Source organism: Lactuca sativa, chromosome 8 (genome assembly GCF_002870075.4).
Source record: "Lactuca sativa cultivar Salinas chromosome 8, Lsat_Salinas_v11, whole genome shotgun sequence".
Lineage (NCBI taxonomy): Eukaryota > Viridiplantae > Streptophyta > Magnoliopsida > Asterales > Asteraceae > Lactuca > Lactuca sativa.
In genome coordinates, this window is record NC_056630.2 from 268,809,861 (window position 1) to 269,098,218 (window position 288,358).

At 38.4% G+C, this 288,358-nt stretch overlaps 1 protein-coding gene across 1 annotated transcript; it reads right to left on the minus strand.

Annotated features, from left to right (window-relative positions):
* Positions 1-197,107: 197,107 nt before the first annotated feature.
* LOC111884325 (protein CURLY FLAG LEAF 1) lies at positions 197,108-198,573 on the minus strand. Its single transcript, XM_023880633.3, has 2 exons — positions 198,166-198,573; positions 197,108-197,792 (listed from the first exon to the last, which is right to left on the minus strand). Exons 1-2 carry the CDS (start codon positions 198,415-198,417, stop codon positions 197,313-197,315), a joined length of 732 nt encoding a protein of 243 aa, XP_023736401.1. The 5' UTR covers positions 198,418-198,573; the 3' UTR covers positions 197,108-197,312.
* Between the last annotated feature and the right edge of the window lie 89,785 nt (positions 198,574-288,358).

A 288,358-nucleotide genomic window follows, 5' to 3' on the forward strand; every position in this document is an offset into this window, starting at 1 on the left:
CCGCCTTTGGTTTTTGGGGTGTGACAGATTAGTATCAGAGCCCTTGTTTATAGTGAATGGAGTATACCAAACCTTACATGGTATAAAACTATAAACATTAAGGGGCCTAAGTGCTCTGAACTAAAAGTATCCTTCAAAATATAAGTATTTTCAAAAGTATACAAGTATACCGAGCCGCCGATATCCGTAATTACAAGTAGAACAAAACATAAGTAAATGGGTGTTGTACGCTGCGGTTAAACCTGGGCAGTTATGTAGTCGTGTCTAGGGTCAATATAGCCTGGCCAACTATATTCATTCGATACACGACCAACATATGCTTGGGAGTGACTGTGGTACGCAGCATACCTAAAACTTACCCAATACCCCAAATAATGAGTCGTCATTGCAGTGAATCATGAAATACTATGGGAGTATTTCTCGAGCCGATCCTTGGTAGAAAGTCCTTGTATACGCGTTGTTCCTTGATCATTCCTCTAGCAATAAAATGTTCTGTCTTGATAACTCTTTCCTACTTTATCGCTTGTTATGATGCTATATCTGTCTTGATGAGATATCCTCTGTTCCATATCTCTTGATTCAATTCAGAGGACTTATGATCCTCTCTTTCCTGATCTTTTTAGATCATGATGCCTCCAAGAAAGAGACCCAGCTCAAAGAGCAACAACAATCCTCCTCCGCCACCACCTCTTCTTCAATTTGATCTTGCATCGCTTCAGACAGTTCTGACTGCTGCAATGGTAGCAGCCATGTCGCAAATGAACCTCGGTAATTCAGGAGGTGGTCCCCAGCCCCAAAACCCAGAAGATAGCCAGGGACACCAAAAAGGGGGTTCCTATAAAGAACTTCATGAACGCGAAGCCCACATCCTTTGATGGCACTGGAGGTGTCATTTCCCTCACCCGATGGTTCGAGAAAATCGAATCAATCTTTGAGATATGTGCCTGTTCGGAGTCAGACAAAGTAAAGTTTGCTGCCTGCACCTTTCTTGACAAAGCCCTGACTTGGTGGAACGACCGAGTCAAATCTTTAACTCTACCTGTAGCAAATGCCATGGGTTGGGAAGCTATGAAGGAGCTTCTACTCGCAGAGTATTGCCCTCGGGGCGAAATTCAGAAGCTAGAACACGAACTCTAGAACCTAAAGATGAAGGGTTCCGACATAGCCTCTTATACTTCAAGATTCGATGATTTGGCGTTACTCTGTCCGGGAATGGTTACCCCGGAGAGTAAAAAGATTGAGAGGTTCATCTGGGGGTTGACCCAGCCAACCAAAGGGAATGTCTTGGCTATAAAGCCAGACACCTATGATAGCGCTAAATGTCTTGCGCAAATCTTGATCGATCACGAAGACAACTCTGATGAGGAAGATACTACTCCCGAGCCAGTCACCAGTGGAGGCGGAAGCAAAAAGAAATTTTGGAACAAGCGGAAGGCCCAGAGTACGCAAGGGTCTTCTAAGAAACAGCAAACAGTAGCAGTCCATGCTGCTACTGCCCCTGTTGCTGTTTCAGCTGTCGGGTCCATGACCCAAACTCCTACCAGTGGATACACTGGTACCCTTCCTTGGTGTGGTAAGTGCAGCTACCACCACCGCATTCCTGGTCCATGTCGCGAAAGGATCTGTGACAACTGTGGCAAGAAGGGCCATCTTGCTCGAACCTGCAGAAAACCAGCCAAATCAAGGAACCAATCATCCGGAGCGGGAATCAGTCCAACCTGCTACAATTGTGGCGAAGTAGGGAACTTCAAAAGAAATTGCCCCAAAGCAGCTACAACCGCTTATCCCACTGTCGCCGCAGGTATACTTCTCTTTGACAGTTCTTTTGCCTGCAACTCTTATCGATTCTAGTACCAGAAGGGAAACTTGTTATCTGTCCATCCGAGCGATTTCTAAACTTAATCCTTTGTTTGTAATCGAAATTGAGTACAATCGAGACGGCTAACCAATGAGATAGAGAACACTAACTTCATACCTATAGATTGTATCCTCAGTCCGGAGGATTATTTTGTTCCACTCGGTTTAAATGGGGGAAACTTTTCACGAAATACTTTGATACTATGTTTGACATGAAATGACTGAGTCTCATTCATGTTGTTATCCTTGGTTTCGAAAGGGTCGCTCGTCTAGATCTTTTCCCCGACCCGGCTCTCGTGATCTTCGGCCTCAAACCTTCGTATCATTTCATGCCTTAAAGCTCAAAAGTTTTTCCCGATATGAATTACCACGCATCCCTCGTTTCTGTGATCATTAAGAAACGGGAAGTCAACAGCTCTTTCCCCTAAATGTCTTTCCCAAAGAATTCCCGAGAATTCCTCTCGAACGTTTAGCTTAGTTCCGCATCGGCCTAATCTCTGGATCTACCTAGTGACCGAACCTCAGTGAGAATGACGTGTTCAAAACGGTGACCAAGAACTGATATGATCACTACGGATTAGTAGTGGTATCCTTTCGGTCAAATCTCTTTCCCTCGATCATGTAGCCAAGCAAAGTAGTCGTAACCGTGTACTTTTCCAATGTCTAAGGCGATAGGGAATTAGTCGGCACTGAAAATACCCATAGAAACCTGTCGATTCTTGGATCCCATCGACTAATATCGCAGTCTTACCCATAAATTTCTTCTAAAGCCATCAAACCCTTAGCTACCCGGCTCCTTGAAGATGTGCTTTCATGTTGGAGCATGTGTCCTGTTGATGGCTTTATCCAAGAAAAGCATGATATGCTTTGAGAAGTGTGAAATACTTCCCTTGTGATACATTAGACCCTTTGTGATCCTCATAGAATCGATTCCGTAACCTTCCAACTTCGGCTACCCTCAGAAATTAGTAACATCCATCCGGTACTGCACGTCTCGAAACCTTAGAAGTATCTACCCAACGAAACCCTAGTGATTTCCTTTGAGGAAACCGAAGTTGTCCAGGGTTGTAACTTCCATGAGAGAACCGATTGAGATCTTAGATTGAGAGAGTCAATGTGCGAAACAAAGACACGTCCCGATAGTGAAAATTCGCTAGAACGCCCAGCACAGACCTGATTCCACTTGTGAACGTGAAGATCCGAGGCAACAAATCCATTCATGTCTCATTCCAATTCATGATCTATATCTTATTCTTTGAATTTTGGGACGAAATTCCCTCTAACAGGGGGATAATGTAACAAACCGAAGTTGTTCATCACCAAAAACCCCGTTCTACCCGTAAAGATTCACCGTTTACCAATTTGACCCAATTTCGTTTGAGGCTAAATGGTTTAAACTTATATGTTTATTATAATCTAATGAGTGTCCAAACCCATTAGGAACTCATGAAATTAGCCCAAAATAGTTATTTCAAAAATTTTAGAAATGTTCCCGCCTAGTAACGGAAACTTAATCGGGTGCGACCAAAAGCCCCGTTTAATGCCGGTATCGGGTCCAAAACTCAATTTTAAGGCTTCAAATTTTAGAAATTTTGCTTCCTCTCTCTAACCTCTCTCCTAAATCTAAATTCAAGGGTCCAAAACTCAATTTTAAGGCTTCAAATCTCTAAGGTACCTTCCTAAACTCATTGTATAGCATATTTGACCTTCAAATTCGGGATTAAAACATGAAATAAGGCCTTGTATATGTGTTTACGACCCAGGAAGGAGCTTAGGCCGTAAACACATAGTTAGGGGGGTTTTTTAAGCCCTAAAACCCTTCCTAGACCCCAACAAGACATATATATGACTTCTAGAATTTTGGTTTTAGCCTTGGAACACTTTAAACATAAAATTTGAGGGACAAATGAGAGTTTACAGCCAAGGCTTATGCTTGGGCCGTAAACCCTTCATATTTGGGGAGTAAACTCCTCCAAAAGTGTTAGAATTTCACTTTAACACCCCTAAAGCCTTAGAATAAATTCTAGAAGTGTATGCAAACAAGTTTTAGACCTTTAAACATAATAAATCTCACCTCAAGAGAGTTCACGGCCATGAGGGAGGTCTCATGGGCCGTAAACTCCAAAAACACATCAAAAGTCCCTTAAAAATTCATGTAAGGCCTTGGAACAATTTTAGGAATCACATGTGATTTATTTGTAGTCATTAAAACACTTATTCAAGGGTGCATAGGAGTTTACGGCCGTAAGCTCCATGCTAAGGCCGTAAACTCCCTTAAGTATGATCATTGGTGTTTTAAAATTAATTCCAAGCCCTTAAACCAACCCTAGAATTTTCCCTTTAAGTGTTTTAAGTCACTTTGCACCATAAACCATCCCACCATGAGTTTACGGCCGTAAACTCATGGGGAATGGGTATTATGGGCCGAAAACTCATGTATGAGTTTACTCTTGAAGAGTAAACTCCATTTCCCGGTCATTCAAGTCCTTAAACGCCACTCGGGTCCCTCCAAACACTTGCAATGGGGTGTTTCCGCGACTAAAAGTGTTTGTCCCTAACAATTAAATAATCTAAGTCCTAATTAGATACAAATGTGTATCTTTGTGTTGGGTCATGTTTTGTAATATGTTGCGTCTATTGGGCTCGTTAGCTAGTCTATTTTTGTATCTCCGGTATAGGCCTGTCCATCCATGAGTTTAGTAGGGTTGAATATAAATATAGGTGCTTGCATGCATCTTAGGTTAACGATAGAATAGAACGATCAAAGCATTAGTCAGAAGTTTATTATTGTCGTTCTTGTAACCCTAAATCCTATGCAGCGGAAGTTCTTAGTCGAGCTCTGCTGAGGATTGTTTGATCTAATCATTCGACATATTTTGATCCATTCTTGTCTTATTTATTGTTTTGTGTTCATCGTAATACCTATTACAAAGATCTAATCGATCTTCAAGTTTATTTTATAACTTATCAATTGGTATCAGAGCAGGAGGCTGTGTAATTCATACACATCTTTTCTGTGAAAAAGGTTTCGATTAGGGTTATTCCGCATTAACTAATATTTATTGAGCCGTCATCCCATAATTGACGTAACTCAGCATTTATTCGTGTTGCCCTAATCCCATTAACATCTCAAACAACATTGGATCAACGACGAAGATTCCCATCCTTTACACCTAGGATTACGAAGTCTGGGCACATCACTTTGAAGATTATGTCGTTGGATCTGAAGACAACGGATATCTTATTTGGGAAGCAATCGTGTATGGACCATTCGCTCATTCAGCAACATCAAGAATCATTAAAACTCAGAAAGAGTATAATGATCTGTTGAAAGACGTAAAAGATATTGCTCAAGACAAAAACGATAAATTTCAGTGCAATATTAAAGCATTGAGACTAATCAGATTCGCTCTTCAATTTGATACTTTCAGGGTAGTGAGTTCGTGCAGCACTGCTAAAGAAATATGGGATAGGCTGCGAGAGTTATATTCCACAGACGAAGATCTCGAGCATTCCATTCAAACCTTACTTTTGTCTGAGTTTGGTGAATTCAAACAGAGTTCTGAAGAAACTGTAACTCAGACGTTTGATCGCTTCAATCATCTTCTTAGTAAGATGATTAAACATGATATTGAAAGGAAGTTAATTGAACAAAAGGTTACGTTTTTAAACGGTCTTAGATCTGAGTGGAGAGCGGTTGTGTCCACTGTTAAAGCACATGAGCAATTCAAATCTTACTCATTGGCAAAGCTGGTAGGGATTTTGAAATCCCAAGAAAAGATTGTCTTGCAGGAGAAAAATGTGGTTTCAAGCTTGGGATCATTGGCCCTTCTGTCCAAAAGCAAAGGTGTGATGGAAGATGGTGTCAAACCCAAAGACGTTCATCAAGAAAAGGTTTCCTACCAATAAGAACCGAAATTGGCAGGGAAGTTATAGTTCTGAAAAGGTCAGGGAAGAACCGAAGGCAGAAGAACCAAAGAAGGAACCGAAAGCAGAAGGAGATTCGGGTGTGAACTGCTACTATTGTGGAGGAAAGAACCACTATGCCAAAGATTGTGTCCTCAAGAAAATGGCAGAAAAGGATGAGGAGAAAGATGAAGAAGCTATGTTAATGAAAAAAGCTGGAAGAGATCAAGAAAAAGAAAGCTGTCACTAACCCTTCAATGAATGCTTTAATTGTGCAGGGTTCGGTAGCAGATGATGAGTTCGGTGGCGTGGAGGTCTGGTCAACCGACTCTGAGGATGCTGAAGTAAGGAAGCCATCTCATGGAAAGGCTTATGTTGCGAAAGATGAAGGAAGCGGTGGAAAGTGCTTGATGGTGTCGGATGTATCTCAAATGAGGGGGTACAACACAGACGGTGGGAATGAAGACACAAAGGAGCGAGAGGACTTGTGCTTCACAACAAAACCTCTCAGCGTGCAGTTTAACGAGCTTGATGAATTAATCAAGAAGGTAAAATCCATTTTTGTTTCATTCAAATTCCCAAAAAGTTCATATGAAAAAGAATTAAAAAATGTAAATTCAAGAATCTCTCATCTCGACAGCAGTTTAACTCAAACACGGGTCACCAATTCTAACCTAACTGACCAAATAAGTAGGGTGTCTTCAAAGAGTGAGGAACGGAGGATGTGGATCGAGCTGAAGGAGTCGGAGTTAATCAAATCCATGGACGAAAACATTTATTTACAAAGAGACAATTTAAAACTTTTAAAACAGAGAAATGTCTTTTGTTTAATTGCTAAGCATCTTTACACTAATATCACTCAACTTCATTTGAACTGTGAAATAGGGCAGAAAATTCATCGCATGATTTTGCCCTTCCTTGAGTTTAAGGAGGATGAAATCGACGCTGAAGCATATAATTGTGAAAGTGTAGTTTCGTCTGAGGATGTAAATCTGACACATATGTATGGTCTAGACAAAATCGAATCTTTCATAAAGTCCAAGGACCATAAGGACATGCTGAAAAATCTTTTGGATGAAAATGATAAACTAAAACTAAGGACCGAAACCATACAAAAGTTTGGCTCATTGAGTGCCAACTTGAGCTCAGAAAATAAAATTGATGTTGAAAATGCATCTGAGCTTAATGAGGACGATGATATGAGTGAAATTTCTGTAGAGGATGTAGTTGACTGTTCTGAGTTTGTCAAGAGCGAGCCCAAAAACCACAAGAATCTTATTTCAGAAAATTCTGTGGAGTTTGCTCGTCTGTCCCAACAAAAGTCCCCGATCCTTGAAGAAAAGGTTGTAGTATACCAAAAGGTAAGGATGACTCCAAATCAGGTGTATAAGGTCACAGGTGTAACCGAACATCAGACAGCCGAACTCACATCCATTGTACACGAAGATAATGCTGATGGTTGTGATGAGTTCTTCTGGTCCGCTCCTATCGACAATGCTGACGAAACCGTTGGTCTATCAGAAAGGACGACATGGAAAACCAAAGGCAGATATGTGCCAGAGCCTTTGAACAAGCCTGATAGCTTCGACATGCCAAGTACTAGTGGTACAAAAGATGTTCCTAAAGAAAAAGAAGTTTCTTCAAAAGAAGTCACTCCTTCAAGCGAAACATCATCAGTTCAAAGTGAACCAGCTGACAGAAAGCAAAAACAAAAAGCGAATATCCATCGTTAGCCGAAGCAGGTGAAAAATCAAAAACAACAAAGGAATCAAAGATACAAGAAGAATCTCTCTGAACGAAAACAGTTTTGGCAATCTCAAAACATCCATTTCTCTTATCATGACAGAAATTCAAAGTCAGAGAAAAGTGCTGCTAGATCACAAGAAAGTCATAACAACCGAAAGGATACGTTCGGTTCTGAAAATTATGACAACCTAAGGCAAAGGTTTGGTTCAGAAAACAAAAGCTACCGAAAGCATAAGTTCGGTTCTGAGAGCAAAAGCAAACAAGGTTCTAGGTTCGGTCCCACTAACGATCAAAAACAAAAGGATCACTTAGAACCTCAAGCCAAGAAAACCTCTCAGTCTAAATTCTCTCGTTCTACTTCTTCTAATTCTTCTAATTCTTCTAATTCCTCTCAACCACATTCTAAATTCAATTCTGTTCGCACTCAAAAACCTAAATCTTCAACAGATCTGAAAGGAAAATCGAAGGTTTCATTAGTCGAAACAAATCAAAATCATCCCAAAGTCCAAATACCTAAACCAGAATCCAAACCGAAAGCAACAAATCCCAATAAAATTAAGGTTTTCACCATTAAAAAGAAAGATGAAACAACGTTAATAAAAAGAACATATCTTGTTGACATCTCTCTTACAATTCCTGTTCCTGTGAAAGGCTCACGTGGACCCAAGAAACTTTGGGTTCCTAAATCTGCTTAATTTTTGCAGGTTATCAGTGACGAGCAGTTTGACGAAGAATGGTATATTGACAGTGGCTGCTCGCGTCACATGACAGGAAGGAAGGAAGAGCTGAGGGAATTTCGGTCTCTTTCAAACGGTGGAAATGTCAAGTTCGGGAACAACTCATTCGGCACAATAAAAGGCTATGGAATGATAACAAATGGTGATTTTACGATTAGGAAGGTCGCATACGTTGAAGGAATACAGCACAACCTCATCAGTGTATCTCAGCTTGTTGGAGGTACCGGTCTCAAAGTCTCATTCGATGATGAAGGTTCAGAAATAATTGAAAAGAAAATGAAAAGAGTAATTCTCAAATCGGAGCGCAAAGGCGAAATGTTTCCCCTGAACCTCAAACCCATCAAAGGGAATCCAGCTATCTGCCTGTTATCCAATGCACAATCTGACGAAAGCTGGTTGTGGCACCGAAGACTCTCTCATCTCAACTTTAAAGATATCCACAAACTTGTCACTGGAGGTCATGTTCGAGGTCTTCCATTGCTCAAGTACGATCGAGAACATTTGTGTGCTACATGTGAAATGGGGAAACAAAGTTGTCAAAGTCACTCATCAATTGTAAACACTAAAGTTGTTGAACCACTAGAGTTAATTCACGTTGATTTGTGTGGTCCATCATCTATCGAAAGCATCGGCGGTAGCAAGTACATTCTTGTCATAGTTGATGACTTTTCGCGTTTTACATGAGTGTTCATTCTGAAGCACAAATCTGAAGCGACTCTCAAGCTAAAGATGTTTATCATGCAGGTTGAAGTACAGCTGAAGAAATTCGTTCGCAACATCAGGAGCGATAATGGTCTGGAGTTCAAAAATAAAGAATTCGAAGAATTCTTAGCCGACAAAGGAACCAGTCACAACTTCTCAGCTCCCTACACCCCTCAACAAAACGGGATTGTCGAAAGACGAAACCGATCTTTGTGTGAGGTGGCCCAAACCATGCTAAGTTTTGCTTCTTTACCTTTATATTTTTGGGCTGATGCTATTGCTACAGCATGTTTTACACAGAACAGGTCTTATCTCAATAAGCGATTCACTCTCACTCCTTATGAGATCATCAACAACAGGAAGCCAAATGTCAAATTTTTCCATGTATTCGGCTCACGGTGCTTCATCTTCAATTCTAAAGAACATCGTAACAAGTTCAATGTCAAAGCCGATGAAGGGATATTTCTGGGCTATTCTCTCACTTCGAAAGCTTACAGGGTATTAAACAAGCGCTCGAGGAAAATAGAAGAAACTTATTATGTGACTTTTGATGATAGCTATGTTAAAAAGCTAAAGGCCAACGAAGACACAATTGGAGAAATCTTTTCTCAAACAGGCCAAGTCACAGCCTCGATCGCAAACTTATTTGAGAAGTTTGTCGAGTTATTCGACGAACTAGAGAAGGCTACTCTCTCGGAAGCCAGTGCAACAGACAACAAAGTAGATCATCTGAAGCAACTCATCGAAGATGCTGCCAAACAAATGAAGGAAGGAGGATCTAGTATCAACGAACCTCCACAGCACGATGCTTCAGTTGAGGGGGAGGATCCATCTTCTTCATCACAGACGAGTTCACATGTTGAGGGGGAGAACAGTTCTCAAGCTACTCCCGAACGCACAACAGTACCCGAAGGTGCTTCAACACCTGAAAGTGCTACAACACCCGAAGGTACGTCAACACCCGAACGCTCGACACCACCTGAAACCCCTATAGCTCCAGAAACTCAAGACACACCTGAAAGCTTATCTGTCGAGAAGGAGAATGCCGATATGATTTATGACGATGACAGTCAATCTGAACTAGAAGAGATGGTAAACGCTGAATTGGATCCATCTTATGATCCAAATTACCCTCCTCTTGTCAAATGGACCAGAGATCATCCTATTTCCCAGGTTGTCGATAATGTCTCTGAAAAGGTTCTGACCCGATCACAATTAAAGGCAAAACAAACTTCCTTATTTTCAAAAGTAGAATTCTGTATGTTTAACTCCTTCGTCTCTAAAGTTGAACCAAAGACAGTTAACACTGCTCTTGATCACTCCGATTGGGTTCAAGCTATGCAAGACGAACTGAATGAATTCGAAAGGAATAAATTTTGGCGCCTCATTCCAACTCCTCAAGATGCCTCAGTTGTTGGTCTCAATTGAGTCTTTAGAAATAAGATGGACAAGGAAGGCAACGTGATACGAAACAAAGCACGTCTGGTGGTGAAAGGATACTGTCAGGAGGAAGGAATCGACTATGAAGAAACTTTTGCTCCTGTAGCTAGGCTGGAATCCGTTAGAATATTTCTTGCCTATGCTGCACACAAAAACTTTGAGGTCTACCAAATGGATGTCAAGTGCGCATTTCTAAATGGAGAACTTGAAGAAACGGTGTACGTGGAGCAACCTCCTGGATTCGTCAATGAAAGGTACCCTAATCACTGTTACATTTTGGACAAAGCCGTATATGGACTGAAACAAGCTCCGAGGGCATGGTATGAAACGCTAACCAAGTTTTTAAAGATGTCCAAACTCAAACAAGGTTCGGTTGACCCAACCTTCTTTCGTAAGAAGGAAGGTAACCACCTTATGATTGTTCAAATTTATGTCGATGATATCATCTTTGGCTCAACGAATCCTAGCCTAACAGTTGAATTCAGAAAGCTGATGGAGACTAAATTTGAAATGAGCTCAATGGGTCCAATTAACTTTTTCCTTGGTTTAAATATTAGACAGGGACCCGAAGGCATCTTTATTAATCAGGAATCTTACACGAAGTCTCTCCTTGCAAAATTTGGCATGATGGGAGATTCAAAGGTTAAAGTTCCAATGGCGTTCGACACCAAGCTCACTCCATCCTTGGATAAGCCAGCAGTAGATATTACGCTATATCGCCAGATGATCGGTTCTCTGATGTATCTTACTGCTAGCAGGCCTGATATAATGTTCTCTGTCTGTTACTGTGCTAGATTTCAGGCGAATCCACATGAACCTCATATGCTTGCAGTGAAGAACATAGTCTGTTATCTCAAGCGAACTACCTCTTTAGGCCTATGGTATCCATCCAACTCAGGCTTCTTCGTTCAAGCCTACTCTGATGCAGACCTTGGAGGTTGTGGACTAGACAGGAAAAGCACCACGGGAGGCTGCCAATTCCTTGATGGGAAGTTAGTTAGCTGGCAATCAAAGAAACAGACTTGTGTGTCTTTGTCTACAGCTAAAGCAGAATACATTGCAGCTGCCTCCTGTACTTCTCAAGTGATTTGGATCCAAAGTCAACTCCTGGACTATGGACTCAATATGAAAAAGATCCCACTATATTGTGACTCTGAAAGTGCAATTAGGATCTGTCATAACCCAGTGCAACACTCCAAGACTAAGCACATAGCACTGAGGTATCACTTCATTAAGGATCATGTGGAAGATGGGAACGTCGAAATTCATTTTGTTCGAACCACTGATCAACTGGCTGACATCTTCACCAAAGCTCTTCCTGAAGCGTCGTTCAACAAAATTCTACACGGGCTAGGTATGATGGAATCGGAGTCAGTACCAAACATTACCTCTCAAACTCAAAAGTAAGAAGCGAAATAGACCGAATGTTCGGGTTCGGGTCTTGTACTAATGTACCAAAATGAACCGAATGCTCGGGTTCGACTGAATATTCTGCTTTTCGCTCATCAATCAAAGGTAGTTTTCTTGGTTGTAGATCTTATGTATAATTGGTCCAAATGCATTTATCTTATTGTCAAAGTTATTCCCTTTTTAAAAACCTATTTTCTTTGGCAACCGAAATATACCGAACGTTCGGGTTCGGTTCCAAAATTTTTCTCACCAGAAATAGACCGAATGCTCGGGTTCGGTTCCAAAGTTTTCACAACCGAGATAAACCAAACGCTCAGGTTCAGTTCCAATTTTTTTTTTCTCTGTATTTTTTTATGTCTTATTTCATTTTTATTCTTTTTATTATCAAAAATTCCAAAAATATTTTTTTATATAAATTCAAAAACTCCAAAAATATTTTGTTCTTTATTTTCTTTTTGGCTTTAATTTTATTTGTGTGTTCGTTTATGGGGAAATTGTTGAATTCGCTAAGTGTCCCTAGAAGCATGCTGCTGTATGTGTCCAAAGCCTCACCTGATTCTGAATAATAGCCTTAATGACTTGGTATACACAAACCTTGTCTTCCCAATTAGGCGATCACATTTATTCTAATCATGAGCTACCTAACTCTCTTCTCACATGAGATAAGAGTTTTCTGCTTGGTCCTATTTTTCACAGCAGAGGTACTTTGATTTCTTACACCATCTACATTACGTTTCTCCATCACATTTGTTTAACAAACGTAACCCTTGAGACTCTCAGAAATTACCACTGAGGTTTATGGTTACACAATTACTGTGTTCATGATCTTAGTTTCGTGCTACTACGAGCTAGGTGAAACCCAAAATTCAATACCCAATACGAATTGACGGTGAACAATTAATTTGCTCCAATGAATTGACGGACGTACCTTCATGAAATCTCAAAATTTTCTTTTGTGTGATTCCTATGAAATTGTTAAAACCAATAACATTTCTTCCCTTGGGATCTAGTTTTAAATTTTTGTTGAGATTTTATATATATATTTCCTAGCCAACTTAAATTATCTCCAACCTACTTGTTCAATAGACTACACCGGTCTTACAAGTACTTCGTTCACTTTCTATCTTATATCAAGATTAGGAATTTTGAATCGAAGCCAAAGCCACCCTAATAAGCCTAGTTAAAAGAAGCCTTTCAACACTTATTAATAAGTGTTTGATCGTTATTCAACGTGAAACCACACAAACACTTTAAGGTCTGTGACATCCCCAAAATCACAGCCAGAAAAGACCGATTTTGTTTATGCTTTATAAAAATCAGAGTACTTCAATTTATAAAAAGGTTGCGGAATTTGTTCCCAGAAAACATGGTAAATACGTTATTAAAACATTTTCGAAGAAATGTATTTATTTCATTTTAAAATGTTTGGGATGTCATCGTTAATACCGAAACATAAGCATAAACAGAACTTACAATGATTTACACTAGTGATCTACATCTCTTTTAAATCTCTCAGTGTAATGTCACTTCACTTCGTCACCTGTGATATACATAAACTGAGTGGGTCAGGTTGGGAAACCTGGTGAGTACATAGGGTTTTCAACCCACAATAATATAATTATTATGTTCAATCAAACAATCAACCCAATTACCCATCCCCATTATCTTCTTTACTCTTTAAGGATTTAACCTAAGAGTCATCTATCCTGCATTCGTTTATTCCGAAGTCCCTTACTTCCAGGGTTATAGGACTGGCACTAAATCCATAGCCGCCAATGTTCGTTCATAAAGCACTAATTCTATAGCTGCTATAGTCTATTCATCGGGTACTAAATCCATAGCTACCAGTCTTTATCTAATAGGTACTAAGTCCATAGCTACCCATGTTCAACAGGTACTAAGTCCATAGCTACCAATTCCTACAGGTACTAAATCCTTAGCTACCAGCGTCTAAATAATAGGTACTAAGTCCATAGCTACCAATTCCCAACAGGTACTAAATCCATAGCTACCAACGTCTAAAAGGTACTAAGTCCATAGCTACCAGTGTTTGTCCCATAGGCACTAAGTCTATAGCTGCCAATGTATACTCACGTCATCTTCTATCTCTCATCATTCATCTACCCATCTCATACCCAACATTTTCGTATATATAAGATACGTATACAGTTTAAGTCCTTTAAAACATGTATAAAACGTTCAACCAGCATAGACAACAAGTATTCAGATAATATGCACACATAGCACGTAGTTTATATAAAATACTTCATATCTATGTGTAAGATGAAAGGGACTATGCACTCACCTGGTAAGGGGGTGACTCGGCACTCGGACAACTCTTCGTTACTTCTTAAAAGAATTTTTCCTTGACCAAAACCTACTATTAATACCACTAGAGTTTAGTTTTAACGTTAATCACGACTAATTAATAGTCTAACTATTATTACTATTATATAAGCGTTAAATAACACTCAATACAACTCATAATAATAACCCAAATAATTATTTTAAGGTCCTAATAATGTTACTATAATTAAATAAAAGCTATATTAAATATAGTATAGGCGTAACTCACTTACAACAGGTTTTTATTAAAAACCGGGCTTCGCTAGAGCAGCGTTTCCGAGCCGAAAGCTTTTCTTCTCGGAGCCGTCGGGCGCTTCGGGATAGTAATCCTAAGATTCTCAATATATAGTTGTGTGTATTAAACTATACTATGTGATATTAAATCGGTCTTGTATTTAGGAAAATACGGGATTTTCCTAGGGTAACATATAATGCGTAATTGAACTGTAATGACAGATAACTAAACTGTTTTACATAAGAAAATATGGGATTTTCTTGGATAACAAACCTTTTCGGAAAACTAAAGGAAACCGGTACATTTTCAGAAAACAAACATCTTATGAACTCACCAGCTTTATGCTGATTTTCAAACCGCTTGTATTCTCAGGTCCACGTTAGACAGGTACCCGGCGATATCTTTTGGTGAAGACGGAGCGCTCAGAAGACTCGTCTCTACTTTTGTTCATATGATATATGTATAACACTTGTACAATTTACTTTTGAACCAAATGTAAACTTTCAAATATATGTAATGTAATGGTTGTTTACTTTGATTACTATGTGCATTGGATTTGATACTCAACGTGGATTCAACCCCGAAAACGTTTCCTCCTTTGGTTTTCGGGGTGTGACACCAGAAATCCAAAATCATAAAAATGTGAGGATGTGTGCATCACGCCTTCGCCTTGCCATGGTCACCTGAAGTACCTGAAACAAAAATCAATAAATGTAAGCTCGAAAGCTTAGTGAGTTACCCCCAAAAGACCAACATATACCACATAGAAAAATAATAACAATCAACATGTAAAATGAGCCTTCAGCATGAATGGACCGCTTCCTCAGGGCCAACAGCCTATCTGGACCGCTCCCGAGCCTTTGGTAGGATTGGACCGCCTTGCATGGCCTACAACCTATTTGGAATGCTCGTCGGGCCTTCATCCTGACTGGACCACCTCCTCAGGGCCTACAACCTATCCGGACCGCCCCGGGTTTGTTGGCCTACAACACGAAGCAGGACCACCTCAACCCAACCCCCAAACAAACAATCATGTGCACATGGGTAACATATAAACAAGACAAAATTGCGTAAATGGTCCCTGTGGTATGTATTTTTTTGGGGTTTTGGTCCAAACCACGAGTTTTTTGGATTGATGGTCCTTTTGAGCTAGTTTGCTTGCAATTTTAGTCCCTGTCCAAACTAAAATGACTATTATACCCTTAATGACTTTAGTTTTCATTTTTCTTTTACTTTTTAAAATTGTTATTATTAATAAATATAAAAGTGGGCCCACATATCTCTCTCTCTCTCTCTACCTTTATACTCATCTCTTAAAATACCGACCCTTTTTTTTCTGCTTCGTTTTCAACTTATACTCGACGGGAATGACATAAGGGAGTAAGGAGGAGTAGGGTGTGATCGAAATCAGTAGCTGGAAATGGTTGGAGTCCTCATAGTGGCATCGACCAAGGTGGGAGCGTGTAGTTCGCTAAAGGCTTAAAGGTCACTAGGAGGGAAGCCGATCTCCAGCCACCCCTATGGTTTAATCTCCAATCGGAAGCCATAGATCAAAGGAGCAAAGCAGTTTCAGTGAGGTGACTAGGCAGTGGTTTAAGGAAGAACTTTCAAGGCCAGTGATCTTAGTCTCATTCAACTCGTCGCCGGCGACTTCATATGCAGGGAAGAGGAGTAGCAGAAACGGCGATCGCTTTCGCCGCCATTAATGGTGAGAGGGTTTTTTTTTTTTGTCCTGTAACACAAGCGATGAAGGAGGGGGGGTTCTTCACCTTCATGGGTTAGTTGAAAAATCGAAGGTGATGACTGGAACAAGGCAACAGTGATGGTGAGGGGCTGAAGATGGTGGTGGCAATAAGGCTGCTCCGATGATCTTCTCTGCTACATTCCTTTTTTTGTTGTCGGATGTGGATGTGGGGTAGCACTCGAAATGATAGTAGGGTATTTGGGGGTGATTAATTAATACGAAAGAAAATGAGGGAGGAAGGGAGCTGCAGAGGTGGTGGCAGTTTGTCTTATGGTGGTGATTTGCAACAGAGTGGAGGAGGAAGCGATCCCGTCGTTTGATGTGGTAAGGGAGGTTGCTCCGACAACTCCCTCGTGGTTCTTCTTTCTATTCCGGTGGCACACCCATAGAGGGGAAGCAACAATAGCAAAAGGGGATGTTTGGGTGAGAGAGAGAAAGAGAGAGAGAGAGAAAGAGGGAGAGAGAGAGAGAGATAGAGAGAGATAAAGATAAGTGGGCCCAAATTAGTTATTTGTTTTCTTTTTTCCTTTAAATTAAATAGAAAAAATATAAAAACTATATCAGAAAGGGCATTTTAGTCTTTTCAGTTTTCCGAAGGACCAAAATTACAAGCAAACTAGCTCAAAAGGACCATCAATCCAAAAAACTTGTGGTTTGGACCAAAACCCCCAAAAAATGCATACAACATGGACAATTTTTGCAATTTTGTCTATAAACAATAACATGCATATAACAGTCAACCAATCTAACATATCATAAACATAGTAATGATCCTATAACCAGGACATCGACCTAACCAGGTCATTAAGCATAAGCATACCACCATCCTAACTATCATGATGTAATCAATAAACATATCAGGCCATAATCGAGATACAAATATATATATATATATATATATATATATATATATATATATATATATATATATATATATATATATATATCTATATATAAAGGGCCCGCCTTAGTGCCTTAAACCCTGTTGATATAGTGAGGATAACTCACCTCGCAAGTAGTGCAGAACTGAACTGGGAGTCTCCCACCGCTATATCACCGACCACCCTGATTGCCCAAAATGGTGAACACTAAATTAACAAGTGGGCTCTCCAAAATTGTCAAAGGGTCCATATTGTCCATTTTCCTAATTTGGGCCTAAGGACCAATATCAATACACTTAACCCAAGTCTATATACACAAGCCCAATAATGGCCCAATTTTCCTAATTGGGCCTTACCATGGGACCCTTTATCAAAACTATGCCTACTTCAAATATTTAGGCCTAGCAAGGCCTAAGTCCAAAAGTCTAACAGCGGCCCAACCAAAAGCCCACAACTCAAAAGTCCAAACTGAGGACGTACGCGGGGCGTACTCCTCCAGTACGCTGGGCATACGCCTACCCTATGTTGACCGCCATCGTGGTGGTTGACTCCGTATGATGGGTGTACTGAAACTACGCCGGGCATACGCGGGGTTTCACCAAAACTAATAAGTGCTTAATGCCTTAAGCACTTAAGCCCAACTTCCAGATCCATCGACCAAATGTGCCATTGAACCATAAAGTTTCGAACTTTATCACTTTGGACGTCTATAATGTTCTTAACACATGGTCTTAATTCATTAAGACCTTCCTACTTCATGCATGAGACAAATCTAGCTATTGGGACCTCATTTTATCACTTAGGACATCTTCTAGGGTCTGAAAGGACAACCCATTTCGTCCAAGACATCACATGCACCATTTTGGGACTTTTGGGACAAGAAAGCTTCCATAAAACAAAAATAACTAGATCTATAACACACAAGCATAAAGTTCCAAGCTTTTTACCTTCTGGAGCTTCTTTGACATAACACAACTTCAAATCTATAGCCTTGCTCTCCTTCTCCAACTCTTTTGAGCGATGACTTCACCTTCAAAGGTTCAAAATGCACACCAACTCACACTTCTCACACAAAACAAGGGGTTGGAACGTTTTTCTGGGATATGGAGGCTGATGATAAATAGAGGAATGAGCTATAAGGTTGTTTATATAGTCTCCAACCCAAAATATTAGGGTTTTCTCCTGACATGAGTACACCCATCGTACATGAGTGTACGCCTAGCGTACTAGGGTGCGCCTAGTACGCTCAGCGTACTCCTTCCTGACTCAAAGTGGCAACTTTGGTCCCCATACTTCTCATGGCCCAACTCAACCAACTCCAGAGACTTCAATTGGCAACTTATAAAAGAGGAAGGATTCAAATATACCTGCAAAATTCGGGATGTTACAACTCTCCCCCACTTGACCTAGACTTCGTCCCCGATGTATGCTGTAGCGAATAGATCCGGATAGTGCTCCCACATTTCGGACTCTAGCTCTCAAGTCTACTCAGATCCCTTCCGATGCCGCCACTGCACCTTTACCAAAGGTTTCTCCTTGCTACGTAGAATATTTATCTTCCTTTCCATGATAGCCATCGGCTGCTCCACGTAGTTCAGGTGCTCGTGAACTTGGACATCATCCAATAGCACTGTTGCATCCTCATCCAATATGCACTTCCGCAACTGGGAAACATGAAAAGTGTTGTGTATCTGACTGAGCTCCTTCGAAAGCTCTAGTCTATAAGCAACCTTGCCAACCCTGACAATAACTCGAAATGGTCCAATAAATCGGGGACCCAATTTCCCCCTCTTCCTGAAGCGTATCACACCCTTCCAGAGTGAGACCTTCAGGAGTACCATATCACCGACCTAAAACTCCAACTCAGATCGGCGCCGGTCAGCATAGCTCTTCTTCCGGCTCGGAGCAGTCTACAGTCGCTGTCTGATCTGCTGAATCCTCTCGGTAGTTTGCAGAACTACCTCAGTCTGACCCATTACCCTATGACCCACGTCTCACCAACAGACTGGGGTGCGACATCTCCTCCCATACAACAACTCATAAGGCAGAGCGCCAATGCTGGAATGAAAGCTAATATTGTATGAGAACTCAACGAGGGTGTCACACCCCGCTAAAGCGGAAACGCAAGATATGACAGCGATAACGGTTTCATTGCAAAAGATAAAGATACATCACCATAGCAGTATTTAAAAGTTTACAACCTATAGCTTAAAAGAAACAAAGTACAAGTTTTTCCAAAACAACATTGTTCAAAATATAACTTCATAATAGCTTCAACACGATGCAGCATGCTCTATGATGATGAATCTTTACATCCACGTACTAATTATTTCCTGAAAAAGCATGTAAAACGAGCGTCAACAATGAAAATAGTTGGTGAGTTCACAAGTTTATAAAATCGAGCTTGAAGTAAGGCTTTTCGTAATTACAAGCGCATTGCTTTAATGATAAACAAAGTTGATTGCTATTAATGAATACAAGTTTATTGCTATAACGAGAAACGAGTTTGTATGTATATGAGCAAACAATGAGTCTCAACCAAACCTATGACTGAAGCCCTATTGCGATCTATGCTTATCGTTCCATAGATGAATATGGTATCATGCACTCCAGCAATAGGGCGAGTGAGGAGTTGTCAATTCCTAATAGCGCTATCCATAATGATCATTGGCTCAAAGAGTTAATGGTTAGAGATAATGGAAGGGCCTTAGTACGATAAGTTCTCATGTTCCGTGTTGCATAGACATACATAAAGAAACATAGCAATACAATAGCAATCATCTTTTGATAATAATCAATTTAAATACAACATGCAAACAGTAGTTTTTCTGGACATGCTTTTCCACCCCAAAACATAAAAACTGAAAATAGGGGAGTGCGTGAATACTCACGATGTTTCGTGTAGGCACAAGTGGTACTTCGGGATGCACCAACGTCTCACTACCGGGATCCTACGACATCAAACGCACACTAGTGAGTTTCCATGTCGAAATCTAATGCTAATATACTAAACTCTACATATAGTGAAATGCCAATTTATGTTTTAGTATTGGATTTTTATATTAATTGGTTACACTTTTTCTGAAATAATGAAATTCTACAAGTCGTGCGATTAATTACAACTTTGGGATATTGATTTTCCAAATTTTTAAGTCTTTATAACAACATAAATTCACAAAAAATAGCATTCAAAGGATAAAAATTCTCAGAATTTTTATTTAACTATTATTACACAATACTAAGCTGGGAAAAATATAAAAATGGATTTCCAAGCTGCTTAATTATATTTTATGATTTTTGAGCATTTATTCCAATAAAAATTGGAATAAATAGAAAACAGTTTCCAAAATTACCCAAACTTTTTATTTAACTGTTATTTTATATAAATAGGCTGAGAAAAATATAAAAGATATTTTTCAGTGGGTATTTCTATTTTTGCTTGTTTTATTCTTTTAAATAATCATTAATTGAAGAAATAATATTAAATAGTTAAAATAAATTACCAAAAAAATTTTGTAACATCATTTACAGTATAAGTAACCTGGGAAAAATACCAAAAGTGGTTTTCATATTGTATAATCCGGTTTTGGGTATTTATGTGTATTTAAGTGTATTTAACTTTAGAAATTAGGAGAAAAATAGTTTACAGTAGAGAAAAATCATCATAATTTTTATGTAACCTCCTACTGTACAACATGATGTTCTGGTAAATTTTCATGAATTTTTAGATAATCAGAACTATTTTTCCTATTTTTAGGTCATTATAATTACCAAAAATTGGGAAAAATAGTAAGGCATGATGAAAAATTTTGAAATTATTTTTCTGAGTCACCCACCACAGGTAAGGTATGTGAAAATTGTTAGATACAATTTTCACACTCTCTAAAGTATTTTATGTGATTTATGCCCTTGGTTTCTTGCAATAATTTTAATAAATCAAAGAAATGATAAAAGCTCTTGAAATTTTCCAGATTATCACATGCATGTGAGGGATTTCAAAAGGAAAAATGTTAAAAATTTATTCAGAAGGGAAATAGGGGTAATGAACCCAAACAAGTTAAGAAATGTTGCATGCAATGGTGCATGAGATGTAAATGTGGCTGAAGTTCATGAATTTGAGTAGTCCATTCAGTGAGGTTTTAAGCCACGAAATTTCATCCATCATTCACTGGATATGTTAAGTTTCTAAAGTATTTTTCCCCATATTTATGGTTGGGTTTAACACCATTGATCATGCAAGGCAAAAATGGTGACCACAGAAAAAGAGCTGTTTGCGCAACCATTTTGTAAAAATTGCCAAAAATCGGATATTTAATATTTTACAGTGAGACCAGTTGGGTTTGAATGTTAACTATTAGAACTATCCAATACAAAAAGAATATCATGATTTTGTTAAGTAATGACCGAGTTATGGCCGTTCAAAGTTGAACAAAGTAATCTGGTAGATTGCATGTTTGCTTTGAGTACATTCTTAGGGTATTTTGACAAGAACATCATGCATGCCTTTGTTAAGGTCTGATTTCTAGCACATGCATAGAGTGAATGAGCATCCAAGATGCACTAGAAATGGTTTAAATGCTTTTTATCATGCAAGAAAACAAAAGAAATGGAGAAGAAGATGTAATACTCGATTTTGAAGTCACATGAACACTTGTGCATCTTTTTCACTCCTTGCATGGGTTTGATCCCGGATTTTCACCATCTCAAACACATTCATTGTGTTATGGTGAGAATATACAAACCACGATGGAAAATTAAGGATTTTTAGCCATGGAAAGGCATAGAATCCGAAAAGTAGAGAAAACTATGAAGAAGAGGAAGTAAAATCATGAAACTATGAGAGAGGATTGTGTTGTATACCTTGGTTTTGATCTTGAGAGAAGCAAGAACACTTCAAGGTCTCCTAATATCTCGAAATATGGCAGTGGAAGGGAGGATTTTTGTGGGTTAGAGAGAGAGAGAGAAAGAGAGTTTGTGTGTTAGGAGGGTGGAGTGTGAGAGAGTGTGAAGAGAGAAGAGGAAGTGTGAGGAAATGAGCTTAATGATTGAGTTTTGGGAAGAGAGAGGTAGTTGTGAATCTTCATGCTTGATACTATGTTTAAACTTCTTCCTGGCTTCTCACCGTGTATGATAAGGGTTTCTCCATTAGGGAGAGGCACTCGAATGACTTTCTCGTAACAACCAATGTCCGCTCTATTTTTGGATAACCAGTCTATTCCTACTATCATATCAAAACTACCTAGCTCTATAGGAATTAGGTCAATGCTAAAGATTTTATCAGCTAAATTCAGAGTACAACCAGGAATTATATCATTAGCCGTAATTTCATACCCATCAGCAAGTTCAATAGCATAAGCATTCCTCATCTTTTTCGATTTCAAGCCAATTAACGGTCTAAATGCTAAAGAAACAAAACTCCTATTTGCTCTCGCATCGAATATTACTGATGGAAAATGGTTGTTCAGGAGAAACGTACCTGTTATCACTTCAGGGTTCTGACGAGCTTCTTCTGCACCAATCACAAAGGCTACACCTCTTGGCCGTCCAACTTGATTTCCTTGGAAGTTTTGCCTGGCTTGGCCTTGTCCATTGTTACCAGGCCCTTTGTTCAGTTTGGGACATGCTCTACGGAGATGATCAGTACTCCCGCACTCGTAACATGCCCTTTTTCCCTCCTTATTCAGCTTACAATACTTCGAGTAATGGCCTGTTTGCTTACAGTTTTGGCACACTGGGCACACTCCCTTGTGATGAAAGTTACACTTATTGCACTTCGGAAGTGGTCCTGAGTACTGCTTTCTCTCCTGCTCTTCTTGTTCTTGAGTTTTCACCGGTTCTTGCTCCTGGGCTCTGATATGTGCATAATTAGTTCATATTAAATATACATTTTTATTCATTTATTAGCTAAATTATTGCATATTATGGACAAAAGGTACTTAAAAGTGTTAAATTATGTTTTTCAGTTCAAAGATGAAGCTCGGAAGCGAAAGGAAGCGGGAGAAACAGTTAGAAGATCGAGAATGGAAAAAAGAAGAGAAACACTAAAAATGGCATCTACTCGGCGAGTCATATCGACTACTCGGCGAGTCCAATCGAAGAATCGAGAAGATAATGACTCGGGATCCCAGAGAGTTATCGCAATACGGGGAATGTGAGAGGGACTCGACGAGTCACTACTTGACTCGACGAGTCGATTCGTATATTTAAAGATAATTCCACATATCAATAGAGGAGAGTTCTGGGACGATTCAGAAGTACTTTGCTACGATTGAGAAGCCAGAAAAACCCTAGAAGGCGACGAAGGAAGCTAGAATTCAACTCCGGAGAGTAATTAAGGCAAAATTTCATCATTCACTTATTCTTTTGTTTTATCACCATGATTAAGCAACTTGACTTTGTTTGTTTGCTGTTATTTACTTTAATTATGAGCTAAAACCTTTAAACTTTTGTTTGGGGATACAAAGTTGACAATATGGTTTGATTGATTGGTAGGATTAATTCTAAGTTGGTGATTTTTTGTTATTTTAGCTTGCTAAAGAACCTTGTGTGTGAATAGTAATTAATTTTCTGTTAATAGGAAGATAATTGATTAGCATGAACATCTATTGATTATTGACCTCATATGCTATGTGATCACTATGCTATATGTCTAGGATTAATGAATATGAAACTAGAATTAATAAGGAAATTGAGTAAATTCATGTGCAAGCTTGTAAGATGACCATCAAACAAGAAGTTAATTAAAAGAATGAATTAGTTAACTATTGCAAGTCTAACTTAACCCGAATAATTAATCTAGTGAATTTAATTAAATTAGACAATTGGCCACTGTTTAAGTTAGTTTATTTGCTAAGGATTAGGGTAGTGAATACGAATCTAATCACTTGAATCGGTAACCAACAAAAGGATTAATCCATTGCACCATTACCTTGAAATCAACCATAGAGTTAACCAAGTTGAACTAAACAGAAGTTCCTTTCCAATTATTGAATCTAGTTAAGTCATTATTTTCTAGTCTTAAATTAGTAATAGTTAGTAAGTTTCTAGTCTTGTAAAACTAGAGAAAAACCCCTACTTCTTAATTAACTTAGATTAAATTAGTTTTTAGTTTAATTTGTCGTTCCCTGTGTTCGATACCCTGCTTATTTAGCTATACCATAATTGATAGGTTCACTGCCTTTTGTGTGTTATTTGATAATTAAAAGTAGGTTTAAAACTAGTTGGTTTTACACACATCAAGTTTTTGGCGCCGTTGCCGGGGAACGGTTCTAAAATTAGTATTAAATTCCAGTTTAATCGATCCTTTGTGTGGGATTTGTCTTACACATAGTTATTTACAAAGTAATTCAGTAAGTAGAATTAGTTTAAATAAAATTCTGTTTTTAGGATAACTAGAAATTTTTTTTAGTTTTTGCTTTGAACTCGCCGAGTGCATTCGTGCCGACTCGGCGAGTACATCGCTGTTTCAGCTTTATTTTTTTATTTCGTTTTTGTTCCTTTTACGCATTTCGTTTCTTTTGTTTTGTTTTTTTTTCAGTTGTTTCATGACCCGAGGATCTGATACACCTCTGGTACCTCCTTTGGAAGACCCGGAATCCGCACTAAGAAGAAGCAAGGGAAAAGCCGTTGGAGAAACCACATCTTCAAAGAACTCACCACTCAAAAACTTAAAATCCGTTTTCAGCAAGAAGAAGAGCAGCAAATCAGGAGCATCCAGTGCCTCGTTGACAGTTGAAGAACCAATTCAAGAAGATATCAAGTACGAGACCGAGGAAGAAGAAGAGCATACTTACGAGCACGAAACCGATTCCGAAGAAGAGTTAGCTATCACAATGGCTAACATTGATGAAGTCCCCATGGGGGAATGGAAGAAAAGGATGCGTGATGACACCGGGCCGGGACTTGTGCAACCCGCAATTCCCGCGACCGCCACTTTCGAACTAAAAGGCCATATTCTCGCCCAACTCAAGGAGATTCCTTTTTACGGGAAGGATCACGAAGACGCTTACAAGCACTTGGACGAAGTGAATGATGTAGCCGATTACTTCAACGTCCCGAATGTTCCACGCGAGACCCAACTTCTTCGAATGCTTCCTGTCACATTTAAAGGAGCTGCAAAAGATTGGTTAAAGTCACTTCCTCCCGGATCGGTCACCACATGGGCCAAGATGAAAGATGAGTTCATAGACCATTTCTGCCCGCCCTCCAAGATAGCCAAGCTAAAGAAAGCTATTGCCAACTTTGAGCAACAACCCGGAGAATCTCTTTATAAAGCTTGGGAAAGGTACAAGAGCCTACTTAGAAATTGCCCACACCATGACCTTAAAAGCCAACAAGAGGTCTCCATTTTCTATGATGGAGTCAATGTCACCACAAGGCAATTACTTGATTCTCAAGGCCCGCTCACAAAGAAGGCACCCCCGGTAATTCAAGAATTAATTGAAGAATTCTCTAAGCACTCTAGAGAATACCACAATCCGAGAAACAAAGTAAGTCGAGGGGTAGTAAACGCGGCAAATGATAGCATGGCGGCGGTGATAGCAAAGCTTGATAGTCTAGATCGAAGAATGAAAAAAATGGATCAAGCAATCCATGCTATTAGGGTAGGATGCGAAAACTGCGGAGGGCCCCATCTCACAAAGGATTGTGATTTGGATGAGAATGGAAATAAGAAAGCTCAAGTCTTTTATTCAAGTGGTGATCGATATGATGAAAATTGGCGGAAACCTAAGAAGGATTGGCTACCATACGAGGAGTATAAGAAGGCAAAGGAGGAGAAATACAAGCAGAAGGAGAGGGGGCTATACCAAAAGGAAGAACCGGTAGAAAAGAAAGCCGATTTAGAAGAGTTATTCACTAGATTCATAGTCGCGTCCGAAAAAAGACACAATGATCACGATGCTGCCATACACGAGACCAGAAACATGCTTAGGAATCAGCAAGCATCGATTCTCAACATTGAGAAACAGCTGGGGCAGCTTGCGCATCAAGTGAATGATAGAAGACCGGGTCAACTTCCGAGCAACACCGAACCCAATCCAAGAATGGAGAATGTAAGTGTAATAACCTCCAGCAGTGAAGAAACAGTTACAGAAGCACTGAGAATCTCCAAGAAGAATGCAGAAAAGGTAGAAGAATCGGAACCAACAAAACCCGATCCGACTCGCCGAGTCACTCCAGTGGACTTGACGAGTCCATGCGTAAATCAGAAAACTGTCAGTTCTTTGAAGCCTTATAATCCTCCTCTGCCATACCCAATCAAAGCCATGTCTGCAGAAAAAGTAGAAGCATACAGAACCTTCATGACGTATGTTAGAGCTTTACAAGTTAATGTGCCATTTGTGGAAACAATGCTACAAACACCTAAGTACTTCAACTTGCTTAAGGGTCTTTTTGCTGCTAGGAAGGATTTGGCTGAAATCGCGGAAATATTGATGAATGAGCTACCTGAAAAGAAGGGTGATCCGGGAAATATGGTGATTCCGTGCCAATTTGGTAAAGAAGTTTTCACCCAAGCATTAGCTGATTCGGGTGCAAGCATCAATTTGATGCCTTTGTCATTCTTTAAGAAGTTGAATTTACCAGAACCAAGGCCGGTGAATATGAAGATCCATTTGGCGGACAAGACGATAATTCATCCACAAGGCGTTTGTGAGGATCTCCTAATAAAAATTGACAAGTTGATTTTCCCAGTAGACTTCGTGGTAGTTGATATGAAAGAAGACCCCGAAATTCCAATTATTTTGGGGAGATCATTCTTGAACACCGTGTGTGCTTTAATTGATATATGTGAGTCTACATTGACATTAAGGGTGGGTGATGAATCTATAATGTTTAAAGTTGTTCCAGTAGCCAAGCAAGAAGAGGAAAAGAACGAAGAAATCTCAATTATCCAATTGGATGATGAAATATTACAAAGAGAGCTTGAACTTTTGCTAAAAGATGATCCAAGCAAGTTTTTGATACACTCTGAAGGAGATGTAGATGTTAACAAGGACTTGGAGGAGTTAGAAAAGCTACTGGAAGGAGCCAACTCAGAAAACACCCAAGAAGTGATGAAACCCGATCAGACTCGCCGAGTCACTTTAATGGACTCGACGAGTCCAGTCGAATTTGACAAAGACTTGGCCGACTTAAATCTGTTTGTTACTAGTTCTTCACATACCTTCGATTTAGATATTATTCATGATTCTTTAGAAGAACAAACAGCAGAAGGAGGAAAGGGAAGGAAAGTTCAATACGCTGATGTAGCATGTCTTGATACAATTCCGTTTGAAGATGGGTTGAGAACTGGAAAGGATGAAGAGACAAAGGAAAGGAGGGTGGAAGCTGATCAACCATTCGCTACTAAACCTAAAGCACGAACCATCATGAAATATGAAGTAATTAAATTTAAAGAGAAGGAGGTGCAAGAGAAGGTGAAAAAGAATCGGGTAAAGAAGAAAAAGAGGAAAAGGGAAGCCCAAGCAGCGGAGGATGATGCTGTGAAGAAGAAAAGAGATGCATTGAAAAGGGCTTACAAGAAGAAGATTCACGCTTACAAGACCAAGTACAAATCACAAAAAGTTAGGCGTGCGTTCCCGATGCTCGGAGATGACGAAACATAGATGGGAAGGAGTCTAGCTAATGACTCCTTAAAAAGAAGCGCTTGGCGGGAGGCAACCCGTTATATAGAGTTTTCTTTCTTTTACTTTTTAGTTTTTTTTTTAATTTTTCCCTCGTTTTTAGAATTTTAATCTTCCAAATCATCGGACATGTCTGCTTGAGAGTGTGCATAGGTTAAGTGTGGGGTGAAATGATTTTAAATAAATAACAAAATTTTGAAAATTATGAAAACTTTGACTTCGCGACCAGACTCGCCGAGTCTGACCACGACTCGACGAGTCGGTATTATTTACAAAAAAAAATAATTTCGAAAGTACTTTTAACAACCGGTAACTAGGGTTTTAACCCTAAGAATCAGTTTTTCACATACACACTCGATGGGCGCCTCTTTCAAACTTTCTCTCAAGCATTCATCTTTGTTCTTCAAGTTTTCTTCAAATTTCTCAAGTTCAATCTCAAAAGGTAACAAATTTCTTCTTGTTTTCTGTTAAGAATGTGATTCTAAGGCCATATATGGTAGCAATTGTATGAAAAACCCGTTTTTGAAAAGTAGTAAATTTCTAGGGTTTTGATTTTTCATGAATTATGTTGTTTTGACTGCTTATTCTGACCTTAATACCTTAATAGCAAGTGCCTAGACAAAACCCTTGACGAAATTTCCAGGTTTCATAGTGCAATTCCCATCGACCCGCCGACTGACTCGTGCAGTTTGCGCGACTCGCCGAGTCGTGCCTGGACTCAAAGAGTCGAGTCGGGAAACATATACGAGATGTTTTTTTAATTATATTCTGCGTTTTCTGGGTTTTGGGTATTTGTTTTGCAGAAACCATGTTCAGAAGGGGGCAAAGTTCCAGTGGCAACCAAAGGGATTTTCCATGGCTAAACTTCCCACAAATCGAGTCCGCTTCGACATTGCGGAAATGGAAGAAGAAGCTGGCTGATATCAAGAAGAAAGAGGTTTATGTGCCCAACCGGATAGATTGGGATTGGCTGCAGAATGTTCGCTATGACGAGGAGTTAGCTCCTTATCTCTTGAAGGAGTTTCACCATGACGGCGAAACAATGGTTTGTGACGGGTGGAGCCGGGTTTTTCGTATTCAGGAGCCGGTTTATTGGGAGCTTTGTTTGGAGTTTTTCTCCACGGTATCTTTCACCGGGGGAGTGGATGCTTGTCACCCGTCCAGCTTCATTTTTTGTCTTAGGGGAGAGTCTCATCAATGCTCTGTGGTGGATCTTGCCTGTCGATTAGGGGTTTATGATCAGCCCTTGGTCTCAACACCCATCTTTCGGGCCTTTTTGGCACAAACACATATGGTGTTTCCCGAAGGAGTTACGAGTACGGGCTGGTGGAATACAATTGGTAACAAAGTCTATATCCCAAAGTCGGCACAGGAAGGGAGCATTCGATCCCCAACACACCGCCTCATACACCGCCTTATTTCATCCACCATCAATCAACAAAAGGATGATGACAAGGTTTCCAACCTTGACGTCTTCTATTTATGGAGCATCATTACACCTGGCGTTTTTTGCAACATTCCTTGGTGTCTAGCTTCATATCTCTCGGAGGGTGCGGTCAACGATCGAAAAACTTCCCGAATTAATGGTGGGATGTTTGTCACCCGGTTAGCTAATTCATTCGGGTTGATGAACCGCGGTGCGTGGAACTTCATGACGATGATCCCTACACCTCCGTTCAATCCAGTTCTTTTCCGGAGAGTGAGGATGATTGAAGATTATGGTGGTGGCCATTATGCCATCCCGAATGATGACCCGGTTGTTGGTCCCAAAGCATCGGGGAGGAGGGTTCGTTCGAGGAGAGAGCGGGATATTGAGGAGGAGTCGCTGGTGATTCCGGTTGAGAATGACGAAGTACCAATGGATTGGTACAATGTGGAGATGAGGTGACTACAGGATCAAATGGCGCGGGGCTTGAATTTTAGCAACCAATCTCATATCCGACTTTTTGACCACTTTAACATTCCACACATTGATGGTGGTAACTTTCCATATATTCCAACATGGGAAGAAGTGATAAGTGCAAGAAGAAGTGGGGCTGGAGGAAGTGGAGTAGGGCTTGATGATGATGATGAGGAGGATTAATTATTTTTATGCATTTTTATTGAACAATTTTTAATTTTGTGTTTGTTTGTTTTGTTTGTTTTATTTGGTTTGTTTTATGTTTTTAAAAAAACTTGTTTTTGATGTTTAATTGATGTTTGATGCTTTGACAATTTTTCCAGAATTGAATTAGGAGTGCTAGCTTCAAAAGGGTTTAGAGTTATAGAATCCGAGTGAGAAAGAGAGTCAAGGAAAAGGAGCGTTAGAGCTAAAGTATTGAGTCCGGTCTTTAGAGATGTTGGCAAGGGAGTCTAGAAGTGAATAGAAAGTATAGAGAGTTTATTGGAAGCTGGATCAGATGCAGAGTTATATAATTTTCATTCATTGACCAACTCGTCGAGTGCACTAAACTGACTCGACGAGTCGCCTTTAATTCTCAAAAATCCGAATATTTCCCGAAGTAACTCGACGAGTCTGGTATATACTCGACGATTCGTTTGGTTTCATGTCGAAGGGGCTGCTGATTTGATGCTAATTAGAGTACCACTTGACTATTTATTATTTCCATATTAATTTCTGAAGATCTTACACTGTTTTCCGCGTACCCACACGAGACGAGACACCCAAGGCATGGATGAGATGTTACCATGTCTAAAGTCAATTGGAGTTGGAGCTAAAATGAAAGTGATCAACCTATCCACTGCTATCCCAGGGGAGTTTGTTCTAATTCCCTCTTTAGTTTCTTTTTATGTTTTTATTATGCATAATATGCAATGAGGGCATTGCATCACATAAGTGTGGGGTAGGGGGTTGGTTACATAATAGAAAATTTAGAGTCTTAATTTAGGTTAATTTTAAAATTTTGCATACCAAAAGAATTATTTAGGACTTTATTTAGAAAATTTTGGTAAAAATAATTAGGACTCCATGTTAGAGTTGTGTTGATGATTGCATTAAAACCCAAATGTTTAGTTGAGCTTATATACGTTCTAGTGCATTTGTGGCTTCCTTATTCTAGTGAAATCATGGGACAAAAACACAACCCTGCTCAGCCCGAGGGATGCAATATGTTTAGCAGCCAAAACCTGAAATCTATCCAGGAAGATTTTTATCGTTAGCCAATAAAGGTTGAGATTGAGCGCCCCTGCTTAAGCATGTAGGGATTTGAGTGAAAAAAGTGAGGTACATGTAAAAAAAAAGAGAGAGAATTACAAGAGAAATTGTATGAATTTTGGAGCAATTAAAGTGAAGATCAAAAGATCAAAATTACAAGAAATCCAAAAAGTTGAAGATACCCGAAAATCAAACAATAAAGGTGGTGAATTCAAAGAGATCAAAGCAAATATCAAAGAAGAGATGAATTTAAAAGAGCTCCATAGTGGTATCAAAAAGTTGTAATTCTAGATTATGTATGCTCGGGTTGCTCAATTAAAAACACCTTGAGGGTAAGAGGTTTTCTGCGGATGGATTTGGAGGGATGCATAAAATGAGCATAGTTCGGGATGAGTGGGCAAGTGTTTATGAGGATTGTGAGTATTTGGAGTATGGGAGGTCTTTAGGAAAAATTTTAGACACAAATGCATGCATTGCGGTCTTGGCATAATGGCTAGGTTAGATTGGAGTTGTTATATATGATTCTAATATGTTTAGAATCCAGTGTTGCTTGGGGGCAAGCAAAAGACAAGTGTGGGGTATTTTGATATGTGCATAATTAGTTCATATTAAATATACATTTTTATTCATTTATTAGCTAAATTATTGCATATTATGGACAAAAGGTACTTAAAAGTGTTAAATTATGTTTTTCAGTTCAAAGATGAAGCTCGGAAGCGAAAGGAAGCGGGAGAAACAGTTAGAAGATCAAGAATGGAAAAAAGAAGAGAAACACTAAAAATGGCATCTACTCGGCGAGTCATATCGACTACTCGGCGAGTCCAATCGAAGAATCGAGAAGATAATGACTCGGGATCCCAGAGAGTTATCGCAATACGGGGAATGTGAGAGGGACTCGACGAGTCACCACTTGACTCGACGAGTCGATTCGTATATTTAAAGATAATTCCACAGATCAACAGAGGAGAGTTCTGGGACGATTCAGAAGTACTTTGCTACGATTGAGAAGCCAGAAAAACCCTAGAAGGCGACGAAGGAAGCTAGAATTCAACTCCGGAGAGTAATTAAGGCAAAATTTCATCATTCACTTATTCTTTTGTTTTATCACCATGATTAAGCAACTTGACTTTGTTTGTTTGCTGTTATTTACTTTAAATATGAGCTAAAACCTTTAAACTTCTGTTTGGGGATACAAAGTTGACAATATGGTTTGATTGATTGGTAGGATTAATTCCAAGTTGGTGAATTTTTGTTATTTTAGCTTGCTAAAGAACCTTGTGTGTGAATAATAATTAATTTTCTGTTAATAGGAAGATAATTGATTAGCATGAACATCTATTGATTATTGACCTCATATGCTATGTGATCACTATGCTATATGTCTAGGATTAATGAATATGAAACTAGAATTAATAAGGAAATTGAGTAAATTCATGTGCAAGCTTGTAAGATGACCATCAAACAAGAAGTTAATTAAAAGAATGAATTAGTTAACTATTGCAAGTCTAACTTAACCCGAATAATTAATCTAGTGAATTTAATTAAATTAGACAATTGGCCACTGTTTAAGTTAGTTTATTTGTTAAGGATTAGGGTAGTGAATATGAATCTAATCACTTGAATCGGTAACCAACAAAAGGATTAATCCATTGCACCATTACCTTGAAATCAACCATAGAGTTAACCAAGTTGAACTAAACAGAAGTTCCTTTCCAATTATTGAATCTAGTTAAGTCATTATTTTCTAGTCTTAAATTACTAATAGTTCGTAAGTTTCTAGTCTTGTAAAACTAGAGAAAAACCCCTACTTCTTAATTAACTTAGATTAAATTAGTTTTTAGTTTAATTTGCCGTTCCCTGTGTTCGATACCCTGCTTATTTAGATATACCATAATTGATAGGTTCACTGCCTTTTGTGTGTGATTTGATAATTAAAAGTAGGTTTAAAACTAGTTGGTTTTACACACATCAGGCTCTTACCATAAAGTTTCTTGAGGCTTTCGGCTTCCTCCCTGACTTGCCTCCATACTTCTTCTCTCCCTGATCTGCTGGTTTTCTCTTGCTACTAGAGTTTTCCTTTGTCGATGCTCCCATCCTTATCACATCATTGGTTAATCGATTTGCTAGACTTAATGCACTCTGAATAGTAGTTGGGTTTGCTGAGGTAACCATTCCCCGAATCTCTGGTGCCAGACCCTAGATGTAACGATCTATCCGTTTCTCCTCAGGAGTAACCATGTGAGGTACCAGTTTTGCTAGTTCATGAAATCGGACTGTGTACTTCTCTATCTGTGTTCCAACCATAGAATGGTTCCAGAATTCAGATTCAAGCTTCTGAGGTTCATCCTTGGGACAATACTCCTCTATCAACAGCTTCTTTAGGTCTTCCCAAGTTAGTTGATATGCCGATGTACGGCCTCAGGTTCGCACTAGGGTATTCCACCAGGTCAATGCCCTATCTTGGAGTAAGCAAGATGCATACTCAACTTTGTTGCGCTCGAGGCATTTGCTAATGTGAAGGACCGACTCCATGCTGTCAATCCATTTCAGCAACCCGACCGCACCTTCCTTTCCATGGAACTCCTTAGGTTTACAGGCCATAAAGGACTTGTAGTTGCATTCTCTTTCATTGTTTCCCCAGTTTCCTCCACTACTTCCTTGGTTAGCATTAAGTCCTGCAGTTACTTGAGTAACGGTGTTTGGGATTGCTTCCAAGAGCTGTTGTGCTACAATTTGAGCAACATCAGGTGTTTCGTTCGGTGGGCGCCCGCGATTAGGCCTTCCTGACATGGTTCTATGACACAAGAGTAGAAATACGTATAAATACATAAAATAATGTATAATATTTAGTTCACTACTATTTTGAAAACCATAAGTGTTGTCAAATTAATGGGTTACATTAATATTACGCATATAGATTTGAGAAAGGAAAGAAAAAGAAATCTTTTTTTTAAACCATTGACTAAATAAATTCTAGGGTTTGACCTCATTGTAAAAGTTTTCAAACATAAAATAAATTTCTTAATTACCATTTGAAATAATCTTAAAACCAAACCAATACATCAATCCCAAAATAAAGTTTTAAATGTTTTTTCCAAAAGACACCCAACATGGGTTTTCATTCCATGACAAAATAAAGTAGAATACTAAAATCAGAACCAAAAGTCAATCACTATTGTTGGGCTGAAGATTGTTTTGATGTTGCGTCTTTTGGGCTCGATAGTTTAGCCTTCTACACTCCGGTTTGGGCCTGTCCAACCGTGAGCCTTTTATGTATTGTATATAAGTTATTGCTTGCATGCATATTAGGTTAACGATTTAGAGATTATCGATATAGCGATTCATCCAGAGTACAACATATTTCTTTAATCGTTCTTGTAATCTTCTAATCCTCTACAGTTGATGTTCTTAATCGAGTTCTTCTGAGGATTTTGTATAATCATTCGACACGTTTGATTCAAGCTTTCTTGTTCTTATTATTGCGTTCTTACTGTTTTATATTCATATACTTGTTCAAGATCTAATCGATCTTCATAGATTAAAGGTTTTTATTCTCTTCAATTGGTATCAGAGTAGGAGGCTGTGTAATCGATACACATCTTTTCTGTGAAAAAGATTTCCATTAGGGTTTTTCCGCAATTATCGATATTTATTGAGCCGTCATCTCATTATTGACGTATCTTGATATTTATTGTTTTGCCCTAATCTGCTTTATTACAAGTCTGATCTTTGAACAGGTTTTTACGATCATAATGGACGCGACGCAGTCAAACCCTATTAATATTTCTAACAGCATCGGTTCGACGACAAAGATTCCAATCTTATACACCCATGACTATGAAGTATGGGCGCATCACTTTGAAGACTACGTGATTGGATCGGAGGATAATGGGTACCTCATATGGGAAGCCATCATCAATGGACCGTTTTCTCATTCTGCTACGTCTAGAATCATTAAGACACAAAAGGAGTACAATGATCTGCTAAAGGACATGAAGGACATTGCACAAGATGAAAAAGACAAATTCCAGTGCAATATTAAGGCGTTAAGGTTGATCAGATTCGCCCTTCAGTCCGACACTTTCAGATTGGTCAGCTCATGCACGACAGCGAAGGAAGTTTGGGATAGACTTCGCGAACTGTATTCTACAGACGAAGATCTTGAACACTCTATCCAAACTTTGCTTCTATCTAAGTTTGGAGAATTCAGGCAAGGGACCGAAGAAACGGTGACCCAGACGTTTGATCGCTTCAATCATCTTCTCAGCAAGATGATCAAACACGATATTGAAAGGAAGCTTATCGAACAGAAGGTTACTTTCTTGAACGGAATGAGGTCAGAATGGAGAGCAGTGGTTTCCACAGTCAAAGCCCATGAGCAGTTTAAATCATACTCTTTGGCGAAACTGGTGGGTATTCTAAAGTCTCAAGAGAAGATTGTGGTGCAAGAGAAGGATGTCGTTTCTAGTCTTGGTTCGTTGGCCCTCCTATCCAAAAGTAAAGTTGTGATGGAGGATGAAGACCTCAACCTGGAGGAGTATGACCTCACGTCTGAGGATTATGCCATGATGGTGTCCAATCCTAAGAGGTTCATAAAGAAGAGATTCCCCAGCAACAAAAACCAAAATTGGCAGGGGAGTTACAGCTCTGAAAAGGTAAACAATGAACCGAAGGCTGAGGAGCCCAAAAAGGAACCGAAGGTGGACGGCGATTCCGGAGTAAGCTGTTTCTACTGTGGTGGGAAAAACCACTATGCTAAGGACTGTGTTCTTAAGAAGATGGCTGAAAAGGACGATGGAAATGAAGAGGAAGCTGTGTTACAGAAGAGACTGGATGAGTTGAGAAAGAAGAAGTCTACCGCTAACCCTTCTATTAATGCTCTTATTGTGCAGGGTTCGGTTAATGATGACGAGTTCGGTAGCACTGAAGTTTGGTCTACTGACTCAGAAGACGACGAAGTGAGAAAGCCTACCCATGGAAAGGCTTATGTGGCTAAGGAGGAAAGCAGTGGAGGAAAATGCTTCATGGTGACTGACGTATCTCAAATGAGAGGATACAACACCGATGGTGGAAGCGATGGACCGAAGGTGCAGGAAGACATGTGCTTTACGGCAAAACCCCTCAGCCAACAGTTCAATGAGCTCGATGAACTGATAAATAAGGTACAATCTGTTTTTATTTCATCTAAAGTACCACCATCCTCATATGAGAAAGAACTAAAAAACGTAAATACAAGAATTTCTCATCTAGATAGTAGCCTAACTCAAACTCGAGTCACCAATTCTAACCTAACTGATCAATTAAGCAGGGTGGCGTCGAAGAGTGAGGAGCGGAGAATGTGGATCGAGTTAAAAGAGTCGGAATTAGTTAAAGTCAAGGACGAAAACATTTATTTGCAAAGAGACAATTTAAAATTGTTGAAACAACGGAATGTTTTTTGTTTAATTGCTAAACGTCTGTATTCTAATATTACTCAGCTTCACCTAGATTGTGAAATAGGCCAAAAGATCCATCGTATGATTTTGCCCTTCCTAGAGTTTAAGGAGGATGAAATCGATGCCGAAGCCTACAATTGTGAGAGTGTGGTATCGTCTGATGATGTCAATCCGACCTATATGTATGGACTGGACAAAATTGAGTCCTTCATTAAATCCAAGGACCACAAGGACATGCTCAAAAATCTTTTGGATGAAAACGATAGACTTAAACTGAGAACCGAAACCATGGAAAAATTTTGACTCTTTAAACGCCAACGTAAGCTCAGAAAACAAAATTGATGTTGAAAATGCATCTGAGCTTAACGAGGACGATACCATGAGTGAAATTTCTGTAGAGGACACGGTTGATTGCTCAGAATTTGTTAAAAGCGAACCTGAAAACCACAAAAATCTTATTTCTGAAAATTCTGTGGAGTTCGCTCGATTGTCCCAACAAAAGTCCCCGAAATTAGTAGAGAAAGCTGTTGTGTATCAAAAGGTCAGGACCACTCCGAATCAAGTATACAAGGTGACTGGAGTAACCGAACATCAAACAGCCGAACTCACAGCTATTGTGAACGAAGACAATGCTGATGGCTGTGATGAGTACTTCTGGGAAGCTCCAATAGATAATGCAAACGAAACTATTGGCTTATCTGAAAAAACCTCCTGGATGAGTAAAGGAAGATACATACCAGAACCCTTGAATAAGCCGGATAACTTCAATGAGCCTAACACCAGTGGTACGAAAGCCATTCCTCAGGAGGATGAAAGTTCGACAAAAGAAGACGCTCCCTCCACTCCCTCATCTCAAAGTGAAACTCCTTCAGACACTCCCTCTGCTTCCTTGGCTCAAAGTAAAATTCCTTCAGTTCAAAAGGAACCAGCCAAGGAAAAACCGAAAATGAAAGCTAACGTTCATCATCAACCAAAGCAGATGAGAAATAAGAAGAGAGAAAGGAACCAAAGATACAGGAAGAAACTTTCTGAAAGGAAACAATTCTGGCAATCCCAGAATGCATACTTCTCACATCAAGATAAAAATCTGAAGTATGAAAACAATCCTGTTGGAAAGCCTGAGAGTCACAATAACCGAAAGGCAAGGTTCAGTTCGCAAGAAAACATCAACCGAAAGCAAACGTTCGGTTCTGAGAAAGACTTCAACCGAAAGCCAAGGTTCGGTTCACAAGACGATTTCAACCGAAAGCAAAGGTTCGGTTCTGAAGTAAAAAAGGATCAAAACTCTAAGGTCGGTCCTTCCAATGATCACAAGCAAAAGGATCACCTAGAGTCTGCAGCCAAGAAATCCTCTCTATCTAAACCCAATTCTTCTACTAAACCAACTTCTTCTACTTCTTCTAATTCTTCCACTTCCACCAATTCATCTCGATCTAGCTCTAAAGCTAATTCTGTCCGTTCTCAACAATCTCATCCATCCGCTGAACAAAAGGGAAAACAGAAGATCAATGAATCTAAACCTGAGTCCAAACCGAACACATCCCATCCTAATAAGATAAGAGTGTTTACTATTAAAAAGAAAGATGAAACAACTCTTATAAAACGAACATATCTAGTTGACATCTCTCTTACTGTTCCTGTTCCCATGAAAAGCTCATGTGGACCCAAGAAACTTTGGGTTCCTAAATCTGCTTAATGTTTGTAGGTTATAAGTGACGAGCAGTTCGAAGAAGAATGGTATATCGACAGTGGCTGCTCACGTCACATGACTGGGAGGAAAGAGGAGCTCAGGGAATACAGATCTCTTGCAAATGGTGGCAACGTCAAATTTGGAAATAATTCTTTCAGCACCATAAAGGGATACGGGATGATAACGAATGGTGACTTTACAATAAGGAAGGTTGCTTATGTGGAAGGACTCCAACACAACCTCATCAGTGTATCTCAGCTTGTTGGAGGTACAGGTCTCAAAGTCTCATTCGATGATGAAGGTTCTGAAATCATAGAGAAAAAGACAAAGAAAGTGATTCTAAAGTCAGAGCGAAAGGGTGAAATGTTTCCTCTGAACATGAAACCCATCAAAGGAAACCCAGCCATATGTCTGTTATCTAAAGCTCAATCCAACGAAAGCTGGTTGTGGCACCAAAGACTCTCTCATCTCAACTTCAAAGATATCAACCGTCTTGTCACTGGAGGTCATGTTAGGGGTCTCCCATTGCTCAAGTTCGACAGAGAGCATTTGTGTGCTGCATGCGAAATGGGGAAGCAGAGTCGTCAAAGTCACCCATCTGTAATCAACACAAAAGTTGTTGAACCACTCGAATTACTTCATATCGATTTGTGTGGTCCTTCATCTATCGAAAGCATCGGTGGTAGCAAGTATATTCTTGTTATTGTTGATGACTTTTCACGATTTACATGGGTGTTCTTTCTAAAGCTCAAATCTGAAGCGACTCAAAAGCTGAAAGTGTTTATCAAGCAAATTGAAGTACAACTCAAGAAGGTTGTTCGCAACATCAGGAGCGACAACGGTCTTGAATTCAAGAACAGGGAGTTTGAAGAGTTTCTTGCAGAAAAGGGAATTAGTCACAATTTCTCAGCTCCTTACACACCACAACAGAATGGAATAGTCGAAAGACGAACCGATCTTTGTGTGAAGCTGCCCGAACTATGCTAAGTTTCACTTCCTTACCTCTTTATTTTTGGGCTGACGCTATCTCTGCTGCTTGTTTTACACAGAACAGGTCCTATCTCAACAAGCGATTCACGCTCACACCATATGAGATACTAAACAACAGAAAGCCCAATGTGAAATTTTTTCATGTGTTCGGCTCAAGGTGTTTCATCTTTAACTCTAAAGAACACCGTAACAAGTTTGATGTCAAAGCCGACGAGGGAATTTTTCTGGGTTACTCGCTCTCTTCCAAGGCGTACAGGGTCCTAAACAAGCGTTCAAGAAGGATTGAAGAGACATACTATGTGACCTTTGACGATAGCTATGTCAAGAAGCTGCAGGCCAACGAAGACACTGCTGGGGAAATCTTTCCTCAAACTGGCCAAGTCACAGTCTCTATCGCCAACTTATATGAGAAATTTCTGGAACTCTTTGACGAACCGGAAAAAGCTTCTCTCTCAGAAGCAGGTGCAGCTGACAACAAAGTTGATCATATGAAACGAATTGGCGAAGATGCTGCAAGAAGAATGCATGAACACTGATGACTCTCCATCCAACAATGCTTCAGTCGAGGGGGAGCCAAGTTCTCATGTCGAGGGGGAGCCAAGCTCACAAGTCCAGGGGGAGCCAAGTTCTACAACTTCAACCGAAAGTGCTTCTCCAACCGAAGATGTCTCTCCAACTGAAGGTGCTTCAACGCCTGAAAGCTCAGCATCTCAAGAAACCCCTGAACCTCATGTTTCTCAAAGCTCATCAATTGAGGGGGAGCATGATGATATGACGCTTGATTACGATAGCCAATCTGAGCCAGAAGAGATGATTAATGCTGAACTAGACCCAACCTTTGATCCGAATTACCCTCCTCTTATCAAATGGACCAGAGATCATCCTATCTCTCAAGTAGTTGGTGATGTATCTGAAAAGGTATTGACCCGATCACAACTGAAGGCAAAACAGACATCCTTATTTTCAAAGGTTGAGTTTTGTATGTTTAACTCATTCGTATCAAAAGTTGAACCGAAGATAGTTAACACTGCCCTCGATCACCCTGATTGGGTTCAAGCAATGCAAGACGAACTGAACGAATTTGAAAGGAATAAAGTCTGGCGCCTCATTCCAACTCCACCAAATGCTTCAGTTGTTGGTCTCAAGTGGGTCTTCAGGAACAAAATGGATAAGGAAGGTAATGTAATAAGGAACAAGGCTCGTCTGGTTGTAAAGGGATACTGTCAGGAGGAAGGGATAGATTACGAAGAGACGTTCGCTCCAGTAGCTAGGCTAGAATCTGTTAGAATATTTCTGGCCTATGCTTCTCACAAAAACTTTGAGGTTTTCCAAATGGACGTCAAGTGTGCATTTCTCAATGGAGAACTCGAAGAAACTGTGTATGTGGAGCAACCTCCTGGGTTCGTGAACGAAAAGTATGCAAATCATTGCTATATTCTGGATAAAGCTGTGTACGGCCTCAAACAAGCTCCGAGAGCCTGGTATGAAACGCTTACAAAATTTTTAAAGATGTCTAAATTCAAACAAGGTTCGGTTGACCCAACCTTCTTTCGCAAAAAGGAAGGTAACCACCTTATGATAGTTCAAATTTATGTCGATGACATCATCTTTGGCTTCACGAATCCCAGCTTAACAGCTGAATTCAGAAAGTTGATGGAGACTAAGTTTGAAATGAGCTCAATGGGTCCTATTAACTTTTTCCTTGGTTTAAATATAAGACAGGGACCCGAAGGCATCTTTATCAATCAAGAAGCTTACACGAAGACTCTCCTAGCGAAGTTTGGAATGATGGGCGACTCAAAAGTAAAAGTCCCAATGGCATTCGGCACCAAGCTTACCCCTTCACTAGACAAACCGGCTGTCGATATCACGCTCTATCGTCAAATGATAGGCTCACTGATGTATCTAACTGCTAGCAGGCCTGATATCATGTTTTCTGTGTGTTATTGTGCTCGATTTCAGGTTAACCCACGCGAACCTCACATGCTGGCAGTGAAGAACATCCTACGCTATCTCAAGCAAACCACCTCCTTAGGTCTATGGTATCCATCCAACTCAGGCTTCTTCGTTCAAGCCTATTCTGATGCTGACCTTGGAGGATGTGGACTCGACAGAAAAAGCACAACTGGTGGCTGTCAATTCCTTGACGGGAAGTTGGTCAGCTGGCAATCCAAGAAACAAACGTGTGTGTCGTTGTCTACTGCCGAAGCGGAATACATTGCCGCTGCATCCTACACATCCCAAGTGATTTGGATCCAGAGTCAACTTCGAGACTATGGACTCAATATGAAGAAGATCCCACTATATTGTGACTCTGAAAGTGCAATTAGGATCTGTCATAACCCAGTGCAACACTCCAAAACCAAACACATAGCACTGAGGTATCACTTCATCAAAGATCATGTGGAAGATGGAAATGTCGAAGTTCACTTCGTAAGAACCACTGATCAACTGGCTGACGTCTTTACCAAAGCTCTTCCTGAAGCATCATTCAATAAAATACTGCAAGGGCTAGGTATGATGGAATCAGAGTCAGTACCTCACACTACCTCTCAACCTCAAATATAAGAAGCGAAACCAACCGAACGTTCAGGTTCGGTTCAATCATCTGACTCGCTCATTACTTCAAAGGTAGTTTTTCTATGTTGTATATTTTTTGTACAAAATTTGTTTTTCTTTGTGTAAAAAGTTTTTCCAAATTGCATGTCTAAACTCCTTGGTTTCTTAAAATTTTCCAAAACCGAAACCTACAGAAGGTTCGGGTTCGGTTTTTCAAAATTTTCCTGAACCGAAACCAACCGAACGCTCGGGTTCGGTTTTTCAAAATTTTCCTGAACCGAAACCAACCGAACGCTCGGGTTCGGTTTTTCAAAATTCTCTGGAACCGAGACCAACCGAACGCTCGGGTTCGGTTTTTCATTTTTTTTTTTAACAAGTTTTTTTTTCGTCTTATTTTTTTTTCTCTACTTATTTTTTTTTTAACTTCTTTTATTATTTTTATTTTTTTTAAATTTCAAAAACTCCAAAAATATTTTTTTACTTCTTCTTGTGTGTTTGTCTGATTATGGGGATACCATCGATGAACTACTTAAGTGTCCCTAGAAGCATGCTGCTGTATGCGTCCCAAGCCTCATAAGATTTTGAATAATAGCCTTCATGACCTGGTATACACAAACCTTGTCTTCCCAATAAGGCTAACACATTTATTCTAATCGTGAGCTACCTCACTCTCTTCTCACATGAGTTAAGAGTTTCCTGCTTGGTCCTTATTTTCGCAGCAGAGGTACTATGTTTTCTTACACCATCCCCATTACACTTCTCCATTCCATTCGTTTCATCAACGTAACCCTTGAGACTCTCAGAAATTACCACTGAGGTTTATGGTTACACAACATCTGTGTTTATGATCTTAGTTTCGTGCCACTACGAGCTGAGTGAAACCCAAAATTCAACACCAAAGAATTGACGGTGAACAATTAATTTGCTCAAGCTTTCACCAAAGAATTAACGAATGTACCCTTATAAAATCTCAAATTTCCTTTTGCGTGATTCCTATGAAATTGTTACTCACCATAACATTTCTTCCCAAGGGATCCAATTTTTAATTTTTTCTGAGATCTTATATTACTCCAAGCCAATACAAAATAAATTCCTACCTACTTGTTCAACAGGCTACACCGGTCTCACAAGTACTTTGTTCACTTTCTTTCTTATTTCAAGAATAGAATTGATGAATCAAAGCGAAACCACCCTTATTTAGCCTTATTAAAAGAAGCCTTTCAACATTTATTAATAAATGTTTGATCGTAATTCAACGGGATTCCACACTAACACTTTGAGGTCTCTCTTGACCTTGAAGGAAAAGATTCGTGCCCGGGATCATCAGTTTCGTGTCATTATTGACATCACAGATTATCCTTAAAAGAGTTGCTTTATTTCTTTTTCTTTTACACTCTTTGCACGAAAACCCTTGTTTTTTCCAAAATTCCGTTACTAATTATTTACAGGCTGTAATTATGGTGCTGTGGTTAGAAATAATCCACGTGGACGTTTAATTCAAAAAGATGCCGTTTAAAAATGATAAGACGAAAGGTTGCTGACTCGGCGGGAGTTAAAAGGGATAGAAATTCAAACGACGGTAAAAAGGAAGGCGCGTGTGAATTTGAAACGGCCGCGCTTTTACTGACACTTATGGACGCGTGTGCGAAATCCAAGCGTCATCTCTCTGGCAATTAATGGCGCGTGCGGATTTGAAGCGATTTTCTTCTGAAGCGGCGCTTGTTGGGTAGCGTGATCCTAGGATTCTGACAATCTCTCTCCTACGTGATCATCGCATAGAAGATATGAAACGATCTTTCTCTCTCCAATCCCTCACTATAAAAGGCAGTCCACAAAACCTTTTACCTCTTTACTGCCTCCGAAATTTCTCAAGAGCAAAAACTCATAAACCATCTACTGTTCATCCTCTTCTCCAACCTGCAACAATGGCTGAATCTTCTTCCGTTCATGCTACTTCTCAGATTCTCCCCATCCGTCCTCAGCAATGTCTGGTCATTGATCTCAACCCACTGGCGTACGACTCCTATATGTCGCCGGTCATCGAATGTTTGAAGTACTCTCAACTTGCTCCAGCACTCTCCAGCATTGAAACCGTGCCGATGGTGGCTCTATCGTAGGTTTATGCGACTGCTTACTACGACAAGGCAGTCGACCGGGTGTTCTTCGAGATTGCAGAACACAAGACTTCCATTTCTCGCCCCCGTTTCTGCACCATGCTTGGGTTTGCTGCTGACCCATCGAGAATTAACCCGGAGACGATCCCGGTTGGGATGTTGTTTAGCATGTTTTACAACATGGGATACATAGAGGTTCTCACCTTTGTCACCAAGTTTAAGAAGTCTTGCCTGCCGCCACAGTGGAATGGCTTATTTACAGTCCTTTTCAAGGGCTTGTCGGAGCGGAGCTCAGGGTCCGACGGTGCAAGTCGTCTGTTCCTGTCGATAATGTATGGGGTATACAACGGGATTAACCTGGATTATGGGTTGGTCCTATGGCAACAGCTCATCCAGAGCCTATCTTCTTCATCCCGACACTCTGAGGTGTCGTTGGCCCGGTTCTGGATCTTGATTACAAGATGGGCCATGGACAAGTTCAACGTTCCTACTGCTGATGGTGCATCGATGTCTTCTGTTGGTACATTCCATACCAAGAAGATCATCGTCTCAGATGCATCAAAATTTTCATTCATTGGCTCCATCCCGGAGACAATGTATGCAGACGTGCCCTCTGACAGCAGACTGATCCGGACGATCAAGGAGTTCAGGCCAACTGGTCCCAGGGAACTGACACCGGATATGCTCAGATCGATCCATAATGCTGACAAACCGACCAACAGGGGCAAAAAGGGTGACAAAGGGAAGCAAGTGTCCAAAGCTCCAAAGGGACCTTCACCCAAAAAGAGAAAACAACCGAAGGCTGCTCAGTCCCCACAACCGAAGAGGAGGAAGACCCAACTGAAGCGAAAGCTTGTAATTCCTTCTTCTTCCAGTGACTCTGAGGGAGGGAGTTCTGATTCTGAAGGCTCTCAAGGAGACGACTCTCCTCAACGAGGCAATACACCACCTCGTTCCTCAACCCCAGAGATGGAACTTCATCAATCCCCAGTTCCTTCACCTCCACCAACTATTCCTATTTCCATTCCCACCATAAACCCCACTATTCCCCCAACCTCTTTCCCTATACCACCACCCATTTTCACCACATCAACCGAAACACCCCCAGTTACCGAAACCCCACCTGTAACCGAACCACAAACTCAAACCCATACAACCGAACCTACCCATACACAACCACCACCCGAAACTAATCCAACACCCACTCAACCTGAACCCACAAAACCCACAACACCCCCAGCTTCACCACCCCCTCCATCTCCAGAAGACGCCTCCGATGGCGACGACCAATACCTTGGTGGTGATCACATGAACTTCGATTCGGTCTACTATAGTTCGTTTCAAGTTCAGAGTGATGAGGAGGATGATGCTCCTGTGACGAAGAAGCATCTCAAAGAGCTTAACGAGAAGGTTGATCAACTTCTCGCCTCCTCTTCCAACCAGCAGTCATCTCTGTCTGAAGCTGCCCTTCAGAAGATTGTTGACGCCTTCTCCAGGGCTCAACATGATTCGGTGGCCTCAGCAACTACTGCGATTGACGTCTCCACCAGAGCCTGTGAGGCAGCGACCGAAAAAGTCGATAAACTATTCTCCGACGCTTCTGTCCTACTGAAGTCCCTGCAGGAAAGCGCCGACGCCACCAAGACAACTCTGGAACCAATTGTTCAGCAATTGGCCAAGTTCGTCTCAACGGAGTTGACTTTGTTCGCTGCCCTACGCCAAAATCTAAGCGACGACAACTCGGCACTTCGTGCCTCCATCGATGTCCGCCTAGCTAAGCTACAAGAGGATCTTGCAGCTGAGAATTCTCTGATGGACGTCCTGGCGAACAAAACAACCGCCCTCAAGGTCAAGAGCACGCAACTTTACAACTCCCAACAACAACTGGAAGCTCTTCGATCCGAAAGGGAGGTGATCAAAACGTGTGTTTCGGATGTCCACGCAGCATTATCAAACATCCTGGAAGCACACGACCCCATCTTAAACCATTCGGTGAGGCGAACCCTCGCTGAAAAGCTCTCTCCAGCCATGGACCTTCTCAGCAAAATCGAAGGCCTACCGAGTTTCGTGTCCATTCCGAAACAAGGGGGAGATGAGCAAACAGGATCGAAACCACCTCCTTCCTCCAAAGCTACTCACACAACCGAACCATCTCCAACTGGTCATGCTTCGGGTTCGGGTGTGAAGAACAAGGGCAAAAACATAGCTGAGGAAGATGAAGATGAAGACAAGGAGACCATTGCTGACATGTTAAAGCGAAAGAACAGTCGCAATGCTGACGATGATGCCAGTCGTGTGGCGCGAGAGGCTGAAGAAGCCGAACGCAAGCAAAAAGAAGCCCACGATCTCCTTGAGAGCCGAAAGACGCTCTTCCCTGCCTGGACCAGGGAACGTATGATTAAAGAGGCCATAGAAACTCCAAGCATATTATGGCTTGAGCCGGTTATATCATTCGACTGCAACAACACTATCGATTCGCAGTTTGATATGCCGCTGACTCGAAAGGCGTTCATCTTCCACGCCTTCTCTAACATATTCGAAGTCCCGCATCCGAACGATGAACTTGACAGGGAGCTCATTGACTTCTACCTGGAGGCTGCTCGCCCTCAATACCTCACCTGGAGCGCCCAGAAGATTGTTAACGTTCGGGTGCTGAAGCTTTATGCCGTGGGGAGATTCACAAACGTTAAGTTCAAGCTCATTCGTGGATCAACAAAAACTGCTCATATTATCTCCCTGGCGGATCTGCCAAATCTGAATCCTCATGACTGGATTGTCCTGTACAATATCCTTCTGACAGATGAAGCCGAATATGGTCCCATCATAGACCATGTCAAAAGGATGTTGGCCTGCTACATCATGGAGGTTGCCCTAATGGATCAGGAGGTCGCCACAGTTTTTAAGAAGAAACCAAAGATAGCACCTGTGGGATCGGCCAGTGATCTAAACCAAATGCAAATGGGCAAGATTGATCCGAGGCGTAACTCAGTAATGTTCACTAGAGCCGAAGGACAGAAATGTCTCTTCGCTTTAGCTGACAAGCATCTTTACACCACAGCTTGCTTGGAGCACGTCTTATCTATTATCAAGCGGTGTAAAGAGAATTCGGCTGATGACATCAAGTACTTCAATGATATGATCAACTGGTACATCCGGTTTAGACAGACCATCCTCTCCATAACCAAGTGTCTGTTTAGCACCGTGAAGAAGAAGGTACCAGCTTCAGCTGCCGGCCCAAGTAAAAAGTGAAGGTCTCGCTCCAAATTGACGCAAAGGGGGAGATTGTTGGGCTGAAGATTGTTTTGATGTTGCGTCTTTTGGGCTCGATAGTTTAGCCTTGTACACTCCGGTTTGGGCCTGTCCAACCGTGAGCCTTTTATGTATTGTATATAAGTTATTGCTTGCATGCATATTAGGTTAACGATTTAGAGATTATCGATATAGTGATTCATCCAGAGTACAACAGATTTCTTTAATCGTTCTTGTAATCTTCTAATCCTCTACAGTTGATGTTCTTAATCGAGCTCTTCTGAGGATTTTGTTTAATCATTCGACACGTTTGATTCAAGCTTTCTTGTTCTTATTATTGCGTTCTTACTGTTTTATATTCATATAGTTGTTCAAGATCTAATCGATCTTCATAGATTAAAGGTTTTTATTCTCTTCAGCTATCCCAAAAAGAAACATCAATACCACAATCAGTAATAGCCCTCCAAGCACATAATATGCGATCATCGCACGACCTGCCACTCGTCGAGCAGCACTAGCAGTGTCAGCAGCCTCCATCGAATGTTGAAATAGGATTTCCATCCTTGTCAACACTTCATCCAAAACTTCCCGATGCCCAGCTATCACAGCGAGACTGTGGCGTAGGCCCGCTGCCATCGACTGCAATCTCCGGGACTCCTCCGGGGTCATACCTGGCTGCCTGACAGGTATCCTTATGACTTGTTGTGGTGGGGGTGCTCTCGGTCCTACAACGCTGGGTCTTACCCCGCTAGGTCCTGCCGTGCCAAGTCCTGTTGTGCTGGTGGCTATCCTTCCTGGAATGGGAACACTCTTCCTCGCCGTCCTCCGAATGCAAAGTCCATAAAGTGGCGGCTGTGGCAACACGGATGCAGGTGATGCCTCGCGTCGTTGACTCGGGGCGCTGTCATTGCTGATCTCCACCGAGTTTACTGTATCTTCTGTGTCCTCCGATGGGTCTTCTTCTACCGAGGCGGGGGGGATTACGTTAAGGGATAAAAGTGACGTAGCCGGACTCGTCGGCTGAGGCGGTAGTGCGGGAAGATGACGATGTTGACATAGTGGACTGGGACATAGTTTCAATGAGATATGAAATAAATGACAATGCATGCCTATAATATGCAATGCTTACACACACCAAAATTACCCTTTTGAAATTTTGAAATAAAGTTTTCTCAAAAATTTTGTTGAACATATTCCCATTATATTTCGCTCAGGCTTTGTATAAATCTTTCCTTAATTAAACATAGGTGATCAGGCTATGTTTAATTGAGGTCCAATGATACAACTCCCGACCTAATTATACTAGTAATATGTTTGATGTAAAAAGAATTTCTTTGTAAGTTTTAGTTATAGGTTGTGTTTTCTTAAAGAAAAACCGATGCTCTCTATTACTTTAGCTCTGATACCACTTCTGTCACACCCCGCTAAAGCGGAAACGCAACATATGACAGCGATAACGGTTTCATTGCAAAAGATAAAGATACATCACCATAGCAGTATTTAAAAGTTTACAACCTATAGCTTAAAAGAAACAAAGTACAAGTTTTTCCAAAACAACATTGTTCAAAATATAACTTCATAATAGCTTCAACACGATGCAGCATGCTCTATGATGATGAATCTTTACATCCACTTACTAATTATTTCCTGAAAAAGCATGTAAAACGAGCGTCAACTATGAAAATAGTTGGTGAGTTCACAAGTTTATAAAATCGAGCTTGAAATAAGGCTTTTCGTAATTACAAGTGCATTGCTTTAATGATAAACAAAGTTGATTGCTATTAATGAATACAAGTTTATTGCTATAACGAGAAACAAGTTTGTATGTATATGAGCAAACAATGAGTCTCAACCAAACCTATGACTGAAGCCCCATCGAGATCTATGCATATCGTTCCATAGATGAATATGGTATCATGCACTCCAGCAATAGGGTGAGTGAGGAGTTGTCGATTCCTAATAGCGCTATCCATAATGATCATTGGCTCAAAGAGTTAATGGTTAGAGATAACGGAAGGGCCTTAGTACGATAAGTTCTCATGTTCCGTGTTGCATAGACATACATAAAGAAACATAGCAATACAATAGCAATCATGTTTGATAATAATCAATTTAAATACAAATGCAAACAGTAGTTTTTCTGGACATGCTTTTCCACCCCAAAACATAAAAACTGAAAATAGGGGAGTGCGTGAATACTCATGATGTTTCGTGTAGGCACAAGTGGTACTTCGAGATGCACCAACGTCTCACTACCGGGATCCTACGACATCAAACACACACTAGTGAGTTTCCATGTCGAAATCTAATGCTAATATACTAAACTCTACATATAGTGAAATGCCAATTTATGTTTTAGTATTGGATTTTTATATTAATTGGTTACACTTTTTCTGAAATAATGAAATTCTACGAGTCGTGCGATTAATTACAACTTTGGGATATTGATTTTCCAAATTTTTAAGTCTTTATAACAACATAAATTCACGAAAAATAGCATTCAAAGGATAAAAATTCTCAGAATTTTTACTTAACTATTATTACACAATACTAAGCTGGGAAAAATATAAAAATGGATTTCCAAGCTGCTTAATTATATTTTATGATTTTTGAGCATTTATTCCAATAAAAATTGGAATAAATAGAAAACAGTTTCCAAAATTACCCAAACTTTTTATTTAACTGTTATTTTATATAAATAGGCTGATTAAAATATAAAAGATATTTTTCAGTGGGTATTTCTATTTTTGCTTGTTTTATTCCTTTAAATAATCATTAATTGAAGAAATAATATTAAACAGTTAAAATAAATTACCAAAAAAATTTTGTAACATCATTTACAGTATAAGTAACCTGGGAAAAATACCAAAAGTGGTTTTCATATTGTATAATCCGGTTTTGGGTATTTATGTGTATTTAAGTGTATTTAACTTTAGAAATTAGGAGAAAAATAGTTTACAGTAGAGAAAAATCATCAAAATTTTTATGTAACCTCCTACTGTACAACATGATGTTCTGGTAAATTTTCATGAATTTTTGGATAATCAGAACTATTTTTCCTATTTTTAGGCCATTATAATTATCAAAAATTGGGAAAAATAGTAAGGCATGATGAAAAATTTTGAAATTATTTTTCTGAGTCACCCACCACAGGTAAGGTATGTGAAAATTGTTAGATACAATTTTCACACTCTCTAAAGTATTTTATGTGATTTATGCCCTTGGTTTCTTGCAATAATTTTAATAAATCAAAGAAATGATAAAAGCTCTTGAAATTTTCCAGATTATCACATGCATGCGAGGGCTTTCAAAAGGAAAAGGAAATAGGGGTAATGAACCCAAACAAGTTAAGAAATGTTGCATGCAATGGTGCATGAGATGTAAATGTGGCTGAAGTTCATGAATTTTAGTAGCCTATTTAGTGAGGTTTTAAGCCACGAAATTTCAGCCATCATTCACTGGATATGTTAAGTTTCTAAAGTATTTTTCCCCAGATTTATGGTTGGGTTTAAGGCCATTGATCATGCAAGGCAAAAATGGTGACCACAGAAAAAGAGTTGTTTGTGCAACCATTTTGTAAAAATTGCCAAAAATCAGATATTTAATATTTTACAATGAGACCAGTTGGGTTTGAATGCTAACTATTAGAACTATCCAATACAAAAAGAATATCATGATTTTGTTAATTAATGACCGAGTTATGGCCGTTCAAAGTTGAAAAAAGTAATCTGGCAGATTGCATGTTTGCTTTGAGTACATTCTTAGGGTATTTTGACAAGAACATCATGCATGCCTTTGTTAAGGTCTGATTTCTAGCACATGCATAGAGTGAATGAGCATCCAAGATGCACTAGAAATGGTTTAAATGCTTTTGATCATGCAAGAAAACAAAAGAAATGGAGAAGAAGATGTAATACTCGATTTTGAAGTCACATGAACACTTGTGCATCTTTTTCACTCCTTGCATGGGTTTGATCCCAGATTTTCACCATCTCAAACACATTCATTGTGTTATGGTGAGAATCTACAAACCACGATGGAAAAATAAGGATTTTTAGCCATGGAAAGGCATAGAATCCGAAAAGTAGAGAAAACTATGAAGAAGAGGAAGTAAAATCATTAAACTATTAGAGATGATTGTGTTGTATACCTTGGTTTTGATCTTGAGAGAAGCAAGAACACTTCAAGGTCTCCTAATATCTCGAAATATGGCAGTGGAAGGGAGGATTTTTGTGGGTTAGAGAGAGAGAGAAAGAGAGTTTGTGTGTTAGGAGGGTGGAGTGTGAGAGAGTGTGAAGAGAGAAGAGGAAGTGTGAGGAAATGAGCTTAATGATTGAGTTTTGGGAAGAGAGGGGGCATGGGGAGGGGAGAGTGGCAGGATTTTACATGCATTAAGCCTCCTCTCTCCTAAATTCAAATTTTATAAAATTCCCTCCTTTATTTTTATAAAAACCCTAATTTTTATAAAAGTGTTTATTAAGCAATTCTTGATTTATTTAAAAATCTTGTTTTTAACTAATAAATTATGATTAATGCATGATAATTTAATTTCTATTTCATTGATTATAATCCATAATTTGATTAATAAAAATTTGATATTAGAAAGTTTATAGCCAAATTTTATAAAGTTTTTAAGCTTTAAGATTTATAAATTTGGATTTTTGGCTCTTTAGGATTTTTGGAATATTGTTTGATATTTACCATCATATTGAAATATAATTAGAATATTTTAATTTATTTTTAGGGTTTTACACCCTTTTTCAATTGTAACAAAGTTTGAAGTTTCATTCTAATTATAGCATTGGCATTTCCTATTGTAGTTAAGCAACTTACTAGAATCGTAAGTGTCAAGTATATTAGTCCTAGATCTTAGTTGGATCCTAGTTTATGCAAGATTTTGACCTAATCTACACTACTAGGCCATGGCATGTTGTGCATGAATGGTTTTTATAAAGATGCATGAGTCCGAAAATGACCTAAATTTGACAGTTGTCACAGAGGGGCATGTGACAACTCGAAATTTTCATTCAGTCAAACCCTAACAGTCAATCACTTCGATTTATAGGTCAATCACATTATTACTTATTTTTGGAAAATATAAAGTTCGTTTGATTATTTTAATATTATTCTTTAAATGAACGGGTGAAATAAAGTGCCGTCTCGGGTTTTGAAATTTAAAAACCGCAAACACCTCGTGTCTTAGAAGTTCACGACCAATCTTTGATGTTTGGGTCGAAAAATCACCCAAAAACAATGAACTCATGCATAAGCATGAGTTTACTCCCCAAAAACTAGTCATTTTGTGTTTACTCCCCATTTACAAAAAGAGTAAACTCCAAAAATCCTCTCAAGTATCATCCTAGAATTAATTCAATACTTCAAACTTGTAAGTGTTCTAGCCATTTCAAGTTGGTATATCACTTAATCTAGTGATTGTACATCCTTTAATCCATCCATTTTTGTGTTTTGATTAGTTATCCAAAAACACCAAGAACACACACTAAGTGTTCTTGGACTTTAAGTTCATTTCAAGCTTCCACAATGTAAGTACTTCTATCCTAGAGTCACTTAAAGCTTGCTATACATGTTTTTATCAAAGAAAAGTCCCAAGAACACCAAGAACAAGGTGTTCACGGTTTTGGGAGGCTCCCAAAACCGTAAACACCAAATTTAGTGCCTTAGGGTGCTTTAGGGTGTCTAGATGCTTCACAATGCCTTAGGGACTTGTCTAGATCCATCCTTGATGTGTATATCACCTAAAAGAACAAGAAAACAAAAATTTATAGGTGTTTACGGTTTGGGGATCTCCCAAAACCGAAAACACCCGAAAAGGTGTTTAAATGTCCCATAAAAGTCTCATGGTTATTCCTTATGTCTAAATCTAACCTAAACTAGTGCCATGATTGAGCTAAGGACTTGAAAACCCCCAAAATACCAAACTTCACTACTAGAAAATCAGCCTTTTACGACGCTCATTGCGCGTCGTAAAAGTCTCAGACGTCGCGCAAATGCGCGTCAAGGAAGGCCCTGTCATAAAGAGAGACGACGCGCATTTACGACGCTCATTTAAGACGCGCAATTACGACGCACGTTTACGACACGCAATGCGTATCAAGGAAGGCCCTGTCATAAAGGAAGACGACACGCATTGGCGTGTCGTAACCTTACGACGCGCGTGTTAATGACACGCAATGCGTATCAAGAAAGCCCCTGTCAAGAAAGGTCATGTCATAAATGAAGACGACACACATTTTTGCGTATCATAATTTTAAATGTTTAAAAAAAATTATTATTTTTAGATTTACTAATTTTCGAATTAAATAATACATTAAAAATCTCACAATACAAAATAAAATACCATAAATAACAAAGATAATTCATTTCACTAATATGTCAAATAGATATAATTATTCCAAAAGTGAGTAAATGTTATAAAAAAATGAACTCATTTATGTACAATTGCATCATCTAGCTTACTATGTGCCAACAACTCTCTGTGTGTTTACTTTTGCTTGAGTCTCGTTTCCTCCAAAGCTTCTAGCCATGTCAAAATATGATATCTTGAGGCTCGTTTCAAGAACCAAAAGAAATAACAAAAGTGCATAATTGATGTATAAATATATATTATGCCAATTTATGAGATGAAAATATGTTAGGGGATTAAGTAGAAGAAATTACCCAGGACCAAAAGAAAGAAGCTAGCTCAAACGCCATCTGCATATGGATTGATCATGAGTTATGAAGTTGTGTTATAGCCCTAAAAACAAACACTTTGTGGAAATGAAGAATCAAATGCAATAAATGCCCAACCTTTGATCCATGATAGCTTCAATGTTGTTATTTCTCATTTTCTTTTGTGCCTCCACATCAAAAGGGTCTGCATAAAGTAGCTCCTATGTTTAAGAGTAACGACCAAACTTTTCTCATATTGTAAAGAAGACGCAACGACCAAACAAAATTGACTTAGTTTAAAAGTAAAGAAAAATGCATGTAGGGCTACAGTAGACTGAGAGAAAATGACTTACTTTAAGAATAAAGTAGCTCCATTCTTGGATCTGATACCACCAGGTACCAACAAAAAATTCAGAGAAACTTTTAAAAATCTATACATAATAGAAGCTTAATCGCACAAGAAGAAAATAATCAAATTCAATGATTATCCTATAAATTAAAGAATATGAAAGAAGATAAACATGGAAAATAAACAAATCAATTTGCCCTAATTCAAAGAAACAAGTAGACTGAGAGAAAATGTTATGTTTATTTCATTTATATTATTCTATAATAACTCCTGTTTATGAAAATAGTTATAAGAAGAATTAGGGAAATTCACATAGATAATTGCCTGGAAAAAAATCCATTATAACATTATAACAAACACTTGGAGTGCAGTAAGACGATAGAACTTACATACTAGCTTCTTCAAGCATCCATGGAGGGTTTCGTATTAATTAAAATCAGATTACTTTCGAAAAAACAAAAAAAATGAATAGAAGAAAGAAGCCCTAAAACAAAATACAAATGATGAATGAAGAGATTTGAGGAGGTGAAGGCAGACATAAAGTGTCCTGTCTCGCCCAGTTGTTAGACGCATGCTAGAATCCTACGGTTGTTTGACAACTCTGAACAATTTCTATTGCAAAACTCCTGTTGTGATATGTATTTCATAGTATAAATCATTAAATAAGTGTTCTCTGCCATTGAAGATTATAATTTGTTGTAGTTTCTTTTGATTTTAAACTTATATTCTTTAAGGGAGAAGGGGAGGAAGGGTGTTAATGGAATAACACAAATTAAAGCTATTTAAAAAAAAACCACTTGCCTGGAAGAGTATTTGAAAGGAATATCCATATATACCAACATCTTTCTATCTTGATTTTCTCTGTAAACAAACAGTCAAACAAGATGAAGTGAGAGCTATTATAATGCTTCTACTCAGCATATGTATATATATATATATATATATATATATATATATACATACATATAAATATATATATATATATATATATATATATGTATATATATATATATATATATATATATATATATATATATATATATATATATATATCCTTTTATGGCCTGCAAAGGATTTCCAGTCAAAAGCAATCTGTGAGAGCTATTATAATGCTTCAACTCAGCATTTAACTTGCAAGAAGCATTTTTTATATGATGCCCTTCATCAATTATAAAATAACGCTAATGTATCTTGCTCAATTTTGGCTTATCATGCTTGTTCAAGAGATACTCATAGGTTGTCTCAAGAACATTGAACTTTTGTTGAACTATCTTTTCCCTGCAGTGATGCAAATACTGTTTTAGACGACCAAAAAAGATGGGGAAATGAAATCACATCAACTGTTTTAGAAATACATTGTGTATTAACCAGGTACAAACGAATGATAACTACTTAAAAAAGATTGAGAAATGAAATCACGTCAACTTTTCTTTACATTGTTGTCTTCTGATGTTTCCATTTTGATGTTGAGACCAGTAAGCATGTGCTGCCAAGACCCGGTCAAGAAGCTCCTGTGAAACCGGCTCTCCCCTTCTTTGTTGAGGCGAAATGCTTGCTGTGTGAACCAAAGTTTTCCATTTATCTTGTTCATAAATCAAACCATTATTATTATATTATTCTTTTATCCAACTTAGTATATTTTAATTTATCATACTAAAATTATATTTCTTACCTTCAAGTCCACGTAAGTTTGATGGTTTGCATCATCAAAAGCACGCATTTTAACATCACGCCATTTGCATATTTTTTACAAACAAATATTAGAATTGATAATAATAATAATAATAATAAATAAATAAATTTATATTTTTTTTAATGTAAAAAAAAAAACATAGACGTTCCAGCTCCAAGGGTCTCAACAGCTTCCACAAGCGCTTGTACTTCAGACACTGAAAAATGTCACCTGGTTCTTCTTTGTGAAAGTTGATATATTTTAATTGAATCTGCCACTTGTTTTCCTTCTTCTTCTTCTTCACTTATTGCATTCACATGTTCTGCTTCATTCTTCTCCAACACAGGACTAGGAGGTATCAACAATGGAGTTTCTTTCTGTATAGGAGATGAAGATGGAGATGGAGAAGAAGGCTCAGGTAAAGTAGGCTCCAATGTAAATCCTAAAGATTCAGGATTACATTTTTGGGAAATCCCTGTTTGTTCCAAAAGATAGATCCCAAAAACAAAATTCCACTTAACTAAAAAATAAACAGAAAATAACTTGCATTGTTGCTAAGAAACAACCCCCGAAAAGCATATAATTGTCCAAAAAAAATATAACTATACCCTCTATACCAAAACAACTAGTCCAACTCAAGAAAGAAAAAAAGAATTGGAACCAAAGATCCATAGAAAAATCCAACACAAAACATCCCAAATATTCCAGACCACAAAACTGGGACAAAAACTAGTCAAAAGGGTAAATATGTCCAAATCCCCAAAAAAATTGAATATAACTTCACAAATCCAGGTAAAACACAAAAAAAAAGAACCCTATACTATTATTAACACTTACATTGTTATTTCGACCAATGGAAGCTCCCCAATGGATTCTGCAGAATCAAGTGCATTTTCAACAATTTCTCTCACGGTACTGTAAAGCGATTTTCCAGGCTGAAACTCAAATACAACATATAATTATAAAATGTTAAATACATAACAACCATAAGGCCAACTAATTACCTTTGATGTTTTATAGTATGTGGTAATAGATCACATCATGTAAAGTTATGCTGAATCATTCATAACAAAACAAACAAAACATATACTAGATTACACAATACAACTTTCGTTGTGAAACCCAACAATGTTCTTATTCTCCGCAAAGAACTCAGCAAGAGACTCTGAAAAAACCAATGGAGACTCTGAAAGAAACAAAACTTGAAATTAAACTACAATCAATACAATACCATCTCCTGGTATCGAGGTTGAACAAGATAAATACATTCAATTAAAATGAGAAGTGAAAAAGAAAAGAATTATTACTAGTCAATTCTTATGAAAATACCAAACGATGTTGTTATATCCTAATGTTATAAAACATGCCAATATATCTTCCGTTTAATTTACCTGTGATAGAATTGAGCTTACATTGCTATCCAATATATCCTCCATAAATATGTAATATGAAAAAAAAAACTTGCATCCATAAGTTTAACCTTGATCGGAAGCATATAAGAAAGTATAGTACATTTGGAGCTTGTGAAATCAACTTTACCAAAAGATTCGTTGTTTGCACCCCACCCTAAACTTGAGATGAAGTCAACCATTTGTGGTGGGCACTTCCAGCCTTGAACAACACGAAGCATTTATCATTCATTGGAGATGAAACCATAAACGAAATTAGGACCGGATCAACTGCATAAAGATATAAAAGATAGTCGTAAAACTGGAAGATGTTTGTTTAGGATAAGCAATAATAAGCTTTGAGCACTAACCAGGAAGATAACATAAATGAATCAGGGTGGCAATTCATCAAACAGTTGGTGTGCACAACCAAAATCTACGTGAAAATAGAATTCCTCTCCATCACAGAACAATCACCATACATCATATCCTCAACATCCATTTACAAACATGAAGCGCCACCTCACAACCTCACATTCAATTCGAAAAAAAAGAAATAACAAGAATGAAGAAGAGGATGTAATCGAAGCAGAAAAGGAAAAATCAATACCTGCAGTTCTTGTAGTTCTTGGAGGTGCGATCAATTTCGAGAAAGGAAATAGATGACTAGTGATTTTAGGTGACCTGGTTTGTCGATCGAACTTTGAAGAGGGAAAAAGACATCTGATTGATTAAAGGGAAAAGGAAGGTACGAACTTTGGAGGTTGTGACTGTTGATTGATAATTAAGAAAGGAACGAGATGCAGGAAGGGTTTGAACATACCCTTTTTACGATCTCTTGTAAGTGTGGGAAGTTGCTGTGAGATATGAATTATGTGAGTTCCGGTTCAAGCCCTAGTATCTTTATTTATTACGTGAAGATGGGCCATATGTGAAGATAAAAAGATGAAGACGGACCACATATGAAGAATTTTGGGTAAATATATGGTTAGATCTGATTCAAAGCATATCTATAGGTATCAAAGCGGCCATGGAATTTGCAGAGTTTCATTAATTAGGTCATGGAAAAGAGAAGGGTTTTTCAGCTGGTAGAAGATGAGAATAAGGCGGGGGTTTTAATTTTTTGGGGTTTGATTTCCCCCCTTAGCTATTAAAGTTGCAGAAGGCGCATTTGATGAAAACTTTATAAAGCGACATGCATAGACGACACGCCTTTTATGCTGAGTGCCCTCCGTGTTTTTTTTTGTTCTGACACTAATTTTAAGGGCACGCAATAATGCGTGACCTAAATCCTTAAATTTTTTGAAGAGATGACACTTTTTAATGTCACTCTCTTTTGCGTAACATAAATCAGTGAGTGTCGTAGTTTGCGCGCCGTAAAAGGGTCTTTTTCTTGTAGTGCTTATGGGTTTAAGGTAGTAAACTCATGGAGAAATGGTCCTTAGACCGTAAACTCCATTTAGGAGTGTTTTGATGCCACACAACACTTCCTAAGGCTAAATCATGAAGTAGGAATGCTTGGAATAGCTTAGAAGACTTCAAATCAACAAATGGTCAAAAGGTTAGGAGTTTACGACCATAAACTCAAGAGTTTACGAACGTAAACTCAAGGAGTGTTGGCCCTTAGGGAGTAAACTCATTTTAGGAGTGTTCCTTGAACCCCAAACACACTAGCCTTTCCCTACAACACTTAGATGCACTCTTTAGCACTTATAACACTTATACAAAGTGTTTGTAATGTCCTAGAGGGTCTTGACTTGTTTATCAGTTTTTTAAAGACTAATTGTTTATATACATATGTCCTCATATGTAATTAGGATCTTTGTGCGTGTCTAAGTCTTCACTTGACACCAAGCACTTATCCGACACTTCCTTCCGATCCACTCGCAACAGGTGAGTTCATACCCCTTAATCAATGTTTTTAATGTTTTTAAATGCTTTATGGGGGGGGGATACAAGTAGAATTATGCTAGTAATTATATCAATCATATGTGATGAATAAGCAGCATTCAAATGATTTACTACTCATTAGCCGTTTTACCATACAGTTTCCTTAAAATGTTTTTCATAAACACTTTATATGTTTAAAACTCCTTATTAAACTGTACATTTTACTCTGTATGTTTCATTTCAAACTCATTTACAATTGTGTTTCAAACAAATGTTTCCTTATACTTAAACTGTTTTATCAAACCCATGCTTTCAACCCGTTTTATAGATTGACATCAAGTCGATCTTTTCTTAGATAATAATTATGTTCAAAGGTTTTAAAAAACTTATTTTATGCTTTTATATTATAAATTGCATGCCTATATATGTATAGTTATATAAGAAATGTTTAAAAGAATTAGGAAGGCTATCCACCCTATTTCCTTTTCGTGCTTGAGATGTGGTCTGGTGGGATATCGGGTACCCGTCCGAAGGTCCTTTAAATATTAGTTATATATCATGTGTACATATATAGTCATAAAGGTTCTCCCAGTTCATTCAATACCCTTGGGTAGCAAGGGTATACTTCCATGTTCATACGTACCATTTATATTAATAGTAAGCTACCATATGGGTAGTTTAGGAAGATACTAATACTAATACTAGAACAATGAATCACACAAAGAGTCAGTTCATACATAAGTCATAATACTTAGTGATGAGAAACAAACATAATACATATTGATGAGAAACAAACATAATATTTAGTGATGAGAAACAAACATAATACATAGTGATGAGAAACAAACATAATACATAGTGATGAGAAACAAACATACATGCTAGACAGAGGAAGAACACACAATACATCTAGCACATACATTACATATACTTTAGATTAGTTAGGTGAGCCATTAAACGGGTCATGGCACTACCTGCCATGACCGGTTTTGTGTCCAGAATCTCCTTAATTGGGGAGCGTATGAGTTTGCGTATAGATCTATACTGGATTGACTATCCTACACCTTGCTGCTCGCGATAGTGGGACTTGCAAGTCTACGGGTGCCAAATGTCATGTCTTATGGCGTCTTACATCGTCGTTTTACTAAAGTCGGTAGCAGGATACAGGTTGATCACATGTTACTTTAAATTACATTAGATTTAAGGTAGTTAGTACGGTTGTAGTTAGATACTACACCATAGTACTGTTTGATTTTCCCATTACATTCACTTCGTGAACGTTCACACGACGTGCGGTAATGTAGAAACTATATTTTTGGATTAATGATAGTCAGATTTGGGAAAATACACACTCTTACAAGAGCCACACACAGACCCTAGATGCCTAGGTAGAATGATACGATTAGTAGGAAACATAGGGCTTCCTAGGATCATACAAAACATTTTCATACTTACAGTTCATATACATTTTCAACACTTACAGTTCATATACATTTTCAATACTTACAGTTCATATACATACAAATACTTACATACAAATTAAGACACTAAAATACTTATGATCTCACCAGCTTTAAAGCTGATACTCTCTTTCAAAATAACTTGTATCCTCAGGTCAACCATAGACAGGTGCCGATGCAAGGTTTAGAGAGGATGGTGCTCGTTCAGGACTCATATTTCTTTTTGATTTATACTTTAGTGTCTATTATAATTTGACAGAACACACTTGTATTAAAATTATATTATTAATGCAATGGATGATGTTGTTGGTTGTTTACTACTTTTCATTGTTGTGATACTATACATGACGTCCTCCGCCCCAGAACGTTTCCACCGTTCATGGTTTTGGGGTGTGACAGATTGGTATCAGAGCATTGTTTATAGTGAATTAAGTATATCAACTCATAAAAGATGTACTAACTATAAATACAATGGGATTAAAAATACTTTGACCAAGAGTTTATACTTTAAATAATAAAATATTTAATTAAGTATACGTGCCATCATTCATACTAAAATCAGTGTCACTAGGACAGTAGAAAAGAATTACGATTGTTGGGCAACACAGGAGGACTTAGAGACATATAGTCAAAATTGGGAAGATATAGCCTGATCTACTATATTAACCGAGGGTTGACTAGCATGTGCCTAAGTGTAGTTGTTCGGTTGCAACAAGTCAAAAATATTACCAACCCTACCACAATGAGAACTGTAGAACATAACATTAAACTTAAAATACTATAGGGGTATTTGGTGTTACTATAAGTACTTTATACTTGAGAACTAAAACGGGATCTTCATTACTAAGTTGATAGTTGCTAAGTGGATACACCAAGGCTATATATGTAATTAGGATGTTATAGACTTAGAATATGTGAAAATTTTACTTTACCCCTATTCTGCGTGAATTTGGAGTTAAGGTCACTTATTCGAAGGCTTATCCTGTTTCGATTACATATAACTGGTATGCACTTCACAAATAACGATGTAACTAATGAAGATTTTCTAAATAATTATCTAGATAGTTCGTCTAATAATTATTTTCTTACCCTAATTCTCGCGTAGATAACACAGCTGGACTCCATCCCTACGACAACCAGTATCTTCCAAACAAAGTCATTGCTGGTTGGTTTGGAGAAGAACCAGAAAATGATCATCCTATCCCTTTGAATGATCACCATGATGAAGACCTTTCAGACGGTGCTAATTCCGAACCCGAGGTTGAGAACCTACCCTAGGCAGCTCCCTTTACAATGCCTAACCCTCGTCCGACTTTTCATGGCCCGACGCCTGAGTGGGTGGAATGCTTGGGAACATGGAGCCAAGGACAAGATCAGCCCATGCCATTTAATGGTGACCGAAGCTTTTATGAACTAAAAAATGGGGGCTCAGCAGACAGAATCTTGCCAGTCTTGGTCCGCAGAGTGGCCAGAAATGAGATTCAAGGCAGGACAGCCCTACATCAGATCACCGAAGTTTTCGCCGATGCGAGAATGCATACCCTCCACACCATTCTTCTAGAAGATGCTCGTGAGAGATCTGAGAGAAATCATGAAACCCTACTGCAAGCACTGGCTGAATCACGAGCCGAAATCATAGAACTCCGCGTACGCCAGAGGGTGTACGAAAGACACCTACTTGATGTGGAACGTCAATTGGCTGAACTAAGAGTTCACCATAGGGATGACCGTCGCCAGTAGTAGATGCTTTACTTTATTTTCCTTGTTAAAAGGAATCGTTTTTCTGTCTATGCCTGAAGAAGCATTTTCTATGAAACTATTTTGTACTGTAAGTACTTTTGGTTAGGTCTTTATGCTGTCAAGGACTATCTTCTCTGGATATGATGTAAGACCTTTTACAAGGTCATTCTCCCGAACTTGTACAACATGAATATCAAAGATATTGACAGCCGGCTAACTTCTGTGTCATTCTTTATTCAGGTACTCTTATCATACTTTCATTAGAGTCTATCTAAAACATGCTTTAGTCAAGTCATTGGACTATAGTAATTTAACTCCAGAGACATTTCCAAGTCTCTTTCAGTGGTTAGATCATGTTATTCACCAACCAACGATACCTCTGCTTGAACGACAAACGTCTTGAGACCATTCTACGAACTTACTTCTACCCATTACTAGGACTGCATCATAGGGATGTAGGTCAAACCTTCGCGAACATACCTCCAATCCGTACTAGGACTGCATCATAGGGATGTAGGTCAAGCTGTCAAAAACATACTCTTACTCTTTACTTGAACAATCGAAGTACATCTAGGGTCAACCAGAATCGCTCACAAAATCCTTATCTTTCGTGTTAACAGAATCATGTCGTCATCCAGAAACAATCAGCCGAGCAACGAAACCCCTATCCTCCATATCGACGCCACTACATTACAAGTTGCAGTAGCAGCTGCTGTGACAACTTTCCTTACACACATCAACTCGGGCAACGCAAGCAAGACTGACAAAGGAGTCGAGAGTTCCGATGGTAGTACCAAACCGGAAACCAACAAATGGCAATAGTCATGGACTTGCAAAGCCGTAAGATTGAAAAGAAAAGACGATATCATCAAGCCTAAAAGGCGCGCAAGAGAGCCCAAAGACCTGCCATGCCACAACCACAAGTGGCAACTCCTGAAGAATGCTTTAAGAAGCAATTTCCAAGGTGGAGTAATGAGGAAGGCACTCGTGTCCACATAACACTGGCTAAACACCGCACTCCCACCACCAAAGCTAGTACTAGTCAGTCATGCCACCAATGCGGTGAGATAGGGCACTTCATGAAGGATTTCCCTATAGCAAAGAACTCTGGCACAGATGGGAAGATTCTCAGGATCACAGATGCAGGAGAACCTGCTCCGGAACCGCGTTAATGTAATTTAGGGTTTTCGTTGTAACAGACTTATAAAATATCCAAAACTAGTGAAACTAGAGACTTATCTTTTGCGGGATCTCGTCAGTATAGGGATGCGCGTGCTGCGTATACTTGTCTATTGTAGTATACCTTATTCGCAGCAATAGTCTTGTAGTAGTCTAAAGTACTGAAACTCTGTTTATGGTTGCACGGTTGTGTTTTGTCTATAAACGTCTTATGTTCAAATCTAATGTCTTTAAGTTTCCGTATGATTCCGACATTATCGTACGACTCGATTCAATTTGATCCTTACAAAAACAGCTTCATACATGCATCTCTTTCTTCGAATTCGCCTTTCCAGCGTAGCCATCATATCAGAACACCGAAGTACTCATGCATGGAGTACCTCATAGTTCTTTTCCTTTCTAAAGAAATCCCCGAAGTACCACTCGTACAGTACGTCAAGTTCAAATCCAAAGATCTATACGGTTGATATATCGCTGAAGAATGTATACACAGGGGTGATATATAATCAAGGTTCTACAGGTTTAGAATTGATGATTCCACTTTAAGTTCTTTTCCCTCGATGGGATATGAGCTTAAAGAAAAATCAGTTATTCGACTACATTTTCAATATTAATTATATACGACTCGTATACACGATATTGTGATCGTTGAACCAAGTATGAATTCTAATGTGAACTTCAGGACGGAGACTGCCCAAGACTACGAGTAATCGCATCGTCATGTGAACAAACTTAGAACCCAGTATGACTCCTGTAAACAGATCGCCCTACAGTCTAAACAACTACGGAGATACAAGAACAATCCGGACAACTTAGCAAACTGCACATAAATAGAATTTGAAGACTAGGCTTCTCACCCTGGAGAACTCCGATCTTATTCTTCCAGAGGTCGATGGACTGCATCGTATGTACCTCGGCTATCGAGGACCCCGTCCAGATTTTTCCATTAGAAATCGTTGCCTCTGTCTCGCATAGTTGAATTGGTTGAGCAAACGCAAGGAAAGAATTACTTTCAGAAATGGACCTGAGATCCAAATATCACCAGTTTGAGTGTGAGGGAAGGATGTCCGGAAGACTACCTTCCGAACTCGATGCGGACACTTCGAGTCCATAGTGATACCCATCGGATAGGACCAATACGCCTGAAGCATTCATGAGTTTAATGAATAGAGTCCATATTTCTTACTTGGATCAGTTCGTCATTCTCCATGTAACGACTTACTTATCTGCCCTCGTAGTAAGAAGGAACCCGCGGAAACATTAACCTCAGAGATACTTTTCGCAAAGTTCTCTGAACACGAGTTTTGGAATTGAAGAGTCAAAATTTCCTAAGACACACTATTAGTGATGTGGAAATTCTTGAGTACTTTGTCAATTTATCAAAAATGTTGAGAATTTGTCGACATTAGGGACGCCGACAGGAATTCGACAAATTCTAGGTCTTACAGACCTACTATCATAGTTCATCCAGAACTCCTCGCAAATCACAGAAACCTTTACGACTTTGACTCAGCAAGGGGTGGCCCTTGACTGGGAAGTTAAACAAGAAAAAGATACCTTGGAGATTCCAAGTGAGAGACCAAGTTATTTAGGAAAACTCACTCTAGGAATGGCTTAATGCGCTTCGTAAAGCGTGGAAAGCTAAATCCAAGATATTCAGGACCTCCGAGATTCTTACCAGAATCGGTGCTATATCTCACAGACTAAACCTACTCCACGAACTTAGTAACGTAGATTTTACTCTTCGCGTCTCAATCTTGAAACCATACCTTTCTGTTAGGACTCTCGTAAGCCCACTCGACGAGATCGAGATTAACGAGATCCTCGCCCTCGTATTAGAATCGTAGTGACCCTCGACCGAGTGGTCAAGCGGACGAAGCAGCGCCGCCTCCCTATAATGAAGGTTCGTTGGAATACCAACCAAAGGCCCGAATTCACTTATGAGCGTGAGAAACAATCGATTAGGAAGTTTCCCACCTCTTGAATCGATCATTCATGCGTACTTCCTTACCTGAATTCTAATTTCGGGACGAAATTCCCTTTAACAGGGGGATGATGTGACAACTCGAAATTTTCATTCGGTCAAACCCTAACAGTCAATCACTTCGATTTATAGGTCAATTACATTATTACTTATTTTTGGAAAATATAAAGTTCATTTGATTATTTTAATATTATTCTTTAAACGAACGGGTGAAAGAAAGTGTCGTCTCGGGTTTTGAAATTTAAAAACTGCAAACACCTCGTGTCTTAGAAGTCACGACCAAACTTTTATGTTTAGGTCGAAAAATCACCCAAAATGTAACAACGTAAATTTTCAAAACAAAATTTTCATTTCTTAAAAACATGTTTTCATCCAAAACAAGTCATAAAGATCCAATGTATCATATCATAATACAAAACATATAAATCCCAAGATCATAAATCCTCCATCAGTGTGTACAGATCACGACGGCGACTTCCCACGGTCCTCGCTAGTACCTGAAACACATAACACAACAACTGTAAGCATAAATGCTTAGTGAGTTCCCCAAAATACTACTTACGCACATACGCCTTTCCAGGCCATGACTTCCGGTCCATGTGTCTCAGGGGACATCCGTCCCGACCTGGTAAACCTTCTGGTCCTACCCGCGTCGACCTTCCGGTCCACATCACAATGCCTTCCGGCCCATAACATAAAATGCATTCCGGCCCATAACATAATGTCTTCCGGCCCATATCAAGCATAGCATACATAGCACCTACAAACGGTTAAATTAATCATATACAATGCATACAACTCATAACATATCCAACCTCTCGGTCACACATAAATACCCTTCCGGGTACAGTATAGTGAGAAGACTCACCTCGCAGAAAGTTTAGAATCTCACGTGCTCGCTATCTCTGAATCTCGAAACAAAGACCCAACCCTGCCTAATCATAACGAAATATCATTCTAATCAATATAGGCTTCCAAGACTAGGCTACACCCTTATCATTATCCCACAGAGGGGTAAAAGACCATTTCACCCCTCCTTGACTCAAAGTCCACATGTTGACCAAAACCCTAAAAGTCAACAAAAGTCAACTGACCACAGTACGCGGGCCGTACCGGCTTCTGTACGCGGGGCGTACATCGATGAATCACAACCGGGGGTCGCAACCCCTTACACTGCGCGTACTGGGAGTTACGCCCAGCGTAAATCCCAGATTCAGCCATACCATATTTCTTGTCTTAAATGGTTAAGACACTCCTTCAACTTCCAGATTTGGCTCACATTAAGTCTCCTAACCCATAAAGTCGGAACCTTTAAGCCTTGGCCTGGCAGTAAAGGCTCCTACACCCTCTAATACCTTCCTTTTCACCTCCAAAGATCTAGATCTCATGCATGGCTAAATATTTACGTCCAAGATCACATTTTTATGAACATACAACTCAAATAGACCTGGAATATGGTAGATCTAAGCCAATGGAGACTACTTGCTCATAAAGTCTCCATCTATGGGACCAAAACCCTAGAAATTTGTCCAAGAAGCATACCATAAGAACTAAAAGGAAAGATCTGAACTTTTTACCTCAGGAAGAAGCTCCAACCTTTGTTGTCCTCAGATCTACACTTGTCCATCAGCTCCTAGCCTCCACAATGGACTTCTCTTCTCCTTTGCTACCTTGAAATGACACCTTGAGGCTTAGAATACTCACACTCCAGCTAAAAACAAGGGAAAAGCTCTCTTAGGGTTTCTTTCTGAAGGATGGTGGCTGAGGGACAAGGCCATCTCATTCCTTTTATAGCCATCAAGCCAAATTAGGGTTTTGGGTCTGGATCGGTTACGCCCGGCGTAACCTTGGGTACGCCCAGCGTAACCGGGTGACAATGCGTTCCAGAAGGCGCGCGAGTACGCGCAGCGTACTCTTTTTACGCCCAGCGTACTCGCCCAACACAAAGGCCAAAAATGACAATTATTTAAAAGATGAAGGGCTAATCGGTTGTACCTAAATTTCGGGCTGTTACACAAAAACAGTGAACTCATGCATAAGCATGAGTTTACTCCCCAAGAACTAGTCATTTTGCGTTTACTCCCCATTTACCAAAAGAGTAAACTCCAAAAATCCTCTCAAGTATCATCCTAGAATTAATTCAAGATCTTCAAACTTGTAAGTGTTCTAGCCATTTTAAGTTGGTATATCACTTAATCTAGTGATTGTACATCCTTTAATCCATCCATTTTTGTGTTTTGATTAGTTTTCCAAAAACACCAAGAACACCAAGAACACACACTAAGTGTTCTTGAACTTTAAGTTCATTTCAAGCTTCCACAATGTAAGTACTTCTATCCTAGAGTCATTTAAAGCTTGCTATACATGTTTATATCAAAGAAAAGTCGCAAGAACACCAAGAACAAGGTGTTCACGGTTTTGGGAGGCTCCCAAAACCGTAAACACCAAATTTAGTGCCTTAGGGTGCTTTAGGGTGTCTAGATGCTTTACAATGCCTTAGGAACTTGTCTAGATCCATCCTTGATGTGTATATCACCTAAAAGAACAAGAAAACAACCATTTATAGGTGTTTACGGTTTGGGGATCTCCCAAAACCTTAAACACCCCAAAAGGTGTTTAAATGTCCCATAAAAGTCTCATGGTTATTCCTCATGTCTAAATCTAACCTAGACTAGTGCCATGATTGAGCTAAGGACTTGAAAACCCCCAAAATACCAAACTTATGGGTTTAAGGTAGTAAACTCATGAGTTTAAGTTAGTAAACTCATGGAGAAATGGTCCTTATACCGTAAACTCCATTTAGGAGTGTTTTGATGCCACACCACACTTCCTAAGGCTACATCATGAAGTAGGAATGCTTGGAATAGCTTAGAAGACTTCAAATCAACAAATGGTCAAAAGGTTAGGAGTTTACGACCATAAACTCAAGAGTTTACAAACGTAAACTCAAGAGTTTACGAACGTAAACTCAAGGAGTGTTCGCCCTTAGGGAGTAAACTCATTTTAGGAGTGTTCCTTGAACCCCAAACACAATAGCCTTTCCCTACAACACTTAGATGCACTCCTTAGCACTTATAACACTTATACAAAGTGTTTGTAATGTACTAGAGGGTGTTGACTTGTTTATCAGTTGTTTGAAGACTAATTATTTATATACATATGTCCTCATATGTAATTAGGATCTTTGTGCGTGTCTAAGTCTTCACTTGACACCAAGCACTTATCCGACACTTCCTTCCGATCCACTCGCAACAGGTGAGTTCATACCCCTTAATCAATGTTTTAAATGTTTTTAAATGCTTTATGGGGGGGAGGGGGATAGAAGTAGAATTATGCTAGTTATTATATCAATCATATGTGATTAATAAGCAGCATTCAAATGATTTACTACTCATTAGCCGTTTTACCAAACAGTTTCCTTAAAATGTTTTTCATAAACACTTTATATGTTTAAAACTCCTTATTAAACTGTACATTTTACTCTCTATGTTTCATTTCAAACTCATTTACAATTGTGTTTCAAACAAATGTTTCCTTATACTTAAACTGTTTTATCAAACCCATGCTTTCAACCCGTTTTATAGATTGACATCAAGTCGATCTTTTCTTAGATAATAATTATGTTCAAAGGTTTTACAAAACTTATTTTATGCTTTTATATTATAAATTGCATGCCTATATATGTATAGTTATATGAGAAATGTTTAAAAGAGTTAGGAAAGCTATCCACCCTATTTCCTTTTCGCGCTTGAGATGTGGTCTGGTGGGATATCGGGTACCCATCCGAAGGTCCTTTAAATATTAGTTATATATCATGTGTACATATATAGTCATAAAGGTTCTCCCAGTTCATTAAATACCCTTGGGTAGCAAGGGTATACTTCCATGTTCATACGTACCAGTTATATTACTAGTAAGCTACCATATGGGTAGTTTAGGAAGATACTAATACTAATACTAGAACAATGAATCACACAAAGAGTCAGTTCATACATGAGTCATAATACTTAGTGATGAGAAACAAACATAATACATAGTGATGAGAAACAAACATAATATTTAGTGATGAGAAACAAACATAATACATAGTGATGAGAAACAAACATAATACATAGTGATGAGAAACAAACATACATGCTAAACAGAGGAAGAACACACAATACAGCTAGCACATAAATTACATATACATTACATTAATTAAGTGAGCCATTAAACAGGTCATGGCACTACCTGCCATGACCGTTTTTGTGTCCAGAATCTCCTTAATTGGGGAGCATATGAGTTTGCGTATAGATCTATACTGGATTGACTATCCTACACCTTGTTGCTCGCTACAGTGGGACTTGCAAGTCTACGGGTGCAAAATGTCTTGTCTTACGGCGTCTTACATCATCGTTTTACTATAGTCGGTAGCAGGATACAGGTCGATCACATGTTACTTTAAATTACATTAGATTTAAGGTAGTTAGTACGTTTGTAGTTAGATACTACACCATAGTACTGTTTGATTTTCCCATTACATTCACTTTGTGAACGTTCACACGACGTGCGGTAATGTAGAAACTATATTTTTGGATTAATGATAGTCAGATTTGGGAAAATACACACTCTTACAAGAGCGACACACACAGACACTAGATGCCTTTGGTAGAATGATACGATTAGTAGGAAACATAGGGCTTCCTAGGATCATACAAAACATTTTCATACTTACAGTTCATATACATTTTCAACACTTACAGTTCATATATATTTTCAATACTTACAGTTCATATACATACAAATATTTACAGAAAAATTAAGACACTAAAATACTTATGATCTCACCAGTTTTAAAGCTGATACTCTCTTTCAAAATAACTTGTATCCTCAGGTCAACCATAGACAGGTGTCGATGCATGGTTCAGAGAAGATGGTGCTCGTTCAAGACTCATCTTTCTTTTTGATTTATACTTTAGTGTCTATTATAATTTGACAGAACACACTTGTATTAAAATTATATTATTAATGCAATGGATGATGTTGTTGGTTGTTTACTACTTTTCATTGTTGTGATACTGTACATGACGTCCTCCACCCCAGAACGTTTCCGCCGTTCATGGTTTTGGGATGTGACAGGGCAGGTAGGAGTCCCGCTCCCACCGAAGTCAATGACACAGGCTCTCAACATGTACTCAAGAGTCTGAATGGTCCGCTCACTCTGGCCATCCGTCTTCGGATGATAAATTGTACTGAAGTGCAGACGTGTGCCCAGTTCCTCGTGGAACTTCTACCATAATCTGGAGGTGAACCGAACATCACGGTCTAATACGATAAAGACTGGAACCCCATTCCATGCGACAATCTCACGGACGTTTAGATCGGCCAAATTCTCGGCCGATGAGCTCTCCCGAATGGCCAGAAAGTGGGCACTCTTGGTCAGTCGATCCACGATGACCCATATGGCGTCGAAACCCCTTGCCGTCTTTGGCAGCTTGGTGATAAAATCCATCGTAATCTGCTCCCATTTCCACATGAGTACGTCAAGAGACTGCAACTTGCCATGTGGCCTTTGGTGCTCAGCCTTGACCATCCTCAGTCTGATATCAGTCTTGAGCATGCTCAGATATCGAGTCATCTTAGCCCGTTCAGAAGCAAACTCCGGGCAGAACATTGCCCTCTCAGTAAACAACCTGATGATCTTTATTACCGACTATGTGCCCTGATGCAGATCTAAAAACTCATGTGCTAGTCTCCCCCTCTCCACCCGTGGAACATAATGGGTACTGAACATGCATCTGAACCGATCCCAAGAAATCGCAACTCGCTGCTCCTCAGTGTATGATCCGGTAACCAATATCCACCAATCCTTCACTCTGGACCGTAACAGCTTCAGAGCACACCTCACCCTTTGATTAGCAAGTCATGAACACGTGAAGAAACTGATGGGTTTTGAGCATTCTAACACTTCCTAAGTGTACATGCAACCCTAATAACCTTGGATCTATGTTTGTCTAATTATCATGCAAAGTTGATTTCCAATGTTATGATCCTATCTAGCATACATGGGGAACAATTTTAACTTGAATGAAAGATAGAACTGTTGGATTAATGTCTAAGTCCATAACTATATTTGGTATGTACTTGGCCCGACCCGACATGGTCCATTTGGGTTGCACTTCACCGACACAATTTATATGGATAGTCTTTTGAGAATATTATATTTATGATTTATATTAATATACTATAAGTTCTAATATATTAATATGGAATCATATTATTTAATTAGTATTGATCAAGACTTAATTTAGAATTAATTAAGTGATCAAAATGAACTAATTAAATAAGGACTCTTATATATATGGAATGGGCCAAGTTCATTTAGGTTGGGCTAAGCTTTCATGGATAGTCCATGGAGTGTTTAACCCATGGATCATATGAAATGAAAGGTCATGGGTTTAACCCTAGTCTCCATACTATATAAAGTTGTCCTTGGTTGGTGAAATTGGTACTAGGGTGGTACACTAAGAAGGGCTAGCCGATTTCACTAGAGAGAACCAAGTATCCATATTCTCTAAAGTCTTCCAAGGTGTTTTGGTGATTTGTGATTCCATTTGAGGCTTCCACACTATTGGGGCTAAGCTCTTAAAGCTTGAAGACATCAAGCTACATCAAAAGGTATGTCATCGAACTAGTACTTTGTAGTATAAGAACTTCATAATATGCTAGTTAGGATTAAAGCCTTGGAAAGTTCTTATTTGCATGTATAATAGAGAAAACATAGATCCAAGATTTATAGGGTTGCATGTACACCATAGGAGTGTTAGAATGCTCAAAACCCAACAGCGGTATCAGAGCCATGGGTTGTTTTCTGTTATATTAATGCAAATGTTTTATTTTCAAAGTTGAAAAAAAAGAAAAAAAACAGGATGTTTGTCAAATTTTAAGATAATTACTTGTTTTTGTGAAAAACTCATTATTTGTAAAATTTGAATCATTTTCTATATGAGTTGGATTAGGTCAAATTTAGTAAAAGATAAAATTATATGATTATTTTTTTAGTTTTAAAAGTTTGATCTAAAGAGTTTTTTTGAAACCTCCATAAGTTATGGATATGAAAAGGTTTTAAAAAAAATTGATTCAAACTTTTTGATGGAGTTACAAAACTTGGTCTTAATGTTTTAAAGAATCCGATAACTTGTTCTTAAGTTATGGAACATGAAAAGTTTCATCATAAAAGAAACATTAAACTCCATAAGTTATGGAATCCAAAAGTGTTTTAGATTAATGAAAAATATGTGTTAATAGTTTTCAATCCAAATTAATCTAAAAGTTGTTCTTAAAATGTGTTTTTGTAACTAGTCCTCAAGTTATATGAAAAGTCACATTTATGAATCTTAAAAACTCATAAAAAATGCCTTCGGTTACAAAAAAAAAATGAAGAGTCTTTCCTTATTAAATGGTTTTATGACTCCATAACTTGTTCTCAAGTTATGGAGAACCAAGAGTCTCTTCATTAAATAATAAATAAAAAAAAGGTGTAACCTTAATTAATTCCATAAGTTATAAAATAAAGAAAAGTTAATTCTTTTATTAGTTTAAAGTCTTCCATAACTTGTCCTCAAGTTATAGAACTTGAAGAGTTTTTGGATTAAAACTACTTTAAACACATAAGTTATGGAATTAATTAGTTTTGAATAGTTTCAAAACTTGCCCTCAAGTTTTGGAATTTGAAAAGTTTCACTTATGAATACTTTAATTCCAAGTTAGCGCTTAGAATTTTAAAAGTTAAAATTCAACCCTTATACTTTATAATATTATAAGTTAATAATATATATATGTATAAGGGTAAAGTCAGTCTTACTGTTAGTAGGCCTCATTCACGAAGCCGGTCTATAAGGGGGGTATAAGGCTACTGCCTTTAAAATGGCAGTTTAATGGGTGTCCACTCTCACCCACCGCTTCCTTGACTGGTGGAGGGTCGTTAGCCGAATGGGTTTAACAGGACTATAATTCTCCCTTCATTAAAAGTATTAATGATAAATACTAAGTAACTTAACTCTTAATAATACCCAATCTTAGTTACTTAGGAAAATGTGAATAAGGTGCTAATCAATGAAATTACACTTTGCACTTTGTTTAAGTCGGTTAGTGGAGCGTGTGTGGTTAACCGACACACTAACTCGTATTTAACAAGGTAGGCAAAGGGTAACCTAATGTTTATCATAGTATCGATGGAGAGTGTGTGGTTAACCGGCACATCGATAGAGGGGTAAACACTTAAGGGTACCCAGTAATTTGCATGGTTACTTCACACCTTGTTTTGTGATCCTCGGCATCCAAGTCACAAAACCTGAAGGGAACACTCGAGATTGAAACATGCCATTGAACAGTTCAATGAATCTCAAAGATCTAGGAATTTCAAATCCAATTAAAACCTAATTAATTATTTTGTTTTTCATGGTGGAAATTGGTGAATCGTCATTCACATACCTTCAAATATTCTATAGCTTGGATTACGGCATCCCTCTTCCATGTTATAAAATAGTTTGTTGGGTCCTAGCCTTAATATTTCATATTGGGTGTTATATTAAGGACTTTAAATCAACTATCTTGAATATCTCCCAAAAGATGTCAAGTTCAAACATCTATGATCTTCCCAAATATCTTGGAACTTCACTTCCTCCACCTCCTACAATTATTCTCCCTAACCCACAAGTTCAAGGTCACTCAAGCCCTATTGGAAAGGCAAGGTCTAGTTGTGATCACATCTTGGAGATGAAGTCACATGCTGACAAGCCGGGAGAGTTGGGTGTCAAAGTCTTAAGAAAGTTAGTGGTTCAATCACTTTCTAAGTCACATAGTGAGTTTCTTTGGAACTCCTATGAAACAGACTATGACAAGACCCTTAATGATCTTATCTATTTGCTAAGGTCATATTCCTAAAACTTTATGGACATTGACAATGATGACATTGGATATCCAGTAAAGCTCTCTCTTCCCAGTGGAAAGGGATCAGCCATAGTCAACTGGGTTGACCAAATGGTAAAGAGAAAAGCTAAGTCTGTGATAGTCCCGTGTACCATTACCAAAGGGTCCATATGGTTATATTGCCAAAGGAAGGGGCATTGGTTGGGAATCTGCCAATTTACTTAAGGGTGTTATGGTCAATAAGTTTGACTCTACTTCAGGTAAAGTCCACTATCTAACTCTGCTAAGTTTCTATTCTGAAATTCATGATACATGATGTGACTGGGTCACAAAGAAAAGTAAAGAAACTTAAAGAAAGAATATGCTGAATCTGATCGCGTAGATGGATTTCTATCGCATAGTTTGAAGATTAGATTCTTGAGCTACTTCTTAGGAGTTATGAGATATTGCTTGAGAATAGATAACAACAAGTTTTCATATGGATTGTAAGGATAGTTTTTCCCCAAATTTTTTAAAATAAAAGGAAAAATGATGATTTTATTTATTTTAAAAATATCCTTACAATGGCATTTGAGGAAAAATTTGTTGCTTATATGATTCCATTAATAGCAAGAGTGGAAATATGAAATTGATTCTTTCATTTGTGGTAATGTCTAAATTTACCAAATAAGGAAAGATTATCATCACCCAAGTTTCAATTGGACCGAAACTTGGAATCATGCAAGTTGTCTAGCATGATGAATGAGAACTTTCAAGTATTGGAAAATTAAGACTAACTACTTGTTCACATGGATGTGTGAGTCAAGTGAAGGACTAAGGGATCGAGTACACATTCTGGTGCGCTGGTCAAGTCCACCACAAAAGATCGATAAGATTATTCGTCATAATTTACTAAAGCTCACTAAATATGGTTATACTTACAAGCTTAAGTGTAATTCTGAGACATTGGAAAAACTTCCAATGTAAGGCAGAGCGAATAAGAAGAATCAAATTAGGCATAAGGATAACAGTTTCTCAAATCTAAAAAGATGGGAGAGTCCTTTAGTATCAGTTTTTATGATCATCTTACTGATTTAGAGACCTTATTACAATTCATCCTCTAAGTGCCTTCTTATAGCTAAGCAGAGGAGCTATGAAATGTTGAAGTGGTTAAATCAAGAAGATGATTCATACTTCGTTCCAAAAAAAAATTCTTAGAGTCATACTCCAAGATTGTAACTTGAGTGACATGTCTTAAAGAAGGTTTAAAACACTTGTCAAATGTAAGAGTAAAAGTTTTCTACTCTTGTACATTTGAAATTGGTAAGTTGTGATGTTTTGGATAAAACAAAGACCAACTAAGGCAAATTGTGTGAAGTGTCTGTCTTGATTAGAATCCACACTATCTCTTGAATATTTGAAAAGAAAGTCTTATAGGTCAAGGAGACAGTGGGAGTCTAAAAGATCCTGAAAGGGTTTCAAGAAGTAATCAAGAACAAAAAAAACCGGTATTTCATCACTAGCACACAACTAGAGGTTTATAACCTATCGTGTTGACATTTCTGTGCCCATTCCAGTTAAAGTTGGCTTTGCATATGAGTACTTAGAGTTCTCAATTGGTTGCAAAACAACTTGGAAGCAATGGCAGGCCCTTGAGCTGCCAGGTGGCAAGAAGTTAAGATTGCACAAGTTCAATCCATATGAGTTAGGATTTGTCACCAACCTAGTCCTGTGATTATGGTTTTGACAAATTCACATGGATAGGAACACTTACACCATAAAATCTAAGTGTCATAAAGTTTCTCTTCGATTCATGAAAATGATGGTAAGGAAACTCTTTCACTAAGTAGATTTTAAGTAGATAGCAATTGTGATATTTGCAGTTCTCAAAGTCGTTAGTGGAGTGTGCGTGGTTAACCGGCACACTAACATTGACTTATGAGAAATGGCAAAAGGTCTAAACAATTTAGACTATGATTACAACATCCCTTTTCATAGTTCTGAAATTGTTTAGACACACTTGTGAGCTATCTAAGAGAGGTGTATGATTTTGATAAAGTCTTATCAAGGCAATCTAGTATCAGAAATCCGAACTTTGGTAAGAAAGTCAATAAAGTATTGATTTTTAGAAGTCCAGTAGATTTCTGGGTACATGTCAAAGCTAGTGGGAGCATAAGTGTTATGCTATTAATCATCATGTTAGTGGGAGCATGATAATTATGATAAAGATTGTAAGTTAGCAATGTTAATTATAGAAAACAAAAGGTTTCAATTGGGAAAAAGTTGTTTTGCTATAATTAAGGGAGAGGAAATTATACTTCATCTCAAATCTATAAGCTTAGATCATGAGGTTTTAATCATTTTGTCAAGGATATATATATATATATATATATATATATATATATATATATATATATATATATATATATATATGAATTCCATGTTGGAATGGCTCAAGATAAGGAAATTCTCTATATGGGTCCATTAGTCGTGTCCCATATGCTTCAGATATAGGATCGATTACATGTGCTATATTCATCCTTTCTAAAGTTTTCCAAATGCCTGGGGCATTAAGAAGGGAAAAGGTCTAGAATTGGATATGAATAAAATGATTAAGCAATTGTCGAGGACAATCTAAGGTTTACCAAAGATTGGTTGCTCAAGGACAGCTGGAAGTATAGTGTTAATTTTGGAAGGACCATATTGACATAATCTGTAAGGAGGCAACTCCTGTTCAGAAGTGATAGTCAAAATGGAATATGGAAATGTTTCAAAGTTAGAAAGTATTCAATCTGTAAGATTAGGAAACTTAATGCAAGAAGGATGTTTCCAAGGAGTTGATCTCCTTTGGAATACTCTGTAATGATTGTTGCCAAGTCTTTGTGAATTTGTGCATAATCATTATGAGAGGATCAATGCATATAAGTTTAGAATCTAACAGATTTCAGTAAATGGCATGAAGTTAGAATTCTTGCTTTTGCAGTAAGGAATTAGGATTGTGAAATGAGAATCATTGGAGTTATGTTCAACTGATCGAGTTCACAAAGTAAGGATCATAGACAAACATAGAGTGCATACTTGGTGTATGGGAAAGCTATTGTTTAAGAAAAACATAGTGTACATGCTTGGAGCATGGGACAACTAGTGTTTCTAATTCAAGTATAAAGTTGATAAAACCGAAACAATGAATAAAGAATTGTAACACCACGTTCTTTAAGTGTTTAATTATGAGTCCCTGAGATTTAAGAGGAGGGGTAATTCTGGTCCTTTTTGCGAGAAATGAGTTTTATCCGAGAAGGTTTCGGGCTGGTGTATGTGTTAGAAGCATTGGGCTTCTCGTCACCCTCGTATGAATGTAAAGTTATTTAGGAGCGGGTTTAGATTAGAGGAGTTGCGGTGTTTTGAAGTTGATCATTGTTTATAACTCTTTGTGGTATAAGTGGAAAAAGGGTCCCATGCATGCATGGCATGCATGTGTTTTGAAGTCTGGCTGGGTACGCCCAGCGTAAGCTGGACGTACGCCCAACATAATGTTGTGATGTATGCAGGATGGCCGGATGAGTACGCCCAACGTACTAGAGGTACGCCCAACGTACTCTCAGAAACTCCAAACCCTAATTTAGGGTCAGCCACTATATAAGGAACATGTTGGTTCACCCCCTTAGCCTCCTTATGCTCATCCTTTACCTCAGAAAACCCTAGAACTCGTATTCCCTCCATTATTGGGTGTGTTTAACCTTGGAAAGCTTATTTTGGCAAAAGAAAGGCTTGAAGGAGAAAAGAGAAGTTGTCAAGGAAGAAGAGGAACGATTGAAGCTTGTAGGTCTGAAGAGATACCATCCTTTGGAGCTTGTTTGAGGTATAAAGCTTCTTGTTTGACATTTATATTGTGTAGATCTATGTATTTTAAAGCTTTGACACCATTCTTGTCCCAAAAGTCCTCACCTCGTTGTATGTTTCAAATTAGTCAAGATTATCTGTCCTTTCAGACCTTTGGAGAGGTCTTGAGTGAGAAAAATGAGGTCCCAAGGGCTGTAGTTCTTCCATGTGTGAGATATATAGGTCTTAATGGATTAAGACCTTGGATTAAGAGCTTAAGGATGTCCCAAGTGATAAAGTTTGAGACTTTATGAGTTTTAATCATTTTTGGCTTAAGGATCTGAAGTTTGGGCTTAAGAGCTTAAACCATTAAGTCATTATGTGGATTTGTTGAGCATCAGGGCTACGCCCCGCGTAGCCTTAGAGTACGCCCCGCATAGCGGGCCAGTGCCCCATTTTCTTTTTTTTTTTGAACATTGCAGTACACCCAGCATACCAGAGAAAGTACGCCCAGCGTACTCCCCCTGATTGGATCTTAATTTTGGGCCTTTGAGTTTGGGCCGTTTGTGGGTAGTTGATTATTGGGCCAAGTCTGGGAATTTTTGGATAGAGTATTTTGGGCCTAATTATTGTTATGGACATTGGATCTAGGCCCATTTGGTGAGGTGGGCCCAATTTGGTAAATTGGGCCGATGTTGGACTTTGTATGAGATTTGGACTTTGGTCTTGGTCTGATAGGTGGATGTATGATTAGCCTAATGTTTATTTTGTTATGATGGTTAGTTCGGGATTTGCGGTGAGTTGGTGTTTCGAGAGTCTGCTTCTTCAGTTTAGTGTATCGGCATTCGCGAGGTGAGTTATCCTCACTATATCAACAGGGTCTAAGGCACCAAGGCCGGCCCTTTATCGGATTGAGATCCGGGTATCTGTTGTTATGTTACTGCTTTGATATGTTGCATCCTGGTAGCTAGGATGGTATATGTTAGAGACCTGGTTAAGGTCGGTATCCTGATATGTAGGGTGAGGCTATGCTAGTGACCGGTTAAGTCGGTATCATGGTTAGGATGGTGGTATGCTATGTGATCTGTTTGATCGGCTTGTTGACTATGAACTGTTATATGATTGTATGTTTATGTGCACATGGTTGTTTGGACTGGAGATGGGTTGAGGTGGGTCCTACTTTGTGCTATAGGCCAAGATACCCAGGGCGGACCGGTTGTCCCGAAGGCCCAGCGAGCGGTCCGGATAGGCTGTAGGCCCCAAGAGGGCGGACCAGACGTGCTGAGGCTTGGAGAGTGGACCATGCTGACTGAAGACTCGGTGCGGGCGGACCAGTCATACTGTAGACTCAGAGAGTGGACCAGGTGGATTGAAGGCCCGGTGCGGGCGGACCAATCACACTGCAGACTTGAGGTATGTGGCTAGACTCGGAGGGTGGACCAGGTGGACTGTTGGCCGGTGCGGCGAACTAGTCACACAGTAGACCCGAAGTGCATGGTTGTTCTGTGATCGGATATGTTATGGCATGTTATGCGTGTATGGTATATGTGGTTGGTATTTTGGGGATATCTCACTAAGCTTTCGGGCTTACAGTTGTGGTTTTATGTTTTTCAGGTTCTTCAGGAGACCGTGGTAAGGCAAAGGCGTGATCCTACCGCTCCTCATGTTTTTGGTCGTGATGTGATTCTGGGAATACTTTAAATAAATTGTATTGAAAACCTTTTTGTAATAATTTTAATGGAATCGGGTTGTTTTGAAAAATTTAAATTGGTTGGAATTTTTCGGTCGTTACAAGTAATCAGTATGGTGATAAATAAAAGTGTTTATTTATATTCATAGGGTTTGATACCATATTAGATTCATTTATTCTTGTGTTTCATTTTGCATGTTTTGACTTCCAGAATAAACTAGGTTATTCTTCCGGAATGACTAAGTTATTCAAACCATCCACAGTCGGTCATATGTTGGAAGTAGATATGAGTTAAGACTGTCATGGGTTGGCTTGTAGAGGTCTAAGATGTTGGACAAAGGGCTACAACACTCATGAGTGCTCATAAGTTTTGAGTATTGGATTCAACCCGCGCTCATTGGAATCACTTCATGGATTTTATCACGAGTGATCATGAGACGATAATATCTTATATTCTTCAAACCTAGAGATATGAGTTGTTACTATGAGTTGGTTGTACATTGATTGTACGAAAACGCATTCGGTAACTCGGTGTTATAAAACGTGCCTTTGTGTATGATTCAACAATTAGCAGAACAAGCCATATGAGTCGAAGTTTATCCATTCCTTCTACCTTCGGGATAAAAGCGATATTTGTGGGCCCCTTGATGATTTAATGATGACACATGTGAGTGCTTGGCCAAGCCAGGACTGATTTGATTTGTTCAATCAGTCAGTCATCATGAATCGAAAATCGGGAAACAACAAATGGACAGAGAGAATGATTATAATCCATGTCTCAGTCCATATGATATCTAGAATGGAGGAATCTGTGATCCCTTATCTAATGGACAAGTTCGTTGACAAGATCAGAGTTCGACAGCGGCTTTCAGAGCTACGATTTCCAGTTAGGTTTTGAAGTCATACTCAATAATAGTTTTAGACTTATCCAAGTGGGAGACTGTTGTATTAATGTCTAAGTCCATAACTATATTTGGTATGTACTTGGCCCGACCCAACATGGTCCATTTGGGTTGCACTTCACCGACACAATTTATATGGATAGTCTTTTGAGAATAGTATATTTATGATTTGTATTAATATATTATAAGTTCTAATATATTAATATGGAATCATATTATTTAATTAGTATTGATCAAGACTTAATTTAGAATTAATTAAGTGATCAAAATGAACTAATTAAATATGGACTCTTATATATACGGAATGGGCCAAGTTCATTTAGGTTGGGCTAAGCTTTCATGGATAGTCCATGGAGTGTTTAACCCATGGATCATATGAAATGAAAGGTCATGGGTTTAACCCTAGTCTCCATACTATATAAAGATGTCCTTGGTTGGTGAAATTGGTACTAGGGTGGTACACTAAGAAGGGCTAGCCGATTTCACTAGAGAGAACCAAGTATCCATATTCTCTAAAGTCTTCCAAGGTGTTTTGGTGATTTGTGATTCCATTTGAGGCTTCCACACTATTAGGGCTAAGCTTTTAAAGCTTGAAGACATCAAGCTACATCAAAAGGTATGTCATCTAACTAGTACTTTGTAGTATAAGAACTTCATAATATGCTAGTTAGGATTAAAGCCTTGGAAAGTTCTTATTTGCATGTATAATAGAGAAAACATAGATCCAAGGTTTATAGGGTTGCATGTACACCATACGAGTGTTAGAATGCTCAAAACCCAACAAGAAATACATACCTTGTTGTTGATTTTGATCCTTGAAACCTTGTGAGCCTAGCACCCCAAGTGTGATGCCTCAAATGCTTCATACAACACCAAATGCTATGGAGTAAACATGGAGAGAAAGTATAACACTCTAAAAATCGGCTCTAGCCCTCAAGCATGCATGTGTAGCCGATTTTGGGAGAAACGTGAGCTTTATATAGTGTTGACACATCTAGGGTTACACGATGTAAACCCTAATGTGTCATGACTCTTCATTTTGATGAGCCATGGGTTTGTAACTCCCATGGAGCCTCTTAGCCTACTATACAAGTTATAGATGATTTACATAATCAACCCATGTATTTAATTAGTTATCTTTTGATCACTTAATTAATTCTAAATTAATTCTTGATCAACTAATTAAATAATATTGTTAATATATTAGAACTTATAATATATTAATAAATCACAAGTGTTATTTCTCTCATTTAGTCTATCCAATTGCATGGTGCCATGCAACCCAAATGGACCATGCTGGGTCGGGTCAAGTACATACCAGAAATAGTTATGGACTTAGACACCCTATCCAACAGTCTCCCACTTGGATAAGTCTAATAACTATAACTGCAAGTATGACTTCAGGAACCGATCGGCAATCATAGCTCTTTTCAAGGTTTCTTGGAACTGAGAAGATGATGGTACGCCATTTCAGATAAGTGATCATATAATCCTCTGTTCTAGATATCAGCCGGACAAAGACATGGAACAGTGTCTTACTTTTGTCCAGCAGTTTGTTTCCCGATTTCCGATTTGTTTGACATAGAACTTGATTGAACACATCAACTTAGTTCTGACCGGGCCCGGTACATGGGTCAAAACAAAATCATCGAGGGGCCCAGATATCAGCTTCTAATCCAAGAAGGAACAGATAAACTTCGACCCATGTGCTCGTTGTACTACTTGTTAAATTACACACAAACGCACGTTTTATAACATCGAGTTACCAATGCGGTTTCGCACGATCAATGCATAACTAACTCATAGTTAAGAAGTTATACTCTAGGTTTGAAGACTTATGTGATATTACCGTCTCGCGATCACTCGAGATAAATTCCATGAAGTGATACCAGCGAGCGTGGGTTGAATCCAATACTCAGAACTTATGAGCACTTATGAGTGTCGAGGCCATGTCCAACATCTTAGACCTCTACAAGCAACTCATGACAGTCTTACTTCATATCTACTTCCCACATATGACTGACTGTGGATAATTTGAATAATATGTAAAACAACATAAATATTCTGGAAGTCAAAACGTGCAAACGGAATAATAGTAAACGATTGACAAGGGATAACAACACTTTACTCATAAATAAACACAACTTTTATTCATCATCAAATGTCAACTACATTTTACAAATTTCAAAATTATCTAACTACTAAAACAAATATCATCCTTCAGCCCTATGCTCCTAGCATGCTGGAGATGCTTAACCCTACCCAGTCCCTTCGAGAGGGGATCTGCCGGGTTCTCATCCGATGATACCCTCTTTGCCATGAGGAGTACTTCTTCTATTCGATATCTGATGAAATGGTATTTTCTGTCAATGTGTCTGGATCTACCTTGATCCCTTGGTTCCTTTGCTAAGGCAACTGCACTTTCACCATCACAGTAAATCTCTATGGGCTACGTTATAGCTGGTACAACTCGAAGGTCTCCAATGAAGTTCTTTATCCATATAGCCTCCTTTGCTGCCTCGCTTGCCGCTATATACTCTAATTCGCAAGTTGAATCAGCCACTATCTCCTACTTGGAACTTTTCCAAGAGATTGCTCCTCTGTTTAAGGTAAAGACCCAGCCCGACTAAGAGTGGAAATTATCCCTGTCAGTCTGGAAGCTAGCATCACTATACCCTACAACTCTCAAGTCATCACTCCCACCAAGGGTAAGGACTCAGTCCTTAGTCCTCCGCAGGTACTTCAGAATATTCTTTACTGCTGTCCAGTGAGCCTTACCAGGGTTCCCCTGATGCCTGCTAACCATGCTTAAAGCAAAGGCTACATCAGGTCGAGTGCAGTTCATAGCATACACGATCGAGCCTACTACAGAAGTATAAGGTACTCGACTCATTTCTACTATCTCAACCTCTTTACTCGGACTCTGAGTCTTACTCAGTCTAGCATTACTCTGGATGGGTAACTCTCATTTCTTGGAATCTTGCATGCTGAATTTCTTCAGAACCTTCTCCAAGTATGTACTCTAACTAAGTCCAATTAGTCTTTTACTCCGTTCTCTCAAAATCCTTATCCCTAGAATATAGGCAGCCTCTACAAGGTCCTTCATAGCGAAACACTTCCCAAGCCAGGACTTAACTTCCTACAAGGTTGGGATGTCATTTCGTATGAGTAGTATGTCATCCACATACAGTACCAAAAAGCTAACTATACTCCCACTAGCCTTGACATACACACAAGATTCATCTTCACTCCTTGAAAAGCCAGACTCTTTGACTTTCTCATCAAAGAAAAGATTCCATCTGCGAGGTGCTTGCTTTAATCCATAGATAGATTTCTCAAGCTTACACACTCTATTAGGGTACTTTGTGCTGACAAAACCCTCTGGCTGATTCATGTAAACATCCTCAGCCAACTTTCCATTAAGGGAAGCGGTTTTGACATCCATTTGCCATATTTCATAGTCATGAAATGCAGCTATGGCTAACAATACCCTAATAGACTTAATCTTGGCTACTGGTGAAAAGGTCTCATCATAATCAACTCCTGGAGTTTGAGAAAAGCACTTTGCAACCAGTCGTGCCTTATAAGTGTGTAAATTACCATCCATGTAGGTCTTCTTCTTGAAGATCCATTTGCACCCAACTATCTTATGACCTGGCACATTGTCAACTAAGTCCCAGACCTGATTGTCATACATGGATTGTATCTCGCTATCCATTTAGCAGACTCGGGGCCTTCCATGGCTTCCGCATAGTTGTTAGGTTCATCCAGACTTATCAATGTCCTATCACTAATAAGTGTCTCACCTTCCGTAGTAATATGGAAACCATAGTAATGCTCAGGTACATTCCTATTCCTTGTGGAACGCCTCAGAGGTACAATTGGAGGTACAACAGGAGTTTCCTCCTCAAGTTGGCTGCTAGGGTTTGAGGTTCCTTCACCACTTGACTCTTGAAGTTCTTCAAGGTCAATTAGCCTCCCACTGTCTCCTTGGCTTATGAACTCTCTTTCTCTCTCTCTCGAAAAGACAACCCTCCTTGCTACAAAGACCACATTCTTACTAGGTCTATAGAAGAGGTAACCAAAGGATTTTTGTGGGTAGCCGATGAAATTACACCTCTCACTTCGAGGTTTGAGCTTGTCATGAGTCTCGCGTCTCATGAAAGCCTTGCAACCCTAAACCTTGATGTGGGCTAGACTAGGAACTTTTCCAATCCACATCTCGTAAGGTGTTTTGGCAACCTTCTTTGTAGGGACCAGATTAAGGATATGGGTGGCAGTATCTAAGGCATACCCCCAAATGAGATTGGTAGTGTAGCTCGACTCATCATGGAACGAACCATGTCCAACAAGGTTCGGTTACGCCTCTCAGCGACACCATTCAACTGTGGTGTCCTGGGAGGTGTCAATTGTGAGACAACCCCAGATTCCCTTAGATAGTCGAGGAGCTCAGTACTAAGATACTCACCACCACGATCGGATCGAAGCATCTTAATGTTCCTACCCAATTGATTCTCGACTTCCTGTTTAAACTCTTTAAACCTTTCAAAAGTCTCTGACTTATGCTTGATTAAGTAAACATATCCATATCTACTATAATCATCTGTAAAAGTCACATAATGACGATTAGCATCCCTTGTGGCAGTTTTGAAGGGTCCTCAAACATCCGTGTGTATAAGATCCAACAAACCTTTACCCCTAGCACAAGAACCTGTGAAGGGTGACTTTTTCATTTTTCCAAGTAAGCACGATTCACAACTATCATCTAAATTTAGGTCAAATGATTCCAAGACTCCATCCTTTTGGAGTTGGCCTATGCGTTTCTTGCTTATATGTCCAAGACGACAATGCCATAATGATGCTTTATCCAAGTTATTATCATTAGTAGAATCAATACACAACACATTATTTCCTAAATTATCTACAACAGACACAATTTCATACACACCATAACAAGGTAATGCTTTAAAATAAAACACATTACTAAAGAAAGCATTTATTCCACCAGTTTCATGATCAAATGAAAAGGTAAAACCTTGTTTATACAAAGCATGAGAGGAAATAACATTTCTTGCCATTTCTGGCGAATAACAACATTTATTCAAATCTAAAGTAAATCCACTACTAAGCAACAAAGTATAAACTCGAATCTTGGTGACAAGTGAAACTTTCCTATTCCCCATGATCAAGTTTATCTTTCCATGCTCCACATTCTCACTTCTTCTTATTCCTGCAATTCAAAACAAATATGAATACCGCAGCCGGTATCAAGGACCCAATAGTTAGAATAGAGTAAATTATTAGATGAAATAGTGTAAATACCTGCATGGTTGGGTTTCACTTTCCCATCCTTCAAATCTTGCTGGTACTCTGGACAGTTACGCTTCCAGTGCGCCTTTTCGTGGCAGTAGAAGCATTCAGCCTCTTTGGGATCAGAAGAAGATGTAACGAAACCTTTCTTGGTTCCGCTAGAATAGGAGCCATCAAGGGTCTTACCCTTGGTACCCTTCGAAGGGTTCTTTCTCTTCTTCCCTCTACCTTTCCCGATTGCTAGGACAAGTGTTGAGTTTAGAGTAGTAGTAGGAGTGGTCACAACCGACTTACCTTTAAGACCTGATTCTGCGGTCTTTAGGAGTCCTTGAAGTTTGCTAAGTGTAACTTCCTCCTTATTCATGTGGTATGTCATGCGGAATTGATTATAACACGAAGGTAAGGATTGCAAAATAATATCTATTGCTAACTCCTCAGGGAAGTTCACATTCAACTTCATCAATCGATCCACATACCTTTGCATTTTCTGCATGTGGCTTGTGATGGGTTCACCATCTTTTATTCGGGTTGTGATCATAGAGGAGATGATTTCATATCGCTCTTGATGAGCACTTTGATGGTAGCGGTCCATCAAATGCTAGTGCATCTCAAAAGGATAGTAGTCCTCATAGAGCTTTTCGAGCTCGGCTGACATGGTGGTCATCATGATGCATGCCACTTTTGTAGCATCTCTTTCATGAACCTCATATTCAGCAAGCTCCTCAGGAGTAGCAGTTGGCTCAGGCACCTTGAGCTCCTTGTCAAGAACATATTCCTTGTTCTCGTAACGAGTGACCATCCTGATGTTTCTGATCCAGTCAGTAAAGTTGGATCCATCAAAGATGACTCTCCCACAAAGGTTCATGAGAGAGAAGGAGCCAGTAGGGTTTGAGCCAGGAGTAGCATTGTTGGAAGACATATTGTTAAGAAGAAAATAAGTTTAGTTTAGATATAGGGATAGTCCTTAATAAAACACCCAAATATAATATTAAGGCTAGGATCCAATCATAATATATTATAACCTAGAAGAGGGATGCCCTAATCTAAGTTATAACTTATTTAAAAGGTATGTGAATGACGATTCACCAATTTCAACCATGATAATGAAATATAAATTATTAGGTTTTATTTGGTTTTTAGAAATTCCTAGATTCTTTGAGATTCATTGCACTTTTCAATGGCATGTTTCAATCTCGAGTGTGCCCTTGATGTTTTGTGACTGGGATACCTAGGATCACATAACAAGGTGTGAAGTAACCATGCAAATTACTTGGTACCCTTAATGTTTTTCACTTAATCATTGTGCCGGTAAACCACACGTGCTCCTTTCGACCTCATGGAAAACCTTAAGTCACCCCTTGCCTCCCTTGTTAAGTCCAAGTTAGTGTGACGGTAAACCACACACGCTCCACCAACGACTTAAACAAGGTGCAAAGTGTAATTTCATGGATTAGCACCTTATTCACATTTTTCCTAAAGTAACTAAGATTGAGAATTTATAAAACATTTAGTTACTTTATAATAATCATTATACTTTTAAAGAGAATTTTTAAGTCACTGTCCTACACGTTCGGCTAACGGCCCTCCACCAGTCAAGGAAGCAGTAGGTGAGAGTGGACACCCATTAAGCTGCCATTTTATAGGCAACAACGTTATACCCCCCTTATAGACCGACTTCGTGAATGAGGCCTACTTGCGGTAAAACGACTTGATCTTATATATATATATATATATATATATATATATATATATATATATATATATATATATATATATATATATATATATATATATTATTAAACTTATAATATTATAAAGTATAAGGGATGAATTTTAACTTTTTTAAAATTCTAAGGGTTGGAACTAAAGTTTTAATATGACTTTACTTGTTCCAAAACTTGAGGGCAAGTTTTGTAAACTTTCAAAACTTTTCATTTCTCATAACTTATGAATTTAATTGAGTATTAAAATTGAAGACACTTCATTTTTATAACTCTTGTGTTGTTTTAATGGCTTTAATAAAAGTGTGGCTTTTGGTTTTCCATAACTTGAGGACAAGTTATGGACTTCATTAAAACACATTATGATCAAGAATTAAACTACCAAGTAGGTTACAAAGAATTCCTATGATCATCTAATCTTCATAAGTTCAAGAACATGAATGTGAACAATTTAAAGAATCATAAATTACACTTAAAAACTTGTAATTTTGATAATTTTCATTGTAAATGGATTAGCATAAACATTACACCAACTAAAACAAGTTTTAAAACACCAAAACAGTTTAGGGTAATGTTTCTAGTCCATTTCCAACAACAAAAGTCGAAAAACTGCATTCTGAGGCTTCTACTCGTCGAGTGAATGAACCTACTCGGCGAGTAGGATGAGTTTACACATGAAATCGGCGAGTCCCCCCATGGACTCGGCGAGTTCAGCAGGCAAATTGCACAATATCGAATTTTTTCAACAATTTTGCACAAATAACAAACAAACAAGGAAGCCTAGGCTCTGATACCACTGATGGGTTTTGAGCATTCTAACACTTCCTAAGTGTACATGTAACCCTAATAACCTTGGATCTATGTTTGTCTAATTATCATGCAAAGTTGATTTCCTATGTTATGATCCTATCTAGCATACATGGGGAACAATTTTATCTTGAATGAAAGATAGAACTACATACCTTGTTGTTGATTTTGATCCTTGAAACCTTATGAGCATAGCACCCCAAGTGTGATGCCTCAAATGCTTCACACAACACGAAATGCTATGGAGTAAACTTGGAGAGAAAGTATAACACTCTAAAAATCGGCTCTAGCCCTCAAGCATGCATGTGTAGCCGATTTTCGGAGAAACATGAGCTTTATATAGTGCTGACACATCTAGGGTTACACCATGTAAACCCTAATGTGTCACGACTCTTCATTTTCATGACCCATGGGTTTGTAACTCCCATGGAGCCTCCATGGAGTATCCAATGGGTTTAACCCAACTTGATTATCCATGGAGCCTCTTAGCCCACTATACAAGTTATGGATGATTTACATAATCAACCCATATATTTAATTAGTTATCTTCTGATCACTTAATTAATTCTAGATTAATTCTTGATCAAACTAATTAAATAATATTGTTAACATATTAGAACTTATAATATATTAATAAACCACAAGTGTTATTTCTCTCATTTAGTCTATCCAATTGCATGGTGCCATGCAACCCAAATGGACCATGCCGGGTCGGGTCAAATACATACCAGAAATAGTTATGGACTTAGATACCTTATCCAACAGAAACATCCCTCCACATCAGACAACCATATTATAGTGACGATCGGATCCTGAACCCCATCGAAAGTAGGGGGCTTCATGTTGTCGAAGTCCCGATACTGAAATGCCCGGACAACTCCTCCCTCTGCTGCAGTTACAGTTGATGCCGCTGCAGTGGCAGCCGTCTCAGCTAGGGCTGCATAACTCTCGTCAAAGTCCTCAACCATGGCGGTATTAATGGACCAAAACATCTCCGGTAACTGCGCCCAAAACAGAGTAGCAACCTCATCTTGCAGAATCTCACGAATCCTGGCATCCAACTCATCCGTCCCATCTGACCGATAACCTCGGGCGGTGTCGATCCATCCTAACCGCCAGCTCCTGACCCCGATCTTGATCCGGATCCAGCCCCAAAGCGTCTCGTAACCACCATACTGAAAATATACCAAGGAAGATATCAGATAATCTGCATAATAACTAGGAACCAACTCCCAACTAGCCCTAGGGATTATGACTTCCTTGACATGCGTATGGGTCCTGTGCTTTCAGTAGTACGGGCCCATACAAGCTTCCACACCTACCGATATTTGAGTCAAGTATCATCATAATGCACTAGTATACACATGCATGGTGTCCACTCAACCCTTGCTCCTAGTGAATGGCCAATTGTTTCATAACTAGTCTACTGGCCTCCTACAACTCACACATAAAACTTCCACTAACCCTGCATCACTAGTGTAAGCTAGCCATACATAACGATGGACCCTATAGACTTTCGAATATCCGATCCTACCCTAAGTCCCCAATCAGACAAGAACAAAACATAAGGCCAAATCAAACTTTCTCAGGCTATAAGATCCTAATCATGTATAACCGTGATGCATACACTAATTGACTACATTAATGATGTCAATCTCATAGAAAGGAAACCCTAGGCTAGCAAGCATCCCATATCCAGGCAATTATATCATGCAATATCCTAAAGATCTCTAGGCTAGCACTAGCATGCTGTTCTATCATATCACATAATCAAATAACTGTATAATATTTTGGGGTCTACTTACTGGCTCCGCTGACGTACACATCACATCCCTTTTCTTTATTTTGAAATTCATTTGAAAATCATTTGGAGAATCCTTTCCTTGATTTGAGACTAGATTCACACGAGTGTTCCTCCAATTCACTCAAACCAAGGCTCTGATACCAACTTGTAACAACCCAAAACTTTACTAAAAATTTTAAACTTTTCATAACCAATCTGAGTAATCAAAATTATTCAAACATCAACATAATTCACAAATTGTTTCAAATGATTTCATATCAGAGTTCCCAGAAATCCAAAATCATAAGAATGTCAGGATGTGTACGTCACGCCTTCTCCTTGCCATGGTTACCTGGAGTACTTGAAATAAAAATCAATAAATGTAAGCTCGAAGGCTTAGTCAGTTACCCCCAAAATACCAACATATACCACATAGCAAAATAATAACAAACAACATGTAAAATGAGCCTTCAGCATGACTGGACTGCCTCCTCAGGGCCTACAACATATCTGGACCGCTCCCAAGCCTTCGGCATGACTGGACCGCCTCCTCAGGGCCTACAACCTATCCGGACCGCCCCAGGTATGTTAGCCTACAACACGAAGCAGGACCGCCTCAACCCAACCCCAAACAAACAATCATGTGCACATGGGTAACATATAAACAATTACATGCATATTACAGTCAACCGATCTAACAAATCACAAACATAGTAATGATCCTATAACCAGGACACCGACCTAACCAGGTCACTAAGCATAAGCATACCACCATCCTAACTACTAGGATGTAATCAATAAACATATCATGCCATAGTCCAGATACAAATATATATAAAGGGCCGGCCTTGGTGCCTTAGACCCTGTTGATATAGTGAGGATAACTCACCTCTCAAGTAGTGTACAACTAAATTGGGAGTCTCCTGCCGCTATATCACTAACCACCCTGACTGCCTAAAATGGTGAACACTAAATTAATAAGTGGGCTCTCTAAAATTGCCAAAGGGCCCATATTGTCCATTTTTCCAATTTGGGCCTAAGAACCAAGATCAATACACTTAACCCAAGTCCATATGCACAAGCCCAATAATGGCCCAATTTTCCTAATTGGGCCTAACTTCCTAATTGGGCCTTACCATGGGACCCTTTATCAAAACTGGGCCTACTTCAAATATTCAGGCCCAACAAGGCCCAAGTCCAAAAGTCTAACAGCGGCCCAACCCAAAGCCCACAAGTCAAAAGTCCAAACTGAGGACGTATGCAGACCGTAAAGTTCCAAACTTTATCACTTTGGACATCCAGAAAGTTCTTAACACATGGTATTAATCCATTAAGACCTTCCTACTTCATGCATGAGAGAAATCTAGCTATTGGGACCTCATTTTTATCATTTAGGACATCTTCTAGGGTCTGAAAGGACAACCCATTCCGTCCAAGACATCACATGCACCATTTTGGGACTTTTGGGACAAGAAAGCTTCCATAAAACAAAAATAACTAGATCTATAACACAGAAGCATAAAGTTCCAAGCTTTGTACCTTCTAGAGCTTCTTGGACACAACACAACTTCAGATCTATAGCCTTGCTCTCCTTCTCCAACTCCTTTGAGCAATGACTTCACCTTCAAAGGTTCAAAATGCACACCAACTCACACTTCTCACACAAAACTAGGGTTCAGAACGTTTTTCTAGGATATGGAGGCTGAGGATAAACAGAGGAATGAGCTATAAGGTTGTTTATATAGTCCCCAACCCCAAATATTAGGGTTTTCTCCAGACATGAGTACGCCCAATGTACATGAGTGTACGCCAAGCGCACTAGGGCGCGCCTAGTATGCTCAACGTACCCTTATGTACGCTCATCATACTCCTTCCTGACTCAAAGTGGCAACTTTAGTCTCCATACTTCAATTGGCAACTTATAAAAGAGGAGGGATTCAAATATACCTGCGAAATTCGGGATGTTACACGACATGGCTGACAAAATAAATACCCTCATTATGGAAATGATTAATGTTGATAACAGAGTTTATAGAAGTACATATGCAATGCAGCCAAATGGCAGGCACACATCCGAACTAGAAGGCCTATACCCAGTAGAATATTTGAATCAACTATCTTTTACTGGAATTCCACCTCATGCACTGACTTTGAAAGTTAACACCCCGATAATGCTATAGAGAAACATTAATCAAAGAGAGAGGTCTTATGCAATGGTACACGATTGATAATTTCTCAATTACTTCCAACAGTGATCGAAGCAACAATAATAACGGGAACATGTATTGGAAAACGTGTTTACATACCTCGGATAAAGTTCATTCACAAGCAATCACAATTATCCCTTAACTTCTCGCGAAAACAATTCCCAATTAAAGTTTGTTATGCCATGACCATAAACAAGAGGGAAGGGCAATCACCGAAGAGGATTGATATATATTTGTCACAGCTTGTTTTTACACATGGCCAATCGTATGTTGCACTCTCCAGGGCAACATCCCCCGGTTCTCTCAAAATTCTCATGGGCATTGATGAACACAACTCGCATTACCACACAATTTTTTTTTTAAGGATTTACTGCACAAAGTAGACTCTAATGAGGTTTTTTAATCAAGAAACAGATACTAACTCCTTTTATAAACATTCAGTTTCGCATACATCTCATTATTTAAATTTAGTATGTAACTAGCTGTCATACTACAACAGTTACGTATCTACACTAATGGTTATTCATTTCTATTTACACAGACAACTGCAAAGACATGAACAACATTTCAAAACTCAAATATACATGTGTAGGAAATCCCCTGCAGATCCGGATAGTCTGCAAGTGGAAACCACAATATTGCCGCTATGAAACCTGGTACCTTGGAGTGGACAAATATGTAAGTATATAGAAAATGATGTTTTACATATTTATAATTACTTTTTCTGCTCTCAACTATGTATGGCCCAATAATATATTAGGCAGAAAGCATTCAGATCTTGGGCCAAAGAACGAATCAAGATTACATAGAATCTGTTCTTCATATCTCTAATTGCTACATAATCGCAGAATACAGTTGCCCCCAGTTAGACAAATATCAGAAAGTTCTTGAGAGTAATTTCTACATTGATGTTGGTCTGGTTTCTGTTATTAGACCGCTTCTTGATACAGTGACTATACCTACGAACTGGTTTCGTTTTGTTTCCAAAGAACAACTTCTTGAACTTCGAGAACAGCCGCCATATTACCCAGGTTTGTATTTGAAATGTTAAATACATAGTAGAAAAACTATACTTATTGTCATGCCCTGCAACAAACAGATTTCATTGGTGTATTGACCAAAGTTAGAGACTGCAAAAAACAAAATGGAGAGCCATTTGTTTTGCTCATTGTTACCGATCAAAGGTAAGCTGTATATCAAAATAAATAATGTGTCCTTCACATATTCATTAGAGTTCTAATTATTGTCCTATACATCAAAATTAGTGGCAATGAGCTAGCAACCAATATGTGGAAAGAGTGCACTCATGTACCTGAAAAATTTAGTCGTGATCAACTCATCCCACCTCCTGCAATGACAGTTGTTGCAGTTACCAACATAAAGCTTCTGCAAGTGCAGGTAATTCCATACACATCTATCTTCCACTTAATTAACAATCACATTCCAACATTATGAATAATAACAAATTCTATCTCAAAATAAATATCCATAACGATTTACATATCTAATAAGAGGGTTAAGGTATGGGTCCTCAAGTGCCACCCATGTATACGTAAATCCACAGGTTCCTGAAACATCAGAGCTGATTCAAAGGTATGAAAAACTTGAGGTAAATATTAAATTTATAATATACAAAGAGAACACATACTAACTAAAAAAAATTACAGGTTTAATGGCCCTTCAAGACTAATCTCCAGATCCTTAGGAATACCGTCAACTATGTATAATCTGATAGACAAAACCCATGCCGAACTCTTGGTATTATCACATTATTACTCTTACTTAACATATGTCGTATGTGTGATAACAAAATTTCAATATTGTTCTACTATAGGAAAAAACTTTAACCATAAAAGCAACTCTGTCGGAATTTGAATTTATTGACTACTGGTGCCAAGTCATGTGTCCAATATGAAAGGATCCTATATTTGAAAAGGGTAATGGATGATTTTGTAGTGGCCACGGAACCGTAGAGACACCCACTTTTTTGTAAGTTACATTTCTTTCGAGTTAATACTAATTTCACGCTCGATACATATTAATAAAAATGTCCTAATTATAGCTATAAGCTGACTGCAATCATAGTTGATCCAACTGGCTGCATAATCGCATCCATGTCTAACAACCCTACCCGTAAACTAATTCGTTGTGGCCCAGAAAACTAAAATCAGATGATCCTGGAATGAACAGAAAAATATTACCTTCCATCATCAATGACTGCAAAGGAGTATTGAAAACCATTTCGTTACAGATGGTAAAAACATCTGTGACTGATAACATCCATTTCATAATTGTAGACATGGAAGGAAGTACCACTCTCACTCGATTAGCAGTTCCAAGTACTCCATCGTTGGAAGTAATCTCACACTCGGAACTTCACCAACAACATCAAATGTCGTACGAACTCTGTCATATGACACTACAGGTAATAACATTTCTGCTCCAGCTAAATAAAAGAACTCAACTTTTAACACCCTTCTATTATTTTGTAGGTGATCCTATACCTGCAAAGCAACAAAAACGCTATTGCTAACAACCATAGACACCTACATTCCCTTATCAGACCACAATAAAGTCCTGTTCTTTTGTGTTCCATGACATACTGAAAACAAACCTTATGTTTTCTTCAGTTCTATGACATGTTTAACACTTTGAATGTTGTAGATCTTTTGGTTTATAAGAAGTTGTGGTGCAAACAACTAATAGCAATGAATCTATTACATACAAGTACTTGAAGACATTAGATAATAACTGATAGTAATCCATACAAAAATCACTAATACCATTACAAATAACAAGGGAAAAATTACACAAATTACCCCAAACCATAGGGTTGAAAGAGCAGGAAGTTGATACAACAAGAATAAGATCCATTTTCTTAGAGGGCAAAAATATATTCTTGTAAAAACCGGTGAATACCTTTTTGAATTCTTCTGGGTCTTCATTGAGTTTCTCTACCTCTTGATCAATCGTCATCTGATGAATATTTTATTTTTCTACAACTTTCGCCCTCTCTAATTCTTTGATCTGTTTGAGCTCAACAGGATCCATTTTCGTATAAGAGTCGTTTTTTCAAATGAAGCAGTGGCCGAAAATCCTTGGTGAAGGGTCCTTAAATAGTTGAGGTTGCTAGAGGTTGCTAGGGTTTTCAGGTGGAAACCCTAATCTCTTGCTTAGGCCCTAAGCAGTCCATGGATTTCCCCTTCTAGATGTCTTGGACGAGTTCTATAGCCCCCCCCCCCCCCCCCCCCCTATAGATTTCGTCCACTGCATCCAAAAGGAGTCCATCAACCCAGTTTTGCAACTATCAATGATATGCAAAACAGTCCCCGTTCTTTTAATCCGTTCCTTTAATCCCAAAATTAATTCCAAATTAATTTATGATTAAATACTAATTAAATAGTATGATTTCTAATTAATATATTATTCTCATAATATATTAATAAATAATTTATTAACCTTTCTCTCCATAAGTAATCCTGTCAAGTTGCTAGAGTGAAGGCAACCCAAAATGATCATGCTATTATCAAATCAAGTTCATATCAATTATAGTTATGGGATTAGACACCTAATCAAACATAAACCCTATTAGGGTTTATATGAAAATCCTATAACTCTGTAGAGAGGTTATCATATTCGTAAATGGAGAAGAAAGAGCGAGAGGGGAGAACGAAAATCAGAGGCTCCAAAATTCTATTAGGGTTTAATCCCAAACTCTCTGTTTATAGGTATAAGATAAATCCTCAAGAGATTCAAATTCTTAGGGTTTATCCTTTCCTTATTCAAAACTCCCCATAATCTAGAATTCATTCCATCCTTCTTTGATGTGATTTATATAATATTTCAATTAATCCAAAATGTATAATTAAATATTCTAATCCTTTAATTAATAAAAAACAATTTAATTAATTACCAAGATAATTTTTATTAGTTTATTAATTCCTTAATAAATTAACAACTTGTTTTCTTTATTTCCTTAATGATATTTGTGTCATGAGGCCAACCCAAAGGACCTTGTTATTATTTAGAAATATTCTCAGTTAGTTAATGACCTTGGACACTATTTCCAACAGTCTCCTACTTAGATAAGTCACTAACTTTTAAAGTCTTAATACTTCTCAATCAACTAACATAGAGTTAGCCATTCAATATAATTGCCAAACACTTGATCTTAATTAAGTTTAGCTCTTAAATAAGTGATAAGTAATTCCTTTGTTCTAGATATCCGTATGAAATTGAGACATCGATAATAGGTCAATCTCAGAGCTCAAAATTTTGTTTCCCAATTAAGATTTATGACACTCACATCTGACTTCTAAATCTTACAAATCAATTTAGTTAGGACCTAGCTAGACACATCATATATCAGTACTAAATCACCAGGGGGACTAAGGATATCGCTTTTCCTATTAAGGAAGAAAGAACAAATAAAATTTGACTACATACTTTTTGTCTAGTAGTCATATCGTACATGGAAATACCCTTTATGACTACCAGTTATGGATAGCGTTAGAGTGCACCAATACAAAACATATTTTGTATGTAAAATCACATATGTATCTTAGTTCGAAGAATAAAAGATATAATCGACTTAGAATTACTTGTGACTAGATCATGAAATAATCTCTATGTGCGGGTTCAAATACCTAAAATCCTTATTTCAAGTATTGATACACTATTATTGCAATGTCCAATCTCGTACGGTCTAATCAACTAACACTCAAGAAAGTCTTAAATTCCAATACTTACTCCCAAGAGTATGACCAACTGTGGAGTTTTGAACATAATTAAATATCCTAGAAGTGGCTTAAAAACATGAAAAAGTGAATAATATAGTAATAAATAACACATATTTGATTGCAATAAATGCTCTTTGTTAAGTCTCTACGAAATAAACATCAAAACAATTACAGTTCATACTGTTATACATTTCTAAAATAAATCAAATAAACACAAGTGGTTAAGCCAATTCATTTGTAGATCAACTATCTCAAGACTTTGTCTGACTAACAGACTTGGTCGGTGATATTGGCTTTGTGAATGGATCTGTTAGATTATCTTCTGATATGATCTTATTGACAATGATGTCATCACATTCGAATAACAATGTAATGATAATTCTTAAGTTTATAATATGTGAGCTTTTGTAACTTAGGGATCTATGCTTAAGGTAAGTTCATCCTTATAGTCACAAGAACTTTCATAAGGACTACCAATTATAACTTTCAACAATGTTGTTATTAATGAATTTCTTTTTGTCATATAGTTTCCATTGCATTATGACAAGATGCAATATACTCTAATTTTTAATCTTAAATCCACTATGGTTTCTTACTTGGTGCTCATCCAAGCTAATACAATGCCATTTAGTTAAAACACAAATTTCGACTACGAACAAAATTATCTTTGTAAGTGTGGAACTTGTCATCAATGTAACCTTTACATTTATGACTTCCATACTAAGACTATTTAATTTTTCATTCTAAGACTCAAGGGAATGTACTTGATTTTGATTCATTTATTCTTTCCAAGTTGATCTAATTATGCATTTCATACTTAAGGCATACAAGTCCTTAAATCTGCTACGAGTCATGATCAATCCCATTAGAAAATGTCTGTGGGATACGACTCATCTCTTCTAGCTTAATTATAGAAATAGGACATTATCATTGCTCAAATTTCATACCATACTTTATTAGCATGAACTTTTTTGAAGTTTTAAGTCTCAAGTTTCCTTGAGATTCCATGCTTCTAGCTTAATCCAATGAATTAATCAGATAGATCCTCGTGTACTGTTTCTCCCATGTTATTATAGGAGAATCAATTCCAAATCTAAGCCAAGTTATTACACCTATTAGGTTAGAAGATTGTGTATTATCCAAATACATTCTAAGGTTAACAATTATACTCCCACTAGCATTTACACATATATAATTCATCTTTGTTTCTCTAAATTCAAAATTCCTTGAATTTTCTTATTCAAACAAGGATTCCTATTAATCCCACTGTCTTTGACATACTTATGACCCACTTTCTTTTACTCATAATTCAAAACTCCTGGAATTCTATCACTAAAACAAGGTTTCCATTATGCAAGATACTTGTCTTAGTTCATAAATGAACTTTATAAGCTTCCACATTCTTCACAACATATGCTGGTTTGAATATGTACATGTTCACATCCATATTTGTTACCTTTTAAAGATCCACTTATGCTTAATAAATAGGTCTAGGTGCTTGATCAATTAATTTTGAAACATACATGGATTGAATCTCGCTCTCTATGTCATTCAACCATTGTGCAACCTTTTAGGGTCTGCCATGACTTCCGATAGCTGGCACACTCTGATTATCATCAACTAGTGACTCATACTCCTCAATAGTATATCTTCTATAAAAATAGGTCTATAACATCCTCTATTAAGTCTTATTAGGAAGAGTTGGTGTGACAACCCAAAATCTATCCGGTCTTTTTTAACCTCATCTTCCGTTAATAGAACCCGCTTTATTAAATTGTCCGTTAACCTTTTTTGATTAGGTTAATTAAATAGGGACTTTATTATGACTTCTTAAGGGTTGGAGCAAATTAGAAACACCCTCAATAACCCCTTGAAAAGTGTTAGTTTCAACCAAGTCAAATTACGACCATTTAATCGGGTGCGACCAAAAGCCCCGTTTAACGTCAGTATCGGGTAGATTTCCACCGAGCCACCAACTTAAACCCCTATATAAGGGTGAGTAAACCTCATTTACACCCTTTTCACTCTCTCTCTACTCTCTCTATCTACAAGTTGCTTTCGATCCAAAAACCGCCCATTTCGAGCCACAAACTAGTAAGTGATCTACCCTAACTTGTTGTTTAGCTCCTCTTACATGCAAATTTGTGTTTAAGACATCCAATAGGGTCCAAATCATGTGTTTACGGCCCAAGAACACTCTTGGACCGTAAAACACCCATAAGTGGGGTTTTGAAGCCCCAAAACCCTTCGAAATCACTCCTAGGGCTTAGATATGACTTGTAGACTTGCATGTACGAGCTTAGAACACCAAAACCTTATTATATGGAGAGTAAACATGATTTTACGGCCCAAGAACACTCTTGGACCGTAAACCCCTCTTCAAGGGCCGTGAACACCTTTTAAGGTGTTATAATTGCCCTCAAACACCTCATATGACTTGGGTAAATGTCTAGAACCAACAACCAATGAAGTAGGGGCTTTAAACATCAAAGAAACCAATGACCTAGGAGTTTACGGCCGTAAACCCCCCAAGGATTGGTCCATGGGCCATAAACTCCCAAAATGAGACCAAATGATGCCCTAACTTCCCCATTTGACTTGAAAAAATGCATAGAACTTTATACTCTATCATTTAAGAGCTTAATTCCTAAAGGAAATGACCAAGTGAGAGTTTACGGACGTAAACTCCATGTTTACAGTCGTGAACTCCCTTAAGTGGTTCATTTGGAGCCTTAAACCCTTCTTAATCCCTAAAAGTGAACCTAGCCTAACTCTACAAGTGATATAAGACCTTTTAGCATCCAATAATACACCACCCATGAGTTTACGGCCGTAAACTCATGGGGATATGGTCTTAGGGCCAAAAACGCTATAAAGAGTTTACTCTTGAAGAGTAAACTCCCTAACTAGGCCATACACTCCTTTATTGCAACCCAATAGCCTCCTGGCACTTAACCAAAGTGTTTTCCGCACATTAGGATGTGTATACGTGTTTAATTAGTATTATAATTACTAATTGTATGTAAACATATGTCATCATATGTTAATAGGTCACTAAGTATGTTCAAGTCTTTACTTGACACTGAGCACCCAACCGGCACCTCCGCCCGATCCATTTACAACAGGTGAGTTCATACCCCTGAATCAACATTTTAAATGTTTTCACATGCTTTTATGAGGGGGGGGGGAATACAAGTTAAAACATGCTAGTTATAATATTAATCATATATGATTAATAACTTGCATGCACAAGGATTTATCACACTTTCAGCGGTTTTACCAAGTATAATACTATAGATGGTTTTCCAAAACGTCTTTACTTGTTTAAATATTTTCTCAAATTGTCTCTCGTGCTGTATGTTTTACTTCTAAACCAGTTACAACAGTGTTTTAAACAAAGGTTTTCTTTACTTATATTGTGTTATCAAATTATATTCAAAAGATGTTTATGAACGGTTTTCAAAGCTTGTTTTACATAACGATATCAAGTCGTAAATTCTTATTGTTAATGGTTTCCAAAGGTTTTACCAAAGTTTTCTTCTATACTTCTATGCTTCTACTTTGTTAAATGCATGCCTGTACTTGTATAGTTATATAAATCATGTTTAAAAGACTTAGGAAGGCTAGTTCGCCCTATTTCCTTTTCCTCGTTGGGATGTGGTCTGGTGGGTATCGGTTATCCGTCCGAAGGTCATTTAAACATTAGTTATATATCATGTATACATATATGGACATAAAAGCTCTCTCTCTCTCTCTCTCTCTCCCTCCCTCTCTCTCTCAGCCAGTGCATCGCCTTGGGTAGTAAAGGCCTCCTTCTATTATTCATGTTTCTAGAACCCTAGTAACTATTATAGGAATAGTTAGGAGACTCTATCTCTATCTCTATCTCTATCTCTATCTCTATCTCTATCTCTATTTCTATCTCTATCTCTATTTCTATCTCTATCTCTATCTCTATCTCTATCTCTATCTCTATCTCTATCTCTATCTCTATCTCTATCTCTATCTCTATCTCTGTCTCTGTCTCTGTCTCTGTATCTATCTCTATCTCTCTCTTTTACTTTAGAATGTGACACACTATTTCCCTCTACGATGCTTCATTGTGCCAACGTCGTGTAACCAGAGTCTCCGAGATGGAGAGTGAACATCATGTGTATAGATCTATACGGGACTGACACTCCCACACCCTGACTACTAGCTACACTTCGCGCCTGTAAGGCCCATGGGTGACATAATGCCACTACCTCTACTGCCACTACCTCTACTGTCACTACCTCTACACGTAACCTGGAGGTTCATCGGATACTCTATCGTCGATCAGCATGGTTACATACGATTTCACATTCACCCTTTGTTTTAGACCTTACTTGTTGTATCGTTCATTTGATACTGTCTAGGGTTTGTGTTTCTTTGTTTTAGAGTTTGCTAGCCGTATAGTTCATTTGATACCGTCTGGGGTCTGTGTTTCCTTTTGTTAGACTGAGTCAGGCGTATCATTCATTCGATACTCCCCTGGAGTCTATGATTTCTTTTGCCTTAGTCAACAGTATAACTGATGGGTTTTATACATAAGAAACATTCCTATGTGCTCATACAAACCCTAATGCTTGGATCTAGGTTTCACTATTGAACATGCTTTGATTCCAAGACTTACAAACCCTAATCTAGCATATAAACAACAAAAATAACATATAGAATCAGATCTAGATGTTTACCTCTTCAATTGTTGGTTTAGATCTTCTCTTTCTTCTTCTCTTGAGCTTAGAGTCACAAATGCAACTCCTCTAATGGTTCACAAACCCCACAAGCAAGAAGGCAATATGAGAGAGGGAGAGAGAGGCTAGAAATCGTCCTAGGGATCTGTTAGAATCAAGTGGTAGCCAAATTCAATGCCCTAGGGGTCATATTTATACTTACAGGTTACTAGGGTTTCAGTCTAAACCCTAATGGACAGCTTAGCCACCAAGTAGCCCATGGAACCTTCTGGAATAAGGACTTGGACGAAAATATGATGGTTAACCATCATAGTGTCGTTCCCCCTTAAGCCCATTAGGTTTCCTTAACCTAAAACTCAACTATCATACATTTGACAGTTTATACCCCTTTATTCAATTAATCTCTTTTGATCACCAAATTAATTCCTAATTAATTTACGACCAATACTAATTAAATAAATATAATTTCTCCTTTAATATATTATTCTTATAATATATTAATAAATCATAATACTCTCTCTTTCTCCTTAAATTACCTTGTGAAGTTGCTTTAGAGAAGGCAACCCAAAAGGACCATGCACAACCAGGTCAAGTACATACCAACTATAACTGCAGGCTTAGATACTATTCCAACAGTCTCCCACTTGGATAAGTCTAGTAACTATATCTCACATATGACTTCAGAATCCGATTAGCAATCATAACTCCTATACTTTGCTGTCAACTCTGATCAACTTGTCCTTTAGATAAGGGATCGTATAATCCTCTGTTCTGGATATCATGCTGACAATGCTTATTGTCCAGCAGTAGTTCCTTGATTTCCGATTTGTTTGACATAGAATTTAGTTGAACACATCAACTTCATTCTGACCGGGCCCGGCACATAAGTCAAATCAAATCATCAAGTGGCCAATATATCACTTTTATTCTCATAGAATAAAAGGAACATATCAATTTCGACTCATATGCATCTATTATTTACTAATGGATCACACACAATAATGTGTTTTAGGACATCAAGTTACTGATGCGTTTACACATTATCAATGTATAACCAACCAGCAAACAACAACCATATCTCTAAGTTTTTAGACTATATGATGTGATCGCTTTGCGATCACTTAAGATAAAACACCACTAAGTGATACAGCAAACTCGGGTTTAATCCAATTCTCAACTCATATTCATAAGCACTCATGAACTTTGCAGCAAACCTTTGCTATGTCTAAAACCTTTTATACAATCTACAAACAATTCATGACAGTCTTCATTCATATCTACTTCCAAAATATGACCGATTGCGGACCTTTTGAATAATCATATCATTCAGGAAGTCAAAACATGCAAAAAATGGAAACAATAGATAAATAACCAACACATGATAGTAGCTTTACTCATAAATAACACATTTTATTTATTCATCGAATGTCAAGTACAAACTATCTATTACACATTTCCTATCTAATCCAAACGTATATCATCCTTCAGCCCAATGCTCCTAGCGTGCTGCAAGTGTTTGACCCTACTCAGTCCCTTCGTAAGGGGATCTGCTGGGTTTCCCTCTGATGATACCCTCTTCACAATGAGGAGTCCCTCTTCTACCCAATGTCTGATGAAATGGTGTTTGCTGTCAATATGTCGAGATCTGCCATGATCTCTCGGTTCCTTGGTTAAGGCAACCGCTCCATTATCACAGAAAATTTCCATTGGCTCTTTTATGGATGGCACAACTCCAAGGTCTCCAATGAAGTTCTTCAACCATATAGCCTCCTTTGACTCTTCGCTCGCCGCAATATACTCGGATTCGCACGTTGAATCAGCTACGGTCTCTTGCTTGGAACTTTTCCAAGTCACTACTCCTCCATTTAGGGTAAAGACCCAGCCCGACTGCGATCGGAAGTTATCTCGATCCGTCTGAAAACTAGCGTCACTATACCCTCGTACCCTTAAGTCATCACTCCCACCGAGGACTAGAAACCATTCCTTGGTCCTCCGAAGGCACTTAAGAATATTCTTAACTACAATCCAATGAGCTCTACCAGGATTCCCTTCATATCTGCTGACCATGCTCAAAGTGAAGGCCACATCAGGGTGACTGCAAGTCATAGTATACATGATAGAGCCTACTGCGGAAGCGTAAGGTACTCGGCTCATATCATCTATCTATGTCTCTGTACTCGGGCTCTGAGTCTTACTCAGTTTGGTATTGCTTTGGATTGGCAACTCCCTTTTCTTGGAATTTTCCATACTGAAACGTTTTAATACCTTTTCCAAGTATGTATCCTGACTCAGTCCTATCAGTCTCTTTTCCCTGTTTCTTACTATTCTTATTCCCAGAATATAAGCAGCCTCTCCGAGGTCCTTCATAGCGAAACATTTCCCAAGCCAGGACTTGACCTCCTGCAAGGTCGGGACATTGTTTCCTGTGAGTAGTATGTCGTCGACATACAATACGAGGAAGCTTACTATACTCCCACTGGCTTTGACATACACACAAGATTCATCTTCGCTTCACAGAAAGCCAAACTCTTTAACCTTCTCGTCAAAACAAAGATTCCATCTGTGAGACGCTTGTTTCAATCCATAAATGGATTTCTCAAGCTTGCATACTCTATTTGGATACTTCGCATTGACAAAACCCTCTGGCTGATTCATGTAGACATCCTCAGCCAACTTTCCATTAAGGAAAGCGGTTTTCACGTCCATTTGCCATATTTCATAATCATGAAATGCAACTATGGCAAGCATCACCCTAATAGACTTTATCTTCGCAACTGGTGAGAAGGTCTCATCATAGTCAACTCTGGGAGTTTGAGTAAAGCCCTTCGCAACCAATCGCGCTTTATAAGTATGCACTTTCCCATCCATGTCCGTCTTCTTCTTGAAGATCCACTTGCACCCGACTGTCTTACGACCCGGTACATTATCAACCAAATTCCAAACTTGGTTGTCGTACATGGACTGAATCTCGCTGTCCATAACCTCTTTCCATTTTGCAGACTCTGGGCCTGCCATGGCTTCCTTATAGCTGCCAGGTTCATCCAAATTTACTAGTGTACTATCACTAATATATGTATCCCCTTCAGTAGTAATATGAAAACCATAAACCTGGGGTGGAACACTAGCCCTAGTGGAATGTCGAAGAGGTAAGGACTCGTCAACAGGTTCAACAGGAGTTTCCCCCTCAAGTTGAATGCCGGTGTCAGAGGTTCCTTCATCATTTTGATCTTGAATCTCTTCAAGTTCAATTTGCCTCCCACTGTCTTCTTGGCTTATCAATTCCCTTTCTCGGAAAACTCCTCTTCTAGCAACGAAGACAACATTGTCACTCGGTCTATAGAAAAGGTAGCCAAAAGATTTCTGCGGATAGCGGATGAAATAACGCTTCTCACTATGAGGTTTTAGCTTGTCGTGAGTCTCTCATCTTACGAAAGCCTCGCAACCCCAAACCTTAATATGTGCCAACGAGGGAGCCTTCCCTGTCCACATCTCGTGAGGAGTCTTGGAAACCTTCTTGGTGGGAACTAAGTTAAGTATATGGGCGGCAGTCTCTAAGGCATACCCCCAGAAAGCTATTGGTAACGAAGTCCCACTCATCATAGAACGAACCATGTCCAACAAGGTCCGATTATGTCTCTCAGCCACACCATTCAATTGTGGCGTCCTCAGAGGCGTCAATTGCGAAACGATTCCGCATTCTTTTAGATAGTCGTGAAACTGAAGACTTAGGTACTCTCCTCCTCGGTCTGACCGAAGCATCTTGATTTTCCTACCCAGCTGATTCTCCACTTCATTCTTAAACTCTTTGAACTTTTCAAAGGTTTCTGACTTTTGCTTGATTAAGTAGATATATCCATATCTGCTATAATCATCTGTAAAAGTCACGTAGAAGCGGCAAGCATCCCTTGTGGTGGATCTAAAGGGCCCGCATACATCAGTGTGTATGAGATCCAATAAACCCTCACCCCTTTCACAAGTGCCAGTAAAGGGTGACTTGGTCATCTTCCCAAGTAAACAAGACTCACACGTGTCATCGTCCTTAAGGTCGAAAGACTCCAACACTCCATCCTTTTGGAGTTTGGCTATGCGTTTCTTGTTGACATGCCACAAGCATGCTTTTTCTAGACTAGTAGACGAATCAATATTTAAAACATTATTTCCTAAATTATCAACAATCATCACAGATTCATAAATCCCATTACAAGGTAATGCAATGAAATAAAAGACACCATTCAAATAAACGTTAATAGAACCATTACTATTATCAAAAGAATATCTGAAACCTTGTCTAAACAACCCGTGAAAAGAAATAATGTTTCTTGCCATATCTGGCGAATAACAGCAATTCTCTAAATCTATCCCTAACCCATTACTCAACACTAAAGAATAAACACCGACTTTGGTCACAGGCGACAATCTTCTGTTTCCCATAATCAGGTTCATCTTCCCATGTTCCATCTCCCTACTTCTTTTTAGGCCCTGCATATCAAAACAAATGTGGTAACCACACTCTACCTATATATGCCACCCTTAGATCATTCTTGAACACTTCCTTCATTTCTTCAAGCATAGAACACGAAAATCCTCTCAAGTATCATCCATTCTCCTTGAAGATCTTCATAAAAGGTACCAAGAACACCAAGAGCACCAAGATCTTCATCTAGCCGCACACATGGCAGCACACACAATCTGGCAGCAAACATGGCCGCACACATGTGTTGGCAGCACACTAGGCCGCACACCTGGCCGCACACACACATATAGTGTGTATCTTGGCCATACACCCTTTTGTATAGCCTTATAAACCCTCATACAATCATGTATGATTATAACACTTCATTATAAGTGTTCACTAGTCCCTAAGGTAGTCCCAAAATCATCAATTAGTTGTTCATAACGCTAATTAAATCCATATATGTGCCTATATATGCTAAATAGGATCGCGCGTGTTCTCAAGTCACCACTTGACACCTAGCACCAAATCCAACATTGTCATCAGAACCACTCACTACAGGTGAGTTTATACCCCTTTAATTAACCTTTGAATTACTCTTAAATGTTTTAAATGCCTTTAGGGGGCGGGGGATACAAGTTCAATACTTATAGTTATTACATCAAATCACATGTGATTAATAACTACCAAACCAATGATTTCATCTCTGTTTCAAAATGTTTATCAAACTGTTTTACAAACTGTTTTACTTATCAAATACTTTTACTTAACTTTATTATGCTTCTTATAAACTGCATGTCCATATATGCATAGATATATAAGAAATGTTTAAAAGGCTTAGGAAGGCCATCTGGCCTATTTCCTTTTCCACGATTTGGATGTGGTCTGGTGGGATGTCGGGTAGCCGTCCGAGGGTCATTTCAATATTAATTATATATCATATGTGCATATATAGACATAAAAGTACTTCCATATTCATGCATATCAGTTACATCATTATAAGTTACCATCGGGGTAACGCAATATTACACTTATACTATTGCTAGATCAATGAGTCGGTTCATTCATGAGTCAATACTTATTACTATGAGAACATATACATTATATTACTATGAGAACATATACATTATATTACTATGAGTACATATACAACTATATTAGAAAGAGAACATCTACAACTATACTAGAAAGAGAACATATACGACTATACTAAGGAAGAGAACATATACAACGATACTAAAATAGGAACAATACATATACATATACATACATACACTTTCATAAAGGTGATCCACTGTATCGGAGCATGAGTTTGCGTATAGATCTATACTGGATTGACTACCCTACACCTTGCTGCTTGCTACAGCCGGACCTGCAGGTTTGCGGGTGCCAAACGTCATACCTTTTTACGACCTACATTTGCCGTTGTTACTCAGTCGATAGTATGGTACAATAAATCACGTGATACCTTAATATAAATCCGGTTTAAGGTAGTTAGTACAGCAGTAGTTCCTATAATACAACACTACAGTACTACATTAATTTACCCATTATATACCTTTAGTGATTATTTCACTTAAACATTACGTACAAACTATACTTTGTTAATTATAGTTACACTTGGGAAATTACACACTTTTACAACAAAGGAGCATACAAAACAGTTAAGCCTTGATAAAAGGCTACTTTAATAGAAAACATAGGTTTTTCTGAGAGATTCAAACTTTTACAAACGCTTACAAACATTTACTTACATTTTACAAACTTACTCTTGAGACATGTTCAAACGTTTTGATAACAAACACCGACACTAAAATACTTATGAACTCACCAGCTTAATGCTGATAAACTCTTTCAAAATAACTTGTATTCTCAGGTCATCAGTAGACAGGTAACGAGATCAACTTTTGAGAAGATGGAGCGCATACAGGACTCATCGCTTTATTTTGACTTATATTATTTTTGGTGTCTATAACTATACAGAACACACTTCTATTAAAATTATATATTTAATGCAATGGATGATGTTGTTTGCTTATTTACTTTTACTGTGTTGTGATACTTTACATGACGTCCTCCGCCCCAGAAGGTTTCCGCCGTTCTCGGTTTTGGGGTGTGACAGATTGGTATCAGAGCATTGTTTATAGTGAATTAAGTATATGAACCCATAAAAGATATACTAAACTATAAACCCATTTGGGATTAAAACACTCTGACCGAGAGTCTATACATTAAATATCAAAATATTTAATTATGTATACTAAGTTGCATTCATACTAAAATCAGTGTCACAACGACAAGAACAAAAGTATTACGATTGTTAAATATCACAAGTGAGTTCGGGGATGTATGGTCAGTCTTGGGAATAACATGGCCTGATCAACTATGTTGGTCCGAGGAGTGATTAGCATGTGCCCTAGAATGGTTGTGATATGTTAACAAGTCTAAAAACTTACCAACACTACTACAATAGGAACACTAGAACAGAGCATAGGCTTAAAATACTATAGGTGTATTTTGTGCTACTAGCTACATATATACTATATTCTTATACCTCTCTTCTCGCGTAGATATCATGGCTGGATTCCATCACGGCGACCCGTACTTTCCAGATGAAGGCAATGCAGGGTGGATCGAAGAAGAGCCCGAAGATGAGCATCCAATCCCTTTGGATGATCACCTCATAGAAGGCTTTGCTGACGGATCCGACTCCGAGCCGGAAGTCAAGAATCTACCTCCCATAGGTCAAGCCCCAAAGAACGACCCCCGACCAGCATTTCCAGGTCCCACTCCTATGTGGGTAAACAACTTAAATCGCTGGAGCGACGAGCAGGGTCAACCTTTACCTTACTTTGGGGACCGAACCTTTTACAACGTTAGCGAAGGTGGTTCTGTGGATAGAGCTCTGCCTGTCATGGTGTGTAGAATTGCTCGAAATGTCGAACAAGGTCGAGCAGCCATCGATTGAGTCATGGAAATTGATGCCAACTCAGGCGTTAATACCATCCGCATTTGACATCTAGAAGAAGCACTCGAAGGGACGAGGAGAACCAATGACGCACTGCGAGAGCAATTAACCACCGAAATCGTAGAACTTCGAGTTCGCCAAAGAGCTCACGAACGACACCTTCAAGAAGTGGTTCGCCAGCTGGCAGATATGAGGATTCGCCCTAGGAATTCTCGTCGTCGTTAGAAGATGTCTAATACATCTTTGTCTTTTGATTTAGGAATAGCCTTTAGTATCTGGACTTTTAGTAACGCTTATCTGTAAAGTATTCCTAACCCTCAGTACGCTAACTAGGAATCTAGTAACTGTCAAACTTTTCCGTATGGTATGATGTAAGACCTACTGTTAGGTCGATTTTCCCTGAACATGTTACATCAATAATACTAGTAATATTGACAGCTAGCTAATCTGTGAGAGAATCTTTATACTTACGTTTTCCTACTATTCTTCCTTATTGTGAATTCAATTTGTACACTCATTCAACTGTTGGACTATGACTATTTAGTCCATGTGTCACTCTCAACTTGCTTACAATTGATCCTTACCATTATATATGTCTTTATAAACTTATAGCTAGAAGATGCCTCCTCGCAAATCTCCCCGGAATAACCCTGCACCTCCACCACCTCCTTGTCCTCCTGTCATCGATACCGCGGCTCTAAATGTTGCAGTAGTTGCGGCAGTGGCAACTGCCATGGCTCAATATCACTCAACTAACAATAGCCAAGGGGGAACCCCTGTTGAATCCACTCATGCTGAAATCCATGTGCGCACGAAAGAATGCTCCTACAAGGATTTCACCAACTGTAAGCTGAAGTCCTTTTATGGAACCGGCGGAGTCATTGCCCCCTCGCAATGGTTCGAGAAGACTGAATCGGTCTTCGAAATGCGGCGAGCAAGGTTAAATATGCTGCCTGCACCTTTGAAGGAAAAGCCCTGACGTGGTGGAACGGCCACATTAAAGCTCTAACTCTCGTCGGAGCCAACGACATGGGCTGGGAAACAATGAAAGACCTCATGATTGAGGAGTACTGCCCGAGGGGCGAAATCCAGAAATTGGAGCAAGAGCTATGGGGCCTAACCATGAAGGGCTCCAACATAGTCGCTTATACCGCCAGGTTCAGTGAACTGGTGGCTCTCTGCCCCAATATGGTTCCCACGGAAGGGAAAAAGATCAAAAGGTACATCTGGGGGCTGGTGCCTCCGTATCAAGGAAATGTTCTATCATCAAACCCCACTACTTTCGACAGTGCCAAGCGACTGGCACAGTGACTCATCGACCATGGAACTCAATCCCCAATAGCGACAACAACTCAAGCCGTCTTAGAACCCTCCAAACCTACTGACTCTGAGCGGAAGTCCTGGGATGACAAGAAGAAGCAGCGAGCTGCCAAAAAGCAGCAAATTGTGGCTGTGCATGCTGCTATAACCCCTACTGCTGCTACTGCTCCGGTGAAGCAGTATGTAGGAAGTTTGCCTAAGTGAAACAAATGCAACTTCCACCACAACAGCCCCTGCCATGAAATGCAGTGTTCCAACTGCGACAAGAAAGGACACACTGTCCATTTCTGTAGGTCTCTGACAAGACCGATCACTGAAGTCTCTGGCTCAGGCGCGAGCCCAACCTGCTATGGATGTGGTGAAGCAGGCCACTTCAAGAGGGACTGTCCCAAAGCAAAGAATGCAGGTGGGTTGGGGAGAGTACTGGCAATAAGCCATGGGGAAGCAGTTGCTGACCCGACGGTGGTGACTGGTACGTTCCTTCTCGATAACTCCTATGCATGCATTCTGTTCGATAGTGGAGCAGAGCGAAGCTTCGTGAACCATAAATTTGCTCACATACTTAAAATTCAACCACACGCACTTAAAGAACAATTCACGGTAGAAATGGCTAATGGGAAAACTGAAAGCACCAGGAGCATATACTTAGGTTGTACCTTAACTCTAGATAACCATTCATTTCCAATCGACCTCATGCCGGTTTCAATTAAAAGCTTCGACGTTATCATCTGCATGGATTGGTTGAGTCTTCATCGCGCCGACATCATGTGTTTCGAGAAAGCAATCCATCTAAACCTCCCGTCTAACAAACTCTCATAGTCTACGGTGACAAACCCAGTACAAGTCTTCGTATTATCTCCAGTATCCAAGCATAGAAATACCTACGTAAGGAATATCGCGCATTCCTTGCTCACATTGTCGATACAAGCCTCGAAACGAAAGAACTAAAGAACATCCCAGTAGTGAGCGACTTCCCCGACATTTTCCCAGAAGATTTACCACGTTTACCTCCGCAACGACAGGTCAAGTCCAGAATCGACTTAATTCCAGGAGCTACCCCAGTAGCTAAGTCGCCATACCGATTAGCACCAGCTGAGATGCAGGAATTATCTGGTCAACTTAACGAACTGCTCAGCAAGGGCTTCATAAGACCAAGCTTCTCACCTTGGGGAGCACCAATCTTGTTTGTTAAGAAGAAAGACGGATCATTCCGTATGTGTATCGACTACAGGGAACTCAACAAACTGACGGTCAAAAATCGTTACCCTCTGCCTCGCATAGACGATCTATTTGACCAACTGCAAGGGGCGAACTATTTTTCCAAAATTGATCTGAGATCCGGATATCACCAGTTACGAGTACTAGAGGAGGATGTGCCAAAGACAGCCTTCCGAACTCGTTATGGACACTACGAGTTCGTGGTGATGCCATTCGGATTGACCAATGCGCCCGCAGTCTTCATGGATCTGATGAATAGAGTATGCCGACCTTACTTGGATTAGTTCGTCATCGTTTTCATTGACGACATTCTGATCTACTCCCGAAGTAAGGAAGATCATGGCGATCACCTGCGACAGGTTCTAGGAACATGACGAAAGGAGAAACTTTATGCGAAGTTCTCGAAATGTGAATTTTGGATCCGAAGAGTCGAATTCTTAGGACACGTGGTAAGCAAAGAGGGAATCCACGTGGACCCGTCCAAAATTAAAGCCATAGAGAACTGGTCAGCACCGAAGACGCCTACTAAAATTCGTCAATTTCTAGGCCTCGCTGGCTACTAGCGCAGATTCATACAGAACTTCTCCCGAATAGTGAAACCTCTTACAACCCTGACCCAGAAAGGTGTGGCCTTTGACTGGGAAGAGAAACAAGAGAGAGCGTTCCAAACGCTCAAGCGAGCCTTGTGCACCGCGCCAATACTATCCCTTCTCGAAGGAATAGAAGACTTCGTAGTCTATTGCGATGCATCGAATCAAGGGCTCGGGTGCATTCTGATGCAGCGAGGTAAGGTCATCGCCTACGCCTCCAGACAGTTGAAGACACACGAAGTTAACTACATGACCCATGTTATTGAGGAGCAGTGGTGTTTGCTCTGAAGATCTGGACACATTACTTGTACGGTACGAAAAGCACTATCTTTACCGACCACAAGAGTTTACAACACGTTTTCGATCAGAAGGAGCTCAACATGAGACAACGACGGTGGGTCGAGCTGCTCAATGACTATGAATACGATATTCGTTATCATCCGGGTAAAGCCAACGTAGTAGCAGACGCCCTAAGTCGGAAGGAATATTCTGGTCGCAAGGTCAAGTCATTTTCAATAACCATCCATTCACACTTGTCTAAGCAAATTCAGGCAGCTCAACTTGAAGCCATGAAACCTGAAAATGCGACGAGTGAATCCATTAGGGGAATGGATAAGAATTTAGAAGCCAAGGGTGACAGAGCCTTATATTTCATGAACCGGATCTGGACACCGAAACGCAGTGGTTTCTGAGACTTGGTCATGACCGAGGCGCAAAACACTCGGTATTCCGTCCACCCAGGTTCAAATAAGATGTATCTGGATCTTAAAAAGCTATACTGGTGGCCTAATATGAAAGCAGAGATTGCTACCTTCGTAAGTAAATGCCTTACTTGCGCAAACGTCAAGGTCGAGTACCAGGAACCCTCTGGTTTACTGCAACAACCAGAGATCCCAGAATGAAAGTGGGAGCGGATCACTATGGATTTCATAACCAAGTTGCCCAAGACAACGAGTGGACTTGATACCATATGGGTCATCGTCGATAGATTGACCAAGTCTACACACTTCCTGCCTATCAATGAAACTGACAAGATGGAGAAACTTACAAGAACATACATTAGGGAAATCGTGCGACTACATGGTGTTCCTATATCTATTATCTCCGATAGAGATAGTAGGTTCACCTCAAGATTCTGGCAATCACTACAACATTCCATGGGAACAAGGCTAGACATGAGCACAGCCTACCACCCACAGACCGACGGACAAAGTGAGAGGACCATCCAAACAATGGAAGATATGTTGAGAGCCTGTGTGATCGACTTTGGAAAGGCATGGGATACTCATTTACCCCTTGTCGAGTTTTCCTACAACAACAGTTATCATACGAGCATCAAGGCTGCTCCATTTGAAGCTCTCTACGGCCGAAAGTGCAGATCCCCTCTGTGTTGGGCTGAGGTGGGTGATACCCAGTTAGCTAAGGGTCAAGCTTCTGACAATACTCTCACAGGTCCGAAAATCATTCGGGAAACGACGGAGAAGATCGTTCACATTCGTGAACGATTGAAAGCCTCCAGGGCCCGACAGAAAAGCTACGCCGATAAACGTAGGAAACCGTTGGAATTCCAGGTGGGCGACCACGTTTTATTGAAGGTCTCACCTTGGAAGGGCTTGATACGCTTCGGAAAGCGTGGAAAGCTAAATCCAAGGTACATTGGGCCTTTCGATATTCTCGCAAGAATCGGCCCAGTAGCTTACAAACTTAATCTACCGAACGAACATCGTAATGTACATTCTACCTTTCATGTTTCCAATTTGAAAAAGTGTCTATCCGACAAGACTCTTGTAATCCCACTCAACGAGATCGAGATCAACGAGAGCCTCAACTTCGTGGAAGAACCTGTAGAAGTCATGGACCGTGAGGTCAAACAGACGAAGCAAAGTCGTATCCCGATTGTGAAGATTCGCTGGAACGCCAAGCGCGGGCCGGAATTCACTTGGGAACGCGAGGATCAGATGAAACTGAAATATCCTCATCTTTTTACTTAGTTATTTGTAATAATCTAGTGAGTTAAACTCAAATTTCGGGACAAAATTCCCATAACAGGGGGATGATGTGACAACCCAAAAAACTTCTCGCATGCACTCTTCAATTCTTTCCAATATTAGACTTATTTTACTATATGGTAATACCCTTTAGAGTCTAATGAAGTGTTCTAAATGCGATATAATTAAGGTAGGAGTGTTAAAAAGGGTTAAGTCGAAGTGTAGGAATCAAAAACCGGGCCAAACACTCCAACACATGGAGTGTGCGGCCACACACTTGAGTGTGCGGCCACACACTCTTGTTTGCGGCCTCACACCTTCCCAACCACACACTCTACCTATATATGCCACCCTTAGATCATTCTTGAGCACTTCCTTAATTTCTTCAAGCATAGAACACGAAAATCCTCTCAAGTATCATCCATTCTCCTTGAAGATCTTCATAAAAGGTACCAAGAACACCAAGAACACCAAGATCTTCATCTGGCCGCACACATGGCAGCACACACAATCAACTTCTAACAAAATGAAATTCCATTTCTCTACAAAAAAATGTTTGATAATGGTTGATATAGTTTTCTAATGGAGTGGAGGGAGGATCTTCAGGATGAGCTTTCATATATATATATATATATATATATATATATATATATATATATATATATATATATATATATATATATATATATATATATATGTATGTATGTATGTATGATTTCTCTATTCATCCATGAGAACAATTATCAATCTATGAATTTTGACTAGATTAATCATCCTTCCATTTAATCCTTGTCAAGGTTTCATAGCAGTAGATTTTAGTGGATTATTTTATAGACATCATTCAATATAAATTCCATTCTAGTTTGATTTATTAATCCTTAATATAATTATGAAACCTAAATAAAGCTATCGATTAAGGGTAGGATCCACATTTTGATTTGTGATGTGTAAAGGTATGTCGTAAACACATCACAAAGTTATTTAAATAGGTAGTGAAATTTACCAGTTTCACTCTTTTGAAACTCCAATCATTTGGGATTCAATGACGTTCAATGGATATTAATCTCGACTGTGCTCATCTGCATTAACTGACGGGGATGTCGTGGATTATTAAATAGATGGAGAGTAAACCTTGCAAAACTGTATGACCCTCGATATAAAATTATTCTCACATTGACGTGCCGGTTAACTACACTCGCTCCGTCAACAAAATAATTCCATGAGTGATACGTCATATTAGACTTATATTTTCACAATGACATGCAGTTTAACCATACACACTCCATCATTAAATATATAAACAATATGTGTATTTTCATAGGTAACACATGACTCATATTTTACAAATATGAAACGAGAATTTTTGTAACACGCATTGTCAGGTATTTTCATTTTCAACCCTTAATATATTCTTGAATTGCAAATTAGGCCCTTACGCTCGGTGTACAAGGCTTGTACGTCGGGCGTAAGTCTACAAAGGAGTCATGGCGAAGGTGGTGTATGTTGTTCATACACGTGAGTATGCGGGTGTACTCGTGTTGTTCTCAAACCCTATATTTTTATGGTTGTGTCCTCTATTTAAACATCTTAACCCCCCTTAGACCTTCTAATAACCAACCTCCGTTCCTCTGAAACCTAAAATTGAAACCCTAGCCCTTGAGAGTTAGATTTGAAGCTTTTGAGTGGTTTTTGACTATTCTTGATAATGAAGGAAGATCATTCAGGAAGTGGTGTTGCATTCAAAATTTTGGATCCAGAATCTTCATCTCGTTGTTCATCTATTGAAGGTATAAAGTTCATACATTGGAGCTTGCCTTGCTAGATCTTGTTTAATATTAGATTTATATTCATTTTGTGCCAAAACCTTGATCTTTTTGAGTACGTAATACTCCAAATCATTTTGAGATGTCCTTTCAGACATTTTAGGGTGTATAGTGTCATAAAAATGCATGCTTGGTCCTTTCCTTTCACCCATGCATGAATTATGGAGTTTTTGGTGATGTTAGAAGTTAGGGTTCCAGATTAAGCTCTCTTTAACCATTCAAAGGCATATAGTCATAGACTTTATGGATTAGGATGTCTTTTAGAGTTAGATATGAGGTTGGGGTAAAGTGTCTTAATGCTTAATACCTTAAAAGTTGAGTTTTAAGTTAAGACGGAGTACGCCGAGTGTAATCTTGGCTACACCCAATGTAGCTAGTTGAGAACTCGTTTCTCTTCTAGCCATGTGCTCTATGTCCAGAGTATAGTTGAGTACGCTGTGTGTAAGGTCAAAATGTTGAGCTTTGACTTTCTTTGACTTTTGACCAATTGTGCCTTTAGGTGAATTTGTAAGGGTTTTGGTCTTGGAAGGGAAAAACGGTCCTTTGCCCTAAATGTGGATTAGACCTGGCTTGGGAATAGTAGAGTATGGAAAATTACCTTATTTATTAGTTAAGTTTAATTGGTGTAATTAATAGGCGGAGTCTAGTTCCGACAGTTTGGGTGTGATTTATATCAGTCATTTAGGCGAGGTAAGTCTCCTCACTATTCTTACATTTGTGGTAGAATATATGTGATGTCACAACTAGCATTTTTGGCTAAGAAATTCTATCCATGTATGATCAACTCTTAATGTATCTCGTAACTTTAAGATTGATGCTACATGTTATACATTCAAATCCAAACTAACTTGTGAAGCCCAAAACCTAATTCAATACATTTCATAAACTCAACTTTGGGTTGTAACCCTAATTTCCTAGCTCAAACATCTTTTTGTGCCAGAAATCATTTATTGGGCCTAATGGGCAAATAAACCTACAACTTGATTTTTGGGTTAAGATACCTTATTTGGGCCCTAATTGGACCCACATCCACCAAGTAATTGATTTTGGGCCACAAAACTCTTCATGGGCCTTAATGGGTCGTAAACGTTATTGTGAACATCATTGGGCCGAAAACCCATACCCTTGCTCTTTTGGACCATAATCACATATGTGAGCTTACATGGATCAAAAATCCTTAATGGGCCAATGCAAGAACAAACCCAAAATCCATATTCTCTCATTTCCCTTCTCATTCTCGGCCCATATATATATATATATATATATATATATATATATATATATATATATATATATATATATATATATATAAAGAGAAATTGTTTGAATTAAAAACGTTGACACCTCATTATTATCCAGAGGATACCCATGCTAATTACAACACATGTTTCTATATCCTAGCATAATAATCCCTCATGTAATAAGCAACTAGTCCCTCTATTTCTTCTCTTCACACTCTCGGTCATAAGAGCCTCCACCACCACCATTATTCTTCATTTCAAACTCAAAAATCTCTCATCCTTTCCTCTCAAACACTAGACGATTTCATCACTTCTTCCAAATTTTTGTGTGTGCTTGTGTGTGTTCAAGAACACTTCATCAAAGATCATCATTTTTGGTAAGTCGTAAGCTAAACTCAAAGAGATTTATTCCATTTTTATGGTAGATCATTCCTCATGAACACTCCATTCGTGATTCATGCTTCTTAGAACCCCATAAGTTTGAGATCTACTCAAAGGAGCTTGCTAGGGTCGAAATCTCCTTCAATCTTCTCACCCAAACCGATCCATCAACCAAAGTGAGTTCATACCCCTTGTTTTCGGTTTTATATTATTTTTGGGGGAGGATACAAGTTGCTTTTATATTAGATCTATGCATTTGTGCATGTTTATGTGTGTTTTTCATATTATATGTTTTGATTTTGTGTTGAAACTTCACGAAACTCAAAATTACTACCAAAACTTGGTAATATTTGCAAACTAAATCAGTTATGCACATACCATGAGGTTGTAAGGATAAAACATGTTAAGAATTTTGAAAGCTAAACAAAACCATAAGAGGGGCCTTATTTGACAAAAATACAAAAAGTAAAACCTTTATGTTAGTTCACGCTTTTAAGGGACTAAAAGAGTCATTTTTAAATAAAAATAGATTTTTATGATATTCATGATTTTAAAAGGGCCAAAAGTGTTAATTTTCACAAAATGGGTTTAAAATTCGGCCTTCACGGTTTCATGGGCTTAATTTGTAAACTTTTGACTTTGGTTGATTAAATTGTCATTTTGAACAAGTTCGAGCCAGAAATGTAGATTTTCGGTTGAAAGGGTTCAAGATGTCAATTTTATTAATCTTTGGCTGAAAAGGTATATTTCTGTACATTTGGGCCGCAAATGTCAATTCTCATCAAAGATTGGGCTGAAAATGTTATTTTATTTAAAATAAGCCCTTAAATGTAAACTTTGGGTCTTACGGGACCTAAAGTGCCATTTTTGCCAAAAATGTGCCTTAATTGTAAATTTTCGGCTTAATGGGCGAAAAATGTCATCATTACAAAAAGTAGGCCTTTTATGTCATTTTGGTAAAAAATTGAGTTAAAAAAACAACGTGATTACAAACGGACTAAATACGTCATTTCCACTTTTATTGGGCTTAGAGTATACCTTACATGTTTATTGGGCCTTAATGGTCCATTTACATGCTTATTGGGCCTGAAATATATCTTACATGTTTATTGGGTCTTAGTGGTCCATTTGCATGCTTAATGGGCCTAGAATATGTTGGATATAGTGTCTAAGTCCATAACTATATTTGGTATGAACTTGACCCGACCCGACATGGTCCATTTGGGTTGCATGACTTTAACATCCCGAAAATTCATAAGTATTGTTCAAGGGCTAAAGTGTAAATTAAGGCGGGGACTCGACGAGTAGGTATTCTGACTCGCCGAGTCGGAACGGGATTTGGTCGCGGGTTAAGTGACCAACTCGCCGAGTCAGTAGCTGGGACTCAACGAGTTGATGCTGAAAGGAGAAAACCCTAATCTCGGGGATTGTGCCCTATATAAAGAACATAACACCTCTTTCCCAGCCTCTTTACCTTCCCTTTGAGTTCCATAAACCCTAGATTCGTGTGAGCTTTCCTTTGTGAGAGATTAGAGCCTTGGAGGGAAATTCAAGAGCAAGTAGATTGGAACAAGGGGCTTTACAGAGATTTAGCTTACTCTTTAGTTGGAGCTTTCATTTGAGGTAATAACCTGTTGTTTGAGCTTTTGTGCATATAGATCTATCATTTGTGGGGTTTTTGGGGTATGAATTGTTGGATTAGATGTCTAAGCCCATAACTATTATTGGTATGTACTTGACCCGAGAGTAGCATGGTCCATTTGGGTTGCATATCATCAGGACAATTTGTTAGGATGGACTTTTGAGAGAAGGTTATTTATGGTTTATTAATATAGTATAAGTAATAATATATTAATATGAAATCATATGTTTTAATTAGTATCGATCAAGAATTAATTTGTAATTAATTTAGTGATCAAAAGAGACTAATTAAATCTATGGGGACTAATTATGATAATTAGTTATATTTATATGTGTTGGGCTTATGAACCATGTTGGACCAAGTTTATGTATGGATACATAAAGAGTTGGGCCACATGAACCATGGATCATAAAACCCATGGGTATGGATTATGGGTTATACCCATGACCCTTGGAATCCTACATATAAATAGGTTACTCCATAGCCAAAATCACCACTTCTTGTCTTAGAGAAATATGGAGGTGTTTTGGTGCATGTAATTCTGTCTCAAGGGCCACCTTTGTCCTAGGTGTGTTGTGATTCCATTTGAGGCATTTCATACTATTGGTGCTAAGCTCTTAAGGCCAAATACATCAAGACTTCAAGCCACATAAAAGGTATGTTTCCCTAACTAGTATATTATATGCTTTATGTCAAATGCATGCTAGTTATAGCTTTAATGCCTTGGAAACCATTTACATGTATAATTAGTGAAAACATAGATCCAAGGTATTTAGGGATGTATGTGCACCATAGAATGTTGTATTATACCAAAAACCCAACATGAATGAGGTCCATCTCGAGTTTGGTGTGCGATCTGAGGTTGCTACCTTGGATCTAGGCATGTAATGACCCAAGGAGCCATAAAGTCTATGGTCAAGAGATGTAGGTGAATTTCTTTTATCCCAAACCTTAGCCCAAGAGTTTTTTATGCTTAGATATCTTTGGATTCACATAAAGGTTGCACTTTACGTGATGGATGGGTTGTAAGGGAGTGGATCTATGGTTTGGAGCCCCTACATGGCTTGGGAAGCCACTGTATGGATTAAGAGCTAGAGGTACCCGGCGAGTCATATGGGTGAACTCAGCGAGTTGGATGAAGATGGGCAGGAACTCGACGAGTTGGAAGAACAACTTGGCGAGTATGTTGAATGTTGCCTTGGACTCGTTGAGTTTGTTCTTGGACTTGGCGAGTTTGGTCGTGGAGTCCTAACCTTTTTGGGTTGAGCTGTGAATCGGTGAGTCAAAGGACGACTCGATGAACTGAGTGGGAAAGGACTCAGAGTTTGTTGGACTCGGCGAGTTGATTCGTGGATTGGGAGTTCTAAGTATAGGGACTCGACGAGTCAGCGAGTTGACTCGACGAGTAGAGTCATTCAGGAAGGTTGACTTTGACTGAGGACTTTGACTTTGACCAAGAGTTGACCAGTTGACTTCCAGGCGCATTTTGGTAATTGTTGGCAGTTATTTTGAGTTCAGTATTTTGGTGTTGGCTAGTGGTGGAGATCGTGTCAGTGGTCGAAGTGGCTTGGTCTTATCTTTTCAGTCGGCAGTTGCATGTGAGTTATCCTCACTATATCAACAGGGTCTACGACACCAAGGCCGGCCCTTTATCGGATTGTAATCCGAGTATCGTTGTTATGTTATTGCTTTGCTATGTTTGCATCTTGGTAGTTAGGATGGTATATGTTAGGGACCTGGTTAAGGTTAGTATCTTGGTATATAGGATGATGCTATGCTAGTGACCAGTTAGGTCGGTATGCTGGTTAGGATGATGTTATGTTATGTGATCTGATAGATCGGTTTGATTGGATGTGAATTGTTATATGATTGTATGTTTATGTGCACATGGTTGTTGGACTGGGGTTGGGTTGAGGCGGGTCCTGCTTTGTGCTGTAGGCCAACATACCCAAGGCGGACCGGTTAACTCGAAGGCCCAGCGAGCGGTCCGGATTGGCTGTAGGCCCCAAGAGGGCGGACCAGACGTGCCGAGGCTCGGGGAGTGGACCAGGCTGACTGAAGGCCCGGTGCGGGCGGACCAGTCATACTGTAGACTCAAAGAGTGGACCAGGTGGATTGAAGGTCCGGTGTGGGCGGACCAATCACACTGTAGACTCGATGTATATGGCTAGACTCGGAGGGTGGACCAGGTGGACTGAAGGCACGGTACGGCGGACCAGTCACATAGTAGACCCGAAGTGCATGGCTGTTCTGTGTTCTGTTATGATATGATATGTTATGTGTATGGTATATGTGGTTGGTATTTTGGGGGTATCTCACTAAGCTTTCGGGCTTACAGTTGTGGTTTAAATGTTTCAGGTACTTCAGGAGACCGTGGCAAGGCAAAGGCGTGATCGTACCGCTCCTCATGTTTATGTTTTATGATATGGTTCTGGGAAGACCTTGATAATAATTGTATTGAAAACCTTTTTGTAATAACTTAACGAAACTGGGTTGTTTTTGAAAAGTTTAAATTGGTTGGAATTTTTAGAGCGTTACAAGTTGGTATTAGAGCCTTGGTTTGAGTGAATTGGAGGAACATTCGTGTGAATCCAGTCTCAAATCAAGGAGATTTTTCAAAAAGAGAATTTAAAATGGTTTTCAAAATGAGTAAAGGAGGACGCGGAGGTACGATCAGCCGAACCCAGTAAGTAACCCCAAAATACCATACAAGTTATTTGTTTATGAGATATGATAGAACAACATGCTAGTACTAGGCTAGGGATCTTTAGGAATTACATGATAAAGTTGCCTGATTTATGATGCCTGCTAGCCTAGGGTTTGCTTCTGTATGAGATTTCCAGTGTTCCTCTAGGAGTGAGGGTTGAGTGCTTGTTATGCATGTTCATCACTAGGGTGTTGTGGTGATACTTGATATAAATATGGGTAGGAGTGGAAGGTAGTATGGGCCCGTACTACTGAAAGCACAGGACCCATACGCGTATCAAGGAAGTCACAACCCCTAGGGCCGGGTTGAGAGTCAGTTCTCGGGTTAGTGAGAAGCGTCTGATGTATTGCGGTAATTTCAGTATGGCGGTTACGAGGCATGCTGGGAGCGGATCCGGATCAGGAGAGGGCAGCCAGGGTGGACCAGTACCGCCCGAGGTTATTGGTCAGATGAGCACAGACGAGTTCGATGCCAGGATTCGCGAGAACCTACGTGATGAGGTTGCTGCGTTATTCCGGGCCGAGTTGCCGGAATTGTTTGGGTCGATCAAGACCGCCATGGTCGAGTATTTTGATGAGTGCTATGCAACTCTTACAGAGACGGATGCCACGACGGCTACATCGGTTGTAGCAGCGGCAGGGGGAGGAGCCGGTAGAGGTTTTCAGTATCGGGACTTTGATAATACGAAGCCCCTACCTTCGATGGATTTCAGGACCCAATTATTGCTATGAGATGGTTGTCAAACGTGGAGGGGTGTTTCTTCACGTGTTCATGCTCTGCTGATCAGAGAGTGATGTGTGCTCTGAACCTGTTGAGGCTCGGGCGAAGGATTGGTGGAGATTGACCACGGGGTCATATTCGGATGCGCAGCGGGCTGCGATTTCATGGGATCAGTTCCGGGAGATGTTCAGTACCCGTTATGTTCCACGGGTTGAGAGGGAGAGGTTGGCTCAGGAGTTCTTGGAACTGAAGCAGGATTCAGAGTTGGTGACGGAGATCACCAGGATGTTCACTGAGAGGGCGATGTTTTGCCCGGAGTTTGCTTCAGAGCAGGCTCAAATGTCCCGATATCTGAGTATGCTCAAGAGGGATATCAGGCAGTTTGTGTCTACGCAGAGGTGCGAGACCTTGCTGGAGTTGCCGGAGGCCGCTTGGCGGCGTGAGTTGGAGATTGAGTTACAGTTGAGAGAGCAGAGGCAGGCCCCAACACAGTCGCAGCCGGTGCCAAAACGGTCCAAGACCGTTGATTCTAGGTTGGGAGATCAGAGCAGCACCACTTGTGGGAAGTGCGGGAAGGGTCACACTGGAGTTTGTAGGTCCGGTGGTGTGTGCCGCAAGTGCGGGAGGGAGGGGCATTATGCGAGGGATTGCCATCAGTCAGCCCCAGTTCAGGATATGAGGATTTGTTATTAGTGTCATTTGGTTGGTCACATGAGAGCCAACTATCCACAGCTTGCTGCAGGACCGGTGCAGGCTCCAGCACCGGCCACTTTGAGGTTTACGAGTGGAAGTCAGGGTGGAGCAGAGCCCCCGAGGGGTCAGGGGCGTGCTTTCAGCTTATAGCAGAGGAGGTCAGGGCGGAGCCGGAGGCAGCTGTGGGTGCGTTTCCTTCTTGATATCTTGTTATCATATGGTTGTTATGGAGTATTATATCTGCTAGTCTTGTTTGCATAATTCATGGTATTGTATTCGTTTGATCTTTTGGGTTTATGGTATTATTGAGGGTTCGGTAGTTAAGGGTTGAAATCAGTTAGCATCCAAGGGATTGACGGTCAGATTTTGGTTGATTGGTCTTGTTGTCGTGTATAACAATTGCGATTTGAGAAGTGTTCAGCGAAGAGTCGAACTCCCTTTAGAGTTCGAGATGTGCGATGTCTAAAGAGTTATTTTGTGGAGGTTGCTCGTTTTGATTCAGTTCGAATAAAAGAGAATTTGTTGAGTAAGAATGTTTAAGTGATGTCGGTTGGGTCACCAGTGGTTGGTAGTCAGTGCTCTAAGTGGCGAGAATTGGAAAAAAAATCTCAGAGGATCGACAAGTATTTGAGGTTGATTAGCTGTTTGGAAGTCAACGGTGTTTCAGTCAGCCAAGAGTGTGGGCTGGTATGAGTAAGTGGCAGACTAGTGGGGGCAGGGAGCAGACCATGGATTCAGGAAAGATAGTGTTTGATGTTAGGCTTGGGTTTAGGCCATGAAAAGGATTTCAGGATCGGAACGAGAGTTCGGAACCCCTAAGGGGCTAGAACAGTATGAACGGGAAAGATTCCCTGGAAGGGTAGTTGGAATGATGTATGATAGTTGAGCAAACCAGAAAGAATGAAGGCCAGAAGGCGTACCAGTCCGGTCGAAGGCTCGGGAGAACGGTCCAGACAACCTAAAGGCCCAGAGAGGTGGTCCAAACATGTTGAAGGTTCTGAGAACGGTCCAGACAGGCTGAAGGCCCAGGAGGGCAGTCCAGACATGCTGAAGGTTCCGAGAGTGGTCCAGATAGGCTGAAGGCCTGGAGGGGCGGTCCAGCCATGCTGAAGACTCTGTACGTGTTAGTGGATCGGTATGAGGAGAATGAGGAAATACGTCGCCAGGAAATGATGATTGATATGGTCTGGCCCCAAGTGTTGATCAAGTTAGTAAAAAGCAGTGCATGGACTCGAGAGTCCTTGCGAGCAGATTTAGAGCATGTGCGATGCACGGAGTAGCGGTTACTCTACAAGGCATAGTGTAAAGTAGGGTGTGTACGCCATGACACTTGTCAAAAGTGGCAAGGTTGGCAAGTAGATTTCCTTTGATAAGGAAAGGGAAAGATATGTAACTCTGGGAGGGAGTGTTGGTTCACGGAAGTGGAAGCAGTAGTGAGAATGGATGATTGAGAGTATTTCAATTATGGTTGTTGAGCACTGTGATAATATCAGTGGTATGGAAGCACATCCGGATTGGGTGTCTGTTGAGGTTGCGGATGAATTTCCGATGGTATAGAACCAGAGGAGTTCGAAGGGAGGCAAGGATGGAGCCTTGGATTTTCAGTATGGTTGTGATTAGGAGGTTATGTATGTAGCGGTAATTCATCATGGGGTTGTTTGGAGGTATCGTTAGCGTGTCGGGTTTTTCCAGCCCGAGGATGTTAGAGCAGGTTCAGCAAGTGATTATGTGATTTAGAACGATGGAAGTACCCCGATCATTGGATAATAAGGGTTGGTAGCAGAGAAAGAAGCCGATGGCTGGCTTGAAGTAGTTGTCGTGACTCTGTGAGAAGGAGTTGGTCTTTATAGAGGTTTGATGGCAGTGTTTGAAAGAACCTGAGTTTATTGAGAAATCGGAGTCCGCAGTGCGAGAATTTTTTTCTGAAGTGTATGCAGCAGTAGGCTTCGAGGACGAAGCCTAATTTAAGTGGGGGAGAGTTGTAACATCCCGAAAATTTAGAAGTATTATTCAAGGGCTAAAGTGTAAATTATGGCGGGGACTCGACGAGTAGGTATTCCGACACGCCGAGTCGGTGCGGGATTTGGTCGCGGGTTAAGTGACCAACTCACCGAGTCAGTAGCTGGGACTCGACGAGTTGATGCTGAAAGGAGAAAACCCTAAACCTGGGAGTTGTTCCCTATATAAATAACTTAACACCTCTTCCCCAGCCTCTTTACCTTCCCTTTGAGTTCCAGAAACCCTAGTTTCGTGTGAGCTTACCTTTGTGACAGATTAGAGCCTTGGAGGAGGAAATCTTGAAGGGAAATTGAAGAGCAAGTAGATTGGAACAAGGGGCTTTAAAGAGATTTAGCTTACTCTTCAGTTGGAGCTTTCGTTTGAGGTAATAACTTGTTGTTTGAGCTTTTGTACATCTAGATCTATCATTTGTGGGGTTTTTGGGGCATGAATGAGGTCCATATCGAGTTTGGTGTGAGATCTGAGGTTGCTACCATGGATCTAGGCATGTAATGACCCAAGGAGCCATAAATTCTATGTTCAAGAGATGTAGGTGAATTTCTTTTGTCCCAAACCTTAGCCCAAGAGTGTTTTATGCTTAGATCTCTTTGGATTCACGTAAAGGTGGCCACTTTACGTGATGGATGGATTGTAAGGGAGTGGATCTATGGTTTGGAGCCCCTACATGGCTTGGGAAGCCACTGTATGGATTAAGAGCTAGAGGTATTCGGCGAGTCACATGGGTGAACTCGGCAAGTTGGATGAAGATGGGCTGGAACTCGTCGAGTTGGAAGAATAACTCGACGAGTATGTTGAATGTTGCCTTGGACTCAGCGAGTCTGTTTTTGGACTCGGCGAGTTTGGTCATGGAGTCCTAACCTTTTTGGGTTGAGTTGTGAATCGATGAGTCGAAGGACGACTCGGTGAGTTGACTGGGAAAGCACTTAGAGTTTGTTGGACTCGGCGAGTTGAGTCGTGGATTGGGAGTTCTAAGTATAGGGACTCGACGAGTCAGCGAGTTGACTCGACGAGTAGAGTCATTCAGGAAGGTTGACTTTGACTGAGGACTTTGACTTTCACCAAGAGTTGACTAGTTGACTTCCAGGGGCATTTTGGTAATTGTTGGCAGTTATTTTGAGTTCAGTATTTTGGTGCTGGATAGTGGTGGAGATCGTGTCAGTGGTCGGAGCGGCTTGGTCTTATCTTTTCAGTCGGCAGTTGCAGGTGAGTTATCCTCACTATATCAACAGGGTCTACGGCACCAAGGCCGACCCTTTATCGGATTGTAATCCGGGTATCGTTGTTATGTTATTACTTTGCTATGTTTGCATCCTGGTAGTTAGGATGGTATATGTTAGAGACCTGGTTAAGGTCGGTATCTTGGTATATAGGATGATGCTATGCTAGTGACCGGTTAGGTCGGTATGCTGGTTAGGATGATGTTATGTTATGTGATCTGCTAGATCGGTTTGATGGGATGTGAATTGTTATATGATTGTATGTTTATGTGCACATGGTTGTTGGATTGGGGTTGGGTTGTGGTGGGTCCTGCTTTGTGCTGTAGGCCAACATACCCAGGGCGAACCGGTTATCCCGAAGGCCTAGCAAGCGGTCCGGATTCGATGTAGGCCCCAAGAGGGCGGACCAGACGTGCCGAGTTTCAGGGAGTGGACCAGGCTGAATGAAGGCCCGGTGCGGGCGGACCATTCATGCTGTAGACTCAGAGAGTGGACCAGGTGGATTGAAGGCCCGGTGCGGGCATACCAATCACACTGTAGACTCGATGTATATGGCTAGACTCGAAAGGTGGACCAGGTAGACTGAAGGCACGGTACGGCGGATCAGTCACACAGTAGACCTGAAGTGCATGGCCGTTCTATGTTCTATTATGATATGACATGTTATGTGAATGGTATATGTGGTTGGTATTTTGGGGGTATCTCACTAAGCTTTCAGGCTTACAGTTGTGGTTTAAATGTTTCAGGTACTTCAGGAGACTGTGGCAAGGCAAAGGTGTCACACCCCCAAACCTGAACGGCGGAAACGTTTGGGGGCGGATGACTTCATGTGGTAACGTAACAAATGAATACATAGTAAAGAAAGCAATACAACCATCATATATATAATTGAAAGTTTACATTTGTCAAAAGTTACATGTTCAAAACCAATTACAATATGATGTCAAAATATGAGATTAAACTTGCGCCGCAGCATCCATTCATCAAAAGCATAATGATACCTGAAATTACTGATTCCCTGGGACATACAAGTAATTTTGAAAGAGTAGATCAGCATTTAAGCTGGTGAGTTTCATAAGTATTTAAATGACAATTTTTGTATGAAATGAAATGTTTTGTCCTTGTTTGTTTGTGTTTAGAAAATCCTATATTTTCTACTAGTATAAAAGTAGCCTTCTCTCAAGACCAATGTTTGTTTCTAAAATGTATGTAAATCTAAAATAACCAATGTATTTGAAAACATTGTAAATCAATGCATTTTTAATACCCCATGTGAGTTTTATAACCATACTATTGACTCGGAATGCCTATACACAACGTTCTTCAGGCGTTGGAATGTTATGACGTTTGTCACCCCAAATGGTGGACTGTAGCTAACAGTCAGGGTGCGAGTTGTCAAGCCCGTATAGATCTATACACAAACACAATGCCTCCCCTCCAAGGGATTCTGGTATATAATACAGGACTTGAAATGTGTACTCGAACGTACGTGAAGTTAGTGTCTCACAAAAACCGTGGTATAAAAACAGATCTACTTGTTAAAATGTTTCGTTTGTTCTTGTATATGAAAGTGACTTCTTGAAATTTTTGTTTCTAGTACGTAGGAGTTAGAAATTTGTTCGTAAAACTATACCTATTATAGTTTTCTAAAAGTGTGTCTCGTTTGTTTAGAAATACCTAGAAAAGGAATCATTTGTTATGAAAGCATAGATTTTTGTAGAGCCTAAGATAGACAAGTATACATATAATCTAAGAAAATGTTTAGTTTATACATGCATTACAACAATTTATATTTCAAAAGATAGAATTCTATTGTAACATATTTTATATACGAAAGTTTCCTATAAAGTTTATAAATCACATGTGATTTGGATATATAAAAGCATATAAAATAATTCTTTACGTAACCCACGATAATACTCGTGTGTTTTACTTGTATTCCCCCCCCCCCCCCCCCCTTGAAAGCATATAAAACCATTTAGAATATTTTAAAAAGGTTAATTAAGGGGTATGAACTCACTTGAAAGTTTGAAGATAGCGAGATGGAAAACCGGGCAGAGTTTCGTCTCGGGAACGGATTTTTCTCGGGATTCTCGGGAGTAAAATCGACCTTCGGGACTTGAGCAAAATGACCAGGGCTTCGGGTTTGAACGGGCATGGAAAACGAGGCAAAACGCAAGAGAAATGAGAAGAAATGAGCAAATTTTCCGGAAGCCCTCGCATCCCTTTTATAGTGGTCTAAGAAGCCTCGGTACGCGGGGCGTACGCTCGTACGCAGCGCGTACGCGTACGTCATGCATGGCCGAGTCCTTGACTGCCTCGACTTCGGATGGGACGGAAAGGGGGTAGCTCGCATAGGGGCGACATGGACGGTCCGAGACCAAGGCCCTCGGTACGCGGGGCGTACGGGGTTACGCGGCGCGTACCTCGGATGAGGATGCTGACTCCTCCTTCGGATATTACCGGATTTTTGATTTAATTTTATATATAATTTATTTAATAAACTTCAAAAAATCATATCTTCTTCATACGAACTCCGTTTTCGATGGTCTTTATATCCACGCGTAGGTGAGACTACGTTCTACAACTTTCGTTTAGACTCCGTTGGCAAATTCCGAAATTATTTTTATTATTTATTTATAAAATGATGTGATTAAGGAATTTCTTTAAAAATTCATAACTTCTTTCTCTGATGTCGGTTTTTGCTAGACTTTTTACCGTTGAAATACCATTGTCGAGACCTTCGATTCTCGTTTAGGTCATTCCAACCAAAAGTCGCTCGATCACCGATTCGAGTTTTTAGTTGTCTGTTGCTAAGTCGAACTTGGAAAAATCATAACTTTAATATATGAAGTCGGATTTGGGCGTTCTTTTTATGTACGATCATGGTTTAATGACATTTAAACATAGAAGGAATTTAAATAGAACTCTTTGGACATTTTATTATCAAAGTTAATTTTATTAACTCAAAAGTGGTTACAATACTTGACTTTTTAGGTCATTACAAGGAATTGAAATATCGGGTTGTCACATCATCCCCCCGTTAGAGGGAATTTCGTCCCGAAATTTAAAGTAGTAAATATACTAGTGAACATGAAAGAGATGAGGGTACTTTTGTTTCATCTGATCTTCGCGTTCCCATGTGAATTCAGGTCCCCGCTTGGCATTCCAGCGAACCTTCACGATGGGTATGCGACTTTGTTTTGTTTGTTTGACCTCTCGGTCCATGATTTCTACTGGTTCTTCCACAAAGTTGAGTTTCTCGTTGATCTCGATCTCGTCGAGTGGAATAACAAGAGTCTCATCGGACAAACACTTTTTCAAGTTTGAGACGTGGAAGGTTGGATGTATGTTACTAAGTTCACGCGGTAGGTTAAGCTTGTAAGCCACGGGGCCGATTTTGGCAATAATCTCGAAAGGCCCTATGTATCTTGGATTTAGTTTCCCACGCTTTCCAAAGCATATTAAACCCTTCCATGGTGAGACCTTTAATAAAACGTGGTCTCCTACCTAGAATTCCAAAGGTTTCCTCCTTTGGTCAGCGTAGCTTTTCTGTCTGTCTCTAGAGGCTTTCAATCGTTCACAAATCTGAACGATCTTCTCTGTCGTTTCTCGTATGATTTCCGGACCGGTGAGAGTGCTTTCAGGAACTCTTCCTCTAGCAAACTGGGTATCGCCAACTTCAGTCCAGCATAGAGGGGATCTGCACTTTCGACCATAGAGGGCTTCAAACGGAGCAACCCTTATGCTTGTATGATAACTATTGTTGTATGAAAATTCGACAAGGGGTAAATGGATATCCCATGCCTTTCCAAAGTCAATCACACAGGCTCTCAGCATATCTTCTAAAGTTTGTATCGTTCTCTCACTTTGCCCGTCTGTTTGTGGGTATTAGGCTGTACTCATGTCTAGCCTAGTCCCCAGGGAACCTTGTAGTGACTGCCAGAATCTTGAAGTGAATCTACTATCTCGATCGGAGATAATGGATATCGGAACACCATGCAGTCGCACTACTTCCCTTAAGTAAGTTCTTGTAAGCTTTTCCATTTTGTTAGTCTCCTTGATGGGTAGGAAATGCGCGGATTTGGTCAATCTGTCGACAATGACCCATATGGTATCGAGTCCACTCGTCGTCTTGGATAACTTGGTTATGAAGTCCATAGTATTCTGCTCCCATTTCCATTCTGGTATCTCCAGTTGTTGTAGTAATCCTGACGGTTTCTGATACTCGACCTTAACCTTAGCGCAAGTAAGGCATTTACTTACGAAGGTAGCAATTTCTGCTTTCATGTTAGGCCACCAGTACAGCTTCTTAAGATCTAGATACATTTTATCTGAACCACCATGCTTCGGTCATGACCACGTTTCTAAAACCACCATGCTTCGGGGTCCAGATTCGGTCCATGAGATAGTAGGCTCCGCCACCCTTGACTTCTAGATTCTTTTCCATTCCTCGCAGGGATTCACCTGCCATATTTTCAGGTTGCAAAGCTTCCATTTGTGCTTCCTTAATTTGTGTGGATAAGTGGGAATGGATAGTCATAGTCAGAGATTTCACCCTCCGACCAGTGTATTCCTTTCGACTGAGGGCGTCAGCTACCACGTTGGCCTTGCCAGGATGATAACGAATTTCGCATTCGTAGTCATTTAGTAACTCAACCCATCTTCGTTGTCGCATGTTGAGTTCCTTCTGATCGAAAATGTGTTGAAGGCTCTTGTGATCGGTGAAAATAGTACTCTTTGTTCCGTATAAGTAGTGTCTCCAGATCTTTAGAGCAAATACCACTGCTCCTAACTCGAGATCGTGTGTCGTATAGTTCACTTCGTGTGTCTTAAGCTGTCGGGAGGCATAAGCAATAACCTTCCCTCTCTGCATAAGAACACAACCAAGTCCTTGATTTGACGCATCGCAATACACTACGAAGTCTTCTATCCCTTCGGGGAGGGATAGTATCGGTGCGGTGCATAAGGCCTGTTTTAGCGTCTGGAATGCCTTCTCTTGTTTCGCTTCCCAGTTAAAGGCCACGCCTTTCTGGGTTAATGTAGTAAGAGGTTTCGCAATGCTAGAGAAGTTCTTTATGAATCTGCGATAGTAGCCAGCGATACCTAGAAATTGATGAATTTCTATAGGTGTCTTTGGTGCCGACCAGTTCTTAATGGCCTTAATTTTGGAGGGGTCCACGTGTACCCCTTTCTCGCTAACAACGTGGCCTAAAAATTCGACTCTTCAAATCCAAAATTCGCATTTAGAGAACTTCGCATAGAGTTTCTCCGTTCGCAGTGTTTCTAGGACTTTTCGTAGGTGCTGACTATGCTCTTCCTCACTTCGGGAGTAGATAAGTTTATCATCAATAAAGACGATGAAGAACTGATCCAAGTACGGACGACATACCCTATTCATTAGGTCCATAAATACTACTGGTGCATTGGTTAATCTGAACGGCATCACTACAAATTCGTAGTGTCCATAACGAGTTCGGAAAGCTGTCTTTGGAATATCCCCCTCTAGAACTCGTAATTGATGATATCCGGATCGTAGATCTATCTTTGAGAAGTAGTTTGCTCGTTGAAGTTGATCGAATAGGTCGTCAATACGGGGTAGAGGATAACGGTTCTTGACAGTAAGTTTGTTCAGCTCTCTGTAGTCGATGCACATACGCAACGATCCGTCTTTCTTTTTTACAAACAAGACCGGTGCTCCCCAAGGTGAGAAACTTGGTCTTATGAATCCTTTTTGAAGGAGTTCATTAAGTTGACTGGAAAGTTCCTACATCTCTGTTGGTGCGAGACGATAAGGCGACTTCGCTACTGGGGTAGCCCCTGGAACTAAGTCGATTCTGAATTCGACTTGGCGCTGTGGTGGTAATCGTGGTAGTTCTTCTGGAAAGATATCAGGAAAGTCGCGTACTACTGAAATGTTCTTGATGTCCTTCAGTTCTTGATTTGTATCAACGATGTGCGCTAGGAATGCTCGACAACCCTTCCGCAAACACTTTCGAGCTTGGATGCACGAAATGATGCGAAGGTTTGTACTTGATTTCTCGCCGTAGATAACTAATGTTTCGTTGTTAGGGAGATTAAGACGGAATGCTTTCTCAAAGCACATGATGTCGGCGCGAAGAAGATTCAACCAATCCATGCCGACTATGACGTCGAAACTTTTAATTTGGACTGGCATGAGATTGATTGGAAAAGAATGGCCGTCTAAAGTTAACGTACAGCCCATGTATATGCAGTTAGTGTTTTCGGTTTTTCCATTGGCCATCTCTATAGTGAATGATTTTTCTAACTTGCTAGGTTTATGTTTAAGTAAATGAATAAAGTTTTGACTCACGAAGCTTCTCTCCGCTCTACTATCGAATAATATGCATGCATATGAATTATCGAGAAGGAACGTACCAGCAACTATAGTTGGGTCAGCTACAGCTTCGTCGTGGCCTATAGCCAAAACTCGTCCCACACCGCCGGTGCCTGCTGCCTTAGCGTAGTTCCTCTTGTAGTGGCCCACCTCGCCATAACTGTAGCAAGTCTAGCCTACACCCACACTGGGAACTTGAGTGATCGGCTTTGCGGGGTCCTTGCAGAAACGGGTCGTGTGTCCCTTTCTATTGCAGTTGGCGCACTGCATTTCCCGACAAGGTCCATGGTGGTGGTAAGTGCATTTGGTGCACTTTGGAAGGTTACCTACATAAGGCTTTGTTGGGTAGGTATTTGTAGGAGCTGTAGTAGGTACAGTGGCAGCATTCACTGAAACCAGTTGTTTCTTTGCGGGCTCTTGGGAAGACCCACCCTTCCCTTTATTCCATACCCTCTTCTTGCTATTGTTGTTGTTTTTGTTATTGTAGTTGTTGTTTTTGATGTTGTTGTTTCCTTTCTGTGGTTCTGGTGCAGAAGTGATTGAGTTCTGATGACCTCCATAGTCAATCAGAGATTGTGCCAGTTCCTTAGCACTTTCAAAGGTGTCAGGTTTGGAAGCTAATACGCTTGATCGTATTTGGGGCGTCAGTCCCCAGATGTACCTTTCTATTTTCTTGCCCTCGGGAGCAATCATATCTGGCCAAAGGATTGCCAGATCGCAGAATCTGTTGGTATAAGTTGCGATGTCGGTACCAACCATTCCGAGAGTCCATAGTTCGTGTTCGAGCTTTTGAATTTCTCCTCATGGGCAGTATTCTCTCATCATCATGGCTTTTAGGCTCTCCCAACTTATGGAGTTTGCCACTATCAAGATAAGTACTTTAACGTGGCCATTCCACCAAGTTAAAGCTCTATCAATAAGGGTCAAAGTTGCAAATTTGACTTTGATGTGCTTGGGACAAGAGCAGATTTCAAAGTCTGAATCCGTCCTTTCAATCCACTGCCTCAGGGCTATCACACCGCCAGTTCCATAAAACATCCGGGGCTTGGCATTAGTAAAGTCCTTATAGGTGCATTCTCGGGGTGGTCCATGACTCTCGCCATGGTTGGATTGGTGTGTGCCAGATCCCGATCTATTAGTACTCGAGTTATTGATCTGTGACATGGCAGCTGCCACCGCTGCGGTGACTGCTGTTTGGAACATAACAACATCAAATTGAGGTGGTGGAGGTGGTGGTACAGGTGCTTCCCCACCGTTGTTTCGCCTTGGATTCCTACGCGGAGGCATCCTTCAACTATAGGTTGAAATGGTAAAGATAAGAATTCCATAGAATAGAAAAAGTATGTGTCTCATGAACTAAATTGCTATAGTTCAACAAAGATGATAGTATGAGTCTTAAAATAGAAGAATGAAAGTTATTTGTAAGACTGAAAGTATGAAACAAGTATTTGGTTTCTCAAAGACTTTTCAAGGTTTGAATGAAATACTCAACGTAGTAATAATAGTGTCACTTATATTAATATAAAAGTGGATACAACGATCATGAAAATTTGACCCCTATAAGGGTCTCCGATTACAAAGTTCAAGAAATTTCAAGACTTTTATCCGAGGTCCTAAGCTATAACAAAAATTGAGTCTTTCACAAGCACTACTTGCGACGTCGGTTGCGCTTGGAGCTTGACTCTGCATCTGATTGCTTCGACTCCATTAGACGCCTATCAAAAGCGGCTTGTTGTTCCCTCAGTTCAGCGAGGGCTGCAATCATTTGTGCTTGGAATGCCTCGGTTTGGAGTTGAGCATTGTCTTGTATCTTGTCCAGCCTACGGATGTCAGAAGTGTGACCCTGTACTTCCACGTTGACATCCCGGAGTCGGCTAGCTTGAACTCCGGACTAATAGGACTGATTGGCTAACTTACCCACCATTACCGGGAGTGCCCGATCAGCCGAACCTCCACCGCGGACATCATAGAAGTCCCGGCACATGCCGTAGGGAGGGCGTATGCCTTGTTGTTGGCTCCAAATGATGGAGGTGACTTCCCCAAACGGGAGTCGGTCCTTGAAAGTTCCTTACGAAGACAGGAGGTTGAACGGGTGGTGGATCGATCACTTCCGGCTCTGAGTCGGTACCGGAGTCATCATCCACTTCTATGGGTTCCTCATCCTCTTCAGGATCATCTTCGACCCAGCCTACGTTGCCTTGGTTGGGAAAGTAGGGGTCGCCAGGGTGGTGAAATCCAGCCATTTGACTGTACGAGAAATAGGGTTATAACGATTGAATAAAGTTGAAACATGCAAAACATGTAAGTTAAACTAGTTTAGGTAGCAAATACTCCTATAGTATTTAAATTCTTTTGTTTGATTCTAGTAACGCTTTGGTAAGTTTTGACTTGTTGCTTACTACGATCATTCCTCGATATACGTTGGTCCAATCTCGGGCAAATATAGTTGATCACGCTATATTTGTCCAAAATCTGATTACATATATCGAGTCTTAATCATAGTGTCAATTTGTCTAAATACTTGTTGTATAGTTAGATATCATGAAAATAATTTGTTGTATGCATGTAATTTGTACTTAAATGAACTATCAATTTAAGTTAAACGCAACGCTGCTTAAGCGTAAAAAGAAAAATTGTTTTGTCAGAGAGTATTAGTCCCTTAAGCATTTATAGTTTGTATATCTTATGTGGTTCGATATACTTAGTTCACTATAAACATTGCTCTAATACCAATCTGTCACACCCCCAAACCTGAACGGCGGAAACGTTCGGGGGCGGATGACTTCATGTGGTAACGTAACAAATGAATACATATTAAAGAAATCAATACAACCATCATATATATAATTGAAAGTTTACATTTGTCAAAAGTTACATGTTCAAAACCAATTACAATATGATGTCAAAATATGAGATTAAACTGGCGCCGCAGCATCCCTTCATCAAAAGCATAATGATACCTGAAATTACTGATTCCCTGGGACATACAAGTAATTTTGAAAGAGTAGATCAACATTTAAGCTGGTGAGTTTCATAAGTATTTAAATGACGATGTTTGTATGAAATGAAATGTTTTGTCCTTGTTTGTTTGTGTTTAGAAAATCCTATATTTTCTACTAGTATAAAAGTAGCCTTCTCTCAAGACCAATGTTTGTTTCTAAAATGTATGTAAGTGTAACATAACCAATGTGTTTGAAAACCTTGTAAATCAATGCATTTTTAATACCCCATGTGAGTTTTATAACCATACTATTGACTCGGAATGCCTATACACAACGTTCTTCAGGCGTTGGAATGTTATGACGTTTGTCACCCCAAATGGTGGACTGTAGCTAACAGTCAGGGTGCGGGTTGTCAAGCCCGTATAGATCTATACAAAAACACCATGCTCCACCTCCAAGGGATTCTGGTATATAATACAGGACTTGAAATGTGTACTCGAACGTACATGAAGTTAGTGTCTCACAAAAACCGTGGTATAAAAACAGATCTACTTGTTAAAATGTTTCGTTTGTTCTTGTATATGAAAGTGACTTCTTGAAATTTGTGTTTCTAGTACGTAGGAGTTGGAAATTTGTTCGTAAAACTATACCTATTATAGTTTTTTAAAAGTGTGTCTCGTTTGTTTAGAAATACCTAGAAAAGGAATCATTTGTTATGAAAGCATAGATTTTTGTAGAGCCTAAGATAGACAAGTATACATATAATCTAAGAAAATGTTTAGTTTATACATGCATTACAACAATTTATATTTCAAAAGATAGAATTCTATTTTAACATATTTTATATACGAAAGTTTCCTATAAAGTTTATAAATCACATGTGATTTGGATATATATATATAAAAGCATATAAAATAATTCTTTATGTAACCCACGATAATACTCGTGTGTTTTACTTGTATTCCCACCGCCCCCCCCCCCCCCTTGAAAGCATATAAAACCATTTAGAATATTTTAAAAAGGTTAATTAAGGGGTATGAAGTCACTTGAAAGTTTGAAGATAGCGAGATGGAAAACCGGGCAGAGTTTCGTCTCGGGAAACGGATTTTTCTCGGGATTCTCGGGAGTAAAATCGACCTTCGGGACTTGAGCAAAATGACCAGGGCTTCGGGTTTGAACGGGCACGGAAAACGAGGCAAAACGCAAGAGAAATGAGAAGAAATGAGCAAATTTTCCGAAAGCCCTCGCATCCCTTTTATAGTGGTCTGAGAAGCCTCGATACGCGGGGCGTACGCTCGTACGCAACGCGTACGCGTACGTCATGCATGACCGAGTCCTCGACTGCCTCGGCTTCGGATGGGACGGAAAGGGGGTAGCTCGCATAGGGGCGACGTGGACGGTCCGAGACCAAGGCCCTCGGGTACGCGGCGCGTACGGGGTTACGCGGCGCGTACCTCGGATGAGGACGCTGACTCCTCCTTCGGATATTACCGGATTTTTGATTTAATTTTATATATAATTTATTTAATAAACTTCAAAAAATCATATCTTCTTCATACTAACTCCGTTTTCAATGGTCTTTACATCCATGCGTAGGTGAGACTACGCTCTACAACTTTCGTTTAGACTCCGTTGGCAAATTCCGAAATTATTTTTATTATTAATTTATAAAATGACGTGATTAAGGAATTTCTTTAAAAATTCATAACTTCTTTAACTGACGTCGGTTTTTGCCAGACTTTTTACCGCTGAAATACCATTGTCGAGACCTTCGATTCTCGTTTAGGTCATTCCGGCCAAAAGTCGCTCGATCTCCGATTCGAGTTTTTAGTTGTCTGTTGCTAAGCCGAACTTGGAAAAATCATAACTTTAATATATGAAGTCGGATTTGGGCGTTCTTTTTATGTACGATCATGGTTTAATGACATTTAAACATAGAAGGAATTTAAATAGAACTCTTTGGACATTTTATTATCAAAGTTAATTTTATTAACCCAAAAGTGGTTACAATACTTGACTTTTTAGGTCATTACAAGGAATTGAAATATCGGGTTGTCACATCATCCCCCCGTTAGAGGGAATTTCGTCCCGAAATTTAAAGTAGTAAAGATACTAGTGAACATGAAAGAGATGAGGGTACTTTTGTTTCATCTGATCTTCGCGTTCCCATGTGAATTCAGGTCCCCGCTTGGCATTCCAGCGAACCTTCACGATGGGTATGCGACTTTGTTTTGTTTGTTTGACCTCTCGGTCCATGATTTCTACTGGTTCTTCCACAAAGTTAAGTTTCTCGTTGATCTCGATCTCGTCGAGTGGAATAACAAGAGTCTCATCGGACAAACACTTTTTCAAGTTTGAGACGTGGAAGGTTGGATGTATGTTACTAAGTTCACGTGGTAGGTTAAGCTTGTAAGCCACGGGGCCGATTTTGGCAATAATCTCGAAAGGCCCTATGTATCTTGGATTTAGTTTCCCTCGCTTTCCAAAGCATATTAAACCCTTCCATGGTGAGACCTTTAATAAAACGTGGTCTCCTACCTAGAATTCCAAAGGTTTCCTCCTTTGGTCAGCGTAGCTTTTCTGTCTGTCTCTAGAGGCTTTCAATCGTTCACAAATCTGAACGATCTTCTTTGTCGTTTCTCGTATGATTTCCGGACCGGTGAGAGTGCTTTCAGGAACTCTTCCTCAAGCAAACTGGGTATCGCCAACTCCAGTCCAGCATAGAGGGGATCTGCACTTTCGACCATAGAGGGCTTCAAACGGAGCAACCCTTATGCTTGTATGATAACTATTGTTGTATGAAAATTCGACAAGGGGTAAATGGATATCCCATGCCTTTCCAAAGTCAATCACACAGGCTCTCAGCATATCTTCTAAAGTTTGTATCGTTCTCTCACTTTGCCCGTCTGTTTGTGGGTGGTAGGCTGTACTCATGTCTAGCCTAGTCCCCAGGGAACCTTGTAGTGACTGCCAGAATCTTGAAGTGAATCTACTATCTCGATCGGAGATAATGGATATCGGAACACCATGCAGTCGCACTACTTCCCTTAAGTAAGTTCTTGTAAGCTTTTCCATTTTGTCAGTCTCCTTGATGGGTAGGAAATGCGCGGATTTGGTCAATCTGTCGACAATGACCCATATGGTATTGAGTCCACTCCTCGTCTTGGGTAACTTGGTTATGAAGTCCATAGTATTCCGCTCCCATTTCCATTCTGGTATCTCCAGTTGTTGTAGTAATCCTGACGGTTTCTGATACTCGACCTTAACCTTAGCGCAAGTAAGGCATTTACTTACGAAGGTAGCAATTTCTGCTTTCATGTTAGGCCACCAGTACAGCTTCTTAAGATCCAGATACATTTTATCTGAACCTGGGTGAACGGAATATCTTGAGTTGTGTGCTTCGGTCATGACCACGTTTCTAAAACCACCATGCTTCGGGGTCTAGATTCGGTCCATGAGATAGTAGGCTCCGCCACCCTTGACTTCTAGATTCTTTTCCATTCCTTGCAGGGATTCACCCGCCATATTTTCAGGTTGCAAAGCTTCCATTTGTGCCTCCTTAATTTGTGTGGATAAGTGGGAATGGATAGTCATAGTCAGAGATTTGACCCTCCGACCAGTGTATTCCTTTCGACTGAGGGCGTCAGCTACCACGTTGGCCTTGCCAGGATGATAACGAATTTCGCATTCGTAGTCATTTAGTAACTCAACCCATCGTCGTTGTCGCATGTTGAGTTCCTTCTGATCGAAAATGTGTTGAAGGCTCTTGTGATCGGTGAAAATAGTACTCTTTGTTCCGTATAAGTAGTGTCTCCAGATCTTCAGAGCAAATACCACTGCTCCTAACACGAGATCATGTGTCGTATAGTTCAGTTCGTGTGTCTTAAGCTGTCAGGAGGCATAAGCAATAACCTTCCCTCTCTGCAGAAGAACACAACCAAGTCCTTGATTTGACACATCGCAATACACTACGAAGTCTTCTATCCCTTCGGGGAGGGATAGTATCGGTGCGGTGCATAAGGCCTGTTTTAGCGTCTGGAATGCCTTCTCTTGTTTCGCTTCCCAGTCAAAGGCCACGCCTTTCTGGGTTAATGTAGTAAGAGGTTTCGCAATGCTAGAGAAATTCTTTATCAATCTGCGATAGTAGCCAGAGAGACCTAGAAATTGACGAATTTCTGTAGGTGTCTTTGGTGCTGACCAGTTCTCAATGGACTTAGTTTTGGAGGGGTCCACATGTATCCCTTTCTCGCTAACAACGTGGCCTAAAAATTCGACTCTTTGAATCCAAAATTCGCATTTAGAGAACTTCGCATAGAGTTTCTCCGTTCGTAGTGTTTCCAGCACTTTTCGTAGGTGCTGACTATGCTCTTCCTCACTTCGGGAGTAGATAAGTATATCATCGATAAAGACGATGACGAACTGATCCAAGTAAGGACTGTATACCCTATTCATTAGGTCCATAAATATTGCTAGTGCATTGGTTAATCCGAACGGCATCACTACAAATTTGTAGTGTCCATAACGAGTTCAGAAAGCTGTCTTTGGAATATCCCCCTCTAGAACTCGTAATTGATGATATCCGGATCGTAGATCTATCTTTGAGAAGTAGTTTGCTCCTTGAAGTTGATCGAATAGGTCGTCAATACGGGGTAGAGGATAACGGTTCTTGACAGTAAGTTTGTTCAGCTCTCTGTAGTCGATGCACATACGGAACGATCCGTCTTTCTTCTTTACAAACAAGACCGATGCTCCCCAAGGTGAGAAACTTGGTCTTATGAATCCTTTTTGAAGGAGTTCATTAAGTTGACTGGAAAGTTTCTGCATCTCTGCTGGTCCGAGACGATAAGGCAACTTCGCTACTGGGGTAGCCCCTGGAACTAAGTCGATTCTGAATTCGACTTGGCGTTATGGTGGTAATCCTGGTAGTTCTTCTGGAAAGATATCAGGAAAGTCGCGTACTACTGAAATGTTCTTGATGTCCTTCAGTTCTTGACTTGTATCAACGATGTGCGCTAGGAATGCTCGACAACCCTTCCGCAAGCACTTTCGAGCTTGGATGCACGAAATGATGCGAATGTTTGTACTTGATTTGTCACCGTAGATAACTAATGTTTCGTTGTTAGGGAGATTAAGACGGACTACCTTCTCAAAGCACATGATGTTGGTGCGAAGAAGACTCAACCAATCCATGCTGACTATGACGTCGAAACTTTTAATTTGGACTGGCATGAGATTGATTGGAAAAGAATAGCTGTCTAAAGTTAACGTACAGCCCATGTATATGAAGTTAGTGTTTCCGGTTTTTCCATTGGCCATCTCTATAGTGAATGATTTTTCTAACTTGCTAGGTTTAGGTTTAAGTAAATTAATAAAGTTTTGACTCACGAGGCTTCTCTCCGCTCCACTATCGAATAATATGTGTGCATATGAATTATCGAGAAGGAACATACCAGCAACTACAGTTGGGTCAGCTACAGCTTCGTCGTGGCCTATAGCCAAAACTCGTCCCACACCGCTGGTGCCTACTTCCTGAGGGCAGTTCCTCTTGTAGTGGCCCACCTCGCCACAACCGTAGCAAGTCTGGCCTACACCCGCACTGGGAACTTGAGTGATCGGCTTTGCGGGGTCCTTGCAGAAATGGGTCATGTGTCCCTTTCTGTTGCAGTTGGCGCACTGCATTTCCCGACAAGGTCCATGGTGGTGGTAAGTGCATTTGGTGCACTTTGTAAGGTTACCTACATAAGGCTTTGTTGGGTAGGTATTTGTAGGAGCTGTAGTAGGTACAGTGGCAGCATTCACTGAAACTAGTTGTTTCTTTGCGGGCTCTTGGGAAGACCCACCCTTCCCTTTATTCCATACCCTCTTCTTGCTATTGTTGTTGTTGTTGTTGTAGTTGTTGTTGTTGTTGTTTTTTCCTTTCTGTGGTTCTGGTGCAGAAGTGATTGAGTTCTAATGACCTCCATAGTCAATCAGAGATTGTGCCAGTTCCTTAGCACTTTCAAAGGTGTCAGGTTTGGAAGCTAATACGCTTGATCGTATTTGGGGCGTCAGTCCCCAGATGTACCTTTCTATTTTCTTGCTCTCGGGAGCAATCATATCTGGGCAAAGGATTGCCAGATCGCAGAATTTGTTGGTATAAGTTGTGATGTCGGTACCAACCATTCCGAGAGTCCATAGTTCGTGTTCGAGCTTTTGAATCTCTCCCCGTGGGCAGTATTCTCTCATCATCATGGCTTTTAGGCTCTCCCAGCTTATGGAGTTTGCCACTATCAGGGTAAGTACTTTAACGTGGCCATTCCACCAAGTTAAAGCTCTATCAATAAGGGTGAAAGTTGCAAATTTGACTTTGCTGTGCTCAGGACAAGAGCAGATTTCAAAGTCTGACTCCATCCTTTCAATCCACTGCCTCAGGGCTATCACACCACCAGTTCCATAAAACATCCGGGGCTTGGCATTAGTAAAGTCCTTATAGGTGCATTCTCGGGGTGGTCCATGACTCTCGCCATGGTTGGATTGGTGTGTGCCAGATCCCGATCTATTAGTACTCGAGTTATTGATCTGTGACATGGCAGCTGCCACCGCTGAGGTGACTGCTGTTTGGAACATAAAAACATCAAATTGAGGTGGTGGAGGTGGTGGTACAGGTGCTTCCCCACCGTTGTTTCGCCTTGGATTCCTACGCGGAGGCATCCTTCAACTATAGGTTGAAAAGGTAAAGATAAGAATTCCATAGAATAGAAAATGTATGTGTCTCATGAACTAAATTGCTATAGTTCAACAACATATGATAGTATGAGTCTTAAAATAGAAGAATGAAAGTTATTTGTAAGACTGAAAGTATGAAACAAGTATTTGGTTTCTCAAAGACTTTTCAAGGTTTGAACGAAATACTCAACGTAGTAATAATAGTGTCACTTATATTAATATAAAAGTGGATACAACGATCATGAAAATTTGAGTCCTATAAGGGTCTCTGATTACAAAGTTCGAGAAATTTAAAGACTTTTATCCGAGGTCCTAAGCTATAACAAAATTTGAGTCTTTCACAAGCACTACTTGCGACGTCGGTTGCGCTTGGAGCTTGACTCTACATCTGATTGCTTCGACTCCATTAGACGCCTATCAAAAGCGGCTTGTTGTTCCCTCAGTTCAGCGAGGTCTGCAATCATTTGTGCTTGGAATGCCTCGGTTTGGAGTTGAGCATTGTCTTGTATCTTGTCCAGCCTACGGATGTCAAAAGTGTGAACCTGTACTTCCACGTTGACATCCCGGAGTCGACTAGCTTGAACTCCGGACTGATAGGACTGATTGGCTAACTTACCCACCATTACCGGGAGTGCCCGATCAGCCGAACCTCTACCGCGGACATCATAGAAGTCCCGGCACATGCCGTAGGGAGGGCTTTTGCCTTGTTATTGGCTCCAAATGATGGAGGTGACTTCCCCAAACGGGAGTTGGTCCTTGAAAGTTCCTTACGAAGACAGGAGGTTGAACGGGTGGTGGATCGATCACTTCCGGCTCTGAGTCGGTACCGGAGTCATCATCCACTTCTATGGGTTCCTCATCCTCTTCGGGATCATCTTCGACCCATCCTCCGTGGCCTTGGTTGGGAAAGTAAGGGTCGCCAGGGTGGTGAAATCCAGTCATTTGACTGTACGAGAAATAGGGTTATAAGGATTGAATAAAGTTGAAACATGCAAAACATGTAAGTTAAACTAGTTTAGGTAGCAAATACTCCTATAGTATTTAAATTCTTGTGTTTGATTCTAGTAACGCTTTGGTAAGTTTTGACTTGTTGCTTACTACGATCATTCCTCGATATACGTTGGTCCAATCTCGGGCAAATATAGTTGATCACGCTATATTTGTCCAAAATCTGATTACATATATCGAGTCTTAATCGTAGTGTCAATTTGTCTAAATACTTGTTGTATAGTTAGATATCATGAAAATAGTTTGTTGTATGCATGTAATTTGTACTTAAATGAACTATCAATTTAAGTTAAACGCAACGCTGCTTAAGCGTAAAAAGAAAAATTGTTTTGTCAAAGAGTATTAGTCCCTTAAGCATTTATAGTTTGTATATCTTATGTGGTTCGATATACTTAGTTCACTATAAACATTGCTCTGATACCAATCTGTCACACCCCCAAACCTGAACGGCGGAAACGTTCGGGGGCGGATGACTTCATGTGGTAACGTAACAAATGAATACATAATAAAGAAAGCAATACAACCATCATATATATAATTGAAAGTTTACATTTGTCAAAAGTTACATGTTCAAACAAAATTACAATATGATGTCAAAATATGAGATTAAACTGGCGCCGCAGCATCCCTTCATCAAAAGCATAATGATACCTGAAATTACTGATTCCCTGGGACATACAAGTAATTTTGAAATAGTAGATCAACATTTAAGCTGGTGAGTTTCATAAGTATTTAAATGACAATGTTTGTATGAAATGAAATGTTTTGTCCTTGTTTGTTTGTGTTTAGAAAATCCTATATTTTCTACTAGTATAAAAGTAGCCTTCTCTCAAGACCAATGTTTGTTTCTAAAATGTATGTAAGTGTAACATAACCAATGTGTTTGAAAACCTTGTAAATCAATGCATTTTTAATACCCCATGTGAGTTTTATAACCATACTATTGACTCGGAATGCCTATACACAACGTTCTTCAGGCGTTGGAATGTTATGACGTTTGTCACCCCAAATGGTGGACTGTAGCTAACAGTCAGGGTGCGGGTTGTCAAGCCCGTATAGATCTATACAAAAACACCATGCTCCACCTCCAAGGGATTCTGGTATATAATACAGGACTTGAAATGTGTACTCGAACGTACGTGAAGTTAGTGTCTCACAAAAACCGTGGTATAAAAACAGATCTACTTGTTAAAATGTTTCGTTTGTTCTTGTATATGAAAGTGACTTCTTGAAATTTGTGTTTCTAGTACGTAGGAGTTGGAAATTTGTTCGTAAAACTATACCTATTATAGTTTTTTAAAAGTGTGTCTCGTTTGTTTAGAAATACCTAGAAAAGGAATCATTTGTTATGAAAGCATAGATTTTTGTAGAGCCTAAGATAGACAAGTATACATATAATCTAAGAAAATGTTTAGTTTATACATGCATTACAACAATTTATATTTCAAAAGATAGAATTCTATTTTAACATATTTTATATACGAAAGTTTCCTATAAAGTTTATAAATCACATGTGATTTGGATATATATATAAAAGCATATAAAATAATTCTTTATGTAACCCACGATAATACTCGTGTGTTTTACTTGTATTCCCCCCCTTGAAAGCATATAAAACCATTTAGAATATTCTAAAAAGGTTAATTAAGGGGTATGAACTCACTTGAAAGTTTGAAGATAGCAAGATGGAAAACCGGGCAGAGTTTCATCTCGGGAAACGGATTTTTCTCGGGATTCTCGGGAATCTCGGGAGTAAAATCGACCTTCGGGACTTGAGCAAAATGACCAGGGCTTCGGGTTTGAACGGGCATGGAAAACGAGGCAAAACGCAAGAGAAATGAGAAGAAATGAGCAAATTTTCCGGAAGCCCTCGCATCCCTTTTATAGTGGTCTGAGAAGCCTCGGTACGCGAGGCGTACGCTCGTACATAGCGCGTACGCGTACGTCATGCATGACCAAGTCCTCGACTGCCTCGGCTTCGGATGGGACGGAAAGGGGGTAGCTCGCATAGGGGCGACGTGGACGGTCCGAGACCAAGGCCCTCGGGTACGCGGGGCGTACGGGGTTACGCGGCGCGTACCTCGGATGAGGACGCTGACTCCTCCTTCGGATATTACCGGATTTTTGATTTAATTTTATATATAATTTATTTAATAAATTTCAAAAAATCACATCTTCTTCATACGAACTCCGTTTTCGATGGACTTTATATCCACGTGTAGGTGAGACTACGCTCTACAACTTTCGTTTAGACTCCGTTGGCAAATTCCGAAATTATTTTTATTATTTATTTATAAAATGACGTGATTAAGGAATTTCTTTAAAAATTCATAACTTCTTTATCTGACGTCGGTTTTTGCCAGACTTTTTACCGCTGAAATACCATTGTCGAGACCTTCGATTCTCGTTTAGGTCATTCCGGCCAAAAGTCGTTTGATCTCCGATTCAAGTTTTTAGTTGTCTGTTGCTAAGTCGAACTTGGAAAAATCATAACTTTAATCTATGAAGTCGGATTTGGGCGTTCTTTTTACGTACGATCATGGTTTAATGACATTTAAACATATAAGGGATTTAAATAGAAACTTTTTGGACATTTTATTATCAAAGTTAATTTTATTAACCCAAAAGTGGTTACAATACTTGACTTTTTAGGTCATTACAAAGAGTTGAAATATCGGGTTGTCACAAAAGGCGTGATTGTACCGCTCCTTATGTTTATGTTTTAAGATATGGTTCTGGGAAGACCTTGATAATAATTGTATTGAAAACCTTTTTGTAATAACTTAACGAAACTAGGTTGTTTTTGAAAAGTTAAATTGGTTGGAATTTTTAGACCATTACAATGACATTTCAACACTTGGATAGACAACTTGAGAAAAATGACACTTAAGGTTTATTAATATATTATAAGTTCTAATATATTAATAATATTATTTAGTTAGTATTGGTCAAGAATTAATTTGGTGATCAAAAGGAGAGTAATTAAATATATGAGGTTGATTGTGTAAATCATCCTTTCTTATATAGTGGGCTAACGATCCATGGTTTACGGAGTTGGGCTAAACCCATAAGGTGCTCCATGGATAGTCCGTAGGGGTTATAAACCCATGGATCGTGGGAAATGAAAAGCCATGTCAATTAGGGTTTACATGTGGTAACCCTACTTGTGACACAACTATATAACGACCCCATAGGCTTCCAAAATTGGCACTAAGGGTAAGAAGAAGAGGGCAAGCCGATTATGTGTCATAGTGAACTTCTCTCAAGTTATTCCAAGTGTTGCGGTGTTGTGTGAAGCATTTGACGCATCACATTTGGGGTGCTAGGCTCATAAAGTCATCAAGGAATCCAAGCTACTAAAAGGTATGTTATGCTACTTGATTCTTTGTATTACAAGTTCCCCATAACATGCTATTCAGGATGTAAACCTTGGAAAATCAAATTTGCATGTATATTAGAGAAAACATAGATCCAAGGTTTCTAGCGTTGCATGTACACCATAGGAGTATTAGAATGCTCAAAACCCATCAGCGGTACCAGAGCCTCGGCTTGTTTTCTGTATACTTGATGCAAACTGCTTGAAAAAGTCGAAAACTGTTCACTGTTCGTATGAACTCGTCGAGTCCATGGGGGGACTCAACGAGTCCATGAGTAAATTCATCCTACTCGTCGAGTAGGATCATGCACTCGACGAGTAGAAGGCCCTGTGAGCATATTTTCGAGGTTTGCTGCTGGAAATGGACTAGAATCATTACCCTAAACTATTTTGGACTTATAAAATCTATTTTTTTGAAGTGGTAAAGATTATGCTAATCCATATTTAATTGTTATTATCAAATTTCAAGTTTTATATGTGTTAATATGATTCTTGAAATTGTTTGATATGAATGTTTATACTTATGAGTCTTACAAGATCATAGGAATGATGTGTAACTTTCTTGTTAGTATGATTCTTGATTTTAATTCCTAATATGATGGAGTCCATAACTTGTCCTCAAGTTATGGATAACCAAAAGTCACTTCTTTAAAGTGTTATTAAAGAATAAGAGGTTACAAAAATGAAGAGTCTTCATTTTAATGGACCATTAATCTCATAAGTTATGAAATGAAAAGTCTTGAATAGTTGCAATACTTGCCCTCAAGTTTTGGAATTTGTAAAGTATTACACCCTAATACTTTAATTCCAAATTGAACCCTAGAATTTTAAAAGTTTAAAATTCAACCCTTATACTATTATTATATTAAAAGTTTAAATATGTAGATATGTATAAGAATAATTCAGTCTTACCATTAGTAGGCCTCATTCATGAAGCCGGTCTATAAGGGGGGTATAAGGTTACTGCCTATAAAATGACAGTTTAATGGGTGTCCACTCTCACCCACCGCTTCCATGGCTGGTGGAGGTCGTTAGCCGAACGGGTAGGATAGGACCTTAATGCTCATTAAAAGTATAATGAAGTTATAAAGTAACTATACTTTAATAATTCCCAATCTTAGTTACTTTAGGAAAATGTGAAATAGGTGGTAACCCATGAAATTACACTTTGTACCTTACTAAGTCATTAGTGGAGCGCGTGTGGTTAACCGACACACTAACATGGACTAGTAAGAGTGGCAAAGGGTAACTTAATTGTATCATAGATCGGTGGAGCGCGTGTGGTTAACCGGCACATCTGTCACACCCTAAAACCGGAACGGCGGAAACGTTCTGCGGCAGAGGACGTCATGTAATGTATCACAACAATGCAAAGTAGTAAACAAGCAACAACATCGTCCATTGCATTAATAGTAATAGTTTAATACATGTGTATTCTTTCATAGTAATAAGACATTACAACAAGTAATCAAAATAAAAGACAAGTCTTGACTGCTCCATCTTCGCAAAACCTGGTCATCGTACCTTTCTATTGGTGACCTGAGAATAGAAGTTATTTTGAAAGTGTAGGTCAGCATTTAAGCTGGTGAGTTCGTAAGTATTTAATATCATTGTTCGTATAAGTTTGATGATAACATTTTGAATCGTTCAATGTAATTGTTTGTATATGTTTTGAAAACTCCTAGAAAATCCCATATTTTCTACTAGTATAAAAGTAGCCTTTTATCGAGGCCCAACTGTTTTTGAATATTTGTTTCTAAAAGTCCAACATTTATCCATGAGTGTGTGGTAGTTTAAAAGTTCCAAAACTGAAATGAAATCATGTTTTTCACGCCTAGAGTAGTAGATTTGTGTAAATATAAAATCACTAAGGCAGTTGATAACCCCGTAAACCAACGTGTTTCTAATACTCCATGTGAGTTTTATAATCATACTAATGACCCAGACTGCCTGTAACAACGTTCTTCAGGCATTGGAATGCTATGACGTTTGTCACCCCAGGCTTGTCGGCCTAGCTGTAGCTGACAGCTTAGGTGCGGGATTGTCAATCCCGTATAGATCTATACACAAGTATCACGCTCCCCCTACAAGGGATTATGGTATATAATACAAGACTTAAAATGCATACTCGAAAGTACGTGAAATGTCTCACAAAACTTAGTATAAAACAGATTTACGTATGAAAATGTCCATTTGTTCTCGTATATGAAAGTATTTCCTTGATATAGTATTCGTTAGTATGTAAATGTTCATGATTTTCTCGTAAACTATACCTATTATAGTTTCTCAAAATGTGTGTTTCGTTTGTATAGTAAACCCTAGTCTAATGCTCACTTGTTATGAAAGGTATAACTTTTGTAGTGCCATAAATGAACACATATACTTAAGGTATAAACATAGTGTTTGATTTATATACATACATACATATATATATATATATATATATATATATATATATATATATATATATATATATATATATATATATATATCAACATATTTCATTTCAAAAGACAAGATGTTATCGTGATATATTTTGCATATGAAAGTTTCCATATAGTAGTTATGAATCACATATGATTCACTTGATAAAAAGTGTATAATGAAACTTTTATGTAACACACTATAATAACCGTGTGTTTACTTGTATCCCCCCCCCCTTTAAAAGCGTATAGAAGCATTTATAAAACATTTAAAAGTGTAGATTATAGGGGTATGAACTCACTTGATTGAAGTGGTTGATTTGAAGTGGTCTACAGAAGAATCGAGCAGAACTTCAACTCGAGAGAGTTGAAATCTCGGGATTCTCGGGGATCTCGGGAGTGCAGATCTTCCTTCGGGGCTCGAGTATGAAAAATCGGGGCTTCACGCAGACAATACTTCAACTAGAGAGAAGTAGTGTCTCGGGAACTTCGGGGCGTCGGGCCTTGCGTCGTGTTCTACGAGTGTTACCGAGGCTTCAGGGTGTTTTAGAGGGGCTTAACAGAGAGTAGAAGTAGGAGAGAGGTTAGGAATGAGCAACCAAACTCGGAAGGCTTCAATTTCTATATATAGGCACCATTTTGACTATCACGTCGTGAGTTTTGCATAGCTCACATCGTGAGTTTGTCCTGAATTGTCATGGCATGCATCAATCATTAACTTGCTCCGGAAGGGTCACTGACAGCTCACTTCGTGAGTTTTTCTTTGTTCACCTCGTGAGTTTCCTGACATCATGGGGTTTCGTGACCCGAACTTGTAAAATTCGTAACTTTCGCGTACGAGCTCTGTTTTCGACGTTCTTTATATGCACGTGTAGCTGAAAATATGCTCTACAACTCTCATTTAGACTCCATCGGAAAATTTTGAATTTATTTTTAATTAATTATTTTTAACGGGCAGGGACTGGAAAAGTCCGCTAAAAATCCATAACTTCTTCATCCGATGTCCGTTTTCGTCAGACTTTTCACCGTTGCACTACTATTGCTGAGACCTTCGATTCTCATTTAGGTTGTTTCGGCCAAAATTCTCTCGATCTCTATTTCGAGTTTTTAGCTGTCTAGTGTTATGTCCGGATCTTGGAAAAATCATAACTTCCTCATACGTAGTCAGATTTGGACGTTCTTTTTATGTACGCTCACGGTTTAAGGATATCTACAGCTTTCATTTAGATACTTAAGGTTAAAAAAACTATTGTATTGAAACTTCGCATTTTTCGTTTAATCGATGTTGCCGGTTTTGTCGGAAATCTTAGAATGGTCATAACTTCTTCGTTATAACTCGGATTTTAGTGTTCTTAGTACTTCTGTAAACCTTGACACAATATCTAACATAATAGATACTCCTATAAAGACTTTTGCACATTTATTTTTCGAAGTTAATTTCATTATATCAAAAGTGGTTACAATACTAGACTTTTTAGGTCATTACATAGAGTCGAAATATCGGGTTGTCACAACATCGATTAGGTGATAAAAGTTAAGGGTACCAAGTCAATTTGCATGGTTATTGACACCTTGTTTGTGATCCTCAACATCCCAATCACAAACTTGAGAAGGCACAATCGAGATTCAAACATGCCATTGAAAGTTCAATGTATCTAAAAAGATCTAGGAATTTCAAATCCAATAAAACTTAATAATCTATTTCGTTTTTGTGGTGGAAATTGGTAAATTGTCATTTACCTACCTTCAAATATTTTATAGATTGGATTACGACATCCCTCTTCCAACTATAAATAGTTTGTTGGGTCCTAACATTAATATTTCATTTGGGTGACTTATTAAGGACTCTTTATCTAATAAAACTTGTCTTTCTTTCTTTTAGAAGTCTTCCAACACTGCTACTGGCTCAAACCCTACAATCTCTCTTTCCCTAATGAACTTGTGTGGGAAAGTAACTTTTGATGGTTCCAATTTCAATGAATGGATCATGAACATCAGAATGACAACTCGCTATGAGGGCAAAGAGTATGTCCTCGATAAGTAGCTAAAGGTTATCGATGAGTCGACTGCTACTCTTAAGGAGATTGATGAGTACACTACCCATGAGAAAGATGCCACTAAGGTGTCTTGCATCATGTTGGCCACAATGACAGCAGAACTCCAGAAATCCTATGAAGATTTCTATGCTTTTGAAATGCTCCTGCATCTGATTGATATGTACCATCAGAGTGCTCGTCAGGAGAGGTATGAAATCATTTCCTCCATGATAACATCTAGGATGAAGGAGGGAGAGTCCCTTACCGGTCACTTGCAGAAAATGCAAAGGATCGTGGACCAATTATTGAAGCTTAATGTGGACTTCCCTGAGGACATGGCGATTGACATCATTCTCCATTCTTTACCTCCAAGTTATGATCAGTTTCGTATGAATTATCATATGAACAAGGAGGAAGTCACACTGAGTAAGATTCAAGGACTTTTAAGGACCGCTGAAAGTGGCCTTAAAAGTAGGTTTCGAAACAACGCCCTTCAATTCATCAAGCAGAGAAGTAACTTTTTCAAAACTTGTAACAGCAGCTGTTGCATTCTCATCAAATTTATGATCAAAGGATTTATGAGTTTTAACAAATGTTGTAACAGCATCTGCAATAATATCAACTTTCTCAAGTAGAGAAGAGTATTTGATATCCATCTCATGAAGCTCTTTGGATACATCAACCTTCAATTCTTCAATCTTGTGATTGACATTCTCACGAACCGTTTTAACATCTTTTACAAACAGAACATGGCGCTCCTTTGAAACCCTTTTCAAATCCTTGAGCTCATCATTAAACATCGAAGAGGCAGACTTGATTCGCAACTCGTTACATTTATCCATGGAATCAAGCTTTTCGAAAAGACGAGATTCAGATTCAGTAATCAGCTTCTCCACTTTCTTGAACAATCGAACTTCTTGAGCTTTAAGCATCACATCGATTTTAATACTTGAGACAAAATTCTTACCCCCTGCATCTGCTTGGGATTGATGTACGGAATTGAGCTTTTTGTTTAGAATCTTGAACTGCTTCCCGAACATCAACATATGATCTGGGATATCATTTTCTTTGGGATCAAATTCTAAATTAGCAAATGAACCTCCAAACCCTCCATCATCCGTATCATCATCTGTAAGAGGTTTAGGTGGGTCAGTGGATTGGGATGAAAAGAGAGAAGTGATGTGATGATCAATGACCATAGCAAAAGTAGGAGAATGACTGGTTGGAGCAATAGAGGTGATTATTGGTGGTAAAGAAGTGTCAGTTTGAGCTGTGACGGTTTCAAGAATACCTTGAGAAACAACAAGATGTGCATCATTCGAAACTCCTTCACCCATATTGACATTTACATCCGTATTAGATATGTGTGTAGAGACGCGTGAGGTTCGAACCTCCTCATAAAATGATTCAGTTAACGAAACCTCAGGTGGTATGTCCAAAGTCTTCATAGGAATAGACACTTGTGTGGATGCTCCAATTATAGTAGATGTGTCTACTATCGAAGTTTCCATAGAGCAACTTCTAATTCCTATCATGTCGAAAGTTGACTTGGCAGGTGAGTTATGTGGAGAAGAAGGATTACCAAGTGGAGAATCAGGAACAATTTCTTCGTCTTCATCATTTTGAAGAATCAATTTTCGCTTCTTTGGTTTCTTGGTATTGCTAGAGATGCTTGGCAACATCCTCAGCCATGCGCTTCTTTGATGATGGTGAAACAGGTATAGGAACTTCACGAAGAACAACACCTTTTCTTGTTACATGGGGCCTCCGAATCATTGATGGTGAAAAACTAGATGACCTCTCAGGAGATGTTTTGGCTTTATAAGACATCTTTTTGATACACTTTAAGACACCGGACTTTGTTGGAATGAGTTTCTTTGTAGAATCAGGTTGGTCAGTTTCCTGAGATTCTCATACTTCTTCGAAACTTTCACCACCTCTACAGGCTGTTTCTTTGGTGACTTAGAAACAGTTGTGTCTTTATTAGTTTTCTCAGGAGTTGAGACAGTCTTTGACTTCCGAGATTTCTTCGAAGAGCCTTTATCGGGTTTTGATAGAAAAATACCATGTCCATCATTAGTGTTGATGGAAAGTAGATAAGCCTCCAAATGTTGGAAAAATATTTACATCATCTTCTATTACCATGGGGTAGTGATACTTCAAGAATTCAACTTTAGGTTCATCTTATGGCACCAAAATACCTTCCTTCTCATAGACAGTTGGAGAATGAGACTCCAACACCTTGCACATGAAATCCCATTAACCACATTTGTATTTTCAATGCTTTTCAAGAATTCTTTCAATAGCTGAGTTGCCCAGTCGAAAGGCAAATCATAGTAAATACCGCCGACCATAACATACACCTCCATAGGCCCTTTGTCTAAACCAACGCTTCGACCAATAAGAATCAAAGGTAAATCCCGAACAGAAAATTCCACAAACTCAGAAGAGACGATTTCTTGAAATCACTAATCTTTGTGAGAGTAGGTTGATAACCCATCTCATTGAACATGTGTAACACTTGTTCATTTGATACTTTGTAGAATGGTGGAAAATTAGGGATTTGAAGAATTTTAACAAATAACTTCTTGGTTACATGATACTTCTTGTCATTGACTAAATCGAAAGCCAAAGTATCCATCGCCTTGATGTAGGATGTTGTAGAACCCGCCATGGATAATCAAGACATTGGTACAACAAATGCACTAAATAAAGCAGTTGATAGAACAAAATGTTGTAAAGCCACAATTAGCATCTTGAGTTCTTCAGGGTAAAATGAAAGATCACTGTCAACTTGATAATTTGTACTTTGAATCTTCATGATGGGTTGTTGAGATGATGTTTCGTCAGTGGTGTTGGATTAAATAACAAACATGATTAGGGATTTCTTGAAGAATCAAGAAAGGAAGAAAGCACAAATCGCTTGGAGATTTTGTAGAACACGTAAACATAGAATGTTTATCCAGTTGCCCTTTATATATGCATCCCCTTTGGAATTTCAAACGGTTATAATAAAAGATCGTGACATGTGTCCCTTGAAAGTTGCACCAGTTACCATCATTTACTCCTTGTTAGAAAAAGTAAAGGACATCATCTCCAAGAAATAAGCACAGTAACCAAACTGTCATATCAATAGTCGCTTCGTGAGTACAAGTGGATAAGGACAAAACCTTCGGAATTGAGGTTGGGCTCTTTCGTTTTAAGGTTTGAAAACGAAGTCATATGCCAGACTTGTTGAATCATCAGCCTGAGTTGGTAATACTCAGAACCTCAAGGATTTCGTGAGTGCAGTGTGTCAAAGAAAAAGATAAGACGCAAAAAAAACTTGGTTCTATAATGTCGAAAAAATTATTTCAACATAAAGGCAGATAAATCCCGGGCAAAGATTACTTCACTATTCATCAAGAGAGATGACTAGCAGCTTGTGTGTATTCCATTGAATTACAATCGAATACTTATAGAGAAGTATCGAAGGGCCTCTTTTTGATAAGCTTCTTGGGTGGTTTGTGATTTCGTTACGTATCAACACTTAACATAAATGTGAGTAATTCTAACAGTGTAATCAGTGACAAGTATACTTGGGAAGAAATATATAAAGTGACATCAAATTTCACATGAAACTCACCCGGAAATCATATTCAAGAAAAAGAATGATAGCTGGATCATGTTGGGTAAGAAACATCGTGGGATTCGACTATTTGATCAAGATCACTCAAAAGAATGGAATATGATTTGGAGTTTCGAAAGTTGGTATATAAACAAATTTTTCGTTAAATCTGGAACAAAGTTCCCCGTGAATTCCTTAAGAGAGTTGAACATTTTGGGTTTCACTTTCATCACAGTCTCATGGTGTTAGATGATTAACATAGAAGTTTGATATGTCTAAATCCTGATTGGCTTAACCAGAGATCTCTTAGACATATGTCATTGTGTGTGAAAGTGTATGAACGTTGTGATGAAAAAGACTGGTAAAAGAATTTTGAAAGTACCACTGCTTTTTGATGGACTCAACAGATTACTCTAAAATCGTTTGAGTAGAGTATGGTAGCTCATGTACTAATGCGAATATTGCCTGATTGGGAAGAAATTTTCGTGATGAAAATTTCATTAAGGATTCAACACACATTGAGGCAAAAGAGGCTTGGGTCAGCATGCTGCAACATGCTTCTAAGGAAAAACTAACTAGTACATAAGATGTCAAAAATGTACCTTCCCTTGAAACAGCAAGCAAGTTACCTCAGAATATTTGTTCATCCTCTGTTTCATGTTCTAAGCTTTTATACAAAACAAACAAAACTAAAAGAAAATATTTTTGGATTTTTGACTTTATGAACAGTAACAAAAATAAGAAAATCTTTTTGTTAAAACAAAACAAAACAAAACAAAATTATTTTTTTTTGGAGTTTCTGATTTTTCGAAAAGACAAAAAACTTAGCAATCTAACAAAAATTATGTACCAGACTTATTGAAAAAAACATTTGTGTACCAGACTATCGAAATTTTTTTGTGTAAAACTAACAAAAATTTGACAATCTATCGAAAATTTATCAAAAAAGTAAATTTCACTTAATTTCCACAGCGTAGCGTGTCGAAGCGTTGAATGTGAACAGTAACCACTGAACACTTAATGAGATTCTTTTGAAGATCATTCAGCAGATTGAATTTCCGTCTATCATTCCAAGTCCTTCCAAAACTATCACAAATGATTTTTCATCTAAAGGTTTTGTGAAAATATCAGCCAATTGATCAGTTGTTTTCACAAAGTGAACTTCAATGTTTCCATCTTCCACATGATCTTTATAAAATGATATCGAAGAGCAATATGCTTGGTTTTCGAATGTTGCACAGGGTTGTGACAAATGCGTATGACACTTTGTGAATCATAATACAACATAATTTTCTTCATGTGGATTGCATAATCACGTAGTTAAGTTTGAATCCATATGATTTGTGAGGTACAAGCTGCAGCAGCAACATATTCAGCTTCTGCTGTGGAAATCGAAACACATGTTTTCTTTTTTGACTGCCTGCTTACTAGCTTCCCATCCAAAAGTTGACATCCGCCACTTGTGCTTTTTTGATCAAGATTGCAACCTCCTAAATCATCATCTGAAAAAAAAAAAAAAAAAAAAAAAAAAAAAAAAAAAAAAAAGCTTGTATGAAGAATCCAGTTTTCGAAGGATACCACAATCCTAATAAAATTGAGCCTTTGAGACAACGAAAAATATTCTTGACTACAGTGAGATGTGGTTCTCGAGGATTTGACTGATACCTAGCACAATTACAAACAGAAAACATAACATCAGGTCGACATCCCATAAGGTAAAGTAACGAACCTATCATGCTTCTTTAAAGAGTCAAATTTTAACCCATCTTTGTCTGTTTTAATTTTGAAAATCCATTTTAACCCAACTATCGAAACATCTTTTGGCTTAGGAATTAATCTCCATACCTTGTTTCTTTTGAATTCAGCCAATTCAAATTGCATTGCAACAACCCAATTTGAGTGTTCCATAGCAACCTTAAATGTTTTTGGTTCAATTTTTGAAATGAAAACGTTAAACATGCAAAATTCCTGATGAACGTTAAGTACCTCATTCTTTGCACGAAGTTGAGCTCTTGTTAACACACCGTCTTGTGGATTTCTAAGAACTTGTTCCTTTGGATGATTTCTTGTCCATTTATCTAAAGGTGGATATCCTAGATCAAAATCCAATGGTGCATCTTTAAACATTTCGTCATTTTCAGATCCTGCAACAGAAACATTGTCATTTGAATCATGAAAATTTTCATTATGATCACTATTCGACATAATTGAATCGTTTCACTCCCCATCAATAGGATGCTCCCCTTTAACATCATTATCCAATCTCCAATACCCCCCCTCACCTGAGTTGTCGAATTTAAGTGATCCCCCTCCACTTGATCATTTTGCATGCTTTCGCCAAGTCTTCGAGAGTTTGATGTTGAATTCAAGTCTGAAATATCTTGTGGGAAATTCGAATCATAAGAATGCTTTGAAGCTTCAGGTATGCGATTATCAATTGCATTAACTTCAACATCAGCAACCATCTATGGAGTACCAAAAATTAAGTCATAATCAAAATCTGTCGAATTTGAATTTTCAGACGCAACATTTGATTCATTAAAAATTGGTGTGTGATCAAAACATTTTTTTGACTTGTTTAACATAATAATCATCGAATGTTAGATTAATTTTTTCTTCCACTTTGCGTGTCCATTTATTCAAAACCCGATATGCAACCGAATTATGAGAATATCCCAAGAAAATTCCTTCGTTAGCTTTAGACTGCAATTTCGAAAGATTATCCTTGAGATTCATGATAAAACACCTGCAACCAAAAACAAGAAATAATTTAACATTAGGTTTTCGATTATTAAGAATTTCATAAGGGGTAATGTTGAAACGACGATGAATAAATGATCTGTTTTGAGTAAAACATTCAGTGGAAATAGCTTCAACCCAAAGATATTGATGAAGATTCGCATATGTAAGCATTGTTCGTGCTGCTTCATAGAGAGAACGATTTCTTCTCTCAAACACACCATTCTACTGAGGTGTATATGGTAAAGAGAAATTATGCGAAATCCCTTGATCAACTAAAAACGAATCAAGAAAGTTATTCTTAAATTCAAAACCATTATCGCTTTTAATTTTTCGAACTTTCTTCTTTAAGTTGATTTCTATTTTCTTGATAAAGTCGATCATTACTTGAGCAACCTCAAATTTTAACCTGAGAAAATAAACCCAAGTAAACCATGAAAAATCATCAACAATAACTAAAATGTATCGTTTCTTGTTGAGTGTCTCAACAGTCGATGGTCCACATAAGTGAATGTGAAGTAATTCCAACGGTTTAACAATCTTTGAATCAATAACCACTAGATGACCTTTTCGATGTTGTTTTCCTTGTTCGAAAGCTGCACATAAAGCATCATTATCAAATTTTAACACAGGCAACCTCGAACAAGATCATCAGCTACCAATTTGTTGATATTTCGAAAATTCAAGTGAGAAAGTCGTCGATGCCAAAGCCAGCTAACATCAGCTGAGGCTTTCGAGAGTAAACACATTGAGGGTTTTACAACGATTGGTTTGATATCAAGAGTAAACATGTCTCCATGTCGTTTGGATTTGAGCAAAACTTCTTTAGTGTCTACATTTGAAATGATGCTTCGTGCTTCGTTAAACACCACTTGATTGCCAGTGCCCACAACAAGTTGTGAAACACTTATCAAGTTATGTCAAAGACCTTCAACATATGCAACTCTCTTAACAGTAAATTTCCCATTCATGACTTTGCCATATCCTTTCACTTGACATTTGTGATTGTTTCCAAATTTAACTACACCTGCATTCTTCAAACTTCGATAATCACGCAAATTCTCCTTCTTTCCAATCATGTGACGAGAGCAACCACTATTAATGTATTGTTTATCGTCATATTTCTTGTCACACAAAACCTATAATTAATGAAAGAATTTAGGTACCCAATGCTATTTGGGTCCTTGGTTATTAGCTTTGAAAACCGAGTAAAATGAAGAACCTAAAACCCAATCATGAACTGTTGATTTGAAAATATCAATTAAGTCGACATCATTAGGTAAAGGAGCAGAAACATATGTTTTTGAAGGTTTAGGATTGTCACAGACATTCGGCTTTTTGTTCGCAATTTGTTTCTCAACATGTCTGTCTTTTGAAACTGAATTCCATGGTTTCACAGAAATATTTGATTCTTTGGAGGATGACCTTCCGTTTGAAGAATCATTCACATATTTCTCATAAGCTTCTCGAATTTGCTGTTGGGAAAAATTTCGAGATTGAAACATTGTGACAACCCGAAATTTCCATTTTGTAGAACAATATCTATTCAATAGAATCCAATCTAGTTTTAGTGATTTTCAGACTTTTCCGATTAAGTTTGTGTACATTAGGGTTTACGTTTAAGGAGATATCAGGAGAGTGGATGCTCTTGGATTTGTGAAACTTGAACATTCCAAGTTTCATAATGTCATAGTCCAATTTCCGGAATAAAAATATTTTCTGCCAAAATATTTTAGGACTATAAATAGATTTCTGAATTAAATTAATTCATTATTCACATTCCAACTAGAGAAAAGCCATTTTCTCTCTCACGGATCTTCGGGTTTTCATCCCAAATCGTGAGTCTACTTTCCTAGATGTGTTTTAATACTTGTTATATGCTTAATAACATTGTTTACATATATAAAATGCCAGATCCGGGAGTTTACCGCCCAAGAACGTTCTTGGGGAGTAAACTCCAAAACGAAGCCTAAAAGCTACCTAGTCCCATTTCCATGTTAGGTAACTAGTTAAGGACATTATGTATGATCTTTTAAGGCTAGAAATCAATCAAAATCATATAGTTTTAGGAGTTTACGGCCCAAGAGTTTCTTGGACCGTAAACCCCTTTTTCAAGGGCCAAAGTGAGCCCTAAACACCCCTAAGGCTTAAGACAATTACCCTCTAATACTTGTAGCTAATTTGGACACCGAAACACATCAAAATCATCCCTTAAAGGGAGTTTACGGCCAAGGAACATCTCTTGGGTCGTAAACTCCAAGTAAAGGCACAAAGGTGTGCCTAAAGTCCCCTTTAGCCTTAAACAAAAACCTAGAAGCTATCCTTTATGTGCAAGTGACTTAAAAGAATTAAAACCAACACCCCATAGGAGTTTACGGCCGTAAACTCTAGGGGATATGGTCTTTAGGCCGTAAACTCCTCAAAGGAGCATTCTAAGGCCTTAAACTACCTAAAGGATTAAACCAACAATGCTAGGCTAATTCTAGAATTCATTTAACACTTCAAAACACCCAAAACCACCAAGAGTGGAGTTCACGGCCGTAAACTCAAGGGTTTACGACCGTAAACTCCAAAGGTGGGGTTTGTTGGGTGGTAATCTCTTATACAAGGTCTTTTGGTACATTAAACCCTTTTGCCTTGTCCCGTATCGACTTAGATGCAACCCTTAGGGCCTATAACACTTATACAAAGTGTTTACATGTTCCTGAGTGTCCCAACTTATTTCATTAAGTTATTATTTGGCTAATTAGTTATATATATGCTTATTATATGATAACTAGGCTCGTGCGTGTAAAGAAGTCTCTGTTTGCCACCTAGCACGGTATCTGACACTACAATCCAATCAGCTCACCACAAGTGAGTTCATACCCCTTTAATCAACCTTTGAAATGATTTTAAATGTTTTAAATACTTTATGGGGGATACAAGTTAAATACTTATAGTTATTGCTTCAATCACATGTGCTTGCATTAATCACATGTGATTAATAACTAGGAAACCAATGATTTTATCACTGTTCAAACTGTTTTACTTCAAAATGTTTTACAAACTCTTTTACTTATCAAATGCTATTATTTAAACTTTGTTTTACTTCTTATAAATTGCATGCCCATATATGTATAGATGTATAAATAATGTTTAAAGGGCTTAGGAAGGCCATCCGCCCTATTTCCTTTTTCTCGATTTGGATGTGGTCTGGTGGGATTTCGGGTGACCATCCGAAGGTCGTTTCAATATTAATTATATATCAAATATACATATATAGACATAAAAGTACTTCCATATTCATACGTACTAGACACATCATTAGTGAGTTACCATCGGGGTAACACAGGATCATACTACTACAACTGTTAGATCAATGAGTCAGTTCATTCATGAGTCTATACATTACTATACTATGAGAACATATACAACTATACTATGAGAACATATACAACTATACTAGGAAGAGAACATATACAACTATACTATGAGAACATATACAACTATACTAGGAAGAGAACATATACAACTATACTATAAGAACATATACAACTATACTAGGAGGAGAACATATACAACTATACTATGAGAACATATACAACTATACTAGGATGAGAACATATAAAACTATACTAGGAGGAGAACATATACAACTATACTAGAACGAGAAACATTACATTACATGTACAAGATTACGTTAACAATTGTGATCCACTGGATTGGAGCATGCCTTAAATGTCATGTCCCGAGTTGTAGCCAGAATTCTCTTGGAGGGAGAGTGTGAGTTTGCGTATAGATCGATACTGGATTGACTATCCTACACCTTGCTGCTAGCTCCAGCCGGACCTGCAGGTCTGCGGGTGCCAAACGTCATTCCGTTATTACGACCATTCATTATGTCGTTGTTACCAGTCGATAGTATGGTGCAATTATCACATTATACCTTAATATAAATCCGGTTTAAGGTAGTTAGTACAGCAGTAGTTCCTATAATACAAAACTACAGTACTATAATGATTTACCCATTACATATTTTTAGTGATAACCTCACTTAAACATTAATGTACAAACTATATGTTTTTAAATGATAGTTACACTTGGGAAATTACACACTTTTACAACAAACAAGCATACAAAACAGTTAAGCCTTGGTAGAAGGCTACTTTAATAGAAAATATAGGTTTTTCTGAGAGATTCAAACTTTTACAAACACTTACATACATTTTACAACTTATACTTGCGACAGGTTCAAACGTTTTTGATAACAAACACTGACACTAAAACACTTATGAACTCACCAGCTTAATGCTGATAAACTCTTTCAAAATAACTTCTATTCTCAGGTCATCAGTAGACAGGTACCGATGCCAGCTTTTGAGAATATGGAGCGCATTCAAGACTCATCATATTATTTTGATTCACATTATATTTTTTGTGTCTAAAACTGTACAGAACACGCTTGTATTAAAATTATATAATGGATGATGTTGTTTGCTTATTTACATTTACTGTGTTGTGATACTTTACATGACGTCCTCCGCCCCAGAACGTTTCCGCCGTTCTTGGTTTTGGGGTGTGACAGATTGGTATCAGAGCATTGTTTATAGTGAATCAAGTATATCAACCCATAAAAGATATACTAAACTATAAACCCATTAGGGATTAAAGCACTCTGACCAAGAGTCTATACTTTAAATATTAAAATATTTAATTAAGTATACTAGTCTGCATTCATACTAAAATCAGTGTCACAATGACAAGAATAAAAGTATTACGATTGTTGAATATCACAAGTGAGCTCGGGGATGTATGGTCAGTCCTGGCAATGGCATAGCCTGATCAACTATGCTGGTCCAAGGAGTGATTAGCATATGCCCTAGAATGGTTGTGATATGTTAACAAGTCTAAAAACTTACCAACAATACCACAAGAAGGTCAGTAGAACTTAAACTTAAAATACTATAGGTGTATTTTGTACTACTAGTTACATGTATACTATATTCTTATACCTCTCTTCTCGCGTAGATTTAAACGGCTGGATTCCATCACGGCGACCCGTACTTTCCAAATGAAGGCAATGCTGGGTGGATCGATGAAGAGCCCGAAGATGAGCATCCAATCCCTTTGGATGATCACCTCGCAGAAGGCTTTTTTTGATGGATCTGACTCCGAGCCTGAAGTCAACAACCTACCGCTTGAAGGTCAAGCCCCGAACAACAACCCTTGACCAACTTTTCCAGGTCCTACTCCCTTGTGGGCAAACAACTTGAATCGCTGGAGTGATGAGCAGGGTCAACCCTTACCATACTTTGGGGACCGAAGCTTTTACAATGTCAGCGATGGTGGCTCTGCTGACCGAGCTCTACCTGTCATTATCCGCAGAATAGCTCGTAATGTCGAGCAAGGTCGAGCAGCCATCGACCGGGTCATGGAGATTGATTCCAACTCAGGTGTCAACACAGTCCACATCCGCCGTCTTGAAGAAGACATGGAACGGACCCGGAGAACCAATGAAACCCTGCAGCAGCAGCTGGCTGCCTAACGAGCTGAAATCTTGGAACTTGGAGCTCATCAGAGGGCTCAGGATCGACACCTTCAAGAGGTGTTTCGTCAAGTGTCCGACCTCAGGGCTCACCCGAGGAATTCCCATCGCCGTTAGATGATGTCTAGTGCGTCTCCGTCTTTTGGTTAAGGAATAGCCTTTAACATCTGTGCTCTAAGTAGCACTTGTCTGTAAAATATTCCTAACTTTCAGTACTCTAATTAGGAATCTAAGAACTGTCAAACTTATCGGTTTGGTATGATGTACGACCTACTGTTAGGTCGATTTTCCCTGAACTTATTACATCAGTAATACCAGTATTGTTGAAATCTATCTAATCTGTGGGAAAAATCTATACACTTGTGCTTTCCTACTAATATTTCTTATTGTGATCTCAAACACTCATTCAACTGTTGGGCTATGCTTAGTTAGTCCATGTGTCACTCTCACGTTGCTTACAAATTGATTCTTACCGTTTTTCTTATCTTTATAAACTTATAGCTGAAAGATGCCTCCTCGCAAATCTACCAAGAATAATCCTACGCCTCCACCGCCTCCTCCGCCTCCGGTCATCGATACTGCAGCCCTGAATGCTGCCGTAGCCGCAGCAGTGGCAACTGCCATGGCTCAGTATCACTCGTCTGATGCCAGCAGAGGTGGAACCCCTATTGAATCAACCCCGGTTGAAACCCCTGTGCGGTCAGAGAGTGCTCCTACAAGGATTTCACCAATTGCAAGCCGAAGCCTTTCTATGGCACCGGCGGAGTCATTGCCCTCTCGCAATGGTTCGAGAAGACTGAATTAGTCTTTGAAATCTGTTCATGCCCTGCTGCGAGCAAAGTCAAATATGCCGCATGCACCTTTGAGGGAAAGGCCCTGACGTGGTGGAACAGCCACGTGAAAGCTTTAACCCTCGTCGTAGCCAACGACATAGGCTGGGAAATGATGAAAGACCTCATGATGGAGGAATACTGCCCGAGGGGCGAAGTCTAGAAATTGGAACAAGAACTTTGGAACCTGACCATGAAGGGCACCAACGTGGTCGCTTATACTGCCCGATTTTGCGAACTAGTGGCCCTCTGCCCCAACTTGGTTCCCACTGAAGGGAAAAATATCGAGAAGTACATATGGGGGCTAGTGCCTCCGTATCAGGGGAATGTCCTAGCATCGAACCCCGCTACCTTCGACAGGGCCAAGCGATTGGCACAACGACTCATTGACCATCGAGTCAAAACCCCTACAACCACAACCACCCTAGCCATCCCAGAACCCTCCAAACCCGCTGACACTAAGCGGAAATTCTGGGATGAAAAGAAGAAGCAGCAAGCTGCCAAAAAGCAACAAATCCTGGCAGTACATGCCGCGGTAACCCCTGCTGCTGTTACTGCTCCGATGAAGCAGTATGTTGGAAGTTTGCCGAAGTGCAACAAATGCAGCTTCCACCACAACGGCCCCTGCCATGAAATGCAGTGCTCTAATTACAACAGAAAAGGACACACCGTCCGTTTCTGTAAGTTCCCGGCACAACCGATCACCCAAGTCCCTGGCTCTGGCGCGAGCCCGACCTGCTATGGATGTGGCGAAGCAGGCCACTTTAAGAGGAACTGCTCCAAAGCAAGAAATGATGGAGGAGCAGGGAGGGTACTAGCTATAGGCCACGGGGAAGCAGTTGCTGACCCGACCGTGGTGACTGGTACGTTCCTCCTCGATAACTCCTATGCATGCATTCTGTTCGATAGTGGAGTGGAGCGAAGCTTCGTAAACCATAAATTTGCTCGCATACTTAAGCAACAACCACGCGCACTTAAGGAACAATTCACAGTAGAAATGGCTAATGGAAAAACTGAAAGTACGAATAGCATATACTTAGGTTGTACCCTAACTCTAGATAACCATTCATTCCCAATCGACCTCATGCCAGTCTCAATAAAAAGTTTCGACGTTATCATTGGCATGGATTGGTTAAGCCTTCATCGCGCCGACATCATGTGCTACGAGAAAGCAGTCCGTCTAAACCTTCCGTCTAACGAAACTCTTATAGTCTACGGCGACAAACCTGGTGCGAGTCTTCGTATTATATCGAGTATTCAAGCACAGAAATATCTGCATAAAGAATACCATGCATTCGTTGCTCACGTCGTCGACACGAGCCTCAAAACGAAAGAACTAAAGAACATCCCAGTAGTGAGCGACTTCCCCGACATTTTCCCAGAAGAACTACCTGGGTTACCTCCGCAACGACAAGTTGAGTTCAGAATCGACTTAGTCCCAGGAGCTACTCCAGTAGCCAAGTCGCCCTACCGTTTAGCACCAGCTGAGATGCAGGAACTCTCTGGTCAACTTAACGAACTGCTCAGCAAGGGCTTTATAAGACTAAGTTTCTCACCTTGGGGAGCACCGGTCTTGTTTGTTAAGAAGAAAGACGGATCATTCTGTATGTGTATCGACTACAGGGAACTCAACAAATTAACGATTAAGAATCGTTACCCTCTGCCTCGCATAGACGATTTATTTGACCAACTGCAAGGGGCGAACTATTTTTCCAAAATTGATCTGAGATCCGGATATCACCAGTTACGAGTGCTAGAGGAGGATGTGCCGAAGACAGCCTTCCGAACTCGTTACGGACATTACGAGTTCGTGCTGATGCCATTCGGATTGACCAATGCACCTGCAGTCTTCATGGATCTCATGAATAGAGTATGCCGACCTTACTTGGATCAGTTCGTCATCATTTTCATTGACGACATCCTGATCTACTGCCGAAGTAAGAAAGAGCATGGCGATCACCTGCGACAAGTTCTAGAGACATTACGAAAAGAGAAGCTTTATGCGAAGTTCTCGAAATGTGAATTTTGGATCCGAAGAGTCGAGTTCTTAGGACACGTGGTAAGCGAAGAGGGAATCCACGTGGACCCATCCAAAATTAAAGCCATTGAGAACTGGTCAGCACCCAAGACGCCTACAGAAATTCATCAATTTCTAGGTCTCGCTGGCTACTACCATAGATTTATACAGAACTTCTCCCGAATAGCAAAACCTCTTACAACCCTGACTCAAAAAGGCGTTGCCTTTGATTGGGAAGAGAAACAAGAGAGAGCGTTCCAAACGCTCAAGAGAGCCTTGTGCACCGCGCCAATACTATCCCTTCCCGAAGGGATAGAACACTTCGTAGTCTATTTCGATGCATCGAATCAAGGGCTCAGATGTGTTCTGATGCAACGAGGTAAGGTCATCGCCTACGCCTCGAGACAGTTGAAGACACACAAGGTTAACTACACGACCCACGATCTTGAACTAGGAGCAGTGGTGTTTGCTCTGAAGATCTGGAGACATTACTTGTACGGAATGAAAAGCACTATCTTTACCGACCACAAGATTTTACAACATATTTTCGACCAGAAGGAGCTCAACATGAGACAACGACGGTGGGTTGAGCTACTCAGTGATTACGAATGCGATATTCGTTATCATCCGGGTAAAGCCAACGTAGTAGCAGTTGCGCTAAGTCGGAAGGAATATTTTGGTCGCAAAGTCAAGTCATTATCAATAACCATCCATTCACACTTGTCTAAGCAAATTCAGGAGGCTCAACTAGAGGCCATGAAACCTGAAAATGTGACGAGTGAATCCCTTACAGGAATGGACAAGAATTTAGAAGCCAAGGGTGACGGAGCTTTATATTTCATGGACCGGATCTGGACATCGAAACACGGTGGTTTCCGAGACTTGGTCATGACCGAGGCGCAAAACACTCGGTATTCCGTCCACCCAGGTTCAGATAAGATGTATCTAGATCTTAAAAAGCTATACTGGTGGCCTAATATGAAAGCAGAGATTGCTACCTTCGTAAGTAAATGCCTTACTTGCGCAAAGGTTAAGTTCGAGTACCAGAAGCCCTCTGGTTTATTGCAACAACCAGAGATCCCGGAATGGAAGTGGGAGCGGATCACTATGGATTTCATAACCAAGTTGCCCAAGACATCGGGTGGACTTGATACCATATGGGTCATCGTAGATAGATTGACCAAGTCTGCACACTTCCTGCCTATCAAAGAAACTGACAAGATGGAGAAACTCACGAGAACATACATTAGGGAAATCGTACGGCTACATGGTGTACCTATGTCCATTATCTCTGATAGAGATAGTAGGTTCACCTCAAGATTCTGGCAATCATTACAACATTCCCTAGGAACAAGGCTGGACATGAGCATAGCCTACCATCCTCAGACCGACGGACAGAGTGAGAGGACCATCCAAACACTAGAAGATATGTTGCGAGCCTGTGTGATTGACTTTGGAAAGGCATGGGATACTCATTTACCACTTGTCGAGTTTTCCTATAATAACAGTTATCACACGAGCATCAAGGCTGCTCCAATCGAAGCTCTCTACGGCCGAAAGTGCAGATCCCCTCTGTGCTGGGCTGAGGTGGGTGATACCCAATTAGCCAGGGGGCAAGCTTCCGACAGTACTCTCACCGGTCCGGAGATCATTCGGGAAACGACAGAGAAAATCGTTCAGATTCGTGAACGATTGAAAGCCTCTAGAGACCGACAGAAGAGCTACGCTGATAAACGAAGAAAACCTTTGGAATTTTAGGTGGGAGACCGAGTCCTTCTCAAAGTCTCACCCTGGAAGGGCTTGATACACTTCGGCAAGCGTGGGAAGCTTAATCCGAGGTACATAGGGCCTTTCGAGATTCTTGCAAGAGTCGGCCCCGTAGCTTACAAACTCGACCTACCCGACGCACTTCGTAACATACATTCTACATTCCACGTATCTAACTTGAAAAAGTGTCTGTCTGACGAGACTCTTGTAATCCCACTCGACGACATCGAGATCAACGACAGCCTCAACTTCGTGGAAGAACCTGTAGAGATCATGGACCGTGGGGTCAAGCAGACAAAGCAAAGGCGTATCCCTATCGTGAAGGTTCGTTGGAACGCCAAGCGAGGACCGGAATTCACTTGGGAATGCGAGGACCAGATGAAACTGAAATACCCTCGTCTTTTCGCTTAATTCTTTGTAACTGTGACAACCCGATATTTCAATTCCTTGTAATGACCTAAAAAGTCAAGTATTGTAACCACTTTTGAGTTAATAAAATTAACTTTGATAATAAAATGTCCAAAGAGTTCTATTTAAATTCCTTCTATGTTTAAACGTCTTTAAACCATGATCGTACGTAAAAAGAACGCCCAAATCCGACTTCGTATATTGAAGTTATGATTTTTCCAAGTTCAGCTTAGCAACAGACAGCTAAAAACTCGAATCGGAGATCGAGCGACTTTTGACCGGAATGACCTAAACGAGAATCGAAGGTCTCGACAATGGTATTTCAGCGGTAAAGAGTCTGGCAAAACCGACGTCAGATAAAGAAGTTATGAATTTTTAAAGAAATTCCTTAATCACTTCATTTTAATAAATAAATAACAAAAATAATTTCGGAATTTGCCAACGGAGTCTAAACGAAAGTTGTAGAGCGTAGTCTCACCTACGCGTGGATATAAAGACCATCGAAAACGGAGTTCGTATGAAGAAGATATGAATTTTTTAAGTTTATTAAATAAATTATATATGTATTTAATTCAAAAATCAAGTATTATCCGAAGAGGAGTCAGCGTCCTCATCCGAGGTACGCGCCGCGTACCCCTGTACGCCCTGCGTACCCGAGGGCCTAGGCCTCGGATCGTCCACGTCGCCCTATGCGAGGCTACCGACCCGTCCGACCCGCCCGTCCGACCCGCCGTCCCATCCGAAGCCGAGGCAGTCGAGGCTTTGTTCATGCATGATGTACGCGTACGCACTACGTACGAGCGTACGCCCTGCGTACGAGGCTTCTCAGACCCCCCTATAAATAGCATGCGAAGGCTTCCGAAAAAAATGCTGATTTCTCTCCTTTCTTTCACGATCTTGCCTCGTTTTCCGTGCCCGTTCAAACCCGAAGCTCTGGTCTTTTTGCTCAAGTCCCGAGGGTCGATTTCACTCCCGAGATTCCCGAGAATCCAGAGAAAAATCCGTTTCCAGAGACAAAACTCTGCCCGGTTTTCCATCTCGCTATCTTCAAACTTTCAAGTGAGTTCATACCCCTTAATTTACCTTTAAATGTTCTATAAATTCTTTTATATGATTTCAAGGGGGGGATTACAAGTAAAACACACGAGTATTATCGTGTGTTACATAAAGAACTATTTTATATGCTTTTATATATATCCAAATCACATGCGATTTACAAACTTTATAGGGAACTTTCATATATATAACATATGTTAAAATAGCATTCTATCTTTTGAAATATAAATTGTTGTAATGCATGTATAAACTAAACTTTTCTTAGATTATATATATACTTGTCTATCTTAGACTCTACACCAAAAATCTATACTTCCATAACAAATGATTCCTTTTCTAGGTATTTCTAAACAAACGAGACACACTTTTAGAAAACTATAATAGGTATAGTTTTACGAACAAATTTCTAACTCTTATGTACTAGAAACATGAATTTCAAGAAGTCACTTTCATATACAAGAACAAACGTAACATTTTAACAAGTAGATCTGTTTTTATACAACGGTTTTTGTGACACACTAACTTCACGTACGTTCGAGTACACATTTCAAGTCCTGTATTATATACCAGAATCCCTTGGAGGGGTAGCATGGTGTTTGTGTATAGATCTATATGGGCTTGACAACCTGCGCCCTGACTGTTAGCTGCAGTCCACCGTTTGGGGTGACAAACGTCATAACATTCCAACGCCTGAAGAACGTTGTGTATAGGCTTTCCGAGTCAATAGTATGTTTATAAAACTCACATGGGGTATTAAAAATGCATTGATTTACAAGGTTTTCAAACACATTGGTTGTTTTACACTTACATACATTTTAGAAACAAACATTGGTCTTGAGTGAAGGCTACTTTTATACTAGTAGAAAATATAGGATTTTCTAAACACAAACAAACAAAGACAAAACATTTCATTTCATACAAACATTGTCATTTAAATACTTTTGAAACTCACCAGCTTAAATGCTGATCTACTCTTTCAAAATTACTTGTATGTCCCAGGAAATCAGTAATTTCAGGTATCATTATGCTTTTGATGAAGGGATGCTGCGGCGCCAGTTTAATCTCATATTTTGACATCATATTGTAATTGGTTTTGAACATGTAACTTTTGACAAATGTAAACTTTCAATTATATATATGATGGTTGTATTGCTTTCTTTACTATGTATTCATTTGTTACGTTACCACATGAAGTCATCCGCCCCCGAACGTTTCCGCCGTTCAGGTTTGGGGGTGTGACATATTCATATCAGAGCAATGTTTATAGTGAACTAAGTATATCGAACCAAATAAGATATACAAACTATAAATGCTTAAGGGACTAATACTCTCTGACAAAACAATTTTTCTTTTTACGCTTAAGCAGCGTTGCGTTCAACTTAAATTGATAGTTCATTTAAGTACAATTACATGCATACCACAAATTATTTTCGTGTTATCCAACTATACAAGTATTTAGACAAGTTGACACTACGATTGAGACTCGATATATGTAATCAGATTTTGGACAAATATAGCATGATCAACTATATTTGCCCGAGATTGGACCAACGTATATCGAGGAATGATCGTAGTAAGCAACAAGTCAAAACTTACCAAACCATTACTAGAATCAAACACAAGAATTCAAATACTATAGGAGTATTTACTATCTAAACTAGTTTAACTTACATGTTTTGCATGTTTCAACTTTATTCCATTCTTATAACCCTATTTCTTGTATAGTCAAATGGCTGGATTTCACCACCCTGGCGACCCCTACTTTCCCAACCAAGGCAATGGAGGATGGATCGAAGATGATCCCGAAGAGGACGAGGAACCCATAGAAGTGGGTGATGACTCCGGTACCGACTCAGAGCCGGAAGTTATCGATCCACCACCCATTCAACCTCCCGTCTTCGTAAGGAACTTTCAAGGACTGACTCCCATTTGGGGAAGTCACCTCCACCATTGGAGCCAACAACAAAACCTACGCTCTCCCTACGGCATGTGTCAGGACTTTTATGATGTCTGCGGTGGGGGTTCGGCTGATCGAGCACTCCCGTTAATGGTGGGTAAGTTAGCCAATCAGTCCTATCAGTCCGGAGTTCAAGCTAGCCGACTCCGGGATCAACGTGGAAGTGCAGGTTCACGCTTCTGACATCCGTAGGCTGGACAAGATACAAGACAATGCTCAACTCCAAACCGAAGCATTTCAAGCGCAAATGATTGCAGCCCTCGCTGAACTGAGGGAACAACAAGCCGCTTTTGATAGGCGTCTAATGGAGTCAAAGCAATCAGATGCGGAGTCAAGCTCCAAGCGCAACCTGCGTCGCAAGTAGTGCTTGTCAATGACTCAAATTTTGTTATAGCTTAGGACATCGGCTAAAAGTCTTTAAATTTCTCGAACTTTGTAATCGGAGACCCTTATAGGGGTCAAATTTTCATGATCGTTGTAACAACTTTTATATTAATATAAGTGACACTATTATTTCTACGTTAAATATTTCGTTCAAACCTTGAATGGTCTTTGAGAAACCAAATACTTGTTTCATACTTCCAGTCTTACAAATAACTTTCATTCTTCTATTTTAAGACTCATACTATCATCTGTTGTTGAACTATAGCGATTTAGTTCATGAGACACATACATTTTCTATTCTATGAAATTCTTATCCTTGCCTTTTCAACCTATAGTTGAAGGATGCCTCCGCGTAGGAACCCAAGGCGAAACAACGGTGGGGAAACACCTGTACCACCACCACCGCAGCGGTGGCAGCTGCCATGTCACAGATCAATAACTCGAGTACTAATGGCTCGGGATCTGGCACACACCCATCCAACCATGGCGAGAGTCATGGACCACCTCGACAATGCACCTATAAGGACTTCACTAATGCCAAGCCCCGGATGTTTTATGGAACTGGTGGTGTGATGGCCATGAGGCAGTGGATTGAAAGGACGGAGGCAGTCTTTGAAATCTGCTCCTGTCCCGAGCACAACAAAGTCAAATTTGCAACTTTCACCCTTATTGATAAAGCTTTAACTTGCTGGAATGGCCACGTTAAAGTACTTACCCTAATCGTGGCAAACTCCATAAGCTGGGAGAGCCTGAAAGCCATGATGATGAGAGAATACTGCCCACGGGGAGAGATTCAAAAGCTCGAACACGAACTATGGACTCTCGGAATGGTTGGTACTGACATCGCTACTTATACCAACAGATTCTGCGAGCTGGCAATCCTTTGTCCAGATATGATTGCTCCCGAGAGCAAGAAAATAGAAAGGTACATCTGGGGACTGACGTCCCAAATATGATCAAGCGTGTTAGCTTCCAAACCTGACACCTTTGAAAGTGCTAAGGAACTGACACAATCTCTGATTGACTACGGAGGTTATCAGAACTCAACCACTTCTGCACCAGAACCACAGAAAGGAAACAACAACAACAACTACAACAACAACAACAACAATAGCAAGAAGAGGGTATGGAATAAAGGGAAGGGTGGGTCTTCCCAAGAGCCCGCAAAGAAACAACTAGTTTTAGTGAATGCTGCCACTGTACCTACTACAGCTCCTACAAATACCTACCCAACAAAGCCTTATGTAGGTAACCTTACAAAGTGCACCAAATGCACTTACCACCACCATGGACCTTGTCGGGAAATGCAGTGCGCCAACTGCAACAGAAAGGGACACACAACCCGTTTCTGCAAGGACCCCGCAAAGCCGATCACTCAAGTTCCCAGTGCGGGTGTAGGCCAGACTTGCTACGGTTGTGGCGAGGTGGGCCACTACAAGAGGAACTGCCCTCAGGAAGTAGGCACCAGCGGTGTGGGACGAGTTTTGGCTATAGGCCACGACGAAGCTGTAGCTGACCCAACTATAGTTACTGGTACGTTCCTTCTCGATAATTCATATGCATGCATATTATTTGATAGTGGAGCGGAGAGAAGCTTCGTGAGTCAAAACTTTATTCATTTACTTAAACCTAAACCTAGCCAGTTAGAAAAATCATTCACTGTAGAGATGGCCAATGGAAAAGACCGAAAACACTAACTGCATATACATGGGTTGTACGTTAACTTTAGACGGCCATTCTTTTCCAATCAATCTCATGCCGGTCCAAATTAAAAGTTTCGACGTCATAGTCGGCATGGATTGGTTGAGTCTTCTTCGCGCCGACATCATGTGCTTTGAAAAAGCAGTTCGTCTTAACCTCCCTAACAATAAAACATTAGTTATCTACGGCGACAAATCAAGTACAAACCTTCGCATCATTTCATGCATCCAAGCTCGAAAGTGCTTGCGAAAGGATTGTCGAGCATTCCTAGCGCACATCGTTGATACAAGTCAAGAACTGAAGGACATCAAGAACATCTCGGTAGTACGCGACTTTCCCGATATCTTTCCAGAAGAACTACCAGGATTACCACCGCAACACCAAGTCGAGTTCAGAATCGACTTAGTTCCAGGGGCTACCCCAGTAGCGAAGTCGCCTTATCGTCTCGCACCAGCAGAGATGCAGGAACTTTCCAGTCAACTTAATGAACTCCTTCAAAAAGGATTCATAAGACCAAGTTTCTCACCTTAGGGAGCACCGGTCTTGTTTGTAAAGAAGAAAGACGGATCGTTTCGTATGTGCATCGACTATAGAGAGCTGAACAAACTTACTGTCAAGAACCGTTATCCTCTACCCCGTATTGACGACCTATTCGATCAACTTCAAGGAGCGGACTACTTCTCCAAAATAGACCTACGATCCGGATACCACCAATTACGAGTTCTAGAGGGGGATATTCCAAAGACAGCTTTCCGAACTCGTTATGGACACTACGAATTTGTAGTGATGCCGTTCGGATTAACCAATGCACCGGAAGTATTTATGGACGTAATGAATAGGGTATGCCGTCCTTACTTGGATCAGTTCGTCATCGTCTTTATCGATGATATACTTATCTACTCCCGAAGTGAGGAAGAGCATAGTCAGCATCTACGAAAAGTCCTAGAAACACTACGAACGGAGAAACTCTATGCGAAGTTCTCTAAATGCGAATTTTGGATTCGAAGAGTCAAATTTTTAGGCCACGTTGTTAGCGAGAAAGGGATACATGTGGACCCCTCCAAAATTAAGGCCATTGAGAACTGGTCGGCACCAAAGACACCTACATAAATTCGTCAATTTCTAGGTCTCGTTGGCTACTATCGCAGATTCATAAAGAATTTCTCTAGCATTGCGAAACCTCTTACTACATTAACCCAGAAAGGCGTGGCCTTTGACTGGGAAGAGAAACAAGAGAAGGCATTCCAGACACTAAAAGAGGCCTTGTGCACCGCACCGATACTATCCCTCCCCGAAGGGATAGAAGAATTCGTAGTGTATTGCGATGCGTCAAATCAAGGACTTGGTTGTGTTCTTATGCAGAGAGGGAAGGTCATTGCTTATGCCTCCCGACAGCTTAAGACACACGAAGTGAACTATACGACACACGATCTTGAGTTAGGAGCAGTGGTATTTGCTCTGAAGATCTGGAGGCACTACTTATACGGAACAAAGAGTACTATTTTCACCGATCACAAGAGCCTTCAACACATTTTCGATCAGAAGGAACTCAACATGCGACAACGACGATGGGTTGAGTTACTAAATGACTACGAATGTGAAATTCGTTATCATCCTGGCAAGGCCAACGTAGTAGCTGACGCCCTCAGTCGAAAGGAATACACTAGTCGGAGGGTCAAATCTCTGACTATGACTATCGATTCCCACTTATCCACACAAATTAAGGAGGAAAAAATGGAAGCTTTGCAACTTGAAAATGTGGCAGGTGAATCCCTGCGAGGAATGGAAAAGAATCTAGAAGTCAAGGGTGGCGGAGCCTACTATCTCATGGACCGAATCTGGACCCCGAAACATGGTGGTTTCAGAAACGTAGTCATGACCGAAGCACACAACTCAAGATATTCCGTTCACCCAGGTGCAGATAAAATGTATCTGGATCTCAAGAAACTGTACTGGTGGCCTAACATGAAAGCAGAAATTGCTACCTTCGAAAGTAAATGTCTTACTTGCGCTAAGGTTAAGGTCGAGTATCAGAAACCGTCAGGATTACTACAACAACCAGAGATACCAGAATGGAAATGAGAGCGGATTACTATGGACTTCATAACCAAGTTACCCAAGACGACAAGTGGACTCCATACCATATGGGTCATTATCGACAGATTGACCAAATCCGCGCATTTCCTACCCATCAAGGAGACTGACAAAATGGAAAAGCTTACAAGAACTTACTTAAGGGAAGTAGTGCGACTGCATGGTGTTCCGATATCCATTATCTCCGATAGAGATAGTAGATTCACTTCAAGATGTTGGCAATCACTACAAAGTTCCCTGGGGACTAGGCTAGACATGAGTACAGCCTACCACCCACAAACAGACGGACAAAGTGAGAGAACGATACAAACTTTAGAAGATATGATGAGAGCCTATGTGATTGACTTTGGAAAGGCATGGGATATCCATTTACCCCTTGTCGAATTTTCATACAACAATAGTTATCATACAAGCATAAAGGCTGCTCCGTTTGAAGCCCTCTATGGTCGAAAGTGCAGATCCCTTCTGTGTTGTACTGAAGTTGGCGATACCCAGTTAGCTAGAGGAAGAGTTCCTGAGAGCACTCTCACCGGTCCGAAAATCATACGAGAAACGACAGAGAAGATCGTTCAGATTCGTGAACGATTGAAAGCCTCTAGAGACCGACAGAAAAGCTACGCTGACCAAAGGAGGAAACCTTTGGAATTCCAATTAGGGGACCACGTCTTATTAAAGGTCTCACCGTGGTAGGGTTTAATACGCTTTGGAAAGCGTGGGAAACTAAATCCAAGATACATAGGGCCTTTCGAGATTCTTGCCAGAATCTGCCATGTGGCTTACAAGCTTGACCTACCGCGTGAACTTAGTAACATACATCCAACCTTCCACGTCTCAAACTTGAAAAAGTGTCTGTCCGATGAGACTCTTGTTATTCCACTCGACGAGATCGAGATCAACAAGAGCCTCAACTTTGTGGAAGAACCAGTAGAAATCATGGACCGAGAGGTCAAACAAACACAACAAAGTCGCATACCCATTGTGAAGGTTCGCTGGAATGCGAAGCGGGGACCTGAATTCACATGGGAACGCGAAGATCAGATGAAACAAAAGTACCCTCATCTCTTTCATGTTCACTAGTATCTTTACTACTTTAAATTCCGGGACGAAATTCCCTCTAACGGGGGGATGATGTGACAACCCGATATTTCAATTCCTTGTAATGACCTAAAAAGTCAAGTATTGTAACCACTTTTGAGTTAATAAAATTAACTTTGATAATAAAATGTCCAAAGAGTTCTATTTAAAATCCTTCTATGTTTAAACGTCTTTAAACCATGATCGTACGTAAAAAGAACGCCCAAATCCGACTTCGTATATTGAAGTTATGATTTTTCCAAGTTCAGCTTAGCAACAGACAGCTAAAAACTCGAATCGGAAATCGAGCGACTTTTGACCGGAATGACCAAAACGAGAATCAAAGGTCTCGACAATGGTATTTCAGCGGTAAAGAGTCTGGCAAAAACCGACGTCAGATAAAGAAGTTATGAATTTTTAAAGAAATTCCTTAATCACGTCATTTTAATAAATAAATAATAAAAATAATTTCAGAATTTGCCAACGGAGTCTAAACGAAAGTTGTAGAGCGTAGTCTCACCTACGCGTGGATATAAAGACCATCGAAAATGGAGTTCGTATGAAGAAGATATGAATTTTTGAAGTTTATTAAATAAATTATATATTTATTTAATTCAAAAATCAAGTATTATCCGAAGAGGAGTCAGCGTCCTTATCCGAGGTACGCGTCGCGTACCCCTATACGCCCTGCGTACCCGAGGGCCTTGGCCTCGGATCGTCCACGTCGCCCTATGCGAGGCTACCGACCCGTCCGACCCGCCCGTCCGACACGCCGTCCCATCCGAAGCCGAGGCAGTTGAGGCTTCGGTCATGCATGACATACGCGTACGCGCTGCGTACGAGCGTACGCCCTGCGTACGAGGCTTCTCAGACCCCCCTATAAATAGCATGCGAAGGCTTCCGAAAAAAAATGCTCATTTCTCTCCTTTCTCTCACGATCTTGCCTCGTTTTCCGTGCCCGTTCAAACCCGAAGCTCTGGTCTTTTTGCTCAAGTCCCGAGGGTCGATTTCACTCCCGAGATTCCCGAGAAAAATCCGTTTCACGAGACGAAACTCTGCCCGGTTTTCCATCTCGCTATCTTCAAACTTTCAAGTGAGTTCATACCCCTTAATTTACCTTTAAATGCTCTATAAATTCTTTTATATGCTTTCAAGGGGGGGATTACAAGTAAAACACACGAGTATTATCGTGTGTTACATAAACAACTATTTTATACTAGTAGAAAATATAGGATTTTCTAAACACAAACAAACAAAGAAAAAACATTTCATTTCATACAAACATTGTCATTTAAATACTTTTGAAACTCACCAGCTTAAATGCTGATCTACTCTTTCAAAATTACTTGTATGTCCCAGGAAATCAGTAATTTCAGGTATCATTATGCTTTTGATGAAGGGATGCTGCGGCGCCAGTTTAATCTCATATTTTGACATCATATTGTAATTGGTTTTGAACATGTAACTTTTGACAAATGTAAACTTTCAATTATATATATGATGGTTGTATTGCTTTCTTTACTATGTATTCATTTGTTACGTTACCACATGAAGTCATCCGCCCCCGAACGTTTCCGCCGTTCAGGTTTGGGGGTGTGACAGTAACTTCTTATTTGCTTAAATTCTAATTTCGGGACGAAATTCCTTCTAACGGGGGGATGATGTGACAACCCGAAATTTCCATTTTGTACGAACAATATCTATTCAATAGAAGCCAGTCCAGTTTCAGTGATTTTCAGACTTTTCCGATTAAGTTTGTGTACATTAGGGTTTACGTTTAAGGAGATATCAGGAGAGTGGATGCTCCTGGATTTGTGAAACTTGAACATTCCAAGTTTTATAATGTCATAGTCCAATTTCCGGAATAAAAATATTTTCTGCCAAAATATTTCAGGACTATAAATAGATTTCTGAATTAAATTAATTCATTATTCACATTCCAACTAGAGAAAAACCATTTTCTCTCTCACGGATCTTCGGGTTCTTATCCCAAATCGTGAGTCTACTTTCCTAGATGTGTTTTAATACTTGTTATATGCTTAATAACATTGTTTACATATCTAAAATGCCAGATCCGGGAGTTTACCGCCCAAGAACGTTCTTGGGGAGTAAACTCCAAAACGAAGCCTAAAAGCTACCTAGTCCCATTTCCATGTTAGGTAACTAGTTAAGGACATTATGTATGATCTTTTAAGGCTAGAAATCAATCGAAATCATATAGTTTTAGGAGTTTACGGCCCAAGAGTTTCTTGGATCGTAAACCCCTTTTTCAAGGGCCAAAGTGAGCCCTAAACACCCCTAAGGCTTAAGACAATTACCTTCTAATACTTGTAGCTAATTTGGACACCAAAACACATCAAAATCATCCCTTAAAGGGAGTTTACGGCCAAGGAACATCTCTTGGGCCGTAAACTCCAAGTAAAGGCACAAAGGTGTGCCTAAAGTCCCCTTTAGCCTTAAACAAAAACCTAGAAGCTATCCTTTATGTGCAAGTGACTTAAAAGAATTAAAACCAACACCCCATAGGAGTTTACGGCCGTAAACTCTAGGGGATATGGTCTTTAGGCCGTAAACTCCTCAAAGAAACATTCTAAGGCCTTAAACAACCTAAAGGATTAAACCAACAATGCTAGGCTAATTCTAGAATTCATTTAACACTTCAAAACACCCAAAACCACCAAGAGTGGAGTTCACGGCCGTAAACTCAAGGGTTTATGACCGTAAACTCCAAAGGTGGGGTTTGTTGGGTGGTAATCTCTTATACAAGGTCTTTGGTACATTAAACCCTTTTGCCTTGTCCCGTATCGACTTAGATGCAACCCTTAGGGCCTATAACACTTATACAAAGTGTTTACATGTTCCTGAGTGTCCCAACTTATTTCATTAAGTTATTATTTGGCTAATTAGTTATATATATGCTTATTATATGATAACTAGGCTCGTGCGTGTAAAGAAGTCTCCGTTTGCCACCTAGCACGGTATCGGACACTACAATCCAATCAGCTCACCACAAGTGAGTTCATACCCCTTTAATCAACCTTTGAAATGATTTTAAATGTGTTAAATACTTTATGGGGGGATACAAGTTAAATACTTATAGTTATTGCTTCAATCACATGTGATTGCATTAATCACATGTGATTAATAACTAGGAAACCAATGATTTTATCACTGTTCAAACTATTTTACTTCAAAATGTTTTACAATGAGAACATATACAACTATACTATGAGAACATATACAACTATACTAGGAAGAGAACATATACAACTATATTATGAGAACATATACAACTATACTAGGAAGAGAACATATACAACTATACTATGAGAACATATACAACTATACTAGGAGGAGAACATATACAACTATACTATGAGAACATATACAACTATACTAGGATGAGAACATATACAACTATACTAGGAGGAGAACATATACAACTATACTAGAACGAGAAACATTACATTACATGTACAAGATTACGTTAACAATTGTGATCCACTGGATCGGAGCATGCCTTAAATGTCATGTCCCGAGTTGTAGCCAGAATTCTCTTGGAGGGAGAGTGTGAGTTTGCGTATAGATCGATACTGGATTGACTATCCTACACCTTGCTGCTAGCTCCAGCCGGACCTGCAGGTCTGCGGGTGCCAAACGTCATTCCGTTATTATGACCATTCATTATGTCGTTGTTACCAGTCGATATTATGGTGCAATTATCACATTATACCTTAATATAAATCCGGTTTAAGGTAGTTACTACAGCAGTAGTTCCTATAATACAAAACTACAGTACTACAATGATTTACCCATTACATATTTTTAGTGATAACCTCACTTAAACATTAATGTACAAACTATATTTTGTTAAATGATAGTTACACTTGGGAAATTACACACTTTTACAACAAACGAGCATACAAAACAGTTAAGCCTTGGTAGAAGGCTACTTTAATAGAAAATATAGGTTTTTCTGAGAGATTCAAACTTTTACAAACACTTACATACATTTTACAACTTATACTTGCGACAGGTTCAAACGTTTTTGATAACAAACACTGACACTAAAACACTTATGAACTCACCAGCTTAATGCTGATAAACTCTTTCAAAATAACTTGTATTCTCAGGTCATCAGTAGACAGGTACCGATGCCAACTTTTGAGAAGATGGAGCGCATTCAAGACTCATCATATTATTTTGATTCACATTATATTTTTGGTGTCTAAAACTGTACAGAACACGCTTGTATTAAAATTATATATTTAATGCAATGGATGATGTTGTTTGCTTATTTACATTTACTGTGTTGTGATACTTTACATGACGTCCTCCGCCCCAGAACGTTTCCGCCGTTCTTGGTTTTGGGGTGTGACAAACATGTTTCCTTTCCCTTCAAGCCAATGGTTGATATTCTTCACATTTGACGAACCCTTAGTGTATGAAACTTTTGAATATTGCTTCCCAGAAGGATTTGGAAATTTTTTTTTGTTGAGTGAAATCAATATTTCATTTAGGATGAAATTTCTCAAATTGTCAATTCTTAACATTGTTTTCGACATTTGTGTTACTAGAAAATCGATTTTGAAAATTCTTTGATTGAGTGGGTTGATGTGTGTGTTTTAAATTTGTATGTTCAGAAAATATTCGTTGTGCATGAGGAGAAAACCGATTTGTGAAATTTTGATTTTAAACATTTTGTAATGAATGATTGAAATTTTTCGACAATGATGTATTGGCTTGAGTTTTATCTTTCGAAAATGTAGTTTGTGAAATGGATTCAGACAATGATTTCTTAAATTGAGCGGGATTTTTCTGATTGCATGAGTTTGACAAAGACTTAGTTTTAACAGATTTGAATTCTGCCTTTTCAGATGTTTTGTTTCTCAATTCGTTTTGTTTCTTTCGAGACTCAACAGTTTGCCATAAAATTTTCTTTCTTTCTTGTCTTTTTGAAATGTCATTATCTTTCAAAAATTTGTCAATTTGATCTTTAAATTCTTTTGAGTTCATTTTGACAAATTGTTCAGTTTTCTCGTCACTTTGTTTTGGAATTTCGTTTGAAACTTTTGATTTCTCAATCCATTTTCTTTGAGGTTTTTGTCTTTGAAAAGTGTATGTATTCTTTGTGAGATTATTTTCGATGATACTCTGATTTGCAAAAAAGCCTGCATCAGATGTTTGTTTGTTATCTTCCTCAACAAATTTGTTAAATCCTGGTTTAATGCTTTCGACATTTCCTTTTGTCACAAACACTTGATTTGGAAAAAAAAATCATCTGAGCATTCGAAGTTCGGATACACCACTTGATTAGTTTCGAGATAATGTGAAACGTCCCACAAAAACAGTCTGAAAATTTCGTTTAATTTAATAATAAAAACCATACTCAATAAACCTCATATAAAAATCATAAGCGATGTATCTCCAAATATTATAACAGCTGTCAAGTATATTAGAGTATAAACATCCCATGTTGAACAAATGGTGTGTGCACTACAATTTGATGGGTTTTGGTCATAACACATCCTATGTGCTCATACAAACCCTAATGCTTGGATCTAGGTTTCTCTATTGAACATGCAAGTAATCCAAGACTATAAACCCTTATTCTTGCATTCAAGTAATCATATTAACATGAGAATAGGTTTAATATGTTACCTTGATTGTTATGTAGCAATAACAATCCCAAATCTCCTTGTATTGACCTTACAAAGCTGAGAGTCACAAATGTCACTCCTCTAATGGTTCACAAACACCATAAGCAAGAGGATGAAGAGGAGAGAGGATGGAGGCTGCCCAAAACGTGTTCTAACCCTAGAAGAAGTCTTAGCCACGTTTTTGGGTCATAAGGGTCTTATATATAGTGAGGCTATTAGGGTTATCTAACAAGGAAACCCTAATTTGGATGCTTAAGCCCTAAGCAGCCCATGGACCCCTTTCTTTAAGGCCTTGGACGATTTCCTTATGGGTTTCCCCATAGAATTTGTCCATCCCTTAATACAAGGCAATCCATGGCCCAAATTGCAATTATCTTATAATTACAATTCCAGTCCCTTAAGTTTAATTAATCTCTTTTAGTCACAAAACTAATTATCAATTAACTATTGACTAATATTAATTAAACAATATGATTTCTCCTTTAATATATTATTCTCATAATATATTAATAAATCATATTTAATCCTTTCTCTCCAAAATTCATCCTATCAAGTTGCTTTGGTGAAGGCAACCCAAAAGGACCATGCACCATCGGGTCAAGTACATACCAAAATAGTTATGGACTTAGACACTAATCCAATAGTCTCCCACTTGGATAACTCTAATAACTATTATGCGTATGACTTCAGATCCTGATCTGCAATCGTAGCTTTCCAAAGCCGCTGTCAACTCTGATCCTATCACATACGCGTGTCCTTAGATAAGGGATCATATATTCCTCCATTCTAGATATCGTATGAGACATGATTTCTAATCATTCTCTTTGTACTATATCTCGATTCCCGATTTATGATGACTGACTAATTGAACAAATCAAATCAGCTCGGCCGAGCACTTACGCTTGTCATCACTAAATCATCAAGGGGCCCAAAGATATCGCTTTTATCCTTCTTTGGATAAAAGGAATGGATAAACTTTAATACAATGCTTGCTTGCACTCACTCACCGAATTACACACAACAATATGTTTTATAACACCAAGTTACTGGTGCGTTTTCATATTATCAATGTGCAACCGATTCGCAAGATACAACTCACACATCTCGGTTTCAAGAATATAAGATGTTATCGTCTCACCAATCACTCGTGATACAATTCATGGAGTGATCCAAGTGAGCGTGGGTTTAATCCAATGCTCAAATTCATATTCACAAGCACTCATGAACGTTGCAGCAAACATTTGCTTATGTCTAATGCTTTTTAGACACTCCACACACCAATTCACGACAATCTTTATTCATACCTACTTCCATCGTATGAACGACTGTGGCCCGTTTGAATAATTTGACTGTTCTTAACCAATTAAATTATTCAGGAAGTCAAAACATGCAAAGTGAAACACAAGAATAATACTAATCCCATATGGTCTCAACCCTTTGAGTATAAATAAAACACCTTTTATTTATCACCATATCGATTACTCATTATTTGTCGTTTCGAGTAATCAACTTCTTACTTGAATTATTACACTTGTCCCATGCTCTTCTGCATGCACACAATGTTTACCTATAGATCTTACTTTTTGAAATAGATCAAATCGAACACATTTCCAATCATTCTCATTTCACAACTCCAAATCCTTTTTCATAATTGTAAGGATATCAAATTCTTGCCACTTATAGAATATGCTAGATTCTAACATTTTATGCAATGATCCTTTCGTAATGTCACTGCACCAAAGTCACAAAGACTATTGCCAATGAAATTACAAAGTCCTCTATTGGAGATTGTTACAAGACAATTCCTTAGATAGTACATTCCTTTGAACATCCTTTTGCATAAAAGTTTCTAATCTAGACATAGATTTTCAATATTCAATTCCCAATATGGACATGTTTCCATATTTTCCATATGACAACTCATTCTCAATAGAATCTTATCTATTCAAAATAATGTCGATATGGTCCATTCAATACCATGTTTCCAACTACTCACAAGCAACCAATCCTCGTCGAACATTGGATTGTCCTTTGATAGTTGTTTAATTATTTTAGTCAAAACCAATTCTAGTCCCTTTTCCCTCTAAATGCGCTAGACATATGGAAAATTTTAGAATGGTCAAACATTAAAGCATTTGCAATCGATCCTATACCCGAAGCGTATGGGACACGACGCATAATGTTTTATTTGCTATGTTCTCAAAATTCGAATTGTGAAGAGGAATGCCATAATCATAATCGAAATTTTAAGAACACACTATGTACCTTTGACTAAATTTATTAACATTTCTCAACCTAAGCCTTTAGATTTGAAATGAAACATAATATTCTCTCCCTTAATTATAGCAAAACAACTTTACAACCCTTACTACTTTGCAAGTTATAACTTTTGTTTTCTATAATTAATATTGCCAACTTTCAATACGTGCCTTAATAATCATACAATCCTAACATTTATGCTCCCACTATCATGATGATTATTATAAAACATAACACTCATGCTCCCACTAGCTTCGACATGTATTCATAAACATCTTAACTTTCAAAAAATCAATACTTATTCAATTTCTTAAGTTCATGTTTCTAATACTTAATGCTTTGATAATCTTTTATCAAGGCCTCTTAAACTTATACACCTTTGCCTTAGATAGCTTATATGTGTGTCTAAACAATTAAGACTAATTGCCAAACCTCACAATTCAAATCATGGAAAGGGATACCGTAACCATAATCGAATTAGAGAATGCAATTTTACAATCACTATCTTCTTAAAATCTTTTTTAGTGAAAGCATTTCCTCAATATCATTTTCATGAAGGAGGAAATCCATCTGAACCAAAGTTTACGACAAATTCAAACTCATATGGACCGAACTTTCTTAATCTTGATTTCTTGCCCTATGGTAGCACAGCTGCCCACCATGTCTTCCAAGTAGTTAAGCATCTCACCTTTTCCTATCAATGTACCTTTCATTGATTAAGGTGCTTTTTCCTTTTATGCGTTCAAAATGAGAACTCATAGAACTCACATGCATAATTAACTCAATTGGAACAGCACATAAACAAAATAATGTCAACACAATACGTTGTAAACCTCAACTCGTGTGCTAGTGATGATCAATAAGGTTTATTTGATTTGTTCTTGAAACCTTTCAAGACCATTAAGGCTCCCACTGACTCCTTGACATATAAGATTCTCTTGTCAATAACCATTTCTTGACAAAACAAATATTCAAGAGTTAGTGTAGCTTTTATCAAAACACTTCATAAAATGGTCCTAGTTGGTCTTTGTCTTATCCAAGACATTGCAACTTTCCACATTTGATGAATGTTATAAACCTTCTTAATACATATCACTCAATTTCACAATCTTAACTCTAAGACTTGTTTTGGAACGAAGTATGATTGACTTCTTGATTTAACCATTTCTTCAATTCTTGATTTCTCTACTTAGACATACAATTGTACTAAGACTCACTTAGAGGATCAATTGAGATATGGTTCTTAATCATTAAGACCTTTCATAAAGCATAAAAGCTACTCTCCCTTCTTCTTAGAACGGAGAAACTTTTATCTTTCTACCTACTTGATTCTTCTTATTCGTTTTGCTATTGATTTAAACCTTTTTAATCAATTCCGAATTACACTTAATCTTATAAGTATAATCATATTTACTAAACCTTTAGTAAATCATGACGAATATCTTTGTTACTCTTATGGTGGACTTGATCAACACGCAACTTTGTGTGCTCGATCTCCTAGTCCTTCACTTGACACTTTGTCAACAAATTAATATGAAATTTCTCATTCATCGTGCAACCAAGTTGCATGATTCCAAGTTTTTGTCCAATTGAAACTTGGGCGATGAGAAACTTTCCTTATTCGGTAAATTCTTCGACTTTCCATAAATAACATAATAAGAACCAAATCCATTATTGCTAATAATAGAAACATTCAAATATCAATTTTTCATATACGCCATTGCAAGGATAAATAAATAATATAAAATCAAAATTTATTTTATTGCGGAAAAATTTTGTCCTTACAATGAAATTCATTGAAAAACTATGCTAATACATCTTTCTTAGCAATCTAATTCTAACTCTAAGTAGTAGCTCAAGAATCTAATCTTCGAGAAATGCGATCGAAATCCATTCCTTCACGGTTAGATTTTGCTCACTTCTTCCCTTAAGCTTCCTTTCTTTTCTTCGATTCTACAAAACATCAATTGTAATCTTATCACATTATGTATTAAGAATCTAGAATAGAGGCTTAAAAGAGTTAGTTATTGGATTTTACCTATATTAGAGCCATACGTTTCGACTCTCCCATCTCTTAGATCTCTTAGGTAAATTGGGCAGCTTCGTCTCCAATGCCCTTTCTCTTGGCAATAAAAGCAAATTGACTCTTTTGGAACATGACATGGAACTACTTCAGACATTGCCTTTCTCTTATGATCAAACTTTTTGATTATAGCATGTCTTTCGTTGCCATTGTCTATATCCATAGAGGTCTTGAAGTCAGATTCACCAATCATCTTTGCTTTTCTATTGTGCCAAACCATTGTTGATTCAGCAGCAATAAGCATATAGGTGAGATCTATAAGGGTCACGTCGCGGTTCATCATATAGTACTCTCTTACGAACTCACTATATGAGTTAGGAAGTGACTGAAGAACCCAATCAACAACTATTTCCTCACAGACAACGGATCCCAACATTCTTAACCTATCAATGTGTGACTTCATCCCTAGGACGTGTGCAAACACCGACTTTCCTTCTTTATGTTTACTTGCCAAAAGGTATTGAGTGATCTTGAACTTTGCAAGCCTTTGAACTTGTGGGTTAGGGAGAATAATTGGAGGAGGTGGAGGAAGTGAAGCATGATTTCTTGTTCCTCGATCGAATCGTGGAATATCATCTTCATGTGGAAAGCTTGTTCCCCGGGATTTGGGAAGACCATAGTTGTCGAACTTTGACATCTACAAAATGGGAGAAAAACGGATTCAAGTTAGTTGATAGATTGAGTCCTTAGTAAATCACCCAAATGAAGTACTAAGGCTAGGACCCAACACAATATTCCACAACTCGGGAGAGGGATGCCGTAACCCTAATTGCAGAATATTTGAAGGTAAGTGAATGACGATTCACTAATTTCCACCACGAAAAACGAAAAAGAAATTTAAGTTTTAAAACTATGAAAACTCCTAGATCCTTTGAGATTCATTGAACATTTCAATGGCATGTTTTAATCTCGATATGCCCCTCTTGTTTGTGACTGGGATGCCGAGGATCACAAAGCGGGTGTGAATAACCATGCAAACTTACATGGTGCCCTCACATGTTACAGTCACCTATTCGATGTGCCGGTAAACCATACACGCTCCACCGAACTATGACAAACATTGAGTCACCCTTTGCTACCTTTGCTTAGAACCATTTAGTGTGCCGGTTAACCACACACGCTCCACTAACGTCTTCGCAAGGGCACAAAGTGTAATTTCATGGAATTGCATCAATTCACTTTTGCCTAAGTAACTAAGATTAGGAATTTGTAAAACATTTAGTTACTTTTATATTTCATTATACTTATAATCGAAGGTTTTTGTCCTATCCTACCCGTTCGTCTAACGACCCTCCACTAGTCAAGAGTGTGGCGGGTAAGAGTGGATACTCATTCAATCGCCATTTTATAGGCAATTTCTTAAACACCCCTTATAGACTAGCTTCATGAATGAGGCCTACTAACGGTAAAACTGACTTTTACTCATACATATATAATGTTAGACTTTTAATGTTATATATAGTATAGGGTGTATATTACACTTTTAAAATACTAGGTGGTTAAATTTAACAATTATACTTTTAATTCAATTAAATTGTAAACCTAAACTTTTATGGATTTATTAAACTTCTTTTAATTATACACCTTAGTTAATTAATAAAACTATGAGGATGTGATTTGAATCTTTTTCAAAACTTGACTAGGGTTTTAGAATTTAACATTCCTAATTAAACTTTTAATCAACTTTTAAATTCCAGAACTTGAGGGCAAGTTTTGAAACATTTCAAAACATTAGGGTTTAGAATTTAAATATACATCAAATTAAACTATTAATCCAAAATTTAAATTCCAAAACTTGAGGGCAAGTTTTGAAACCTTTTTCAAAACATTAGGGTTTTAACTATTTAAATTTCAAAACAACAAAACTTTTGGGTTCAAATTTAAACTATAAAACCTAAAGGGGAAAATATGAAACTTTTCATGACAACAAGGATCAAATAACAAATAATCTAAAATTAACAATTAATCACATAATTATCTATATTTGATTTATTTAATGATTTCTTGCAAAACAATTTACCAATTTAATCAAAATAATTAATCAATTATCATATAAGGAAACAAATATTTTATTAATTGATAAATATCTTCAATTAGATCAAGAATATAGTCATATATATCAAAAAGTCGGATTTATATTGATCTAATGTGATAAAGGAACTTTCCATAAGCAAAAACAGCAAGAAATCGCGAAGATAACTCCATCTGACGAGTTGACTTGTCGAGTCAAGCATGGACTCGTCGAGTCAGCATGGACTCGGCGAGTTCAGCTATGGACTCGGCGAGTCCAGCCTCCAGAACACCAAAAAATCAAAATTTTCAATCATATAATGCATCAATACAATAGAAACCAGTCTAGGCTCTGATACCACTTATGGGTTTTGGTCATAAGACATCCTATGTGCTCATACAAACCCTAATGCTTGGATCTAGGTTTCTCTATTGAACATGCAAGTTATCCAAGACTATAAACCCTAATTCTTGCATTCAAGTAATCATATTAACATGAGAATAGGTTTAAGATGTTACCTTGTTTGTTATGTAGCAATAACAATCCCAAATCTCCTTATATTGACCTTAGAAAGCTGAGAGTCACAAATGTCACTCCTCTAATGGTTCACAAACACCATAAGCAAGAGGGTGAAGAGGAGAGAGGATGGAGGCTGCCCAAAACATGTTCTAACCCTAGAAGAAGTCTTAGCCACGTTTTTGGGTCATAAGGGTCTTATATATAGTGAGGCTATTAGGGTTATCTAACAAGGAAACCCTAATTTGGATGCTTAAGCCCTAAGCAACCCATGGACCCCTTTCTTTAAGGCCTTGGACGATTTCCTTATGGGTTTCCCCATAGAATTCGTCCATCCCTTAATACAAGGCAATCCATGGCCCAAATTGCAATTATCTTATAATTACAATTCCAGTCCGTTAAGTTTAATTAATCTCTTTTAGTCGCAAAACTAATTATCAATTAATTATTGACTAATATTAATTAAACAATATGATTTCTCCTTTAATATATTATTCTCATAATATATTAATAAATCATATTTAATCCTTTCTCTCCATAATTCATCCTATCAAGTTGCTTTGGTGAAGGCAACCCAAAAGGACCATGCACCATCGGGTCAAGTACATACCAAAATAGTTATGGACTTAGACACTAATCCAACACAATCTTCCCGAGCTCCTCTTTTGAAAACTGAGTACCTGAAACCAAAACTGAAAACTGTAAGCACGAAGCTTAGTGAGTGTCCCCAAACTACCACATACTATACAATAACATATAAACACATACTAGGCCTTGCCCACTGCATCGGACCAAAGGCCGGAAACTGCATCGGACCAAAGTCCGGAAACTGCATCGAACCAAAATCCGGAACTAACCAGGGCCTTGCCCTCTACATCGGACCGAAGTCCGGAACTGCATCGGACCGAAGTACGGAAACTAACCAGGGGCTTGCCCTCTGCATCAGACCGAAGTCTGGAAACTGCATCGGACGGAAGTCCGGAACTGACTGCATCAGACCGAAGTCCGAAACTGACTGGGACCTCATCCCTGTATCGGACCGATGTCCGAAACAGACTGAACATAACATAGCAAAAACATATCAACTAGCATGAATACATATACTGCATACTACATCGGACCAGGTTCCGGAACACATAACACAAAACATGCTTGAATCACAAAGACATCAAGCAATCTAACTATTGTATCGGATAGAGGTCCGAAACTACTGCTAACTAAACGATTCCTACTAGAAGGAAACTCACCTCACACTGCTGCAGTCCCGTAGACTTAATCCCACACCGCTGAAGTACCGCAGACTCGACCCCAACTGCTAAATGACAAATTCCCGATCTGTCAACATCAAAATAACACCCAATTAATAATTGGGTTCCACTACATTACTATAATTACATACTTTGGATAATTACTACATTATCGCAAGCTTGGCTTACCCAAGCCTAAGGTCCAATCCATAGGCCCAAAGTCAACTTGGGATCACAACCCAACATATGGCCCAATTTTCCAAATTGGGCCCAAACCTCTACATGGGTTTCCCTTAAGTCACAATTGTCCAATCCAGTCCAAAATGTCCCATTCTAAGGGCCCAATATCATACAACCCTCTAGGTCCAAACTATGGCCCATCTATGGCCCAATTTTCCAAATTCGGCCCAATCCTTCATATGGGCCTTACCCTAGAGCCCAACTAGTTATTCTAATCCATTTGATTATTCTTGGATGGCCCAACACAAAGCCCAAGTGAAATTAGGGCTTCACATAAAATGATAATTAGGGTTAAGTGTTTCTCACTTAACCCATTAAGGGCTTAACCCACTACGGACTTAATCCATTAAGTCCATTATTACTTAGATTAATTTCTACCAATGATTATTATTTAATATTTCACTTATTAAATAATTCTCGTGTGTGTCCTGATAAATTCTCGAATATTAGGATTTTCTCAATTAGCCCATTAAGGACTTGATCCATTAATTCCTTTACTCTACTAGATAAATGGCATGGAATAATTTGGGCTTAATTCACAATCCAATCCCAATGGCCCACAAGTTGGCCCAATAAGTCTAAGGCCCAATACTCATAATTAGGGTTTTCCACCCAAACATGGCCTAATAGGCCCAAAACCAATATCTAAGCCCATTAGGGTTTGCTAGCGGGGCACCACCCACTACCACCTCGGGTAGTGGTGGTCGATGGCAACTCACGGCGGCGGCCACCACCTTACGGTGGTGGTTATTATTATTTTTTTTATTATTAACCAAAGCTAATTACAATTACAATGTTTAATCCAAACATAACCACACACACTAACTAACACACACACAGCCACACCATGGTGGTCGGCGATGGTGCTTGGCGGCAGCCACCACCTCACGGTGATGGCGTTGGCTTTTCCGTGAACTCCTACTAAACAAAGCACCCAAACACACCTGTTGCTAACGAAAATACAACCACACCCACCCATGCTTCGTTTTTCAAGCATCCAGTCACCCTTTCCGGTGGCACACGGCGGCGATATCAATATCTTGCCATAACAGCCACCACCTCATGGTGGTGGCGGTGGTTCTATTGGTTCCCAGCCGAGAAACATTCTCCCACACGAACATGTCCGGAGAACGGCGAAAGAGTAGCAGCGTAACGATAGGGAAGGTGCGAATGAGACTTCACTGGCGAAGGAATGTGATGGGTGGTGGAACTGTGAGCAACAGGAGCGGCGACTTCGTCCTCTCATCGGGATTGACCACAGCGGCAGCAACACGACGACAAGAAGGTTCGGCGACGCAGGTTGCTATTGGCGGCCGATGAAGCAACAGCGCCTGGAGGCTGCTCGACGGTACTAGGTGGTCGGAGAATGGACGAGATGTCTGGTGGTGGTCGCCCGAAATGTGATCGATCGGAGAAACAAAATCAGATGGCGATGATGGCTGGGAAACGGCATGCTTGCCGGACTCGGTTAGACTGCGGCGGACTGTAGTTGAAGATGGAGAGGGTGGCAGGTAACACTTCTTTAGGGTTAGGATTTGTGGCAACCAACAATGTTACAGCTTATATACTAGTTCCTAACACTTCTTTATCATAATTACAATTATGGTCCTTCCCCATGATATCTTTTCAGATTCAATCCATTATTTTTACCCTTGGTTCTACTATTTCTTTTCAAAATAAATCCCTAAATTACCAATAAACCCTTAAGCCTTCAAATCTTTTCAGTAGAAGTCCCATAAATTACCATTTAGTCCTTGTCTTCACAAACACATACAAAACCAGTCTGGAAATTACACTTTTAACCCCCAACTTCTAACATTCTTCACAAATTAATCTAGTAATTACATTTATTAATTTATTTAAATAAACGGGGCGTTACAACTCTCCCCGACTTAAATTAGATTTCATCCTCAAAATCATTCCTTACACGATAACTACTCCAGGTACATTGCCTTAATCCTGGGCTCACCCTGGCTTTCTCAGGGTAGCCGTGATCAATCTTCGTAAATCCCTAACATCTATAGGAAAACTAATGCCTTGCAACAAGATCACATCTACTTCATCTGCAATTTGTTGTCTTGAGATGGTCTGAATGCCTGACAGACCACTCTTACTGAATCATCATTGCCGAAACCATTATACTTATCTCTCTGCTACCTACTCATCTCCCGATAACTCAAGGCTCCTCCTAGAAAACAGAATCACAGATCCACTTATCCGTGTGATTCACTCATACTTGGCCAATGGCCAGCTATTTCCACTATGAGTGACTTGTTACTATCCATTTAAACCAGCTATTCTGTCCGTACTTGCAACCTAAACATAATTACTAACACTGCCAAACACTGAAACTGTCCAAACACTAAACTGCCTGAAGCAGTATGTTGCCACATGTTTTCTTATCGAAATCTATCTAGGCCTTCCTGGTCTCAATTGGTTCGTCAATCATCTGAAATACCAGGTTTCGACCCGATTGTGGAGCCAAAGGGCTCCATACTTAGTCAACTCGCACGACTTCTGAACAAATCCTTCTCTGGAGCTAGTTGCTACTAGTTATCATGTCACTAATGCTCTAACAACCTCCTGATCCAACCGATTGAGTCTGTGCGTCGAATCCTGATGTTACCAAACATCGGCTAAACGCGATTTCTACATGACCATTGGTAGACTCATGTCATGAATGACCTTAAGCAGTCCACTGCTTCCTTGCTCTTATAATCGTAGTAGTGATCCCACGGTCTCATCACTGGCTCAAACAAGTCCAATTCATCTGGAGAAATCTATAACCAATCTATGGATTTGCCACGCCCTCACTGCTGCACCCGAACTAGTGGGTACTATTGTTCTCCTCGTGATTGATGGTTTTTGAGCATTCTAACACTCCTAAGTGTACATGCAACCCTAAATACCTTGGATCTATGTTTTCTCTATTATACATGCAAATATGAACATCCAAGGTATAATCCTAATCTAGCATACAAAACAATGAATATAACAAGATAGAATACATACCTATTTGATGTAGAAAGTCTTCAGGAAGCTTGAGTGCCTAGTGCCCCAAGTGTGACACCTCAAATGGTTCACTCAACACCAAATACACTTGGAATAACTTGAGAGAATTCTACACTTCATGAAAATTGGCTAGCCCTTCTTTTACACACCCTAGTGCTGATTTTGGTCAATAATAAGATGCATATATAGTTAGGGTTACACCATGTAAACCCTAATTGACATGGCCTTTCATTTCCATGATCCATGGGTACAAAATACCATGGAGCATCCATGGAGCATCATATGGGTTTTAGCCAAACTAGATAATCCATGGAGCATTAGCCCACTATATAAGTATGGATGATTTGCACAATTAACCCATATATTTAATTAGTCTTCTTTTGATCAATTAATTAATCCTAGATTAATTCTTGATCAATACTAATTAAATAATCTTATTATTCTTATTATTAATATACTAGAACTTGTAATGTATTAATAACCAAAAGTGTCTTATTTCTCTCATTTAGTCTATCCACATGCATGATGCCATGCAACCCAAATGGACCATGTCGGGTTGGGTCAAGTCTTACCAATTATAGTTATGGACTTAGACATTAATCCAACAGTCTCCCACTTGGATAAGTCTAAAACTATTATTGTGTACGACTTCAGGAACTGACTGACAATCGTAGCTCTCAAAAGCTTCTGTCGAACTCTGACCTTGTCGATAAACTTTGACCTTTGTCAATGACTTGTCCATTAGATAAGGGATCATATATTCCTCCATTCTAGATATCATATGTTCTGAGACAAGAAGGTTCGACGACTGACTAATTGAACAAATCAAATCAGTCCTGGCCCGGCCGAGCACTTCCATTTGTCATCATCAAATCATCGAGGGGCCAACAGATATTGCTTTTATCCCGAAGGTAAAAGGAATGGATAAACTTCGAATCATATGGCTTGTTCTAGTACTTGTTGAATCATACACAAAGGCACGTTTTATAACATCGAGTTACCAATGCGTTTTCGTGCAATCAATGTACTATCAACTCATAGTAACAACTCATATCTCTAGGTTTGAAGAATATAAGATATTATCGTCTCATGATCACTCGTGATAAAATCCATGAAGTGATTCCAATGGGCGTGGGTTGAATCCAATACTAAGAACTTATGAGCACTCATGATTGTTGTAGCCCTTTGTCCAACATCTTAGACCTCTACAAGCCAACCCATGACAATCTTAATTCATATCTACTTCCAACATATAACCGACTATGGATGGTTTGAATAACTTAGTCATCCAGAACAATGACCAAGTTTATTCTGGAAGTCAAAACATGCAAAATGAAACACAATAATAATGGAATCTAATATGGTCTAAGAACTTATGAATATAAATAAAACACATTTTATTTATCACCATATGATTACACATTATTCATTGTATACTATTTCAGCTATCAACTTTATTCTTGAATTAAAACAATAGTTGTCCCATGCTCCAAGCTTGTACACTATGTTTTCCAAACACTAGTCATGTCATACACCATGTATGCACACTATGTTTGTCTATGATCTTTGATTTATGAAATAGATCAATTGAACAAAACTCCAATGATCCTTTTTTTTCATAGTCCAAAATCCCTACCGCAAATGCAAGAATTCCAAATTCTTGCCATTTATCGAAATCTGTTAGATTCTAAACTTATATGTATTGATCCTCTTGTAATGATTATGCACAAATTCACAAAGACAAATACATATGGATCAAAATACACACAAATAAAAAAGGTAATTTGAAGATAGACACACTTAGTTTTGGGGACTTTTCTCTCTATTGTATTATTCCGAACAACGAAAAGTACAACCGGGAAATATGAAAGCTTCAAAATAGATGGAATAAAAAAACAACTAATTTCCTAAACTAGCGGATAGACTTTCAGTAGCATGCTAACCCACGATGCACCTAATTATATGAGACTCACTCATATTTTATTCTACACTAATACATAGTCAACAATGACCAAATCAAAATTATCATTAACCATGCAACCTCATTAAGCCTTGACCGACCCATTACCCGTGAACGAAACCCGATTAACCCAACATCTGGCAGTGTTTTATGTAGATAATAATTTGGTTTTAAAACTAGCCGTTTAATTAGGTCCAGAAAAAGAGAGCTAGGACTCCAACCCAACACCGTTTCAAATTGTCCGTACCGGCCACAACGAAACCATGAAGTCGGCAGTACTGAAGAGAAGTTGGAGGCCAACCAGTCTCCATTCCGTGCACTCAACCAACTCCACCCAATGTAATGAAACCAACCCAAGAAAAAAAAATTACATTCGGTAAGGAATAGTACTCAATCCGAATCCTTTGGGGCAACAAACAAAAATTTCTCATTCAGTTATAATGCTCAATTTCTTTCCATATGCGATTACAATATACAAAACACCAACCAACCGTGTGGACTTTGTTTTGTTTGATAATGTACAAGGCTTCATCTTTTGATACAAAGCTTATCTACATCATATCTAATCCAAGCCAAATTATAATAAACATTTACGTAGGTACATATTACATATAGCATGGAGGTTAGAGAGTTTGTATATTAAAATAAATACTATAAATTTTACCAAAAGAAGAAGCAGTTAGATTAATTAAGATTTAAGACGAAGGATATAATATCCAATATGTTATATTTTGCGTTTTGACCGAGTGACAATGAGATGGTGATGAAGAAGGTAAAAAAGGGAAACAGCCAAAGAGGAAGGAATCTATGCAGAAAAGGGTTGTACGGTACTACTGCAACACCATCACTGTTGGATAGAGATTGATGCTGTGATTTTGGTGCTGTCCCCAGTACTTGACATAACAAACACAAACACAAACACACCCCCTCCCTTCGTTTCTTTTTATTCCTTTCTATTATTCTTTCCCTCCTAGACCATCAAGATTCAACCTCTCTTCTGCTACCTATTCTGAAAAAATAAGTTTGTTTTCTTTTTAATTAATAAAAAAAAAATTAAAATAAAGGAATAATGTCATGTCTATTTTCTACCTCGAGGAACCCCTGATGTATATATAAAAGAGAAATAGAAAAATCAAAAAACCAACACGTCTCCGTCATTACCCACTAATGATAATGATAAAATTAGTATTCGAGTGTGTTGACTTTGATCATGCCCACTATTTTCTGGAATTTACTTAAATGGTAATCAACAAACACCATATTTAATGCACGATCATAAAATGTCTATTAATATACTAGAACATGTTTATGAAAAATAATATTCTTCGGTTTTCGTCAATTTCAACTAGAAGAAAAAAAAAAACAGTTCTTTGTTAAAAAATCGACAAAAAGAATTACCATAAATTAATCTCATTTCAAAATCCACACATCAAACCTCCAGAAGAAAACGCCCACATGATTGATCCATCATATTTTCTTCATTTTTCCCCATATCCCCCCCAAAAAAAATGGAAAAAAGAGAAAGAAGAAAAAATTCAACACAAAACAAAAAAGAATGAGAGAATCAGGAAAAAGGAAAATGAAAATCAATTCATGGCCCTAAGCATTATCATCGGATCGGTCAAAGTGAAGGAGTTGACCACAACATTTGGGGCAATCCTCCACCTGTTTAGGCACCATGAAGTACATGAAACATCCTTTGCATCCGGCAACCACTAATACATGCCCTCCTATCCGACTTCCATTTTCATTTATATTTTCATCTTCATCTTCATCTTCATCTTCTTCCTCATCTTCGACTTCATCTTCTTCTTCTTCTTCTTCTTCTTCTTCTTCTTCTTCTTCTTCTTCTTTTTCATCTTCTTCTTCTTGTTCATGGTTTTGATTTTGTTTTCTTGATGATGAAGCTGCCGGAGATGACTCCACCGAAGATCCTCCACTGCCATATGAGCTCTCCTCTCCCTCTTCCGCTTCCTCTTCGTCGCTGTAAAAGTATCCGCTAAATCCGTCATCAACCGTTCTTGGATCCTCTTTTGATTTCATCCCTGTTCTCCAGTTTATGTAATACACCTCCCCTGTCTGTTTTCCGTCAAACCCCAGGGTCACATGACATGTATATCTAAATTAAACTTCTTTACCACTAAAATACTCACATAATATTGGATTTTATAGCCTTCTTTTTTCTTTTTCTTTTTTCAAGTATTGCAAAAACAAAAACCGGGGTGTTAAAGGTAACAACTTTTTCCGAAGAAAGCAACAAAAAGGGACGGAATTTAAGCAAGATCCGTGTTTGAGGTTTTGTTGAGTACATACATGAACAATAAATAGATAATTCTTTTTATTCATGTCCAAAATTAAAATCTTTTTATCTTAAAGACTGATTAAATGTGGGGAAGACGCAGTAATTTAGCAATTAAGGAGGGTGTATATGTATATGTATATAAAGACGAACCTTTAAATCCAGGCATTGCTCCCAATGGTAGGGTAGTGTTATATTAGAATTGAGCTCCAAGGTGGCGTCGGAGGAGTTTGTTGAGCTGAGGCAACGATTATTCTGAGACCCTGAAGAGGAGGATGATGACCTCCCAAACCCCAATCCTTCGTAGCCGTTGATGCTGATGCTGCTCTGGTGGTGGTTTAGAGAGAAGCTTTGAAGAGATCTTTCCAAGGATGCAGTGATCGCCGCCATGTTTGGCGCTGTCATTCTCAATCAATTATACCTTCTCCCCTTACCAAAACAAAAAAACAACCACCCAAGAAAGAGAAACAAATTAACGCTTAATAAACAAAGAAAGAGATCACCAACCAAGACTTGGTTTTAGAGAGAGAGAGAGAGAGAGAGAGAGAGAGAGAGAGAGAGTGTGAGAGTGTGTGTTAAGTATGTTAGGATTTGATAAGTTTGAGAGAATATGAAAACTTGGACCTTGAACCATAAAAAATAAACTGGATTACAAAAGTGGTCCCTCCATTATCATCAGTATGTTATTTTCATCCTTCCGCTTTTGATTTAAAATTAATCGCCTTTAAATGGTAATGGTAGCTCTAAGGCCTATGATCTCTATTCTCCTACCAAGCATTAAGGAAACACCCATCAATATATATATATATATATATATATATATATATATATATATATATATATATATATATATATATATATATATATATATATATATATATATATACTCTACGGGTAATGTTTTGTATGGCTCAACAATACAATTATACAGTTAAAATACATGAGGGCAAAGCCAAAAATTTGGATATTGAAAGTATAAATACAGTCAAAATAAAAGGTTACTACTTCATGCAGTTATCTAATGTATAAAGTTGTACATCTTAAACTATAATATAAACAAAAAAATTGCAATTGAATCCAATGATTTTCGTTCCTTGAAAATGATTGATTATATCTTTATAAAAAAATCTATACAAACCTATAATTTTTTTTAAATGAAAATGATCAAAAATTAACAAATCTTTCTTTTGAAAATGAGAGTTAGAAAAAAAATTATATAATGACATAAACTATAATAGTATTGATAAAATAAAATACTAAATGCATGGTATATTTGTGTGAGATGGTAATAAAAGCTTGAATCATATATAGATAAAAATTATACATCTGAAAGATATATTCTAATTTATACAAAGCTTTTTATATTGAAATGCCACACCTCAGACTAAGGCGGAACATGTCGGGAGTGCGACTAATTTCATGGATCACAGATAAATTGAATATATAGCACAAGTACAACGATAAACAAAATAGCATATATATTTCATCATAAGATTTTACTACAAGGTTCTTACAAGGGATAACAGATAGTAGTTGCCTTAAACAAGTAGGCAGATAACAAAAGTAGATAGTTAAGTCGTCTGTATCCACGACAAATCTTTCGTCTGAAAGTCTATCTAATGATCCCCTGAGAATACATGTAAGTTTGAGGGTCAATGCAAAGGTTGATGACTGTCACAGGTTTTCTGCTTAACCGCAATATAATACTTTTAAAAAGTCTAAAAAGTATTACTTTGGTAAGAAAACTGTGTTTGGAAGAATATTTGATAAATATAAAAATATAGAACATGGTTGCTAGGTAATAAAAGTTTAGCCCAGTTTATAGTAACGAATTTGTATGGACAGACATATAAACTATGGTTTCTAGGTAATAAACAAATAGTCAAGTTTATAGTAACAGAATGGTACGGATAGACATATAAACTATGGTTTCTAGGTAATAAATATCTAGTCAAGTTTATAGTGAAAAAATTATACGGATAACAGATAAACAGACATACAAATATACGAATAAGTTATCTACCAAGGTTGTACTTTGGCAACCGCAGATACGGATAAACAAATAAATGACAAGTATATTTGATAAGCGTACACATAGAAGAGTATGATATTTGTTTAAACAGTTGATAAAAAATTAGGGTAATGTACACAAGCACGTATATGAGCCTAAGATACAAGTTCTATAACTTGTATAAATATATAAACCTATATATTTTTGTGTATGTATGAGGTATATTGAAACTACCAAGTTGATAACTGTCTATACAGTCATAACACGTTTGTAGTCGGAATGTATATGTTATTTTTATTTGTTGTATTATTTTAACAACATAACATATGTAAATATTGATGTTTAAAACGATTATGTTTACTTAATATGTAAGCGTTTAAACAATTATTTCTCAAAATAGTAAAGTGTTTACACAAAACAATGATATTTCATCTTTATTTTGTATGATAAATATTACTTAGTACACGTACTATCATGTACAGACGAGGGAAAGACATGAAAAACCGAGGACATGATCATTTTGGCATTATAGCACCTCTGAAATCCAACAACCCATGCGACCCTTCAAGACCCCTGTAACCCGAAGCAACTTAATGTATTGACAGTTATGTTCTATTTTGATAACTTAACATTCGTACAATAACTACTACTTGCCACCATAAGTGCATTTTGATGAGGTGATCAAAACATTTGGTAATCATACAACAAAACATGTAATATATATATATATATATATATATATATATATATATATATATATATATATATATATATATATATGTGGGACACAACTAGCAACGACCATTGTTACCTACACACTCGTTTCATATTATACGACAAAATCATGCTGCAACACGGAAGTAGCCAGCATGCCAGTGAAACACCCGTTCGAAAAATGGACCTCACTACATTTCAAGTACTGTAATAGACGCTGTGACAGCTATCATGGTACAACTTAGCGCTAACAATGCAAACGAAAATGGGAGCGGTGCCAACAGTACTAACCCTGGTGGCAACAAAGGACACCAGCAGGTGTGTTCCTGCAAGGACATCCCAAATCACAATCCTAAGAGCTCTCGCGACAAAGGAAGGGCACTACCCATGAAACGAAGGTTTTGGAACAAGAAAGGGGTTCGTTCGACTCAGGTACTTGCCAAAAGACAACAAATTATAGCATCTCATGCCACCACTACCCCTACTACCTTAGTGCCGACGAGTTCATATGTTGGGAACGAATGCCACAAGTGTAACTTCCATCACCAAGGATCCTGCCGAAAGCTGCACTGCAAGAATTGCAAAAGAAAAGGGCATACCACTCGCTGTTGTATAGTACCAACCTGAAAGGCCCCTCATGCCGCTAGAGCTAGAATGAGTCAGGCTTGCTACAAATACGGGGAGACGGGGCATTTCAAGAAGGAGTGCCCAAGGACTAAGAACAAAGATGACAGAGACATCGGAAGAATTTCAACAATGGAACATAAGAAGGTAATGAAGGACCCTACTATGATTATAGGTACACTTCTCCCCAAGTAACTCATACGCATGCGTACTTTACAGTAGAGATGCGGAAAGGAAACTCATAAGTCACAAGGTATAATTGCATGCTAAACCAAAACCTCAAACATTCACGAAAATATTCCCGATAAAAATAACTATCAGAAGAACTAAAACCACAAACAGTACATACCTAGGATGCACTCTAACTCTAAACGAACATTTCTTCTAAAATCAACCTAATATCAGTAACAGTAGGAAACTCCGAAGCGACCATTTACATGTTTTAGATAAGCCCTCTCCGAACTCCTATCATACGTTACGAGAGACCATTCGACCTAACTTACTAAATAACGAAAACCATGCTATCTATAATGACAAACCCAACACAAACCTCCAAATTGTCCCTTGTATATAGACTCAAAAGTACCTATGTAAGAGGTACCATACTCTTTGTTAGCCCACAATAGGAATAGGGAACAGGATGTGAAAGACATCAAGGATATTCTAGAGGTTTATAACCTTCCCGATGTGTTCCCATAAGACCTTTCGGAAATATCACCCATGTGCCAAGTTGAGATCGGAATCGACACGACTCTTGGAACAATTCCCATAGCGAAATCCCTAATACCACTTAGCACTGATGTAAATACAAGAATTGTCTAGCTAATGGAATGATCTAACAAGTAAGGAAAATTATCAGACCGAGCCTCTAACCCCAGAGAGCACCCGTTTGGATTGTAAAGAGGAAAGGCGGAGTGTCCATATGACCAATGACTGCCAAAAGCCAAAAAAGCCCGCCATCAAGGGCCAATATCCCATATTCTGAATCGACGACCTATCCAACCAACTTCAAGGAATGAGCCAAATTTGGCATACCACTAGCTCAAAATTTCATAGGAAGAAATTCCTGAGCCAACCTAAGATTTGTAAGGCCAAATGCACCGCACGCAACCTTAACCTTGGTGACAATAGTGTTCGCCTTAAGGTCTAGAGACACTACCTTTAGGGTGTTAAATACACAATCTTCATTAGCCATGACCATCCATTCACATCTACCCCAAAGATCGAAGAGACACAAGCTCAAAGCCTTGAAACCCTATAGGACGCAAATGCAGACCACCCCTGAACTAGGCTGAAGTGGGTGACACAGTTAGCAAGAGGGAAAGTACCCGAAAGCACCATCACAGACCCTGAAGTCATCAAAGAGACAACTGAAAGGATCAATCAAATTAAAGAATGAATAAAGGCATCCAGGAACCAAGAAAAGAGCTATGCGGATAAACGATGCAAACCCTTGGAATTCCAAGTCGACGACCACGTAATGTTAAAGGTATCACCCTGGAGAGCAATGATACACTCTAGGAAGCGTGGGAAAATTAAATCTGAGGTATATTGGACCATTCGAGATCCTCGCCAGGATCAGTCCAGTGTCCTATATACTTCGGTTACCACAATTAGCAACATACATCCCACATTCCATGTGTCCAACCCTAAAAGTGTCTGACCTTCGAAACTCTTGTAGTCCCACTAGACAAAATCTAGGTAAAAAAGAACCTATACCCCAAAGAGGAACATGTGGGGATCATGGATGGGGAAATAAAAAGAATGAAACAAAGTCAAATACAATTAGCGAAGGCCCGCCGGGATGCCAAGCGAGGGCCTGAAATTCACCGAGGAGCAGAAACACCAAATGAAAGAAAGATACCCGCAACTTTTCCTCCAAATTGCAATAACCCGTCCAAGATGCTAATTTCAGGACGAAATTCCATCTAACGAGGGGATGATGTGACAACCTGAAAGATTTGGATCAAGCAAGGTCTAGACTGTAACCATGTGCAAGTGAATTCACAATGTAACCTTGTTGCAAATAAACTCTTGAAAGCCATAAGGGCATTAATGGTATGGGTGTGTATATATATATATATATATATATATATATATATATATATATATATATATATATATATATATATATATATTGTTGGATAAGGTGTCTAAGTCTACAACTATTTCTGGTATGTACTTGAACCGATTGGCATGGTCCATTTGGGTTGCATGGCATCATGACAATTGGATAGACAAAATGAGAAGAAGAACACTTATGATTTGTTAATATATTATAAGTTATTATATATTAATATGAAATCATATTATTTAATTAGTATTGAATTAATTTGGAATTACTATTGTGATAAAAAAGAGACTAATTAAATATATGGGGTTGATTGTGTAAATCATCTATTCTTATATAGTGGGCTAATGGTCCATGGTTTATTGGGTTGGTCTAAAATCCATAGGTTGCTCTATGGATGCTCCATGGAGGTTAAAACCCATGGATCATGGAGGAAATGAAAAGCCATGTCAATTAGGGTTTACATAGAGTAACCCTACATGTGACACACTATATAAAGACCCCATAGGCTAACAAAATCGGCACTAAGACTAGAACAAGGAGGGCTAGCCGATTTTGAGTGATAGTGTACTTCTCTCAAAGTTGTTCCAAGAGTTGTGGTGTTGTTTGAAACATTTGAGGCATCACATTTGGGGTGCTAGGCTCACAAAGTTCTTAAGGAATCCAAGCAACAAGAAAGGTATGTTCTTCTACTAGCTTTTATGTTTCAAGTTCCCCATGTCATGCTAGTTAGGTTAAGAACCTTGGAAAAATCAAATTTGCATGTATCTTAGTAAAACATAGATCCAAGGTTTCTAGGGTTACATGTACACCATAGGAGTATTAGAATGCTCAAAACCCTTCAGTGGTATCAGAGCCTAGGCTTGTTTTCTTGATACTTGATGCAAATTGTTGAAGAAAATCGAAAATTCTACATTCTGCTAAGTGAACTCGCTGAGTCCATGGGGGACTCAACGAATCCATGCATATATTCATCCTACTCGTCGAGTAGGTTCATGTACTCGACAAGTAGGAGGCCCAGAGTGCAGTTTTGCGAGTTTTGCTGCTAAAAATGGACTAGAATCATTAGCCTAAACTATTTTGGACTTACAAAACCTGTTTTTAATGTGGTAATTATTACGCTAATCCATTTACAATGGTTATTATCAAAATCTCAAGTTTTATATGTGTTTATATGATTCTTGAAATTGTTGAAATGAATGATCATACACTTATGAGTTTGGTAGATCATAGGAATTATTTGCAGATTTTTGTTAGTTAAATTCTTGATCTAAATGTTTTTAATGGAGTTCAAAAATTTTCCTCAAGTTATGGATTACCATAAGTTTTTCTTTTAAAGTCCATTAAAGAACACATATGTTACATAACATGAAGAGTCTTCATTTTAATAAACCATTAACTCATAAGTTATGAAGTTGAAAAGTTTTGAATAGTTACAAAACTTGCCCTCAAGTTTTGGAACATGTAAAGTGACTTTAACAAAACTTTAGTTCCAACCCCTCGAATTTTAAAAGTTAAAATTCAACCATTATACGACATCCCTCTTCTAAGTTATAAAATATTATGTTGGGTCTATTGGGTTTTGAGCATTGTAACACTCGTAAGTGTACATGCAACCCTAAATACCTTGGATCTATGTTTCCTCTATTATATGTGCAAATATGAACTTCCAAGGTATTATCCTAATCCAGCATACAAAACAATGAATATAACAAGATAAAATACATACCTCTTTGATGTAGAAAGTCTTCATGAAGCTTGAGTGCCTAGTGCCCCAAGTGTGACACCTCAAATGGTTCACACAACACCAAATACACTTGGAATAACTTGAGAGAAACTTGAACACTCCTTGAAATCGTCTAGCCCTCACACTCACACATAGTGCATAATTTCTTGAGCCATGGGATTATTTTATATGGTGGCTATTAGGGTTACACCATGTAACTCATGACTTTACCCATTCCTTATGCTCCATGGATTTTAACCTCCATGGAGCATCCATGGGTCACCCCATGGACTTAGTCCAACATAAGGAATCTTGGATCACAAGCCCACATATATAAGAACGAATGATTTACACAATCAACCCATATATTTAATTAGTCTCCTTTTGATCACTTAATTAATTCCAAATTAATTATTGATCAATACTAATTAAATAACCTTATTAATATGTTATAACTTATAATATATTAAGAAACCTTAAGTGTTATTTCTCTCATTTTAGTCTATCCAAATGCATGATGCCATGCAACCCAAATGGACCATGCCGGATCGGGTCAAGTCTTACCAATTATAGTTATGGACTTAGACATTAATCCAACAGTGTTCCACTTGGATAAGTCTAAAACTATTATTGCGTATGACTTCAAGAACTGACTGGCAATCGTAGCTCTCAAAAGCTTCTGTCGAACTCTTACCTTGTAGATGAACTCTGACCTTTGTCAATGATTTGTCCATTAGATAAGGGATCATATATTCCTCCATTCTAGATATCATATGGACTGAGACATGGATTATAATCATTCACTCTTTCCATTTGTTGTTTCCCGATTTTCGATTTATGACGACTGACTAATTGAACAAATCAAATCAGTCCTGGGCCGGCCGAGCACTTCCATTTGTCATCATCAAATCATCGAGGGGCCCACAAATATCGCTTTTATCCTGAAGGTAAAAGGAATGGATAAACTTCGAGTCATATGGCTTGTTCTACTACTTGTTGAATCATACACAAAGGCATGTTTTATAACACCGAGTTACCGAATGCGTTTTCGTGCAATCAATGTACAACCAACTCATAGTAACAACTCATATCTCTAGGTTTGAAAAATATAAGATATTATCGTCTCATGATCACTCGTGATTAAATCCATGAAGTGATTCTAATGAGTGCGGGTTGAATCCAATACTCAGAACTTATGAGCACTCATGAGTGTTGTAGCCCTTTGTCCAACATCTTAGACCTCTACAAGCCAACCCATGACAGTCTTGATTCATATCTACTTCCAACATATGACCGACTATGGATGGTTTGAATAACTTAGTCATTCCGGAAGAATAACCTAGTTTATTCTGGAAGTCAAAACATGCAAAATGAAACACAATAATAACATATTCCAATATGGTATCAAAACCTATGAACATAAATAAAACACCTTTTATTTATCACCATATGATTACACATTATTCATTGTATACTGTTTCAGCTATCAACTTTATTCTTGAATTTAAAACAATAGTTGTCCCATGCTCCAAGCATGTACACTATGTTTTCTAAACACTAGTCATGTCATACACCAAGTATGCATACTATGTTTGTCTATGATCTTTACTTTGTGAAATAGATCAATTTAACATAACTCCAATGATCCTGTTTTTCACAGTCCCAAATCCTTACTGCAAATGCAAAAATTCCAAATTCATGCGATTTACTGAAATTTGTTAGATTCTAAACTTATATGCATTGATCCTCTTGTAATGATTATGCACAAAGTCACAAGGACTTGACAACAAACATTTCAAAGTATTCCAAAGGAGACCAACTTCTTGGAAACATCCTTCTTGCATTAAGTTTCCTTAATCTTACATAGATTGAAAATTCTAACTTTGAAACATTTCTGGATTCATTTTGACTATCACTTCTGAACAAGAGTTGCCTCCTTACAGATTATGTCAATATGGTCTTTCCAGAATTATCACTATACTTCCAACTATCCTTGAGCACCCAATCTTTAGTAGGCCTTAGATTGTCCTCGACAATTGATTAATCCTTTTAGTCATATCCAATTCTAGACCTTTTCCCTTCTTAATGCCCCAGGCATTTGGAAAATTTTAGAAAGGATGAATATAGCACATGTAATCGATCCTATATCCAAAACATATGGGACACGATTCATGATGTCTCACAGAAAGACAAACCAGTCTTTTGCTATAACATTTCCATTTCTATTTGCCAAGTTCTCATAATTCAGATTATGAAAAGGGATGCCATAATCATAATTGAATTTTAGAACGCAAATAATGGACCCATATACAGAATTTTCTTATGTTGAGCCATTCCAACATGAAATTCATATATATATATATATATATATATATATATATATATATATATATATATATATATATATATATATATATATTTATATATATATATCCTTGACTAAATACGATTAAAACCTCAATCTAAGCTTTTAGATTTGAGATGAAGTATAATTTCCTCTCCCTTAATTATAGCAAAACAACTCTTTCCAAATTGAAACTTTTGTTTTCTATAATTAACATTGCTAACTTGTAATACTTATCATAATTATCATGCTCCCACTAACATGATGATTATTAGCATGACACTTATTCTCCCACTAGCTTTGACATGTTCTCAAAAATCAGCTGACTTTCTTACCAAAGTTCAGATTTCTGATACTAGATTGTTTTGATAAAGCTTTATCAAAATCATACACCTTCCCTTAGATAGCTCATAGGTGTGTCTAAACAATTATGAAGAGGGATGCCGTAATCATAATGGTTAGACCTTTTTGCCACTTCTCACAAGTCCAGGTTAGTGTGCCCGTTAACCACACACGCTCCACTAACGACTTTGAGAATGCAAATATCGCAATTGCTATCTAGCTAAAATCTACTTAGTGAAAGTGTTTCCTCACCATCATTTTCATGAATCGGAGAGAAACCTTATGAAACTTAGATTTTTATGGTGTATGAGTTCCTACCCATTTGAATTTGTCAAAACCATAATCACAAGACAAGGATAATGACAAATCCAAACTCATATGGATTGAACTCAATCTTAATTTCTTGCCACCTGGCAGCTTAAGGGCCTGCCATTGCTTCCAAGTTGTTGTGCAACCAATTGAGAACTCTAAAAACTCATATGCAAAGCCAACTTTAACTGGAATGGGCACAAAATATGTCAACATGATAGGTTATATACCTCAAGTCGTGTGCCAGTGAAGAACTTCAGGTTTTATTCTTGATTAGTTCTTGAGACTTTCAAGACCTTTAAGACTCCCACTGTCCTCTTGACCTATAAGACTCCCTTGTCAAATATCCAAGAGATAGTGCAGATTCTAATCAAGACAAACGCTTCACATAATTGTCCTTAGTTGGTCTTTGTTTTATCCAAAACATCACAACTTACCAATTTCAAATGTACAAGAGTAGGAAACTTTTGCTCTTACATTTGACAAGTGTTTTAAACCTTCTTTAAGACATGTCACTCAAATTACAATCTTGGAGTATGACTCTAAGACTTGTATTGGAACGAAGTATGACTCATCTTCTTGATTTAACCACTTCAACAATTCAAGATTCCTCGTCTTAGTCATAAGAATGCACTAAGATTTCCATAGAGAACTAATTGTGCTATGGTTTCTTAATCATTAAGATGATCACAAAACTGATACTAAAGTACTCTCCCATATTTTTCAGATTTGAGAAACTTTTATCCTTCTACCTAATTTGATTCTTCTTATTCACTCTGCCATACATTGGAACCTTTTCCAATGTCTCAGAGTTACACTTAAGCTTGTAAGTATAATCATATTTACTGAGCTTTAGTAAACCATGACGAATAGTCTTATCGATCTTTTGTGGTGGACTTGACCAGTGCACAAGAATGTGTACTCGATCCCTTAGTCCTTCACTTGACCCACACATCCATGTGAACAAGTAATTAGTCTTAATTTTCCAATGCTTGAAAGTTCTCATTCATCATAGTATACAACTTGCATGATTCCAAGTTCCGGTCCAATTGAAACTTGGGTGATGAGAATCTTTCCTTATTTGGTAAATTTAGACATTACCACAAATGAAAGAATCAAATTCACTTTCCAATATTGCTGTCAGTGGAATCTTATAAGCAACAACTTTTCACAAATGCCATTGTAAGGATACTTAAAATAAATAAAATCAAAACCTTCTTCTTTTATTTTAAAACTTTGCGGAAAACTTATCCTTACAATCCATATGAAAACCTTGTTGTTACCTAATCCTAAGCAATATAAATATCATAACTCTTAAGTAATAGCCCAAAATTCTGATCACCGAACCATGCGATTGAAATCCATCTTCGCGATCATAATCAACATGCACTTAATAGAGTTAGACAATGGACTTTACCTAAAGTAGAACCAAACTTATTGACTTTAACATCCTTAGGTAAATTTGGCAGCTCAACCAATGCACCTTCCTTTGGCAATAGTTACCTATGGACCCTTGATAATGGGACTATCTCAGACTTAGCCTCTCTCTTTACCATTTGGTCAACCGAGTTGACTATGGCCGATCCCTTTCCATTGGAAAGAGAGAGCTTTACTGGATATCCAATGTCATTATTGTCAATGTCCACAAGTTTTAGGAAGTTGATCTTAGCAAATAAATAATATCATTAAGGGTCTTGTCATAGTCTATTTCATAGGAGTCGCAAAGGAACTCACTGTGTGACTTAGAAAGTAGTTGAGGCACCAACTTTCTCAACACTTTGACACCCAACTCTATCAACTTGTCAATATGTGACTACATCTCCAAGATGTGATCACACATAGACCTTTGCTTGCCAATAGGGCATGAATGACCTTAAAATTTTCAAAAACTTGTGGGTTAGGGAGAATAGCTGGAGTAGGTGAAAGAAGTATGATTTCCATGGGACATCATCTTCATTTACGAAAGCTTGTTTCAAGAGATTTAGGAAGATCATAAATGTCTAAACCAGACATCTTTTTGGGAGATATTCAAGATAGTTGATTTAAAGTCCTTAATATGACACCCAATATGAAATATTAAGGCCAGGACCCAACAAACTATTTTATAACTTAGAAGAGGGATACCGTAATCCAAGTTATAAAATATTTGAAGGTAGGTGAATGACGATTCACCAATTTCCACCAAGATAAACGAAATGTATTATTAGGTTTTAATTGGTTTTTGAAACTCCTAGATCTTTGAGATTCATTGAACTTTTCAATGGCATGTTTCAATCTCAAGTGTGCCCTTCAGGTTTTGTGACTGGGATGCCGAGGATCACAAAACAAGGTGTGAAGTAACCATGCAAATTACTTGGTACCCTTAAGTGTTTACCCCTCAATCGATGTGCCGGTAAACCACACACGCTCCATCGATACTATGATAAACATTAAGTTAACCTTTGCCTACCTTGTTAAATACGAGTTAGTGTGCCGGTTAACCACACACGCTCCACTAACCGACTTAAACAAAGTGCAACGTGTAATTTCATGGATTAGCACCTTATTCACATTTTCCTAAGTAACTAAGATTGGGTATTTATAAGAGTTTAGTTACTCAGTATTTATCATTAATAATTTTAATGAAGGGAGAATTCTAGTCCTTGTCCTACCCGTTCAGCTAACGACCCTCCACCGGTCAAGGAAGCGGTGTGTGAGAGTGGACACCCATTAAACTACCATTTTATAGGCAGTAACCTTATACCCCCCTTATAGACCGACTTCGTGAATGAGGCCTACTAACGGTAAGAATGACTTTACTCTTATACATACATATATATATATATATATATATATATATATATATATATATATATATATATATATATATATATTATTAACTTACAATATTATAAAGTATAAGGGTTGAATTTTAACTTTTAAAATTCTAAGGGCTAACTTGGAATTAAAGTATTCATGGGGAAAACTTTACAAATTCCAAAACTTGAGGGCAAGTTTTGAAACTATTCAAAACTCTTGGATTTTCATAACTTATGAGTTTAATTAAAGTTTTAAAAACTTTAATGAAGTGACTCTTGAACATCCATAACTTGGGGACAAGTTATGGAGTCATAAAACAATTTAATGAGGAAAAAGACTCTTCATTTTGTAACCTATGGCAACTTTTATGAGTTTTAAGATTCATAAATGTGACTTATAAGTTACATAAACACATTTTATGAACTACTTTTAGATTAATTTGGATTAAAACCAACTATCACATAATTTTATTTATTAATCTAAATTCACTCATAAAACAAGGTAACACAAAAAACTTTTGGTGATCCATAACTTATTCTTAAGTTATCGAATCCTTTAAAACATTAACACCAAATTTTGTAACTCCATAAAAACTTTGAATCAATTTTTTTTAAAACCTTTTCATATCCATAACTTATGGAGGTTTCAAAAAATAAAACTCTTTAGATCAAACTTTTAAAACTAATAAAATAATCATATCATTTTATCTTTTATTAAATTTGACCTAATTCAACTCATAAAGCAAATTATTCAAATTTTACAAATAATTAGTTTTTCACAAGAACACGTAATTATCTTAAAATTTGACAAACTTCATGTTGTTTTCCTTTTTTTTCAACTTTGAAAATAAAATATTTGCATCAATATAACATAAAACAACCCGTGGCTCTTATACCACTGTTGGGTTTTGAGCATTCTAACACTCCTAAGTGTACATGCAACCCTAAATACCTTGGATCTATGTTTTCTCTATTATACATGCAAATATAAACTTTCAAGGTATTATCCTAATCTAGCATACAAAACAATGAATATAACAAGATAGAATACATACCTCTTTGATGTAGAAAGTCTTCATGAAGCTTGAGTGCCTAGTGCCCCAAGTGTGACACCTCAAATGGTTCACACAACACCAAATACACTTGGAATAACTTGAGAGAAACTTGAACACTCCTTGAAATCGTCTAGCCCTCACACTCACACATAGTGCATAATTTCTTGAGCCATGGGATTCTTTTATATGGTGGCTATTAGGGTTACACCATGTAACTCATGACTTTACCCATTCCTTATGCTCCATGGATTTTAACCTCCATGGAGCATCCATGGGTCACCCCATGGACTTAGTTCAACATAAGGAATCTTGGATCACAAGCCCACATATATAAGAATGAATGATTTACACAATCAACCCATATATTTAAGTAGTCTCCTTTTGATCACTTAATTAATTCCAAATTAATTATTGATCAATACTAATTAAATAAACTTATTAATATGTTAGAACTTATAATATATTAAGAAACCTTAAGTGTTATTTCTCTCATTTTAGTCTATCCAAATGCATGATGCCATGCAACCCAAATGGACCATGCCGGATCGGGTCAAGTCTTACCAATTATAGTTATGGACTTAGACATTAATCCAACAGGGTCCTAGCCTCAATATTACATTTGGGTGTCTTACTAAGGACTATCTTTATAGCTAATCTAAACTTGTCTCTTTTTTTTCCAGATGTCTTCCAACAATGTTGCTTCTGGCTCAAACCCTACCGGCTCCTTCTCTCTCATGAACCCTTGTGGGAGAGTCATCTTTGATGGGAATAATTTCAGTGATTGGATTAGGAACATAGGGATGGTCACTCGCTATGAGGACAAGGAATATGTCCTTGACAAGGAGTTGAAGGGACTTGATGAGTCTTTTGCTACTCCCGAGGAGATCGCTGACTTCAGGACTCATGAGAGAGATGTCACTAAAGTGGCATGTATCATGATTGACCACGATGATAGCCGAGATCCAAAAGTCCTATGAGGACTTTTATTCTTTTGAGATGCACCAGGATCTGATGGAAAGATACCATCAGAGTGCTTGTCAAGAGCTATATGAAATAATCTCCTCCATGATAACAACCCAAAATGATAGATGGTGAACCCATCACGGGCCACATGCAGAATATGCAAAGGTTTGTGGACCGTCTGATGAAGTTGAATGTGAACTTTCTTGAGGAGTTGGCAATTGACATCATATTGCACTCCTTACCTTCTTGTTATGATCAATTCTGAATGACCTGTCATATGAACAAGGAGGAGGTCACACTCAGCAAACTTCAAGGACTTTTGAAGACCGCCGAAAGTGGTATTAAGGGAAAATGGTTGTTCCTACTTCTACTCCTACCACCACCCTTATTCTGGCTATTAGGCAAGGTAAAGGGAAGAAGAGGAAGAGCCCTTCGAAGGATACCAAGGGTAAGTCTCTTGATGACTCTTCTTCAAGTAGAACCAAAGGTGGTTCTGTCACTCTTTCTGCCAACCCCAAAGAGGTTGAATGCTTCTATTGCCATGAAAAGGTGCACTAGAATTGAAACTGCCCAAAATACTTGCAAGATGTTAAGGATGGGAAAGTGAAACCCAACCATGCTGGTATTTACACTATATTGTCTAATAACTCACCATATTCTAAATCTTGGGTCCTTTATAAAGTTTGTGGTATTCACATATTTTTGGATTTACTGAGACTAAGAAGAAGTGAGAATGTGGATCATGGGAAGATAAACTTGATCATGGGGAATAGGGAAGCTTCACCTATCACAAAGATTCGAGTTCATTCTTTATTGCTAAGTAGCGGGTTAAGATTAGATTTGAATAAATATTGTTATTCATCTGAAATGGAAAGAAATATTATTTCCTTTCATGGTTTGTACAAACAAGGATTTACTTTTTCATTTGATAATGAATGTGGTGGTATTAATGCTTTCTATAATAATGTTCTTTATTTTAAATCAATACATTGTGATGGTGTATATGAAACTGTGTCAGTTGTAGCTAACCTAGGAAATAATGTGATGTGTATTGATTCTTCCACTAGCTTAGATAAAGCATCATTATGGCATTGTCGTCTTGGACATGTTAGCACGAAACGCATAGGCCAACTCCAAAAGGATGGAGTATTGGAGTCATTTGACCTGAAGTCAGATGTTAGTTGTGAATCTTGTTTACTTGGAAAAATGACAAAGTCACCTTCACTTATACCTGTGCTAGGGGTGAAGGTTTGTTAGATCTTGTACACAGAGATGTGTATGGACCCTTAAAAACCGCCACAAGGGATGCTAACCGCTTCTATGTGACTTTTACTGATGATTATAGTAGATATGGTTATGTCTACTTAATCAAGCATAAGTCAGTTTCCTTTGAAAAGTTCAAAGAGTTTAAACAGGAAGTGGAAAATCAGTTGGGCAGGAACATTAAGATGCTTTGATCCGATTGAGGTGGAGAGTATCTTTGTACAGAGTTCCTTGACTATCTTAAGGAATGTGGGATTGTCTCACAATTGACACCTCACAGAACACCACAACTTAATGGTGTGGCTAAGAGGCGTAATCAAACCTTGTTGGATACGGTTCGTTCTATGATAAGTCAAGCTTTGCTACCAATCTCATTTTTGGGGTATGCCTTAGAGACTGCCGCCCATCTACTTAATCTAGTCCATACTAAAAATGTTGCTAAAACACCTCACGAGATGTAGACTGGGAAAGTTCCCAATATGGACCACATCAAGATTTGGGGTTGTGAGGCTTTCGTGAGGCGCGGGACTCACGATAAGCTCGAACCTCGAAGTGAGAGGTGTATTTTCATCGGCTACCCACAAAAATCCTTTCGTTACCTCTTCTATAGACTCAGTGATAATGTGGTCTTTGTAGCAAGGAGAGGAGTCTTACAAGAGAGAACTTATAAGCCAAGGAAACAGTGGGAGGCAAATTGACCTTGAAAATTTCAAGAGTAAAGTAGTGAAGGAACCTCAAACCCTAGCAGTCAACCTGAGGAGGAAACTCCTGTTGATCTAACTGACAAGTCTGTACCTCTGAGACGTTCCATTAGAGTTAGGAATGCACCTAAGCATTACTATGGTTTTCATATTATTGTGGAAGGTGATACACTTATCAGTGATAGTACACTGGTGAGTTTGGATGAACCTAACAGCTACACGAAAGCCATGGCAGGCCCCGAGTCTGCTAAATGGAAAGAGGCTATGGACAACGAGATACAGTCTATGTATGACAATCAAGTTTGGAACTTTATTGACAATGTAATAGGTCGTAAGACATTCGGGTGCAAATGGATCTTCAAGAAGAAGACCAGCTTGGATAGTATTGTACACACTTATAAGGGCGTGACTGGTTGCAAAGGGCTTTTCTCAAACTCTGGGGAGTTGATTATGATGAGACCTTTTCACCAGTAGCGAAGATTAAGTCTATTAGGGTTATGTTAACCATTGCATCATTTCATGATTATAAAATATGGCAAATGGATGTCAAAATTGCTTTCCTTAATGGAAAATTGGCTGAGGATGTTTACATGAGTCAGCCAGAGGGTTTTGTCAGCACAGAGTACCCAAATAGAGTGTGTAAGCTTGAGAAATCAATCTATGGATTGAAACAAGCACCTCGCAGATGGAAGCCTTGTTTTGAAGAGAATGTCAAAGAGTTTGTTTTCTCAAGGAGCGAAGACGAGTCTTGTGTATATGTCAAGGCTAGTGGGACTTATTTAGCTCATTTGTATTATATGTGGATGACATACAACTCATAGGAAATGACATCCCAACTATGCAGGAAGTGAAGTCCTGGCTTGGGAAGTGTTTTGCTATAAAGGACCTTGGAGAAGCTGCCTATATCCTAGGGATAAGGATTTTGAGAGACATGAGTAAGAGACTAATTGTGCTTAGTCATAGTACCTACTTGGATAAGGTGTTGAATAGGTTCAACATGTAGGATTCCAAGAAAGGAGAGTTTCAAATCCAGAGCAACGCTAGACTGAGTAAGACTCAAAGCCCGAGTATAGAGGCTGAGATAGCTAAGATGAGTCGAGTACCATATGCTTCCGCTGTAGGCTCGATCATGTATTCTATGACTTGTACTCGTCTGATGTGGCCTTTACCTTGAGAATGGTCAACAGATATCAGGAGAACCTTGGTAAAGATCACTAGACTGCGGAAAAGAACATTCTCAAGTACATGCGGAGGACTAAGGAATGGGTCCTTACCCTCAGTGGGAGCGATGTCTTAAGAGTAGTTGGGTATATTGATGCTAGCTTCCAGATTGATAAGGATAATTTCTGCTCTCAATCAGGCTAGCTCTTTACATTAAACGGAGGAGCAATTACTTTAAAAAATTCCAAGCAGGAGACAGTGGTTGGTTCAACTTGCAAATCAAAGTAGATAGCAGCAAGCGAGGCAGCGAAGGAGGCGATATGGCTGAAGAACTTCATTGGGGACCTTGGAGTAGTACCAGCTATAAAGGAGCCTATGGAGATTTTTATGTGATAGTGAAAGTGTAGTTGCCTTACCCAAGGAACCAAGGGATCACGGGAGATCCTGACATATAGAAAAAAATACCATTCCGTTAGACATCGAATAGAAGGACTCCTCGTGGCAAAGAGGGCATCATCAGATGAGAACCCAGCAGATCCACCCACGAAGGGACTGGGTAGGGTTAAGCATCTTCAGCATGCGAGGCGCATTGGGCTAAAGGATGATATTAGTTTTAGAAATTATATAACTTTTAAAATTTGTAAAGTGTAATTGACATTTGATGATAAATAAAAGTTGTTATTTATTTATAAGTAAAGTGTTACTATCTTCTGTAAATCGTTTACTATCATTTCAATTTTTGCATGTTTTGACTTCCAGAATAACTATGTTATGGTATATCATATTATTCAAACCATCCACAGTCAATCATACTTTCGAAGTAGGTAATGAGGCAAGATTGTCATGAATAGGTCTGCAGTTTGTCTAGGACAAAGGGGTTGCAGTGTTCATGAGTACTCCTGGAATAGTGATTCAAGTATTCGATTCAACCCATGCTCACTTATATCACTTCATGGAATTTATCTCGAGTGATCGTGAGACGGTAATATCATATAAGTCTTCAAACCTAAAGATATGAGTTGTTGACTATGAGTTGGTTATACATTGATTGTACGAAAATGCATTGGTAACTCGATGTTATAAAACGTGCCTTTGTGTATCATTCAACAAGTAGTAGAACAAGCATATGAGTCGAAGTTTATTTGTTCCTTCTAGTCCTTGGAGGATTAGAAGCGATATCTAGGCCCCTTAATGATTTTGTTTTGACCTATGTACTGGGCCCGGTCAGAACCAAATTGTTGTGTTCAGTTTAATTCTATGTCAAACAAATTGGAAATCGGGAAACAAACTACTGGACAATAATTACGACATTGTTCCATGTATTTGTCCGGCTGATATCTTGAGAGTAGAGGATTATATGATCACTTATCTTAAATGGCAAGTCATCTTAGTTCCGCAAGACTTTGAAAGAGCTACGACTGCTGATCGGTTCCTGAAGTCATACTTGCAATTATATTTATTAGACTTTTTCAAGTGGGAGACTGTTGGATAAGGTGTCCAAGTCCATTACTTTTTCTGGTATGTACTTGACCTGGTATCACTACTTTTATACTATATTCATGATATATTAGTTTTGATATGGAAAGTTAACAAAAACATAACTCATTATATGCTATAAATATCATAAGGAAAAGCATGATTTGGAAAACTACAAGATTTTAGCAACTTTTACTAAAAGATAGATTTTCTAGCGAAAATGGTTAGAATATAGTTATTTACTATTTTGGTGGGTTACAACCCAACGACATTATATTTTGACTACATATATTACCACTAGGCAAGATTACTACTTTACATTTATATAAAAGATTATATAAATAGTCTCAACAAACATATAAGATAAACTATAATTGGTATAGTTTGGGAGTCATAAAACCACACTTTCATTTCAGAAGAACCAAATAATTATTGAAAGGTATAATTACTTCATTTTACAAGAAAAATGAGTCATAGTTCATGTAAATCTGTTGATGCTCTTGTGAGACGTTCCTTCACCTTACCTACTTAGTGTACACCTTAAGTCCTGCATTATAACCAGAGTCTCCTTGAGGGAGAGCGAGATAGTTGTGTACATATCTATACGGGATTGACAACCCCGCACATCAGCTGTTCGCTACAGTTAGACCGGCAAGTCTAGGGTGACAAAAGTCTACCAACTCCAACGCCTAAACAACGTTGTTTAGGCATATCAGTCATATTAAGCATGATTATAATAACTCACATAGGGATTGTCAAAACGCTTTGGTTTACAGAGTAACTTACACTTCATTAGTTTTATAAAAATATATAACTACAAACTATTGTTCGGTACATCAATACTTATACATTTTTGGACTTAGGGCTTAAGACTACAGTTCACTTTTAAGAAAATATTGGATTTTCTGGAAAGATATATTATCATTTTACAAGGAAAATATACAAAGGAAATATATATCTACATTTCATAGTTAAGAAAATATTGGATTTTCTGGAAACATACATTATCATTTTATAAGGAAAATATACAAAGGAAATACATACATCTATAGTTCATAGTTAAAAATATATTGGATTTTCTGGAAGCATACATTATCATTTTACAAGGAAAGGATACAAAGGAAATACACACATTATTAGTTCATATTAAAGAAATTTTTTCTAGAAGAATACAAAATTCATTTTACACGAATATGTTACAAATCCTTCTCACACAAAAAAGATGCTTATGAACTCACCAACTTAATTATTGACACTTTTCAAAGTCACTTGTATTCTCAGGAAACCAGTAGACAAATATTCAACCCTTCTTGAGGGTCGGCGTCGTTGTTTCATGCTTTCTACATTTCAGTTATTTGTATTAAACTTTTGAACAAATAGAGATATGTAAACAACGTAATACTTGAAATCTAAATGTATAAATGTTTGTGTTGATATGTTTCATTTATATTCAAATCTTATGATACTGTACATGAAGTCACTCCATCTTACCCCCAACGTTTCCTCCGTTCTGGTTTTGGAGGTGTGACACAAAAATTCCGAGGTTGGTTGAAATTTCGAAGCTATAGAAATCTGAGATGAAAAATGGTTCAAATTTGCTAAAATCCGAAACTGGTGATGAGGTCCGAAGTGGGGATCCGAAATCAAGAGGATCTGAATCTAGTAAAAGATCTGAAGTCAAAGAACTCCGAAATTGGAAGATGGTCCGAAGTGGGAAAATCCTGAAGGAGAAGGTTCCGAAGCTCAACAGTAAATTCCAAAGTGGGCAGTTCCGAAACAGCAGATCCCGAAGCTGAATGGTTCCGATGCTGAATGGTTCCGAGGCAAAAAATGAATTTCTGAAATGCGTTTTCTCTTCTTAGTTTTCGTCTTCTGTTTTGAGCTGATTTCAACAAAGGAAGAGATGGAATGATGTTAGTGTTTATGGGAGAGGTTAGAAGTGTGGTGTTTGTTACCAAGAGAGATTCGAGATAGAATTGAAAGAGATTTGGGAGTGAAAGAAGAGAGAGAGAGAGAGAGAGATTATGATCAAGGTTAACAGAGAGGCTGGAGAGTTGGTGTTTTTTGCTAAAGATGGAGGGCCAAGGCCTCTATTTATAGTCTTCAAGAAGCCTTTATGCATCATGTAAGTTTAGATACTTACACACTCTATGCCACCTTTCTTGTACCTTATGAGGTGAGTGTAAGAAAGGAAGTAGATGATTGAGGAAAATGAGTTGGCCACGTGTGAGAAAAGTATGAGAAAAGCTGGATATTTTCTTCTTCAAATCATAGTGGGTCCCACATACTGTTACACCCTTATTAATGGCTCAAAAGTACACATAATCGGGTAGGTCGGGATCCGGATGTCGAGAATATTTCTGGAATGTGCCGATAGATTGGATTTAATTCATGATTTCAGAAACTCAAACAGACTAATTTTTGGGGTTATGGAACTCTGGGAAATCGCATTTCAAGTTTTGCATCTAAACGGCTCACGTTGTCCGTTTTCGCGACTTTTGTAAATATTTTTGCTAAAAATATTCTGAGTATGAAATTAATTAATAGACTATAGTGTGATTTCAAAAACTTTCTCAAAAATATCATTGGTTATGCGTAAGTGTCTCATTGGTTATGCGTAAGTGTCTCAAAAATATCCGATTTATGATGACCGACTAGTTGAACAAATCAAATCAGTCAAGGCTGGACCGAGCACTTACGTTTGTCATCACTAAATCATCGAGGGGCCAACAAATATCACTTTTATCCACATGGGGTAAAAGGAACGGATAAACTTCGACCAAAATGCTTGGTTGTACTCACTCATCAAATTACACACAACGATATGTTTTATAACATCCAAGTTACTGGGGCGTTTACATATGTCAATGTGAAACCGAATCGTAACTATAATTCACACGTCTCTGTTTGAAGAATATACGATATTATCGTCTCATGATCACTCGTGATAAAATCCATGAAATGATTCAAATGAGCGTGGGTTTAATCCAATACTCGAATCTTCTTCCAGGAGCACTCATGAATACTACAACTTTGTGTAGGTCACCTAGACAAACTACAGACCCAATCATGATAGTCTTGCCTCAATACCAACTTCCAAAGTATGATCGAATGTGGACGGTTTGAATAACCTAGTTATTCGGGAAGTCAAAACTTGCAAAGTGAAACACAAGAATAATACTAAACCTATATGGCCTCAAAACTTTTGAGAGTAAATAAAACACCTTTTATTTAATCACCATATTGATTACTCATTATTCGTTGTATAATGTTTCGCATAATCAACTTAATACTTGAACTAAAAGAATAGTCATTGCATGCTCCAAGCACGCATACTATGTTTATCTATGGTGTTTTCTTTGTGAAATAGATCAATTGATAACATTTCAATGATGCTCATTTCACAACTCCAAATACTTATGATAAATGTAAGAATACCAAATTCTTACCATTTACGGAAATCTGTTAGATTCTAAACTTATATGCATTGATCCTCTTGTAATCACTATGCACAAAAGTCATAAAGACTTGGCAACAAAAATTACAAAGTATTCCAATGGAGAGCAATTCCATGGAAACGAAGTCTCATATTCAAAGTACATTCCTTTGAACATCCTTCTTACATTAAGGTTTTCTAATCTTACACAGATTTAATGAATAACTTCCACCTATGGAAACATTTCCATATTCCCGTTTTGACTATCACTTCTGAACAAGAGATGCCTCTTTTCCGAATATGTCAATATGGTCCTTCGAAAATTTACACTATACTTCCAACTGTCCATAAGAAACCAATCTTTAGTAAACCTCAGATTGTCCTCGAAAATATCTTAACCATTTTAGTCACAACTCGTTCTAACCCCTTTTCCCTCTTAATGCCCTACGCATATGGAAAATTAGAATAGTTTAATACTATAGCATATGTAACCGACACTAAAGTAGTAAGACTCTTCAAGACTGTCAGAACAGTTCTCGGGTTCCAATCACACTTGCTACAGCTACCGCATCCTAAGAATCCATTTTATACGAAGACGTCCCCACACTACTACCTTAGGATCCACAGTATGCAGATGACATATAATCCGAACATAAACAGGAAGTATAATCCCAAGATACAACTACTCATATGGATGCGAGAAAATAATAATAAAATAATAAATAAAGCTGATAGGAAATCAAAACATACGCACTTGCAACATCGGAAGCTGCTGGTGTCTCCTCTTTAACCAACTGAAAAGCCCTACTCGTCGCCGTAGGTGCCTCTGCCAGGCCCTGATGGCCGTCGGTGATCCTCAATGTCGCAGGGGCAGGTGCTAGTACCTATCCTGCTGTAGCCAAACTCGGATATTGGGCCTTCTTGTGGCCCCGCTGACTACAATGGAAGCAGATCAAGTCTGATCCCTGTGTGGTGGTAGCGGTATAATCCGTGCTAAAATGACCGATCCGGCCACACTTGAAGCAACCAGAATCACCACCACTACCGCTCCTACACGCACCCCCATGTGACCTGCCATACTTGCCATAGCGGATACGGTCCTGATGACCTCTCGATCAAGAATTTGATGTCTTGAGCCGCTTGCCCGATCCCGTGGATATGTGCACCTCGTAAGGTTTCCTCTTCCAATTTGCCTCTAATTCAATCTCCCTCTCCATGGCTCGAGCGATCATATCCTCCAGCGTCTTGTGGCTGGACATGCTCACGAACTGTCTAATGTCGCTCCTCAGCATCTCGTGGTACCGAGCCTTCTTTATCTCCTCATTCGCCACATACCGTGGAACAAGAAGGGCTCTCTCTTTAAACTTGGCGGTGATCTCCGCAACTGTCTTTGTAGTTTGCTTGAGGTCCTGGAACTCCCGTGCTAACTGATGTACCTCAATAACTGGTGCAAACTTGACCTTGAACCTGGTTGAGAAGTCAATCCACGTCATCACGTCCAACGCGACATCATCTCTTAACACCAGGTTCCTGGTATGTATTTAAATTCAAGTAATTTCATGTTTTGCTCTGGGACTCGGCGAGTTGGAGTCCCAACTCGTCGAGTAGACTCGATTTTGATCGGGAGGTTTAGTGACCTACTCGACGAGTTGGGAGGCCGACTCGACGAGTAAGGATGTCTGTATGAAAACCTAATATTTAGGGTTTTCACCCTATTTAAACAACTTATCCTGCCTCAACCCAGCCCCCATCGTCCCTCCCAACTCAGAGAAACCCTAAATCGAAACCCTAACCTTTTTTGACTGTTCTTGAGCCATTTGTGTTTGTTTGTGGTGATTGTAAAGCTTGAAAAGGAAGAAGGAGCTTTGAAGTTTGAGTGGGAGTTAGTAGATCTAGAGGTTGTGCTCCATTTCTAGCTTATTTGAGGTATAAAATTGAAACCTTGACCATCTATCTCTTAGATCTCTAGTTATGGTTCATTCTACATTTTCAAAGCCTTAGAGGTGCCATACTTGGAATTTTGTGGTTCATTGAGGTTATAGCTTCAGATCTGGAAAAATTCGGGGTTCTTATGTCATAAATGTGCCAACTTTATTGCCATAAGCACCCCATGCATCCTGTAGACTTCATTCTAGAGCCATTTAGGCCAAACACCTCATGCATGGACGTCAAGATTGGAATTTTACGTATGATATGGACCCTAGGAGGTCAGATCTATGACTTGGATGCGTTAAGGCCGATTAAAATCGATTGTATAGTTTTTGACAAAGAGGGACTCGGCGAGTCGATTAGGTGACTCAGCGAGTCGGGTCACAATTTCCTTCAAAACTACTTTTGGAAGTGGTCTTTGGTTGAGTTGAAGGAAAACTCAGCCTGTTGGGGTTAGTTATAGACATGAAGATCAAAGGACTCGATGAGTTCAAGGAGGAACTCAGTGAGTTCAAGGCAATGTCCCAACCACATGAAGACGGACTCGGCGAGCTCAAGGAGAACTCGACGAGTCATAGACTAAACGCCTTCATACGGATGAAGATGGACTCGACGAGTTCAAGGATGAACTCGGGGAGTCGGTTGAAGAAGGTCCTAATGTTTTGTTGAAGGAGAACTCATCGAGCTCTTACTAGAATCGACGAGTAAGGAGGGGGTTGTAGCATTTTGAGGACGTGGAGACTCGACGTGTTGGTGGACTAACTTGGCGAGTCTAGTCAAGCAGATGTTGACTTTGACCAAAGTTGACTTTGACCAGGGTTTTGAACTTGACTTTGACATGGACTTCAGTTGACTCTTGTGAGAGTTATGAGTATGAAATGGTAATGTAGAAAGGATGTTGTGTAGGGATGGAAGAGTCGAGAAGAGTTGATTTTCATACCGAGGACAATGCAGACACTACACGACATTATAGTGAGTTACCTTCCAGTAGAGGTGGGTCTACGGCCACAATGCCGGCCTACCAGCTGGAGTTGTCTTTAGATGATTTTCTTGGTGATAATTGTCTAGGTTTGATACTACCTGTTGTCTCTTATGTGCCAGTATGATATGCTATATGCGATAGTGGAAGTATGAAGGGAATAGTCCCCCGATTTGGTTGTTAGGACCGAAGGGTAGGTCAGACACCCCAGATATGTCTGATAGCATGATTATGCTATTTTATTATGTGATAGTGGTAGGGGTGAAACAGTCCCCGTGGCCGTTTGAGATAGACCGGAGGGTAGGCCAGTAGAATGGCTTGACACAGGTAGGTCAGCACCCCAGAATGGCTTGTCATGGGTACGTCAGCACCCCAGAATGGATTGACATGGGTAGGTCAGGCACCCCAGAATTTCCTGGCAGTATGTATGATTGTACGGTATGTGGTATGTTGGGGGAACTCACTAAGATTTGTGCTTACGGTTTTCAGTTTTGTTTTTAGGTACCTCTTCATCGAAGGGGAAGGTGCTGGCAGGGTAGTAGCGCATCGCTCACACATGATTTTGTAGTTGAGACTTCTGGGATTGTACTCTAACATTATTACTATTTGACGATATGGTTTTTGAGACATGTAACTATGGTTTATGAATTAATATGATATCAGTAATGTTTTCTTCAAACAAATTTTATAAGAATTATAATTAAAATAAAATTTTATGGTCTTGATTTTTGGGATGTTACAATCTCCAATAGCATGTCCAACCTCCTCCCACCAATCACATGCTATGTCCTTTAGAAGACACGAGGCGAGTCGGACCTTGTCTCCCTCGGGACACCGACTAGAACGGAAGGCGTTGGTGACATCTGCCAACCACCAGCTGCTAGCAATGGGTTCCTTAGCCCCATGATGGTCTGGAGCTCAACAGGCTCTGAAGTCCCTGAATGTCAATGTGCACGCCCCCATCATGGCCGCCATCTCGGTGCAGATCGCACCCAATCTCTCGTCCAAAATCTCCATAATGTCCTCCTTGACCGTATCAAAAGATTACAGGAGTCTAGTCTAAAATATTGCGTGTAATCTCAGCTAAAATAAACTCTCTCATCTACTCATCTGGCTGTCCGACTCCAGAGCTCGAGCCTAATCCCTCACCGACACCTGAACTGCCCACTAGTTTGCCATGTAACGTCACCATGCTGCAAGATATCATAACAACCATCAGAATACTCGTCACTATCAAGAGATCACACACACACACACTACAAGATTCCCGATTTCATCTCAGCTTTCCTTGATTTGAGTATAGATCCTCTGCTTTTAGTAGTACGGGCCCAAACTACCTTCCACATCTATCTGTACTTTGCTTAAGAACTTCCTCGATAACACCAAGTCCCTTCTACTACTACTGCTTCATATGTTAATCTCATCTCAGGCTTGCCCTAGGGTAATCACCATCCCACTCTCCTCCACCAACTGCATAAGAAGTCCATCTTGCCTCCCCTAACTAGCTTGCGAATACCATTACATATCACTAAGACTAAATAATTCTTTGAATGAGAGGTCCTACCCTACAACGTTTAGAATCAAACAAGAGCTGTGAAATAGAGCTATACATAACCTTCTTAAATTATTTAGTCCTCACAATATGTAACTTAACATATTCGTTTACTAGTTAGTAAAAGACAGCTAGAACTCCTAAAAGCACAAAGCTAGCAACATTCGAGCATTGAGTAAACAAAGTCAAGCATATCTCATTCAGGCTATCCCGGACTAATTTGTACTAGCATGCAGTTCATAAAGTTGATACACATATAACAAGCACATAAGGCATCCTTCCTAGATCCTTAGTCCTAATCTAGCATGCAGTTCATATATATATATATATATATATATATATATATATATATATATATATATATATGTATATACATATATATATATATATATATATATATATATATATATATATATATATATATATATATATATAACAGACACATAAGGCATCCTTCCTAGATCCTTAGTCCTAATCTAGCATGTAGTTCTCATATATATATATATATATATATATATATATATATATATATATATATCACATCATAAACTTGTATGGGTAATTTGGGAGTACTTACTTGAGCTCCGCTGATTGCATGCACCACACCCTTTTCTGTTTTTCAAATTTCTTTTTGCTTTCTAAAATTCTTTTCTTTTTCTCAAAATCATTTTATAAAGAGGTTTTCCTTTTGAAAATTTCTATACCAATTCCTTAGTTTGAGTTCAGACACACCCGAAAGTGTGACCGACTCCCTTAAACCAAGGCATTGATACCAACTTGAAACATCCCAAAATACGGTCCAAAATTTTCATTTTAAACCAGTTAATAAACTTTCATAGTTATCAAGATTGCATCAAATATAAGTCAAGTATTTCAAAACATTATCATATTGTCATATCAAAACATCATAGTAAACATCCCAGGCTAAATAATTATGGTGTGGCCATGCAGTCATTCCGAGCACTTTCCTCTACTACTAGAAGTACCTAAAACCAAAACTAAAAACCAGAAGAATGAAGCTTAGTGAGTCACCCCAAACTACTACATATCATACACATAATCACATAACCGCATACATTGGGCCTAACCTGCTACTTCGGGCCCTACCCGACATCGAACAAATCTGACATCAGCCCCCGCCTGGCATTGAGCCCTGCTCGGTATACATATCTGTTTCTACCAGGCCCCTCTTGTGTCTGAGCCTCACCCGTTATATGCATACAAACATATAATCAATATCATGCTAGTACATAACATACATACACAACACTATAACTGCTAGTCTCAAGGCCCCGCCCATACTCTACTAGAAATGAAATAGGAAACCCCGTCCACACTCATCTAGTGAAGAGATACGGGCCCCCCGCGCCACCTCCCTACTAGGCACATACAAGTATCACAAAGACAACAAGTATAACTGAACATGCATTTCCTTCCTTGGGTACCACCCGACATCGAACCGTAGTTCGGAAACATACATATAAACCTTCCTCGGGCCTTGCGCAACATCAGACCATAATCCGGAAGCATATGAACTACATCGGGCTAACCCCGCCATCGGATCTAAATAAAGTATTCACTAACATACATAAACGTGCCAACATTGGTGCCTTAGACCCGTTCCTATAGGAGAAAACTCACCTCGCAAGCTTACTGCAGAATCCCGCGAATAAACTGATGGGTTTTGAGCATCCTATCACTCCTATGGTGTACATGCAACCCTAAAAACCTTGGATCTATGTTTGACTAAGATACATGCAAATAATTATTTTTCCAAGGTTCTTATCCTATCTAGCATGGCATGGGGAACTTTAATCAAATAAAGCTAGTAGAATTACTTACCTTGTAGCTGTAGTTAATTGCTTGGAGTTTTAGAGCCTAGTACCAATAGTGTGGATGCCTCAAATGGAAATCACAAATCACCACAAACTTTGGAACCTTGAGAGAATAGTCACAACTATCTTGAAATTGGCCCTCTTACTTTACTCACCACAACTAGTGTGATTTCAAGAACCAAAGCCTCCTTTATATAGTGTGGTGGATTAGGGTTACATCCATGTAAACCCTAATACCCATGTCTTTTCATTTCCATGAGACCCATGGGTTAAAGCTCCATGGAGTATCCATGGACTTTCCAAGCAAGCCTAGCCCATTCCAAATAAGCATTAGCCCACACTATATAAATATAAGAGACCATATTTAATTAGTAATACTTTTGATCTCTAAATTAATCCTGGATTAATTATAGATCAATACTAATTAAATAATATGATTTTATATTAATATATTAGAACTTATAATATATTAATAAATCATAACTTATAGTTTTCTTAAAAGATTATCCATATATTGTTCGGGTGAAGTGCAACCCAAATAGACCATGCCGAGTCGGGTCAAGTACATACCAAATATAGTTATGGACTTAGACACTATATCCAACAGTCTCCCACTTGGATAAGTCTAATAACTATAGTTGCAAGTATGACTTCAGGAACTGATTAGCAATCATAGCTCTTTAAAATCTATTGAACTAGAACGCACCATTTTAGATAAGTGATCATATAATCCTCTGTTCTAGATATCAGCCAGACAAATACATGGAGCATGGTATTGCTTATTGACCGGCATTTGTTTCTCGATTTCCGATTTGTTTGACATAGAACTTAATAGAACACATCAATTTAGTTCTGACCGGGCCCGGTACATAGGTCAAAACAAAATCATCGAGGGGCCCATATATCGCTTCTATTCCTAGAAGGAACAGATAAACTTCGACTCATGTGTTTGCTCTACTACTTGTTGAAGTACACACAAAGGTACGTTTTATAACATCGGGTTACTAATGCGTTTTCGTACAATCAATGCATAACCAACTCATAGGCAACAAATCATATCTCTAGGTTTGAAGACTTATATTATATTACCGTCTCACGATCACTCGAGATAAATTCCATGAGGTGATACAAGTGAGCGTGGGTTGAATACAATACTCAGAACTTATGAGCACTCATGAGTGTTTTAGCCCCTCTTTGTGTAACATCTTAGAGCTCTACAAGCCAACCCATGACAGTCTTGATTCATATCTACTTCCAACATATGACCAACTATGGAGAGTTTGAATAATATGATATAAACCATAACATAATTATTCTGGAAGTCAAAACATGCAAAAGATAAATAATAGTAAACGATTGACAAGTGATAGCAACACTTTACTCATAAATAACAGCTTTTATTTATCATCAAATGTCAATTACATTTTACAAATTTCAAGATTATCTAACTACTAATATTAATATCATCCTTCAGCCCTATGCTCCGAGCATGCTGGAGATGCTTAGCCCAAGTCAGTCCCTTCGTGAGTGGATCTGTTGGGTTCTCATCCGATGATACCCTCTTTGGCATGAGGATTCCTTCTTCTATTCGATGTTTGATGAAGTGATATTTTTTGTCAATGTGTCTGGATCTCCCATGATCTCTTGGTTCCTTGGCTAAGGCAACCGCACTATTGCTCTCAAAGAAAATCTCCATTGGCTCCTTTATAGCTGGTACAACTCCAAGGTCTCCAATGAAGTTCTTTAGCCATATAGCCTCCTTTGTTGCCTCACTTGCTGTTATAGACTCCGATTCACACGTGGAATTAGCCACTGTCTCCTGCTTGGAACTTTTCCAAGTAATTGCCCCTTCGTTTAGGGTAAAGACGTAGCCCGACTGAGAGCGGAAATTATCCCTGTCAGTATGGAAGCTAGAATCATTGTACCCTACAACTCTCAAGTCATCACTCCCACCGAGGGTAAGGACCCGGTCCTTAGTCCTCCGTAGGTACTTGTGGATATTCTTTACCGCAGTCCAGTGTCCCTTACCAGGGTTCCCCTGATACCTACCAACCAAGCTCAAAGCAAAGGCTACATCAGGTCGAGTACACGTCATAGCATACATGATCGATCCTATAGCTGAAGCATATAGTATTCGACTTATTTCTGCTATCTCAGCCTCTGTACTAGGGCTTTGTGTCTTACTCAATCTGGTGTTACTCTGAATAGGTAACTCACCTTTCTTGGAGTTATGCATGTTGAATCTTTTCAACACTTTGTCCTTATAGGTACGTTGACTAAGTCCAATTAGTCTTTTACTCCTGTTTCTCAAAATCCTTATCCCTAGGATATAGGCAGCTTCACCAAGATCCTGTTGGATTAATGTCTAAGTCCATAACTATAATTGGTAGGACTTGACCTGACCCGGCATGGTCCATTTGGGTTGCATGGCATCATGCACTTGGATAGAGTATAATGAGAGAAATAAGACACTTATGGTTATTAATATATTATAAGTTCTAGTATATTAATAATAAGAATAATAAGATTATTTAATTAGTATTCATCAAGAATTAATCTAGGATTAATTAAGTGATCAAAAGAAGACTAATTAAGTATATGGGTTGATTGTGTAAATCATCCATACTTGTATAGTGGGCGAATGCTCCATGGATAATCAAGTTGGGCTAATACCCTTACGATGGTCCATCGATGCTCCATGGTGTATTTGAGCCCATGGATCCAAGGAAATGGAAAGTCATGACAATTAGGGTTTACCCTAATTGTAACACTATATAAAGATCTTATTCTTGACAAAGTCGGCCACTAGAGTGTGAAAAATAAGGGCTAGCCGATTTCATGAGTTGTAGATTTCTCTCAAGTTATTCCAAGTGTATTTGGTGTTGTGTGAACCATTTGAGGTGTCACACTTGGGGCACTAGGCACTCAAGCTTCATGAAGACTTTCTACATCAAAGAGGTATGTATTCTATCTTGTTACATTCATTGTTTTGTATGCTAGATTAGGATAATACCTTGGAAGTTCTTATTTGCATGTATAATAGAGAAAACATAGATCCAAGGTATTTAGGGTTGCATGTACACTTAGGAGTGTTAAAATGCTCAAAACCCTACAGTGATATCAGAGCCTAGGCTTGTTTTCTTGTTATACTTGCAAAAGAAGCTGGAAAATCGAGTTTTGATGCTGTCTGCCTAGAAGACTCGCCGAGTCCAAGGCAAAAAGCATCCAACTCGCCGAGTTGGTTCGTGCACTCGACGAGTTGGACCCCCAGATAGCATAGATTCGACTTTTTTGGCTGGAATTGGAATAGGAACATTACCCTAAGATGTTTTTGGACTTATAAACTTGTTTTTGATGTGGTAATGTTCATGCTAATCCAATTTCAAAGATAATTGTCAATTGATTCATGTTTTGAATTAGTTTAAGGTTTAGACTAATTACATGAAAAAGTTTGATTTGAATTATCTTGTTCTTATGAGTTGCTTAGATTAATCGAAAAGTTGAGTGAAATAGTTGTTTTCAATCCAAATTAATCTAAGAATTGATTCTAAAATGTGTTTTTGTAACTTGTCCTCAAGTTATATGAAAAGTCACATTTAAGTTTCATAAAACTCATAATTGTTGGCAAAGGTTACAATAATGAAGAGTCTAGTTCTAATTAAATGGGTTTATGACTCCATAACTTGTCCTCAAGTTATGGAGGACCAAGAGTCTCTTCATTAAATAATAAATAAATAAAAAATGTGTAACCTTAATTAATTCCATAAGTTATAAAATAAAGAAAAGTTAATTCTTTTAGTAGTTTAAAGTCTTCCATAACTTTTCCTCAAGTTATGGAACTTCAAGAGTTTTTGGATTAAAACTACTTTAAACACATAAGTTATGGAACTTGAAGAGTTTTTGGATTAAAACTACTTTAAACACATAATTTATGGAATTAATTAGTTTTGAATAGTTTCAAAACTTGCCTTCAAGTTTTGGAATTTGAAAAGTTTTCACTTATGAATACTTTAATTCCAAGTTAGCCCTTAGAATTTTAAATAGTTAAAATTCAACCCTTATACTTTATAATATTATAAGTTAATAATATATATATATATATATATATATATATATATATATATATATATATATATATATATATATATATATATGTATAAGAGTAAAGTCAGTCTTACTGCTAGTACGCCTCATTCACGAAACCGGTCTATAAGGTGGGTATAAGGTTGTTGCCTATAAAATGGCAACTTAATGGGTGTCCACTCTCACCCACCGCTTGCTTGACTGGTGGAGGGTCGTTAGCCGAACGGGTTTGACAGGACTATAATTCTTCCTTCATTAAAAGTATTAATGATAAATACTAACTAACTAAACCTTTTACAAATACCCAATCTTAGTTACTTAGGAAAATGTGAATAAGGTGCTAATCCATGAAATTACACTTTGCACTTTTTTTAAGTCGGTTAGTGGAGCATGTGTGGTTAACCGGCACACTAACTCGTATTTAACAAGGTAGGCAAAGGGTAACTTAATGTTTATCATAGTATCGATCGAGCGTGTGTGGTTAACCGGCACATCGATTGAGGGGTAAACACTTAAGGGTACCAAGTAATTTGCATTGTTACTTCACACCTTGTTTTGTGATCCTCGGCATCCCAGTCACAAAACCTGAAGGGCACACTCGAGATTGAAACATGCCATTGAACAGTTCAATGAATCTCAAAGATCTAGGAGTTTCAAAAACCAATTAAAACCTAATAATACATTTCGTTTATCTTGGTGGAAATTGGTGAATCGTCATTCACCTACCTTCAAATATTTTATAGCTTGGATTACGGCATACCTCTTCTAAGTTGTAAAATAGTTTGTTGGGTCCTAGCCTTAATATTTCATATTGGGTGTCATATTAAGGACTTAAGATCAACTATCTTGAATATCTCCCAAAAGATGTCAGGTTTAGACATTTATGATCTTCCCAAATCTCTAGAAACAAGCTTTCCTAAATGAAGATGATGTTCCTTGGAAATCATACTTCATTCACCTCCTCCAATTATTCTCCCCAACCCACAAGTTCTTGAAAATTTTAAGGTCACTCAAGCCCAATTGGCAAGGCAAGGTCTAGGTGTGGTCACGTCTTGGAGATGTAGTCACATATTGAAAAGTCGGGAGAGTTGGGTGTCAAAGTCTTGAGAAAGTTGGTGGTTTAATCACTTTCTAAGTCACATAGTGTGCTCCTTTGGGACTCCTATGAAACAGACTATGGCAAGACCCTTAATGATCTTATATATTTGTTAAGATCAACTTCCTTAAAACTTTATGGACATTGACAATGATGACATTGGGTATCTAGTAAAGCTCTCTCTTCCCAGTGGAAAGGGATCGGCCATAGTCAACTCGGTTGACCAAATGGTAAAGAGAAAAGCTAAGTCTGTGATAGTCCCGTGTACCATTATCAAAGGGTCCATATGTTTATATTGCCAAAGAAAGGGGCATTGGTTGCGAAGCTGCCAAATTTACCTAAGGATGTTAAAGTCAATAAGTTTGACTCTACTTTAGGTAAAGTCCATTATCTAACTCTGTTAAGTTTCTATTATGAGATTCTTATTACATGATGTGACTGGGTCACATGTTGATGTTTTAAGAATCAAAGAAAAGTAAAGGAACTTAAAGAAAGAATATGATGAATCTGATCGCGTAGATGGATCTCTATCGTGTAGTTTGAAGATCGGATTCTTGAGCTGCTTCTTAGGAGTTATGAGATATTGCTTAGGAATAGATAACAACAAGTTTTCATATGGATTGTAAGGATAAGTTTTTCCGCAAAGTTTTAAAATAAAAGAAAATTTTTGAATTTATTTATTTTAAAATATCCTTACAATGGCATCTGTGAAAATTTTTTGTTGCTTATAAGATTCCATTAATAGCAAGAGTGGAAATATGAAATTGATTCTTTCATTTGTGGTAATGTCTAAATTTACCAAATAAGGAAAGATTCTCATCACCCAAGTTTCAATTGGACCGGGACTTGGAATCATGCAAGGTGTATAGCATGATGAATGAGAACTTTCAAGTATTGGAAAAAATTAAGACTAATTACTCGGTCACATGGATGTGTGAGTCAAGTAAAGGACTAAGGGATCGAGTACACATTCTTGTGCACTGATTAAGTCCACCACCAAAAGATTGATAAGACTATTCATCATAGTTTACTAAAGCTCAGTAAATATGATTATACTTACAAGCTTAAGTGTAACTCAGAGACATTGGAAAAGGTTCCAATGTATGGCAGAGCGAATAAGAAGAATCAGATTAGGCAGAAGGATAAAAGTTTCTCAAATCTGAAAAGATGGGAGAGTACTTTAGTATCAGTTTTGTGATCATCTTAATGATTAAGAAACCATATCAAAATTAGTTCTCTAAGGAAAATCTTAGTGCATTCTTATGACTAAGAAGAGGGATCTTGAATTGTTGAAATGGTTAAATCAAGAAGATGAGTCATACTTCGTTCCAAAAAAAATTCTTAGAGTCATACTCCAAGATTGTAACTTGAGTGACATGTCTTAAAGAAGGTTTAAAACACTTGTCAAATGTAAGAGTAAAAGTTTTCTACTCTTGTACATTTGAAATTGGTAAGTTGTGATGTTTTGGATAAAACAAAGACCAACTTAGGCCAATTGTGTGAAGTGTTTGTCTTGGTTAGAATCCACACTATCTCTTGGATGTTTAACAAGGGAGTCTTATAGGTCAAGAGGACAGTAGGAGTCTTAAAAGTCTTGAAAGTCTCAAGAACTAATCAAGAATAGAACTTGAAGTTCTTCACTAGCACACGACTTGAGGTTTATAACCTATCATGTTGACATATTCTGTGCCCATTCCAGTTAAAGTTAGCTTTGCATATGAGTTCTTAGAGTTCTCAATGTGCTGCACAACAACTTGGAAGCACTGGCAGGCCCTTGAGCTGCCAGGTGGCAAGAAGTTAAGATTGAGTTCAATCGATATGAGTTTGGATTTGTCATTATCCTTGTCTTGTGACTATGGTTTTGACAATTCACATGGATAAGAACACATATACCATAAAAATCTAAGTGTCATAAGGTTTCTCTCCGATTCATGAAAATGATGGTGAGGAAACACTTTCACTAAGTAGATTTTAGCTAGATAGCAATTGTGATATTTGCATTCTCAAAGTCGTTAGTGGAGCGTGTGTGGTTTACCGGCACATTAACCTAGACTTGTGAGAAGTGGCAAAAAGGTCTAACCATTATGATTACGGCATCCCTCTTCGTAATAGTTTAGACACACAAGTGTGCTATCTAAGGGAAGGTGTGTGATTTTGATAAAGTCTTATCAAAACAATCTAGTATCAGAAATCTGAACTTTGGTAAGAAAGTCAGCTGATTTCTGAGTACATGTCAAAGCTAGTGGGAGCATAAGTGTTATGCTAATAATCATCATGTTAGTGGGAGCATGATAATTATGATAAGTATTGCAAGTTAGCAATGTTAATTATAGAAAACAAAAGGTTTCAATTGGGAAAAGTTGTTTTGCTATAATTAAGGGAGAGGAAATTATACTTCATCTCAAATATATAAGCTTAGATCGTGAGGTTTTAATCATTTAGTCAAGGATATATATATGAATTTCATGTTGGAATGGCTCAACATAAGGAAATTCTGTATATGGGTCCATTATTTGCGTTCTAAAATTCTATTATGATTACGACATCCCTTTTCATAATCTGAATTATGAGAACTTGGCAAATTGAAATGGAAATATTATAGCAAAAGACTGGTTTAGTCTTTATGTGAGACATCATGAATCGTGTCCCATATGCTTCGGATATTGGATCGATTACATGTGCTATATTCATCCTTTCTAAAATTTTCCAAATGCCTGGGGCATTAAGAAGGGAAAAGGTTTAGAACTGGATATGACTAAAAGGATTAAACAATTGTCGAGGACAATCTAAGGTTTACCAAAGACTGGTTGTTCAAGGACAGTTGGAAGTATAGTGATAATTCTGGAAGGACCATATTGACATAATCTGTAAGGAGGCAACTCTTGTTCAGAAGTGATAGTCAAAACGGAATCTGGAAATGTTTCAAAGTTAGAATTTTCAATCTGTGTAAGATTAAGGAAAATTAATGCAAGAAGGATGTTTCCTAGGAGTTGATCTCCTTTGGAATGCTCTGTAATGTTTGTTGTCAAGTCTTTATGACTTTGCGCATAGTCATTACAAGAGGATCAATGCATATAAGTTTAGAATCTAACAGATTTCAGTAAATGACATGAATTTGGAATTATTGTATTTGCAGTAAGGATTTGGGAGTGTGAAAAGAGAATCATTGAAGTTATGTTCAACGGATCTAGTTCACAAAGTAAAGGTCATAGAAAAACATAGTATGCATACCTGGTGTATGGCATGACTAGTGTTTAGAAAACATAGTGTACATGCTTGGAGCATGGGACAACTATTGTTTTAAATTCAAGAATAAAGTTTATAGCTGAAACAGTATACAATGAATAATGTGTAATCATATAGTGATAAATAAAAGGTGTTTTATTTATGTTCATAGGTTTTGATACCATATTGGATTCAATTATTATTGTGTTTCACTTTGCATGTTTTGACTTCCCAAATAAACTAGGTTATGCTTCCGGAGTGACTAAGTTATTCAAACCATCCACAGTCGGTCATATGTTGGAAGTAGATATGAATTAAGACTGTCATGGGTTGGCTTATAGAGGTCTAAGGTGTTGGACAAAGGGCTACAACACTCATGAGTGCTCATAAGTTCTGAGTATTGGATTCAACCCGCACTCATTGGAATCACTTCATGGATTTAATCACGAGTGATCATGAGACGATAATATCTTATATTTTTCAAACCTAGATGAGTTGTTACTATGAGTTGGTTGTACATTGATTGCATGAAAACGCATTTGGTAACTCGGTGCTATAAAACATGCCTTTGTGTATGATTCAACAAGTAGTAGAACAAGCCATATGAGTCGAAGTTTATCCATTCCTTTTACCTTCGGGATAAAAGCGATATCTGTGGGCCCCTCGATGATTTGATGATGACTAACGGAAGTGCTCGGCCGGGCCAGGACTGATTGATTTGTTCAATTAGTCAGTCGTCATAAATCGGAAATCGGGAAACAACAAATGGACAGAGAGAATGATTATAATCCATGTCTCAGTTCATATGATATCTAGAATGGAGGAATATATGATCACTTATCTAATGGACAAGTCATTGACAAAGGTCAAAGTTCATCGACAAGGTTAGAGTTCGACAGAAGCTTTTGAGAGCTACGATTGCCAGTCAGTTCTTGAAGTCATACGCAATAATAGTTTTAGACTTATCCAAGTGGGAGACTGTTGGATTAATGTCTAATTCCATAACTATAATTGGTAAGACTTGACCCTACCCGACATGGTCCATTTGGGTTGCATGGCATCATGCACTTGGATAGACTATAATGAGAGAAATAAGACACTTATGGTTATTAATATATTATAAGTTCTAGTATATTAATAATAAGAATAATAAGATTATTTAATTAGTATTCATCAAGAATTAATCTAGGATTAATTAAGTGATCAAAAGAAGACTAATTAAGTATATGGGTTGATTGTGTAAATCATCCATACTTGTATAGTGGGCGAATGCTCCATGGATAATCAAGTTGGGCTAATACCCTTACGATGGTCCATCGATGCTCCATGGTGTATTTGAGCCCATGGATCCAAGGAAATGGAAAGTCATGACAATTAGGGTTTACCCTAATTGTAACACTATATAAAGATCTTATTCTTGACAAAGTCGGCCACTAGAGTGTGAAAAATAAGGGCTAGCCGATTTCATGAGTTGTAGATTTCTCTCAAGTTATTCCAAGTGTATTTGGTGTTGTGTGAACCATTTGAGGTGTCACACTTGGGGCACTAGGCACTCAAGCTTCATGAAGACTTTCTACATCAAAGAGGTATGTATTCTATCTTGTTACATTCATTGTTTTGTATGCTAGATTAGGATAATACCTTGGAAGTTCTTATTTGCATGTATAATAGAGAAAACATAGATCCAAGGTATTTAGGGTTGCATGTACACTTAGAAGTGTTAGAATGCTCAAAACCCAACAGATCCTTCATAGCGAAACACTTCCCAAGCCAGGACTTTACTTCCTGCAGGGTTGGGATGTCATTTCCTATGAGTAGTATGTCATCCACATACAGTACCAAAAAGTTGACTATGCTCCCACTAGCCTTGATATAGACACAAGATTCATCTTCACTCCTTGAAAAACCAAATTCTTTGACTTTCTCATCAAAGCAAAGATTCCATCAGTGGGGTGCCTGTTTCAATCCATAAATGGATTTCTTGAGTTTACACACTCTATTGGGGTACTCTATACTGACAAAACCCTCTTGCTGAACCATGTAAAGATCTTCAACCAACTTTCCATTAAGGAAAGTGGTTTTGACATCCATTTGCCATATTTCATATTCATGAAATGCAGCAATGGCTAACAGAACCCAAATAGACTTAATCTTGGCCATTGGTGAAAAGGTCTCATCATAATCAACTCCCAGAGTTTGAGAATAACCCTTTGCAACTAGTCGTGCCTTATAAGTGTGTACATTACCATCCATGTCGGTCTTCTTCTTGAAGATCCATTTGCACCCAACTATCATACGATCAGGTACATTGTCAACCAAGTTCTAAACTTGATTGTCATACATGGACTGTATCTCGCTATCCATAGCCTCTTTCCATTTAGCAGCCTCATGGCTTGTCATGGCTTCCGTGTAGCTGTTACACTCATCCAAATTTACCAATGTGTTATCACTGATAAGTGTCTTACCTTCTGAAGTAATATAGAAACCATAATAATGCTCAGGTGCATTCCTAACTCTGGTTGAACGCCTCAGAGGTATAGATTCTTCAGTGTGCTCAACAGAAGTTTCCTCCTTAGGTTGAGGGCTAGGGTTTGAGGTTCCTTCACCACTTGACTCTTGAATTTCCTCAAGGTCAATTTGCCTCCTACTGTCTCCTTGGCTCATGAATTCTCTCTCTCGAAAGAATCCTCTTCTTGCTACAAAGACCATATTATCACTGAGTCTGTAGAAGATGTTGCCAAAGGATTTCTGTGGATAGCCGATGAAAACACACCTTTCGCTTCGGGGTTCGAGCTTATCGTGAGTCTCGTGTCTAAAGAAAGCCTCACAACCCTAAATCTTGATGTGGTCTAGATTGGGAACTTTTCCAGTCCACATCTCGTGAGGTATTTTGACAACCTTCTTTGTAGGGACTAGATTAAGGCTATGGGCGGTAGTCTCTAAGGCATACCCCCAAAATGAGATTGGTAGCGAAGCTCGACTCATCATGGAACGAACCATGTCCAACAAGGTCCGATTGCGCCTCTCAGCTATACCATTCAACTGTGATGTCCTAGGAAGTGTCAATTGTGAGATAATCTCACATTCCTTAAGATAGTCAACGAACTCAGTACTAAGATACTCACCACCACGATTGGATCGAAGCATCTTAATGTTCATGCCCAATTGATTCTCCACTTCTTGCTTAAACTCTTTGAATTTCTCAAAGGTTTCTGACTTATGCTTGATTAGGTATACATATCCATATCTACTAAAATCATTAGTAAAAGTCACATAGAAGCGATTAGAATCTTTTGTGGCAGTTCTGAAGGGTCCACACACATCCGTGTGTATGAGGTCCAACAAACCTTCACCCCTAGCACAAGTGTTGGTAAAAGGTGACTTTGTCATTTTACCAAGCAAACAAGATTCCCAGCTATCATCTAACTTTAGGTCAAATGACTCCAAGACTCCATCCTTTTGGAGTTGGCCTATGCGTTTCTTACTTACATGTCCAAGACGACAATGCCATAAAGATGCTTTATCTAAGCTAGTGGAAGAGTCAATACACAATACATTATTTCCTATATTATCTACAACAGATACAGCTTCATACACGTCATCACAAGGTAATGATGTAAAATAAAGAACATTATTAAGTAAAGCATCAATACTATCATTATTATTATCAAAATAAAAGGTAAAACCATGTTTATACAATGCATGAAAGGAAATAACATTTCTTGCCATTTCTGGTGAATAATAACACTTATTCAAATCTAATGTAAACACACTATTTAGCACTAAGGAATAAACTCCTATCTGGGTGACAGGTGAAGCGTTCCTGTTTCCCATGATCAAGTTTATCTTTCCCTGCTCCACATTCTCATTTCTTCTTAGTCCCTGCAAATCACAACATATGTGAATACCACAACCTATATCAAGGACCCAAGACTTAGAATGAGGTGAGTTATTAGAGAATATAGTGTATATACTTGCATGGTTGGGTTTTACTTTCCCATCCTTCAAATATTGCTGGTACTTTGGGCAGTTTCCCTTCCAGTGCGACTTTTCATGGCAATAGAAGCATTCAGCCTCATTAGGGTTAGCAGAAGGAGTGACAAAACCTTTCTTGGTTTTGCTTGAAGAGGAGCCTTCAAGGGTCTTACCCTTGGTACCCTTAGAAGGGTTTTTTCTCTTCTTCCCTTTGCCATGCCCGATTGCCAAGACATTGGCCGCAGTAGGAGTAGGAGTAGGAGTAGTAACAATCGACTTACCCTTTAGACCACTTTCGGCGGTCTTCAAGAGTCCTTGAAGTTTGTTGAGGGTGACTTCTTCCTTGTTCATGTAATATGTCATGCGGAATTGATCATAACACGATGGTAAGGAGTGCAAAATGATGTCTATTTCTAACTCCTCGGGGAAGTTCACATTCAACTTCAGTAAACGATCCACATACCTTTGCATTTTCTGCATGTGGCCCGTGATGGGTTCACCATCCTTCATTTCGGATGTTATCATGGAGGAGATTATTTCATATCGCTTTTGACGAGCACTTAGATGGTAACGGTCAATCAAGTCCGGGTGCATCTCAAATGGATAATAGTCCTCATAGGACTTTTGGAGCTCGGTTGTCATGGTGGCCATCATGATGCATGCCACTTTTGTAGCATATCTTTCATGTACCTCATTCAGCAAGCTCTTCAGGAGTAGCAGTTTGCTTGGGTACCTTTAGCTCCTTGTCGAGAACATATTCTTTGTTCTCATACCGAGTGACCATCCTGATGTTTCTGATCCAATCAGTAAAGTTGGATCCATCAAAGATGACTCTCCCACAAAGATTCATGAGAGAGAAGGAACTAGTAGGGTTTGAGCCAGAAGCATTGTTATTGGAAGACATCTGAAAAGAAGAGGGAATAGATTAGGTTAGATTTAAAGATAGTCCTTAATAAAACACCCAAATGTAGTATTAAGGCTAGGACCCAACACAATATTTTATAACTTAGAAGAGGGATGCCGTAATCTAAGCTTTAAGATATTTGAAGGTAGGTGAATGACGATTCACCAATTTCCACCATGAAAAATGAAAATTTTAATTAGGTTTTAATTGGTTTAGAAACTCCTAGATTCTTTGAGATTCATTGAACTTTCTTCAATGGCATGTTTCAATCTCAAGTGTGCCATTCAAGTTTTGTGACTGGGATGCCGAGGATCACAAAACAAAGTGTGAAGTAACCATGCAAATTACTTGGTACCCTCAATGTATTACCCCTCAACCGATTTGCCGGTTAACCACACACGCTCCATCGATACTATGATAAACATTAAGTCACCCTTTACCTACCTTGTTAAGTTCAAGTTAGTGTGCCGATTAACCACACACGCTCCACTAACGACTTAAACAAAGTGTAAAGTGTAATTTCATGGATTAGCACCTTATTCACATTTTCCTAAAATAACTAAGATTGGGAATTCAATAAAGTTGAGTTACTTCAGTATTATCATTATACTTTTAATGAGAATTTATAAGTCCTTGTCCTACCCGTTCGGCTAACGACCCTTTATTGATAAAGGAAGCGGTGGGTGAGAGTGGACACCCATTAAGTTTCCATTTTATAGGCAACAACCTTATACCCCCTTATAGACCGGCTTCGTGAATGAGGCATACTAGCGGTAAGACGACTTGATCTTACACACATACACACACACACACACACACATATATATATATATATATATATATATATATATATATTATTAACTTATAATATTATAAAGTATAAGGGTTGAATTTTAACTTTTAAAATTCTAAGGGTTGGAACTAAAGTTTTAATCATGACTTTACTTGTTCCAAAACTTGAGGGCAAGTTTTGTAAACTTTCAAAACTTTTCATTTCTTATAACTTATGAATTTAATTAAGTATTAAAATGAAAACTTTTCATGTTTCTAACTCTTGTGTTCTTTTAATGGTTTTTATTAAAGTGTGGCCTTTGGTTTTCCATAACTTGTGGACAAGTAATGGACTTCATTAAAACACTTTATGATCAAGAATTAAACTACCAAGTAGGTTACAAACAATTCCTATGATCATCTAATCTTCATAAGTTCAAGAATGTGAATATGAACATTTCAAGAATCATAAATTACTCATAAAACTTGTAGTTTTTTATAATAGCCATTGTAAATGGATTAGCATAAACATTACACCATCTAAAACAAGTTTTATAACACCAAAACAATTTAGGGTAATCTTTCTAGTCCATTTCCAGCAGCTAAACTCGAAAAATTGGACACTGCAGCCTCTACTCGTCGAGTAAATGAATAGACTCGACGAGTAGCATGCACTTCTTCATGGACTTGTCGAGTTCCCCCATGGAATCGGCGAGTTCATACGGCAGTGAACAAAAAAATCCGATTTTAAAGCTACTTGCATCAAGTATCAAGTAAACAAGCCTGGGCTCTGATACCATTGATGGGTTTTGGGCATTCTAACACTCCTATGGTGTACATGCAACCCTAGAAACCTTGGATCTATGTTTGACTAAGATACATGCAAATAATTATTTTTCCAAGGTTCTTATCCTATCTAGCATGACATGGGGAACTTGAATCAAATAAAGCTAGTAGAATTACTTACCTTGTATTTGTGGTTGATTGCTTGGAGTTTTAGAGCCTAACACCAATCGTGTGGATGCCTCGAATGGAAATCACAAATCACCACAGACATGGAACCTGGAGAGAATAGTAATCACCTTTCTTGAAATCGGCCCTCTTGCTTTACTCACCACAACTAGTGTCATTTCAAGAACCGAAGCCTCCTTTATATAGTGTGGTGGATTAGGGTTACATCCATGTAAACCCTAATACCCATGTCTTTTCATTTCCATGAGATCCATGGGTTAAAGCTCCATGGAGTATCCACGGACTTTCCATGCAAGCCTAGCCCATTCCAAATAAGCATTAGCCCACACTATATAAATATAAGAGCCCATATTTAATTAGTAATACTTTTGATCTCTAAATTAATCCTAGATTAATTATAGATCAATACTAATTAAATAATATGATTTTATATTAATATATTAGAACTTATAATATATTAATAAATCATAACTTATACTATTCTCAAAAGATTATCTATAAATTGTTCCGGTGAAGTTCAACCCAAATGGATCATGCCGGGTCGGGTCAAGTACATACCAAATATAGTTATGGACTTAGACACTATATCCAATATAAACCTCTCGCTACCAGCTGGCAGATCCCCAAACTGCTGATCACTCGACTCCCCGAGCTATCATTACCAACAAAATAATTAGTCAAGAACGAATAATCCTTCTTAGGGTAAAATGACTATTTTACCCCTGATCAAAGTGACAGACAACTCTTGGTCGAAGTCAAAGTCAACACTCCGAGTAGACTCAACTCGCCGAGTCGCTCCATCAACTCGCCGACTTCTATAAATAAGAACCCTCAACTCGCGATCCAACTCGTCGAGTCACCCTCCTGACTCGTCGAGTTCCTTAGCTACTCATAGTCAAGATTTTTCAAATCAACTCGTCGAGTCCCTTCACAGACTCGTTGAATTCTAGCATAACTGAAATCGGGACAACACGATTTAACTCGTCGTGTTCCTCTATGGACTCGACGAGTCCCGTAGTCTGTTTGGGCCATCTTAACAGAATAAGCCCTTATTCTCCGGATCAAGACTCCATACTTCTTCTACATACAAAAAATTCCTTCCCAAGGGAAAAATTTCCAACTTTACCCGCTACTAGTCCTTCTTAATGTGTTTAGCTAAAACCCTAGTTCTTTAGGACATAGTTCTTGTCCAAAAAGCCATAATACTCCGAGCTAAAGCATAATAACATAGATCTAGACCTTAAACCTCATTTGGACACGTAAAGTCTCGGCTTTCCTTCCATACATGGCCATTTGGGGCAAAAAAGGCCATAACAACACTTTAAAGCTTGCATGGGGCTTCCATGGCCATAGAGTTTGCACCTTTATGCCATGGAACCCCTCTAGATCCCAGATTTGAAAGATAAGTCACTTGGGACGTCTATTCCCCAAGTAGTGAGCTTATTGGAGCAAAACCCTCATAAAGAGAACACAAGGAGATCTAAGAGACTACTAGGCAGGTTAGAGGCTTTATTACAAGAAAAGGATGATGATAAGATGTTGCTTCTGGATCCACAATCTCCTCTTGGATTCCTGAAGATTCTTCTTCTTCTACAAGCTTCAAATCACACAAGGTTCACTAAAAAATGGCTCACAAGCATTAGGGTTTCGAGATCTAGGGTTTGGACAATGGAGGCTAGAATGGAGGCCTTGAAGTGAAGATTAAGTTGCTTAAATAGGGTGCAAAACCCCAAATCTAGGGTTTACCAAACCCATACCAACCCATTTAGTTGGCCTCCCCAACTCGTCGAGTGGGTCTCTCTACCCACATCCAAAAGCAAGTTCCTACTCGTCGAGTTATTCCCCTTGGACTCGATGAGTAAACCTCCAATTTGCTTATTATCTTTCCTTAATTACACTTCTGGTTTCCGAGTGTTATAGCTACCTTACTCTTCTCACTTTGAGTTAAGAGTTAACTGTGTGGTCATTCTTTTATAACAGAGGTACATTTTTATCTTCGGAACCATCTTTATTTATTCTCCATATCACGTTCGCTTCCACACTCGTAACCCTTGAGACTCTCAGAAATTACCACTCAGGTTACGGTTACATGACTTCAGTGTTAATGATCCTAAATTTGTGATCACCATGAGTTGAGTGAAACCCAAAATCCAAAACCAACTTTTGAATTGATGGTGAACAATTGACATGTTCAAGATTTTTTTACCATGGAATTGATGAGAATCCACCTTCGTCGCTTGTACCTTGAAATCTCATTATTTTATTTTTCCGAGATCTTAATGAAATGTTCTAGGCCTAGGACATTACTTTGCATTAGATCCAGTTTTTATATTTCTTGAGATTTCTAGTTTAACCTGTCAGTTAAATATTTCCAGTGCATACTTGTTTTTATGACTACACTGGTTATTCAAGTACTTCTTCCGAAAGTTTGAACATATGTTAAGTTTTGGAGTTTGGTTGAAGAAGAATCCACCCTACAAGCCTTATGAAACGAAGCCTTTCATTGTTTCTCAAAACACAAATGTGTCACACCCGAAAACTGAGAACGGAGGAATACGTTCTGGGGTGGAGGACGTCAAGTTCAGTATCATAACAATGCATAATAGTAAAAGCAAGCAACCACATCCATTGAATTAATATAATATTTGTAATACCAGCGTGTTCTGTACATTTATGTAGACACCAAAAGTATAAACAAAATAAAAGATGAGTCTTATATGTACTCCATCTTCCAAAAGCTGTACCAGTACCTGCTTATTGTTGACCTGAGAATACAAGTAATTTTTTAAACAAGTATCAGCATAAAGCTAGTGAGTTCATAAGTATTTAGTGTCATTGCTTTGAATAAAAGTGTTTACAAATCACATAGTATGACATTTATTAACAAAGTTTGAAGATGGTTTGATCCCTAGAAAATCCCATATTTTCCAGCAAAAGTAGTCTTCTACCGAGACTTAGTTATTTGTAAGTTGTTTCTCTGAAAATGTAATGGTTTTCTCATGAAAATATCCGAATTAAAAATATAGTTTTAAACTTGTTCAATATAGAGAAATAATAGAGTTTCACCCCAGCAACATCACTGCCGGTTAAGTGTATTAGCGAATATAAACTCTGGATAGTATCAACTGTGTGTACACCTCGGGATGTGTATTTAATTAAGGTTTGAATGTGAGCTTGTATGTAACCATACTGAGTGATAGTAGTGTAGTGGCTAACCTTCCAGGTCACCAATAGTGTAGTAGTGTAGTGGCTGACCCTCCAGGTCACCAATAGTGTAGTAGTGTAGTGGCTGACCCTCTAGGTCACCAATAGTGTAGTAGTGTTTTGTCATCCCTGGGCCTAAAAGGCTCGTACTGTAGCTAGCAGTCGAGATGGGGGAAAATTTGTCCCGTATAGATTTATACATGTAGTGGTCGCTCTCCCTCTAGGAGACGATGATTACCCGACGATCGCATAGCGATAGGTCGTATAGAGAAATAATGCATCACATTCTGCTGTAGTATTTTCTCTCATATAGTATATAGTGTTCTCTTAGTATACCGTGTTCTATACTCTTGAAGTAGTTTATAGTATTTCTCCTTATAGTAGATAGTGTTTCCTTAGTATAGTGTATAGTGTACTCTTTACATAGTGTATTGTACTTACAGCCTTGTATTTGTACTGACCATAGTATGTATCATAGTAACATCAGAAATGAGTGGTAATCCTTAACTATACCTATTATAGTTAAATAGAGTACTTGATTGAGTGTCTTCGATATGTAGGAATATCGAACTAGAGTGAAAACTTTTATATCTAACACAAATATACAAGATATATAACTAAGTATTCAACGACAGTCGGACAGATAACCTAGCACCCTAAGTCCATAATCAAACAAGAACATGAAATAAGGTGAGTTATCAGTTCTATGTCCTTCAATACTTACTTATATAAATATATTGGTGCAAAAACGATTTGAAAATAATTTGAGTTTTGAAAACATTTAAAATTTGTTTTAAGACAATTGATTTGTGAAAATGAGGTTGACAAACATTTGAAATAACTTTACTGACCAGGTACTTTGAAATGTAGAAAATCCTTTTGTTAGCAAGTTTTAAATCACGTGTGATTGATACTGTAATGTATTGAATTCAACTTGTATTCCCCCCACCCCCCATAAAAGCATTTAAAACATTTGAAAGGTTAATTAAGGGGTATGAACTCACAGTTTAATGTAGGGTTTGAGTATGCGATTTGTATAAGTGCTGAGTGTCAACGGATGTTCTGAACACAAGTAGCCCCTATTAATCATATGGTGACACATATATAAGTTAGCGCTAGGGTGTTTCATTACTAAAATTGATGAGAAATCACCCTAAGGGATTGAAATCACTAGGGCTAAGTGTCCCATGTTCTATACTCAATGGTCTATACAAGTTTAAGACCAAATATGGGAGTTAGGGTGTGTGTATGGCCATAAAGGTGAGTGTGCGGTTGGGGTATGCAGCCAGACTTGTTTGTGTGGCTGCACACTAGAGTGTGCGGCCGTACAGAGTGTGTGTGCAGCCATACACAGGGGTGTGCGGCCGTACACTCCTTGTTTGAATCCCATGTGTCGATTGTGTGGCCTTAGTCTCACTTTGGAGGGTATTATGATTGTGTGCGGCCACCTGATGAAGGTGTGCGGCCGCACTCTTTCATAGGTTGAAGAACATGAAGACCATTAAGAGTTTGAGGCTTGGATTCAAGTGTTTTACCTCAATGACAAGCTAAATGATTGTGTTCTTCACGTTTTGGAGGCCTTCTAGGAGTTCTTGGGTGGTTTTCTAGAGAGAGAAAGTATAGAGAGAGAAAGGATGCAGCCAAAAGTGAATGGAAGGGGGTCCTCCCCTTTATATAGGGTTGAGTGTGAGGCTGGAGGGGTTTGCTTAGTGTGCGGCCGCCCACACCTCTCTTGGTGTGTTTGGCTGGATTTTGTGATGCAACACCCTTCCTAATCGTTCCTAAGGTCCATATCTATGATATATTAAGCCTAAAGCACTAGCGCGGACCGAATATACTATTAAAAGATAGTAAATTCAAGTGAATTATAGATATATGGATCGATTGCTCAATGTAAAAGTGTCTGGTTGCGACATTCTCCCCCCGTTAGGGAATTTCGTCCCGAAATTATAGTTCAAGCAACTAAGTTATTACATATTAACTTAAGAAAAAAGATGAGGATATTTATGTTTCATTTGATCCTCGCGCTCCCAAGTGAACTCCGGTCCTCGCTTGGCATTCCAACGAACCTTTACAATTGGGATGCGGCTTTGCTTTGTTCGCTTGACTTCTCGATCCATAATTTGCACAGGTTCTTCCACGAAGTTGAGACTCTCGTTGATCTCGATCTCGTCGGGTGGGATTACAAGAGTCTCATTGGAGAGGCACTTTTTCAAGTTTGAGACGTGGAAGGTAGGATGTATGTTACTAAGCTCGTGGGGTAGGTTGAGTTTGTAAGCCACAGGACCAATTCGAGCGAGGATCTCAAAAGGCCCTATGTACCATGGATTTAGCTTTCCACGCTTTCCAAAGCGTATCGTGACTTTCTAGGGTGAGACTTTCAAAAGGACTCGGTCCCCTACCTAGAACTCCAAGGGTTTTCTTCGTTTATCTGCGTAACTTTTCTGTCAGTCTCTAGCGGCTTTCAATCTTTCACGAATCTGAACGATCTTCTCGGTCGTTTCTAGAATGATATCGGGACCTGTGAGAGTGCTATCAGGAATTCGTCCTTTAGCTAACTGAGTGTCACCCACCTCAGCCCAGCATAGAGGGGATCTGCACTTTCGGCCGTAGAGGGCTTTGAATGGAGCTGCTTTGCTCGTGTGGTAACTGTTGTTATAGGAAAACTCGACAAGGGGTAAGTGGGTATCCCACGCTTTACCAAAGTCGATCACACAGGCTCATAGCATATCTTCCATAGTTTGGATAGTCCTCTCACTCTGTCTGTCGGTCTGTGGATGGTAGGTTGTACTCATATCCAACCTCGTTCCTAAGGCACTCCATAGTGATTGCCAGAATCTCGAAGTGAACCTACTATATCTATCAGAAATAATAGATACAGGAACACCATGTAGTCGAACAATCTCCTGGATGTAGATTCATGTGAGTCTTTCCATCTTGAAAGTTTCTTTGATCGGCAGGAAATGGGCGGATTTCGTCAATCGATCGACAATTAACCAAATGGTATCATACCCACTTGGAGATTTGGGTAATTTGGTAATGAAATCCATAGAAATCATCTCCCATTTCCACTCAGGTATCTCGGGCTGTTGTAGTAGACCTGAGGGTTTTTGGTATTCGACCTTCACCTTGGCACAAGTCAGGCACTTGCCCACGAAGGTAGCGATCTCGGCTTTCATGTTCGGCCGCCAATATAACTTTTTGAGATCAAGGTACATGTTGTCCGAACCTGGGTGAACAGAGTACTTGGTCTTGTGAGCTTCGTTCATGACTACTTGTTTGTAACTGCCAAACTTTGGGGTCCAGATTCGATCCATGAAACAATAAACTTCGTCTCCTTTGACCTCAAGATTTTTATCCATTCCCCTCAAAGCTTTGTTCAGCACGTTTTCTGGTTTCAGTGCCTCCATCTGGGCTTCTCGAATTTGGGTGGATAAATGGGAATAGATGGTCATTGTCAGTGATTTGACTCTTCGACCAAAATATTCTTTCCGACTTAGGGCGTCTGCTACTACATTGGCTTTACCCAGGTGAACTACAAGAAAATGACACTTTTACGACGCACAAACCATGACACTCATTAATTTATGTTATGCAAAAGAGAGTGATATTAAAAAAGTGTCATCTCTTCAAAAAATTTAAAGATTTATATCATGCATTATTGAGTGCCCTTAAGTTAGTGTCTCCAGAAAAGAAATTAAAAACACGGAGGGCGCTTTATTTTTAAGGCGCGTCCTCTATACCTGTCGCTTTATAATTTTAATGAAAACGTGCGTTTAGTAGAGGGGGAAACGAAATCCCCAAATTTTTTAAAACCCGTCTTCTACCTTCTTTCTATCTTTCATCTTCTCCCCTCTCCCTCTTTCTCTCTCCTCTCCGATCCGGTTCTCCGCCACTCCTGACCTCCTTATCGGTCTCATCAAACACCGTGTCCCCTCCTTAATACCTTGCGGCTAGAAAACCCCGTCATCACAAAGTCTAAGAAACTAGGGTTTTTTCATACTTCAAATAACGATCCACATCCTCCATAGATCGATCTCTATCGCTTCATTTCTCACAAGAAATCGAACACTTTACATTCATAGGGCCATAATTGGAAGGATCCTCACTCACATTTCTATAGAATACCTTCGCATATATAACACGATCATCTTCATGAAAATGGCTGCCACTATTGCTTCAGTCGACTCAAGATACGATCGACAATCGGAGCTCAAAGCTTTCGACCAAACAAAAACCGACGTTAAAGGCCTCGTCGATGCCGGAAGATCGAAGCTTTTTGATGATGATAAATCGGACCTATCCACACTCATCCTGCTATCTACTGAAGTTGATCTTCTTTCATTCTGTTTGATATTCTTAGTAAAGAACCAGGGCACGAAACCTTTGTAAGGCTCAGAATCGACCCATCTGGTAATCTTCTCTCTCTCTCTCTCTGATCAGTTATCATCAATTATTGGTTTATATCATCTTTCACAAAGAGCTGAATGTCAAAAGGTATTTAGTTAATTATAATACGAAATAACAGGGGGTTATGAGGGATTGCGATGGCCAATACCAATTCATGTTGTAGCAGTGGTTGGATTTGATGAAACCCTTGATGGACAAAAGTATTAGTTAATTAAGTACTCTTGGGGAGAAGGTTTCAGAGATAAAGGATACATGAAACTTGAACATGGCAAGGGTGGGGAGGGACACTGCGACATAGCACATTGGTGTGCTTATCCTACTTTTGACGACACTAGTGGATCACATGAAGAAAGGGTCCAATGGTACACAGTAGTCACGAACTCTAGATCTACAAGACATGCTCTGCTTATGCTACGTACTCTTGAAGACACAAGTCTCTCTCTCTCTCTCCCTCTCTCTCTCTCTCTCTGTAATTTCGTCTACACAGAAACACATACACACAAGTATATGAAAAATGAATAATCCTCCCAATGTTGCTATTCCTATTCTATCATCTCCTCTCACTAAAAGAAACACATTCCTGCTTTTAGACTGGCTTCACAATTTAAGGGCATTGGGGGTTAGTTTACTAGAAAGGTTCTTGGCTTCACAATTTAAGAAAGGTACTCCATTCTGTCTGTTTTTGATCCTCTATGTATTAGCTGCTTAGGTTTCTCTTGTTGGAACACCGTAAGATTTATTGAATTATCTTTTTTTTTTTGGAAATTTGTTGATGATCATGTTTTCGATTTCAGGGTAAAGAATTTGATGTAGATTCACTCAAGAAAATGTTAAGATACTATCAAAAATAGTAAACATTCTTTCTTCTCTATTGTGTAAGGTATGCAAAAGATATTAGTTACCTAAAACAGGGCATAAATAAATTATTATATAAATAGACTTTACTGTGATTTTGTATAAAAAGGTTGTTGTGTGTTGGGTGGTGTGGTGTCAGCACGAAAGGAGTTGGGGCTACTGCCCCTGATATGTCAGAGTTTGAGACACTGGAGGATGGTGTTGTTGTTCCCCTAGGACACCCCAAAAAGTAGTTGACTTCAAAGGTCAACTCAACTCCTCTTTATACTTTATATCACTATCACCTACTTTTCTTTCTAGTGTTAGTTTGGTTATTATGATTTATGATGACTGGTCTTCTGAATCTATTGCCGACTAGCTTATTATACAATGAGTATTGCTTACAATGTCGATCAGATCAGGATGTGTTATGTTGTTCATGTCAATTTCAACTTCAACAAGTAACATTTCATGTGTTCTATTGGAAATGGAGAAATTGTGCACGTTGCAGAGTTCCTTGGCATATTGAAGGTATTTTCTTCTTTCTTTCTTCCTTTCATGGAATCAGCGGAAGGAATGGAATGGAACACTCGTGAAGGAATATGATTCTTTCTGTTTTAACTTTTTTATTTCTGCTTATAACTAAATAATGTATAGAGTAGAATTAAAAACTATAAGGTGTATTTCCATTCCTACAGGAAAAACCAACGATGATCATGAAATGGAAAATATAGAAAATATGTATTTTTCCATATATATTTGTAATTAATTAATTGATTAATTATTATTATTATCTTTAGGTGGTAAACTAAGACCTGGGCCAAAATATTGCGAATTACAAGAAAGGATTTATGTGAAATTAGATTTAAAAGACATCATGGTATATCATCTTCCATTGTTTCTTTACTTTTTGATTTTTCTTTAACTTTATATACTAACTTTTTTTTCTTGTTGATTCAATTTAACAATTTCAGGTTCATCCTGGTGATGTTCTTGGACCTTCTGTCTCTGGGCCCATTGTCCTCCTTGTAGATTGTCCTACATTATCTCATTTTCAAGAATTATTATTATTCACATCATCTCTTGACACATTCTATGGTGAAACACCTAACAAAAGGGTCAATTGTGTGATTCATTTAAGTCCTGCATTGATTGTAAACTCCAGTGATTATCAAAAATAGATGTCAAGATTTCATGGAGCAGAGCACATTATTGCAGGACATCAGATGTAAGTTTTAATCTTAATTTCATCTCAAAATTGTTGATTTTTATGAAAGATGAATAAAATGTGACAAAATTTATCAAGAAGAATGTTGAGATCCCAATTCTGCAATCTAGTGCAAGAGCAAAAAATTTCAAAATAAAATCATTTATTGTGAAGTTTTTTGTGTTTTATTACAGTTTCTTAGAAGTTATTCTTGCATTTACCCCATTTTGTAAATGATAATTTATTTACTTTTCTTTATATAAGCTGGGACATATTTTGATTCAAATGACACTAGATACACAACCATTGGAATTGTTAAGGAATTGAAGATGAGGACGAAAATACCCTCTGCATCACTGAGTTGCCAGTTAGAAGGTGGACATAGGAGTATAAGGAGTTTTTGGAGGTTGCTTTAGCTGCTGGAAAAGATAAGGAACCTTTCATAGAGTTAGATTATTATACAAAATTATAATATCCTTCCTTTTAAGGTTTTTGATGTTTTTTATGTTGTAAATTTTCAGGAATACAATGCTCATAATGACGACACAATAGTTAATTTTCAAATAATAATGACTACTGATCAAATAAGCAAAGCAAGACAAGAAGGGCTATTGAAGAAATTTAAACTTACTACTACTTTAAGCACAAATAACATGCACTTGTTTGATGCAACTGGCGTGATAAAGATGTATGACACCCCTGAACAAAGTAAGAATATCACAAAATGCACAAAAATCTATCAAACTGTTTTCTTTTTTGGTTTATTGACTGTTTTACCCTTTGTGCTTATAGTTCTTGAAGATTTCTTTCCCCTTCGTCTTGATTATTATGAGAGAAGGAAGGCAAGTACATCAGTACAAGAAGTAGTTTTACCCTTTGTGTTTACTGGACTTGATGATATTAATAAAGACAAATCAATCGCAGGAAATATCATCAAAGAGGTAGTTTTTACAGTTTAATAAATAGTTTTCAGATTATAATAGTGAAAACTTGGTTTTGATTATGATTTAATGGTAGGTGAACAAGAGATACAAGAGATTAGAAATCGATCTTGATTGTATATACAAGAGAATGCTATTGCTTAAAAAAGAAGAAGAAATATGCAGTTGTGAAAGAGCAAATAAGAGATGGCAAAATTTATAAAGTTATAGAGAAGAAAGGTCTGGATATGGTCAGATGTGACTGGACTTTGTTATCAAAGGAGACTAGATATTTTTTAACTTTTCATATTTATTTATCTCAAATTTGGATTATTTTTTTAATAAATTTGACAGGGGAATGGTTTAAGTGAGATCACAAGTCACACTTGTCGTACATATTGACTTTTGATCACATTCACTCTTTTGTTCATCAGTTCATCACTTCCTACCTGATATCCTCATTGATGTATGCATTTTTCCCTTCAAATAATCAAAGCCTTTTTTTCTTTTAGTATTAATATGGAACATAAGCTTTTTGTATCAGGTTCTTTCTGAAGCTAAGAAAATAACCGAGTCATGTATGGCTGAAAATGTAAGTTTTGTAATCTTGTGAAGTGTTTAATAGCAATTTTAGTAATTTTATGAACTAGTGGAATGATGTGAAGGATTAAGCTTCCTATGCCCCTTATTTTCTGAAAAGATAATACTTGGTTATGTGTTTTTCAGGCTGCTCAAGATGCAGAGTTAGCTGTCACGTTAAATATTAGTCCAGAAGGCGTGGAGAAAACTGGTGCTCCTGCTGATACCGCATCACCTTCTAGTATGCAGGTGGAGGTGGAGGTGTTGCACCTTTGATGTCAATGACATACAATGTTGTTGCTTCTTTAGCTTCCCTTCGCATGGTATGGCAAGTCTTTATGTGCCATTGCTTATATATATATATATATATATATATATATATATATATATATATATATATATATATATATATATAATATTGACATGAATGGTAAATACTTGTATGTTTCTTAATTCAACACCTGCCCCACATATCAATCATGAGTTGTTTGCTTCTTTTTTTCATGTTTGTACTCTGAAGGAAATCATATCATTGTTTCTTGTGTGCTGATTCGGGTGAACTTGAGAACCTATGCTCTGGATCAAATAGTGCAAGCTGCAAGTTCTTCAACAGGATTGCAAACTATTAAGCGTGTTGAACAATTATTACAAGAGCTTAAGGTTTCTTACTATCCGTTCCTCTATACATTCTTCAATGCCAGATTTTTATTACTATCTTCCATTGTTTATTATCTTACTCATACAGTAATTAATATATGCTTTCCATTTTAACAGGTGAATTTGAAACCGAAAGTCCCTATTAAAGCTGTTTGTGCAGAGCATCTGGAATTGCGAAAGGAGATACTGACTCTTCTAAATCTTTAGAAACTGGTATAGTTGACTCATACATATATCCTTTTGTTTTTCTTCCACTGGTTAACATTACTGAATATGTATACATGTAAGAATTGTGATGTGCTTACAATGACAAAAAAATCAATAACCAAATATATGCTACAAACATTAGAGTTAAAAAAAAATGGTACAACTGTACATGAGATTTATTAAGAACTACAATGCAATCAACTTTGTTGATATAAGTTCAGACAATTATTCACCAGAGGATAACCAAGGCCTAGACTATGAAATTGTATTTTAGTGGACGGGTAAATTAGGTATTTTGCTTACTACATTTTGTTATGAGAGAATCTTATTTGTATGATACATATCAGGCCACTTCATTCAAGTACTTTAGACAAGGGTAATATTCATATGTATACTCAGATGATGAAGGAAAAACTGGTGGTCAGCAGTCCATGTAAGTTTCTTGATTTGTAACATCTTGTATTCAAGAAATAACAATGTACTTTCTACAAAATAATTATAAATTATATTCTTTGAAAATTTTGCTAGATTTGTAGGTTTAAAAGTAAAATGTCCTAATAAGAGTTAATTTTAAAAGTAGAATGAAAATGACAAGTGATTTTGTGTTGTGTTTATAGGGTTGATGAAAGCGAATAGCTATAAAGTTAGAAGAGGAAAAGAAAGCTCAAGCTAAAAGAGATAAGATGCTACAAATGCAAGTGTTGCATTCTTCATATAAATTGTTAGTATGAAACACATAGTAGATTTGAGAATGTAAATTTATATATTGTAAGACATAGAATTGTATGACATTAAATTTTATGCAATGGATTGTATTTTTGTATATGATATTTTATTTCTATTATGAGACATTAAATGCAAATTTAATTTAAAAATTAATAAATATATAAATATTTTTTTTTAAACATTTAAATTTAGGATACGCAAAAATGTGTGTCATCTTCATTTACGACATGGCCTTTCTTGACAGGGGTTTTAATGATACGCATTGCGTGTCATAAATGTGCGTCGTAAATGCACGTCGTCTATAGACGACGTGCAAAAGCGTGTCGTCTCTCTTTATGACAGGGCCTTCCTTGACACGCATTTGCGCATCGTCTAAGCGTTTTACGACACGCATTGCGCGTCGTAAAAGGCTGTTTTTCTAGTAGTGGTGATAACGAATTTCGCATTCGTAATCATTCAGTAGTTTGACCCACTGTCGGTTTCTCATATTGAGCTCCTTCTGGTCGAGTATGTGTTGGAGACTTTTGTGATCGGTGTATATCGTGCTCTTCGTACCATACAGGTAGTGTCTCCAGATCTTTATAGAGAATACGACCGCACCTAACTCGAGGTCGTGTGTGGTGTAGTTAATCTCGTGTGTCTTCAGTTGTCTCAAAGCGTAGGCGATGACCTTTCCTCGTTACATCATAACACAACCGAGCCCATGATTGGACGCTTTGTAGTAGACCACAAACTCATTCGTCCCCTCGGGAAGCGATAGTATCGGTGCGATGCATAGGGCTCGTTTCAGGGTTTGGAATGCTTTCTTCTGTTTATCTCCCCAGTCAAAGACCACGCCTTTCTGGGTTAGGGTTGTAAGAGGTTTCGCGATTCGTGAGAAATTTTGAATGAATCTGCGATAGTATTCATCGAGGCCTAGAAATTGATGAATTTCTGTAGGCGTCTTCGGCGCTGACCAGTTCTCAATGGCTTTAATCTTGGATGGGTCCACGTGGATTCCTTCTTTGCTGACCACGTTTCCTAAGAATTCGACTCTTCAGATCCAAAATTCGCACTTAGAGAACTTCGCGTATAGCTTCTCCGATCGTAGGGTCTCTAGGACTCGTCGTAGGTGTTCGCAATGCTCCTCCTGACTTCGGGAGTAAAGCAGTATGTCATCAATGAAGACGATGACAATCTGATCCAAGTAAGTACGACACACCTTATTCATTAAGTCCATGAATGCTGCGGGTGCGTTGGTCAGTCCGAATGGCATCACTACGAACTCGTAGTGTCCGTGATGAGTTCGGAAGGCGGTTTTCGGAACATCCTCTTCAAGCACTCGCAGCTGATGATACCCGGACCTAAGATCAATCTTGGAAAAGTAACTAGCCCTTTGCAGTTGGTCAAATAGATTGTCGATACGCGGAAGTGGGTAACGGTTTTTGATTGTGAGTTTGTTGAGTTCTCTGTAATCAATGCACATATGAAATGAACCATCCTTCTTCTTTACGAACAAGACCGGTGCTCCCCAGGGTGAAAAGCTTGGTCTTATAAAGCCCTTGCTGAGCAGCTCATTAAGTTAACCGGACAGTTCTTGCATCTCAGCAGGTGCTAAATGATAGGGCGATTTGGCTACAGGGGTAGCTCTCGGGATTAGGTCAATCCTAAACTCGACCTGACGCTGAGGAGGTAAACCTGGTAACTCCTATGGGAAGACGTCAGGAAAGTCGCGCACTACGGGGAAGTCATTTAGATCTTTCGTTTTCTGGCTCATGTTAACAACGTGTGCAAGGAACGCACGGTATTCCTTGCGCAAGCACTTTTGGGCTTGAATACTAGAAATGATACGAAGACTCGTGCTGGGTTTGTCTCCGTAAATTACCAGAGTTTGGTTATTTAGCAGATTTAGACAGATGGCTTTGTCGAAGCACAGGATGTCGGCGCGATGGAGACTCAACCAATCCATGCCTACGATGACGTCGAAACTCTTGATCGATACCTGTATGAGGTTGATTAGGAACGAATGATTATCTAGCGTGAGGGTACAACCTATGTAGATTTCGTTAGAGCTTTCTGTTTTTTCGTTAGCCATTTCTACAAAGAATGTTTCTTTTAGTGGTTGAGGGGATTGCTTAAGTAAGTGTTTAAAGTTTTGGTTTATGAAGCTTCTTTCTGCACCACTATCGATTAAAACACAAGCATAAGAGTTGTTGAGAAGGAACGTACCCATGACTACTATGGGGTCTGCTACCACTTCATTGTGACCGATAGCAAGTAGTCTTCCTGTTCCTCCTGCATTCCCAGCTTTCGGGCAGTTTCTTTTGAAGTGTCCGACCTCTCCACAGCCATAGCAGGCTTGGCTCACTCCAGTACTAGGAACTTGACTGATGGGTTTGGGTTGAGGCTTGCAAAACCGAATGGTATTTCCCTTCCGGTTGCAGTTAGTGCAGTGCATTTCATGACAGGGGCCGTGATGATGGAAAGAGCACTTGTTGCACTTGGGAAGGTTTCCAACATATGTTTTGGCTGGTACAGGGGTAACTGGAGTAGTGGCAGCATGGACAGCCACCGTCTGTTGGTTTTTGGAGGATGATTGAGCTGACTTGCCCTTCTTCCGGTCCCACCGTTTCCTCTTGTTGTCGGATGACGCAGCTGGTGTGGTGGCAACCGTTGTGGTTGTTGATGGGGTAGAGGGGGTTTCATGATCAATCAACCTGTGGGCCAATTCCTTGGCGCTGTCAAAGGTTGCAAGATGTGAAGATAGAACATTTCCTTGATACGGGGGCACTAAACCCCAGATGTATCGTTCAGTCTTCTTGCTTTCAGAAGGGATCATATTAGGACACACAGCTACCAAGTCACAGAACCTGGCTGTATAAGCCACTATATCTGTCCCATTCATCTTGAGGTTCCAGAGTTCTTCCTCAAGCTTTTGGATTTCACCCCTAGGGAAGTACTCCTTTCTCAAGATGTCCTTCAGCGTGTCCCAGCCCATGGTGTTGGCTATTACCAAGGAGAGTGAATTGACATGGCCATTCCACCATGTGAGGGCCCTTTCAGTGAACGTGGAAGCAGCGAACTTGATTTTGCTTTCTTCGGGGCATGAGCACATTTCGAAAATGGCTTCGGCCCTTTCGATCCATTGGGACAGAGCAAGGATTCCTCCAGTCCCATTGAAAAATGTTGGTTTACAGTTCATGAAATCTTTATAAGTACATCCCTGCATCCGTTGGTGAACTTCACCATGTCTAGAATTGCCGCCCATTTCAGCACCACTCGCATCACCGAAATTTATTTGGGCCAGAGCTACAATTACCGTTGCGGTTACAGCTGTCTGGAACATCACCGGATCAAACTGTGGAGGAGGTGGTGGCGGAGGAGTTTGAGTCACAGGTCTGCCTCTGCTCGGGCGCTTACGGGGAGGCATCTTTTGCTGAAAATTTATAAGATAATGAAAATAATAAGGATCGATTATAATCATGACGAGAGAGTTTCACGGACTAACTCCCCATAGTCCAGATATCGTATAGAGTCATAGCAACAGGGTAGAGGAACATGTAAGTATAGTAATTCTCACGAAGTAGATAACTGCCAATATTACTAGTATTCATGATGTAAAATGAGTTCAAGAAAAATGACCTAATAGTAGGTCTTACATCAAACCATAAGGGAAAACGTTGGCAGCCTAGGAGTTCAGTTAGGGTACTTTCAGAGTTAGTAAATGTTTACAGACAAGTGTCCTATTGGAAATATAAAAGGAGAGGCTAGTCCTTTAAACAAAAGAGGGATGAGTTGACATCTTCTACTGGCGACGGGTACCCCTTGGGTGAATCCTCAAGTCGGTCAGTTGGCGTACAACTTCCAACAGATGTCGCTCATGAGCCTGCTGACGCGCTCGGAGTTCCCTAACTTCGGCTCAGGATGCAGCTAGTTGTTGCTGCAGAGCCTCATTGGTCCTCCTCGTCCTATCCATGGCTTCTTCTAGTTGGTGAATGCGAACAGTGTTGAGGTTAGAGTTGGCATCCACTTCCACAACTCGGCCAATGGTTGCTTAACCTTGGTCGACGTTCCTGGAAATCCTTCATACCATGATGGGCAAAACTCCGTCCGCTGATCCTCCTTCGCTTATGTTGTAGAAGCTTCGGTCTCCATTGAAAGGCAAAGGCTGACCTTGTTCATCGCTCATCGGTTCAAGGTTATTTCCCACATGGGAGTGGGACTTTGAAATGCCGGAAGGGGGTTGGGGTTTGGAGCTACAGGGGGTAGGTTGTTGACTTCTGCTTCGAAATCGAAGCTATCCGAAAAGCCTTCTGCATGGTGATCTTCCATAGGGATTGGGTGATCATCATTTTTTGACTCCTCATCGAGCCATCCCCCATTGCCTTGGTTTAGGTAGTACGGATCGCCGGGGAGGTGGAAACCAGCCATGTTATCTACACGAGAAAGGGGGAAAGAATAGTTAATAGACGTACTAATCTAGGATACTTATGGGATGGTCGTTATTAGTCGACTCAATACTTGCATAGTGCATACCAATTACATGTAACCGAAGCAAGATAGTCCTTCAAATAAGTGACCCTAACTTCAGATCCCCAATCAAACAAGAACAGGAAATGAAGCAAAGGTCACCGATTCTAAGTCTGTAGCGCCCTAGTCACATATAACTGTGGTGTATGCACTTAGCAACTATTGCCCTACTAGTAACGACCCTTTTAGTTATCACATATGTAGTCAGAAGAATACAGAATACTCCTATAGTATTCTTGTTCTAATCGTTCTTGTGGTCGTGTTGGTAAGTTTTTAGACTTGTTGCAACACCACAATTATTCTTAGGCACATGCTAGTCACTCCAAGAAAAATGTAGTTGATCAGGCTACATCCACCTAGATGTGACTATATGTCTCTAAACCTAATTGTGCTGCTCAACAATCTTAATACTTTTGTTCTATTCTAGTATGATACCGACCCTCTGGACTCGTGGATATATATATATATATATATATATATATATATATATATATATATATATATATATATACACTTAGTTAAATATTTTAGTATTTAAAAGGATATATTTTTTTTCAGAGTGTTTTAGTCCCGAAGTGTTTATAGTTCGTATCTCTTTTATGGGTTGATATACTTGATTCACTATAAACAATCCTCTGATACCAATCTGTCACACCCCAAAACCGAGAACGACGGAATACGTTCTGGGGTGGAGGACGTCATGTTCAGTATCATAACAATGCATAATAGTAAAAGCAAGCAACCACATCCATTGCATTAATATAATATTTGTAATACCAGCGTGTTCTGTACATTCATGTAGACACTAAAAGTATAAACAAAATAAAAGATGAGTCTTATATGTGCTCCATCATCCAAAAGCTGTACCAGTACTTGCTTATTGTTGACCTGAGAATACAAGTTATTTTGAAAACAAGTATCAGCATAAAGCTGGTGAGTTCATAAGTATTTAGTCTCATTGCTTGTATAAAACTGTTTACAAATCACATAGTATGACATTTATTAACAAAGTTTAAAGATGGTTTGATCCCAAGAAAATCCCATATTTTCAAGCAAAAGTAGTCTTCTACCGAGACTTAGTTATTTGTAAGTTGTTTCTCTGAAAATGTAATGGTTTTCTCATGAAAATATCAGAATTAAAAATATAGTTTTAAACTTGTTCAATATAGAGAAATAATAGAGTTCCACCCCAGCAGCATCACTGTCGGTTAAGTGTATTAGTGAATATAAACTCTGGATAGTATCAACTGTGTGAACACCTCGGGATGTGTATTTAATTAAGGTTTGAATGTGAGCTCGTATGTAACCATATTGAGTGATAGTAGTGTAGTGGCTGACCCTCCAGGTCATCAATAGTTTAGTAGTGTAGTGGCTGACCCTCCAGGTCACCAATAGTGTAGTAGTGTTTTGTAATCCCTGGGCCTAAAAGGCTCGGACTGTAGCTAGTAGTCGGGATGGGGGGAAATCCGTCCCGTATAGATCTATACACGTAGTGGTCGCTCTCCCTCCAGGAGACGATGATTACCCGACGATCGCATAGCGATAGGTCGTATAGAGAAATAATGCATCACATTCTGCTGTAGTATTTTCTCTCATATAGTATATAGTGTTCTCTTAGTATACCGTGTTCTATACTCTTGAAGTAGTTTATAGTATTTCTCCTAATAGTAGATAGTGTTTCCTTAGTATAGTGTATAGTGTACTCTTTACATAGTGTATTGTACTTATAGCCTTGTAATTGTACTGACCATAGTATGTATCGTAGTAACATCAGAAATGAGTGGTAATCCTTAGCAATACCTATTATAGTTAAATAGAGTACTTGATTGAGTGTCTTCGATATGCAGGGATATCAAACTAGAGTGAAAACTTTTATATCTAACACAAATATACAAGATATATAACTAAGTATTCAACGACAGTCGGACAGATAACCTAGCACCCTAAGTCCACAATCAAACAAGAACAGGAAATAAGGTCAGTTATCAGTTCTAAGTCCTTCAATACTTACTTATATAAATATATTGGTGCAGACATGATTTGAAAATAATTTGAGTTTTGAAAACATTTAAAATTTGTTTTAAGACAATTGATTTGTGAAAATGAGGTTGACAAACATTTGAAATAACTTTACTAACCAGGTACTTTGAAATGTAGAAAATCCTTTTGTTAGCAAGTTTTAAATCACGTGTGATTGATACTGTAATGTATTGAATTCAAATTGTATTCCCCCCCATAAAATCATTTAAAACATTTGAAAGGTTAATTAAGGGGTATGAACTCATAGTTTAATGTAGGGTTCGAGTATGTGATTCGTATAAGTGCTGAGTGTCAACGGATGTTCTGAATGCAAGTAGCCCATATTAATCATATAGTGACACATATATAAGTGTCCCGTGTTCTATACTCAATGATCTATTCAAGTTTAAGACCAAATATGGGTGTTAGGGTGTGTGTATGGCCATAATGGTGAGTATGCGGTTGGGGTATGTGGCCAGACTTGTGTGTGAGGCTGCACACTAGAGTGTGCGACCATGTAGGGTGTGTGTGCGGTCGTACACTCCTTGTTTGAGTCCCATTTGTCGATTGTGTGGCCTTACTCTCACTTTGGAGGGTATTATTAGTGTGTGCGGCCACCTGATGAAGGTGTGCGGCCGCACTCCTTCATAGGATGAAGAACATGAAGAACATTATGAGTTTGAGGCTTGGATTCAAGTGTTTTACCTCAATGACAAGCTAAATGATGGTGTTCTTCACGTTTTGGAGGCCTTCTAGGTGTTCTTAGGTGGTTTTCTAGAGAGAGAAAGAATAGAGAGAGAAAGGATGCAGCCAAAAGTGAATGGAAAGGGGTCCTCCCCTTTATATAGGGTTGAGTGTGATGCTAGAGGGGTTTGTTGCTGGGTGTTCGGCTGGCTGGCCGCACACACTAGTGTGCGGCCGCACACACCTCTCTTGGTGTGTTTGGTTGGATTTTGTGATGCAACACCCTTCCTAATCCATCCTAAGGTCCATATCTATGATATATTAATCCTAAAACACTAGCGCGGACCCAATATACTATTAAAAGATACTAAATTCAAGTGAATTATAGATATATGGATCGATTTCTCAATATAAAAGTGTCGGGTTGCCACAAGATGATCGTTATTCAACGGGATACCACACAGGCACTTCCTAGTCTCTCTTGACTTGGAAGGAAGAGATGGTTGCCCGGGATCCAACTATATTCATGTCGATTTATCGGCATCACTAGAATCCCAGATATATTTTTTATATTTGTTTATCTTTGGTACACTCTTGCATGAAAATGTTCGTGATTTTCCAAAGTCTGGTTTGTTACTCTGAAAGGTTACATTCACTCCAAAAACAGGTTATGACGAATGTTATTAAACTGTGAATGTTGCTATACTCCGAACGTGCAGAACTGAAAAGGAGGTCTTTAATGGATAAGAATCGATTTGGGCGCATTAATTGTTCAAACAATTCCTGACATCACGCTGTCAGTTCCGCCGCCTGACGCACGCTTGTCAGTCATGCTTTTCTAGGCAACTTCATCGGGATTTTGAAACGTCAAGCACCAGATTTCTCTCACCTATCACATTGTATAAAAGGGAAATCGACGCTTCCTTATCATTCATCACTCTCATACTTTCAAAATCTCCAGCAACTCAATTTCTCTCTCTCTCTCTCGCACTATTCATCTTCTGCATCTGCAACAACGACGACTTCTTCTGAAACTCCATCAGTGGCTGAGCAAATGGCTAAATCGACGTTACTAAACATCAAGCCCAACCAAAACCTAATCTTGGATCTCGACTCATCAAAATATGTTGTGTCTCTACAACCATTGATTGAATGTCTACGTCTCTCTCCGTTGGCTCCAACTTTAACCATGGCAGAAAACGTCCGCTTGGTTCATCTATCCAAGGCCTTCTCCACTGTTGGTTATCAAGAAGGTGAGGTTATTATCATGTTTGATATTGGTACCCAAAAAACCTCCATCGCCAAGTCAAGGTTCAGTCAATTGCAAGGGTTTTCTCAGCATGGGGATCTTGTCGATCCAGAATGCATCTCCTCTTCTGCTATACTTGAGATGTTTTATTAGATGGGTTATGAGGGCAACCTAATTGTCTTGCCAAAATTCAAGAAGACCAATCTATTAGGTTTTAAGCACTATAACACTCCTATGGTACACATGCAACCCTAGATACTTTGGATCCATGTTTTCTCTAATTATACATGCATTTTCAATTTTCCAAAGCATACATCCTAACGGGCATACAATAGAGGATATATAATATAAAACTCATAATTTGATGAACACCTCTTATGTGGTTTGAAGTTCTTGGCCTTTGAAAACATTAGCACCTCAAGTGTGATGACTCTAATGTGTCACAAACACCAAATGCTAGAGGAGGCTTTAGAGAATAAGCTAGTTAGATCAAAATCGATTATCATACTCTTAGAATGATGGGGCAACCGATTTTGGCTCTAGGGGTGTCCTTTTATAGCGTTAGAAATGCTAGGGTTACATCCATGCAAACCCTAATGCACCATGAACTTTCATATTATTTAGGCTCCATGGGTTAAACCTCCATGGATTATCCATGTTAGTTTAGCCCATCCTAATTAACCATGGATCTTTGGCCCACACTATAAGACTCATTGATTTACTTAATCGGTCCCCATATACTTAATTAGTCTCTTTTGATCACTAAATTAGTTCCAAATTAATTATTGATCAATACTAATTAAATATGATTTCTGAATTAATATATTATACTTATAATATATTAATAAATCACAAATAGCCTTATTCTTAAAAGTCCATCCTATCAAATTGCACTGGTGAAGGCAACCCAAAAGGACCATCTTCAATCAGGTCAAGTACATCCCAATTATAGTTATGGGCTTATACACCTAATCCAAAAGTCTCCCACTTGGATAAGTCTAATAACTATAGCTGCCAATGCAACTTCAGGATCCAGTTAACAATCGTAGCTTTCAAAAGCCGTTTTCGACTTTAACCCAGTCAGTGTCGCCTCCTTTAGATAAGGGATCATATATTCCTCTGTTCCTCAAGATATCATGCGGACAAGTACATGGAACATAGTTATACTTATTGCCCTACAGTTTGTTTACCTATTTCCGATTTCTCTGACATAGAACATAATTGAACACATCAATTAGTTCTAACCGGGCCCGGCACACAAGTCAAAACAAATCATCGAGGGGCCCAATATATCACTTTTAATCCTCTTAGTATAAAAGGAATAGATAAACCTCGACAATATATCACGATACATTTTATAACATAAAGTTACTGATGCATTTTCGTATCATCAATGCACAACCAACTCGTAGTCAACAACTCAAATATATTGGTTTGAAGATTATATGAAATTATCGTCTCACAATCACTCATGATAAATTCCATGAAGTGATTCAGGTGAGCATGGGTTTAATCCAATACTCAAATATTATTTCAGGAGCACTCATGAATGGTGTAGCAAACTTTTGCTATGTATAACGCCTTAGATAATCTACAAGCCAACTCATGACAATCTAGCCACATAACCTACTTCCAAAGTATGATCGATTGTGGATAGTTTGAATAATTTTATTATTTTGGAAGTCAAAACATGCAAAGGTGAAACAATAGTAAATAATTGACACAAGACAGTAACTTTACTTATAAATAAAACAACTTTTATTTAATCATCAAATGTGAATTACAGTTTAGCTATTACAAGTTTCAAACGTTTATCTAATCACTAAAACTAATATTGTCTGTTAGCCCAATCCCCCTTGCACGTTGGAAGTGCCTAACCCTACTCAGTCCCTTCGTAAAGGGATCTGATTGGTTGTCCTCTAACAATATCCTCTTCACAACGAGGTGCCCTTCTTCTACTTGAAGTCTTATGAAGTGGTACTTTCTTTTGATATGCCAGCATCTACCATGATCTCTCGGTTCCTTGGTTAAGGTAACCGCCCCTTCATTATCGTAGAAAATTTCCACAGGCTCCTTTATGGATGTCACAACTCCAAGGCCTCTGATGAAGTTCTTCAACCATATCGCCTCTTTCGATGCTTCGCTCGCTACAATGTACTCTGACTCACATGTTGAATCAGCTGTAGTCTCTTGCTTGGAACTTTTCCATGTTACTACTCCTTCGTATATGGTAAACACCCAGCCCGACTAAGAGCGCAAATTATCTCAGTTGGTTGGAAAACCGGCGTCACAATACCCTGTCACTCTTAAGTCATCACTCCCACCGAGGGTAAGAACCCAGTCCTTAGTCCTCCGTAGGTACTTAAGAATGTTTTTAACGGCAGTCTAGTGAGCTCTACCAGCATTCCCTTGAAATCTGCTAACCATGCTCAAATTAAAAGCTACATCAGGGCGAGTACAAGTCATAGAATACATGATCGAGCCAATTATGGAAGTATATGGTACTCGACTCATCTCCACTAACTCAGCCTCTATACTCGGAATCTGGGTCTTACTTAGTTTAGTATTGCTTTGGATAGGTAAGTCACCTATCTTGGAGTTCTCCATGCTGAAACGTTTCAACACCTTGTCCAAGTAGGTACTTTGACTAAGTCCTATTAGTCTTTTACTCTTGTTTCTCAATATCCTTATCCCTAGAATATAGGAAGCTTCTCTAAGGTCCTTCATAGCAAAACACTTCCCAAGCCAGAACTTAATTTCCTACAAGGTTGGAATGTTGTTTCCTATAAGAAGTATGTCATCCACATACAACACCATAAAGCTAACTATTCTCCCATTGGCTTTGACATATATGCAGGACTCATCCTCACTTCTCGATAATCCAATCTCTTTGACTTTCTCATCAAAACAAAGATTCCATCTGTAAGATGCTTGTTTCAATCCATATATGGATTTCTCAAGAGTACATACTCTATTAGGGTAATTTGCATTGACAAAACCCTCTGGCTGACTCATGTAAACATCTTTAGCCAACTCTCCATTAAGGAAAGCGATTTTGACATCCATTTTCCATATTTCATAGTCATGAAATGCAACTATGGCAAGCATAACCCTTATAGATTTAATCTTCGCTACTGGTAAGAAGGTCTCATCATAGTCAACTCCCTGAGTTTTAGTAAGCCCTTTGCAACCAGTCGCGCCTTATATGTGTGTAGTTTCCCATCCAAGTCAATCTTCTTTGATACATTGTCTACTAAGTTCCAAACTTGATTGTCATACATGGACTGAATCTCGTTGTCCATTGCCTCTTTCCATTTAGCACACTCGGGGCCTTCCATGGCTTCCTTGTAGTTGTTAGGTTCATCCAAATTTATTAATGTACTATCACTGATAAACATATCACCTTCAGTTGTTATATGAAAACCATATAACGCAGGTGGTACACTAACTCTACTAGAACATCTCAGAGGTATGGACTGGTCAATCGGTTCAACAAGAGTTTCCTCCTCGGGTTGAGCGCCAGTGTTTGAGGTTCCTTCATCACTTAACTAAAGCTCTTCAAGGTCAATTTGCCTCCCACTGTCCTCTTGGCATATGAGTTCTCTCTCTCTCTCTCTCAAGACTCCTCTCCTTGCAACGAAGACACCATTGTCACTCGGTCTATAGAAGAGATATCCAAAGGATTTCTGTAGGTAGCCGATGAAAATACATCACTCACTACGAGGTTCAAGATTGTCGTGAGTTTCTTTTCTCACAAAAGCCTCGCAACCCCAAAATTTGATGTGATCCAACGAGGGAACATTCCTTGTCCACATCTCATAAGGTGTTTTAGGCGGCAGTCTCTAAGGCATACCCCCAGAATGAGATAGGTAACGAAGCACGACTCATTATGGAATGAACCATGTCCAACAAGCTTTGATTGCGCCTCTCAGCCACACCATTCAACTTTGGTGTACTAGGTGGCATCAATTGTGAAACAATTCCACATTCCTTAAGATAGTCCAGGAACTCGATACTAAGATAATCTCCTGCTCGATCGGATCACAACGTCATTATCTTCCAGCCCAATTCATTCTCTACTTGTTGCTTAAAATCTTTAAACTTTTCAAAGGTTTCTGAATTATGCTTGATTAAGTAGATATATCCATATCTGTTGTAATAATCAATAAAAGTCACATAGAAGCGGTTAGCATCCCTTGCGGCGGTTCTGAAGGGTCCACACACATCAGTGTGTATGAGATCCAGCAAACCTTCACCCCTTTCACAAGTACCAGTGAAGGGTGACTTCGTCATCTTTCCAAGCAAACAAGATTCGCAAGTGTCATCCGACTTCTAGTTGAATGACTCCAAGAATCCATCCTTTTGGAGTTGGCCAATGCGCTTCTTGTTGACTTGTCCAAGATGACAATGCCACATGAATTCCTTGTCCAAAAAATTAGAGGAATCAATATTCAATACATTAGTTCCTAGGTTATCTACAACCATCACAGTTTCATATATACCATTACAAGGTAATTCTTCAAAATAAAATGTACCATTATAATAAGCATTAATACTACCAACTTCATTATTAAAAGAAAAGGTAAAGCCTTGTTTATACAAACTGTGAAAGGAAATAATATTTCTCGCCATCTCCGATGAGTAACAACCATTATTCAATTCTAATTCTAACCCACTACTAAGCAATAAAGAATAAACTCCAATCTTGGTGACAAGCGACATTTTTCTATTTCCCATAATTAAGTTTATCTTCCCTTGCTCCACATCCCTACTTCTTTTTAGTCCATGCACATCAGAAAAAATGTGAAATTTACAACCTGTATCAAGGACCCAAGAATTATCATGTGATGAGTTATTAGAAAGAATAGTGTAAATATCTGCGAAGGTGGGGTTTATCTTCCCATCCTTAATATCCTGCAAGTATTTAGGGCAGCTTCGTTTCCAGTGCCCTTTTCATGACATTGGAAGCACTCTGAATCCTTTGGATTAGTAGAGGGAGTAGCATAACCAAGTTTGATCCCACTAGAAGAGGATCTATCAAGAGACTTTCCCTTGTGGCTCTTAGAAGGAGCCCTCCTCTTCTTCCTTTTCCCATGTCTAATTTCTAGAACAGGGGAAGTAGCAGCAGGAGTAGGTACAACAGACTTGCCTTTCAAGTTTTTTTCTACAGTTCTTAGAAGGCCTTGAATTTTGCTAAGAGTGACCTCCCCCTTGTTTAAATGATAGGTCATTCTGAACTGATGATAACAAGAAGGTAATGAATGTAGGATGATGTCAATGGCCAACTCTACATCGAAGTTCACATTTAACTTCAACAAACGGTCCACATATCTTTGCATCTTTTGCAAGTGGGCCGTTATGGACTCTCCGTCCTTCATTTGGTTGTGATCATGGAGGCAATGATCTCATACCTCTCCTGCTAAGCACTTTGATGGCACCTTTCCATCAAATCTTGGTGCATTTTGAAGGGCCAGAAGTCCTCATAGGACTTTTGAAGCTCAGCAGTCATGGTAGCAATCATAATACACGACACCTTTGTTGCGCCCTTCTCATGAACCCTGTATTCGTCGATTTGTTCAGGAGTAGCAGTTTGTTCATCAATCTCCTACAACTCTTTATCTAGGACATATTCTTTGTCCTCATAGCGAAGGGCCATATATATGTTTCTTATCCAATCATTAAAGTTTGACCCATCGAAGATAGTTCACCCAACCAAATTCATGAGGGAGAATGAGCTAGAAGGGTTTGAACCTAAAGCATTATTTGGGATAGACATCTGAAAAAAAAAAAGATGAACAAAGTTTAGATTAGATGAGAATCCTTAATATCACATCCAAATGAAATATTAAGGCTAGGACCCAACACACTATTTTATAATTCGGAAGACGGATTCCGTAATCCAATTGCAAAAAAATTTGAAGGTAGGTAAATGACGATATACTAATTTCCACCATGAAAAACGAAATTTAATATTAAGTTTTCATTGGATTGAAATTCCTAGATTATTTTGAGATTCATTGAACTTTTTAATGGCATGTTTAAATCTCGATTATGCCCTTCAAGTTTGTGACTGGGATGTCGAGGATCACAAACAAGGTGTGAATAACCATGCAAATGTGTTAGGTACTCTTAATGTTACAAATCACCTAATCAATGTGTCGGTTAATCACACACACTCCATTGATCTATGATTAACATCAAGCTACCCTTTGCCACACTTGCCATTCCCAGATTAGTGTGTCAGTTAATCACACACGCTCCATTAACGACTTTGCAAGGTGCAAAGTGATATTTCATGGAATAGCACCATTTTCACATTTTTCCTAAAGTAACTAAGATTGGGAATTTAATAGAAGTTTAGTTACTTTATAATTATCATTATACTTTTAACGAGAGTTAATGTCCTATCCTACCCGTTCAGCTAACGACCCTTCACCAGTCAAGGAAGCGGTGGGTGAGAGTAGACACCCATTAAATCAGCATCTTAAAGGTAGTAACCTTATGCCCCGTTATACATATACATACATATATATATATATATATATATATATATATATATATATATATATATATATATATATAATTATTAAACTTTTAATATTATAATAGTATAAGGGTTGAATTTTAAACTTTTAAAATTTTAAGGTTTGGAATTAAATGTCTCATTAGTGAGAATTTACAGATTCCAAAACTTGAGGACAAGGTTTGTAAGTTTCAAAGCTTTTGGTTTCCAAAACTTATGAGTTTTAACGTTCATGAATGAGACTCTTCACATAACTTGAGGACAAGTTACAAATACTCATTTCAAGAACAACTTTAGATCAATTTTAACTAAGAATATTATCATATAATTTCACTATTGATCTAATCTAACTCATAGCAAGGCAATTCATATCAAATAAAACAAATAATATCTTTATTATCTTAAAATTTAACAATTGTCTTTTAATTGGATGAGGATCATCATTACAAAATCAAAAAAATACATTTTTTATGATATAAAACATTTTGTGGTAATGATCCTAAACCAATTCTGGCCAAAAACTCGAAATTCTGCAACAGTAGCCTTAACTTGACGAGTGCATGAACTGGACTCATCGAGTTTCCATTTTGTAGAGTGGACTCATCGAGTCATCCAGTGGAATCGGCGAGTTCATCAGTCAGAGGCCAGAAAATGGATTTTTTTCAACTTTGAAAAATAGCAAGCATCAAATATAACAGAAAACAATCTTAGGCTCTGATACCACTGTTGGGTTTTAAGCACTATAACACTGTTATGGCGCACATGCAGCCCTGGATGCTTTGGATCTATGTTTTCTCTAATTATACATGCATTTTCAATTTTCCAAAGCATACATCCTAACTAGCATACAATAGAAAATATACAATATAAAACTCATAGTTTGATGAATACCTCTTATGTAGTTTGAAGTTCTTGGCCTTTGAAAACTTTAGCACCTCAAGTGTGATACCTTTAATGTGTCATAAACACCAAATGCAAGAGGAGGCTTGAGAGAATAATCTAGTTATCTCAAAATCGATTATCATACTCTTAGAATGATGGGGCAACCGATTTTGGCTCTATGGGTATCCTTTTATAGTGTTACAAATGCTAGGGTTACATCTATGCAAATCGTAATGCACCATGGCCTTTCATATTACTTAAGATGCATGGGTTAAACCACCATGGACTATCCATTTTGGTTTAGCCCATCCTAATTAACCATGGATCTTTGGCCCTCACTATAAGAATCATTGATTTACTTTATCAGTCCCCTTATATTTAATTAGTCTCTTTTGATCACTAAATTAATTCCAAATTAATTCTTGATCAATACTAATTAAATATGATTTCTCAATTAATATATTATACTTATAATATATTAATAAATCACAAATAGCCTTATTCTCAAAAGTCCATCCTATCATATTGCACTGGGGAAGGTAACCCAAAAGGACCATGCTACAATCAGGTCAAGTACACTATAGTTATAGTTATGGGCTTAGACACTTAATCCAAGACAATATTCCTCTAATGTGGAATGGGCTGTTCACTCTAATTTTCAAAAGTTTTTCAGAGAGGGTTACAGGTTCGGACAGTGCAAGCAAACTCTTCTTCACCATTCTCTACAGTTTATATCACAACTCTTCTTCACCATTATGGCTCTGTCCTTTGGGATCAATTGGTCCATAGTACTCTATCCACAACTCGACACACAGATATTTCGTATGCTCAATTTTGGTCCATCATCGTTCAAAGTGCCATCGATCGCCTCAACATTCCTGTGATAGTAGGTTGGCGGCCATTCCCATTTTTCACACTTCACACTTCATCGTATATGATCCTAAGAGGTTCGCATTCATCAGCTTGCTTCCTGAGACAATGCTCAACTTTGCTCCAGCAGACAACGTCATCATCAAAAACTTTCGGAAGCAACCTGCATCAGGTCCTCGCCCTTTAACACCTGAAATGCAACAGGCTTTGGAGGATGCAAACAAGAACAAGAGGGGAGGTACGCGAAAGACTATAGTTGGACCTTCCGAACCACCTCAAGTTCCGAAGAAGATAGTAAAGAAACCGGCTCATAAGCCAAGGTCTCCTTCTCCTGTTGCTGAAGAGGTTTCAGATTCTCATACTATTTCTGACATTCAGCGAACAGAGCAAGTCCGACGTGAAACTAAAGATATAACTAAGACTTCGGAACTTCTGGTCTCGTAACCATCTGCTGCTCAAACCAATCCAAAGGTAACTTTCTCAATGCCCACCTCTATTCCATTAATAGAAGATTTCTTTCAGGGCTTTACCCCTCCATCTTCTCCAAATCACACCTCTACTCAAACCACCACTCCAATTACCATTGCTCAGTTTTCGAATGTATCTGTGGGAGTTTTACAACCCTATATCTCTATTACGCAATCAACTCCCCTTTTCACTGAATCCACCACAACAACAACAACTATCACTGGTACACCTCCATTTAACGTATTTGATATGGGGACAGGTACTTCTGGTGTCACTGTTGGTCTGATTTCTCGACCTATCTCTCCTCTATGAACAACTGATCCAGATACAATTTTTGGGGATAGTTTTGATGACTTTCAAGACTTCCATTACAGCCCCTTCGTTGTACAACAAGAGAGTGATGAAGATGATGCTCCAATGACAAAAAGGAACTTTAAGGCCCTAAATATCAAGTTGGATTCTCTAATTGAGTCCACCAAAGCCTCATCCAGCAGTGAATAATCCCATGCGTCTGTCAAATCCTTCTTTAAAACACTTACAGAGGAGCATGTTGTGAATCTTACCCTCATAAAAAAAGCAGTTGTTGATTCTGAGAAAATTTGCAAGGAAATGACCGAAAAAGTCGAAAAACTACTTTGTGAGGTTACAACTTTCATGGGTACTTTCCAAAACCCTTTCGAATCGAGCAACACAAATGCGAACAAAGTGATATCCAGTCTCGGTGAGACTCTTCAAACCGAGAAAACCGCTCTTGCAAAGGTTCGAAGTGAAATTAAAAATGACCATGCTAAACTACAAACATCCATTACCTCAAAGCTTGACAAGCTTCAAGAGGATTTGGCCATTCAGAAGAAGACTATGGATGAACTCGTTGTTAAAACTAAGAAGGGGAAGCTTCTCTCCATGAAATTATCGCATGCGAACTCATAGATTGATGAGCTCAAATCTGAGAAAGCAACGATGAAAAGTTGTGTTGCTGATATCAACTCTTTTCTACAATCTCCCCTTGAGACTCGTGATTCTCTTCTCACGGTCTCTGTTCGACATCATCTGGCTGATAAGCTTAATCCGGTCTTTTCTATGCTGAATTGACTTGAAAGTGTTTCGGAGTCTGGTGTACTTCTGAAGCAAGGGGGAGAGTAAATGCGAACAACTGCAAAAGGTTCTGATAAGCATGAGCAAAAGCCAAAATCATATGATCCGAAGGATACTGAAGCTTCGGAATCAAAAGGTAAATAATAGCTTGTTAATGATGATGAGGAGGAAGAAGAAGATGAAATTGCAAAGCTTAAGCGAAAATCTCGTGATGCAGAGATTGATGAGAATTTGAGAATTGCCAGGGAAGTTGAAGCACAAGAGAAGGAAGCTCGTGAAGCCCAAGAAACTTTGAAAACTCAAAAATATGTTTTTCCTCCCAGGTCAATAGAACGAATCTTGAACGAAGTCGTCGACATTCCAAGTGTTTACTGGCTGGAGCCAGTTACTTCTTTTGAATTAGAAAACACTTTGGATTCGCAGCTTGATTTTCCTATGAATTCGAAGGCGTTCCTATTTTGGAGTTTTGACAAAGTTGAGAATGCTCATGATTCTAATAAAGATGCCAATCTTATGCTTGTCTTTGTTATCTAAAGCATGGCAAGCGTTAGTACCAAACTTGGAGCTCAAAGAAGATTACTACTATCGAAGTTGTTGGTCTAACTGAAACTGAAAACTTCCTCAATGCTCGTTTTAAAACTGCTCGAAGTGCTGCAAGTTCGGTGTTTGAATTTACACTCGAGGTACATTTTACTCAAACAACAGATCAATTGGCAGACATTTTCACAAAGGGTCTTGTTGTGAAATCTTTTCTAAGGATATTAAATGGATTAAGAATGATGGAGTCATGTTATGTTCCAAAATCAAACTAATTTTCAATTTATTGATATCTAAGCCATTGTTCATTGATGAAGAATTTGATACTCTTTAAACATCGACATTAGAACAGAATTGTTCATAGGTTATTATTCAAGTTCAGAGCTTTACTATTGTTTGTATTCGACATTCTAGCTGAATCGTTCACAGGAGAAAGGCTACTATCGAAGTTCGGTATATTTCTTCTTTGACACTGAAAATTTTCTTTATTTTTGTCTTTTATGTCAAAATCAGAAATACCAATAAACTAAGTTATTTTTTACTTTTCTTTAAAAATATCATAAATATTTTCTTTCTTTTTGTCTTCTCTTTAAAAATCAAAAATTCCAAAAAGAATTTCTTTATTTTTGTATTTTATTCACAAATTCAAAAACATCAAAAATATTTTTTTAGGAATACTTTTGTTCTAGTTTGAAACATATGAAATGACAGATATATCAACAATAATTTTTGATTAACCCTTGACGTTCTAATTCTAATTTTTTTATTAACCCTTCACATTGTAAATGATAGTAAGTAGGATTCACATTGTGAATGGAAAAACCGAAATATTTAGAATTCAGATTGATATTTTGAATATGAGTGAATCAAGGTGAAAAAAATGATTTTTATATCGATGTTGATGCCTATTTATAGAGGAAAAAGTTAATAATTTGGTATATATATATATATATATATATATATATATATATATATATATATATATATATATATATATATATTTGAACAAAAAACAAAAAGATGATATGGGCTTATTTAGTCATAGAAATCATTCATTATCTTATTAATTAGTGTTGATTTTATATCATTTTATGGACAAAAGGTACTTAATTTGCTTAATATTTCAATTTCAGCAATAAAAGACATGCTCGGGTGAAAAGGAAAAGGATTGAGTGATCGGAAGCTTGGAGATTGAAGACTGAAGAATGAAGGATGTTGCTGGACAGCTTAACCCCTCTTCAGTGTTTTGGCCACATCTCATGAACCGTAACTCCGATTGACGAGATACAAAATGTTCTAAAAATTAGACACACTTTCGGACGACTTTCATGTTTGGAGAAAATGTTTATTCCAAGTGAACTCTACGATTTGGTCAGAATGTTCTAGATTCAAAGATGCCTTGTCGTACACGCCGTATATGCGGATTGTAGAAAAAACTCGACGATTTGGGTTGATTTTTGATAAATATAAATAGATAACACCTATGCCCGAAACCCTAACACTTTTTGGAGGCTAGCTGCGATTATTGAAGATCAGAAGGGTTCTTGAAGCTTCAATTTTCGATATTGCAACCTAAGAGACAATTTAGAAGAGAATCAAAGGCAAATAATCGTTCTTATTTTCTTAATCTTTGTTTTGAACCATGTTTGAATCATTAGATTTTGAGTTTAGGTTATTATTTTCTCTAGATATGAGCTAAAAGCTTTTTACTTTTGTTCGGGTGAGATAATCTTATGAACATGGTTTGATTGAGTGGTTGGATTAATATTAATTTGGTTATTTATCTTGTTAAGCTTGTTAAAGATCCTCATGTATTGATGATAAATATTTTCTGTTAATAAGTATGTTATTAAGTTGTATGAACATCTTCTTGATTACTTGATTTATTTAGTTTTTTGAATACAAGATTGTATGTCTAGGATTAATGAATATGAAACTAGGGTTAACTAGAAAATATGTAAGTAAATGTGTGAGCATGTGTGATGAACAACTACATATGATTTGATTGAATTGAGCAAATTTGATTAGCTATTATTACAAGTCTTACTTGATATGAACTAAACACTAGGAATGTTGTTAGTTTAATCACTTGATCACTATTTGAATTAACTTGTCTACAAAAGGATTGGTAATAATGAACATGAACCCAGTCACATTAGGAATCGGTAACCATTGACATATTGGTCCATTGCACTTGCCACGAAATCAACCTTAGGAATAACTTAATCAAATCTAAACAGAAATCTCTTTTATCATTGAATCTAGTTGTCCTTTCTTGTTCTTCTTAGTTGTTAATTGTCTTTGTTTGAAAGTTAATTAAGTGTTTAAGTTTCTAGTCTTGCAAAACTAGAGAAAACTCCCCATTTTAATTAATTGTTTTAATTAGATAATATAAGTATTCAATCTAGTTATTACCATTCCCTATGTTAGATACCCTACTTACCTGAACTAAACTACTAATCGATAGGTACACTGCCTTTTGTGTGTTTGTCTTTGTGTTTAAGTTAGTAGGATTAAAACTTGTTCGTTGCACATACATCAGAAGAAAAATACAAAATGAAATGAGCTTTTTTTTTAAAATATTGTTTTTATATATAAATATGGATGACTGTGGAAAGTGGATAAAAATTACGCGTTTTGGTATAGTCTTTTTGTTTTCGATAAAAACATGGTTTACAAAAGTTAAAAGAAAATGTGAAATGAGTGTTTTGGTATAATCTGGTGGATGTGTGTCTAATGTACAAATCTTCAAGTATTCCCTTAGTCTTTGATCATTATAAATCTTGACAATCATAATTAATTCATTGGTTCATTGTTGCAACAGTTCTCTATTGAATCTCTTACTATATATATATATATATATATATATATATATATATATATATATATATATATATATATATATATATATATATATATATGTCGTGGCTTGTTAAAAAATTTCAATTCGATGCATCCAAGATTTTTGTTCCAACAATCGTATGAAGAATGAATGTTATGTGAGTGTGTGTGTGTGTGTGTCTATAACTATATATATATATATATATATATATATATATATATATATATATATATATACTAGCCATTTACCCGCGCCAAGCGACGGGTGCGAATAGTTTTTTTGGCAATTATTTCTGTTCCGAAACATATGTGATTGGACACCTAACTTTGACAAGAAGGTAATGAAAAGGTAAACTGTTAATTCGGAAGCATATATGATTTGACAATTCGTTTATTTTCGGGACGAAAACCATCTATTTACCATATATGTAACGAAAAAATTTGTAACAAAAACCAAGAATCTTGAAACCACCGAGACCATTTATGTAATTTTGTCTAATATTTATTAAGATTTTCAAATATAATTTCTTTTGTGAAATAGTTTTCATTATGTTTAAGGTCCATCGTTTTGGAGAATAGTTAACCACATAAATTTAGAGAATGGTTAACTACATATATATGGCGCAGTGAATGGTTTCCTTTCGGTATATAGTTTCGTCAATAGTTTTATCAAAATATAATGCTTAAAATAAGAAAAAAAATGAAACAAAAATTAAAGTAAGATTATATGTTAAACAATAAACTAAAGTAAGTTGATATTTCTTAGATTTAATCATAATAAATAGCAAAATACCAAATATAAATAAGGTAAGTGACAATATATAGAAATTCGGAATACAAAACGTTACATATCTTTAATCTAGGAGAAAATGAAAAATGCAAAATAAAAAAATCATTTGAACATGAAATGTAACACCAATCCTTTAACCATCCAAGCCTTTCAAAAACATATAGTATAAGTAATGTTGTTAAAATCATGCTTTAATCCTCTAAATCACATAAAATTGACTTAGTAGTTGTATACAAAACACAACAACAACATACCTACAACAGCAACATCATGTTACCTATTTCCATATATCTTGTAAATAAGAAGGGTCTATGGCAGTTTTTCCAAAGTCAAGGTACCTACCTAGGCGCCAACAATTTAACTTTTGTAAAATCCCATGTTCATTCATTTTCAATATCATTAAATCAAACACTTAACACATCTCCAAACACTATTGACTATTTTATAATAGAAAAAAAAAAACATACCACAGTGAGTAGAGAAGCATAATATCAGCTATAAGTAACCATATAGTTACACTTATAAGGCATCCAACAGTCCATGTCAGCACAAAAAGAGTCCCTTTCTACCTTTGCAATACTACTTTTCCCATTATTGACATCTCTTCCCTAAAAACAGAGAAATCGACCATGAATACTTACAACTTTGCTTGATAAGATCCAATTTCATCTCTTTACCTTAATTACATCTCTAAGTAAAATGACTATTTTATCCTTGAAAATAATTTCTTTGTGAAACCTTGGTCCCAAATTAATTAATTAACTTGAGCTACGCATCCAAAACATTAAAACCCTAAAAAAATGACCCAAAATGCAATTCACTCTTGATATTGTTACAAGAACTAAGCAACCAATTTAAATTTCTTTAAATCAATAACAAAACATATTAGTATGAGGAAAGTAGTCATCTAAAAAAGGGTTAACATACCTTAACTCATAGAAAGATGTCGATTCAAAATAGTATTTACAATAAGTAGTCAAACTTTAATAAATCATTACTTGGAACCATCCACTTGTTGAGAAGTTCTTTATATTGTTTTTTTATTGTTACCATTTACTATCTTTGTTTTTTCGGTGGTTACTTATGTGACTACACACTTGAGTGTTGGTCAATGTGTTGGATATAGTGTCTAAGTCCATAACTATATTTGGTATGTACTTGACCCGACCCGGCATGGTCCATTTGGGTTGCATGGCATTGCAACACTTGGATAGACTAAATGAGAGAAAGGACACTTAAGGATTATTAATATATTATAAGTTCTAATATATTAATAATATTATTTAATTAGTATTGATCAAAGAATTAATTTGGAATTAATTAAGTGATTACAAAGAGACTAATTAAATATATGGGGTAGATTGTGTAAATTATCAATTCTTGTATAGTGGGATAATGATCCATGGTTTGTATGGATTAGGTTAAAACCCATAAGGTGCTCCATGGATATTCCATGGAGGTTACAAACCCATGGATCATGGAATATGGAAAGCCATGATAATTAGGGTTTACATAGTGTAACCCTACTTGTGTCACAACTATATAAAGACCCCTAGACTAGCAAAATCGGCACTAGAAGGAAGTACAACAGGGCTAGCCTAATTTTGAGTGTTAGTGTCTTCTCTCAAGGTTATTCCAAGTATTATGGTGTTGTGTGAGACATTTGAGGCATCACATTTGTGGTGCTAGGCTCACAAAGTCATCAAGGAATCCAAGCTACTAATAGGTATGTTATTCTACTTGATTTCTGTATTACAATTTCCCATAACATGCTATTTAGGATGTAAACCTTGGAAAATCAAATTTGCATGTATATTAGGGAAAACATAGATCCAAGGTTTCTAGGGTTGCATGTACACCATAGGAGTGTTAGGATGCTCAAAACCCTTCAGTGGTATCAGAGACTAGGCTTGTTTACTTGATAATTGATGCAAACTTGTTTTTCAAAAGCCAATAACTGCCCAGACAAGAAAACTCGACGATTTTTGGCCAAAAACTCGCCGAGTTCATGTGTTATTGCATGAACTCGACGAGTTTTTCATCCAGTGAGCAGTTTTTTGAGTTTTGCTGTTGGAAATGGACTAGAATCATTACCTTTAACTTTTTTGGACATATAAAATCTGTTTTTGAAGTGGTAGTGATTATGCTAATCCATATTCAATAGTGATTATCAAATTTCAAGTTTTATATTTGTTAATATGGTTCTTGAAATTGTTTGATATGAATGTATATACACCCTAATACTTTAATTCCACATTGAACCTTAGGATTTTAAAAATTTTAAATTCAACCCTTATACTATTATTATATTAAAAGTTTAAATATATAGATATGTATAAGAATAAGTCAGTCTTACCGTTAGTAGGCCGCATTCACGAAGCCGGTCTATAAGGGGGTATAAGGTTATTGCCTATAAAATGACAGTTTAATGGGTTTCCACTCTCACCCACTGCTTCCTTGATTGGTGGAGGGTCGTTAGCCGAACGGGTAGGATAGGACCTTAATGCTCATTAAAAGTATAATGAAATTATAAGGTAACTATACTTTAATAATTCCTAATCTTAGTTACTTTAGGAAAATGTGAAATAGGTGCTAACCCATGAAATTACACTTTCTACCTTACCAAGTCGTTAGTGGAGCGCGTGTGGTTAACCGGCACACCAACAAGGACTAGTAAGAGTGGCAAAGGGTAACTTAATTTTATCATGGATTGGTGGAGCGCGTGTGGTAAACCGGCACATTGATTAGGTGATAAAAGTTAAGGGTACCAAGTCAATTTGTATGGTTATTCACACCTTGTTTGTGATCCTCGGCATCCCATTCACAAACATAAGAGGGCACAATCGAGATTCAAACATGCCATTGAAAGTTCAATGTATCTCAAAAGATCATGGAATTTCAAATCCGATAAAACTTAATAATGTATTTCGTTTTTGTGGTGGAAATTGGTAAATTGTCATTTACCTACATTCAAATATTTTATAGCTTGGATTACGACATACCTCTTCCAACTATAAATAGTTTGTTGGGTCTTAGCCTATATATTTCATTTGGGTGACTTATTAAGGACTCTTTATCTAATAAAACTTGTCTTTATTTCTTTCAGATGTCTTCCAACACTACTATTGGCTCAAACCCTACAGGCTCTTTTTCCCTAATGAACTTGTGTGGGAAAGTCACTTTTGATGGTTCCAATTTCAATGAATGGATTAGGAACATTAGAATGATTACTCGCTATGAGGGCAAAGAGTATGTCCTAGATAAGGAGCTAAAGCTTATCAATGAGTCGACTGCTACTCCAAAGGAGATTGTTGAGTATACTACCCATAAGAAAGATGCCACTAAGGTGTCTTGCATCATGTTGGCCACAATGACAGCAGAACTCCAGAAACCCTATCAAGATTTCTACCCTTTTGAGATGCACCAGGATCTGATGGATAGGGACCATCAGAGTGCTCGTCAGGGGAGGTATGAAATCAATTCCTCCATGATAACAGTTAGGATAAAGGAGGGAGAATCCCTCACCGGTCACTTGTAGAAAATGCAAAGGTTTGTGACCTGTTATTAAAGCTTAATGCGGACTTCCCTGAGGACATGGCGATTGACATCATTCTCTATTCCGTACTTCCAAGTTATGATCAGTTTCATATGACCTATCACATGAACAAGGAGGAAGTCACACTAAGTAACCTTCAAGGACTTTAAAGGACCGCTAAAAGTGGCCTTAAAGTTAAATCAGCTGTTACTCCTACTCGTACTATTGCTCCTATTCTGGCAATTAGGAAGGGAAATAGGAAGAAGAGGAAGACCCCTTCGAAGGGTACCAAGGGAAAGTCTCTTGATGGTTCCTCTTCAAGTGGAACCAAGAAAGGTTCCATTCCTCCTTCTTCAAACCCAAAGGAAGCACAATGCTTCTATTGCCAGGAAAAGGGGCAATGGAAGCGAAGCTGCCCCAAATACTTGAAGGATGTAAAGTATGGGAAAGTTAAACCCACCCATGCAGGTATTTACACTATATTGTCTAATAACTCATTGCATACTAATTCTTGGGTGCTTGATACAGGTTGTGGTATTCACATTTATACTGATTTGCAGGGCCTATGAAGAAGTGAGAAAGTGGAGCACAGGAAGATAAACTTAATCATGGGAAATTGGAAAGCATCACCTGTTACCAAGATAGGAGTTTATTCTATATTGCTTAATAATGGGTTAATGTTAGATTTGAATAAATGTTGTTACTCGTCTGAAATAGCAAGAAATATTATTTCCTTTCATGGCTTGTACAAACAAGGGTTTAATTTTTCATTTGATAATGATAATGGTGCTATTTATGTTTATTACAATGATGTATTTTACTTTAAAGCATTACCTTGTGATGGTGTATATGAAGCTGTGAATGTTGTAGATAATCTAGCAAATAATGTGTTGTGTATTGATTCTTCAAATAGTTTAGACAAAGCATACTTGTGGCATTGTCGTCTTGGACACGTTAACAAGAAGAAAATAGGCCAACTCTAAAAAGCTGGAGTTTTGGAATCATTTGACCTAAAGTCGGATGATAGTTACGAGTCTTGTTTACTTGGAAAAATGAAAAAGTCACCCTTCACTGGTATTTGTGAGAGGGGTGAGGCTTTGTTGGACCTCATACACATTGATGTGTGTGGACCCTTCAAAACTGCCACAAGGGAAGCTAATCGATATTATGTGACTTTTACTGATGATTATAGTAGATATGGATACATCTACTCAATCAAGCATAAGTCAGAAACCTTTCAAAAGTTCAAAGAGTTTAAGCAGGAAGTGGAGAATCAACTGGGCAGGAACATCAAGATGCTCCGACCGATCGGGGAGGAGAGTATCTTAGTATCGAGTTCCTTAACTATCTTAAGGAATGTGGGATTGTCTCACAATTAACACCTCCTAGGACACCACAGCTGAATGGTGTGGCTGAGAGGTGCAATCGAACCATGTTGGATATGGTTCGTTCCATGATGAGTCGAGCTTTGCTACCAATCTCATTCTGGGGGTATGCCTTAGAGACTACCGCCCATATCCTGAATCTAGTCCCTACTAAAAAAGTTGCCAAAACACCTCATGAGATGTAGACTGGGAAAGTTCCCAATTTGGACCACATCAAGATTTGGGGTTGCGAGGCCTTCTTGAGACGTGAGTCTCATGATAAGCTCGAACCTCGGAGTGAGAGGTGTATTTTCATCGGCTACCACAAAGATCCCTTGGTTACCTCTTCTACAGACCTAGTGATAATGTGGTCTTTGTAGCTAGAAGAGGAGTCTTTCATGAGAGAGAGTTCATAAGCCAAGGAAATAGTGGGAGGCAAATTGACCTTGAAGAGCTTCAAGAGTCACGTGGTAAAGGAACCTCAATCACTAGCAACCAACTTGAGGAGGAAACTCGTGTTGAGCCGATAGATGAGACCGTACCTCCGAGGCATTCCACTAGAATTAAGAACACACCTGATTTTTATTATGGTTATCACATTAGTACTAAAGGTGTACATTTATCAGTGATAGTACACTGATAGATTTAGATGAACCTAATAATTACAGGGAAGCGATGGCAGGCTCTGAGTCTACCAAATGGAAGGAGGCTATGGACAGCGAGATTCAGTCCATGTATGACAATCAAGTATGGAACTTGGTTGAAAATGTACTGGGTCGTAAGATAGTTGGGTGTAATTGGATCTTCAAGAAGAATACTGACATGGATGGGAAGGCACACACTTACAAAGCGCGACTGGTTGCGAAGGGCTTTACTTAAACTCCGGGAGTTGACTATGATGAGACCTTCTCACCAGTAGCGAAGATTAAGTCTATTAGGGTTATGCTAGCCATAGCTGCATTTCATGATTATGAGATATGGCAAATGGATGTCAAAACCGCTTTACTTAATGGAAAGTTGGCTGAGGATGTTTACATGGCTCAGCCAGAGGGTTTTGTCAATGCAAAGTGCCCAAATAGGGTGTGTAAGCTTGAGAAATCCATTTATGGCTTGAAACAAGCATCTCGTAGATGGAATCTTTGCTTCGATGAGAAAATCAAAGAGTTTGGCTTTTCGAGGAGAAAGGATGAGTCCGGTGTATATGTTAGGGCTAGTGGGAGTATAGTTAGCTTTTTGGTGTTGTATGTGGATGGCATACTACTCATAGGAAATGACATCCCAACTTTGCAGGAGGTTAAGTCCTAGCTTGGGAAGTGTTTCGCTATGAAGGACCTTGGGGAAGCTACTTATATCCTAGGGATAAGGATATTGAGAGACAGGAGTAAGAGACTAATTGGACTTAGTGAGAGTACTTACTTGGATAAGGTGCTGAAGAGGTTCAGTATGCATGATTACAAGAAAGGGGAATTACCGATCCAAAGTAACGCCAAACTGAGTAAGACTCAGAGTCCGGGTACAGAGGCTGAGATAGCTGAGATGAGTCATGTACCACATGCTTCTGTTGTGGGCTTAATCATGTATGTTGTGACTTGTACTCATCCTGATGTGGCCATTGCTTTGAGCATGGTCAGTAGATATCAAGGGAACCCTGGCAAGGCTCACTGGACTGTGGTAAAGAACATTCTCAGGTATCCAAGAAGGACTAAGGACTGGGTCCTTGCCCTTGGTGGCAGTGATGACTTAAGAGTGATAGGGTATAGCGATGCTAGCTTTCAGACTGATAAGGATAATTTCCGTTCTCAGTCAGGCTGGGTCTTTATCCTAAATGGAGGAACAATTACATGGAAAAGTTCCAAGCAGGAGACGGTAGCTTATTCAACTTGCAAATCAGAGTATATAGCAGCTAGCGAGGAAGAAAAGGAGGCGATATGGCTAAAGAACTTCATTAGAGACCTTGGAGTTGTACCAGCTATAAATGAGCCAATGGAAATTTTCTGTGACAGCGAAAGTGCGGTTGCTTTAGCTAAGGAGCCAAGGGATCACAGGAGATCCAGACACATTGACAGGAAATACCATTTCATTAGACATCGAATAAAAGAAGGACTCCTCGTAGAAAATAGGGTATCATCAGATGAGAACCCAGCAGATCCCCACACAAAGGGATTGAGTAGGGTTAAGCATTTACAGCATGCGAGGCGCATCGGACTGAAGGATGATATTAGTTTTAATAATTAGATAGTTTTGAAACTTATAAATGTAATTGACATTTAATGATTAAATAAAAGTTGTTATTTATTTATGAGTAAAGTTTTACTATCTTATGTTAATCGCTTACTATTGTTTCAACTTTGCATGTATTGACTTCAAGATTAATTATATTATTCAAACTCTCTACAGACAGTCATACTTTCGAAGTAGGTATTGAATTAAGACTGTCATGAATTGGTTTTGTAGATTGTCTAAGGTGTATTAGACATAGCAATGGTTGCTGCAACATTCATGAGTGCTCATAAGGTCTGAGTATTGGACTCAACCGACGCTCACTTGTATCACTTCATGGAATTTATCTCGAGTGATCGTGAGATGGTTATATCGTATAAATCTTCAAACCTAGAGATATGATTTGTTGACTACGAGTTGGTTATACATTGATTGAACAAAAACGCATTGGTAACTCGATGTTATAAAATGTGCTTTTGTGCATAATTTAAGAAGTAGTAAGTACAAGCATATGAGTCGAAGTTTATCTGTTCCTTCTAGGATTAAAACCGATATTTGGGCCCCTCAATGATTTGTTTTGACCTATGTATCGGGACCGGTTAGAACCTAATTGATGTGTTCAATTTAGTTCTATGTCAAACAAATCATAGATCGAGAAACAAATGATGGAAAATAAGAAAGACCATGTTCCATGTATTTGTCCGGCTGATATCTTGAGAGCAGAGGATTATATGATCACTTTACTTAAATGGAGTATCATCATCAACTCAGTTCCGAGAGACTTTGAAAGAGCTATGATTGCTAGTCGGATCTTGAAGACATATTTGCAACTATAGTTATTAGATTTATCCAAGTGGGAGACTGTTGGATATATTGTCTAAGTCCATAACTATATTTGGTATGTACTTTACCCGACCCCACATGGTCCATTTGGGTTGCATGGCATTGCAACACTTGGATAGACTAAATGAGAGAAAGGACACTTAAGGATTATTAATATACTATAAGTTCTAATATATTAATAATATTATTTAATTAGTAATGATCAAAGAATTAATTTGGAATTAATTAAGTGATTAAAAGGAGACTAATTAAATATATGGGGTAGATTGTGTAAATCATCTATTCTTGTATAGTGAGCTAATGATCCATGGTTTGTATGGATTGGGTTTAAACCCATAAGGTCCTCCATGGATAGTCCATGGAGGTTACAAACCCATGGATCATGGAATATGGAAAGCCATGACAATTAGGGTTTACATGGTGTAACCCTACTTGTGCCACAACTATATAAAGACCTATAGACTAGCATAATCGGCACTAGAAGGAAGTACAAGAGGGCTAGCCGAATTTTGAATGTTAGTGTCTTCTCTCAAGGTTATTCCAAGTGGTGTGGTGTTGTGTGAGAAATTTGAGGCATCACATTTGGGGTGCTAGGCTCACAAATTCATCAAGGAATCCAAGCTACTAAAAGGTATGTTATTCTACTTGATATTTGTATTACAAGTTCTCATAACATGCTATTTTGGATGTACACATTGAAAATCAAATTTTCATGTATATTAGAGAAAACATAGATCCAAGGTTTCTAGGGTTACATGTACACCATAGGAGTGTTAGGATGCTCAAAACCCATCATAATGAAATACTCAACTGCTAGAAATTAAGATAATTTTAGTATATTCCAAAGAAGGAAGATTATGGCCCAAGCTACCTTCTTACTTCGATAACCAATTGATTCTAACTGCTAATTAGAAAACGCTATTATATGAAACAATTTAGATAATATTCAAGCATCATTCAACAACAGCAAATTAGAAAGTACCTTTAATTTCAAAAGAAAAGTCAAACTATCAATAAACCAACCCAAAAATTCAAAAGGCTTCAAGATCGTAAGACTTTGAGCCATATCTGGGAGAAACTATAAAAAAACATACTAAAATAGAAATGAATCTATATAATAAAAAAACTAATATATTAACATGTTTTAAACATTATTTAATAGATGAAAAGGTAAATCATATATAATATTGAGTGAGTACTTTCAACCTGGTTTTCTTTTACTGCATGATGAAAACCCTAGATCTGATGGATTTGTTGGGCCTTTTTAACTAAACAAAGCTATATAAAAAACATAGACATCATCACAAAGAAAAAACTCAATATATTTATGAAATCTATGTTTAGGGAACCCGAAACTGTGATTAAGGTGCATTTAGCAAACGTTTTAAAGGGTACGGTGATAGCAAAAGTTTTAAATCCTTACCTCAACCATCATCCTTTTGTTTGTAGTTTACCAACTCCACCATACCATATTGTGATCTGCAAGAGAGGAAAAAATAAACTTATAGCAATTCAAATCTTTCCCAACATAATTAAGCTTCCATTTATGTTAAACACAACTTTGGTGCCTGCATAGCGTGCACACATAGACACATACAAACACATATAGAGAAAGAGAGAGTACCTTATACAACCAAAACCAAATCATCTCCGATATTAATAAAAAGACGATGAAAGGGTGGCATGGTTTCTAGTGAATAAAGAAGGAGGGGGGCGACGACTATTAGTGTTGAATGGTAATTCTACACTATTACCTCATGTAATAATTAATAGAAGGACTAAATGCAAATTTATGAATAAAAAAGATAATGAAAGAACCTACCATGGACGATAAGCTTGCTAAAAATTTTAGTAGAAATTCTTCCTCTGCCATAGTTGACAAATGCATCACCTCCACAAGCACTTAGGTTACCAATTCCAACAATAAGCCTTGGGGTAGATTAATAGATGATGCCACCAGAACCACCTCTGCTTCTAATACCTCCATCTCTTCTTTACCTAATTTTCCTGAAAATACAAAAAATCAACTTCAAGATTTCTAAATCAAAGGAATTTTAATATGATTTTTAAAAATAGGAAATTTGGGAGATTACATGTCGTGAAGCTTAAAATTGAAACAACATGAATGAAATACTCATACTTTGTCAATGCCTCTAGGCTTTGTTGTTGGTCCGAAAGAGGTAGGAATTGATAACTTGTTCTTCTTCATCATCTTCAATCGCTACTCAAGAGGACTACTTTATGGAGTTGATTTGATGAAGTAAGAATCTAATAGAACCAAAACTAAAAAAAGATGATATTAAAATTCAAATCAAATATAACAACAAGAAAAACGGAAATGCATGACTTTCCCCGTCTCTCTGTTAGGCTTTTCTTCCAATATACCTAGATTTTTAGATCAAAGGTTTTTCGGATTTGGGGTAGATTTGGGATAGATTTGAGATACATAGAGAGATTTAGGATAGATTTGAGATACATAGAGAGATTTGAGATACATAGAGATATTTAGGAGAGATTTGTGATACATAGAGAGAGATTTGGGAGAGATTTGTGATATATAGAGAGATTTAGGAGATATGTGAGATACATAGAGAGATTTGGGAGAGATTTGAGATACGTAGAGAGATTTGGGAGAGATTTCTGATACGTAGAGAGATTTAGGAGAGATTTGTTATATATAGAGACATTTGGGAGAGATAGAGTGATGTAAATGCTTTATATTATAACAATGCATGGTTCATTAGGAACCTTAATGTAAACTCTAATGGGTTAGCACAAGTCTTATAATAGTTGAAGTTTACATGAGGACATAATTACCTAGTTAAAAATACTAGTTGTGACATATTGAGTAAAGATGG

Excerpts from the sequence above, each read along its gene's own strand:
- LOC111884325 (XM_023880633.3), bottom strand. The coding sequence starts at position 198,417 with ATGACAGCGCCAAACATGGCGGCGATCACTGCATCCTTGGAAAGATCT. Across the intron at positions 197,793-198,165 it reads AGCAATGCCTGGATTTAAAG|ACAGGGGAGGTGTATTACAT; the intron begins GTTCGTCTTTAT and ends GACGGAAAACAG.